The sequence below is a fragment of the Scatophagus argus genome, chromosome 23 (genome assembly GCF_020382885.2).
Source record: "Scatophagus argus isolate fScaArg1 chromosome 23, fScaArg1.pri, whole genome shotgun sequence".
Taxonomy (NCBI): Eukaryota; Metazoa; Chordata; class Actinopteri; family Scatophagidae; genus Scatophagus; species Scatophagus argus.
In genome coordinates this window covers 1,759,757-1,984,992 of record NC_058515.1, presented here as the reverse complement: position 1 = coordinate 1,984,992, position 225,236 = coordinate 1,759,757, and the positions used below count along the sequence as shown (strand labels likewise).

Below are 225,236 nucleotides of genomic sequence, written 5' to 3'. Positions count from 1 at the left end.
TTCTGTATGTTACAGTTTCACTCAAAGACTTTCACCTGTCATGCATGGAAATTGTAAATAAAGGGGTAAGGCGCTCGTGTAAAGTTTGGCTTGCTGTGTAACTTAACATAGCAGTTGTATCTACCCCCCTCCTGGACCCCCTGCAGTTTGCCTACAGAGCCAACAGGTCTGTAGACGATGCAGTCAACCTGACTCTACACTTCATCCTGCGGCATCTGGACTCCCCGGGAACCTACGTTAAGGTCTTGTTTGTGGACTTCAGCTCTGCCTTCAACACGATCCGCCCAGCTCTCCTCCAGGACAAGCTGTCCCTGCTGAACGTGCCTGACCCCATCTGCCGGTGGATCACTGACTTCCTGACAGACAGGAAACAGCATGTGAGGCAGGGGAAGAATGTCTCGGAGACTTGGACCATCAGCACCGGTACCCCCAGGGCTGTGTAGTTTCCCCTTTGCTGTTCTCCCTCTACACCAACTGCTGCACCTCCGGCCACCAGTCTGTCAAGCTGATTAAGTTTGCAGACGACACCACCCTCATCGGTCTCATCTCGGACGGGGATGAGTCCGCCTACAGGAGGGAGGTGGACCGTCTGGTGTCCTGGTGCGGTAGCAACCACCTGGAGCTGAACACCCAGAAGACAGTGGAGATGATCATTGACTTTCGGAAAGTGCCAGCTCCATCGCTCCCCCTCACCCTGACAGACACCCCCATCTCCACGGTGGACTCCTTCCGCTTCCTGGGTACCACCATCACCCGGGACCTCAAGTGGGAGCTGACCATCAGCTACCTCATCAAAAGGGCCCAGCAGAGGATGTTCTTCCTGCGGCAGCTGAGGAAACTCAAGGTGCCTACCAAGATGATGGTTCAGTTCTACACAGCCATCATCGAGTCCATCCTCACCTCCTCCATCACTGTGTGGTACGCTGGGTCCACTGCCAGGGACAAGCACAGACTGCAGCGTGCTGTGCGCTCTGCTGAGAACGTGATCGGCTGCAGCCTTCCATCTCTCCAAGACCTGTACACCTCCAGGACTCTGAGGCGTGCAGGTCGGATCACAGCTGACCCTTCTCACCCTGGACATGGACTCTTTGCAAAACTCCCTTCAGGCAGGAGGTTACGGTCCATTCGGACCAAAACCTCACGCCACAAGAACAGTTTCTTCCCCTGTGCTGTTAGACTGTTGAACGCCAACTGACTAACATGCTGCCCTGCACCTTAGCAATTGTGCTCATTCACTGTCCACCTGCAGTTCATTTGCACTGTCTACCTCACCCACTTGCACTATACTCCACCCTGCACTACCTTACTTTTGAACTACCTCCAGAAAAATATTTATTTCACTTATTTTATTTTGTGTTACCTTACTCTATTTTATTTTTATTTTTTTATTTTATTTTATTCTTCAATTATATGTTACTGTTATGTTCTATGTATGCACCAATCACCAAGACAAATTCCTAATGTGAAAACCTCTTCACTTACATGGCAATAAAGTCTTTTCTGATTTCTGATTTCTGATTTTTGATTACATGGCAAGAACAGTACAGTAAAAACAGTACAGTAAGAAGCCATACCAGCAGTTGCTGAAAGGGGAAATACAAGACACATTCTAACCATGAGACCAGTGCAAGAGATGATAAGGCTCCTCAGCTGTTCAGCCCCTGCAAAATCTTCAGTCAAGGCTACATTGAAAGCCATCTTCTTCAAAGTCTTCAGTTGTCGAGGCAGCAGCCAGAGCGAGAGCCTGAGCCGAGGCTGCGTTCACCAAGGCAAGGTTAAGAAACAGCATGAAATTAAGGAGAAGACCAGATGAGACCTAGAAAAGGCTACACTGGAAGCAGAATTAGAGGTCTTGGAGAGTGAGAAGGAAGCAGCAGTCGAGCTAGAGCTGAGATCTTGGAAGCAGAATGAAAAAAAAAATCACGAAACAGATACTTTATTGATCCCGAGGGAAATTTAACATGAAGTGTGAGAAGCAGAAATTGTAATAATACCTTTCTTTCACTGAGATAATGCCAAAATGAACAACTCCCTGGTTCAGCCTTCATTTTAAGGTAAACACCTGTCAAAAAATCAAGTACTTAATGTTTATATAAATCAGATTATTTCTACACAAGAAACACAGTTTTAAACATGTTTCCAAGAGAATTACAGTGACATTTGGTAAAAACAGTTTTCTCTGGCTGAAATAATGCCAAAGTGAACAAATAGCGTGTCAACTTGTATAATTTGAAGATAATATAACATAATACGCCTTGATGTACATCATGTTTTCTGAATTCTGTCCATTTCTAAGGCAAAAATTTGCTTGTAAACACGACTCCAAGTGAATTATTATTAAATCACATGCAGTCTGCCTGCCTCACGGCACCGCCTTCCCTGCCCTCTGGTCACATCCAGGAGGTTATAAAACCACTCCCTCTACAGCCCGCAAAGAGCCCTTTTTTCCCTTTATGTGACGAGAACAAAGGACCTGTGAGCACCTATTCATGTGTTTAAATGTGGAGTTTGGTATGAAAACCTGAAAAGGACATAACGGATGCATTAATAATAAAAAAAATCATCTACCCATCTGACCCTCTGCCGTTACTCACAGGATCCTTGTGTTTTAATAATGACACCACCCAGATGCTCTACTTCAAACCAGCACCACCACCATCTTGAGTACAGTTTTTCAATTACAACCAGATTTGCAAAAATAGCTCTCTCTCACTGAGATAATGCCAACACAAACAACTCGGTTCAGTTCAGTGTGTTCAGTCTTTGTTTTAAGGTAAACATCTGTCAAACCATCAAGTACTTAATATTTACATAAATCAGAGTATTTCTACACAAGAAACACAGTTATAAAAATGTTTGAGAGAATTACAGCGACATTGGTAAATGTAGCTTTTTCACACTGAAATAATGCCAAAATGAACAAATAGTGTGTGAAGTTGCACAATTTTAAGATAAACACACATTACAACTTGATGAACATCATATTTTCTGGATTTTGCCTATTTCTAGAGAAGAAAGAAGAAATTTGTTTGTAAACATGCTTCCAAGTGAATCAAAGTCAGATTTGTAAAAATAGCTTTCTCTCACTGAGATAATGCCAAAATGGACAATTAGTGTTTTTACGGTCTTAAATTTCAGGTAAGCACCTGTGAAACCTTTAAGTACCTTAAGAACCTTAAAATTCATAACAATCAGAGCATTTCTACACAAGAAGCACATGTTTTGAAGTGAATTACAGTGACATTGGTAAAACTAGATTTCCCTCACTGAGATAATGCCAAAATGATCAAATTGTCCGCAGCCTTATTTTAAAACCCGTGAACATACGTACTTAATGCTCACATAAATCAGTGTATTTCTAAAAGTTTCATTTTTAAAAATCGAATTTTCTCACTAGGAAAGATTAAAAATAACATGCAGCAATTTTAAAGTAAACAGAAGCTAAATCATGTGTTACACCTCTATTGAGGCAGAGACTAGGGGTTACCAGAGGCTGTAACACAACAACCAAGCAACCTAATGGAGTCAAGGTGGTAGAGAAAATAATTTCTTCTTTTTATAACAAAGAAAAACAGGAACAACAGGAAATAAACAAAAACGAATGTGGGGGAGAAATTTGAACATGTGGTTGTGTCAAAATAATAAAAAAAAACAGTACAAAAAACTAGGCCTGACTACTCACTACTGATAGGAACAACAGAACAAACAAAAGGCCTAACTCTCTCTTATCTAAAATACTTAGATAAATTAAATACAGTGGGTGCCACCAACCAATAGACAAATATGTGTATATAGATATAATATCTCCCTATATCCCATGATGATGATATATGATTATTTTGATAAGGAATACAAGCATACACAAACAAATATACTGATTTAAGGGATGGTATTTTGTAAAATATAAAGACTATGAATATGTTAAGAAACACAGTTTTGATATAACAGTTATCCTGTAGCAACGAGTGTAAATATACTAAGCTATGACACTGAATGGTTTTCATCTAGAATATATTGATTGAGTGTTAGATATGTAACTGTAGTGACTTTGATACATTAATATTGCTGTTTTATAAGTAACTTTAAACGGATTAAGTGTTTTATAGTAATGAACTGAATCTCTTTATGTGTCATTCTTAAACTTTGCTCCTGTGTGGAATTCTGTTCAGTATGAATGTTTAGTGGTTTGTTGGGAAGCTACAGGTAGCCTGCATTTGCATACAATGGAGCATCCCTGTTATTGCACTATTCAGCCATAGGGGCCTATTATCACTTGTGTAAAGGTGAAAATGTGAATGTAATAGGTTACAAGAAACAGTTGCATGAGACAAAACAGGTAGGGACTCAGTTTCAGAGGAACTAACAGCACCAAATCAACTGTGTAGAAGGAGTGACCTGTTGAGGTAGTGGAACAGGACAAGGGTACGACGACGCTGATGTCAACAATCTTGACAACAATCTAAAATCAGTGTCTAAGGTTCTATAAAATAGGTCAGATAGGGGTACAGGTTCTCTTGATCTTCTGAATTCACAAGGTCGTTAAAGAGATTGGTGGTAGCAGACTCTATACAGAGCATAAAGACCTCCAGCCCACACACAAAACACACAATTTCTGTTTATGGTAAAACAGGAAAATTTATTAATTCAAGAGAGCGGCCTTAGTTCAGTTCCACAGTACACGCTCATCAATACACATACTCTCTAAATGAAAATACCTCTTCTTTTTCCAAAATGAGACTCACATACAATTGAAATAATTTCCACTCCAACAAAAGAACAAGAGGACTCTATTAAACTGTCCAAAATCATCCATACAAAGAAATAAAATTGTCCTCTGGGATATTTGTGTTAGCAGTCGTCTTTATTCTTTTTTTTTTCTTTCCCCCAGTTGTGGTTATTAATTTGCGAAAAGTCTCTTATCCCTGCAAGTTACCCCTTTAAGTTGCTCCATTTCAGTTTGTGTTGCATTAAGAAGGTTATGTGTTCCTTTATGTTGATATTGGGCCCAAAGAAAAAATTACAGAGATCTCGAAAAAAAGTACAAATAAAATCAAATTTTCCTCCGTTAAATTTCATGTGATGTGCATCCTACCTCCCCTTAGAAAGGCACAGTATCCACGAATCAGCATCCAGGTGAAACAGCATCCACGTAAGACTACATGATCCTTAATTGCTGCAATAAGCAATAAGCAGCAATTAAGCTAACAATATTGGCGGCTAAATAATTCATTAATATCAGCCACAGTATTCTCATCATCTCACAACAATTCAGCCCTCAGTAATTTGGTCTCTCTGGCGACTGCCAACTCTTACAAACCTCACTTCAGCTCTATAAATTTCTCCCAAAAATTGTTTTGCTTATTCGAGTCTAACCGCAACTTTTAGTAGACACCTTTTCTAGCTTGTCATGTTGCTGAGATCAGGGATTACATTGAGGAGTTTTCCCTGCATGTAGCCACTTTGACACACATTTGCAAATCTGTGAACTCTACTGAAAATAACCAGGGTTTCAAGTCCTATTTATCAGATGGATCTCAGTTTGTATGTGTTAAAGATGAATCCTCCGTACAAAAGTTAGTCATGGAGCTCCAGAAAGGTCTGTGCTGGGACTACTATTCACCTTATATGTCTTGAAGACATAAAAACTTGGATGACCTGCAACTTTCTGCTACTAAACTCAGACATCAGTGAAGTTATTGTGCTGGACCCTAAACATTTTAGAAACAAATTATATGGCTACTCTGAACAACATTACCTTGATCCCCAGCACCAAAGTAAGAAATCTGGGAGTTATTTTTGAGCAAGATACATCCTTTAATTCACACGTAAAACAAATTTCAAGGACTGCCTTCTTTCTCCTACATAACATTACAAAGATTAGTCCATTCATTCATTACTTCCATGCTGGATTATTGCAGCTCCGAGTAATCAGGCTGTCCCAAAAAAGTCCCTAAAGACTCTCCATCTAATCCAGAATGCTGTCGCATACTTATATTTCTCCAGTAATGGCTTTTCTATATTGGCTGCCTGTGAAATTCAGAATAGAATTCAAAATTTTAGATAAATAAATTTAATTGAACTGAATAGATATTCCTGTCACACAATCCATCTGTCTTTTACATAACGTCAGCTGTTCTTTATAGTTAATTGTTTTTGTTTAAAAAAAAAAACCCGCCTACCAGAACCTCTGATGTTCGCAAGAAAGCCAAATAAGGGAGTGCAAAAGTGCAAAAAGTAGTACCTGGATCACAACCCTTACAGAAATTAAAACACAAATTAACAAAGCCTGATTCGAGATGAATAATCCCTTAAGTACAAAGGAACAAGAATGTTACTGCTTTTGTTTTTTTCCAAAAGAATGAAGATGGGGTCAAAAACAAAAGACTATCCTTAAAAAAAAAAAAATCATACTCTGTATGACGCCATTGCTGCGCGACGGACTTTACGTTAGTTGATGTGAGAGTAAAAAAAATCTGCTCAGCGCATCACTCCTACAGACCTTACCAAATTAATGTAGATTCTTCCTTTCGATTTAACGTAAACCGTTGAGGGTAATCTACATTTTCTGTGTAGTATTTGTGTTTTCTTTGAGCTGGAAGATCTTAAAGGATTCAAAGTTCGCAAGAAGGTGACATCTGGCTGTTCAACACCTGACTTCATTGAATGAGGTTTTACACCAATTAGCAGAAACCTATACAAAATTAAATACGCTCAACTTTCACTCGCAAGAAGCTGGACAAACGTTCATTTAATCTGCAGGTTAACGGTAAGCAAACAATTGCATCGCCTACCTATGTAAGGAATACTGTAAGCTCTAGCATTTTATTTTGTTGTTGCTAGCTAACGTTGTAATACCTACCTAAAGCTTAGCTAGCTAACGACAACATTGCTAACCAGCTAGTATGTTGGAACGGATAGACAACAGATTATTAAAGAACCACAGTCATTTCAAATTATTATTCATTGTGATACAACAGCTTCGGCTACCCAGAGTTACTTATAAAAAACAAGATTTGCAAGAACAGAATGATTCTTGCATTAAGTGGTGAAACTATGACGGTGATGCTGCTAGCGCTCAACGCACCCAAGCTAGCTTCGGTAAGGACTATTTCCTGCACTGGAAAGAATTGTTCTCATTACAGAGCAGCTCCTCAAGAGTATCTCTTGCATGGCACACAAGCCACTTCACATTATTCCCAATTATTACTAACTCACTCACTTGATCAGTTACTTTCGCAGCTGTCCGTTGGTACAGTAAATGGACTCAATCTAGCTAGTAACGTAAATTGCATGTTCGCACTCCGACCGGGTGCACATGGTAACAAGGGTCCCTGTCTGCATGGGAAAGCACAAGAACATGCATTCTGTATGAAGATTAGATATTGTAATCATATTTGTGGCTTGATAAACGATTGAACTCTATCGCTAGTCATATTTGAGTAGATGGCTTCAGTTTACTTAAAACAATCTCATGTTTTTTTAGTGTGTTCGGTTGAAATGAGTATTGGTTATCAGTGTTGCCTGTGAGATGACATTTTTAATGGAAAAGTGATAGGATTTTCTAGTTATGTTGATTGCACTTAGAGAGTTTTCCTTTATACGATGTTTGTTTTGAATACCAAATAGACTTGATAGCCAGCAGGGAGTTGCATCTGGAAACAGACTTTAATAATCTCACACTTGTTGTTCTGTCCTGAGAGAGATAAAATATTGGTCTGAAGTAAAAACAAATATTTGAATTAATAGTTTTCTCACATTTTGCCGTTCAACTCTTCTTTTTGTGACCCACCTTGACCCATTTGTCCTCTGACAGGTTGTCAGCCTGGGCAAACATCTTTCACATTATAAAAAAACATTGATGCAAACAAGATGCAATCCACTGATGCATAACAAGTAAAATGTTAGGGTACAGTTTTAACCAAAATTTAAATTAGAATGATTTTCATTTAACCTTTTATCTTTCATTAAATGATATTTAGGTAAATTAACAATGTGATTATATGTCATTGTGATACATGATGCTGTGGTGGAGAAATTTGGCTTAATTAAATGATTGTGGTCAAAGTGACCAGTTCTCCTGTTCCCAAGATTAGTGTCTGTGTTTGTAGAGACAGTAAAGTAGTGTGCTCAGACCTGTGATTTTCATCATTTCTTTAAGACACAGACACAACTCTGGTCAAGTTCCTGGCTGACCTTGTTTTGACACCAGTGAGACGCTGACTGACTTCATTGACTAATTTCCAAACTTAGCAAAATTCAGTGTTTTTTTTCCCAGACTGATCTGGGAGCTGACTGGGTGGTTACACTCCTACTGTCTATATTTTTGTTTGTAGGTGACGAGCTGGCGCAGGTTGTGGGTTGTCCGTGGATAATGCGAGACAGTGGCGGTAGCCTGGCCCAGAACCGCTGGCAGGGAGACCTGGGTCTGACTGCTGTGGGGCAGGACGACACAGGAGGAGGTAAGCATCCTAATTCTGTTTACATTTTAACAAGACTTGTGTTATTATAAGCAGTCTTGTAGGTGCTAATGTGATGAGTCTGATAAAGTAACCACAGGTGTCGTCACATTAAGCATTTTGACCATGGAGATTGTGCTTTAAATTGCAAATGGACTGAACGGTGCAGGCCTTTGACAGGCCCAAAACTGTGATCATGTCAGCTTTATTTAGGCCTGCACTAAATGATCATTTTCATTATGAAATAATCTGCAAATTATTTTCTTTATTATTGAGTAACCATGTGGTATTTTTTTAAAAAATGTAACGGTGCTCTTCAGGAAACAGAATGGTTGGTACAAGTACATGCCCTTGAATTGACTTTGCTTATTTATGGTCAGGTTAAAGACTGAGAGTAAATGTTATCTGTCTTTGAGAACCACCTAACTGGCAAATTTCACCATTGCAGGACAGTGTCTTTATGATATTGTCATTATAGAATAGAACAGAATAGAATGCCTTAATTGTCATTGCACGACTGTATGATGAAATTTAAGTGCAACTCCTTTCAGTGGTACTAAGATAAAGTGCAAGATATAAAAGATAGAGATTAAAAGGTAAAAAAAAAAAAAGCACAACAACAGCGACTCACATGAAACAAATGAGTGATAATAGCATAAATAGGTAGATATGGATAGTATACATAAAAATTGCACAGTCAGTGGAGTGTGTTACATGATTCCAGCAGGAAATTAAAATTGAACTAGAATAATATTGCGCTTGGATGATAATATTGGACTAAGCCAATATATTGCATGGTTCTAGTGAGAGTTCAGTTCAGTTTCAGTTGTTTGGCAGTCTGGAGGTGTGGGTCTTAGTAGACCTATAGCATTTCCCAGAAGGCAGCAGATTGAACATGCGGTTACCTGGGTGGGATGAGTCCTGGATAATGTTTGTGGCTTGTAGCAGACGTTGGGCTCTGTATGTGTCAGTGAGAGCGGGTAATTGCTTGTTTATGATGTCCCACGCTGATTTAACAACTCTCTGTAATCCTTTTTTTTTGTTGGCTACAGTGCAGCTATTAAACCACACCAAGATGTCATTTTGAGCGTACAGAGCACATACTCCAAGTGGAAAAGCATCCTTGCATGGGAACCTTCAGGCTCCATTAGTATGGGGTTGTGGTGACTTGCTTTAGACCAGGGATGTGCTCAATTAGCCGACTAGTCATTTAAACGTCGCTACTCTCACCAGTCGACACCAGATATACTAGTCTGTTATCAAACTGATTATAATTATTCTATTTATGTACATGTAGGAGCCATTTCTAGTGCAAAAAGAGTGTGTAAGGCATAGATTGGTCCAGTAGGTTTCAACTTTGTGCTTTAGGTGACTGGCAATACAGGAAGGAACTTTGATTCATGGGATAGGTGTTGCTGGATGGGCAAGCACAAATATTTTTGAGCACTATGCTATGCTTGTATTTGTGAAATGTTTAGCTGTATGGGGACTGTTAGACAATATTTATAGATTCCTGCATGTAACACATTGAAGGACATTAAAAATGAGCAATAAATATTCCATTACAGAAAAGAAGTGGAAGTCGGGCTCTGTGCTGTGCGTGTCAGTTATTATCCTTTCTGTGCAGCCCCTCAGTGGTTTGAAGCATTGACTTAGCTGCTACAGCACATATGTAAATTGCATACTGACATAATTTAAACTAAAATGTTATGCCTCATATAAAATGCTGGTTAACGATTGTGCCAAACCTGTCATTGAAGAATGTGATTAAAGGTTTCAGATAGCTCTTATAATGTACACGTGTCTGGACAATGTACACCGTTAGAGATGAAACCGTGCTCAATTTTGACTGTTTTGAGTGTTTTCGTTTTTTTTTTTTTTCCTCAGTTTAAACTTCCTATTTAAACGTCAAGGGAATGAATCATAAGGAACATCCCTACTCTAAATGCTCGCGACCGCACAAACCAGTTGCACAGTCTACGCTCACAATAAAGTTTGGCGACGTCCGTCTGCTTTGCACTGACACAGCCAAACAGGCTGTTGGCATGAGAGAACTATCTGTACTCTTGTGGGTGTGTCTCGCTGTTTTTTTCCCCCTCTAAATACATGTTGTGGCACCAACTGATGAGGAAGACTGAGTGTTAATGTAGATATACAATATGTGGTATAGCAAGGATGGGAGGTTCACAATGTCTTAGACATTAGGGCTGTAGTACTGACATTAGGGCTGTAGAGATACACTAATCTTATGATACGATACACGATATTCAGCTCACGATACGATGTATATCACGATATTCAGCCAGCGATATGATTTGAAACAATTCGATACACTACACAAGAAGCGATCAATTATGCAATATATAGCTCTGACTGGAGCTCTCCCGGTGGTGGCGTTTAACGTTTGCTTGAAGGTTGGTTGTATTTCCTGAGTACTTAACATTGGTATGGCCCAACATGCACACCACAAGACTTCTTTCTAATTCGCCACTTCCAAATAAATATAATTTGGAAGTGGCAAATTAGATAGATATGCCCAATGGATAATATGGTGATATCCAAATACTTTGGATTTGGAAGTGAGAGGATCTGCAGCAGCGCATGTAGGAAGATGATGATGATGATGATGACAGCAGCATCACTACAGGAGATGTATGAAGGACAACTTTGACCTCAGTCTAACAGTTAAGATAATTCATCACAAAATTGCTGGAACATCAACAAAGATACGTTTAGACCTGTAGCACCAATTCCTCCTTTACTTACAGTGTTCATTTATATCAGCTGGGGGTCTTCATGAAGCGTGTAAATCACTATATACTTCCTCATGAGTTGATCCCTTTAGCAAATTTTAGCAAAAAAGATAAGACTCACCTACAAGAGCATGTATAACTGTGCAAGTGTAAATTGTTGTGCTGTGTTACTATAGTTCATTTACCGGTTCTATATTTTTTCCCAAAATATTTTTGCTGGAATGAATATTAGAAAATAGTATCATTAAGTATCACATCTGTTTACTGAATGTGAGTCCTTTCAGTTCCCTTATCAAATCATATTAGGCGTAGCTTTCACAATTTTCAAGTAACTAAAGTAGACCTGAAATTATCAGTGGATAAATCATTTAGTCGCTTGACTGAATAGTAATATGCCATTATTTTAATTGTTTGTTTCAGTCAAGTAAATATGCCAAACATTTTCTCATACAAGTTTTTCCATTTTGTTGCATCAGATCTAATGAACTCTCTGCTCTATAACTGCCAAACATTCTGATCATTTGTATCTTAACCCAACGTAGAACGGCTGTTAAGTGGAATGAACATTGTTAGTGTTCAGTTGAATTGAAAACAAGTTAATCACTGCTTCTGTTTGTGTTCAGGTGGAATTCCTGGTGACCACCTCAAAGCTCCGGTGTCAGGACACAGCGTACCCAGCCCCATGCACCTCAGACTGGGGCAGAAAGAGAAAGTGTGGACAGGAGAGTATGTAGACAAGGAGGAAGAGGAGATGATTGGTGGACTTGAGGCAGTAGGCGATGAGGAAGAAGAAAACTATGTGGATGGGGAGGACAAGGGTGAGTTTGAGGGCAAGGATTGGGATAACAATGAGGAGGCAGAAGACGAGGATGAGGAAGAAGTGGAAGAAGAAGGAGACCGGGCTGAGGTAGAGTGGGAGATCCCAGAATTCCCATCAAAGACCACTCAGCACCCTCATTTACAACAACATCAACCTTATGGACCACAAGAGAAGACAGAAGAAGATGCTGATGTCGCTGTAGAAGATACTGTCTTCCAGGCCAAAGCAGGGGACTTGTTCAGGTCTCACCTCAGCAGAAACAGGGCTCTGAGGAGGCTAAGGCGCTGGCAGCGTTTTCGACTCACCCAGCACTGGAAGAACTGGCGCCGGCGGGCCCAATGGATATTCTTTCAAGGTCACCGGTGGAACCGGAGAGGGCAATGGTACAGTCTATACAGCAGGCAGAGGAGGATAAAAAGAAATCTGCAATCATCGTATTCAAATGGAGGGGATGACTGCAAGGACAAGAGGTTCACAGTGTCTGAGAGAGGTAATGACATGCACTGTATTTACTTTTGAAGGCTGTTTGATGTGGACACAACATGGCGGTTCTATATTTTTCTTATCAACAAATAACATGAAAAGAAGTAGAGTTGGGCCAATGTAAAACAATAAATTCACGCCTTGAGTCAAACTTTGGGCTGGACCGGGCTGGTATACTTTTAGGTGTTGCAAAGTCAATGTAGTACATAAAAAAAAAATCTACAGTCCATCAGGACAATTTTGACACAGAGTGTCTATAGGGTGTTTATTCCTCACAACAACCATTGAACTTAACTTCTCACCAACAGAGGCCAGTGAAAAGTAACAGCAAATGCAAGCGGAGCTGAGAAAAATGTTAGCGGTAAATTGTGAATCTGGCAGTGAAGAAGAAGAAACCTTTTATCAGCTAATGGCTGTGCATTCAGTAGAGTAATACGCTGGCAAGGTTTTAACTTTATTTTTATCTTAACAGGGAGTTGGAAGCCCGGAAAACCAGTTAAGATAAGATAGGCCTCTATTAGTCCTGCACTGGGGAAATTATCCTTAACTCTTATATTAGCTTTGTAACTGTGCATTAAATCCCCAAAGCGGTCTGAAAGAAGCACTTGCCAAACACAAAATGTGGGTAGGTGCCTTGCTCAAGGGCCGACTAATTGGGGGTCGGCATTGATTAATCACTCTGCCACACTTGCCAGTCCAGGGGGGAATCGAACCAGCAACCCTCTGATCACAGGCCTCCAACCTATAGGCCACAGCTGCCCTGATCTATCTAGCTATCTATCTATTGATCTGATCTGATCTGATTTATTAAAATGTTCAGATCCACATATCAGTTTGTATGCAGTCTCTAGCCCACTAAAATACTGAATGGATGAGTGACATTAAAATTCATTGTTAAGCTACATTTTACGCCAATTTAATGAGAATCGTATTAGAATACTGCTCTGTGTCAATCAGCTAAGACGACCCTGTTCTCAAATTACATGAATAAATAAAAAACTAAATATCTTACAGATAATCTATAAAACTGCTGTGTCACACTTCAACATTAAAGTAGTCCAATGTTAATACAGGGCTGTTCGTACAAATATAATATATTTTATGTAGATTGTAATTCTCTCTACTACTGCTGACTACTAAATGCCCACCATGTGTTCTGTTAACAGAATAAACCTTTGAAATCAGACAAATAAAATCAAATTCTCTCCAATTCCACACAAAAAAAAGAATCTATAAAAAGTCACATTGTTGAGTCAGCTTCTAAACCATTCAGCCTGTGGGTCAGGCAGGTATTTTCCCATCATGCCCTGGGTCTTGCAGTCGGTGGAGAACAACTGCAACTGTGGCCGCCTCAATCTAAAAAATCTTATCGACATGCAATGTGTGGTGGTCCCTGACGATTGATTCTATGCAGACCCTGCTAATCTCAAACAAGTCCGATACCCCTTCACCACTCAATGATGGAAGTCCCGCTATATTTTGGCATCAGTTATGGGCTTGCTGCTTCTGTCTTATGTTTTCTGTGTGAGAGTTTGACATAATGCGTCAAACTCTCACACACGCATTGACACATGATTCATTGTGAATCTTAAAGAAAAGCAAATGTTATTGAAGCAGATGTTGGGATATTTCAACACTAGTGAATATTAAAATGATAGTAAGTTGAGTAAATACTATACACTGTCAGAAATACAACTTTAGTTAAACCACTCCTCAGAAGTGAAAAGGTGAGTGCAGGTATGTTATTGAGTGTGCATATCAATTGGGGATCAACAAGTACACACTCTCCATCAGCTGCATATTTGCACAGTAGATATCAACTTGAAAGAAAATAGTTCCTGTGTGATCTGTTCCTTTGAGTTTTCTCACTGCACATCGTTTTTACCTTCATATTTCCTCATTTGTTTCTTTCCTTATTTCTGGCAGATAAACAGATAGATGGCTGCTCTCTAGACAAGCAAGAGGACACAGGGAGACGGGAAATGGAAGTCAAACCAGTGGAGCTGGCCATCACTGAGGAACACATGACTTGTGTGACTGGTATGGATCAATTCTCCCCTGGTTAGATCCTTTTAAAACAACTGTTTCTATGTCTGACAGGATTTTGTCCTCATTAGCATTTTCAGATCATTTCTATTCTACCTTTGTGCTTGACTCTGTGATTCCTAAATGTTAGATTGTCTGTGGTGGTAAATGAGTATCAAAATCAGTGCACATAAAACCTCGTGCATGCACAGAACAATAACGGCAAGTGCCGAACCGTACTTGTGGAGGACCATTTCTTCTGTGCAAGCACAGGGCTGTGATGAGCACAAAGAAAGGGTTGGTTTTGAACGGACACCCTATTAGACTTTTCTAGCCTGTTATGAAAATAATGGTTTAGTTATGTGTCATGGTTTCTTCTCTCTTGAGGTATTCTTGAAGAATCTCTACAGCAGTATGGCAGTTTGATCCCTATTCATGTGGACGACATTGTGGAGAAGCTTCAGGACATCTTCAGTGAGAGCTTCTCACAGCCACACAGGTCAGACTCGGTGTTTTGGTCACACTGCCACGTTATGGATCTGTTCTGTTATTGACTTCCAATTACGTGAAACAGAGAAAAGCAGTTTTTTCATTGATTTTCCCTCGATTGAATCATTAATGGACTCATCGTTCTGACCCTAGTGTTGCCCTTTTGTAGAAAAAGTGCTGTATTGTTCAGTATATGAATATACTGTATTTTACAGTCTGAAAATGTGTGTTACATTCAGATGGATCAACTTGGGGCTGTGGCACATAAAATATAATTCTAACAGTTATACCTTACAGTAAGGTTTAGAATTTAATGAAAGTGTTAAAATGTTACCTTGAAGTAAAGCAGTTCTGCTGTGGGGATTTTATTTTATTAAACTCTGATCCTTAAAGCACCCAGAAATTATGCACAAAGAGTAATGTGATATTCAGTGGTTGGTGAAAATTGCAACAGCAATGTCCCTCTCCTGAAATTTAATATTATGTTAATCAGGATAACAGACCAGGCTGTCCATTCATCCATTTTCAAGTATGGTCTTGTGGTTTGCATTATTTTAATTTGAATTTTTATGTTGTATCTTTGATCTAAAAAACATAACTCGACACATGTCAAATTAACCTAATACGTTTTTTGGATTATTCATCCTAGATTGTTTATTCTCGTAATTTCCATGATACACTGATTTCTTTTTACCTTCTACCACCCTGAGGTAATAATTTCCATTTGTTCATTTTTGTTTTTGATAAGACGTTGTGAAAAGCTGTTGTTGGGTAGTGTGAATGAGCCAGTATTAACTTGTGTGCAATAGTCTTCAAATATCATCCCTGCAAAGCTACAATCATCATCTTCTCATTCAAACCAAATAATATGCGAGCAAATAGTTTTACATATAACATATGAGAAAATAAGAATTAAATCAGGATTACCATGGACGCCATTCTGATTCTACACTGATCTGATTATTAGACCCGTCTAATCTATCCACAGAAAGAACTCGGAACTCTTTTGGGGATCTGAAGGGTTGATTAAACTAGTTGAGACTGTGTTGTACTTCACATGTTACAGCATGTAGGTAAATTAAGTGAATGGCTTACTAACGTGTCCATTTGTTTGATTTGATCTTCATTAGGAAAGCAGTGGTCCAGCACCTAATACAATCCTTTCAGCGTTCGTCTGGATCAGCCCTGGCCAAAACATTCAGGGTTAACTACAAACGCCACGTTCTGACCATGGATGACCTTGGCACTTTGTATGGACAGAACTGGCTCAATGACCAGGTACAGCAGTAAAAGTATCTTTATCTTCTTTAAGATGCTTCAACCTCAGTATGGTGTGTATTACTTTTTGCATCTTTTTTTTGGTATCTCTTAATATGCACTATATAAATGCAATTCTATGCTGTTTGGTTTAAAGTGGACATGTGCTCACAGCGCTGTGGCACAGCGGCAGTCCCTCCTCCTCATGCTAAAATAAATAATAGAATTGTCGTATGTCTTGCCAACTCAGACAAAATTTCTTGATGTGCATTTAGTCCCTACAAATGCAAGAAAGAATCCTGCCTTACTGAGTCCTTTTTCAAGATGTCTCCTTACATGGCAACTTGTTGTTATTGTCTTTTTCAGATTATGAACATGTATGGTGACCTGGTCATGGACTCTGTACCAGAAAAGGTAAGGAAATTAAGAAAAATAAATAAATAAATAAATAGAGAGAGAGGGGGAGAGCGAGACACACACACACACACACACACACACACACACACCCCTCCACAACATGGAAGCACCTGTCAGGCTTCCTAAGTGGGCAAATGGATCCATACATGTGTGGGACCCAGAAGGGAATTGCTAGCAATACTAGTGGAGCCAAACAGTCACAAGCAGACAGAGCAGTCACTCAGGACTGCAAGACCAGGCAGACCAATCTGTGCACCGCCTGGACTGACTACAAGGACGCCTATGACTAAATGCCACACACGTTGGTACTGGCACGCCTGGAAATGTACGAGGATACTAAGAGCCTTCGTAAAGAACTTGGTGGGGCTGTGGAAGGCAACTCTAGAGGTCAACTCAAAGCCAGCTGCACAAGTTACCATCAAGTGCAGCATATACAAAGGTGATGCACTATCCCTATTGCTGTTCTGCATAGCCCTGAACCCCTCAGCCAGATCATCACATAGAGTGAAAATAGGAATACCGCTTCCAAAATGGGGCAACCATCAGCCACCTCCTCTGCATGGATGACATCAAGCCGTGCGCCAAGAGTGAGCGCGCATTGACTCACTGATCCACTTCTCCAGGGTCAACAGCAATGACATCGGAATGTCATTCGATAAGTGTGGTCACATGGTAACAAAGAGAAGGTAGATGATCAGAGTGGAGTGAGGTTGAACTATCAGAGGGCAACATTACAGATGTTCAGGACAGTTCCAGATACCTTGGTATCCCGCAGGGGAATGGAAACCATGAGGAGGCTTCAAGGAAGTAAGTGCGGCAGGTCCTGAGAAGTCAGCTGAATGGTAAGAGCGGGGCCTGGGCTATCACCACATATGTCCTGCCAGTCATCGGATACCCCACTTCATTATAAGTTAGCCTAAGTTGGCTCCTCAGGCAGCAAAAACCTGGCAATGATGAGGAGGAAGAGGATGAACCATCCGGGAGGGACAAGCCCTTGCACGGCATGTACGTCCGACAGATAGAAGAAGTGGCTGTTATCGAGAAATCCTACCAATGGCTGGATTGAAAGACAGCACAGAAGCGCCGATCATCGTTACTTCCTGTTTTTGTGCCATGTGCTACCACTTGAACACATGAGCATCAGCCTTCATGAAAACTATTTTCTGTCATCTACCCAAATTTTTACTTTTCTCTGCTTTCTTTCCTCAGGTTCACTTTTTCAACAGCTTCTTTTATGATAAGCTGAGAACAAAAGGCTATGAAGGAGTCAAACGGTGGACGAAAAATGTAAGTTCGTGTCACAACCCTCCCTCTTTTTTTGAATCATTTTAAACAGGATATTGTTCAGGTTGTGATAGACTAGATATTTTGTATTTTGTAGCCACCACCCAGAGCATTTTTATGGTCTGTTTTTTCAGGATATTTTAAGATGTGGAAAGATATTTTAACATTTAACAAGTGACTTAATCGTACATGTCTGTATATGGGGATGGTTCCATTGACATTTCATGTGCAGTAGTCACATAGTGGGATGTGCAATATCTGATTAGGCAAATGAACTCAAATACATCATGTGTCAACGTTCTCCTCTGCTTGATACAAAAGGAAAACTCTAATGCTTCTCATTTCCCATGACTAATCTACATAAGCAATTTGTCTGATTAACAAAATTTGCTCTGAAAATTTGGATACACAGTGAGTGATATGCAGGCTCTGTAGTATTGTAGTGTTGTAGAGTCACCAGTGTTTTTCATCAACAGAGGAGAGATACTCCAGCTACATCCTGAGCATCAGACCACATTGCTGCAGGCTTGAGTTCCTGCTCATATACCTGCCTAAACCAATTCGCAAGCAGCGCTCAGCTGTCAATCATGATTTCTAACCTGTTTTTATCATACCAAATAGCTAATTTACATCAAACTTAACATAATACGCTTGCACATACACCAGCCTGATAAGTTTACCTAAAATGGCAGAAGCCATCTTTGGGGAAAATTTGTTTGATGTGTACTTTTTAGTTTGGTCCCCTCTGTTGACATGGATGGCTTATGAGGGTTTATGACCTGTGCTGGAGCCAGAAAACGGGGTGATTGAGATGTTTTGGCTTCATTTTTTGGGAGCTCTGATGTCGTCTATCTTTGCGTATTGGTCAGTGTAGCTGGCTCGTGGTAAAACATAGCCATCCTAATACAGTGGATGTCTGTATATCCCTGAGTTTCTCCAGAGTTGCTGGTCTTGCAGGAGCTGTTTGTGGAGATCCAGGGTAAAATCAGCACTAACTTTTGATGTAATAAACTGGATTGGAACCGAACTCTATTGGGATTGTAGGGAAAACTGCTCTCTACCTTTACCACGTCAACTGAATTCTTGGACTGTTGGACAAGTCTTACAGAGCTGAGTTGTGGTCTATTTATTTTTGCTGTGTTGGTATTTGGTGAAGTATATTTCATTGCTGTTTGCTTTATTGTTTTGTATTGTATGTTGATCAGTTTTATTTCTGTTTCATTATAATTCAAATATGACTTTGGCCAGCACCCAAATTCAAAATTCTAATTAAAAGCAGCATAGCTTTACAGTGGACAGAAACCCTTCTTAATGAGACATTTGCAGAAACATGCAGAAAACTCATTTGCTGCACCACTCCCTCCCTCACCCCACAGAACAGCAGACTAACCTGAAATAGTTTCAAAAGTAATCTTGTGAGTTGTTACTTGTTATTTCTTGATACACCATGTTTAGAATATAATATATACATAATGTTCATAATTTTCCAAAACATTTTGTGATGTCTTGTTAAATTATTTCATTTTTAAATTGTTTGTCCTTGTTTGACTTGCAACTTTAGTTGCAGTTTAGTACAGTTTAGGCAGCATAATGTTTTATATTATAATTTCAAGTATGAAACAACTTTTTTCTTAAAATTGATATCCTGATCCACCCAGTTACTGGCATCTTTTTTTGTTTTATATCACCCTGGATGTAATTAGTCTAGTTTAGTATGTATGGCTGCTTCTTAAACCAAAAAGTTTTGGTGCTGTAGAAATGAAATTTCCAAGTTTGCATCCCCTTTTTAAATTATAACTAGACTCCCATGGTCATAAGCACAATGGACAAAACATCTTGCTTCTCAGTTATTGACTGTTAACCTGTAGTTGAAGAAATATATCTGGAGAAGTTTGTTATGATGTGGCGTCCTGAGGAAAAGTGAGTAAAACCTTGACTGTGACAGTGCAAAAGGAGAAACCTGAAAATTGCAATAAGCTGGACAAATCCTTAATTTCACCTGTTTCACCTGAAAACATACATCAAATAATGCAAATTGGTTGAAAGTGTACATTTTCTGACTGAACCTGATTGGAACAAATGACATATTCCTTCAGTTAGAAGCACACTGTGGCATCGGTCCATTCTGGCTTTCCTTCCACATTTTGGAGTAGTTTAGTTGGCACTAAGTTCTGAGCATTAAAACTGTTATCTTCATCTGTTCCCGTCCACCTGTCTTGAGCTCTGGGGTTATACCGAGCTCTTTGCTCTGCTGCTTTGTGATTTAAGAAGAGGAAAGAGTCTCCCTGTCACTTTCCTGTGGAAGACTGAATATGGCAATTATCTCTTTCACGAGACATTTCAGCACTATTCTTTCCTTGAAGGGAAAGCTTCAACCTACTCATGACTGGGAGGCATGCGTTAAATCTGCATTTGCACATTTACAAATAGTTCTGATAGTGGCTTTAGGTAGTCATCTTACTGCTTCTCTTTCCTTGTTGTCTTGTAAGCATACTGTGCAACTACCTGCCAACTGAGTTACCAGTTATTCTTGTAGTGAACATTGTGTTCGGATCATTTGATTCTTCTTCTTTCAATAAGAAACTGAAGGAGTAGCTTAGAAGAATAGAAAGCTATCAGGTGGTAGTGAGAGCCATGTTTCTGAACAAAGATGCCCAAGATGAAGCAGTTTGACTGGTAAGCACATAGCTGATGCTGGTGTGAGAGTAGCCTTTAAGTCTCTGTTCATTCCGTTTTCTGTTCATTTGAAGGGTTGAGTCTGGGGAGGAAGTGTGAATGGCAAGGTATATTTTAGTTAATTCATGAATACAGTACCTGCAGTAATTGGTCAAAAGACATAGGACATCTTTGCTTTAGTGTGTGGAAGAGGCATTGCAGGCAGCAGTATAGCTCTGCCTGATGGGAGGAGAAGGTGACCATTTTCCAAAACGTATCCCAAGTAGGTGATCCTAAGCATTGATGGTGACGTACCGAGCACCATCAGTGCCACGAAGTTGCCTCCTGACCTTGTTGAATGCAGCCCGAGCCCGGGCTGTCTTGGCAGTGTAGTCCGGGGAAGATGGTCAAGTCCATGACTTTAATCTGTCGAAGCTGCGTAAGATGTCAACAACCTGCACACAATGGCTCGTGGTTGTTCACCAGGCTTAGGCTTTGGTTGAAGGGTCCAGTGGGACGGATCCGAAAGTGGCTCCTTTTCCAGATCGAACGCTTCCTTTAGCAAGGCAGCTACAGCAGCCATAGTGCAAGAGCAACTCTAGCTTGAGGGCAGCAATGTCAGGATTAACCTGCGTCAAGGTGGGTATGGCGGGAACAGGTGACACACCTAGGGACGTGGTCACGGCTTGTAGATTAGGTGGATCTTGCTCCATGTTTGCTTTTGAGGATTTCCCTTCCGTACTCCGTACAGTGCTATAATGTGTCACCAATAAACCTATGGAATGTTCCAAACAGGTGTTTCTTGTGCATTTTACTACTTTTCCGGTCTTTTGTTGCATTTTTGGAATGTGTTACATCAATTTTAAAATGAGTATATATGAAGCCCAATGTATTAGTTTGATCATTAAATATCTTGTCTTTGGACTTTATTCAATTGAATATACATCAAACAGGATTTACAGCTCATTGCGTTCTGCTTTTACTTACATTGTACACAGCACTCCAGCTTCTTTGGAATCAGGGTTTGCTTGTCCTAACACATAACATAACATTATATTACATCTCTCTGATGCCTGACTTTTCATCTTTGTTTCTTCCTCTGTCAGGTTGACATCTTTCAGAAGGATCTCTTATTGATCCCTATCCACCTGGAGGTTCACTGGTCACTGGTCAGTGTTGACATTCCTCGTCGAGCCATCACTTACTTTGACTCTCAGAGAACCCTCAACAGACGCTGTCCAAAGGTAGTGTTTAGTAGGGTATAATATACAAGTCACAGTGTCGCATCTTTGATTGAATTTGATTGGGGGTACTCAAATTATTTATTTACTGTTCACAGTGCTGTCAATATTAGGTCCATAAGCCAAAATATTATAACCACTGACAAGTGAAGTGGTGGGGATGGGGGGAACGTAGGTGTATGCTCTCTCATATCCTCCATCTTTACATACAGTCAGTGCTTCCAGCATTGAAAATGTGTTCTATAAAGTGGTTTAATACCTCTTTTGTATAAATGACAAGGAAACATGATGTAATCGACATTCCCATCATAACCCGAAACTAAACAAAAAAACACTGACACAGCAAGCAGTCCAGATGCGGATCTGGGACTATGAATAATGTAATTATTCTGGTCAAAGTGGGTCTAATTTATAGTTACGGCTGGTGTATTCAAAAATTGTATGTAAAGAAAAAAAAAGCACATTATGTAGTGCACTGTTTGTCATTTCTGTCTAATTTCTTTTGGAATTTTTTTCTGTTTTTTTTTTTATTATTATTATTTTTTCTGCCATGGAGGCAATAAAGAATAAAAATAAAAACAGTAACTTTGACTTGTGTTGCTTAGATTTATCTGTGCAATCATTTAATTTAATCTTTTGTTATTTGTTCTTTTCAGCACATTTTTAAATATCTGCAAGCAGAGGCCATCAAAAAAGACCAGCAAGACTTTTTGACCGGATGGAAAGGCTTTTTCAAAATGGTCAGATTCTTTGTTTTGTTTTCTGAATTTGACGTAGATTCAGGTTACTAGTTTCAGTTTCAATTCCTAATCACTGTTTGAAAAGTGTGTTGCTTCTGCTGCATGTCATAAATGCATGTGCTGTGCGTTTCAACAGTCGTACTGCATATTGCTGATGTATTGTGGGTTGTTATTGCAGAATGTGGGTCGTCAAAACAACGACAGTGACTGTGGAGCTTTTGTGCTGCAGGTGAGTTTCTCATGCCCGTTGTTCACAGGCACGTCAATGTGAAATCTTGCCGTTTCAGCCCTACGCTGACCCACATCAGAGGAAAACCTGTGTGCATCAGGCTGCGTTCAAATCCATACAAAGTTTGAGCTACATGATTAATTGTATATCTCATTTCCCATTGCTCACCACCCACACAAGCCTTTGTTTATCAATTGTGGGAGCCATAAGCCGTTTTTCACATATGAACTCCTGACGGTGTCCCAAGTTCTATGAAGATGGTCCACTCAGCAGCCTACAGACACACATCTACTGACTTGCGTTGCATGCAGCGAGAATGTGCTGTTACGAACGTGTTGTCGTTAATCTGTAATTCCTTCAGGAAGATAACTTCTCGTTTCTCCTCCGCCATCTTGCAGTACTGCAAGTGTCTAGCATTAGGACAGCCGTTCAGCTTTGGCCAGCAGGACATGCCCCGGCTGAGGAGACAAATGTACAAAGAACTGTGTCACTGCAAGCTCACGCTGTGACCGCACCCCTACCCCTCCCACCCCCGGGCCCACCATCTCCACCTGCTCCCAACCCTGACAAGATGGAGGGACAGTGATATAATGAGAAGAGGACAAGGGGAACAAATAACTGACTGGAAAAAAAAAGAGAAACTTTTCAAAAATTTTATTTTTGTCTCTGCCAACATCTAGAGAAACTACTTCTTCTATTGTAGGTGATGTCATTCTTTCACTTTGTTTTGTCTCGTTTTGCTTCCCCCTCTCCACTCTTTGAAAACTGGTTTAAGTCCATGTCATGGTTATTGTTTTTGTGGTTGACAGCGGCCAAGGCTGCCTTCCATTATCGGGAATGTGCGAATCTTCCGTTCTCTTTTAGTCCACTTGTGTTTTTCAGTCTGCATGGGAGCCAGACAAGATGGGAGTTGGACCACAGTTAGTCAGACCTGACAAATCCTTTATGTAACATGCCTGAACACTGATTGAAGAGGTAGAGTGGGTGTAGGACAAAATAATTTGTACCAATGTGTTTAAGCTTGTGGTTAGATAGTACCAGTGGATTTTTATGCCTTCCATCCATCCAGTTCATACAGTATATTGTGTTCTATTCCAGTTGTTTAAAGTGTGAAACTCTAAGCTGATGTCTTTGAAAAACAAGAAAAAAAAAATACTCAACATAAAACACACTCCCCCCATGCTTCAGCCAATGTTATACTGATGATGCTATCTATCTACTCAGTGATGTGTTTGCCACTGCAGTGCATTCTGACATTTTCGGTTTGTATTGGTTTAAAAGTTTTCCTACACAGTGTTTAGATAACTGTAAAGTAATGCTGAAAAGTGGAACTTAGAATGCAGAGCTGAGCTTGCCGAGTTGATTCAGAAAACAAATTTCAAGCATTAGAATTTACATACCCTTGGAACACACCACATATTGACCCACGTCATTCTTCCCAGTCATACAAATAGAACAACATGTGGGAGACTGGATCTGCATCTGTGGATCAGTGTCCAAACAAGTCAGAGTTAGATATTGGCCCAGGGAAGGGATATCTTAACATTACATGTACCTTTTTCTGTGTTTATCTCTGTCAGTAAATGTGTTGATATGCTTATTGCTTTAAACAAATTGTGTTCAAAGGAGGATGACTGATTTGAGTTATTTTTGGAGTAAGTACAAAAGAGATCCTCTGGTTAGTATTTCTAAGTGTGAGAGCCATTTTGGACCATGATTGCTACACAAAAAAAAAAAAGATTCTGTATATCCACAGTGGAGTTTCAGTAGCCTCCTCCTTTTTATAATGAAAGACTAATTTCTTGATAGCTCTCTCTGTGTGTGTGTGTGTGTGTGTATGTATGTGTGTGTGCGCGCGCGTGCGTGTGTGTTTTTCAAGCAGAAATTGATGCAGCAGAGTTAACAGTTTTATATATCTTCTACAATGCATTATGGTTGCTAAAAATAAAAATGCACAGCAAACAAGTGATTGTGCTTCTTATCGGTACTACCACATGGGTTATGCTGGCATGAACTACATGTTATCCTAACTACAGTGGTGCATTTTGACATAGTACATTTATAATATATGGCATATGCTGCGTGGTTTCCGTCAGTCAAAGTAACCCTTGACTCAGAGAGCAACTATTTGAAATGCAACTGGGGAACCAGACCCCCCCCCACCACCACCACCACCACCACCACCACCACCATTGCCAGTGTACTCACTAATACTGCAGTCCTTCCATTTCAGTTTGTTTTTCAATACAACTACTATCTAACTTTTGTTTTTTTAATATTATTTAACAGTTTTAGGTTGTTTTTTTTTTTCCAGCTTTTCAATCTAACCAACACAAAAGCCCACCACATTTGCCAGTTCTAGAGCACATGTGATTAAAGATGCCTTTATTTATTTTTTTTTTTATCTTTATGACACTGAAGCATCGTCTTTCCTCGAGATACTAATGCAAATGCGTAGTTAACATCGAGTCCTTTGGTGGACCTGACAGGATGTTTTTACCCTACATTTTTAACTTGGGGATCAAATTGTGTCCTGTTTAAGAATGACATAAGTAATTTTAAGTATTCCAAATACACATGTACAAAATTTAAGATATTTTTACTACAAATTATTTCCCAGCAAATAAATAAATTCAGGATTTTTTGGCAATTACTTGAGGGTTAACATTTCATTAATTGTGGCTGTGTTATGTTTTTTGTTTTTTTTTTCCACTTGGGTGCCACAGTCACATGGTTACATGAGATGAAGAATGGCAGACAAAATAAACAGGCTTTTAAAGGGACAGTTCATCCACTCATATGAGAGGCTAGCTTATGTCACAGCTGACAGGGTGTACCTGCACGAAATCCTGCATTTATAGAGGCCTATGAGCAGTGTGCAAATTTTCTAATGGGCAAACATTTTATTTACAGTTTATATTCATGTTGCCTTATGTTGTTCGGGGCCACAGTGAAGAATAAGACAGTAAATATTATCTGTAGTTAAACAGGCCCTTGGAATGGCAAAAAAACAAACAAACAAAAAAACCAAAACATGTACAATGAGTTAGGTCCCAAATGCTTTTTCTGGAATTTTCTAAGTTTTAGTGACCTTTTCAAGTACTATTAATTTTAACCGAGTACTATTTTAATTAACTTATAATATGAAGCGTTCAGTAATTCTGTCAGTGTGGAGAAGGCTTTGAAAGAGTATTTTGCTCTCAACCACTGACTGACGTTCATTGTCTCCTTATGTTCTTTATTTTTTCTTACATGAGTTTCTGATTTATTGTTACTCCTTATTTTTGCATGAGTCTAGTTCTTTCTGTTGACACTTTGACCTTAATGTTCCTGACATCCTGGGTCCTGCAATCGAAACCATAACACAATAGCCTCTTTCATGGATTGTGTATATTACATTTTTTTCTCTCATACACTCATACACATATCAGAATAGTGGAAATGGAAGGCAGGTCCTTTAACGTACTTGGATTAGCTATCATTGGGCAATTTATTTTGAAAAATACATAGTTGTTGCAGCTTTGATAAAACAACAATGTGCTAATATCCAATCATGTGCAGTTCAGATTGTCAAAAAAGTCACATATCGCCATCTGTAGCATTTTAGCAGGGTACACTTTCAAAGAAGAAACAACTGGAGACTCTGTACAAACTGATATATGGTTCTAATATGAATAAATCAGAATGAAAACAAACAGGATGTGAGAGTTACTATAACTTCCTGTACTGACTGAAAGCGGCCTGCTTTCGTCTTCTTTCCAGGCGAGGTCCAGTTCATCTCGAACGAGCTGATTTATATTGCGGCTACTGCAGGGTTTTTGCCCATATTGACGAATGACTGAACCGAGAATGATGGCCATATAATATTTAAGTGTAGCAGGGGGTGAAAAGAGCTTATCTTTCAAATATTGTGCTTATAAAACGTAAACTCCGCCTTATAGTTATACATACAATAGGACAATCGTACGCACTCTGTGGCCCGCCCACTTTAACACAACGTACATATTGACCAATCACATGTTTTCGTGGGCGGGATTACAGCTAAATGACGGCCATCTGTTGCAATAAGAAAGCTTCTTTGTGCGCTCAACGTATATAAGACATTTCTGCCGCAGTTTCTTTCTTTGGAATAATGTCGGCTGAATATGATAACGGGTGAGGCGAAATTTTTTTGTAGTCGCATTTTAAATTTGATTTTCTTGTTTACGTCAGTAGTAGTAAGTGTGTCTTTGTTATGGATGGCTCTTCGCTATGTAGACGTTGAGCGAAGCGTGCCGTTATTTTCTTTGATCGGCTAACGTTAACGCTCAAGCCGGCCGATAACCTGCCTCAGACCAACTTTGCAGCTCTTCACATTTCATAAACCAATACGGCGAACTAGTTTTAGTATTAGTTTTTTTGTCACGTATAAAGTACGATTTGTCGCCAGCAAGTTTGTTTCATGTGGCATATATGTTGGCTATCGCTGCTGGTTTTGAACGTAACTGAAGTAAATTAAATGGCAGCCGGCATCGCGGTTAGCACGTTAGCGACTTGGATCAAGGCCTTCCCACGTTCTGTTGCTAATGCTTCTGTCACCAGTGTACTAACAATAAAACCTACTGGTGTGTTGGAACTAAGGAATTACCTACGTGTCCTACAGTGAATCGACTCTCTCGCGGTTTGTGATGTATAGCTAAAGATATTCATTCAGTATGGACGACGAGCGCACATGGTCGTGGTAGTGTTACTCGGCGGCATGGCCACTGCTGGTAGTGTAGGCCGCTAGGCGCTATTTGAGGCTTTTTCACTAACGCTGCTGTTGGTGGAAATACGTGGTGCATTCAGGAAGAAAGTACTAGACTTCTCCCGGTGTACACATTATTGATGGGTTTAATTCACTTGACAAATCGAATTAGATGCCATAAAAGACACGCGGGGCCTGTTGGCTGTGGCTACAACCCACCGCCTGAGCTTATCTTACTATAGCAAATTTGGCTCTGGAAACGAGTAAAATCCACCATTCGCATTTGATTACTTCAAATCATATTAATCGCATATTGTGTCCCAGGTAGTTGACTTATTCCCATCGATTAGTTTCAGACTTCTCAGCCCTGATTGGAGAAACGACCATCTTGAATGCCTGTTGTAGAAATGGCGGACTTCCGCAGAAGCCTTTGCCTACAAGCACAAAGAGAATTTTTTTTTATATAGAGAGATATATATATATGCACATATATATGTATTCAGTCTAACAGCCATGAAAACTGAGTTTTACCGTATTATGTGCAGTAGCATATGATTACATACATTGGTTGATTAAACAAGATTTGAGACAATAGTAGCGCTCACGTGTCATGGTGTCCGTGGCGATGCAGAATTGGAGACTAAAGGCCAACATTTGTGTGAGCAACCCGTTTGGTCGATGAATGTTCAATTGTTCTCGGATGTGGTGTAAAAGCACGCTTGCGAGGAATTTGCACATTGATTTTATTGTCTTGCCGTTCTCAGAGACAATGGCCCAGAGGGCATGGAGCCAGATGGGATCATTGAGGTGAGTCGCCCATGACTGGACTGTAATAGAAACGGTGGCATTAAGTATCATTTTATTTTAAAACATTTATATTTAGGGCATTATGGAAGCAGCATGCAAGTGTTCTTTACTCATTTGCCTTACTCCCTCCAGAGCAACTGGGATCAGATTGTGGACAGTTTTGATGAGATGAGTCTGCGCGAGGCTCTGCTCAGGGGAATTTATGCCTATGGTTTTGAGAAGCCTTCCGCTATCCAGCAGAGAGCAATTGTCCCTTGTATCAAGGGTGAGTAAGGTCTACCTGTTTTGCCCTAAACTTTTGGTATTTGTATGCATGTGTTTGATGTATTTTGTCACATGCCCCCTGGCCAGGCTTTTTGTGACCTGTTTTTCTTTTCAGGTTTTTGTTTCCTCAATAGAACTTACTGCTCTGCCTTGTAGTGCAGCTGCACCACACTTAACCTCCACTAACAGCTACACTTGTGCAGCTTGTGTGTTTTGCTTTATTTTGTGGATCTCAGTCGGGTGTTTTTCCTCAATGAGCTTGCAGCACAGTCCATAGCAAGATCAGTTTGAGAGAAGCTATGGTTGGCATCAGTGTTTGCTTTTACTGGGGTGTAATACTAAAGTATATGCATATGAGTTTAGGCTTTGGACTCATTGCTAGGCTTGAGTCAAAGATGGCTGCAGCTCCACCTCCTTGGCCAGTGCCTCGAGGAATGTAAGTATTAATATGACCTGTGCAGAGTGGATTCATTTAGTCTAGCGCATTCTTCAGAACAGAGCCAGGTTTCAGTTAGACAAAATAAATCTATATCATGATCTGATTATGTCATTTCCTAAAATGGTGTTAGATGACAGAGATCTAGTGCTCAAAAGTCAACTTTTAACTCTCCCGTTTGAACTGTGGTGTTATTGTTAGGTTTTTATGTAGAACTCCTGTCTCTGGTTATTAGGGTGGATAACTGTTGTAATGGAAGTGCAGTGAGGCATGTACGACTGCAGCTCCGACTCCTGCAGCCAGATGTCATTACTGCCAAGATGTATTACCATTTTACTGTATTTACACTTATCCTCAGCCAGCAGTTCAGTCTCGCTAAAGGAGGCGGAGGAATAGCTCAACATGTGGGACACGAAGCACGGGGGAGAGAGGGGGAGGTGGAAGTGATTGCTGATCAATAAGCTAAGCTAGCAGAATTAAGCTTTCAGAATGAATAAACTGAATGTTGTACAAACTGTCTTGCGGTGTATTTTAACAATACTCATACAAACTTCATAAATGTAAGGACAAGTTGTATTCTAAAGACAGGTTTACATTGTTGGTTTACATTTACCTGCTTGGTATTGCTGGAAACTTGAAATTCTGAGTTTTCTGAATGCAAACATTATGAGTATGTTATGCAAAACCCAGACCATTTCCAAGCAGTAATAATTGAGCTTCACATTTTAGTCCCACTGATGAATCTGTTCTTGCCAAAATATTTCAGCAATTTAGTTTTTTTTTCTTTGCCCCCCAAAGCTGATTTAAGTTACTGTGGTTTCTTTCATGAGTTTTGGACCAGTAGCAATCTGCACTCATTAGTGAGGCCTCAGCAGCCATGTTGGTTTGTCCAGTCTGGGTCTCTGTCGACATCTGGTGACAGACCTGAGGACGAGAGATTTCTCTTTACACAGTGCTTTGGAGCTCGCCTTCTCAGTTTAATTGCCCATGTAGCATGGGGTGTTTTCAGATGAAGTTTTTTTTTTTTTTTTGTACTGCATCTATATTTACACTGCAGTGGTAACAGAATATTTAAATTGTGTTGTGTTCTTACCTTACTAGAAATCTGCAATCCTTATCTATTTCAGATATCCACAATTACATTTTTGATATTTCGAATGGACATTCCAGATATCTACAATATTGTTCTTGCATGGAAAAACTACACGCATTTAAAATCCAATCTACATTTGAACATAAAAAAATACATTGTTTCTAGGGTCTCTCAAGACTATAATGCTAAAATGGCTCAACTCAATTAGTGTCATGGATCACCAGAATCTTTTACAGCCAAAAATCTTTTGCCCCCCCCATATCCTCGTGAGGTGTGAGAGAAGCCTCTATATTTTAAAATTTGTCAGATGTTATTGATACTGAGCTTCATCTGATATTTGGACCATGTGGCAAAGCTCTGTCACTACAAGCCGAGTTGGACATAGATGAATGTAAATTGCAACTTGACCAGTCCTATGACTGCAAGGCACCAATTATAGTCCTTGGCTAAAAGAAAGTGTTCCTGGAGGGAACCCAGTGCAACCCAGTCCTGACTGAAGGCTGTTGGCTCACAAGAAAATGAAATTGACTGGCACTGGGTGGTCAGGGAATAATTGGGAATTATTTCCATGTATTAAATAACCATATATATAGCCTTTTTGTGACTTAATTAACTATGTTCTAGTATATAAATATGTATGGTAAATTGATGTTTTTATTGTGCCAGGCCTAGCTGCAATGTGATGTACCTTGTAGCATTGCTTTTATATGTAGATTTCTTGTATGACTGCTATAGATGCATTGGTGACCCAAGACCCTGTTGTGTTTTTAGGTTACGATGTAATCGCTCAGGCCCAGTCTGGCACTGGGAAGACTGCCACCTTCGCCATTTCCATCCTCCAGCAAATTGATGTGGAGCTGAAAGACACGCAGGCTCTGGTCCTGGCTCCCACTAGGGAGCTGGCCCAGCAGGTGAGATCACTGTCAAACATAAAACCATATGGGGAAATCCTACAATAAAGCTCATTTAAGGGGGGGATTTTGTTTCATAGATTATGGAACTGACCAAGATTTTGGATGCAGAGTCCTCCAGTCTGTGTATATTTGTAGTATTGTGCTTTTACTAGAAGCTGAAGAGCAGGTTGACTATCTTGTTTAGTACTTTAAGTAAAGCTGGTGATGCAAAACTTTGTGCACTATGAGGTAGGGTACAAAACTTCAAGCAAAGTAGTGGAAGAAGAGTCTTCCTGCTGCTCTTGTATGAAAACCTATGTTCTGTAGTAGCTGTTAGAGCAAATAAATAAGGTGATCATTTTGATGCTGAATTATGAATGCACAAGCATTGCTATATATATTGTTGTGACCTCAGTCATAAGCCAACATAGACTGATGTGCCTTTGAACATGTATTGATTCAATTCAGTTTATTTATATAGCACCATTTCATGACACTTTCCAATTAGAGCAGGTCTAGACCAAACTCTTTAAGTTGTAATACAGAGAACCCAACATTCCTCCTTGAGCAAACACTTGGCAACAGTGGCGAGGAAAAACTGCCTATTGATAATTACCTAAAATGTAACTCAAAGTGTTTCTTTCACTTCAGATCCAGAAGGTGGTGTTGTCCCTGGGTGACTACATGGGGGCCAGCTGCTATGCCTGCATCGGAGGTACCAGCATTCGCAGTGAAGTTCAGAAGTTGCAGGCCGAAGCCCCTAACATTGTGGTGGGAACCCCTGGCCGTGTCTTCGACATGTTAACCCGCAGGAACCTTTGTAAGTAATCATGCAAAAATAATTTGTTCATGTTGGGGGAGGTAGAAGATTGATTGTGACAGATGGCACATTTTCCAAGATGAGTCAAACCAACCTTTTAGAGCTTTCTGCAAAATTGTACTGCTGTATTATGATGAAACCCATGCGTGTCAGCTGACTCTGTAAAACCCTGTGGTGTTGTTGCTCTGGGTTGCGTTTTGCTATCTAGGGTCTTTAACACACCAGGGCTACAGAGACATGATCATAAATCACTACTTCTGAATACAGCACTCATCGCTCTTCTGAAAGGGAGTCATTACCTGGTGTTGACGGTTGAGTCTTTATGAGCATAATGTTCATGAAAAGACATGATTAAAAGCATGTGTTTTATTACTACAAAACTTCAATTGTAAGTACAACATCTATTAAATGTCTAACAAATTGGGATATTTCTGCATACTCTGTATACTGTTACTAATGCTAATGTGTTGCTGCTCTTTTTGCTCTTTTCATGCTTTGAATTAATTTAAAGCAAGCATAGCAAAAAGAAAAAAAAATCCCTGCAAGTTTGATGTTTTTTTTAATGTTTTTGATTAAATGATGCAGTAGTCATACAGTATTGTTTGGTCCTGCAGTCTTTTGGATCACATTAGCACTGTGGTTATGCTGTGTTTTGCAGCCAGGGTCTCTGCAGATCCCTAGTCTTCATTTACCATTAATTTGTTTCATACAACAATGTTCATTTCTAATAAATACTCTAATTTGGTGTATATACAACATTCTAGATTGTCGGTTTCCTTTGCTGCAGTAATACTGTTAAGAGTGGAGCAGATCACTTTCTAGACTTGTATGCCTTGCATTGATGTCTGAGACAATTTGTAATACTTGCCCATTGGACTTTCTGGATTTTATTTCAGAATCTCACCAGTACCCGAATGCACTACCAAGACAGCCCTCTGCATTTTGTTCTGGTATTAATTAGATGGGACAGGGTAGAAAGGGGTATGACGTGCAACATGCGTTTTGTCTGGAATCTTCAGGACATCGAATGTTAACTTGTTCTGTGGTTGGTCGAAGAGACTGGCCACCAAGCCAGACCGCCCCAATATTACAACACCATGTGTTAGACCAGATGCCCTTTATAGAAGATTGTTGAACAAGTGTATTGATCACCTTCACTAGTATTTCAATATCCAGCCTTTTGATATGTGCACACTGCAAGAATGAGGATGCTAATCAAACATTTTTTTTTCTTTTCATAAAGCTTCAAAGCACATCAAAATGTTTGTGCTGGACGAGGCTGACGAGATGCTTAGTCGAGGGTTTAAGGACCAGATCTATGACATCTTTCTGAAACTGTCAAGCAGTACCCAGGTAAAACCACAATGTTGCATTCATATAATTGGGGGGGGGGGGATTCTCTGAAATTAACACTTGGAAAATTTGTACAGGTACCAGCACAGATTGCTTCACATGAAATAGCTTTCAATTGAATTTTGCAAGAGCATGTGTACGGACAAATGAGCTGCCAACATTTAGCTACTGGTGCAAAGTGACAGAACATGTTGAACTGGTTGAGTCTGATTAGCCTTTAATTGTTTTTTTCCCCCTTACCTTGTCTGTATAGGTGGTCTTACTTTCAGCCACCATGCCTGCTGATGTTTTGGAGGTCACAAAGAAGTTCATGCGTGAACCGGTCCGAATCCTGGTAAAGAAGGAGGAGCTGACCCTTGAGGGAATTCGTCAGTTCTACATCAATGTGGAGAAAGAGGTAGAGAAACTTTGTACTGTATTTAGGGGGTTTGAAGATAGTAAAGTTGAATTTAAAAGTTCCTTTACAGAATGCACTGTAGACAAAAGTGAAACCTCTATAAACAGATCTGCCTATGAATGCAGAATCTTTAGGCAAGGGATAAGATTTTGGTATTGGAAGTGTTGTTTTTTTGTCTTTTAATGAGTACAACTTGACTACCACTGTATTGGATAAGAATTCAGTGGTGACCTGTGTCACTTGCTGTCTAACTGACCTTGTGATGGTCTGCAGGAGTGGAAGCTGGACACACTATGTGACCTGTATGAAACCCTGACCATTACGCAAGCGGTCATATTCATCAACACGAGGAGGAAAGTGGACTGGCTCACTGAGAAGATGCATGCCAGAGACTTCACTGTCTCTGCTCTGGTAAGAGCTTCCACTTCCAGGAATAAAACATTGCTTGAAATATGTTTGGACACCCTGTACCTTGTTAAAGGTCCAAGTACCACAGTAGGCAGAAATTTTGATCTACAAACATGTCCTGACTTGGCAGATGTGTAGTGAAACCAGTGACTATATAAAAATGGACAGTAGAGCGCCCCAAAAATAACATTTGGATCGCTCGGTGGTCTTGAGATCCAGTATAGGGACTTTAATCAATCTAAAAACTGAAGAACACAAGCTTTTCCCAAAGGTGGACTGTCATTTTAGGTAGTTCTTATCTCACTGCATGTTCAAGTGTTCATTTTACTGATAAGTTTGGTTGTAATTGGTTATATGGGATGCTATGTAAAACAATAATAATAATAATTTTAAAAAATCTGGGAAATGCATGGAATGGTCAGAACACCTGCTTGATACATTTCAGAGATATGGGTGAATTGGTATTAAAGGGACATTCTCAAGAAGCTTGGGGATGGGGCACGTTCACTTTATGAAACATGATTGTATAAAGACTACTATATGGGCCCTGATTTCATTCTGAATATGTGCACTGTCCCAGCTTTGTAATCAGTTGGAGTTGGATGCATTTCTGTTCTGAGTGTACTTGAGGTCTACATCTTAAGTTTGACTTTGTCTCCGCTTGTGTCCTCCAATCTTGTCTTGTAGCATGGTGACATGGACCAGAAAGAGAGAGACCTGATCATGAGAGAGTTCCGCTCTGGCTCTAGTCGTGTCCTCATTACCACTGACCTGCTGGTATGTACAATAATAACCTTTTACACTGTTTGCTAGACTCATCCCTCATCTAGCTGATTTTCAGCAACTCAAGTGGTTTTCCAGGTCATAGTTTTTGTCAGCGTCGATACAAACGCATCATACATGTACATGCACTGATTTGAACTATTATCAGTTTACAGTTGTAGCATAACAGCTATACACAGAACATCTGTTGTGCACAAGTGATTGTCATTTGACCATACTGGCTTCAGTCAAATGTGAACTGTTTAACAAATATCGGGCTTGCCTTGAGGATGAGTACTCTGCAGGCCAAGGTTACCTCTCCTCCTATCTGCAGTGCTGGAGTGTTGAATCTGCCCTCCACTGTGGCTGGGTTTTAAGTCCTTGACTCAACTAATTGGCACATTACTCAGTCAGTACTTCTTAGACTTTCTAGGAGCTATCAAACTCCTGCTGAATTATGTATACTCAACTATAAACGCTGCTGTCAATGTGTTTCAGCTGACACTGGATGTGCATTAACCTCTTATCTATCATACAGTGTTTTCATGTTAGGTGTTCTCGTGTGTTATATGTAACTTATGGTTATGTTCCTCCTCAGGCCAGAGGTATTGATGTCCAGCAAGTGTCCCTAGTTATAAACTACGATCTGCCGACCAATAGGGAGAACTATATCCACAGGTAAAAACCTCACTCACCACCCACCTAAACATTGCAGAACAAATACACCCTCCCATCACCATCATGGCAACAGGTCTTCCTGTTAGCAGCAACCCTCGTCCCAGGTGGACAGTGCACTCCCATCACATTTCCTGTACAGGAGGACAGAAATGTCTCAAGGACCACAACAATGGCTTGCAGACTCCCTAGATTCCCCATCCTGATCGGGAATCTGTGGGATGCGTCAGAATAAGCTGAAACAACCCTCCCTCCACATAACTGTCCCACCTCCCTGACCTGTCGGGAGAATCCTCCATCAGGTTAGGAAGTGGGGAGTTTGTAGGCCGTCGTGGTCATCAAGCTGTTCCTGAGCCATTTTCAAAATGTGATGGGACACATTGTCCAGCTAGGGGGAGGCTGCAGCTAATGTTATGTTAATTACTTCACCTGTCAATGGTGTTGATGTTGTGGCTGATCAGTGTATATGTAAATTCCCTTTGAGGACTAAATTTATTGTCCATATAGCTCCGTTTGTTATAGATCCAGGGCACATCAGCAATTAGCTTCTTTTGCTCTGTTAACCTTAAATCTAATGGTGCTGAGCTTGCAGTAGTTGTCACCTTCTAATTGAATTTATGATTTCTTATGACTCAGACACCAATTCGGTTACATTTAACAAACGTGATGTTTCCCAAATAATACATGTTGGTCTTAACAGTTTTTAGAACTGCTTATCTATGAATTTAAGCTGAGTGAAACATGGAAGTTCCAGAAGATCAATCTTTTTTTAAATTTCATTACACAGCATGATGGCCCTTCACTGATGATGATGTGATTTCTAGGGTTGTTGTGTTATAGATGCATGCAAAACAAATATGAGCTATAAAGGATATATAATCGTATTGAACATTTCCAACAGCACTGAGGCATTTTTATGATGGAGCGGTGTTAATAACGCAGCCCAATCTCTCAGCCTAGATTAGTAAACATATGTGAAGTTTTGCAAACTCACTGGCGTTTTTTCAGATGGAAGATAAAATCAACTACAATTTTTGGGATTGACTCAAATCTAAAAGTTTAAAATTTTTATCTTCCTGAAATATGTGGTGACAGAACTTCAGTTTAATAACAAGTGAGTCCCTATCATGATGTCACAGGACAGGTTTTCTTTGGTAATTGCTTCCACTAATGACTTAATTGCAATTGACTTTAATTGCAACTTATCTTTCATTCAAAGTAAATGAAATTTAAATGTTTATAATAGTTGAAAATGCACAGTACTTTCAAACCTTGCACAGCCCAACTTTCCAAACGCTTCTGTCTGACATCAACCTTTTAATCTGTAAATCCCATAATTTCTGTACTGTATGACATAAATGCCCTTTACTTGTGCTGTTTGGTGCCATTAGATGCTGTTTGCTCAGTTTTTGTTTCTCTCTCCCTCACCTCGTCTGTCAGGATTGGTCGTGGTGGTCGTTTCGGCAGAAAGGGCGTAGCCATCAACATGGTGACGGAGGATGACAAGCGAACCCTGAGGGATATCGAGACCTTCTACAACACCACCGTTGAGGAGATGCCCATGAATGTGGCAGATCTTATCTAGAGGAAACTGCAAAAACTTCATTCACCCCATCCTGTTTATTTTAGAAGTTGAATCTTGTTTCTTATACTATCTGAATTCTAAGAACTTTTGCTAAATTCCACCATGACTTTCCATTTGAAGGAAAGGGGGAAGAAAATGGCAGCCGTTGTTCCTTACTTGTAAGTTTTGGCCTTGTTGGAAAGATGAATTTACTGACCTGCTTCATCTGCATTGTCATAGTCCTTGACCCTGTATTGGCACCTAAATTCTTCCTACAGCTAACCACTCCTCTTAAACAATTAGAACTTTTTGACTTTTACAAGGGAGGGGAAAAAAACACAACTGCATTTCTAGAAGCACATTTGGGAGGGGAAAAAAAAAGATGTTTAGAAGTATTCTAGCTCTGGCTGTTAGCGAAGGCTTAACTTTAAATGAATACCCTGCCCCAGTTATTACTCTGCATAGTGCTAACATAAAAATATTGATTCTTCTATGAAATGTGGCTGATTTTTGTACCAGCCATGGCATCACCATGTTGCTGCACTGTTTCTGACTGACTGCAGCTCAGACTCGCCACAACCGTGATCTAAAGGGAAGTGCTGCATTTGACCAGATCAGTATTAACACCTCTTCAGTGTACTCGCAATGGTCTTTTAACACACACCTATGATCTTGTTGACGGATTTTGGGGATAGAGTACACGGGGCATATTCAGTTTAAAAAAAATAAATAAATAAATAAAAATTGTATAGTAAACTACATTATGAATGAGCTGTTTACAGTTTTGGTCCTTTACTGCTGTTATATTTTTATTGCTATTGTACATAGTGCTTGACTTGTACAGTCAGTTGTGCAGTAACATTCAGTTGAAGACTAAAAAATAATGGAAAGTTCTGTGGATGCTTTGCCTCTTGATCCTTGCAGCCTGGTGGGATTTTCATCTCTCTGACATTGCTGTTGATTTAGATTTTATTTTTTTAAAACAAAAATATTGCATTATTGATGAGGTGGTGGGGTGTAGGTTTGGTTTTTTTTTTTTCTTTTTTCTTTTTTTTTTGTTTTTGGGGGTTTTTTTTTTTGTTTGTTCCTTTTTTCGGGGTTTTTTTTTTTTTGTTTTTGGGTTTTTTTTTGGGGTTTTTTTTTTTTTTTTTTTAACCTACCTCACCAAAATATTGTGAGGGGGGGCCAGACTGACATGAAAGGACCAAATTGTAGATGATTAAGTGCACCTATCCCCTACTTCCCAAATCCCTGTACTCTTTCTAAGCGCTCTCGTATTAATTGCCTGTCATCATGAGGTCTGGTATCTGGTTAAGGATAACTGTCATGTTTTTCAGGTGTATAGTCAGTGCTGTTTTTTAAAAATGACTATTGAATTGTTAACCTTTTTGAGACAGAAACCGTGTATCAAATTTTCTACATTGGATTCTGTATAGTATTTATTTTAATGGTCTTTAAACAAAAAATAAAATAAAGGCTTCTCCTTTTTAACAGAGTAAAGTTGCCTCTGCATTGCTGAGTAGCATGAAGACTCTTCATGGCCAGCCCCCAACCCCCATAATGATTTCAAATGCCTCTACTTTCAGCATGATAGACCACCCCACGGTGTCGCACAACTACGGGAAGCTCTAGCGTAGCATTTCAAAACAAAGGTCATCCAAAAACCCATACAACAACTAGTTTTTATTCTGTTTAAAGGGTTGCAACTGAAATATTTCAGTTCAGGATGATAGCAGCCCACTTCACGGTGTCACACAGTGGGTTCATCCTAGAAAAGAAATAGTTCATACTTAAAAGAATTTAGCATGTGAACATGTTTTCTGCTACGGAAGCGTCATACGCCACTTACTGTTATTGTATGTTACCGGTGTTACTCCCAGCTCAGTACTGTTCCTTAATTTAATCAATCACAGTTGTTTTAGTTTCCACTACAGCTACTAATTGTTACTCACATTGTTACTTTGAATGAGTACACTTATTCACTCACTCCACGATTTTCACGCAAATCTTAACATCGTTTAGCGTTCGTTAAACTCCGCTAGCTAGCTTAGTCTTTTCACTAGCGATGGTTTCTCTGTCTCCCTCTCCTTCTCCCGCTCAGTGTGTCACATGTTTGGTTATTCCTCTGGCTCCTTGAGTGAAAATGGTGAATGTAATAAATGTAGTTTCTGTGCAGCGCTGGAGGCGAGGCTTATTGAATTAGAAACGCGGCTCCGCACCATGAAAACAAAGTCTTTTGTGAGAAGAATGAGAATTCATGCTGTCCTGTAGCAACAGCACCACCTAGCGTCACAGAGCATCCTGGCTAAATGCCCGAACCACCTCACTTGGTTCCATTTAATGCAGAGGAGCAGCGGCTCTATTCTGAGCACCTCCCGGATGTCTGAGCTCTGAGCCCAGCCACCCTGCAGAGGAAGCTCATTTCAGCTGCTTGTATTTGCAGTTCTTTCAGTCACTGTCCACAGTTTGTTACCACAGGTGGAGGTTGGGATGTAGATTGACCAGTAAATTGAGACGTTCAAGCATCTGCGTCACTACAAACGCTTCTCTGATTCCCCTGTCAATCTCGCTCTCCATTTGTCCTCCACAAGTGAACAAGACCCCGAAGTACTTGAACTCTTCGGACCTGGGATGGACAGTCCACCCTTTTTCCGGCTGAGAATCATGGCCTCAGACTTAGAGGTGCTGATCTTCATCCCGGCTGCTTCACAGTCAGCTGCAAACCATCCAAGTGCAAGCTGTTGGTGACTGCTTGATGAAGCCAATAGGACCACGTTGCCTGTGAAAAGCACATACAGAATCCCCAGGCCACCGAACCCGACACCCTCCGCCACTTGGCTACACCTAGAAATTGTGTCCATAAATATCATGAGCAGAACCGCTGAGAAAGGACCGCCCTGGCGGAGTCCTACCCTAACTAGGAACGAGACTGACTTACTGCTGGCAATGCAAACAGAGTTCTTACTCCGACAATACAGAGATTGATAAATTAAGATCATCCTTTATTAGTCCCATTACTGGGAAATTACAGTGTTGGTCCGGAGTAACAGGCCATCTTCCCAATGTTCTCAGAGAGCATACTTTGAGGGATAAGGTCAGAAACCTTTTCTGTATCCACAAAATGAATGTAGACCATAAGGCTGTAGAGCTGGTCCAATGTTCTATGGTCAGGGCTGCAGCCAATAATCTCCAAAACTCTGCAACTCGTACCAAAGCAATCTGGACGGATAAACAGAATTACAGGTAAAAGGAAAAATACATCATTTTTGAATTTTATAGTTATAATGGCCTTAGCACTAATGGAAGGGTGAATGTCATCTGATTGAGGGTGATTGTAAAGGATGAAATGTAATCAGTTTCACAGCAAGTAAATTACATTTTCGTAGTCATCAATGAGTGCTCAAAGATGTGAGATGAAATTAATTTGATTCTCTCTAAAGCTTGTAGAGCATCCATCCCAAAATATCTGGATATTCCCAAATACTGACTGTGCATATTATGTACATCGTAATACTAGATACTATATATTTATATTTTTTCCTGATACTCATTCATCATTATGTGGGTCTGTTCCATTTAATTTATGGGTCCACTGAAAACAGCCCTGACACCAGAGGGCAGAAAATAGCCTAGAAAATGAATCAGTCCAGCAGAAGAAGAAAGCGCTTCATTAGGGTTATATAACTGGCCACACTGGGGCAGAAGACTTCCACAACAAGCTGAAAACACAACTATGTTTTGATATTAACTTACTGAGTTGTCTGGGGCCTTATTGAATTCTCTGGTTTAATTGGTTTAACACTCACTTGGAGTTAAATGAAACAACCGCTGTGAGGTTTACTCCTGGTGGTCGTATTTATCGTAAAGTACTCCTATGATTCATGCAAAAAAAAAAAAGGAATCTAAGGGGAGTCAGGATTATAAGATAAGAACAGATAAGAGGAATAAGACCAATAAACAGAAATACTACACCAACATTTTATATGTTAGCATGTTTAGCTCTTTGACAAACACCCCCATATGAAGCTGTATACTATGTGCTATGCCCTGCTCATAGGCATGGGAGCCATTCTACTGTTATTTATTGTGTGCGTCTGTATTTATTGATATTCTGATTGTGAATCAATGATTTAATAACCCAGAATATGACTATGGTGTCTTTTGCATTCTTGAAATTATTTATCAAGCTAAATGTTTTAAGAAAAATTGAAATTATATATCTAAACCAATGCATTCAAATGATCAACTTTACGTGTGACTGAATGAAAATGATGATAAATGATGCAAAAAGTCTCCCACTCTCTCTGACTTTAATTGTATCCATAATAAAACAGATCATGCAAAGAAATATCATACTTCTAATCTAAACTAAGAAAGTTGTTTGCGGTCCTTTTGTTATTTAGAACTACTTTTAAATATAGATTTTCAACTAGATGAACTGTTATCTGTATTCATTCCAGCATGAAACTCCAGCGATGTCGTGATGTATGACATCAGTCCGAGCAGCTGCAGTGTCCAATCCATAATTGATATCTCATGATGATCTGATGAATGTGAATGTGGGGCTGTACCAGCATGCACAAACAACCCAAATAAAAGCAGTGCTCCCTCCCGCCGTTGTTGACTTGTAACTCCCTGCACCCGCACTTTTCCCCCATCTTGCCCCGCTCTTCAAATACACACATACATACACACAACATCCCAGGCGAGGACTGAGCTATCCTTCTAATTTCCCTGGGGTTCTGATATGAAGTTGATTCAGCCTGAAAACATGTTGCACCTGATCTGATTTTTGTCCTGCTCTCAGGCTAGTTGGACCTTCTTTCTAATGCATTTTCTCTGCGTCCAAGATGCACATGCCCATCCCCCAACACACATACACAGTCCTGTTACCCGCTGCACCCCCTGTTGGGTCCCGAACTGTGGTGTTGAGAGATGTCAGGGTGGGGTGGGGGATTATGCAAGTGTGAGGCTCGTAAAGGGCCTGCTATGGTCTTTCTGTTGTGTGACGGATGGCTCGGACACTGAACTGTTTTGCATGAGAAGAGAAGCCAGCAGAGGGGAGAAAAGAGGCCTATTCATTTCAATCAGGCCTGTGACCCAAAACCACTATCCTGCACCAAAGCCTCACACCCCATCCCTTCATCATCCAGCTCTTCCTCATTTCGTTATCCGTCCTTCTTCTCCCTCTTCATGTCAGCCTTGCCTTCCTGTTTTCTGGCATTCATTTTGTTTTTATTTTTTCTTTCTCACTCCATAATGTGCACCTCACTCCCACTTTGCTGCCCTCCCTGCCTCTTGATTTCATCCTACTCAAGTTTCTGTCTGTTCCGATTCTCTCTCCTTCCCGTAACATTTGTCTTCACATTACTCTGTGGGTATTGTGAACGAGAAGCCATAACGTAAATGTCATTGTCATAGCGCTTTCACACTTTAAGAAGTCATGTGACTTGATGGTCTGACATGTGGACTGACTCCTCATTAGTGTCAGCTGGATATATTATGGTATAATTAGGTTAAAGCAATCAACAATTTTAGTCACTTGGGAAAAAACACCAGAAAAAACACAGATATACCACCACAAGCATGTCACACTGCCTAAAGCTGAAAGATGAACACATTAAATGTTTATATATCAAACAGACAAAACATCAGCATTAATTTGTAGCCATGTTTCTGTCCACTTGATGAATGTAGGTCCACCAACTCTTGGAAAAACAGAAGTTACAGCCATGACTGCATCCACCTCTGCCTGCTGATCTCCAGTTCCAATTCTTGAGTCCTGCTAGCCAGTGGCTTATTAGTCTCCTATCAGCTCCAAACCCTGAGTCGGCTACCCACCAGCGTCTTAACCTTTCGCCCCCTGAAGAGCCCACAAACGACAAGCAGTTACAGATAATGGAATAATGGATAGTAGAGAGTGGAGGAGCACATAGCACATAGCATGCACGTGAACTAATAGATAGATAAATAGATAGATAGATAGATACTTTATTGATCCCGAGGGAAATTCAAGAGTTCGAGAGTAATATTCAAATAAGTTGTAATTCAATGGGAGATTGACAATCAAAGCCCGTGTGGTGAACAACATGCTCAGTTCTGTTAATCAAAGTTGGTGGCAGAGAGAGGACTAATGATGTCTTCACTTTGTCTCTTCTAACTTCGACGTACAAGTAAGTGGACTGTACTTATACAGCGCTTCTTCTAGTCTACACTGGTGGCAGAGGACACCATGTCACCTGCTCAGGAGTGATAAACATTCACAAAATACTCGCATACTGATGGAACAGCCATGGGGAGAAATTTGGGCTTAGTGTCAACATGTAGACTGCAGGGCCAGTGATTGAACCTGTCCTGTCTGTCCTAAGTCGGCTATAGTCACAGCAGTGGAAAAAGAAACCTGTAGAAGTGAGCGAGAAATGGACTAATGTCTATGATGAGAGCACACAAAGGAAGAAACCCACTGCCATGTTGGTTTTTCCTGTATGTGATGTGACACGCAAAAGCAATATGTCCATCTAAGCATCAAGTGAGAGTGTATGAGAGGACAGAAGGAGCTTAAAAACTCTACTGTTTTCACATTGTGTGTGAAGCCCCACAAGTTGACGTACAGTTGATGAAAAAAAAACACTAAAAGAGCTGTGAGAGTGAGTATCGGTGAGTTGTTTTTCAAAAAAGGAAAGCCAAGTGAGCAGAGAGGGCAAGGTTTGGAGGGGATTCCACACGAGGTTGTCATGGAGATAAAAAGGGGACACTACAGCCTCACAGTTCCCAATTAGTCACAAACACATGGTCTCAAACACACCTGCAGCATGCACCAACAGGCATAATACACTCTGATGCTCTCTCCTGATTTACGAAAACCCTCTCTGGTGTGTGGTACACACACACTAACGTCTGCAGAAGGCATATTTTCATTTCTGTCCTAAGTCAGCCACACATTGGTTTGCTAGTATCCTGACAGTTCCAGCTGTCAAGAGAACAAGGCTCCTGGAAATGTCAAGGTTTCCCGTCATCCAGCTTTCTCGTCTCTTTTTATGCCTATTAATCAGTTTTAAATATATTCATTTGAAATCCATAGTCTTTAACACCCAACCTTGAAAAAACGTAAAGCCAGTTATATTTGGTATAGTGGTAGGTCCATATTCTAAATTATCTGAACCTTTGTTTTAGGGACTAAACTTGTGAAAAAAAAACTCTAAAAAATGTACGAACTGCTTAGCAATAATAAGTACTAATAAATGTAAAAAAAAATAATATAGAGAAAATCATTATTGTAATTGCTTCATATTCACAATTGATATTCATATGGACATTGACATGTGATAGCCTTGGTACTGCATTTATCTCACCTGTCAGTGTGTACATAAACCCATTCACTGTTTTATTCACACCCCTGACTTTGTACTGTTGATTATGCTATTGCTGAATTTAAAGAAATGAATCCATAGGCATTTCATTCAGTGACACGATTTTCGTATTTCAGAGGTCTCTGCAATATAATCACAAAAACTTGAAAAGGAAATAGGTTTCTACCAAACTGGAACAATCTTGTTTGGCAAGATAGTCTTAAAATTGAAAGGAAGGCCCTCTGCAATGCCAGAACAGTGTGCTACTCAGTATTAAGAAAAGAAGAACAACCACAGGTTTCTTTTCAGCAACCAGAGAGCCATAGCTCTACTGAGCCTTGTATTCCTATAGCCCCGGAATAATGAACCTTTTAACAATAAAACTGTCCTTATTACAGACAAAATTCATCACCTCCTGCCCTCAACTGGTACTGATTTATCCCTAAAGAAAGGGCCCTCAGAAACAGTAGTAAGACCAGATATTTAGCTAACCTTCACCAGCTAACTTGAGCAACTTCTTCATTGAAGTTAGCGTGACCATTCTGCTAGAATATGATCAATCTGACTCTTTTATTAGGCTACATACCCCAATCCTTTAAAATAGCTGTAATTATGGCTTTTCTTTAATATCATAGTCTTGATCCAGATGTTTCAGCAAAATACACTCCCATATCTAATGTTTCTCTTCACACTAACATTCTGAAGGCTGCGGTTGCCAATCATCTATGGGGCTCTGCATAACAGTAGTTTGAGCATTTCCAGTCAGATTTTAATAAGCATCATTGTAACAAATGATCTTCTAATTGCATCTTCCAACTGACATGTACATTGTACGTTGTCATCTGTATATTGTTAGATCTTTTTACTTTGTGTAACAAAGACATTGTGATGAGAGAAGACAATGTCACGAGATAGCTTGTGATTTGGCACTCTAGAAATAAATGGAAGTGAATTGATGGTGATGTCAGCACTGTTTTCAGTAATGAAGGAGGACCATCCCTCCCAGCTGTATCTTTGCTAAGGTGCCGATAGAAGCAACGAGCCCAAACCGAGCAGTTTTCCACACACTGCAGGGCTTCACAGAATATGGTCACATGTATGCTCTAATAGTGCAACATTAGCTCAAGTGTTATATTAAAACAGTTTTTTTTATGAAAACATCTTTTTCAAAAAGTACATAAGTGTATTTAAATAAAATATGCAATGCTATCACGTTTCTATTAAAGCAGTGAGCACTGTGAGCTGAGAGCTCCAATATATTATATATTGAGTAGTAATCATGTATTTTTTTTGTTCTCAATCGTTTTATGTATTTTCATTGTTTAAACAGGTGATGTAAAAAAAAAAAGATGCAATTAAACCTGGTTTATTTAACATCCTGACTATGGAGATGTAAATAGTTTTGCTGGTAATCCTTTTCTACAGTTAGCAAATCCATCCATCCATCTTCATCCAGGTTTGGGTTGCAGTGACAGCTGGGAATACCAAACATCCTTCTCCCTGGCAGCCGCCTGCCAGCTGATGTGATCTACTGGGCCAGTTCCAAAACATTCAGTAGGTATGAATCATCTACACACTGAAAAATATAGGGCCCAGGGTTTTTAAATACTGGAATTGCCCTTTAATCTGGCATCAATAAAAGGACATCTGTAGTTTTTAAGGTGATCTTCAGTATTATACATTATCATTATGATTATTTTGTGCCCAAGTCATGAAGACAACATTTTTATCTTCCCAGTTTCTTTACTGTGTTTTTGAAAAAGCTGCAAAAACAGTTTTGTTTGTGGTTTTAAGTCTTTAAGGTTTCTGCTTTCTGTGAAAAAGTTAACATTTGCAACAACAGGAAAACAAGGGACTTAAAAAAGAATTTCATAAATAGGTATAGAAATATTAAATCATGTTGTTGATGTGTTTTTTTTTGCTAATTGAACGGAGACCATTAGATTACAGAAGACATATTATTTTTTTTAATTTTTTTTATTTTACTTACTTTATTTTACCTACGCTTATAATGGTTTATGCTTTGAGAATTAACCTAAAACAAATCTTTGCATTGCACCACTTTAAGGGCATTTAAAAATAAAAGTATTGAAATGAAATAGAAAATACGTCCCTTTGTGTGGAAGAGCCTATGAGACGTGGGGAGAAATAGATGTGTGTGTGTGTGTGTGTGTGTGTGTGTGTGTGTGTGTGTGTGTGTGTGTGGGTGGGGGGAGGGGTGGGGGTTGTTTTGTTCTTATTTTTTTAAAACACTCCTTTTTCCTAAGAAATTTGGTCAAACTCCTTGTAGGAAATTTCAACAATTTGAGTTCGTGCGAACTTTTCTTTTTTCTTTTTTTCCCCCCTTTTTTTCTACCTGGAACGCATATCTCCACCTCCATCATCAACAAGTGTCTCAGGCACCGTCGAAGCCTTTTCAGTTGCAAATCACCCGCACCAGACTGAAGCCTTTCGCTCTCCTTATTGGCCCACAACCCGACCGGCTGCACAAGTACAGAGGAACTTCAGGGGCGAACGGACACATGAATCCAGCGTGTGAGCTACAAGTCTGACAACAAGTGGTCTTCGGTCTGCTTCACGGCACCGAGTACAGATAGCTGGTGGTTTTTGATTGAGAATCTTGAGTTTTCTTAGGATTAAAATAATGACCGCCACAATAGGGTTTACAATTTAAGAAAAACACGGTGGACAAAAATGGTTTGTGTTGCTTGTCTGTCGTGAATAATTTAGTTCATTTGGATCACCCGGCACAGGTGGACGGTGACAAAAAGGCTCCTGTGTGCTTCAGCGTTTACTCTTCTTAACTTCACCACACCTGTACCAACATGTACAGCATGATGGACCACGAGCTGAAGCCGAACGGTCAGCCCCCTTCTCATCAGACCTCCCAGGAAATGTCACCGGTCATGACCGGGAACCTGGGCAGTAATGCCAACTCTCACCCGAGCTCCAAAACGTCATGTGCACCTGGAGGTGACCCCATGGATAAAGTCAAGCGGCCCATGAACGCATTCATGGTGTGGTCCAGGGGACAGAGGCGCAAGATGGCTCAAGAAAACCCCAAAATGCACAACTCCGAGATCAGCAAGCGGCTGGGAGCTGAATGGAAACTACTGACCGACGCCGAGAAACGACCGTTCATCGACGAGGCCAAGCGGCTCAGGGCAGTCCACATGAAAGAGTACCCCGACTACAAATACAAGCCACGCCGCAAGACAAAGCCCCTGCTTAAAAAGGATACTCAAGTGGGCAAGTACCCGCTGTCCGCAGGGAACCTATTGGCGGCGGCGCAAGGCCAAAGCGGTAGTCCGAGAATGGAGAGCTACGGCTGGGGCCCTTCAGGGGGATACGCCGGCATGCAGAGCGAGGCGCTCGGCTACACGCAACAGCTACACCGCTATGATCTGTCAGCTCTCCAGTACCCACCTGCGATGACGGCAGCACAGACGTACATGAACGGAGCCAGCTCTTACAGGTGAGTCGAGTCTCTTTAGCCAGTATCCCCCCTCGTCAGTGTTACAATGTTAGTGTAAGCGTTTCACCTGGAGAAGAAAGAGCAGTAAAAATAGAAGAAGTGAATAATGTACGTCCTAATTTAAAATCAAGTATATACATGACGGTAAGTGTTTATTTCATCAAACCAGGTCAACCTGCACCGGACACATTGTGGCTGTAGTTTTTGTTGTTTGTTTCTCTCCTTTTTGCGTGTTTTTGTTTTGTTTGTTTGTTTTTTAACAGATTTGCTCAGTTTTAACAAAACGTAATGTGTCTTTATCTTTAAATACAGTCACTACTTTCCACTAACCGAACTTGTTAAAACCGGTTTACGGCAGCCTGCCTTGTTTGCGCTTAACGCCACTCACGCAAATTCACACAATAAGTTTTCCAGTTTTTTATTTCAAGTTTATGACTTGGTGGTTTAAAATAAACCTCTGAAACTACAGGATATTCTTATTCAACAGAGTTGTGGAAAACTGACTTGTTAGAATGCAATTAAAATGAGACTTAAACTCATGTTTAACTCAGGAACTCTGCATACAATGAAACAACAGGCTTGAGCCGGTTGTCTACTTGTTATGCATATGATGCTCCGCTTTCGGCAGGGACCTGCCTGGAATGTTGATCAGTATGACTTGGTGACAGGCAGGACTGCTCTGTGTGTGGTCCTCTTCCCACAATCCCCCGTTACTGCTAAGCCATTGTCCCCTGTTACACTTCTGGGTCTTTGCACTCTGCCATGCATGGGTCTTTTATGTGTGTTTGCAGCATCAGCAAGCTAAATGTTATTTAAAAAAAAACAAAAAAACAAAACAGTCATCGATCATCTCTTTCAATCATTGCTTTAAGTTTCTAAAAAAATAAAAATAAATAATTGTGTTTGTGTAAATTGTACTTTCCTCACTGCTGATGGTTTCAGTATTTCACATTTCAACATCATATTTTCATGTTTGATGGAAAATGTATATAGGTTCAGTTATTGTTAGCAGCGCTGGAAAACATATTTGCTGATCTCTAGTGGTGATTTCAAGCTATGCCTGATTTATTTTTTTTATACGTGGTTCATGGTTTTAAAGAGCCGCACAAAATGTCAGCTGCTGGTAGATGTCTTTACTATATTATGTGCATTTTATTCGTTATTATTTCACCTTATTCATTCAAGTTTTTATTGAGCCCCAATTTTGATTCCAGTATGGTTTAAAAAAATATCATTATTCATTTTAGAGTTGTTTCATTAAAATGAATCAGTTCAATATTTTGTTAAGTCTATACACAAAAGTCATATGCAATAAAAAAAAATGTACGATTTGTAATGTACTTTTACAGTAATGGAAAATATTAAAATTGGAAGAAACATTTCTGGGCAAGAATCATCCCATTAAATTGCGATCAGAAGTAAGTCCAGCAAGAACAACATAAGTGCATATCAAAGTGCACTTACTGAACCGAGATCGGTACTGCACGGCAGCTGTGATTTATGTTACACTGAGGCGGTGGCGACACCTTGTGGTAGATAAGCTGCATAGCAACATGAAACACAGGCAGTTCCTGTCAGAGCCTCACTGCCTTTAAGTGTGTAAATACTGACTCGCTTGGGCTTGGAGACCGGTAGTCTCGTATAACGGGACCTATCTCCACACATCGTTTTAGCATTGTGCCAGTGCCGTGTTGCTCACAATTCATTGGCTCACCACATCTGTTACAATTTTTAGGTCTTTTTTCATAACTCAGTATTGTTATCATTAATAGCCATGTGAATGAGGAAGATGGTTTTCTGCAGTGGTTAGCACTGTGTCGCCTCATAGCAAGAGGGTTCCAGGTTCGAATCCCGGTCTGGGCCCTTCTGTGTGGAGTTTGCATGTTCTCCCTGTGCCTGTGTGGGTTTTCTCCTGGTACTGCGGCTTCCTCCCACAATACCAAAAACATGCAGGTTAATTGGCTACTCTATACAGAGTGTGTGCTTGTCTGTCTTTGTGTGTTGGCCCTGCGACTGACTGGCGACCAGTCCAGGGTGAACCCCGCCTCTCACCTGTCAGCTGGGATAGGCTCCAGCTGACTACAGTGATAGGTAATTGTGCATTTCATTTGGTGCCAATCGCTGTAACTTTCAGGAGAGAGTCAGAGTGAGGAAGGAGTTGGAATGTGACTAAACATTATATGAATAAAACTCATCTGAAACTGTTTCTGCATATGTTAGATGTTCATCAGCAGTGGTGTTTTTTTTTTGTTTGTTTTCATTGACTTGACTGAGGGACTCTGAGTTGCAGTAAGTACATACTGTGGGTTTAAACTCTCAGATGGCATGTAACCCATATTGTCTTCTCCACTCCACAGCCCCATGTCATACAGCAGCAGTCCCCAGCAGCCGAGCCCAGTCACCATGCCCATGGTGAAAGCAGAACCAGTGTCCCACTCGCCTCCAACAGGGACGCCAAACCACCACCGGGGACCTTTGCAGGGTGACCTCAGGGACATGATCAGCATGTACATTCCTGGACCAGGAGGGGATGCGGGTGATCCAACAACAGCACAGAGGGGCTACACCAGTGTCCAGCAGCACTACCTCACTGGAACCGTTCCACTCACTCATATCTAAAACTGGAGTTGCAATCATGGAGGGTGAACTGAGAGGGAGGGCCAGAAATGCACAAAAAGTACAGCTGGCTGGACAAAAGATGAGTCAGTTCTGGTGGACTTTAGACCTTTTTGTCTCAAGCATTCAGTATTCTAACAGTTCCAGATGTGCCTGCAATTACAGATAGACACACAAGTGACAGTTTCTTTTATAGAAGTATAAATCGGTTTCTACCTCTTGGGTGCCACATCAGTTTAGCTGATTGCCTTACACACACACACACACACACACACACACACACACACACACACACACCACCAAATGTAGAAAGATGAGATTCCCCGCTGCCCACGACCCTCCTGCAGACGCCTCTCCATGAAGGATGTTAAGACAGGGACAATATCTGAATATTGTGTACATATTAGGAAATGTGACATTGTGTTTTTATATTTTTTTAGAGCCTATCCATAATAAGTCAAAAGACTCTAGACCCTAAACACTTGTGACACTGGCAGTCATGATAGCTCCACCATACCTATTCAGGGACAGGGGGCCGGTCCAGTCAGCAGGTTTAGTCTTCCCTTGTTTGACCACAGCACAGACCTGTGTTGCTGGTCAGTTGTTGCAGTCCTGGCGCGTCAGTGGAGCTGGAGAACAGCTGGATGCCAGTGGTGGGAAACCAGGAAGGAAATGTACAACCTTAATGACTGAGTTGTTTTTTTAAAATGAACTCATTTGTGCCTTGGCTTTGGTTTAGTACTCTTGTATTTTTTTTTATATATTTTATTTTTAATTGATAAGATCCTGTTGGACGACCTAGAAAACACCCTTTGGACAATCAGCACTGCACCCACGGAGGAAAACAACAGAATGATGATTCAGTGATCTGTGTTGTGGAACCAAACTGGTTCTACGTTCCGTAGGTCACACCAGACTACTGTATCACTGGAGTTTTGAGTCTGAGAAGAGGTGTGACACTGTCTATATGAGTTTTATTAGCTATAATTAGTTTTAGATTTGACCTTTTTAATGTAAATTTTTTTTGTTGTTGTTCTGGCATCATGTGAGCTGCATCGTGTTCATTGTCACCCTGGTTTTCGGGCGACAGCATACTGCTTTTAGACTTTTCATCGAGTAAATTGAATTTGATATTAAATTCCAAATTTTAAGTTAAGTTGTTTTATTCTGAACAGCAGATTAAAGTTTTGTCCACAACAAGCCACTAAACCTTTTGAGATAACTGTATCTGTTCATAAAGTGGTGTGTTTTTTTTTTGGAAATTTGTTTAGCCTGCTGTCTGGTAATAATGCTGCTATGGATCTAAAGGGAACTTTTATTTTCAAGCTATAAAACTGTGAATATTGAATGTGGTAGATTATACATACAGTTCTTAATTTTGAAGCATTCCATTACTAAACATGCACTGGAAAACAGATATCTGACTGAAAAAGGGGAGATCACTTCTATTAAAGTAACGCATGAATGTTTACATTGCTTCCCAAGTATTTTAAAATGAACGTTTTATACTGGCTTGTGTCTCCATTTTTAGAATGAATTCTCTTGTATGTAAATGCTAACATGTACTAGAGTTACTGTTTGTAGAATTCATGTAAATAATGTATAAATGTGTAGACTCTTATAGCTTATAGTAAGAGTCTTGATTCCTATTTGATATTAAAACAAAAAAAAAATCTGTTATGGCATTTATGACAATATTAATAAAATAGTACAGTTTCTTTGTTTCATAATTGATGTCATGATTAATGCTGTCTGTATGCTTTTAGCACCAAATTATTAAATGATATATGATGGAAGTCATAGATAAGGAGTTTTTCAGACAATGGCAAATTTTCCACTACTTTATTAGGTCCACTTACTGTGTGTAAGCTGTAAGCAGCGCTTAGCAGTTGCAGACTAGTAATATGCTGCTTTGGAAGGCCATAACATTGTTTTATCCCTTTAAAAAACATAGTTTTACACAATTGCTATATGTCATTTTTAGCATTTTGTGAGGGGTTTTTTTCCTCCCTACTTTCCAGGCAATAAATGCGTTAATTTTCCACATGATATGAAAATCAACTATCAAACTAAACAGTCATTGTGTAAAGATAAAATCCACAACAGTTTTAACCAACAATGGATTTATGGATTTTCATATCTATCATAAATGAATGGAAATCAATGACTCAACACACAACACAACTGGCCTACATGGAAGCTAAATCATTTGCTTCAATACAGATTGTATCCATTGTTTTCTGATAGTACTGCTCATAGTTATGTTGTTTTGCTTATTATTAAATCTTTCCTTTCTTTGATGACACGTTTGATACAGTTCAACTCATTTACCCTCCTCACGTGAAATAGAAAAGGCGTTTGTTTCTCCCCAGTTGTTTCAACCATGTTCTCATCTATCCAAACATAGAAATAAGAATGACGTGCCAGCAATGAAAACTGACTTTTTATTTCCTTCATGTTCACAGCATCTTCACAGACGGAGTTATGAGCTCAGAATAGAGTGAACATTAGCACCTAGGATGATTTAAAGCTCGATTATTTACTTTCTAATCTTTACCTTCTTTAAAATTCACTTTCCCTGTTTCCCCTCTTCATTTTCATTCCCACTCCTCCTCCCCCCAGGTCTCTCAACAGAAAAAAGTGGGTGGACGGCCCGTTTGTAATTGGCCGTGTCGGAGGCGCATTGTCCGAGGCTTTTCAGGCTGCAGGTGCATATAGAAAAGCCAGAATCTCCACGCCTCCCTCGGGCGTCTTTGTTCCCTCTCCCTGCTTCCACCACTCCCCCACTGAGCAGAAAATTAGGACTGCTTTTTGGGGCTTAGTCTTCAGCTTAACCCTTTCACCGACCGCCGTCTTTCTCATGGAAATGGGACAGGACCTTGCACCGGCTAATAGCTCACTGAGGGGAGGGGATGGAGATAGGGGTGGGTGGGGTGGTGGTGGTGGTGGGGGAGGGAGTGGCGAGTGTGGGATGTGGGTTAAGACCAACAGGACCAACAAGAGGAACAGATTCAGGGGTGTCTGAATGTGATTCAGTCTCATAAGTGGTGGTACATTAATGTAATGTGGCCTGTTTAATTCTCTCTATATTTATAATATTAATTACACTTAATCATAGTACTTTTGCCACTATATATTTTTTTTCAATTCAGTTTATTTATATAGCGCCAATTCACAGCAAAAGTTATCTCATGACACTTTCAGACCACACTTGTCCAGACCAAACTCTTTAATTAAATTTTGTAATACCGAGAACCCAACATTCCCCCATGAGCAAGTACTTGGCGACCGTGATGAGGAAAAACTGCCTTTTCCTCATCTACTGAAGGACTCCAGGAAACCTCTCAGGAACATTTCTGAGCTCAAGAATCCCTAGAACCCCTTAATAACTTTTAAAACTCTCACAAAGACCGATGAACTATATGAACATAATGTAGTGCTCTTCAAAAAGTTCTTTGTGCAGTGCTTACATATAAATATACATACCAAATCAAACAATTGGATTTTTTAAAAAAAAGAAAAGCTGTATCAAGAAGACATAAGTGCAACCTTCTTTAACCTCTTGGTGAACGGTGTATTTAAACACAGGTTGAATTTGGCAAAGTACCACAGGAACATTTCTTGCTGTGTAACTATGAGAAGTTAGCGCACGTATGTGGCTTGTTCTGGCTGCGGTCCATGGCTGGGTAGAGATGTGTAAGGAAAGGAATGGGTGGAGGGAGTGTCAATGGAAGGATTTTCTGGTCCAGTACATCCCATCTCTTAGCAACAAGCACTGAGGCTTCAACAAGTGGTTGCCATGGATCTGCCAAGAGTGACTTAAAAGGCTCTACCAAAAAAAAAAAAAAAAAAAAAGCTGTGGTCAGTCTCTGTGTGTGTGTGTGTGTGTGAGAGATGTGTGGGAATCAGGTGGTGGTTTGGGAACACACTTTTGGTGACGCGCAACATAACGTTCACGTATTTGCACTGGTTTGGGATTTCAATCCCAGCTCCTCTTCCTGCAAAGTTAATTTATGCTCGCTCACCAGCAGGTCCTCGCTCTCATTCATTGGCTGCTGTTGTCTCTTTCTTCAATGAACATTCCAAGTTAAAGGGGAAGAACAAAAAAAAACAAAAAAAAAACACAAGAATGAGTCGAGCAAAATTGCCCCAGGAAACGACCACTTCAACTTTTTTTTTTTTTTGCAATTCCCATCTGCAAACTTCTTCTGTCTGTCCTGTTCTTATGTGTACATTCAGTAGAGTATGTGCATGTGAATGTGTGTGTATAGGAAGGTGTTTGCTCTGATGCAGGTAAGAGTCGCGTCTGAGCTTCTACAGGCGAGAGGCAGGGTACAACCTGGACTGGTCGTCAGTCAATCGCAGGGCTGACACACAAAGACAAACAACCACAAACACACACTCACACCTAGGGGCAATGTAGAGTAGCCAATTAACCTAATGTGCATGTTTTTGGGATTGTGGGAGGAAGCCGGAGAACCCGGAGAAAACCCACGCAGGCACAGGGAGAACATGCAGACTGGGATTCAAACCTGGAACCCTCTTGCTGTGGGGTGACAGTGCTAACCACTGCACCACCGTGCCGCCCTGCAATCTTATCAAGTTTTTAGCCAACGCAGAAAGCAAGGACAGCATCAAATGGCATTAAATAACTGCAGAATAGAGTTCCTAGAGATACTGTGCATAATCACAGTATCCTCTCTGTGCAGTCAGGGAGTCAGTCACCTCACCTGCATCTTCACCACCTGACACATAAAATCACTTGCCTGTACAAACACTTTCATAAATCAGATTATTTTTAAGTACCCGTCATTTTCAGCTTTTGTGCGTGTAAATATAATCACGCACGCTCTTGTACATAAGACCGCATAACTTTCATTTGCAGATGGATTGTACTTGTATTTTTGCTGAGGTAAAGGATCTGAATACTGCATGTTGAGACGATCTATAGTTTGGATGGTAGATTTACTGCTTTATTACAGAGAAGTATCTAAGGAATGTCTTCACATAACATAGGCAGGACATCCATGACATGACAATAACTTCATGAGCTTCTTTGATATGATAAAATTCTAATTATTAGCGACAGAATTCACCACCTCTTGCCTTCAACTGGTACTGATTTACCTTCAAAGATGGGAACCTTAAGTATTAATTAACATTAATTAACAGTTGTAAAACCTCATTTTACCCCCCAACCAACTTCAACTTCTTCATCTAAACCGTTAACCTGTCACTGAGACCCTTCCTAACCACAATAACATGCATTAAAATCTGCTCCTGGGTAGGCAGGGACAATGTGGCATACCCGAGTTCAGTCAACATCAGCCTTGCTTAAGGAGTGCCTCGGCTGTGAAATGCACAGTAAATGCACAATAAAGTACTGTAAACTACATCACAGTGTTAAACTGTGTATTAAATTGAAAATTGGAGTAATCTCAGTCTTACTGTGAAAGACAGCAATAAAGTATCTTCTGTAGAAAATCACAGCAATAGAGTCACTACCATAGACAAGCACAGTAATAAAGTCAGTACTCAAGAAAATTACAGTAACAGAGTCACTACTTTAAAAAAGTATGACATTTTACAAAACATTACAACATTTCTCACAATGGGGTGGCACGGTGCTGCAGTGGTTAGCAGTTTGCATGTTCTCCCTGTGCCTGTGTGGGTTTTCTCCGGGTTCTCCGGCTTCCTCCCACAGTCCCCCACACGATCCCAAAAACATGCACATTAGGTTAATTGGCTACTCTACATTGCCCCCTAGGTGTGAGTGTGAGAGTGTGCGGTTGTCTGTCTTTGTGTGTCAGCCCTGCGATTGACTGACGTCACCCCCCCCCCGACAGATAAGCGGTATAAAAAATGAATGAATGAATGAATATCTCAAAATTAAAGTAATTAAAAGTAATTAAAACCAAACTTAGTAGTAGTCCCTCTATGTATAGAAGAACTCAGAGTAAAAAACAGTTTGTTCTTCCAGAGGTGTACCGACTACTCAATTTTTTGGCACCTACGCAAAACACTGAAACGAAGACTGTTTAATAACTGGATATCTTACACATAGTCAATAATTTAAACTGTTGTCTTGTATTACTTTCCTCACATTTGCACAGATGTTAATGCATGTCCTCATGCCCCATTTAACCACAAGTTTGTTTGCAAAGCCTCAATATTAAAACAATCCAATATTAGTACAGTCCTGTGTGTACAACTATGATATATTGCATGTAGATTATAATGTGAATATATTTATTCTCTCTATTATTTTGGACTACAAAATGTCACCATGAGCCACCCAACATGTATTCTGTTAACAGAATAAATGTTCAAAATCATTTGCATAAAATCAAAATATCTCTCCAATTCAACAAAAAAGAGAAGTATGTATTAAAGGAAATATTGTTGCATCGCCTTCTAAACCAATCAGCTCTCGGATCAGGCAACAAGTGTTTCGCATTAAACTCTGGGTCTTGTAGTTGGTGGAGAGCAAGTGTTTGTATTCCTCTCTTTCACTAATCCCGTATGTGCACACAGACTCTTGACTATATAAATTCGAATTTATAGAAGAATTTAATTAAGAATTTCCCTTCGGGGATAAATAAAGGAATTCTGATTCTGATTATAACACAAAACAACATCACACAAAAATAGTTTTTACAGTTTAATACTCAAAAGATGAACAAACTCAATTTAGACTCTCAAACTTCTGGGAAATACGTTTTTAGCTTCAACAACCGGGGATCAGACCACCAAGATCCCCGCCTTTGTCTGCTGCTCAGTCCTCACTGCACCAGACCCCTTTGACTCCTCCTGCAGGTCCTGCTTCAGGCTGGGCCTGGCCACTAGGCGCTCGCCGACGGGCCCCTTCCCCAGGCCTGGCTCCAGGACGAGGCCCCGGTAACCCTCCATGGTACACATATCCTTGTTTTTAATCTTCATAGTGGTCTTTGTGAACCCCTCCTCCAGGACCAATTTGCCTTGAGTCTACCAGGGGTAAACAGCTCCCTACAACATAGCTCCTAGGCTCATGAGGGCGCTCAAACCCCTCTGCCACGATAAGGTGGCAGTTCATGGAGGGATGACTGAAAGAACACAATTGCAAATAACAGCGGCCAAAATGACTTTCCTCTGCTGGGCGGCAGATAAGGTGAGGGGCTCAGAGCTGAGCTGCTGCTCCTCTGCATCGAGAGGAGCCAGTCAAGTTGGTTCAGGAATCTGGTTATTATGTCTCTCTGGAGAGTTGTTTTTGGGCTAGTTTCCTTGTCTCTGATGGATCAGCTGTTACAGCCCAATTTAGAGGCTTGAGATTTATCATCTGGTTGTGTTCCTTGACTTTTGTCTTCATCAAAGGAAAAAGCTAGCTATATCTATGAAGATATAGAGGCTGCAATTAGTTTTTTCTTTTGATTATGATTCCACTTCTAATTAAAGCACCCATGCCGTTTATATATACACAATATGGACAAAAGCATTGGGACACATAACCATTACATCAATAGGGACATTAATTGCTTCCACTCTTCTGGGAAGGGTTTCCACAAGACTTCGGAGTGTTTCAGTGGGAATTTTTGCCCATTCTGATCTGATGTTGCTAATCTGATGTTGCTAATCATGCTGAAGCATTAAGATTTCCCTTCACTGGAAATAAAGGGCTTAACCCAACCCCTGATAAACAGCCCCATCCCAATACTTTTGTTTATGTGTATCTATAGCACATATAAACAATACTCCCCTTTTCTGCTATTAGGTAAGACACACAAGACAACCAACCCACCCCACCACCCCAAAACTGTAAAAATTTAACTCTTTATTGTAACTGCAATGATGTCACCCAATAATGTCAACAAACAGAGACCACAGAACAAAACTTACATAAGTCATAGAAGACAGATCATTTTTTATATGCATCCAAGGTCAAACTGTTTCAAAACAATTTAAAAAAATAATCACGATAATTCCTGAACATTTCAACATACTAGTACAAACACAGCCTAACTGCATTAAGAGGAATGAAACAACATTGCACTGCACAGTAGGACCTGGTCTGGACCTAGCACCCCTGCTCAGAATTAAACACCACCAACAAAACCAGCCAACACTCAGAGCTGGTGATCCGAGAGGGAAGATTTGCTTGGCACATTACATTCACATCCTTTCGTGTTTTGTTCACCAGATTAAATGTCACACACTTTTCAGTACCTCTGTGCATGCATGTTCATTTTGGTCTTTCAAGTTTCGAAGTCAGTTTGTCGATACACTTCTCTACAAAGTGTTGCTCTGTGATTTGCCTACTCTTTCTTCTTCTTGCCTTCTGGGGAGTTGTTCCAGTAGTAAAGAACCTGCAGAGTGATGATGCCGTTACAAATGGAGGATATGACGTAGGTAAGGGCCATCAGCGAGTCTCCAGTTTCCTGTAAGAAAACAATATACTTGTGTGACATGTGAACAGAAGCTGATAAAGTTGATCAGTTTAGATAGAAAGGGATATTAGAAACCTTGAACTATATATGGGTAATGTGCGTCTTCCTCAAGCTCGGTTCCTCTACCAGAGGTATGGGAGTTTTATGGTTCTGTGCAGTATCTTAGCTATTCCTAGGACTGCACTCTTCTGGACAGAGACCACTGATGTTGTACCTGAAATCTGCTTGATGTCATCCATGTAGAGGGGGTGGCTGATGGTTGCCCCATTTCAGAACCGGTTTCAGAACCACTCTTTGTGATGATCCGGCTGAGGTGGTTCAGGCCTATGCAGAACAGCAATGGGGATATAGTGCATCACCTTGGTATATGCCGCACTTGGTGGTCAGTGGAGTTGACCTCTAGAGTCGTCTTCTACAGTCCCATTGTGTTCTTCATGAAGGCTCTTGGCGTCCTCATGATGCTGTACATTTCCTGGCATTTCAGTAACCATGTGTGTGGCATTGAGTCGTAGGCTTTCTTGTAGTCAATCCAGACAGTGCACTGGTTGGTCTGCCTGGTCTTGCAGTTCCGAGTGGCTGCTCTCTTGACCAGAAGCTAGCTGGTGCTTGGCTCCCCTGGTATTGCTACCAATTTCCCATTTGAGCCTCACTCATGAATGGAGCCCGTTTGGGTTTGTTAAAAACCAGACGCGCTGCCGCATTCTGGATCATTTGTAAAAGACTGACTGCACATGCCGGGAGGCCTGTCAGAAGGGCATTGCAGTAGTCAAGGCGGGAGAAGCTGAATGGCATATTGAGATAGGTTAGGTCGGATTTTTCTTACATTGTAGAGCGCATAGTGACAGGACCGTGGTACAGGTCCAATGTGGTCAGAGAAGGACAACTGGTCACCAATCATGACACCCACGCTTTTTTTTGCCACCTTAGTAGGGACAAGAGAGGTGGAGGCAATTGTTAAGTTGATAATGTTCCGGATAGAGTGTAGCCATAATAACCAGGAGTTCAGTCTTGCTATGATGCCGATGCCTGACAGGAGCTTCCATGTTGTGCAGAGGCAGGTTACTGGCCAATAGTTGGACGGGACTGCACCCTTCTCAGGATCCTTCCTGATGAGGACTGTTTTTCTTTGGGTTAGCCACTCTGGGCCGGTTCCATCCATCAGCAACTGGTTTACTTATGCTGCTAGGCATTCATGAGTGCAGTTAGCTTCTTTAGCCAGTAGGTGTGGATCATGTCAGGGCCTGGCACTGTCCAGCTCTTACCTCATACCTGGCACTCTTTGTTGGATGTCTGCCATTGTGATGGTTACTGGGTCTTGTTCTGGGAGATTGCTGTAGTCTGCTCTTAGATCCACAAGCCTCTGAACATTGATGTTATGTGATGCCTCCCTCTCCCATATGTTCCTCCAGAACTGTTCAGTCTCAGCCCTGGGTGGATCTATTGTCATGTTATTACCATGCCATTGGAGTACACTTTGGATGATTTGGTGGAGAACATCTTGTTTATTCTCCGAGCTGCTTATCCTCTTGTGTATCTCTTAAGCAGGCAGACAGAGTTGTAAGTCTTTGTTTGGCAGTCTCCAGTGCTTCAGGTGTAGACTTCATTGGTAGTCCGTTCTTCATCACACCTCTTTGTAGTTCTGAAAGCCGACTCTTCGTCCTGGCTCCCCTCTGCCATAGCATTGTTGTTGTATCTCATTGATCTCTAGTTGTGATAGCAGTTGTCGTTTGTGAACGTTGTGAATGCTTATGTGTGTGTTTATAAATACAACACTGGTCCTACGGGATGCCTGCTCATCAGGAGCGATAACCCTTCACGTAGGCACACACCAATGAAGAGCCACTGAAAGCAGGTTTAATGTCTTGCCCGAGGATACTTTGACATGACAAGACTACAGGCGCCAGGGATTGAACCACTGACCTGCTGAATGGCAGACTACATGCACTACCTCCTGAACCCCAAATGAATGAAAAAAGGAAGACTAACAATGAACATTACACACACTTACCTGTAGTGAGGTGAAGATGCGGGCAAGGGATCCAGCAAACAGGAGGAATACAGAGATTGCAGACAGCTGCCCAGTGTGCCCATTGCTGAAGTTACAGGCTGCCTGGACCAGCTGAGACAAGCACACACTCAGTCAGTCTCTCCTGTGTAGTTTGTGTGTGTTTTATGTGGATTAGTTACTTTTCTTGTTGTCAGAAAAGTTGTTTTCTTTCTTTCCTTGGATATATTTCTTTACATGTTAGTCAATCTTTGTTGTCTGTTTCCATGATTACAGCACAATCACACCAATCAGGATTATCATAAAGAGTGATGAAAACACACAAAGATCATAAGTTACAGACAGCATCTTTTTGATATTATTTCTACGAATATGATTAGATGATGATTAGATCACCGTCACCGGGAAGATTGAGTTCTGCTGATTACAGCAGTGTGTAATGGTGTATGGGGTTTCTTAATTGACTCAAAGAAGGCACACAGCCCTGACAATCAGACCAGAAAACGTTTAACTGCTCATTGTTGAACAACATAAAAAAAATATATGTTCAGACTTTACCACCGAAGATATGAAAATGCAAGCATTATTATATACACACTAGACTTGTGTTGTCTTTGCTTACCCTGCCGATGATAATAGCTGGCATGTTAGAGGCCTGCATGTAGGTAACCACTGACATGGGAGTGACTGGAGAAAGCAGGAGGATCAGCAGGCCAAAGTACACAACCACAAAAAAGAGACCTGGGACAGGAGAAAGAAACACAGGTGGTGATTTGTGGACCAAAGTCAGACTAACAACTGACTTCCTGTAGATGAGAATGAGAACCATTCGTTCGATTTATGTCAGTCTTGGCAAGTGTGTTGCTGGGGAACCAAGGATGTGCAGTGTGGGCTTTGGTGCAGTTTGGACACATGAAATCAGAAAAGTAATTTAACATGACGTGCACTAAAAGGAGATAAGTAGACAGAGAAAATAAAGTTACAGTAGATGGTGGTTAGCATGCCAAGCTTACTGGGCTGCAGCAAAATACATTTTTAGCCATCTAAAATGATAAAGTTGTTGGGGTAACATAACATGGGTCACAGCACATATCATCTGATGTTGTTATTCGACTGTTTCGTATTTTATGTTTACTTTATCAACCATGTACAGTGCATCCGGAAAGTATTCACACCACTTCGCTTTTTCCACATTTTGTTATGTTACAGTCTCATTCCAAAATGGATTAAATTAAATTTCTCCCTCAAAATTCTACACAAAATACCTCATAATGACAAAGTGAAACAAGTTTGCTTGAATTTTTTGCAAATTTATTAAAAATGAAAAACAAAAAATGTAACATGTACACAAGTATTCACACCTTTTGCTATGATGCTCAAAATTGAGCTCAGGTGCCTCCTGTTTCCACTGATCATCCTTCAGAGGTTTCTACAGCTTGAGTTGAGTCCACCTGTGGTAAATTCAGTTGACTGTGCATGATTTGGAAAGGCACACACCTGTCTATATAAGCCCTCACAGTTGACAGTGCATGTCAGAGCACAAACCAAGCCATGAAGTCAAATGGATCTTCTGCAGACCTCTGAGACAGGATTGTGTCGAGGCACAGATCTGGGGAAGGGTACAGAAAGATTTCTGCCACTCCTCAGTAAAGTGCATATGAAAACCTGCCTGGAGTTTGCCAAAAGGCACCTGAAGGACTCTCAGACCACGAGAAACAAAATTCGCTGGTCTCATGAAACAAAGATTAAACTCTTTGGCATGAATGACAAGCGTCATGTCTGTCATTAGGTATTTTGTTAGGTAATTGGGCTTATACCGGGACCGGGGAAACTAATTTCGTTCCACCTCATGTTTCTACATGTGTGAAATGACAATAAAGCTCCTTGAATCCTTGAACCTGCCCAAAAATAAGTGTGCCAAGCTTACAGGATCACACTCAGAAAGACTTGAGGCTGTAACTGCTGCCAAAGGGGCTTCAACAAAGTACTGATCACAGGGTGTGAACATTTATGTACATATAGATGTTATATTCTTGTTTTTTTATTTTAATAAATTTGCAAAAAGATTCAAGCAAACTTGTTTCACTTTGGCATTACATTATATACATTTGCCAGTGAGTATCTTGCATATTACTCCAGAGATAAAATAACCTACGTGCCACAGCAAATTGTTTTGGATTTGAGAGTCCATATTTTTACAGACATCCAATATCATTATTATTATTTCTACTACTACTACTACTTCATTATACCAAGAGTTTCTCAGTTCTTGAGAAAGCTGCAAGCACTAATACAAGAGGTCAAGCAATCAGCCTGTTCTGAACAGGCACGTTTTGAAAGGGCACCGCAGGGGTTTTTCATAATGCAGGTAACTGTTGCATTACTTACCTATGACACAGCTCACAAATAAGAAGTATCGAATAGTTAAAACTCTAACCGACAGTGTTTTCTGTTTCTTGCAGCCCACTCTTTACCGCAGATCCTGTCTTTTCAAGTGTTACCAAAGATGCTCCCCTTGCCATGGATCCCGGGATATACTAGACAAGAAAATCTGGATCCTTTTTTTTAATGTTTCTGGATCCTGATATTGTTTTCAGTGTAAGGAAAAATGGCTCATGTTATAACCCTGCATAATGGAGGTGACAAGAGCAGCCTTAACAACCAAAGACCAAAATCCAAACTGCCTTGATGACTCACTCTGAAGGTTAAATAAAAGTTTAATGAACAGATAATTAATTCTGAGTGTGCATGCAGTCTTACCTCTGTTGGTTCTTCCTCCATAATGTTGAATGAGGAAGCCAATGGTGACAGTCTGTATCATGAGGAACAGAGCCTCACCCCAGGCACTGAAATAACATTAAACACATTACTCAACTTGTTGCTCAAAACAGGAGATAGTAGAGAACTTCACCGACATGCAGTGCAGTTATGAAGGTACGCTGAAGGTACGTTTTGACTTCAGAGCCAATTTGAATACAGACCAACCTGAAAGGAAACTTGTTGGCAATACTGTAGGCCATTGTTCCCGTGATGGCCAGGAGCTCCAGCATCACAGAGTTCAAACTCAGCCCCTCAGCACTCTTTGCTCCCATCAGCTTCAAAATCTGAGGTAGCTTTACTATGAACATAGAGGCAGAAGAGTCAAAGTAAGCAGCGCATCAATATAAAAGCATTCTCATAATTTCTGTAATAAAGAACAACGCGCAAGGGCTAAATTGGACAAATTTCATAGTAGGGAGCTGGCAGGGTAAAGTCTTTTTAATGTCCAGGCTAACAGAGACAGAGGCCTACAGCTTCTGTGTATAAATAAGTTCAGGGCAGCAGTGCATCAGCTGCACCTCGTGAAAGTAAATAACAATATAATAATCGCTTGGATTATCAGGTAATATTATGACATCCTATCTCTAAATACAAACCACAACAAGTGTTTCATACAGTTAAAAACTGTGTGTGTGTGTGTGTTTGTGAGTATTATGTATTTATCAAATACATTAAAAGCATACATTGCAAGAAAATTATTTACGAAGTTTTTATTTCGTTTTATTTCTCTTTATGAAGTTTGCTAGATAAGATTTTAAGATACTGAGGTGCATATCATGTATCGTAACATAGCCTAAAGATATTGTTCCTGTACTTTAATTTCATCTGTGAAAACACCATCTCACAGAGGTAAGTGGAGTCAAAGCAGTCTTTGACCTTTACAGCACAGGAGGAGAGAATGGCTGAATGGCCGACACTACTGCCTCAGCGTCAGTAGGAATGAACACGTTTCTAACCCTAACCGTTGCTCAAGGGCATATTGTGCCAAGGTGCCAAGGTGCCAAGGAGGTAAGGATGTAAGTCAGCACCAGTCCAGCAACCGTTCAAACTCCTAACTGTTTTCTTTATTCGGGGCTGATCCCGATCAATCCTAATCAATGACCAATATTTGCAATGATATACACTTACAGTAAATACAGTAAGAACAATTTACTTAAGTATAGTGTTTAAGTATTCTTAAGTATGTACTTGACTTGAGTATTCCCTGTTCTGCCGTTGGTAAATACTGTACTTTTTATTCCATTACATTTGTTTGAAAATTTTAGTTACTAGTTATTTTGCTAGCTACTGTAGAAAATATATACTATTTATACATTACTATTATTATAAACAGTCATCCCTAAATTAATTTGTTTTAATGAAAAACCTGATACCGATAATCAAAAAAAGCTTAATAGCGGATCTGATATTCAGCAAGGCTCATCATCATTATAAACCTAATAAGTGACTAAAATGAAGACAGATGATGTGAGGTCGTTTACCCATCACTGATCCCAGGATGATGCCAATCCCGAGGCCTTTGCTCAGTACAATCTTCAGACATGGTACTGGAACAACACATAAAAGAAAATAAAAAAAGAAACTTTGATTAGCTTGCTGTCTCAGTTCACATCATTTGTATACACTGTTTACACAAATCACATCAGTCATCTGTCAAAGAACCTAAAGCGGGATCAGAAAATTCAATTCATTCAATTTTTTTTAAGCAAATTGTAAATAATGTTATGTTTAATGTCCTCCTATTTCTGTTTCCAACTTCACATAACCGCATGATACAGTGTATGTGCACATGCTGACTGGACAAATTAAATTATGTGGCTCTTCCTTGGGTGATGTATTATAAACAATACAATGGTGGAGAAGCATCCTGTATTAAAACAAACAAACAACCCTTTAATGCAATATTATGTGTTATGGTGCAAAAAGGAATTCACAGGCTATTTCATGTCTGCCTGTAGTCTACAGGGCATTTCAAACTTAAGAAAAAGAGTTGGTTTAGACTGTGGGTCGTGATTGTGATGAAAAAGGCTGTGAAATAAGGTTTTTGGTCAGATTGTCCACCCCAAGGTGCTGTTTCATTTGACAGATGGATGTGGTACCCCTCCTGATCACAGATTTCACTCCACCCTGGTTTGTGACAGATCAACACCCCACGCACTACGCACCATGGAAGATTTCAGTTCAGATTGCTGGGTGTATTTTACGTATGGAAATGGGAAAGTGGCTTCTATTAAAGCCACTATTTTCCCTGTTCTACTAAACAGTGAACATAATCAAACGGTTCAGAATAAAGATTATTAGCAAAAAGTTGGAAGAGAAAGATTGCTTAATTAGTTCAAATAAGGTGATTGTGTTTGTCTGAAGGCGTCCAGCCTATCACTAAGCAAACAGATCAACATATGATAACACCCTACAGCCCAAACTATCGCTTCTTTTTAGACGTAAAGGGGAGTTTACATTAAACACAGCTAGCTTTAGTTTTGCGTCAGCAGAACGTTACATTACGTTACGTTACGTGGTTAGAGTAACATTCATCTTCCAACTATACTGAGCTACCGATATTCAACTAAAACGAGAGGCTTACCGTCCAAAAAGTTGAAATTGAGAAAGAATTCGTCGTAACATGATTCGGGCATAAAATATGTCAATAAAAGCCCTTTAATGGGATCCATGACAGATGACCCTTTATCTAATACCGTGTCGTCCGCCATCGTACAGATTAATGTTAGCTGTCAAAGAAACTAACATAGGAAGAACCCCACTCTCTTCTCTCTTACACTTCCGGTTATATGACGGTCGCTCGCGAGAATGAATGGGGGCTTATGGAGCTGTAGCCCAAAATGTAAACTTTATGGTGCAAAAAAATAAAAAAATAAATAAAAATAGATACAATTCTTGTAGCTTAAAATTTTGTGGCTTTTTGTGATGAAATACCTTTTTGTATTATTATTTGCGTCACACGCACTCGCCATCTTAGTTTCACGAATCAATCAAGTACAAGTTTGTATTTTGTTTTAACCAGGCTTACTTCCACTGCTCTCGTTAAGAAAATGCATAAGGACTAAAATACACAAAACCAAAACCGTATTATTGTGGTTATGTTCACGTGATGACAATTGAAGTTAGCCTACCGTAACGTAACGCTCCTAGTCGTAAATCTTTAACCGACCAATCAGTATTACAGGTGGCAAACAATTTTTAAGGGCATTACCGCCACCTTCTGGACTGGGGTGTAGAACGGAACTGGTGCTACATATCTGCCTGAAATTCTTCCTATAATTTCTGTCCTCTCTAAAAACCTGAAAACTGCTCTAAATCCAACATCACCTAAATTCCTTTGCATCAATTCTCATATATTTAGAGTCATCTGGTTCCCCTCAAGTGCTGTTTTGAGTATTTGTCTCTGTTGTTGGTACCTTTGGCATTTAAGAATTCATGTTCTACTGTTTCCTATACACCAGAGTTCAGTTACCTGTAGAATGCTTCTTCATGGTGAATAATGTACTATTTAGACCAGTATGACCAAATCATCCTTTTTACAGGCTATATATATGTATATATGTCTTCTTCCTTTCTACTACTATTGCTTTCCCTTATGTCTCCCTTTCCCTTACAGCCTCTCTGACGTGGAGAGCAATTGCAGCCATGAGTGTTTCTCTGACTGCAGCAAAGAAAGTAATAAAGGAAGAACCACAGCCCTTCTACAGACGGCCTGTCCACTCCCTATTAAAACTGACTGTACTGAACTTGGCTGCAATTTGCCCAATTCACTCACGAGTGATTCAGTTCCCCACATTCATTACACTAGGATTTTACATTCAATATTTCAATATTAGGGGATGTCTAATGGGTTTGCAGTGATTGGCAAAACACTAACGAGTGACAGTCACTGTCATGATATGATTGAAATATTAATTAACACAAAATATTTGTGTGCATATTTTCTTTAGTAATACTGAAATTATCTTGCCTTTTTATGAAACATGATTTTCTAAAATGTGGGCGCTGGCTCAAAGGACCCAAGTTTCCTGAGGTCAAACAAGACCTTGTGGTTAATGCTTGTGTTGTTGAGGATGCATCCAATGCATGCATCCAAACAGGCTTCTCAGCTTTTTTTTCAGATTGGAAAAAACAGAAAACTTCACTTGCTTGGCTTTTGAAATTTAAAGATCTACTTCAAGAGCTAAGAAAACAAAGTAAATCAACACACAAGCATTCATGCAATAAGAACAAAAGTCAGCAGAACCGCAAAGCAAAGGTTCAACCATTGACCCGGGATGATTTACACAATGCAGAATTGGCCATTAATCGCTTCTGTCAACAGCAAAGATTTCTCTCCTGGAGAAAGGAGCATCACCTGTGTAGAACAACAGTGACATCTACAGGTTGGATCCTGTACTCCAAGATGGGCTGTTGAGAGTAGGAGGCCGCTTGAGGAAGGGATCCATGCATGAGGCAATAAAACGGATCAATAAAAAGGATCAACCCATATCTAAACTTATTTTACAACACATTCACAAGTCAGTGGGTGCAGAAAAATCATTGCTGATTGTGCTATCTGCCGTCGTCTTCAAGGGAGGGTTGGAGAACAAAAAATGTCTGACCTTCCAGCTGAAAGAATCTTGCCAGACTTACTGAAATCAAGAGAGGTCGCAACCTGGTCAAAAGATAAGGAGTGGTCTTCACATACATGACTAGTCAAGCAGTACATCTTGAAGTAGCTCACTCACTTCCTACAGATTCATGCATAAATGCCATTTGACGGTTCATGTGTCGATGTGGACAAGTCAGCCTCAGGTCAGACTGTGGTACAAATTTTGTTGGAGATGAGAGAGAGCTGAGCGAAGCTTTCAGAGACCTGGATCACAGAGGAAGAGAAGAAGAGGAACAGAATGGACATTTAACTCCCCTGCCGGATCTCATCATGGTGGAGTATGGGTGCGGATCATTCGCCTCATAAGGAAGGTGTTGTGCTCCATCCTCACACAGCAAGCCATAGATGATGAGAATTTTCATATTGTTCTCTGTGAGGTTGAAGCCGTTCTCAATAGTCGCCCAACCACTAACCTATCTGGCCAGGCCTTTGCGTCCAACATCAGTGCCTGACCTCACAAATGCTCTACTACATCAATGGGCAAAAATTTCCACAGAAACCCTCCAAAATTGTGTGGAAAGCCTTCCCAGAAGAGTAGAAGCGGTTATATCTGCAAATCTGCCTATGCATTCAGAATACAATGTCATTAAAGTTCCTGTCAGGGTAATGGTCAGGTTGGCCAATACTTCTTGTCCAAATAGTATAGTTTGTTATGTGTGATGGCTGATTTGCATTGTTTTGCAAGTGTGTCACAGAAAGGCCAAAAGGAGAAGTAAAATAACTAAGTAAATTGAATAACTAAGGGAATTGTAAATGCATTTGCAAATGTAACTTATTATAACATAATTAATTTGTATTTTATTCTATATTTATAGATTAATGAATTAATTTGAAAAAGTATTAATACCTATTTCTATTTTACAATTAGTCACACGTGACTAATCAAAGGGAAGAGATGTGACGTCAGGGTGTCCCTTCTCCAAAGTCTCAAGAGAGGGTGTTGTTGGAACTACCCCGACCCGCAACCTGACACGACCTGCAGGACCTGACACGACCTGCAGGAGGCAGCAGTGAACACCAGGGGAACTAGCCTGTTAGAACTGCAAAAGAAGAAGAACATCCCCACGTGAGCTTATTTACATGATGGACACAGGCGGTAAAGTGATTTTTGGTCAGTTTCGAACTGCCCCACTATCAGAGTCTCAGCTGGACTTCCACGGTCAGCCATACTCCGTGTCCGTCCTTAAAGTCGGATACTGTCTCCCTCAGACCGACGGGTCGTTTAAAGCCGATGGGACCATCACCCTCATAACGGGACCCAGGACTATTCTGGTGGACACCGGTGGACCGTGGGACCGAGACTTTCTCCTAATGACCCTTAAAGAGAGAGGTCTGGAACCGGGAGACATTGATTTTGTCGTGGGGACTCATGGACATTCCGACCACATAGGAAATCTGAGTCTTTTCCCAACGGCAGTGATAATTGTGGGATATGACATCAGCGAGGGGGACACATACCGTCCAAACAAGCTGGCAGAGGGACATCCTTACTCTATTGATGAGCATGTAAGTATCTGTAATGTTAGAATTGTCACATTCTGGTGGATTTGTGTTCCTGCTTTCATAACAGCAGACATTTCAAATGGTGTCTGTCTTCTTCAAGCTCTTCATACACGCAACAAAAGCACTTGATGTCATGTCTAAAAAGAGAATATTGTACCAAAAGAATCATCGCTCAGTTCAGGAAAATCATAACCTTCTTTTTCAACACACCACTTTATTGGTTTTGCTCTGCAGTTAATCATTGTTGATCAACTAAATCAAAAACACAAGGAAAGAAATTCTTTGGCCGGTTTGTTTCCATAATTATCATTTAAAATCAGGCCGCATGAAACCTAGAATATTGTCCCTGCTCTGGCACATTGGATGAGCAGTGATGAAGTGGATGGAGTGTTTAACTGTCACACTCCAAAGTAGATTGAAAGGCACTGAATGGTACAAGAGCACATTTTCAGTTCTCTTTATGGTGTTTTCACCCATTTATGAAAAATGACAGAAGTAGCTGTGTGAAGACTAAGAAATGCGTGCTTTAGAGTTCAAGACAGTAGAAAGGAGCCTGCAGAGGGACGTGTAAGACGGCAGCTCTGCCTCCTGGTCTGGTGGTCTGGAGGTCTGTTTCCTAATAGTGTCACCAATGGGGAGCATATAAGGTGAATAATATTGGTCAAAGCACAGAACCTTGGGGGACTCCGTAACTAACTTTTGTGTGTATGGAGGGTTCATCATTAACATGATCAAACTGAGTTTGATCCAATAAATAAGACTGAAAGCAGCTTAATGCAGTTCTTTTAGTGCCAATTAAGTGTTCCAATCTGTCTTATAAAATATAGTGGTCAGTAGTATGAAATGCAGCACTAAAGTCTAACAATACGAGCACAGAGACGAGACCTTTGCCTGATGCACGTAAAGCATCACCTTGACCAGTGCAATCTCTGTGCAGTGATAAGCTCTAAAACCGGACTGGAAATCCTCAAATAAACCATTATTATACAGAAAGTTGGGCTGGTTGATTAACGACCTCTTTCTACAGGATCTTCGATAGAAAGAGAAGGTTAGATATCGGACTATAGTTGCCCTAAACGTCTGGATCAAGAGTAGGCTTTTTAAGGAGAAGTTTGATTACAGCTACTTTAAAGGACTTACTAGAGAGATTTATCATATCCTGTCACCCACAGGTCTCTGTAGTTCCCAGTCCAGGCCACACAGGACAAGATGTCAGCGTCCAGGTGAAGGGAGCCTCAGCGGGCACAGTGCTCGTTGCAGGAGATTTATTTGAGTGCTGCTCAGATGAGGACAGCTGGCGGGATCTGAGTATGAACATTGCAGTACAGGAAGTCAGTCGACAGCAGGCGCTATGCGTAGCTGATGTCATCATACCTGGACATGGACTCCCATTTCGAGTCCTAAGGAACCGAACTGACCCTGGAGGTCTGGATTAAGTGAAGAACTTGACTTTATCGACTATATAACATACAGTATATCAGCTGACATAATAATCATACTACAGCTGGGTTAAGTGCCTTGCTCAAGGGCACTTAACCTCCAATTTGCTCCCCGGGCGCTTGATGCTGCCCACTGCTCCTGTGTGTTTCACTGCATGTAATTTGCCGGGTGTTGCATGTGTGTGTTCAACTAAGGATGGGTCAAATGCAGAAGACGAATTCAGTGTGTGTATGTAAAAATATATATACTGTCAATAAAGCTGATTCTTCTTCTTTTTCTACGTCGTTCACCATTTCTTTGGTCTTGTTGACATTCAGTCTCCGGTGATTCTGTTCAGACCACTCTACAAAGTTGCCCACCAGTGTCCTGTACTCGCTCTCCTCTCCCTCTCTTATACACCTGACAACAGCTGAGTCATCAGAAAACTTCTGCAGGTGACATGACTCAGAGTTGTAATGGGGGGAGGGCTGTGGCGTCATATGCATCCATGGCATTAGCATACAGGAGAGCTTTTTATTGTCCCTGGTGGGTCAGTCGACATACTGGTGAAAGTTATTTAGAGTTTTGCCCAGTGAAGCTTGATTAAAATCTCCTGTAATCACCATGAATGCATCCGAGTGCTGTAGCTTGGCCACGGTGGAGCTGACGACTTCACAGGCCTCCGCTGCATCAGCCGAAGGGTGGATGTAAAACAGCAATAACAAAGGTAGACGTGAACTCCCTCGGTAAATAATACGGGCGCATTCCCACAGCCAGCAGGTCAGTGTCCCGAGTACAGAGACGTTCTTTCACATTGACATGTCTGGGATTGCACCACCTCTCACTCACATAAAGTGGAAGCCCGCCACCCTTCTTCTTCCGACTTTTGGAACAGTCTCTGTCTCCCCGTACCAAACTAACCTGGGACCTCAAAGCTGTTGTCTGGGATGTGTGAGTGCAGCCATGTTTCACTGAAGCAATATATGACACACTCAGAGTATTCCCTCTGGGTCTTTACTAGCACTGCTCGTCCTTCTTATTCCCCAAATACTTCACGTTTCCCATTATAATCACCGGGACTGCTGGCTTATGTCTTCTCCTCTCCCTCCGTTTGGCTCCAGACCTGCAACCCCAGCGTCTCCTCTGTAACTCCTGCAGGACCCTGCAATCTGGAATGGCGCCATCTTAACAATACAGTAATTCCGTACATGTTCTTTCAAAGTTTGAATGTCTTCAGTATTAATGTACAATGTTGAAAATAATAAAAATAAAGAAAAACCACTGAAGGAGAAAGTGTGTCCAAATTTTTAACTGGTAGTGTATTTCCATCGATGTTGATTTTGGCACGCATTTTAGTTCACTGTAAGTCAAACTTTAAAGAAAGACTAAACACAGAAATAAGAAAAACAAAAATGCAAGAAAGAACGTTTAGAACATTTATGTTTTTCTATATACAAACTCGAATTGCACAATGTATCAGGCTTTGGTTGCTCCCGTTCCAGGTTTCCCTGCCTAGTGTTTCATCTGTGCAGGTGCGTCTGATCCAGTCATCAATTCCATGTCCTTCATTTGTATTTAAGGACTGTTAATTCAGATTGTTCGGTCACCTGGTGGCACAGCCTTGCAGACTGGTAACCTCTTGTGTATTTTTGTCTTTTTGCTTAACCCCTTGTTAACTCATGCTTCTTTGTTCCTCAGGCCCAGTTCCTGGCCACACCTGTTTGCTACTCCCTGCTCTGTGTGTCCTTGTTTTCCAGATTCTCTACTATCTTGGATTCACCATTCTACCTAGGTAGACAGGAGTCTACCTTGACCACAAACACTCATCTGCCCCACCACCCTCTGGGGATTCCTGATCTATTCAAATCTGCCAAGCTTTCTGGATTCAGAAAGATTTATCGTCAGCTGTGGAATCACTGTGAATCGTTGAAAATAAAGACTGTTACTTCTTTTTACACTGAGAGTAAAAAAAACTAATGATCTTTTTACAAAGGATTTTAGTCATTGGACATCTACATCTTATTGTCAGAGAAAAAACCCTTTTGCTGTGAAGCAACAGTGCTAACCACCACACCACTGTGCCACCCCCAACTACATGAATAAATTATGCATGTCAGGTATTTAGACAGTGCTTCACATGTGTGCAGATGTTATTTTAACAATCCTCACATCCTACTTAATGCTTCACTTTTTAAACCAATGCAATGTTAATCTAGACTACAATAAGCTATAACGATGATATATTGTCTGAAGTTTTTGATGTGAATACATTTCATCTCTCTGAATACATAATGTCATCTTCACCCACACAACATATATATATATATATATTTACAAAAAAACCCTTCAAAATCAGACAGATCTCCAAAATAACAAAAATGAGAAGTTTCCATAAAATGCCACAATGTTGAGTCAATGAATCAACACCTAAACAAATCAGCTTTTTGATCAGGTGGAGAGTGGCTAAACCACAAATATAATCCAACTGTGCAACAGATTTCATTTTATATGTTTTATCTTGCCGGGTGGCATGGTGGTGCAGTGGTTAGCACTGTCGCCTCATAGCAAGAGGGTTCCAGGTTCGAATTCCGGTCTGGGCCCTTCTATGTGGAGTTTGCATGTTCTCCCTGTGCCTGCGTGGGTTTTCTCCGGGTTCTCCGGCTTCCTCCCACAATACCAAAAACATGCACATTAGGTTAATTGGCTACTCTAAATTGCCCCTAGGTGTGAGTGTGAGAGTGTGTGGTTGTTTGTCTTTGTGTGTTGGCCCTGCGATTGACTGGCGACCAGTCCAGGATGAACCCCGCCTCTCGCCCGTAGTCAGTTGGGATAGGCTAACGGATAAGCGGTATAGAAGATGGATGGATGTTTTGTGTTAGTTCAGCAGATTTTTTTCTGACACTTACATTAAACAACCAGCTGAGGGCACTCTTACCTTTAAAGTTATGCTTTGGATGATGGACCTATATGTTATATTGTAACTTAGCATGTTATAGCCTACATCTCTTTTCCCAAAGTGAGATAAAGTTAAAGCTGCACTCCCAAACCCAAAATGGCAGTAAGATGTCCACATAACTACTTGTTTTGCTAAAGATAATCCCCCTCCATCTTGTTACTCGCAAACCAACTGAGGAAGTCCACTCTATGAAAACAGTCATTTAATATGTTGACGAAAAAAATGAGGTGTGCTATATGCTGTACATTTGGATGAATGTGACGAAGGCAGAAGTGTCTAACATGGCTTACAGCCGAAGCGAGAGGGTTAGGTCGGATAAACTGCTAAGCAAGACATCCTGCCAGTCTGAGTATAAGAAGGGATATGGAGGAAAACAGAATCGATGAAACCACACTGGACGTTTCAGATGATAACACCATGCTATTTCCAGACTGAGAAAAGCAACAGGGACTCATCGTTTTTTTTTTGTTTTTTAATATAACCATCAGTATGATGTTTGTTTTTGTGTACGTGAGTTTACACAAGTCGTGGTGATATCTGACCCACCGCCTGCCTCAGGAGATCTGAAGGAGAAGCTCAATAAAAGAACAGAGGGGGTTTTATTTTAAGGCCTGGACTGCTACACTGCATCTCTTATGACACAATCGACTTGGACGGCACTTTGAAGTGCAAGGTGAGTCTACTTTGCATGAAAATGTAACAGCAGCGGTTTTGCTGGGAAACAGGATCGAGTGCGTCAAGTTAGATATAGCAAGAGAACCCACCATTCTGTGTGCCCTTCAACATAAAACTCTGGAACATAAATTTTCACTTTGAAATCCAAACGCTCAGTGGATACCTATCATTTGTTCAGTAGGACTCCCTCATAGTGAGTATGTGGCTGAAAAAAAAAAAACCAAAAACAAATCCTAATTCTCGATTCAGATTACAAAAAATAATAATAATAAAAAAACCCAAACAAACAAAAAACATTACATACTGATCATAATTTTAAAACGTCAGAAAATAAGTACTTAATTGTCAGCATGAACCATTACCATCTCATAAAACAAATAGGCCTATACAAATTAGAGTTGTTTTATTTTGAAAGCTGTGGCCGGAACTAGGATCGAGGACTTTCTTGCCAGCGTCAAGACCTCTGAATCTGTCCACTTGACCAAGTTGACTGATAAAGATGGAAACGCAGTGTAGTCTAGAAATTAACTCTCTCTCTCTCTCTCGCTCTCTCTCACACACACACACTCATACACACACATTCTCTCTCTTCCTCTTTTAAAAAATAACCAACTAATCAGTAGATTCCTTATATTATCCCTATCGTGTCATTGTGCTCAGAGCACTTGTCAGCTTATTGTGCAGGCATTTGGAGTAGCCTAATCTGGTTTGACTGATCCTGCAGCATTAACCCAGGCACAACTGGGCCAGGTTAAACTTGGTCGACTACAGCAGAGTGGAATCATAGGAATGGATTAGTATGTACATACTTTGTCATTCTACTTTCATGAAATGTTAAACGGGCTGAGATCAACTGGGAATGAGACATTCATCATTATTCACTGAAAGAAAGTTTTCATTCTGTTCTGTTCTCCTTTCTTCCTCTGTCCTGTACTTTTACGTTTTTGGTTTGGTCTACAGTAAAAAAAAAAAAAAAAAAAGTATTCACCCCCTTGGATGTTTTCCCCTCCTGTTGCTTTTATAAATAGAATCATAGCCATATCCAAACCTATAATTTGGATAGGTTTGGATAGGTTTCAATCAGGATTGCACAACTGGACACTGCATTTTGACTCCATTCAAAACTGCTCAAGCTCTGTCAGGTTGCGTGGGGATCAGGCATGAACAGCCATTTTCATGTCCAGCGACAAGTTCTCTATTAGATTGAGGTCTGGGCCTTGACTTGTTGTCTTTAAACCATTTCTGTATAGCTTTTGCTGTGTGCTTTGGGTCATTGTCTTGCATTGTCATGGAAAATGAATCCATTGCTGCATTCATATCGTAGTCTACATTTACAATCCTTCCAGGGCCTGCTGCTGAGAAATACACCCACAGCATGATGCTGCCAGCACCATGTTTCACGGTTGGGATGGTGTGTTGGTGGTGATGTGCAGCGTTTGGGGTTTGCCAAACATATGGTTTAGTCCGATGGCCAAAAAGCTCCATTTTCCAAACTTTCTTCCAGTTGACCTGAAGTCCCACATGCCTTTGGGCGAACTCTAGTCGAGATTTAATATGAGCTTTCTTCGACAGTGGCTTTCTCGCATAAAGCTTTGACTGGTGAAGAACCTGGGCAACAGTTGCTGTGTGCACAGTCTCTCCCATCTCAGCTTCTGAAGCTTTTAACTAAGAGTAGTCATAGGTGCCTTGGCGGCCTCCCTCACTAGTCCCCATCTTGCCCAGTCACTCAGTTTGTGCGGACAGCCTGTTCTAGGCAGACATACAAATGTGCCATATTCTTTCCATTTTTAAATGATGGATTTACTGTAACTGAACTCCAGGGGATGTTCAGTGACTTGAAAATATTTTGTAACCATCCCATATACTCTTCAATAACATTTTCTCTGAGTTGCGAGGAGCTTTCTTTTGTCTTCATTGTCTAACTATAGCCAGGAATACTGTTTGACTGGAGTGACTGGATCCCCCAGGCTTAGATGTCATTGTAATCCAGTCACTCAAGGCACGTTCACTGCATTCAGGTTATCTCCATTCCACTAATTACTAGCACCAACTGACTGTACCTCTGCTGAATTAGGTCAGCCAGGGGGATAAATATTTATGCAAAGACTTATTTTACATTATAAATTTTAAATTAATTGACACTGCTTTGAAGAAATCTGTTTTCACTTGGAAATGAAATAGTTTCTTTTTAAATTCTTGTCAACAGCACCACACGTTTGTATTTTCCAAAAAAAAAAAAGTGTTAATTTACTTGAAAGTAATGACAATTTGAATGATAAAATAAGCCAGGGGTCATCTAACTACGTTTGTCCAAGGGGCAGAACTTTCTTAAGCAGACATTGTGGGGGCTAGACTTAATCATAATGATAATAAAAATAATAATAAAACCTTTCTGAAAAAAAAATATTATTTTTATAAAACCATGTCAGCATAAACAGACACCTAAAAACCTTGGAAATTCCTAATTATAACTAGATACTGCTGCCCTTCTCTAAAAAAACAAACAAGCAAAAAAAAAAAAAAAAACCTTTTGAAGGTAAACAAAAATACTAGTTTTTGACTCAGTACAATGTAATCAATGTTGTACACTACACACTGTATACTGGAACTAGTAATAATAATTGGCGATTTATTAAGATTGGCTTTGATTAAATTTGCTAATGATCATTTTGGTCAGTGATGCATGGTTAGGCTCCAGCTCCCCCGCGACCCTGACGGATAAGCGGTATAGAAAATGGATGGATGGACAATGCAAACAAATGATAGAGTACTCAAGCCAATCAGAATGATGAAAACCCACTAACTACCTTGAGGGGTAAATTAGCTTGGTCAGGAAGAACTTGTGAAATCCCACCTTATTCCAAACTGTTGTACTTGAGTTGACTTTACCCCTGATAAGCCTTCAAACCGGACATTCTGTTAAATATTTCCTTACCTCACTTACCCTGTAGCAACAGACCAGCCATTTGTGTTTTTGACACAGTACTAGTATTCTCTGGACTGGGCCATTTGATTATATGAGTACAGATGAGGAGAAGGAGGAGGCTTATCACGAGAAGCTAGTTCCTCACTGATTAACAAAGGCACCATTTAACCTATTAGAGGATTTAATTCTAAATTTAGAGGCAGAACTGCTTCCTGATACTCACACTGACTTAGCATCAATACTGATCAGGTCTCTTAAGTGGGTAAGGCCTTGAGTTGAAGGCCCAAATTAACTTGCTTTGGCTGATTTTTAATTTTGTAATAACAATGGGGCACACAAACAACTTTACCTCTAAGTAGCTGAAGATAACCCTTATTGTGATATCGGTCATTCCATCCGTTTTGGGAAAAGGTGTCTCCAGCACTCACTTGCAAGACCTAAAGCCTTAAACAAACTCTCTGCTGTATAGGAACAAACAAAAAACAATCCGCAGATTACACAGTGGAAAAATGTAGCATGATTGATCAAACCCTAAAGGTATACATGTATCACTGTGGAGTAAAATACCGAAGTCTTGAAAGGCAGAACAAGAACAGACTCGTAGAACTTGGCTGTCATGACAACTAGAATTGAAATTAAAGTGTCATAATGTCATTGGCTTTGTTGAAAAAATGTATCTGAAGCTTGTATAATGTATTGTAGCACTGTATTGTGGATTCTACCTATACTGGTAAAATTGTAATGTAATCTCAAGATAAGCACAAAACTATGCTCACAGGAGATAGAATGTACAGTTCTATAAGTTCTACAAGTTCTGTATGATATAGAAAATATTTTTTCTGTATTTTTCTAACCCTAACCCCATTTTTTTACTATTATAAAATATATAGTAAGTATGAAGAATGGAAAGCTTTATGTTATTGACAGGGGGTTAAATTTTGTATCAGTAAATGCCTTTACTGTAAAAAATTCCATATTGATTGTGTGGTCAGTCAAGCTTTTGTTGAAGTGCCTCAGAAGATTTTAATATTCCACCCTTACAAAAGTCCCCTAGTCCTTCAGAGGAAATAGGATTTATTTGAGTGTGGGATTGAGCCAGATTTCAGCAGACTGATGACAATGGGAATCAAATTTGAAGATCAAAATGATTCCAAACCCAATGAATATAGCACTAAATGGGATGTGACTCACTCTATGGGCTGAGATGTTTGTGTGCATAAGTGCAAAATTGCACTTTCAAGAGGGAACCATGGAGGTGCTCTTTCCGGGGGCAAAAGCCCACTCTGCCAGAGAAACCATGTCCACGTTTTCTCAGCTTCATCCCGGGTCATTTGTTGTTCCATAAGAAATCTTTACCGACTTGATACAGTTGCTTAAAATAATGTAGTGGGATTCGGACAAGGAGAACCTGTGATGGGTAATTACATTTCAGAACTGTTTCATTTTAATTATGTTTACCTTGCTTCACAAAGAGAGATACAATGTAGGGGATCAAAGAAAATATTTTAATCAAATCAGATAACAGAGGAATGTTAAATTAAGATATTTAATGCCTTTATTAGGTGAAGTCAAAGTGCCAAATTGGAAAGGGGATTTGGCACAATATGATGTAAGAGGAAGAGCCTCAAATTTAGTCTAAATCACTTTATAAGCTGAGATGGATGAGAACTTGTCCACAATTTTGAATAGGGAGGAGAAAGGTGTTCGGGATCCAAGACAAACAGGAGAATGTCATCTCCAGAGTTGGCTAGACTGTCTCCCAGTCAGCTAGCCACCGACTTGCTAGCCTTCCATTACCTCCAGCTCCGTCTGACCCGAGTCGCCCTGCATCCCAACCTCGCCGCTGCCCAACACTGAACCTGAACTGAGGCTATCATTTTGTCCTGGTTCCCAGTCGGCAGCCCGGCTGTTACCAGCTCCTGGTTTCCATTCGGGGGCTTTGCTGACACTGGCTTCTGGTTTCCAGTCAGTGGCCCTGGCGACACCTGCTCCTGGTTTCCAGTCAGCGGCCCTGTATGGCCGGCCTCCAGAGGGGCTCTGCCTGGGCCACCGGCCTCTAGCCCGGCCTCTAGCAGCACTCTGCCTTCGTCCTTAGTCTTCAGAGGGGCTCTGTCACCTTCACCTGGCACCTGCCCTGCTCCCAGGTTGACCAGCACAGGTCTACTATCCTATCTCCTGATCATCCCCCTGAGAAACTGATATTGCTCATGCAAATTCACTACCTGGACACATATGTGTCCCAAACTGCATTACCCCTACATAACATCAGGACAATTGATCAGATCATTTCCAAATCAATGCAAGGTTATATAACTCTTAAACATGGACCAACTTAAATCCTGTCCAAAATTGATTGTAAAGTCATTTTTATAAATCAGGCTCCTGGTCCATATGTGTCGATAGACCCCTTTCACTGGCACAGGTGCAGCACATGCTATAGCAGTATAGCTTATTTCATATGCAGCAGGAAAAACAAAGATATGAATTATGGTGGGGGGGGGGGGGGGGGGGGGGCAGTAGAGCTACATATCTAGCAGCGCTCCTGCCCTGGACATCTGAACGAGACAATGCTTTTTTTTTTATGAAGGGTCACGGGGGAGTGGGTGGGTTGGTGGGTGGGGGGGCTCCTGGATGGTTGTCTGTCGCGTTATGGGAGATGACGTCAGATTCAGCAAACCGGATTTGTGAATTTAGTGGAAACAAAACACACACCGGAAACACGCCCAGTTTTTCTTACAATAAAAGCATGGCCGTCGTTATTAGAGAACTTACTGGAGAGACTTTTAATTGGTTTCAGATCAGAATTGTCCATCATGTCTTGAGGCTTCAGTATATATAGAATTCTGTCTACTACTTCGGACGCATCCCGTTTTTGTAGATTGCTCTGCTGCACGTCCCTAAAAACGCTTTTATTTTTCAATGGTCCTCAACGGAAATGTCTCCCCTCCCTCTCTCTCTCTCCCTCCCTCTCTCTCTCCCTCTCTCTCTGTTTCTCTCCCACCCCTCTCCGCACTCCCTGTTTACAGTCTTGGCCATTGTGAACGTTGTGTCTTGGTCATTAGCGTGGTCTTGGACCTCACCAGAATAATGCTGGCTTTTCCATCTGACGGCGCACAGTAAAATAATCTCGCGAATAGAAAGGAAGAAAGGAATTCTGAATTGTGAAGACCGATCCAGGCTCCATGGCCTGATCTGTGCCGGCAGTAGATCAGCTGCAGCTGAAGCCTCCGAGATGCTCCGAGCTCTCTGCAGTTGCACAGTAACACCACCGTCACCGATACCGGTCCGGGGACACAGCTATGCTTTTCAGACGGAGAGCCAGGTAACGTTAGATAACTAAGAGGAATGGCAGAAATACGACGAGACGGGGTCTGGACGGAAACCGGTGGGGTTTACAGTGACTGGGACGCTTGGGATTGCGGTGAATAAAGTGCCGTTGGTGTGTATCTTGCACAGAAAGAGGCGAAGGTGTGGGTGGGCTCGTGCGGCTCCTTCACGCGCAAAGGCCTTTCTCTAAGCATATTGTCAGTTATGTAGAAAGTTCACTAATCTGCGAGATACATTCCTGTGCTTCACGATGCATGTGTGTGTGTGTGGATACAAATGAAGTGTGTTTAAGGATTTGTTGTTTTATGGCGGAGGCTGTGGGGTGGCGGGCCCTGTTGATTCCTCTGTGTATGTTAACGCTGTTCTTCACACCATCCATCTACTGGAGTGATTTCACCTTTGTTTCATAGGCGAGGTGCGCTTTGATCATTGTTATTGATAATCGACCATAACCAGCAGACCAGAGTGAAAATGCATTAATCAGTCCAGAAGGAGACTCTGTGGCCTTCATAGGGTTTGGTTCTGTTACGGCCCTGCTGACATTACGGTATATTATATATTATCATATAGCACTATATAGCCGGTCTGATTAGGGCAGCAATAAGAGCAGTTTTTTTCATTTTGGATTCATTTATTAGTCAGAGGGTCTTGAAAAGACAGATCACAGGTTCCCAAAGCCCAAGCAGATGTTTTCAGACTGACAGTTTTGTTCAACCCACAGTCCAAAACCCAGAGATATTTAGTTTTTTAAGATGACAAGCAGGTTTTTTTGTATGTTAACTAGTGGTTTAATCATTTTATGTGAGAAAATCAGTACATGGTATATTGCTAGAGTTTAAGATTACAGTTAAGATTTAAAATAGATATTTTTCAGCATATTCATTTTTCAATTAATTGTTTAGTATAAAATCTGAAAGATGTCATTAGGTTGCTTATTTTGCCTGATGTAGAAGAGCTGCAGTTGGGGCAACTGGACTTCAGTTTAAAGCGAAGATGTTTCACCTCTCATTCAAAAGGCTTCTTCAGTTCTGATTAATTGGTAGATAGTCCTCTACACAAGATGGCCTGGATGACTGAGAATCTACACAGACATATTTTGTCTGACCAACATTAAACCAAACAGTATTCACATCCCTACAACAAAAGATGTCTTGTGGAAAGATTCTGTTTAGTTTAGAAAACTTCAGATATTGACAGTTATTTTTATCAAATGGTCTGTGAAGCAGTAAAAGCTAGAAGCTTTCAAACTTAATAAATTAACTTAATAATTGACAAATCATTCAAATTTCAGTAGTACAGTAGCCGATGCAATGGATTCATTTAAAAAGTCAATAGGTTGTCGTTGTCTGTTGAGCTGTTGGATTAGATGGGGTTGATAGCATCACATGCATCCATGTGTGTAAAACTATATATAATCTGCCTATATATAATTTAGTAATACTCCCAATTTGAAGTTTATCCTGAATGACTGAAACCTGAAGAAGCCAGAGTCATTAGATAGAATTCAGAATCTAGTTTAAACCAGCAGTGCTGAACGTTTTGTCTACCCCTTGTGGCAGTGAGAGTAATTACACAAACACTATCGACACACTTTGGACACCAGACACCCTGCCATAGTTCCAGTTGCTGCAACCTGCTCGCTCACTTTGGTTGCTTCCCCTTCAGCTCGGCTTCAACTGTTTGACATAAAATCTATTAGCACTGGTGTGCCAGCTTGGAAAAGTTACCACAGACTCTAAATTTAATAACTCTGGTATACAGTGAAATACAAGTATTATGGTAACTACTGCGCATATAATCATTATTATTATTACCTATATTTCCAGTACTCTGTTATTGTAGCTGTTACTATGCATCTCTGTCTTTGTGTCCCCTTCCCTCCCTACCTCCATCTCTCTTTCTGTCTCTCCCTCCCTCTCTCTCTCTCTTTCTTTCTCTCAACCCAACTGATCAAGGCAGATGTGCACTTGGAGCCGGGGTCTGCTTTTAGGTTTCTGCCTTCTAAAAGGCAGATAGTCCTTGCCGATGTTGCCAAGCGCTTTCTCACGGGGGATGTTGGGTCTTTCTGTAGTAAAGACTGATCTAGACCTACTCTATTTGAAAAGTGTCGTAAAGATAGCTTGTTGTGATTTGGTGTTAATATTGGTAACATAAGGAAACATGGTTTGATTGAGATTATATATTGTGATAAAAGAATACATACATGTAAACATTTAACTTTAAAACAATACAAATTGGTGTGCCTTTTAAGAGTGGCATCACTGGACTTGACTTCTTGGGTATCCCATCTTGGTTGGCAAACTGTCTTAATCAGTTAAACATTTTCCCAAAGTTTGTGTTTTGCTTTGATATTGTAGAACTTTGTCACGATGCATTAATATGGAGCCATCATAAAGGATAATATTGATTACTATCTACCCACCCAATGGTACCTCTAAATCCTCAAATTAACTACCAATTAAATTAACTCACTGTTTATATCTTTTTTTTATTCTGATTGTTTTTATATTTATATAGTGTTGATTTATATTTATAGCATTAGGTATTTTGTAGGTTATCAGGCTTATACCAGGACCAGGGAAACTAATTTCGTTCCACCTCATGTTTCTACATGTGTGAAATGACAATAAAAATCCTTGAATCCTTGAAGGTCACTGATGGGAGTTTTTATGTTCAATATTTTAAAAACCATCTTGGTGGTTTTGGGTGCACTAATACATCACCAGATTTTAAGAAACATCTTCTGGGTTTTCATCCCTATTTGATTTAGTGGCTATTCTCTGTTTGATTTATTGTTTATTCTATGTTTATGATGTATAAAACTATATAACATCAGAAATGAAGTAATAATATAAAATCAAGAAGAAATGACAAAAATATATTTCAGATAAATATTGTTCTGAAATGAAATTCTGAATAGTCAACATTGGTATTCTCTAGATGTTTTCGCTTGTCTTTCCTCCCTGTTATAATGATAATGATAATTATGATGTCTCAGTCATGTTTGTTTTATAAATCATCCATATTTCTCCCCTCTCTATTCCTCTCTATTTTCTCTCTCTTTCTCCCCCTTTCTTGCTCTTTCCATCTCTTTACCTACTCTGTTTTTACATCATCTTACTTGCTTCTTCCTTCCATCCATCCATCCATCCATCATCCCCCTGTACCCTTCTTCTCAGGATGTTGCGATGGCTGGTGTGTGGTCGGTTGGGTCCAGTTTGGATGTGGAAGGTACTTCTGCTTTTTGTGGCCCTTGCATTTGCTGGCCAGCTGCTAGGGGTCATCTTCAACAAGAGGTATCTGATTCCATTTTTCAATATTTTATTGTAAGAGCACAAGATTTTACATAGATTTAATTTGCCTACATAAGGATGTTGGTCATACAAGTCATTTTCTTTTCTAAAATACTGTTTAGAATAGCTGTTTATATTTGGACAGTGATTAAATTAAGACGGAGTAGGTTTTACCCTGTTCAGATAGTGGTTCAAGTATCTGTTTAATCTGGAAAACTTTCATGATCAAAGTCATAATTAGTTGCCAGACTTGGGAGACCTAAACAAACACTGAGGGTTTGGGGGACATGGAATCCAAGTGGGTCATCTTCCATGCTGCCATTGCTGAGGCGGCTGTTTAGAGTTGCGGTTAGAAGGTTGCTGGTGCTAGTCATGGCGAACGTGCTGGTGGACACCGTGCTGAAGGGTGCTGTCAAGCTGAAGAAGGAGTCCTACAGGGCATGGTTGGCTTGTTGACCTCCTGAGGCAGCTGACAGCTACTGGGAGGCAAAATGATGCACGGCTCGGGCAGTCGTGGAAGGAAAAATCTGGATGTGGGCGGAGTTCAGTGAGACCGTGGAGAAAGATTTTCGCAAACTGTCCAGCGACTCAGGAAGGGAAAGCGGCACTTCGTTCGTTCTTCGTTTTCCCCAGACCCCAAGGATAACCCGAACTACAGCGGGATGCAGTCAAAAACAAAAGTTTTTTTTATTGGTCTTTATTAATTAATTTATTGGTCTTGAGCAAGGCCCAAAATGACAAACAAAACCATCTAGTTTTTGTACAGATTAACTTACCTCGTTCCAAAAATAAAACAAAAGAAAATACAGGGATCTAATCTGACTCCCTAACCAAAAGCAGGAGATAAAGGGGAAAAAAAGGGCTTCTCAACCTTGGACTGCTTGTTTGGTAAAAGCTATTTATAATATTTACACATTCCATGGGTAGTCAGTAAAGTCCCCGTTGGTGTAATGGTCAGGTGTCCCAGTATTATTGTCTGTATAGTGTGTTATCACCCTACAAGGTTATGTTGAACATTAACAGTTGCATGTTTACACATTCATTCAGAGTTTCATTCGCACCCACATCATGGACGTGAGTCTAGTAATCACTCATTTTTTTTGCTCTAATTTGGCTTTCACCATCACTTGAGAAAGATATCTGGCTACTAAATACTGCACTGTGTTCAAAAGCTAGTCTTCAAATGTCTCTGTTTGCTGTCTGGTGCTTGGCAATGAAGAGCATTTTTCTCTGAAACAGCTTGAAACAGTTTGAAATGTGGTCCAATGTTAAAATGCTCCTTTCCTGTCCTCCAGCAGTTACCAGACAGCTACTCGCTCCATCTTTTTGTCCCCTGATGCTCAGGGGCCTTCTCTGGGCTCCTGTCAGCCACATACTCACATCATGTTCCTCAAGACCCACAAGACGGCTAGCAGCACTGTGCTCAATATGCTGTACCGCTTCGGAGAAGAGCGTGACCTCCGTTTTGCCCTTCCCTTGGGCTACCAGCTGGGCTACCCACTTCCCTTCAACGCTCACAGGGTCAAAGGTTATCGAGGTCCTAGAGCAGTGGAGTTCCACATCATGGGCAATCATATGAGATTTAACAAGCTGGAGGTGAGTTATTTAAAAGGGAAAACAACAGGAAAATAATTCTTGGTCTTTTTTTAACCTTATAAAACACAAATTTAAAGTTACAGGAAGCATCACCAACTGTGAAAATAACAAGTTATATTATTTGTCAGGTCATGGGATTTGTTTGTAGTTTTATTTATTTATATACTCATCTCTCCTTTTTCTTTGTGTAAGTTCACTTCTTGTCTTTCTATAGAAACCTCCATGTTTGTCTGCCCTGCCCTGATTAGTTTCACCTGTCACTTGTTATCCTCTCCTTCATAGCATATTTTGGTGTTTTCTTCAGTCTTTGCCAGGTTGTCTTCCCTTATGTGGCAAACACTCTAGCATTTTCTTCATGTTTATTTCTCCCAGTGATTTTGGACATTTGGTTTGTGCTCACAGACCTTGCTTGTTTTTGCACTTTGGATTTTTTTTTTTTTGCATTAAAAGTATTGAACATCATCAGTTCTGCCTCTAGTGCCTCTGCATTTGGGTCTAATTCCTTGTGCTCTTGTCGTACAAGTGTGATATATTTCTGTAAAGAAAGAAAACATGCTTTCAGGCAGGGTGAGGGAGGGAGGCAAGGACAAGATCAGCTGCTTCCCTCCTTTGCCACTGTCTCTGACTTCTGTGACGTGGTTGCTGCCTTGTTTCTATTTAAAGGGCAATACCAGCAATCTCTTGCTGTCTGGACCACCTGAAGAGTTTTCTTCTTAAAGAGACTGACTGCTCGCTGATGATCATTTGCCAGAAAAGAATAACATACAGAAACATTCTGCACCTGGCTTCTGTTGCTCAGACAGACAAAATAACACACCGTATACTATTGTTAAAATTGAATTGCTCCAGATTAACAGCACATTTTTTTATTTACATATTTTCCTCTTCTGTTTGTTAGGTTGAGAAGGTGATGCCTGCAGACACGTTCTACTTCTCTATCATCAGGGATCCAGTCGCTCTGGCCGAGTCCTCCTTTGCTTATTACAAAGAGGTAGCACCTGCCTTTCGGAAAACCAAAGGCTTGGGTGACTTTGCCGATGACCCTAAGAAATACTACGATCCTCACCTCCGCAACAACCACTATGCCCGCAACCTGCTATGGTTTGACTTTGGCATGGACCACAATGCCAATTTCTCTGTAGCACTGGCTCAGCGCGGCCAGGCCATGATCCACCGAGCCTTCAACCTGATTCTAGTGTCTGAGTATTTTGACCAGTCCATGATCCTGCTGAGACATGCTCTCTGCTGGCCACTGGATGCTGTTGTCTCATTCAGCCTCAATGCTCGGCAGCAGAAGCCAGGTGGCGCTGGTGGGATAAGTGGGAGTTGGGTGGGCAAAGCAGCAGCAGCAGCTGGTGTCGGTGGTAGAGGGGGACGTTCACAAGCCAAGACAATGCCCAATCTGTCATTAACAGAGGAACAGAAGGAGAAGCTGCGGCAGTGGAATGCCTTAGACTGGTACTTATACAAAGCCTTCAACCGGACCTTCTGGAAGGAAATTGACAGATTTGGTCACGCCCAGATGGAGCAGGAAGTAGCTCTTCTCAGGATGCGGCGCAAAGATCTGGCCAGGGTTTGTCTCAGGGATGGTGGGAAGCCTGTTGAGGCACACCGGATCCGAGACAAAAACATACGGCCATTCCAGAGTGGATTAGTTAAGATTCTTGGCTATGAGCTCCAGCTGGGGCTGGACAACACCACCAGGACAGCTTGTCTGAGAATGATCAGGCCTGAGATACAGTACAAAGACTTGTTGGATGCTAAACAATTCCCACGTGCTCCAGTAGTCCAGGCCCAGCCTGGGCACCAAAGCCAGGGCCTCATGGTAGCAGCTGGTGGCTCCCTTTTAAGACAAGACTTGACCAGGACTGAAGAGAAGCTGGTGGGGGGAGAGGCTGAAAGGAGGATTGCGGAGGAGGGCGAGAGAGACTGGGACAGAAGCCGTTTAATTAGGAACAACCAGACTTTGATGGGAGAGAAAGAAAAAGGCAGATTGAGATAGTCTGCGGTAAGTCTCCTTCCTAAATATGGTACCTTTGGTCTCTGAACAGACGGACTAATCAAACTGAAAACTGAGCGGAGTGTGGTTTATACATGAGAAAGCAAAAAGTTTCTTCTCTGCACTTCCACTCTTTGGTCATTTGCTTGTTTTCCTCTTTGCATTTAGTTAGTGTAAACCACATGGGCTTGACCCTTGGCCTCTGACCCCGTGGCATGCTTTCGTGACTGTAGTAATAAATCGAGGGAGGGTTGTATGTTTTATCTCAACAGAGAGTGAAAGGACCATTTTGTTTTTACAAGGAGAAGTACTCTAAAGGCTGTCTTCAGACTTAGTGTTTGGTTTGTCCATTCTGGTTATTGTAGAAACATGGCAGACTCTATGGAAGAGGACTCCCTTTGTAGATAGAAAAGGCTCATTCTAAGGTAAAGAAAACTCAGTGACTCGTAGTTTCAGGTAATTATACACAAATGAAAACAGAATTATAAATATTATACTCCATGTCTGCTAATAGATTCAACAAAATCCTACACATAGGATCTTCCAGAGTTCCTATTTTCATCTTAACATGCCTGAAACTTCTGAACGTAATGATACATAAATAAATGTTTTTACCTCTTCTTTATTACTATTACAATGAGTCAGCTCAGCATCTGTTATTCTAAATGATAAATACCCAGTAATTTTGAATAATACAAAACATTTTGTGACTCTGTTTCCCAAACAAGGATGCAAACAAGGTGGAAATGTCATATTTTTTGTATCTTACTGTAGAAAAATTGACCAGCATTTATTGTTTATTTTTGATATTGGCATAGTTGTTCGTATTGATACTTTCAATTAGTTTATATTGCCACACAAAGATGCATTTATATGGTACAAATACTAATGTCAAAATGAGACGTGAGATATATTTCTTCACCTGAATTCAAAAGAGAGCTGCAAATTTCGGATGAAATGTTTTTTTTTTTATAAGATAAACAGAAGTGATTTTCTAACAAATGTTAAATGTTGTTAAAACACCTTATGAGTTTTTTAAAGATTGCTGGGTATTTTTCTGAAAAGCATATGCTTAGATTGTTGACTCTAAAGCCATGGTAATACATGACAGGCACAAATTGGGCCATAGTGTATGTATGTGTACATGTCTAATTTTCCACTCCTGATGATGATGAAGCTGGTACGTGTTAATGACTAAAAATAATGAGCTCAAACCTGTTATTTCTCTCTTGGAAACAGTTCAGTATTGAGCCCCTTCTAGAACTACTAACCTGAACATCTTGTTAAATATCTCTTACAAGAGGGATACAAGAGGATCTGATTCCTGTGCACCTGTCCTGAGCTACTTGATACTCACCAGTCTGGAGAAGCCTTGTTAATATTACTCAGATGTCTGACATGTTCCACAGGAATGTTTCTGAATGTAACCATGTGGTTGAGGTCAGGGCTCTGTGTTGGCCAGTCAAGTTCTTCCACAGCAAACTTATCCAACCATGTCTTTACTTGTGCGCTGGGGCACAGTCATGCTGGAAGAGAAAAAGGTCCTCATTGCATTGTCCTAAAGCATTGTCCAAAATGTCTTGGTATGCTGAAGCATTAAGATTTCCCTTCCCTGGAAGTAAGTGGCTTGGCCTATCACCTGACAAACAGCCCCATAAAGAGATGTGTCTGGATAATTTTGTCTATATAGTGCATTTTGGGAATTCCTGTGATGCTGTGTGATACAAAGTGTGTCTTTAAACTTGAGCCCGTTTTAGATTAATTATATCAGATTAGATAGCTTAAATCATGTTCATAGGGGAAACTTCCTTTAAAACATTAAAGAAAAACTAGAAGCATATAAATAAAATCTCTCAATTCTCCCTTATGACCCACAAATGTGTGGCACTGATGTGTTTACAAACAGTAACTTACAATTGCTGCCTATTATGCCTTTAAAAGTAATGTCAAAAATACAATTAATTTCTCAGAAAATTATCATGGTCATGTGAAGTTAAATGAATGAGTTACTGACAAATAGTCATAAATTGTGTGTAAATCTGTAAATGAGCTGTAAATGAGACCATGTTTTAATGACTGGTATCACTATACCTCACTAGTGATGCTGTTAATTCTGAAGTTCATAAAAATTAACTTTAGACTAACAGCATGTGTAAGCTGAAACTCTTCACCGTCCCTAGAATGCAGAAATAGGTGTGTTTATCTCCACACTGTTGTGTGTTGAACATTGTGGTCATTAACATGCTGCTTGGAGATTTAAATCTATCTAATAATCACCGATTACTGCATACATAAAACAAACAACAACATATCTCTACCTCTTTCCAGACACCTCTTCCTGAGAACTGGGTGATGTTAGTTCAATGTTTACATGAAGAGTAATACATTGATTTCATCAGTGCAACAGGTAAACATCAAAGATGTGTTGCACTGCTTCCTTAACAGCATCGGTAGCAAATTAAAGCAGCAGCAGGCCTGACAACGGGGAGTTTTCTTATTTGAATTTGAAAAGTTTTAAAAATGTAACCGTCTCTGATATACGCTATTTGAAATGGAGGCTTACTTCTGGACAACTAGAAAATTTACAGTTGGAAGTTACAATTTTTTGTAAAGGGAATTTTTACATAGTAGCGTCGCTTCTTTTACTTAAAGCCACTGATTGTAGTTTTAAAGTTGACATTAGTGACATTGTGGGAAACAGCACTACCCCAGTGTACTCAAACTGGGGACACTGTGGTTGCATGATATCACTGGGGTTTAAGGTGGCTTTGTAGAGAGTCCATGGTGGCCAAACGAAAATCAAGAAAAACTTCTTCATGCTCATGTTGACAAATCTTGATCTATGTAGAATAAAAATGTCCAAAACTAAATTGAAATATATGATTGTTATTGTATGGTGTGTAGGAGCACTGGACAGACATTCTCCAGTATCTGTACATGTAAACCTCGTTGTCATGTGGTGTGAGAGGAAAGCAGAGCACACACACATAGATAGACAGATAGATACTTTATTGATCCCGAGGGAAATTCAAACAATTACTTAGTGATAAAGTGATAAGTGACTGAGGAAATGTGCAATGTGAAACCCTCCAGCAACACGGTCTTATTCTGTCCTCCTAGGGAGTTGAAGAGCTGTATGGCCTGAGGGACAACCTGTCTGTGGAGTAGGACAGAGACAGCAGCCTGTCACTGAGTGTGCTCCTCTGCCTGTTCAAGGTGCTATGCAGAGGGTGATGGACATTGTTCATTATGGACCAGAACTTGAAAGAACCCTTTCCTCTGCCACAGATGTTAGGGACTGCAGCTCTGTCCCCACCACAGAGCCAGCCTTCCTCACCAGCTTGTCCAGCCATGAGGCGTCCTTCTTAGTGCTGTACAGCAGCATATAAGAGGACAGCAGTCTGGCAGAACATCTGCAGCAGCTTCTGGCAGATGCTAAAGGACCTCAGCCTCCTCAGGAAGTAGAGCCAGCTCTGTACTTTCTTGTACAATGTGTCTGTGTTAGGTGACCAGTCCAATTTGTTATCTAATTGCAGTCCCAGGTATTTGTAGGTTATGACAAACTCCACAAAGTCCCTGTCGATGGCCACGGGATGCGAGTGGAGCCTGGGCCTTCAGAAGTCCACCACCATCTCCTTGGTTTTGGTGATGTTGATGTGTAGTGGTGTTTAGACCTGCACCACACCCCGAAGTCCTTTACCAGGGTCCTGTACTCCTCCTCCTGTCCATCTGTGATGCACCCCACACTTGCAGTGTCATCTGAAAACTTCTGCATTTGACATGTCTGAAATGTATTTGAAGTCTGAGGTGTACAAGACGAACTGGACAGGGGAGAGCACCGTCCCCTGTGGTTTCTCCTGTGCTGCTGATTACAGTCAGAGGTGCAACCCTCAACCTGACATACTCATGTCTCCTGGTGAGAGTCTGTAATCCATAACACAAGGTGTGAGTCCACTCCCGTCACTGTCAGTTTGTCTCTCAGCAGCTGGGTGGTGTTGAAGGTGCTGGAGAAATCGAAAAACATGATCCTCACAACAGCACCCAACCTTCTCCTGGTACGTAAACTATGACGGTTGTTTTCAGGGCGACCGGCCTGAAATTGTTCAGCTCTTGGGGGTGTGGCTTCTTGAGGACAGGGATGATGCAGAGGGACTCTCCCCTGTTGCAGACTCGGGTTGAAAACATGCTGGAGTGGTTACCCCAGCACAGAAAGGAGGCCTGAGTAGTTGTGGGGACTCTTTGTAAGGGTCGGCAGCTTTGCTGGGGCCGTGGTGCTTGTACGAACACCTCACCAGCTGCTGTGGGAGTTGACAGAAGACCACCTTGTCTGTAAATTAACAGCCAGAGGACATCTATCTGCTACGGTTTTCACTTAGCTGCCATCTGCCAATAGAGCACAACAAAGTATTACCTGTAGCAGTAATGGTTTGAGAATGAACTGTGGAACAGATGTCACAGTTTGGAGGAGCTCAAGCTGTCAGCTGCAGAGTGTTCGAATTCAGCTGGTATACTACCAGTGGACGTTTGCACAGACATGTCAGTGTCTTCGAGTTTATGGAATGAATATCTGGAAACAGCCTGAAGAGTGTTGGAACTCTAATTGTATGTTGAAACTTCCTACATTGAACTTTTGACTGCTTGTTGCTAATAGTATGAGTTCTTCCACAGAACAATGGTGTATTCTTCATTCCTCTACAGTATGAATGATGTCACCTGACATGGGTCAGCTTTCTGGGGGGGATCAGATGGACTGCAATGTTTTAGAGTGGCTGTCTCCTGTTTCCTCTGGTGAAAAGGCTATTGTTAATCAGCTTTTACAGTCAAGTAGTTTAGGTACTGAATTAAAGGGATTTAAAATGAAAGAAGCATACTTGGTTTCATTAATTTTCAGTTCTTCTAGGAAAAAATGCATACATAGTTTCTTCTCTATAATCTGAAATGCAATTGAAATTTGCTTCAGTTACATAATCAATTATTACAGTGACCCTTATGGAGCCTGACCAATGCTTAGCCCTGACTGAAGATGTTACTCTGAAATGTGATATGAGACAAATGACTGGGTCATCAAGATGTTTTTTTATTTAAGTCAGTACAAATCATGTTAAATCAGAAATTTTGCATTATTTTTTTTTCCTTTCTGGTAGAGAAAAGTGGTGCACAGCAGAACTTTGTTCACTGCTACCAACTGTGTCAGAAAACTCTAACCTGTTACAGCAATTCTACTGAGTCAAATGGTCTCCTTTATATGCAGTACCTTGTACTGACATAAATGCAAAGGACCGTTCTTGGTCAGAGTATTTATACCGAAACAACCTTTTGAGTTTTGAAATATTATTCCCTTGACGGTTTTTGTACGAGCTATTCACTGATCGAAATTTAAGTTACAGGACATGGTCAGTTACATCTAATGGAAATAGATTTTTATTTTAGGCTGATACCAATGTTAGTTTTTCAAAAATCAGTCAACAAGAATAATTTGACAAAGTTCTTTAAAAACAAACAAACAAAACAAAACAGCTTGTCTTTGGTGGACAAACTGGTTGGAGACACAACCTATCCAGGACCAGATTACTTTAAACATATCTTTGGAATTTATGTCCGCACATTTCTATTTCTGTCAATATAAAATGTCATTGTTTATTGTACAATTGTATTGGCTCTAATGCAAGATCAGTTTTCATGACATATTTTATAGCTCTAACCTTCCACCCAGAGCCACCATTGGGTTAGAATTTCCATATGTTCCACCCATCCATCTGGGTGGCAGGGAGGGCTGAAGCCTATCCCAGCTGAATACAGGCGTGAGGTGGTGTACACCCTGGACTGGTTGCCAGTCAGTCTTAGGGCCAATGATCACAGACAGACTAGGGGCAATGTAGAGTGGCCACTTAACCTAATGTGTGTTTTTGGGACTGTGGGAGGAAGTTGGTGCACTCAGAGAAAACCCAAGCAGCCTGTGACTGTGCTGCTCTTCCATATGTTCACCACATGTATTAAATTCCTCTGGGCAAAGTCCTTACAAATCTTCATGTCTACAGTCTACAACTTTTCTTAAGCATCAATCCAAAATCTCGATTTTGGATACAAGATATCTCTGTTTATGCAGATTGCACATAATATTAGCATATTTATGCTTCCCACATATACAGCTTTTCATTTAAACCACGTTTTAATGAACTGTAGGTGAAACACTAATGCACAAAACAGTTGAAAAGAGAATCACAATAAGGATAGAAAATAATGTCCTTCTGTATTTATTATTTATTATAATAGTTGCCACTTCTGCATATTTTATTTGTTCTGGAGGTTAGTGGTGATGAGGGCAAGTGAGTGTCGCAATATGATGGAATTCATGATTGAAGTTGAAGAGAAAACCTTTAATCTGTAAAACACTGATGAAAAATCCTACACAGTAATTATGCCTGGGCCACAAAATATCACATATTGAATCAACTTGTATTATTATGTGGCTAACTATTGTTTTACAAAATTAATTGCTCAACATATAGTTAAGAACTAATAAAACGAGTTACTGAGAAGTTGGCCTGTGGCTAGAATATTTCATCATCATATTAATTGGATTTATTTTGTGTGATTCTCTGTACATGATATTGATTTCAAAATTTTCCACCTTTGTTTATTCATTGAGAGCAATGCTCTCTTTTTCAGTAATGTTCTCATCACATTCACACCTGAAAGCTTCCCAGTACGACTATGGTCTGATCTGCTAGGCCCTAAGCAGCTCCACTGGAGCAGCTGTCATTAAGGGCATCACTTAAGAGAAACTCAGTGATGGTAATGATAAAGGGGTGAGTGCTGCTATTAAAGACAAGAAGATAATTACTTGTTGATCTCCAGATAAGGCTTAAAAATGATCAGGAACCACAGCCAAATAATTCTTTAGTCTTGTGATTTTGAAATACAGATTTGAGTTACTGTCTCATAAAGGTCTTTAACTTAATTGAAGGATACAGATCTTTTAATTGTGATGTAATTTCTCTTAATTATATTTTCTTGTAGTTATGAGATTCTTTGTAACAATTTCAGATACTGAAGTCATAAGGTGGCATCTCTGACTATTTTTTTTTTTCATCGGTGTGTACAATCTGGTTCCATACATACTGTGTGCACACATCTGTGTTGAATCCCTATTTAGTTTACACAAACTTTCTTCTTATAAGTAACAGAAAATAAAAAGGAAAACTGCTTAATTTTCATGCCTGTCTTCCCTCATAGAGTAACCTTTTTAAAACTTCTTCCAGGAGAAATCTGGATAAATATTTTACTGATGGTACTGTGACTTTTTTTTTTTTTTAGCTGGTATGTATGATAAAGTTTTCATAAGTGGACATGTGTGTTACCCTATGTGTAGGAATTTAAGAATAAAAGTTACACCTTGTGTTAAACCTCTTTAAGTCTCAGTTTTCAGAGGTCAAAATGAGCAGTGAAGCTCTGGTACACAGTATGATTCACCCTTTATCATGCACACTGATAAAGGTTCTACTGATCCCAGAACCCTGGGTTATTACTGACAGGAAATACCTTATTGATTTAATATTCTCTTTAAGATGTTGAAGATTCGATGGAATTAAAAGGACAAAAGTTCATTTAGAAAACAACAGTGTACTTGGCTTGGATCTTACTTGAAACTGTGTATTTTTGTTGTAATGTGTAGTACACCATACTCTTTGTTTGCATCCAAAGAGTTGTTTTTTTCTTGTACTGAATAAAATGAACAGTTCTTTAACTTCAATAACTTGACTTCTTGATATTTTGTTTTGATAAGTGTCATGTGAGAAAGTTAAAAGAAGACTGATTCATGAACTTCCAGACTGGATCATTGGACTGACAAGAACAAGTATAAGAGGTCATATTTTTCCACACATAGCCGTCTTTGCACTGGATCCCTGTAAAATCCAGGACCATCTTCTGGTCTTGGTTCAGGGGACAGACACTCTTTCTACAATCAAGAGTAGGCTTTTGGATAAAGAATAGAGTTAGGGCTGGTCTAGCCTAGGTTTCAATAAATAAAGAAATTACCATTACATGTTTTACTTCAATGCCCTACTTTCACGATATAATATCACTGTAGCATTAACTTTTTACATTTTCCGTAAACTTCACCCGAAAGTCGAATATCCCAGACTTTTTGTGAGTAGTGTATATCTTGAGGGGCTTAAAACCAGCTCCACCTGTTTGCCCGCCAGGATGCAGACAGGAAGTAGATCAACATTTACAGAAGACACTACAGAAGTCACTGGCAGACATCTGCCACTTTAGACAACAATGGCAACAATGACTATACCAGTTTGTAAATGGCTGGGTGCTGAACCTCAGTACTAATTGGGTGTCAACCAACTTGTGCCTGTTAAGCTGTGTGTGTCAATTTTCACACACCATAGATTGGTCGGAGGTGGACTTGACCATTAGGCAACTAAAAGACCAAAACCAAATATGATGTTCACAGTGTTTCTTCTATATGACCACTACTGCTGATTTTCCTTTTTTACAAGAGCAGAGGAGAAACCTTCTTCAGAAACTAACTTTATCATTTTGCACTATGACATATCAATTCAATCCAGGAGCCACATTTATAACCTTTGCATACTTGAACGAACTAGGGAGTGCTCGTCACTACTGGAGATTATCACCATCAGATGCAGGGTTAGGATTAGGGTAACCATTGAATTGCCCGCTGTCTTCATAATCGGTACAGAATGTTCACCCTGATGGACTGTTTATTCTCAATGGAGATTTCTCCCTAAATTCCATCAGCATGTGGGCTTTGCAACGAGAGGAGCGAATGTGCTGGATCTTGTTTCCACAAACATCCCTGGCACATATCGTGCAGAGCCCTAACGTTACCTCAGACACTCAGACCATATCTCAAACCTGTTCTGAAGCAGAAGATGAAAACCTGGCCAGCAGGAGTCATCTCTGCTCTTCAGGACTGTTTTGAGCACACTGACTGGCACATGTTCAGGGAAGCTGCAACCAATGGCAACTCTACTCACTTGGAGTAAAAAACAACGTCAGAGTCCAGCTACATTAACAAGTGCATTGATGACACGTCTGTCTCCAACATCATCACCACACACCCAAACCAGAAGCCATGGATGACTGCAGAGGTGTGTGTACTGCTGAAGACAAGACACTCACCTTAAGAGATGGTGACAGGGCAGTCCTAAGAACAGCAAGAGCCTAACTGTCAGAGAAGCAAAGCATATGTATGTCTAGAGCATCCACAGCCACTTTGAGGACAGCGGCGACACTCGGTGCATGTGGCAGTGCATCCAGGCCATCACCAACTGCAGGACAAGTCCACCTGCCTGTGACAGGGATGCCTCTCCTCCTGAACCACTTCTGTGCACAGTTTGAGACACAGAAAGACACAATAGCAAGAAAGTCCACCCCTCCTCCCACTGACCAGGTGCTCTGTCTGACCATGGCCGATGTGATGAAAATTCTATGTGGAGTTAACTCACAAAAAGCTGCTGGACCAGACAACATTCCTGGCAAAATGCTCAGAGGATGTGCAGGCCAGCAAGCAGATGTCTTCACTGACACTGTCTGCTTGTCAGGAATTCAGACTCTGGGTTTCTCTAAAGCACCAAGAGACAATTTTGATTGTAAAAGGTGCTATATAAATAAGAATACCCTGGAATTGAAATATATGTTGAGAGAGAGCACACAAACAAATGTGTAACAACAGCAATAAGTATTGGAACAGTAGATAACAATAATGATAATGAACTATACAGAAGATACTATGGTGATTATGATAGCAATAGTGGTAACAATAATAATGGTAGTAGCTGTACAGAGTAGTAATAGAATTAAAATAGATTATGATTAAACTGTAGTAATCGCAGGAGGTTTCAAGCATGACTGCAGCAGGAGGTCCAACCACGATCCATGGGAACCTGAGAGACGAGAAAGCACAAGAACTCCAGGGAAGAAGTTGAGTTAGTAACATGCATTAATGGGACATAAATGTGTGCAGAAGGAGAGGGAGAGGAAGAGAGAGCTCAGTGCATCATGGGAGATCCCCTGGCAGCCTAAGCCTATAGCAGCATAACTAGGGTCCAGCCCAGGCCAGCCCTAACTATAAGCTTTATCAAAAAGGAAAGTTTTTAGTCTACTCTTAAATATAGAGAGGGTGTCCACCTCCCGAACCGAAACCGGAAGATGGTTCCACAGTAGAGGAGCTTGATAACTAAAGGCTCTGGTTCCCAATCTACTTTTAAAGACTCCAGGAACCACAAGTAACCCTGCATTTTGGGAACGTAAAGCTCTGGTGGGATAATAGGGTACTATCAACTCTGTAAGATACTTTATGTGTGAGGAGAAGAATTTTAAACTCCATCCTGAATTTTATAGGCAGTCAATGTAGAGAAGCCAGTACAGGAGAAATATGATCTCTAATGCTGGCTCTTGTAAATAATTGTGTAGCACTGCTATATCCAGTGTTGGGCAAGCTACTTGGAAAGTGTAGTTAGCTAAGCTACAAGTTACTCAGCAGTATTTAAAGTTTCACTACACCAAAGCTATCATCTTCACAAATGTAGCAAGCTAATTTACACAAACACAGCAAAAGTAGTTTGTTACATTCGAAGCTACTCTTAATTATACTAATTTTAAATGATAATCAACACAATGATACATATAGGTCTAGCCAGACTAATACCAAGCAATTTCTATTGTGATAACATACCTGCCATTGAATTGAGACATAGATTGCTAGACGGAATTTCATGTCTTTATTAGGATCACCCCTAACAAAGGGAACACATCCCAGGCAGTGAAACAATGCTTGGAATTGGCTATTAATTTAGGCCATATAAACAACAACTATAAACACAATTCCGTGTCATGTCCTGGTTCTGTTTTTTGATTTTTGAGTCCTTGTGTCATGTTCCATGTGTGTCTTGTTTCCATGTATTATGTTCAAGGTTTTTGTCGTGTCCTGTTTTCATGTATCTTTGCTTTTGGTTTTCCTGATTGCTTTCTCCCTCCTAATGTGTTTCACCTGTGTCTCGTTGTCTTGTCTATTTAGTCCTCGTGTTGCCAGTCATCTTTGTGTTTTTGAATTTCTTCAGTTCATGCCAGGTGTGTGTGTGTGTGTGTATATATATATATATATACATATATATACATACATATATATATATACATGTATATGTATATATATATATATATATATCTTGTGGAGGGGAGGGTGTGCATGCATGCAAATGAGGTAGTTTCAGTTCTTTCTGCCATTGTTCCTTATCTTATCTAAGATGTATCATTTTATCTGTCTCCTCTCATCAGCATGCTCTTCTGTTTCTTTGGTTGTTCGGAACCTGTCATCATTCATTTGATGACTCAGTACATATTTGTTTACATTACTGCCATCTAGAGGATGATCACAAAATCCCAGCATGGCTCCCATTAGGTCACATGAGCTGTCAGGGGCTTGCACTATTAAACTCACTACCTTCATTCTCCCCCTACCCATTTTTGCTCACTTAGCCTAGAAAATGCATTCGCTGAGGAGTGGATGTTAAAAGGTTGATGTTGAGGCAACTTCTGGCTTGCCTACTTTCTGGATCAGTGCTTCCACTGTTCTGCCTGCCCCACGCACAGCTGTGTGTATGTGTCCATAGTTCATTGCATGGTCCACTGCATGGTCTCAGAACAATAACTTCAGGTTTGTTCGAATTTAGAAGTAAAAAATTGCAAGGCATCCTGGTTTTTGCCTCTTTAAGACATGCCAGAAGTTTGACTGGCTGATTTGTTTAATCAGGTTTCATTGACCGGTACAATTGTGTGTCATCTGCATAGCAATGAAAATGTATGGAGTGTTTCCTAATAATATCACCAATGAGGAACATATAAAGGGTGAATAGTATTGGCCCGAGGATAGAACCTTGGGGAACACGTCAGCCTGGCTACAGTGCTGAGCAGAAACCTTGTTATCCTCATTTAATTTTGAGTGATAGGCTGCTCTGGCAGGACAGCACACTGTGATAAGTAAGCTGCTTCATGCATATAATTGAAGGTGGTCAGAGCAACTACTGTTTTAAATTAAAGCAGTAAACAAAACAGATGTTTGGGGATTAAAACGGAACAGATAGATGTCCATTAAGATTGTCAGTTATACAGGTCATTTTTATCCACTTAGAGTCAATTCCTGGACTGTATGGTGCTCATTCAGGGTGATGCAAACTCGAACATTGAAGTCTACCGGAAACCCACACACACATCTGTCTATTTATTGTGAATGTTGGATTGTTAATTTTCAGTTATGAAGTGTCAGGTTTTAAATAGGTGTTTTTGTGTTGTCTTCCATAATTATCCATTTTCTCCTAGAATTACACTGTGATCAGAATGACAGAGATTCAGTAGTGACGTTATAGGACCCTCTGTCCATGAAATTATCACTTCCTCAGAAGAAGAATTCATCAGTCACATTAATGACTGTGCCAAATTTCAGAGCCAGTTTGTCTGTTTTGATAAACACACTTTCAAACACAATTTCTTTTTTGTATGCATTTCATTAAAAAAATATACATGCACGTAAAGGGACACACAGCAATTTGTACTCAACTACTAAAGTCATAAAAAGCACAAGTTAGGAAAAGAAACATAAGCTTATGAAAAATGTCTATAATATTCACAAGACAAAAACTACTTCATTCGTTTCTTAAGGAGTTTTATTTTTCTTCAGAGGCCTACTGAATAGGTTATAGAACAGAGGTATAGGTTAATAATATAGGTTAATAGAACAGATGCACGTTTGCCTCATTACAACAAATGGGTATGTCATTCAAGTAAACACTAGAAAAGTCAAATAATTTGTCATCACAGAGCAGTCACTTTCTCTTTTCTTTGGTCATCCATGTTTGTATATGGTACACCTGAAAGGGAGAAAAGGATGTAAATTAGAACTGCATAGGCATTCAACGCAAGTGAAGAGTAAAGTTGGTTTTTAAATTAAGTTCTAATGGAAATAATTAACAATAAAAACAATGCTTACTTGTTGATTTCATGCTGAGTTTTTTCTTCCCGCTTTTGTTTTTCCTACGGAGAGAATAAATTGAGGTGAGAGTCTAACATGGTCAATTAATAAGACATTTCTGTTTGCAGGAAACAGTAGAGAGGATTTTTCGGTAGTGAAGGTAAACTGAGGGAAGTCAGTGAATCAAAGTCTTTCAGCAGGGGAATACCAGTCAGGCCGTTCTGTATAAGACTGAGGTGAGACTCACCTGGTTTTCTTTTTGCAGACGCACACAATAGTTATCACAATGGCGAAGACAGTCACTGAGACCAGGACCGCGATCAGGACAATCCACTTGGTTTCTGTTCCAAACAACAATTAAATTTAAAAAACTGAACTTTGATTCTGAAAGCCCATTTATAGGAAAAGATAGCAGATAATAGAGAGTTTCTATTTTTTTCATGTTTTTATTTCATAGTCTTCTATTTATTTATTTATTTTTTACTGTAACCATAATGCCCCTTCTGGGTATACCTTTTTGTAAGTTTGTAGGTTGCATCAGTCAATGAAATATGCAAGCTGTTTTGTTTTAGCGTTATTTTATTCCTTAAATAGAGAAAAAGGAATTTGAGCAGGCCATACCCAGTTTTCCAGGCGGCGTTATCTCCACCTCACAGTTTGTGCCCTCGAAGCCTGTTGCACATTGACAGGTGTAGGTGTTGTTTCCTGCTTCCTCACATGTTCCTCCATTTAGACAGGGATAACTGAGACAAGGAGTAGCTGCAACAGAAAACAGGATATTATTGAGCTTTTTGACGACTTAATTTAGTTTCTCTCACAATCATCGTTTAACATTTTAATTTTTTTGCACTGATTTTATATATATATATATATATATATATATATATATATATATATATATACAGAATTCATTTGTGTAATGTACTTTTTTCCTTATTACCTTCTTAGAGTGTAAGACAAACTTACAAGGCAAGTAGTAGCTTAGTAAGTTAGGTGCTAATTCATTTCCACATATACTGAGAGTGCAAATTAATGTTGCTGCACACATTTGCCATGTGCTCTCATGCTAATATGTCAGCCACTGCATAATTGTAAATTATGACGATCTTTTGGAAACAGAATATCGATTTTGTCACTTAATACTAAGCTGCTGATTTTGGAGACAAACACACACCTCTGTAACAGTCACGTTTGAATTCGTAGATGGCGCAGACATGACCTTCTTGGCAGGTCTTAGGTTCGCACACAACACCAGTGCTGGTGCATTCGCAGGACTGAGAACAGTCGTCAGTTACAAATTTCTCCTTCAGCTGCAAGTGGACAGAGGGAGGCGAGGGGGGAGAATGAACTAAAATTCATCTTTGTCACACATTAGGACACACAATGCACTGCTGTAACTGTTCCACAAGGCCTCTTACCTGGTAGTATCTGTTGAAGAAAGTACAGCCACACTGTGTGTACGGCACACAGATTGCTTCACTCATGACGAAGCCCGCAGCACACTTGCACCCTTCCATACAGTAAGTGGAGTCACAATCGGAAGGTGCTGCCAGGTCGGCACAGGAGGCAGGGCAAGGTGACATACAAGAGGAATAGGTGCTGTTGGCATCACATGTGAGGACTAGGAGAGAGAGAGGGAGAGGGAAAGGTTACAACCATGTCTGATAGAGATGACAGCAGATAATATTCACTTCACAGTTAATTTTAACAAGCTACTTGTAGTTTCTGGAAGCAACTTGGGGTTCAGTATCTTGCCTTATGATGCTTAGACATGCAGCCACAAATGACCCACTCCACTTCAGAGCCACAGCTGCCCCAATGACATGAACTAAAATTGCTATTTCACTAGTATTACATTTATTTGTGTAGTCTCAATCTACGTAAGAAGTGGGGAAATCAATGACATTGGCTGAGTGTACTTCTATGCAGCCATCATCATCACCAGAAGTAGCCCTCTACATTGTCACTATTCCCACATATGAATGCAGTGTGGCTTTTCTGTATGTGTTCTTACCACAGTCCAGCTGCTGCCTCCAGGATCCGAGTTTGACTCCAGCCTCCTGACAGGCTACAGCATACGCTTCATAACTGGCACAACGCAGCGCTGCACTGCCCTGCTCAGCACACAGGTCAAACACACAGTCACTGAGTCACACACACACACACACACACACACACACACACACACACACACACACACACACAAACACAAAGTCATGTTTCCATCACTTCAATGGACATTACACCTGACCTTACATTTATTTTCTTGAGACCTCCCACAGCCATAACCCTAGAGGTGCAAGATTTTCTAAAACAAAAAATATGTACTCATACAATAATAATTCCTCTCAATAATAACTATGACCCAGTAGAAGTATTGCTGTGTATTTGCAAAGACCATGCCCTCTGCCTGTATTTTTGATTTTGCTGCCTTTGGTTAGGTGTTTGTTGAGTCACATTCCCAAGTCATTTGTATTTAACAAATTTCCATTTAACATTTAATTTGTATTTAACATTTGCATTTGGTAACTGATAAATTCTGCATAGTACACATTTAATCTAAACACATACAGACATTTGAAACAGGAGTATCAAGTGTAATGTTTGATATTGTACATGCACAACATAAAACTATTGTCACTATTGAGCACACACTCCCAGACTACTCACTCCTGGTAGGTTTGAGGAGAAAGTGTTGCATGACAGGTGGCAAACGGTCCGTTGGAATCAGACAGTGCTCCACACTGAGCCCCACTGTTGTAGTCATTGAGCTGAGACTGAGAGCAATCTGATGTCCCATATCCTGAATCAAGATCAGTCTCTACCTCTCGCCTAATAAAAAAGAAGGATGCAAGGAGAGAGGAACAAAGAGCTTTGTTAAAGCAGTGTCTAACCTAACATAATTACAAGTGAACTAGCACAGGAAGTTGAACGAATAGCATTATGATATAACAATCTAACAAGAGTGCAACAAACAGCACTATACTGTTGGTCAGAAATTTTAAAAAAATCCGAATTTTTGTCAGATGTGCCATCATACATGTAATAATGGAAAATAAAACTAGAACATTTTTGCATAGCTATTCACTTTTCATGGCAGGAGTCATGGAGTCCAAAAAGTAAAAGTGTGCAAAAAGAGTTAACAGCTTTAACGTAAACTGTACAATATACTGCTATACAGGCTGTATACATATCAACATAGTGGTGGAAGGTGATGATTGTGGGTAAGTATAGCTATTTGCTAACAAAGGCCACGGCAATAAAGATATAGATTTAGAATAGTTTATTGCACGATATGCAAAAAAGAGAGCCAAGAAGGGATAAAATAATTAAGCAATGAGGGGGTGGAGGATGTAGGATGACAGTAGAGGATAGAAGGGTGAGGGGTGGGGTGAAGCATAAAAGGATGATGGCGGCAATTAGGGTTGTAAAGGGATGGATGAACGATTAAGATAATGGATCAGTGTCAGTGGTTATCTTGCTTTATTTTAAGTGGTAGATAAGTGCCAGAAGAATAAATGCTGTATCAGCAGTCTTCTTCAGTAAAGAAGATAATCATAGCAATAATCACAATAATAAATCATAAACAGACAGTGCTTATGATTTCTCTCCATAAATAACATGATTATTTTCAAATTATCCTGTGACCAAAGTTGGCCTGAAAAGGTAAAACCTTGAATTTAGACTATGTTACAACTTTTAAGTGTTTCCCAGGTCAAGAATGAATCTCCACATTCACGAACACAAATGTATCTAATTGGCCCAAGCTTTCTAATATCTAAATTTACAGATTAAAGCAGTAGCCCTGGTTGAGGTCATACCTGTGGACTATGTGAGGCAGCTGGAAGATCTTCAGTCCATCAGCCTGTCGGTCACTGACTCGCCAACTTTCTCCAAAGTTGTTCACGTCCTTGACCACCGTCCCATCTGGCTTCATGTACTCATTTTTGGTGATGCCATCATAGTTTCCACACAGCCCTCTGACAAAGTTCTTATAAGTGCTGGGCAGTATAATCTCTGATACACACAGAAAGATTAAGAAGGAAAATTTACGTATCCGCAAACATTCCAAATAAGTGCTCAATTTGTGAGGACAGGAGTTTCTTTTTATACCTCCACGACTGCTACCATCGAAGCGTACAGTGAGTCCAAAGTCAGTGGTGAGCTGCATCTGCCTGGAGTTCATCGTGATGGTCAAACCATCAACTGGACTGAGAGGAGGAGCAACACGTTCCCCATTCACCTAGTAGTGATACAATATGATGACAGTCAATGCTTTTTACTGCAAAAGCCAGCAAAAAATGAACTGTGATTACACCGAACGAAGACAAACTACTGACCAGGACAGTCTTCTTCTGCAGAAAGCGGACATTGACACCATAAACATCAATGTACATCTGATCCAGGAATGACACCTTCTTGTTCCCTCCACGTCTGATGTTCTTTCCCCTCACAATCAGGGATGACAGGGAGTTCGGTAGGTTGTGACTCTGAGTCAAGACATAGGTGTAGGGACCTTGGAAGTGATGGCTGAAACCATCAAATGTTCTGTAGTGCGGATCTCCAGAGATGCTGCACTTGTTGAACTCTAGAGAGGATGGCAGAATAAATGAGAAGATCAAAATGGATTATGACCAAAACAATACCAAAATGTACAATACAAAAAAATGTCTTTCCACTGTACAGGGCCTTGCAGTTACAACATGTTGTGATATTAGAGATGAAGCTTTTGCACTCACGAGTGGGTTTGCAGTAGAGCTCTCCATATTTGTCCAGGGCACACACTGTGTTAGAATCACATCCGTGGTCCTTGCAAGTAATTTGGCCCCCAGTGTTACAGGTACATAAGTCAGCACATTTATCTGTCAGCCATGAGTCTCCCAGCTAAAGAAGAAAATTCTTTGTCATAATCATAGCACAACGGAGCGACACTTGTTCTCTGCAATGAAACTATCCCTGAGGAGCAGTGGGCAGCCACTGTATAGCACATGGTATTCCCATGTGTAATAATCTTTCCTGTCATTCCTAAAGAATGATTCATGTTATATTTGTGGAACATCTGTGCAGCTGCCTGCTGCTTATACCCAAAAAAGGGAGCTTCACATCATGGTATTAAGAGACAGTACTTGACTGATGGACTGCTCAGAGCACTTTGCAACATGAGCTAGCATTCACCCATTGACACACAAGCACACACTGGTGGCAGAGGATACTGTGCATGGTGGCACCTGCTCATCAGTAGCAATAACCATACTCACAAGCACTCATACACTGCTGCCATCGAGGGCAAATCGGGGTTCAGTGTTGATGTGTAGACTGCAGAGGCCAGGGAGGCCCTAAGAAAATGTGGCCTGCAGTGTTTATAACATGCATCTAGTTTTGATTTCAGTATTCAGGATGTTCTATGATACAACATCCTGTTTATGCTTATCAACCAGCAGTAGCAGGAACTATGCTTCACTCACATCATGGTAATGTCCATCTGAGTCCAGACAGCCACATTTGTCCATTGGAACACACTTGTTGTCACTGAGGACGTAGCCAGCGTCACACTGGCAGCCCTCCACACAAGTGGTTGGAGGGAAGGGACAGGAAACGGGGAACAGGTCAGAGCAGGTAGGGGGGCAGGGCGCAGTGCAGTCTGAGTAGTGGCTGTTAGGAGGGCAGGGCAGGGCTGCAGAACATGAATAGAATGAAGTACGTTATGAATGTTACGATTAGAACTACAACATTTATTTATTGTCATTCACTGTTACTATAACTTACGACAGAAGGTGCTGTTCCTCCAGCTGATGGTGACTCCAGCACTCTGGCAGGCCTGAGCGTACGCCTCCACGTTGTCACAGAGCGTAGCCTGCATGCCGTCATACTCACACATATCATAGATGCAGTTACCCAGGAAAGCCTCAGGGGGCACTACAGAGTGGCAGGGCTTGAACCGGTCAGAGAGGATGACCTCAGCACATATAGTCTCATATAGCTTCTCTTCTTCCGCGGTGCAGTTGGGGTGGATGTCTGGACGAGTGTCTGGCTGACAGCTAGAAAAGGGGGAAGGTTTAGATTATTGCTTTTGTCAGGCTAATACACTGTTCACGTTTTGGAACAGTGCATGCTGCTATTTCCACAAATTGGCAGAGCTTCTGGGGAAGACCTGGTCTCATCAGGAGAGAGAGCATTCATCCCACTTTGGATGGAGCAGCTGTACTGGTAAATTACTTCATTGATCACAATATAACTTTATTCTGTATAACTGAAACCTGGCTTCGAGCAGAAGAATATGTCAGCCTAAATGAATCCACTCCCCCCAAGTCATATTAATACTCACATTCCTCGAGACACCAGTGGAGGAGGTGGAGTTGCAAGCATTTTTGACCCAAGTCTATCATTCACTCCAAAGCCTAAAGTCAACTGTCGAAAGCCTTGTTCTTAGTCTTTCTTCTTAAGCAACTATAGACCAATATCTAATCTTCCATATCTTTCCAAGATCCTTGACAGAACAGTCACCAAATCAGCTACATGACTTTCTACATGGTAATAGTTTATTTGAGGATTTCAATCTGGCTTTAAAGCTCATCATAGCGCGGAGACGGCATTGGTCAAATTCACAAATGACCTTCTATTGCATCAGACAAGGGATTCTCTTTAACCTCCACAATATTGCAAAAAATTAGGCACATTCTGAGTCAGAAAGATGTAAAAATTTGTCCATTCATTTATGACTTCCAGGCTGGATTATTGTTGACTTTTATCAGGTTGCCCCAATAAGTCTCTAAAGACTCTCCAGCTAATCCTATTATCCCACAAGAGCTTTGTGTTCCCAAGATGCAGGATTACTTGTGGTCTTGTGGTCTGATAGACGTAGATAGTAGATTGGGAACCAGAGCCTTTAGTTATCAAGCTCCTCTACTGTGGAACCATATTCCGGTTTCCACACCCTCTCTACGTTTAAGAGTAGACTTAAAACTTTCCTTTTTGATAAATCTTATAGTTAGGACTGCCCAAGGTTGGCCCCTAGTTATGCTGCTATAGGCTTAGACTGCCAGGGGATCTCACTGAAAAAAATCACTGAAAAATGCCCTTTGAACTTTATGAAATTCTTACAGGAAGTGAAAATGGTGAACAGAGAAACTGACTTTTATGATGCAGCCCTCATGCTATCCAGATATTATAGAGTAAACCATGTATAGTTTTTGTAACCAACTGACCCAGGATCACTGTCTCCATCTGATTTCCAGCTATTGCCCAGTTCAATCACATCCTTGGCTGGTGTCATGTCGGGTTTAAGGTTGTCATCAGAGGAGTCGTGGTTGTAGTTCCCACACATGCCACACAGCTGGAAAGGAGGGGGGTGAAACAGGCTTATTATGGTGTTTCATACATGAAGGACATCAAAAAGATTCCATCTTGTAGCTTTCATAATCTTCTAAAAAATCCCAAGTTTGAATTTCTAACAACATTTCAAATGATATGAATAATGGAACCTATATTCTAACTGTCAAACATGACACTGAGAAATGTGGTGCATGCATGCACAACTGCTGTCTTCACACCTTGTTGAAGTATTCTCCTGGAACAGTGATCTCCAAGTGATGGACTCCATCAAACTTCACTTGTAGACCAAAGTTTGTGTCCAGCAGACTGTAGGATCCACTGGTTATCACCTTGGCGCCGGCCACATCAATGGAAATTGGGGTTCGCACCCGCCTTCCATTCAGCTATGATAAGACATAGTCCACAGGCGTCAGTCAGAAGACAATTTTACTATACCGTATCACATTACTTTATAGCATTTGTAGTCCAATATCATTCCATCTGAATGAAATGAAGGATGGTCTTTACCAGAACTCTGTGGCTTTTTTGCAGTTCAACCACGGTGTCATGAGGCAGGTAGACTTTTACGGAGCGAACATAGGAGGCATCTGGTTGACCACGTTCTTCGTTTTTGGCCACTATCTTAAATGGAGTTACTTGGGTGGAGTTACACACCTAGAAGATTCAGAAAAAGATTTTTTCTTAATGTTTCCCATACTTTAAAAAGTATTTACTGTACAACAGACACACTGTATAGCTGGAAAAGCAGCCAGCACCACAAACAGATGTGTATGAACTTCAAAAAGAAATGTGTAATAGCATTCGAATTCATCACATACCTCCACCAGAGTGTAAGTGCAGGTACCCATGAATGTGTGCATCACACCATCAAAGGTGTAGTAATGGGGATCTCCAGCCACATGGCATACGCCTTTACCTGAAGAGGGAAGGAGGCTCAGTGAAATGTAAAAAATTTATTTTATGATTTATGTCTCACTATGAACAAACAGAAATGATGAACATAAGACTCGACTTAAAATAAACCCAGATTATTCTAACTATTCTTCATCCAGTCCATTTAAGTTTACCTGTAGAATGGCAGTCCAGTTGTCCTTCGACAACTTTGCACTCCTGAGCAGGGCTGCATTGCCACGGTTCACAGGTGATGTTGAAGTTGCTGTTACACTTGCAGCGTTCTGAGCAGTCCTTCTCAGTGAACCAAGAATCTCCTACCTACACACACACACAAACACACACACACAGAGAGCACAGAAAAAAATCTAAATCAAAAAAACCCAAAACAAAACAAAACCAAGGAAAATAAAAATGATTCCCCTTGAGTGTTCCACCTGAGCATTCTTACCGGCCGATATGTTCCGTCCCCCTCAGTACATCCGCACTCACTGAGTGGGACACATTTCCCTCCACTGAGGATGAGGCCAGGGTTACAGAAACATCCTTCCACACAGGGCTGGTCACAGGAGCCACTGGGGCCTGCAGGGTCCTGACAGCTGGGCTGGGGGCATGCGGGGCCACACGGGTTGTAATGGCTGCCTGCGGGGCACTTCAGAGCTGGAGGAAGCAGAACATTTGGAAAAAGAATGTTTGAAAGATGTTTAGTAAAATACACAACATTAGAACTTCCATTCATCTCTAAACAAAAAGGATTTATTTATAGTTTTTTCCTCAAATGTAAAGCAGCAGAAGTTTTCTTAAGTATCTGGTGTGTTCACAGTTTGTTTGGGCCAGAGACAGAAAGGGTATTGGAGCTCAAGAGGTAATCAAGCCAGGCTTCAGAGGCCTGGAGTCATCAGGGTAGAGGAGTGGGACCCCTGACTCATCACTCCGGGAAGCATGGTGCAACATGGTCCTCAGTGGTCATCTCTAAACCCATCATCACAGTCCTGGCAACACAGTTAAGCTCCTGTAGGCTGTTGGCATCAGGCCAGAGGTGAATATCCTTCACCTTGTCGGCCACAGCAAGCACAAGGATATAAGCCCATACAACCCATAGTGCCAACCCAAATAAACTTCAAGGCAAAGGCAGCAGGCCTCGAGCTGGCAGATTTTCACAGTATTACTTGGGTGATTGGGCAGTCCATTTCAAAGATGCATGGGTTTTCAAAACAGTGTTCCTGGGTTCCAGTTTGCAGTTCTCATGCCAGCTCCCACCACTGTCATGGGTTAAGGTGACCTCAGTCACAGATCCTAGGAGGGCCCTTTGCCACAAGAGACAGCCACAGTGCAGAACAAGAAAGCCATCACAGCAGTAGATCCTCATATACAGACCAATGAGTTTTGTTAAACATATTTTCTAATACTGAAGAAAGACATTCCTCTCTGGAAGGTACTGCACCCAAGTAGGCTGAACACACATTAATCTCCATAGGCCTCATAGAAGCATATTTTCATATACCTGTTCAACTAGAATATAGGAAATATGTTCACTTTGGCTTCCAAGGTCAGCCACCAGTTTGATGTTCTTCCACTTGGCTTCAAAGGAAGTATGAAAGCAGCATTAAGAATACAGTATCTAAAGGGAGTGAAGAACCTCCCTTATCTTGATGATTTGGGTCCCTTTTTGTGGGAAGAACAAAAAACATTCAAGGTCCTCCCTTACATCATTTCTGGGCATGTCTGTAAATGAGACAAGAGTTACAGACCACCTGATTAGTCTGTATCTGGATTCAGTGTTGATGCGGTAGCATCTGAATGTGGATGAAGTGGAGACGATTCAATGCCTGGTGCAGTCGTTAAACCTTGGAGCAAGTTTGCCCTTTCAGACACTGTTCAGGATGCTCGGGATGTTAGCTGTGGCCTTATCAATCAAACCTCTGTCGCTACTGCACCAGCCACAACAAAGTGATCTTGAAGCCCTAGTTTGGGAGACCTTGCAGAACAAAGGCTTCTTCCACATCATGAAGGCCAAATTACCTTGTCCAGTCCGGGCTGTAGTTGTACATTGAAGCAATACAGAGCTTTAGGCACTCACTTGTATGCTACAGAGGAAAAGAACAATGCTATCTGTGCAAAGGCTCTTCCTGTCCCCTCAGATGTTATCTGCCAAGTTATCTGCACGTCATGTTATCTATCAGGATGCTGCAGCATATTGGACTGTGTTTTGCTCGCATTTTCAAAGTTCCTCACTTGCCTCATTTTTGTGACAACAAGGCACAAGACACTGATGAGGTGTCAGTGAGGCAGTAGTGGTAATTATATCTGGGATATATATTATATACTGCCCCATCTCAATATCTTCTATGCAATACATTTTGTAGTAGACACATTGCTAAAGGCAATTTTATACACACAAACAAAGACACGTGCACACACAACTTACGACAGAAAGTATTGCTTCTCCATTCAATGTGGACTCCTGCAGCAGCACACATGTCAGCATAGCTTTCTATGGCCTGGCAAAGAGCCACAGTCTGACCTCCGGTGGCACACATGTCATACCGACAGTTTCCAAAGTATGGTTCAGGTGGCACGGCAGTGTGGCAGGGCTTAAAGATACCTGAGGTCAAGACATAGAAATGTAGTGAAGGTGAATGGGAGACAAACTCATTTGACTCATTTGATGTTTTTTTTTTTTTATCTGACTACTTTATTTGATTACTCTATAGTAACTCTACATGCAGTATCAGTCTTTTTGGTGTCCTAGTTAAACAATGATAACTAGATGAGAGATATTTGCGAAACCTTAAAGCAGTGGTTCTCCTAACCCCACAATGTTACAATGTCACAATGATAGGTGAAGAAACTAATTATAAAGTATTCAAGTTAAGTTTTAGGTAAATAAATGTCGACACAATAGCATCAGAAAATTACTGTTTGTTTGTCACTGTTTATTATCCCACTTAAATTAATTAATTTTACATACTCATTTACATCATATTAATATTTTTCCCTGATTAATCCCTACCTATCCCTTACTGACTGTGCTGAGCTTGATGCTTACATGTTGAGAGTAATGAAGACAGAGTCAAGACACCTAACAGACATACTTAATAAATATCAAACATGTAAATGCTGTATGTTTGCTAATTACATGAACATTAGACAAAGATGTAGGTGGGTGCTGTCAGTGCTTATTTTATTGCTTGATCCTTGGTCTTTCAGCATCTGCCACATTGGAATAAGCTCCTTTAAAGTGTTAAAGGCAGCAGGATACGGACAAATAAGTGGCAGGCCTGGAAAGTGCTGTTCTCAAAATTGTGCACTGTGTTTGTGCCTTTGTCATACCATTGGGATCTGTGATCATGCCACAGCTGGTGGGTTTATTGGCCTCCTCCTCCACCTCTTTATCACAGTCTTCCTGTCCTCCACCATTGGTGCAACTGGAGAAAGGGTGGACAGTTTATGAGAATGGAATAAAGTAATGAGTCCTGTTGTGCCTTTGAGTATGTACATGATATATGCACGCCCTCTGCCCATCCAACACTTAGAGCATCATATCTTAGAAATTTGCTGCAGATGGTTCCCTGAGAATAAATTAGTTTCAACAACATCAAATTTGGTCTCAAATACCTGAAAGTACAGTCAGCAAAAACAAACAAAAGCCAGCTTAAAGAACATTAAGGACATTAAGGAGTGGATCAAAGTACCACTGTATAATGGATGACTTGGGAAACTTGCATGATGAACATCCTACTCTTAGTTGCTTCCACAGAAATAGTGTTTTAAATTTCATAATGATTCACAGTAGGTTTCACTTTCTTGTTCTTGTCAGTCACTCTTGAGCCACTGTTAATTGAACTTAGTATCTGCTGTAGTAATTTCCATTAAATGCTTACTCTCTGTTAAGCTACTGTTAATGACGCACTTCCTGCACAAATGTTCAACTTCAACTCAATGAAGTTGTCATGGATTTAGTTATGCTGTGACTCACTCAGGCCGTGGGTCAGGAACCTCCCAGCTGTCTCCCAGTTCATTGGTGTTAGCAGCTGGTGTATTGTCTGGTTTCAAGTTGTCATCATCTGGATCTCCATTGAAATTTCCTGCCGTGGCAACATATTAAAACTCAACACAGAGTGACCAGTCAACATGCTGTAAAATACATTCGGGGTTGTTTTTGTTGACCTAGTAGTATTTGGTTTAAAAGCTTTATAATGTCAGTACTGGTTCATCATACTGGTTCTTACCACACATGCCACAGAGCAGACCATTGTACGAGGTTGGCACACTGACGTCAGCATAGTGGTCACCATTGAAACGTACTCTCAGGCCAAAGGATGTCTCCAAGACAACAAACTTGCCACTCATGTAGATCTTAGTTCCACTGATGGAGGTGACAGGTGGGACGACCACTGTTCCGTTGACCTGAAGAACAAAGAGATATTTCTTCTAATGATGGACAGAAAGGGCAAAGAGGAGAAGTAGAAAGTGGAGGCGTTCGTTTCAAACGGCGGCTACCAAAATTTTTTCTGTTTATTAATCCCAAATCAGTCAGGTTCGCTGACCTTTTTTGAATCTGGTTTTTCGACATGTCACATCAGGAAAAGCACAGATGTAACTAATAGGATTAAGGATGACTTGATGTAATGCAGTAATCAATATTATTAGCTACTACACCTGCATTAGACAAGTAAAACCGATTTAAAAAAATCTTCATTTCACTCCACAGTTTTTTCTGGTCATGCCTCCCAAACCCCAAATTTAACAACTCAAATGCTCATGACATTGCCCCAGGCTCCAACCTGATCTCTTCAGTTGTTTTGTTTTGTCAAACCAACAGTCCAAAACACAAAGATATTCAGTTTACTACTGTAGACTAATAAAACCAGTAACTATTCATGTTTTTTAAGCTGGCACTATTCTTTTTTCAGGGCATTATTCCACAAAGTTGAAAGCTGTCAATTGGCTAATCCATTTATCATCCAGTCGTTTCAGCATGAAATATTAGGAGCACTTGTTCATCTTTGGTGCTCAACAGTAAGCTCTCCCTAACAATCGGACCTACAGTACAAAGATGCAGCAAAAGTGGACATTACTGATTACTAATCTAACTAACCGTCGTCGTCGTCTAACTTACCTGGACTGTGCGGCCTTTACCGAGGATGACAGTCACACCGTCCACATTGATTACCACAGCCCTGACATAGGAAACCTTCTTATTACTTCCTCTGTGTTCATTCTGGGTTTCCACTGTGAAATAAGGCATGCTAGAGGAGGCGTTGCAAGGTTTGGTCAGGGTGTAGGAACAGGCTCCCATGTAATGATGGGTGTGTTTGTCAAAGGTATTGTAGTGGGGATCACCGCATACAGAGCAGACACCATTTCCTGAACAAGAGAGATAAGGATTTATTTATATTTACTTATAAAATATTTTAGTTTGTGTGTGTGTGTATGTGTGTTTAACATACCCAGAGGACGACATTCATATTCTCCATCTTGTATTTGGCAGCTCTCAGTGGTTGGTTTACAGCTGCTGTTGTGACACTGGATCAGTCCTCCACTGTGACAGGCACACTTCTGCTCACAACCCTCCAAGTACCACTCGTCACCAACCTGACAAACACACACACATACAATATGCAAATAAACACACAAATATTTCAATGCATTAAGCCTCCACAAAAAATTTTCATGAGGGGCAATAACCATTCATATGAACAATCACATGCCAATGGAAGAGCCATTGAGAGCAATTTTGGGTTAAGCATTTCCCAAGGACAATTTGGCATGCAGACTGCAAGGGTCAGGGTTTGATATTATGATTAGTGGATGAGAGCTCTACCTCCTGAGCCACAGCCACACCAAGTAGATTCTGGTCTGCACAAGGCTCTTGTTGTTTAATTTAATCCATCATAAGAATGATTTACTTCGTAGACCCATCCATGATTGCTTTTATAAAGTGCTTACATCAAGGCAACCATAACCAAATTAATCATTAAGATGCACATCATGTGCCCTGGATTCTTTGGTTCTAGCAAAATATCTCCAAAACTTAATATCAGTCAGGTTTCATTTTAAATATAAACCTCGCAGCAAAGGGAGCATGAGATTAGTACATGTTATTTGGAGGATGTTTCCACTTACGGGATGATAGGATCCACTGGTGTCAACACAGCCACAGTCTTTCAGTGCCACACACTTGTCGTTGCTGAGGATGAAGCCTGGGTCACACTTGCAACCCTCCACACACACGTCCTCACAGCCGGGGGAGCCCACCACACCCAGACAAGTCTCTGGGCAGGAACTCACACACAGAGAGTAGGAGCTGTTGGGAGGACAAGCCAGTGCTGCATGGAGAAACGAAGGGCATAGAAGAGAGAGTTGGGAAGATGAAGGATTTAAGAAAGGGCATTAGAAAGATAGATAAGATGAGCGGAAGGATTAAGCTGAGGATGAAGTGATAAATATGTTCTCAATTTTTGTTGAAGTGACTTTTTGAAAGAAATCTGTTTTTAATCTATTTGATGTTGTTGAGAAGCATATTTCAGATGGAATAGCCTCTATACAGAACGGTTCTCATCATATAATTATTCTGAGGACTTGTCATGTGCAACAACCAAACCATAACAAAAAAAAAGTATAAACGTTACGACTTTTTCACGTAAATTTGGGTTACCATTCCACATGACAGTTTGCCTGACTCTTCTTGTGGGGAACATGACTGTACCAAATTTCACGGTAATCTGTCTAATAGTTGTCAAGCTATTTCACACTGGACTAAGTGACTAAACAACCATTGCCATACTTACTAGCAGACAATGATTCTCTCCTCTGGAAAAAAAAAGACAGTTTATCATATTAAAATATTCAAGGCTTACGGCAGAAGTCTGGAGTCCTCCACTGGTAGACCTTGGCTCCAGCACTCTGGCAAGCATCAGTGTAGGCCTGGAGCTGGTCACACAGTACATGCTGCTGTCCACTGAACTGACACATGTCATACACACAGCTCTGGAAAAATGGAGTGGGATTCACCACCTTGACACACTCCCTGGAACAGAGAAAAACACTCATTCAGATTTGGGGAGAAGAGGACAGAAACGGTCAGTGAAGGGCTGAAAGAAGTCAAAATCATAATTCCATCTATTAATATCAGGCTGATAAACATTAAACTTAAGTATGGATACTTTAAAAGTTAGAATACATGATAAAATGAAGAGTCGCCTCACATGCCTTTTAGGCAAACTCTAGTTGAGATTTAATAAGAGCGTTCTTCAAAAGTGGCTTTCTTGCATAAAGACTGGTGAAGAACCTGGGCAACAGTTGCTATATGCACAGTCTCTCCCACCTCAGCTGCTGAAGCTTTGAACTCTGAATAGTTATAGGTGTCTTGATGGTGTCTCACTAGTTTCCTTCTTGCACAGTCCCTCAGCTCTGGGAGATTTGTGCCATATTCCTTCCATTTCTTAATGATGCATTTAACTGAAATCCAAGGGATATTCAGTAACTTGGAAATTTATTTGTATGACTTACACTTTTCAATGACCTTATCTTGGAGTTACATGTTCACAGGCATCATGGTGTAATTGTAGCTAGGAATACTGATTAACCAGTGACTTCTAGACAGTGTCTTTATACTAACATTATTGGGGCACATTCACTGGACTCAGGTAATCTCAATTTCACTAATTGTGAGACAACCAGCTCAACTAAGTCGGTCACTTTAAAGGGGGTGAATATTTACTCATTTAATTGGCTATGATTCCATTTATAAAAGCAGCAAAGGGAAAACATCCATGGGGGAGAATATTTTTTATAGGCACTGTACAGTCCTTTTAAAAATATCCTAAGTCTGCATTTAACAGTGTGTGCTTGAGTGTGGGTCAGAGTTCAGTGTTGTTGAAGTGATGTTTCAACAAGCTATAATTGTAATCTCAAGAAAGATAAAAGAGTCATCTTTGCAGAGATAACACTATCTGTGTAGTCAAATGCTTTGTAGAAACTTGTGAATGATTTCTGTGGTTATCTTGTTATTTAAAAATGTTATAAAAAGAAAGACTAACAAAACTGCATGTTTTGTTTTGTTGGGTTTTGTTGGGTCTCTCTAAAAATGAAATTAAAGAGTTTGGTCTGGACCTGCTCTAATTGGAAAGTGTCATGACGCAACTGTTATATAAATAAATTGAATTGAATTGAACTGCACTGCTAAGGTATCATTTGTAAATATTCAGACAGATGTTTGATTCAGTCACGCCCTCTATCAACATTATCATCCTCTAATATCGATTTAATTTGAAAAGCTTTATTAAATCTAAAAGAGGTTAATTAATTAAAGACTAATAGAGTAAAATAAAATTAAAAAGTTTTCTGAAGATTTTTGGTTTGATTTTTTTTTTGCATGTATGTATGTAAATGGATATGTTAAAAATATTACAAGAATAATTCATAAATAAAAAGAATAGTTCACTAATAACATTAACATGACAAAAATAAATCTGAGCTATGTGTGTTGCATCTGTCTCTTTCATTGCTTTACAGTTCTGGTTTTACCAGGACAAAAATTTAAGTTAGTCACATTACATTATTAACAGAGGCCGTGTGACTTTTCAGATCATTCAATCTTTTCAGATTGGAAAGTATAAAGTTTGGGGAGGACCCTTCACAGGCCAAAAGTAGACACTACTGAAGTGTGTCACGGGAAATCTTGAATCTGCTAGGGACTAAAAATCCCCATTTAAAAATGCACAATTACAAATTTCCAAAAGAATCACAAAAAAAAACAAAACAAAACCAAAAAAAACCCTGAAAAAACGACACAAGATCAGATTCAGATTCTGATTGTCTGCAGAGTTATGGTTTTTATCTCAGGATCCTCTAAACAGTAGATCACTCTGCTGTCCTCTTGGAGCAGGTTAAAGATTAAGAATAAAAGGTTGTTTTCACCTGAAGGGTCCAGCAGGGTCTGTGATTTTGCCACACTTGTCTGGTTTCACCAGCTCTGCTTCAAGTTTGGGGTCACAGTCTGGGTCAGGCTTGATGTCTGGCATACACCTGATCAGTAAAAACACCATGGTCACATTCCATTTCATAAAACAGCAGATTATTCAATTTCATTTATCTTAAAGAATTATGTCAGTATGAATTTAGACAGCAAGTACATAACTGAAGACATCTATAGCATTATATTTTTGTGCTCATAATGCCACATTGTGTACCGGTACTCAGAATCTGGAAATTCTCAGATCATGTGACAAAGATGAATGCATTTTAACTCACGAGTCATCCTCATCCTCTTCTGTCTGCCAGCTGTTCCCAAAGTCATTGACATTTCCTACCAAAGTGCCATCTGGAGTGGTGAAATCATTGTCTGGGCTCCCATCGTAGTCACCACAGAGACCACACATTTGGTCATAGTAGGAGCTGAAGGAAAGACAAGGACAAAGAGAATATGGATTAAGAGATGAAGAGGAATGTCTTAAGAAGACTTATAAAACGCTATTTGATTCTTTAATGTAATTCTAGAAATAAAGCAACAGAGCTTACACAGAGATTAAACAGAGATTATGGCCCAGGTAGATTTAGCATTTCTACAAACTGTTGTATCTTGGATATACTCAAAAATGCCATCATTGTTAATAAAATTTACTGAAGCCCATATAATCCTGCGTTTAAACAAATTTTAAAGGAAGCTGTGTATACGGTCAATTTATAAACTCAGCTACTCTTAGTGGCAGAAGCTGAGGTGTAAACACATCCACAAATGTAAGAAGTTTCAACCTGTGCGAAAAATTGGGTTGATGATTCAAACTGATGACGATGTAAAATCAACAAAAAAAAGAAAAAAAAAAAAAGGAAAGGGGGATTGAGCTAAATAACAAAATGCTTATAAAAAGCAAAAGCTGTATACTGAAGTGAACAATGCTCGGATAAAATTTGTGTCACATCAAACAAATAAAGACAGTTTATCTGTTCAGGATTTCAGCAACAAATGTGGATCACGATCACGAGCCATGACAGTCACACGATCTTAACGGAGAAGGTTTGCAAATGTACTTATATATACCTATAAACAACAACTCAAATATATAATTTCAAGGTATGAGGGGTGGAAGTGTGTCAGCAGTTTAGATGAATGTTAAGTGGTGAGTGGAGGCCTGTTGTTAAGTGCAAAACCTAAACATTAACCAAACCAAAGCCAACCAACAAGGATAAAGGATAAGTGAGGTTATATTATTCAGACGGCAGCCATATTTGATAAATATTACCTCTGACACAGTGTCACCACCTGATTGTTAAACTTAAACAAACCTCTGTACTAACCTGGGAACTGAGATCTGTGCGTAATGGTTTCCATCCCAACGCACCTGGAGACCAAAGGGCGTCTGCAGGATGACGTACTGACCGGCAAGCCGGAGAGAGATGTGAGGTGAGGCTATGTAAGGGAGGGCCACCCGCAGTCCATTTACCTGCCAGAGGGATTCACCAAAAGACAATGTTAAAAAGGAGCTATGTGTACACTTAATATTTGTTACGGTTTCCTGTCAGCTTTACATATCTGATTAATCACAGATAACATGGATAAAAACCCAGCACACAGGGATTTCGGTCTCTCTTTGTATAACTTTGAGAGCAAGATGACGCTGACACAGTGCGTTGACGCTGACATAGCTGACAAAGATGAGTACAAGAAACAATGAGGATTAGGACTGTGATCAGATTTCTGGGATTAAAAAGAGATAAAAGTCAAGGACTGAGGATGAGATAAAAAAAAAAAAGTGAATAGAACAAGGGCTTTGAGTTGTAATTTCACTAAACCGGAAGATTAGTCTTGATATAGAGAGAGTCATTCAACTGTGTGTGTGTACGTGGCACATGTAAATGCACATACCCAATCACCTCTTGTGATAGTGAAAACGTGTAAAGGTTACCTACAGACACAGAATACATTGCGCACTGGTGTTAGCGATGCCCATACTGACCAGAATCTTCCTGGTTTTCATCATAGTCACAGTGATTCCATTTACAGTGACATAGAGTTTTCTCAGGTAGGACAGTCCTGACACCCCTCGCTCCTCATTCTTTGCCTCCACTGAGAACCAAGGACCTGCACAGGCAGAACATAATTCACTTTTTAAAACTCACAAATACACTTACCCAGTAATCAGGTTACTGTCCTTCCTACTTCCGTCACAGTTAGTGCATTCCCATTCACATAAAAACAGAACATTACTGCTTTGTGCAGTAACATCAGTAGAAGATGATGTAGAAGATGACTGAATGAGTTAGACTGATGACCGCTATAGATACTTTTGTCTATCACATAGATGTAGTTACACCTCTTGGTCTCAACACATCAGATTTTTTTTGATTACTTGAAGTTAATAAGGTTGAGGACAAACAAACTTTCCAAAGCTGATGAAGATTCATTTGTAGAAGGCATAAAAAAGTTCAAAATAACTGAGAATCTGTTGAAGCGCAACAACACTTACAAATGTTTAAATTTATTCCTACCTGTGTTGTTCTTGCAGGTTCTGGCCAGTGTGTAGGTACATGTTCCCATGAAGCTGTAGTACTTCTTGTCAAACGTAGTGTAGTGAGGATCACCAGAAACCACACAGTCTTGAGAGTCTGAGATGAAGGGAGAAGCAGCCTGAACAACTTGGAAACATCAGACTACAATACAGCTTTTTTCTAACACTGCTATGAGCTGCTGACTGACTGCTCCTAAACCTTAAAATGTAAAACATTTCATAACAGAACTGATGTTCTCCCTCAAGTTGACAGAACTCCATTAATACCACATCTATGAATAAGATGACCGAAATGCACGCTCCCTCCATAGACAATTGAGAATCATATTTCCAATTTAAGCCTGTTAAGACCAAAGATTCATGACCAGACAAGTTGAAAAATATAACTACTCACAATATCTGTTCTGAAAATCTGACAGTTTATACCAATGCAACTGGACAATACAAATTGTCTCAACAGCTTTATGTACTTCTGTTCTAACTGCCAGCTACTCTGGCTTTTTTGTAGCAGCTTTGAATGAGCAAAGAGATATTGAGTGAACCATTGTTCTGTTAAAATTTTGTTATGTCAAAAATCAAGATTTAACCATTAATCGAAAGGGAAAGAGGTTCTGGGCTCTGGGGTAAACTCACCAGTGGGATAGCACGCCAGCTCACCATTCTGGAGTTTACACTCATGCATTGGAGGGCATTCAGAGGCCACACAGGTAATGGAGGAAGCATCACACCTACACTTACGCTTACAATCTTCTTCATAAAACTCCTCTCCTGGCTGACACACACACACACACACACATTTGAATTATGTAAACAGGAGGAAACTTAAATCACGAATCACTTCAACACAACTTCATAGAGTATGTAATAGAGTATCACCAAGATCACAGCTGTGGGTTTTATGAGTATATGACTTTATAACATCCCAGTTCAAACTTACATTTAATGACAGTGTACAGGCAGAAAATTGTGCTGAGGAAAATGTACCAACTTAGACCATCTTCACTGTACCTCATAATACTGGCCGTTGGTGTGATTGCAGCCACAAGAATTCTTCATGACACACTTGCCGGCACTCAGGACATAGCCAGGATTGCACACACAAGCTTCTGAGCAGGGTCCATCACAGGAGGGAGGTTTTCCAGAACATGTTTCCTGGCATGGGTCTGCACAGGGCTCATAGTGGCTGTTGCTGGGGCAATTCAGCGCTAGGGGTTGATGGGAGGATGAAGTCAGTGATAAGCAGGGAAGCATGGACTCGATACTGATATGGGATATTTGTCTGATATTGACTCAGATGGCTGGATCAGGTATTGTGATAGTGAGGCTGTCTGATTCAAATTAAAATTAAATTAAAATCAAGTTAAATTTAAGAGGACCACTCCTTGTGTTGATATAAAAGGGTCATTTTGAGGTAACAAAAACCTCAATTTATTTCCAGGTGATTATAGACTAATGAAAAAAATAATAATTAATATTAGAATTAGTTTCTATCATATTGCCTCCACACTTCAGCTAAAATGACACATTTTTGGCCAGGTGGAAATGATTTCTTTCTCTGAGATTATTAAAATAAGAAACCTTGCTAACCCTTGGGAAGCTCCCCAGTTGCTTCTATATTGCCCTCTATCCAACCATCATTTCTCCATACATTCATTCACTTACGGCAGAAGGTTTCATTCCTCCAGGGCCCAATGTTGACACCACGGTCCTGGCATTCATTGACGTAGGCTTCGATGGCTTCGCACAGAATCGGCTTGTGCCCCTCCAGCTCGCACAGATCAAAGACACAGTTTTTGAAGTAATTCTGAAGATACAGACATAGTCCGTTGAGTTTCATTTCTTAATTCTGTTCCTTCGTCTTAAACAAGAAATGTGAATTTATGTTTCTTTTTTGGGTCATTTGCCGCCTCAGCCTCTACTGAATCAAAGCCAACATTTTATTTTCACCAGCAATTAGAAAAAACTCATATCAAATTGCATTATCCATGTTTTGACAATTTATATTCAATGGTTTGTCAATCTATTGTTAATAAAATGAAAATAAGGAGTCTGTCAGGACTTTTGCAAAAGGGAATCTACTTAACTACATATTTTTCAATATTTTTTGGTTAGTGATTTACATTGGGGTTGACTTTGGGGTGGCACACAGCAAAAGGACCATTTTTGTCCAGGAGGATTCCACAGTATCCAGAGCTCTCATACAGATCCTGCTCGTCTTCATCACACCCAGGGATGGTGGTGTTGGGTTTCTTATTACACCTGTCAACACAGACACACGCACACACACACACACCCACACACACACACACACACACACAACCCCAAACATGCACATTAGGTTAACTGGCCACTCTACATTGCACCTAGGTGTGAGTGTGTGCGTGTCTGGCTTTCTGTCTTTGTGTGCAGGCCCTGCGATTGACTGGCGACCAGTCCAGGGTGTACCCTGCCTCTTGCTCGTAGTCAGCTGGGATAGGCTACAGCCCACTGTGACCCTGACGAATAAGCAGTATAGAAAATGGATGGATGGATGGAGGTTAAGTCCTTAAGTGGATATATCAGCGTAGTCTACTCACTCTGGGTCAGTGTTCCAGCTTTGTCCAAAGTCATTGGCATTGTTGGTCAACGATCCATCTGGTTTACGGAAGTCATCTTTAGTATCTCCATTGTAATCTCCACACAGTCCACACAGTTTGTTTTGATAGCTGCAGATTACAAGGAAATATGCAAGTTAGCAATTTGAGGAAATATTCGTTACAACCAAGCACGATTGTTTTGGCTGGTTATCTCAGCATCACTCCATTAAAAATAGGATTCTGTTTGTGGTTAGGGTAAGACACAATAGACAAGCTCCAGCGACAAAATCTCTTCAGTCTTCACTCACTCTTTGATCACTTTGATGTCCATGAAGTGGTTTCCGTCATAGCGAACAGTTACACCAAAGTTCATGGACACAGTGTAGTGTTTTCCTGACTTAAACACAGAAACACCAGGGACTGGAGTCACTGGCAGATTTACAATGGTTCCATTCACCTGAACGGGGGAAGCAGAATAACATAGTTATTGAATACTGAGGAAACAGAAACAGTCAGTCATTAAAACTCCACCTATATAATGTCGCACTTACAGTTACAACAACATTAGTAAGTGAAAAAGTACATGTTCGAAAAATTTGCTAGTTCCTCCATTCATTTCTTACCTGACAAGTGCCCCCTTTGAGGATAGAGATCTTCACATTATATACATATACATGTACGGCCTTCACGTAGGAGATGGTAGGTCTGTTATAGCGATTTTCATTATCGGCATGGATCTCAAAGTATGGCAGAGTTGTTTCATTGCAGGGTGCAGACATCAAATAGCTGCAGTTGCCCATGAAGTTGTAATTTTTTTTGTCAAAGGTGGTATAGTGGGGATCACCAGATGCTATGCATGTGGATGTATCTAAGGGAATAATGAAAGAGAAACTATATGTTAGTTGTTATGTTGTTACAAATACATTAAGCATACATACATAAAGATCAAGAAAGCCTTATATACCCCTGTATCTATAAAATACAGCAGATGGTGAAAACAAATCACCTTGTATGAGAGGTGCGACCACTGACATATACAGATGGACAATAATGGTCATAAACCCACCCACTCCATGTTAGTAAGATATGAGCCAAACCAAAAAAGCCCGTAACATACAATTAGTTGAGTTGCCAGTTGTGATTTAGTTTTCCCTAGTGGAAATGACACTTCAGCATGTGAGAATATCATTTTGACAAATTAAAATATTAATATGTAGGTTCACATTTTGCCTAGTCAAAATCTTTATAGCTATTCCTTTTTCACTAGTAAGTATGACAATTACAGATGTCTACAATTTAATTTCCATGTGTTAGCAAAGTAGTAAAAGTATAAGTATAATAAGTAAATAACAAGCTTCACACCAGGGTTTTGGTGCTTACTCAAACAAAGGGTTGTAAAACCCTGGCTTCAGGCTTCTGGGACGACATACAGGCCTCTCTATTGTTAATCCCAGCACGTGGCATGAGATCCCAACAGTAGTTATCTCATATACAACTATGACTGGTACATGTAACTTAAATTAAACTAAATTAAAATTTTAGATCTCTAGAAATCCATTTATGACAGCTGTAATGTAAAAACAACAGTACGTTGATATGTACATTGAACATTTACACTAGTGATAACTGAATTGTTGATTTGAACAATCGACACTTTCACAAGTGAGAATCGATAATTAACATTTTGACTAGCAAGAACTGAGTTGTAGATATCATTAATCATAATTGTGATCAGTCCAAATGACATTATGGATATTCTGACTTAGTTAGGTTGACCAGGATCCAAATAGTCCAATTAGTCAGAACTAACAAACTTCTGTTCAAGCTTGGCTGTATACATGACCCCACTCTGAGGGATTTTACATCACCTCACGAAGAAATTCATAAAAAGAAGAAGCCCCATGCTACATCATACATCAACTTCTCTCCATTTAAGGTCCCCTTAACTTTATATCATATCATAAGGTGCTGATTACATCAGGAAGTATGGCTGAAAAAGCTTTTGTTGTAGAGTTTGAGTGTGGCCGTTAGGTACAGTTCCAAAAACTTCTGCCTTCAGATGCGTTTGGACAACATATTGTTTGAACTACATCACTCTGAGGTGCTAGAACGAGTTTCTCTACCAATTCCTCACAATTTCTAAAACATTATTACCTTTAGGATAGCAGCCCTCGACACCGTTAACCTCGCGACACTCTTCAGTGGAGTCGCAGGAGTTATCAACACATTCCAAAGTGTAGTTCCCTACACAGCGACACAGTTTTGAGCAGCCATCACCAAGTACAATCTCACCAGGCTGAAACATAAATTCAGAAAGGATAGGCTTGTTACTGGCAGCTGTACTGTATGTTTTGAATTATATAGTGCAACCTTGTCATTTACTGTAAAGAGCAGGAATTGTACATGGGAATATTAACTGACATTTTACCTCATAATAGTTATTTTGGTCATCCAGACAGCCACATTTCTCCAGTGGCACACAGTGCCGTCCCTTGAAAACAAACCCTGGTTTACAGAAGCAGGCACTGATACAGGAGCCAGAGCAGTTGGATGAGGGTTCCATACAGGTGGGTATACAAGCTGGACCACATTCTATATACTCTGCATCGGGAGGACATGGTTCTGTACAGCAGAAAGACAAGAAGCTGGTTGATAAACAAACAAAATGGAGCTAATAACAATAATAATCATAACTGGTTATATGTAACATGTTACATTGTAAACTGTAAAAAACATGTAAAATTACAGTAACTAATCAAAATGTTGGTGATTACAAAGTGGTTACATCAGAATATATTTTTGGTTAAAAGCATAAATATGTAGAATTTAACATTCATTCTGTTGCTTTGTATCTTTTCACTGTGTTGGGATTCCCTGTTTTGTCATGTTTCTGGACAATCCAGGTCAGCAAAGCTGTTGGGACAAATTTGAAGGCAATACCATCAATGGTAAGATGGCTTACAAGAATTGGGCAATATTTGTTCAGATCTCTGATAATGACCTCTAGGGCATGATAAGGATAAGGGCATGTCGTACTTGGTGGCTTGGATGTTGTTGGTTTTGGTGTAGTTGGTCCAGGAGTTGTTGGTTTTGGAGTGATAGGTCCAGGAGTTGGTTTAGGTGTTGATGGACCAGGAGTTGGTTTAGGTGTTGATGGACCAGGAGTTGTTGGTTTTGGAGTGCCAGGTCCAGGAGTTGGTTTAGGTGTTGATGGACCAGGAGTTGTTGGTTTTGGAGTGCCAGGTCCAGGAGTTGGTTTAGGTGTTGATGGACCAGGAGTTGGTTTAGGTGTTGATGGACCAGGAGTTGTTGGTTTTGGAGTGCCAGGTCCAGGAGTTGGTTTAGGTGTTGATGGACCAGGAGTTGGTTTAGGTGTTGATGGACCAGGAGTTGTTGGTTTTGGAGTGCCAGGTCCAGGAGTTGGTTTAGGTGTTGATGGACCAGGAGTTGGTTTAGGTGTTGATGGACCAGGAGTTGTTGGTTTTGGAGTACCAGGTCCAGGAGTTGGTTTAGGTGTTGATGGACCAGGAGTTGGTTTCGGTGTTGATGGACCAGGAGTTGGTTTAGGTGTTGATGGACCAGCAGTTGGTTTAGGTGTTGATGGACCAGGAGTTGTTGGTTTTGGAGTGCCAGGTCCAGGAGTTGGTTTAGGTGTTGATGGACCAGGAGTTGGTTTAGGTGTTGATGGACCAGGAGTTGTTGGTTTTGGAGTGCCAGGTCCAGGAGTTGGTTTAGGTGTTGATGGACCAGGAGTTGGTTTAGGTGTTGATGGACCAGGAGTTGTTGGTTTTGGAGTGCCAGGTCCAGGAGTTGGTTTAGGTGTTGATGGACCAGGAGTTGGTGGTTTTGGAGTGCCAGGTCCAGGAGTTGGTTTAGGTGTTGATGGACCAGGAGTTGGTTTAGGTGTTGATGGACCAGGAGTTGGTGGTTTTGGAGTGTCAGGTCCAGGAGTTGGTTTAGGTGTTGATGGACCAGGAGTTGGTTTAGGTGTTGATGGTCCAGGAGTTGTTGGTTTTGGAGTGCCAGGTCCAGGAGTTGGTTTAGGTGTTGATGGACCAGGAGTTGGTTTAGGTGTTGATGGACCAGGAGTTGTTGGTTTTGGAGTGCCAGGTCCAGGAGTTGGTTTAGGTGTTGATGGACCAGGAGTTGGTTTAGGTGTTGATGGACCAGGAGTTGTTGGTTTTGGAGTACCAGGTCCAGGAGTTGGTTTAGGTGTGGATGGACCAGGAGTTGGTTTCGGTGTTGATGGACCAGGAGTTGGTTTAGGTGTTGATGGACCAGGAGTTGTTGGTTTTGGAGTGCCAGGTCCAGGAGTTGGTTTAGGTGTTGATGGACCAGGAGTTGTTGGTTTTGGAGTGCCAGGTCCAGGAGTTGGTTTAGGTGTTGATGGACCAGGACTTGTTGGTTTAGGTGAAGTTAATCCAGGAGTTGTTGGTTTTGCTGTTGTTACCAGTGGAGGAGTTGTTGGCTGAGCTAGAAGTAAAAAAACACACACACACAGCTTATACATATTTCTGATGTTGACAAACTTTAACTCCTTCAGGTCAGTTTCTCACCTTTGCAGGCCATGACACACACCGCATCCACTGCAATATCTGTCTGGGGAGTTTCTCCAAAGGTACCCACAATCACAAACTGAAATGCACAGAGGATAGATGTGATGAATAAGTCAAGGTTATGCACACACATACACAGACACGTATAGACTGATACTTTACTTGAATGGCAGCATTTCCCACGTAGCGCACTTCTGCAGGCTTCCAGCCTTGGCCCTGGTTACCCCTGATAGTGAACAGAGCTGGTCCAATGCTTCCACCTTGAAAACAGAAAAAGAAATTCAGGTTGATCAAATGTTATCTTGCTGTCTACGTTCCTGACTGGATGAACACAGGAATAAATGCAGTTTTATACCTGCGGTGACAGTGTGGACGCTGAGCTCCATGGTGGTGCTGGTGCCATATAGATAATAGTGAAAGGTGAGGTCCAGACAACCAGTGGAGGGGGTTATTACAGGACTTCTAATCTGAGCCTTGACTCCAGGGATAGCCTCAAAAGAATCCAGCAACATGTAGGCACCCACTATATATGGAAGAGTAAACAACTGCCATTTAGATAAAAATAAAATAAAACAAAATAAAAAACTTCACCATGTTAGTAATTTATTCTCTATATCACAATAATTTGCAGTTTGAAAATAGTGTGCAGCACTGATGAAGAATCACAAGAGTGTCAAATCTTCAGTGAAGGTGTATTGTTCAGATCTAACAAAGCTCTTGTCTCTAGCATGATTTGGCTTAATAAAACAAACAAACAAACAAAAACGGTCAAAAAATCTGACATTGAAGGGAATTCCGAAATGTCAGATTTTTTGACTAGATTTTTTTAATTAAATCATATGTATTCAGAACTTATTTTTGCTACTTTAATGTTCTTTTATGTATTGCACCATTCTGACAGACACAGAGTCCATGTAATTCCATACAGACTTTCAAAAACAAATACCACTTACATCCAGGTTTGGAAAAGTCATCATCAGGTCCGGTGCCTTCAGTGTCCGTTGGCCCAATCCACTGATCAAAGCCAAACACATCAGGATTTCCAGTTTCAGTCATCCACCCACACAGGTCACCAAGAGTGTCAAAATCACAGCCAGAAACACAAGCTGTGGACACATTATGTGGACAGTCAATAATACAGCAAAATGTATTTGTTTGTTTGTGTGCATGTGTGAGTGTGAGTGTGTGCACACATTTGTGTAAACTCACAGGGACATGCTCCTTCAGTAATGACAATGTTGTCCAGAGCTGAGTCACAGGAAGAAGAGAAGCCTCTCTGAGCCTCAAAGACAATCTATAGCCACAGAGAGAAAATATTAGCAGGTTATGACAATATGAAGACAGCTGTGCCATGTGACAAACTTAACATATGAGTTTTAAATTGATTTCAGCTTTGCAGGTTTTCTTTCACAAGACAAATGCATTTAAATTCACCTGGGTGATTTGTGCAAAAAAAGGTGTGTGTAAATGCAGGAAATTACAAGAAACATGAAAATATCACAAAAAGTTTTTTTTTCATTTGGCTGGGGTGGAACAGTTGGTAGTGTCTGTCATATTTATTCTGACTTGATAATAGAAAAATATTCCTGATGTCAGAAAAATAGTAGACAAATAAAATGATTTTGTTTTTTTTTTTTAAAAAAAACACTTAATACTTGGGTGAGTTGTTTCAGATTTAAACCTTTAATTTCAAGTGACACTGACACAGTGTAGGGTTTCTTTTCAGTCTAGGGTTTTTAATGTAATGCACCTGTTAGCAGACCTGTGCTATGAATGAAAACTTAGTCAAGAATAACTGTTGCACAAGGAATTCCAAACAAACATATATTTTAAATCCCTTCATAATAAATTGCTGAATGGATCCTGTTTTGCCACATTGTTGATCTCAGGTTTTGTTTTTACTTGTCAAAGCAACAGCTACAGTGACCTGCTAACACTCACAGTGATGCTCTGACTGCTCGGTTTTGGCACAGTGACAGAGCCCTTCAGCCAGGATCTACTCTGGATACCAGTCCTACTCCAGACCTCCTCCTCACTTTCTGGTCTCTTGGCAAGGACTCTCAACAAATTGCGATTGTCGGAGCCATACATGTAGTATCGAAACCCCACACAGATCTGAGAGGTTGATGATGAGAGGGCTGGGCTCAGCAGACGAGCCTTCTGTCCGTTAGACACATTGTCACACTCATGGTAGATAAAAAAGCCCTCTGCAAACAGATTGAGACAAAACAAAGACGTGTATTTATCTAAGCATGAGTCAGAATTCAGTATTTTCATCCTATGACAATAACTCCAATTAATCCTAATTATGATCTGGTCTCCACTGTGGTAATTGTACAGAAATTATATATTTTTTAAAAAACCATCCATTCGGGACTGACTTCCATCAGGATAGTCTCCATCAGGTCCAGTGCCAGTTGTTGGGGTTGGACCTTTGTGCCGTGTCCAGTCATTGTTGTCTGTGTTGTCCTGAGTAAACCTGCAGAACGGTTCGTTGTCGTTGTTAAAGTCACAGGAGGTCAACACTACTTTTGGAGAAACACAAACACAACATATGGAAATTAACAAATGGGTATTGTAGAATAGCAGTATCATAGCAATATCATTTAACATAAAAAAAAAAATTGTGACACATAATATGATGTAGCTATTGACTAGACTTGGTTTGCTTATGGATAAGCAATGGATAGCAATGGCAGCCTTAACAAATGCACTATTTCTGCTTAAACTTTAATCAAGTTTCATTGGAAGATATTATTGTTTTTCATATTTACTACAAAGTGGAAATCAAGCCCTTGGAAAGTTATCTGTAGCCCACATGTGATATCTAGTGGTTTTCGTGAACCCTTTCCCTTTCCTTTAGCACCTCTGTTAGGTGAAAATATTTCCTTGATTAATATTGATCCAGGTATCATGAAAATAAGAGGCCACAACCTTTTTCACACAATCCTTGAAATTAATTTGGAGGGATCTGCTTTTAGCTTGCTAAAATGGCATCTACTCTTTACCTTCTGTGAGTTAATAATTCAATATTTCAGTTCAGACTGTGCTCTGAATGACAGTATGTCTTTCTGTACTTTGTATTTATGATTGGGCTCATATCACAATTGCACTGTTTGAAGGTGTTTGATTGGTTGTGTATAGTGAAGATAAGTAGCTGTAAAGAGATAAAGTTCACATCAATCCCAAGGACGTTGTGATGGTGGCAGTAACATGCTATCCTACTATCCTGGCTCTGTGTGAGCATGTCATTCAAGTATTTTGGGATTTTAATTGGTCTACTGTTTCTTCTGTGTTTTTAAGTGAATGAGTGCATGCTAAAGACAAACAGAATTTACTGAATGATTAAAACCAACTTACCATCTTCTCTCTGTGAGTTCTGAAAGCTGTATAAAAGAGGAGGAAGAGATTCAGATTAAAGCTTGGTTAAAAGTATATCAGCTTATTATAGTAAAGTGAAAAAATTGCATCACTATCCAGTATTTTCAGTATTAAGTATTTTAAGGAGAGCCACTATAGCTGTTGATGGTAAGTCCAAATACTTAAAAGAATATGGATGTGCCTGAAGGAGTAGGGAAGGGACTGGTAATACCTTTACATTGTTTAATACAAATAAAGGAAATAAGTACAACTGAGCTACAATCCTATCTAACAGATCATTCAAAAAAAGCAAGGGCCCATTTCGTCAAGTTAGCAACATGCAAGTTACGATTAACAACATCAAATAGTTCCCTCTCTCGTGTTCAATTGAAGAGGTTCAGCTTATCAAAGAAAAAAAAGATAAATCCCCCAGATCCCCCACCAATTATGTATTTTTTCAAGTTTGTGCCCCCATTTTAAAACATAACCAGGCGCCCATGACATTAAGTAAATAATAGAACACCAGTAAAAAATGACGATGAATAGAGTTGTATTGTGCATTATATTATATTGATATTATTGATGCAATATTACAACAACGTTTCTATAACCTAAACATTACTGAAGGCACTCTTTAGAGGTATTTAATAAGAATCAACACTGATTCCATAGAATAGCAGTTTTCTATCTATCAATACTCCTAATGGGTGGGGGTTAAATTGAAAATAGGTGATGCCTGAACCAAAACTGAACAGTACTAGCCGCTTAACCTGGTAAGTACTAGGTGGAAGGTGTTAATTTGTCTGAAGCCTGAAATTGATATGTGTGGATCAGAAGTTGTTGTATTAGAAAACTATTTACAGAACAATCAGAGTTGAGATTCAGAGCAATGTTTTTGCGAACTTGAAAGAATAAACTTTGGTCAGCTACCCAGTGAAGAGCTTCCTTCCTCATAGGTATGGGTATTGACATATTTTAGTAGGATGATACCCTTACTTCTAAGAAAGTACATTATCTAAACCAGGTACTCTTCTTAGGCTAGTACTCACTCAACCATAATTAGCAGTTCAATTGATTAATTGACAGAAAGTACATTATTGATCATATTGATAACTACTACTTTTCATATAAAGTGTTGGTATGCTAAAATAATTGATTTGATCCCTTTTAATATTGATTAAATGATAATTACCAATGATTTATCAATTACGATTTGTCAGTCAATAATGATGTTAATAAAAATCTCACAAGAAGTGATTTGTCATGATGGGGATCATCATTTTTGTGGAATGACTCACCTGTGCAGTGGTTGTCCTTCTGCTCTGCACTCACACATCCATAAGAGTAGAATTAGAAAGGCTAATGTACCCATGGCCAACCGTCAGTTAGCATGAGAAGAGGACAGATGGACACAGCAGAGGACTTTATATAGACAGCTGGGATGGTCAGGGATGTGCAGTGTGGAAACTAGGGTGGATATGTTGGAGGGGTGGTGTGGATACTAAATTGCTGCATTACTTCGTGTCACACAATTTGTAAATGAGTAACTGAGAGTGATAGGGACAGGGCGTGTTGTGTTTTGCAGGTGTTTTGTAAGTGTTTAGCTGAACCTGTGTGTGTGTATGTTTTGACTACTCAGCAACTCAACTTCTGGGTGGGGGTGCTCATCAAATACTATATTACAAATAAGAGCCTGAACTGTGGGACTCTATAGAGATTATTGCGCAATAAACATAATACTTTGACCACATGGACAAAACTTCAGCATGAACTATATTTTCAAATGTGTGAGAAAAATGCCAGCAATGTTGTACGTGGAATCTGCCGGAGCTTCTGTGCTGTCCTTCGATCCAGCCTTTTCCTGGCATTGGTAGGATTTCTCGATATCAACCCCATCTTCTATCTGTCAGTGCTACATGCCGTCCATTGACTCATACATGTTTAATCATAATTCACATTTAGTTGATTATTTTGATTAATTTAATTTGGTTGTTCAGTCATAGCACATCAGGCCTGACTGACATGACATGTGCTACAATTTCTACTCTTATGTGACATGTAACTTGCTGTGAGTTCTACTATATATTTATTATGAAATATCCAGACACTATGTATAAACTTGATACCAATAGTTTCAACATGGAAATTTAGACACTAGAACCAGCTGTGGGATAGGTTTTAAAAAGATTTTTTAAGATAAAGAAATCACTACACCACTAACTGAGTTGCCAGAAGGACAATCCTCAATTGGGGGCATGGAAAATACCTAACAGTACATTGGAGACACCCTTACTTACAAGAGTAATCAGGGTACATTTTTAAAAGAAGTACCAGGGGGTGGTACTCGGTATAAAAGACACAATCACTATAAATTCAGTCTTGAGGACTGGCGCCAAGGCTCATTTATTGTGTTTCACCTGGTGTGATCCCAATAAATTCTCTGCACCAGACCTGCTGACTGTGCTCATCATTTCAATACTCCTGAGGCCTACATTGGAAGAATTCAGCTTCAAAAACTCAGTACTAAATGGAAGATAGGGGTTAGCTACATCAGTGTGGACCAAGTTCTTCAAGTCTTGAACACCACACCCTTCTGAAGACACACCTCTGGTGGGAGTCATGCTCACCCCAGCTGCACTGGTTTCTCTGAAGTGACACAGAGTGAGAAGAGCTGGTCACTGAGGAAGAGGGGGGAAGAAAATCTACCAGGGTCTCCCAAGGCCAGGGTCCGTTTTAGAGCCCCTGATGGGGAGATGGAAACTGAAACTGAAAAGGACCTTGACCCTGTCTCTCTCTGGGTCATGGTGAATGCCACCTTGCACTGCTCCAAGGGAAAAAAGAGAGCTTGCAACTCAAAGTGTGGCTGCATTGCACCAGGAAGGCCCAAAAATTCCCCATGTCTCCCTAGAATCATTGGTTTAGCAAGGTGGGAAGAAGGCAGGGAGGCAGGAGCCAGAGGAGGTGCAGTGACAGGCTGAGAGAACAGGGTGTCCTCTTCCAGAGAGATGGATCAAGGGCCTGAAGGTAGCTTACCAGGAGTTGGAACTGGTTACTTAGATGGCTGACCTGGCAACCGATGGACAACCGGAAGCTCCCATGATGTTTGATAAGTACATTCATCCTCTGAGAGCGCATGGTGGCATGCAGGGTGTGCGAATCAGCTGGGTCAGTTGGCCAGTTTGTACTGTTAAGACTGTCAAAGCAGAAAGAACAAGAGAGCAAGCTTCTCCGCCATCGCTAGATTGTCCCATGCGTTATTCATGTCAGGCCAAATCTTTGAATTACCTTTTGCTGCTGCTTGTTTTTGTGAAACTAACTTCGGTTTCTCGTGTTCAGATTCATTCCTCCATCCAGCCCACTTTGCTCAGCTCAAGGATCCATTTCAGATTTCCCGCTTTATTTCCTGAGTCAACACCTCTGAACTCTTTGGATCAAGTTTGTTATTTGACTTGTTTTGCCTCCTTTTTACAGATTTACTGTGTAAATAGTGTATATAATTTTGTAAGTAAAGACTTCTCTTGTGAATTCCTGTGTTTCATCCGTTCATTTGGGTGCCCAGTTTTGCTTAAAAACCAAACACTTGCAACCTGTCAAATACAGAAAAATTATGTGAACTAGGATGACAGAAAAGATAATGATTGCATAACCGCACGGGACACCAAATTAGGTGAGGCAAATGACAGAAGACATAAAATTATTTTCCGTCAGTCTGAAAGAGTCACACCCAGACACGCCAAACTTAACAACTTCTTTATCTGAACTATTAAAAGTTCTGTACTCTCACAGGCTTCCATGACAACTGAGAGGTGAAGGAGCAAGACAGCAGTTGTTAAAGCACAAACAAAATAGGCTGAATGAGGAAGATCTCACTTCTAACATTCTAATTTGTTTTCTAATTTAATCTGTTCTGTAAGTGTAAATAGTGTACTGTAATGTGCTCTTTTAAGCAACCTCTGGCACAAGAATTTTCTTTGGGATTAATGAAGTTCTATCCTATCATATCCTATTTGGCAAGCCACTCATGTGGTTTAAAATAAAATGAAATGGAGCTGACGTCAGTTGAGATAGTAGGTAATTTGGATCAGATGCATGAAAAAAGTCCAGTGTCCGTGGAAGTGTTGCCTGAACTGTAACTTCATTACCCTATTTCTAGTATATAGGTCATTTCTTATTTGTTGAAATAAGAAAGACTTAATTCTAAAACATATTTGAGTGTTCATTCACAACTACTTTAATCTGCTCCCCAAAACAAAAAATTATCCATCCGAGATTGTCCTGCTACCCTTTGGACCAAGCTGTCTTGGTGTGTCAACCTGAGCCCAGATGTGTCTGTAGTGGCAGTTGATAAGTGGGGTCCAGTTAGTTCAGTAGGTCCTCAATTCTGAGGCTGATGCAGACACATCTGGTGATGGCCCACTTGTCTTGTATGTAGTTGGTAATCCTCACTTCGCAGATCTCGATCTGCAAGGGTTTGCTGTGAGTGAGCATCACTCTGGTAATCTCTGTAAAAGTGTGGGTAATATCAGACTGATTTCATAGTGAGTAATGTGAAGACTTTGATAGCCACCCCTACCACTGCAGAGTTTACACAAAACAATGAGCAAACCACTGGTTCAATAATAACGGACACAACGGTCCTACAACAACAGCACAGTTAACACAATATGCTTAATGTATACTAACTATGTCTCTGGCTAGACATGAGCCTCTTGTTTTGAGTTGCTCAGAGACGACTGGAGTGCTTCAATGGAGCCCACTCTTGTGGTTTCAGCACAGTCCTTGGCTGGAAGCTGGCGAGGCCGCCTTGCGCTCCTCTGGAAGCTAAAGCGCACTGAATTCCTCAACGGGCAGCAAGGAAAAACAGCGGAATCAGCTGATTACCCTTCTTTGAGAAGAAGGGTAATCAGCAAGTCTTTTGTCCTTCCGCAGGCAACAGGCGAGATCAGCTGACTGTCAGAGACAAAATCCAGAAGACCAGTTTTTATATAACGGTTACCCTGCATTCATAGACTCATAATTGTATTTGGAGCTGTAGTTTGAAATAAGCTGAAGACCATGTAACTGACAGTAGTTATGTGTACTGTGAAATACATCCAGCATAGACAGAGGCATAGGTAGAGGGATGGGGCAAACAATTTTCAGACCTGTAATGCGTGTGTAAATGTGTTAGTATATTCTTCAAGCGCCTGTCAGATCATCTGAAACCTCCTCCACCCACACCTTTTTCATATTTGAGATTGAGGAAAGACTCAAAATGTCATGAAAAATCCAACATGCTGAGACTGCAGACTTCTCGGAGAGAGAGAGAGATGATGGCATCAGTGGGGTGAAGCCAAGAGGAAGATACGACAGCTGGCTGACCCCATTTTTCAGCATTTACATCAAGAAGAGCTAGAAACACTTTGACATGTCATAAGGCTTAATATGCTTAACGTAGCTGATGCCTTTAAGACATGGTATGAAGGAGTGTTCTGTTTATGAGATACAAGACTCAGAAAGATGAGTGCAAATGACTTTATTTGTTTACTGTTAAGTACAAATGTTGTGTCATTGCACTGAACTGAAATGAATCAAATTAAATGGGACCTTCAGGGTCTTGGGCACTCAGACAATGATCTGCTTTAGTGATTGGTAATCCAGGCTGGGAACTCATGAGAACTACAATGTAGGCAGCATTTGATTATAAAATATGTATAAAGAGCCTTTTCTATTTGCCCCACTGCAGGAATGTGCTTTGTTTTTCTGCTCTAATCTTCTGAAGGTTTGACTCTCTTCGAGTCACAAGGTCATACTTTGTCATGTTTGAACAGGTATTAATGCAAAATGCTTTTTGATTAATTTGGACAGTTCTGTCTTAATTTGTGTGAGCAGCATATGAAAATGAAATATAAAAATGACCTTCAACCTAAGCTGTTCACTGGGTGGTTTCTGAATCATAAAAACATATTATCATCAACATGAGTCATTTATGTGCGTGCATGTGTGGAAATCCATAAAGATATGGAGGGAACTCCTCCAAACTGATGACATTTGTAATGCTTATTATAACAGAGTTATGCAATTTATTAGGGGTGGGGTTTAGAGCTCTAGTTGTAATATAATATTAATAAAGGAGTTTCGTTTTATTTTAAATGCAAGTTTGAGTATTGTGCTGATGCAATGATTTGCGAACGTTTAACAGTCCTGCTCCCCCTGATTTATTCGGCTTCCACCCCCCAATATTCTTTGTTTACATGTTGATAAGCCCCCGACACACACACACACACTCACATACTGAATGTGTAATCTTAATGTTAATCTTAATACGTACATACAAAATCAACTTGAAATTGTGAATTACTCGCCACGTTCTCTGAAATGTTTTAACTAAGCTTGATAAAGTCTGGGTCTTAAATTGTTTCCCACACACATTCTGCGCCTGTATTTTGTTTTCATAAACCCACTCTCCCACGAGTCAACAACGTCTTGACACCTCAACTGTAGTACAGGATACTTGGTGTGCACTTAAGATCCAGAAATCCTAAAGAGCTTGTACACATGTACTGCACCAGTACTAATACAAGTGAATCCGTCAGCAAAGTAGTTCTCATCGCATTTGATGTACTGGTAATTTTGTCACATCATTCAGCATTCTACACCAAAGGGCCCCACCTTGCTGTCAGCGGCAGTGTACTGAGCAGCTCCCTCAGTGATACACTCCTTCACCCCAAATGTGTGAAGGAGAGATATCGTAGGTCCTTCCTTCCTGCTGCTGTCGGATTGTTTAGCAACCAGCACTGCCCCCAGTAGACCACACACACACACACACACACACACACACACACATTTAAGGACTCATTGAATTTCCCCATTGTGGGACAATAAAAGAAATCTTATCTTATCTTGTCTTACAGTAACTTGACTACCTGGAAGTTGTTCATTTAAACCTGAAATGGAATCGGAATGATCAGAATTTTCTACATTGTATCTTAATTAGAAGACTGTGTGCAGAAGAACCTCAGAATTGAGCAAAAAAAATTGTGTGATTGTCGATTGTAAGAAAATAATGATCAATAGATAAATGGTTTCGGTTCTTTGAAAAGTTCAAAAGCAAGTTGAGTGACCAGTCAGGAAAACAAGGATTAAAACACAAATTCATTCAATAACTCATATTGACTGGCTGGCAGAACACTTCAGCATGCATGATTGACTAAATGTTGTCTTTGCATGGTTTATTTTGTTTTAACATTTAGTGCAAATATTCCCTTATTTACTTCTAATATTTTTTGTCTGACTTATCAGTACCTTTATTTGCTATCCTTGTGACAATGTGAAGTTCCCCACTGTGGGATCTTATCTTATCATGGTGTGAATGGTGAATGTGAATGTGATCTCTTCCGCTCTTTTCGTAGGAGAGATCTCAGGACTGCATTGTAAGTGGCTGATAAATATTGAAAAACACAATTTCCCTCAGGAATCAATAAAGTATTCTGATTCTGATTCTCATTCAGAATAAAAGTGTACAGTCGGGCACACATATATTGGGACAAGTATAAGTTTTTTGGCAATTGGCCTCTGTACACCACCACAATGGGGGTTAAATCAATTTAACTTACTTACTTACTTACAATTTATGGGCCACCCAAAACGAGGTTGGATGCACTTTTAACTTCATTTTCAATTTTGAGTGCACGCATTGCTGACATGCTAGGTGGCATTTCTCCATGTTGCATAGCCAAAGCCAATTCATTCCGACATTACTGAAAAATACAAATGTATATATATATACTATACCCTAAATATGCACTATATTGCCAAACGCATTCACTCAGTCACCAATCACCATTAGCAGTGCCACTGCTACACCATTAGTGTGCATTAGTAGCTCCACAGGAGTTAGAGCAACACGGAGCAAACATGTAACTCCATCACCTGATGAGGCTACACAGGTGCCGGATGTGGATCAAGCCCCACAACAGAATGAGCAGCATGTCACTTGTAGATGAACGGCTGCGATGGCCGAGTGGTTAAGGCGTTGGACTTGAAATCCAATGGGATCTTCCCGCGCAGGTTCGAACCCTGCTCGCAGCGTCTTCGTACTTTTAGGGGGCAGTCGTGGATCAGCGGTTAGGGTGTCGGACCCGTAACCGGTGGATCGCTGGTTCGATTCCCCGTACCGATGTCCATGGCTGAGGTACCCTTGAGCAAGGTACCTGCTCCTCACTGCTCCCCACTGCTCCCCACCGCTGCACGCGGTCGCCCACTGCCCCGGGTTTGCTGTGTGTTTGTGTGCACGTCACTTGGGTGGGTTAAATGAAGAGCACGAATTTCGTTGGAGTGAGTTCCCTCCAATGACAAGATATGTCACTTTCATGGATGGTGAAATGGAGTCCATGTGTGTTGAGGTGAACTGCTTGCTCGAGGAGGACGTGACTTTAGAGAAAGAGCTCTCAGCAACGAAGATGGACGAGGCGTTCTTCAATGAGGACGATGAGAAGGTGAAGTCCTACTGTTATTATTCCATGTCTCACAAAGGCAGGCAGAAAACTGTCTCCTTTCCAAATGCTCCTCCTGACTCTGATGAGGCTGAGACTGCATCTGCCTCAGCAGAACCTTGCATACCTTTTCCAGATAAATCACACAACAGTGTCTGAAGTGTTTAGAGAGACAATTGGTGTGCTGCATTTCCATCTGGCACCTTTGGTACACTGGCCTGCTCGACATTGTCTACAACAGTCAATGCCACATCAGTTTGTAGAGACATTTGGCAGCCGGGTTGCAGTTATTCTTGACTGCTTTGAGATTGGCATTAAGAAGCTCTCAAATTTAAAAGCACAATCACATCTCCCACTACAAGCAGAAACCCACTATTAAGTACCATCACCCCACGGGGGTCAGTCTCATTCATTTCTAAAGGATGGGGAGGGCGTGTAAGCAACAAGCACCTGACAGAGCAGTGTGGGATCCTCAATAAACTGTTACCAGGAGATCTGGTTTTGGCACACTGTGGATTTAACATTGGGGATGAAGTTGGACTAATGTGTGCCGAAGTGAAAACCCCAGGCTTCACAAGAGGACGTGCTCAAATGGACCCAAAATCTGTGGAGGAGACGCAGCAGATAGCTGACCTAAGGGTCCATGTGGAAAGAGTTATGGGTTTGGTACGCAACAAGTATAACATACTTCAGAGCACCATACCAGAGAGCCTACTGGTTCGAACTGAGGGTGAAGAATTTTCCCTCATTGACAAGATTGTGACTGTTTGTTGTGCTTTAAGTAATATGTCTCCCAGTATTGTCATTAAACAACAAGGCCCTGCGATACCAGCTAGTGAGGGAGAAACAGAGTGAGTGAATTGGAAAAAACTGTACACTGACGGTACACTGTTTCTCATTCATGTACTTTCAATTTCTGTGGTTTTCTTAAAATAAAATGAATGGCTGTTAATGTTCCTCTGCTTATTTCTATTTATCCTTAACATTGATATGTCAGGCACAGAAAAATCTCCTCACCTGTTACTTGCTCAAATGGTGACAAACACCAGGCCTACACTTTACAAAGAAAGCCTGCCTGGAGGTGATAATAAATATTGTAGTTCGTTGGCAATATATGAAACCATATTCCAACTACTTTAATTGAGCCATAAGAAGTCCTCTGTCAGACCATGCCATTTACTCAAGCAATAATGTCTGAACACTTCTTGTTTATAAGTTTTTTCAGTTTATAACAAACATTCTTGTGCAGTGCAGTGACACTGTTTAAGTTCAGCAAACAGATAAATATCACAGCAAATGAAGTAATTCCTAAATTCTTCGCCGGTGTAATTACTAACGCCGACTAGATAGACGACAAGTTCAGCTTCGAACAATCTCGGCATTTAAAAACTTTTGCTCGCAAAAATGGCGACCGCGGCGCACATTGCACTGCGAGATCACATGCCCTTTCGAGCACTATACTGGTCACCGAACAAAAAGAAAAATACAAAGGCTAACGCTTTTTGTCAGCAAAATTTGATTTTGAAAAGGCGAATTTGCCTTACATCTCATCCGACTGGCTGCGATGGCCGAGTGGTTAAGGCGTTGGACTTGAAATCCAATGGGATCTTCCCGCGCAGGTTCGAACCCTGCTCGCAGCGTCTCCGTGCTTTTCAGCGTTTTGTATTTTGTTTCTGTTGAGACTAATCATTGACGAAAATGACTGTCCTGTAGGCGATAGAAACAAACTTGATCTGATTTGAGATTTCATGGAGTAAATTTAAAGAACGCCAGAGCTAAAGTTTTTATGATCTTGATTTGTAATGTGTCATTGCTGAACAAAGAAACACCACTATACTATAAAAAAACAGTCACAAATAAATGTGCATACTCTCCTCATCTGTTCAAAAAAACCAACCAAACAAAAAAAAAAAAAAAGGCACCGCTGGGATTCGAACCCAGGATCTCCTGTTTACTAGACAGGCGCTTTAACCAACTAAGCCACGGCGCCTCCTTACGGCCTTTAAGAATTATACTGATAAGATATAGCTGACAGCCAAATTACACACTGATTCCATATTAACTTTGTTGACCTCCGACTAGCCGGGTGTCATTAACGCCAGCGTTAATTACAGTCTTACTATATTTGCGCTTATCTCTCGCCAGCAGTTTTAAGTTACCCTCCATGTCGCCTGCTCTGGCCCCCGGGATGCATTTAACTAGTTGCTGGTGTCGGCTTCATGTACCGTCACCTGTAACCAGGGTCGGTTTCTCAAACAGCAGAAGAAGGAAGTGGCAATCCCAAGCTACAGCAACATCAAGAAGAAGGAACATGAAAACATCGAAAATTACCAAGAGTTCAAAGAAGATCTAGAAAAGGTCGGTGCTAATCTTCGTGTCTTTATTTCAGAGTTTGCCACGATAAATTTCCTCAGCAGACTTGGCGTCTGGTGACTGATCATCCTGGTGAAAAGAAACTCCAGCCTCTACCTTGCTGAATATTCAGAGATGAGAGGACTGACTAGGCTTAGGAATTCCGTTGATTGAATTTTTAAGTGTTGTGTGTTTGATTTGTGTGGTAAAGGGCCATTTAATTTGCTGTGGAAGTCGCCATTTATTTTGCTGTGGAAGTCATATTGTGGTCGAGGGAGACCCCTAGTGGCTGTTTGTAGAATCGGTGAGAACCGCATAGAACTGCCTTTTCCTAGCAGGAGCTGCTTAATGTAGTATTTCTGTTTAAGTAATCATACTTTGTTGTTTATTTCTTTAGACAACCACAGCTTTAATCTGTTCTGAGCTGTGCACTGGAATTCTGCACTTGTGGGACTATTAAAGGCAGTTAAATATATTCCTGGATTGCTGCAGTCTTTCTAACCGAAGACTCAAGGCCATTCTTGTATACGCCAGTACTCACATACATATATTTCACAGGTTCTTTCGGTATGACTCAATTGACTAAGTTGGAGAAAGATCATGGGGAAGTAGAGAAAGAAAAGAGAAAGAAAGTGTAAATGAGAGATTTAGAGGATATTGACCCACCCTAGTCCATTGTCCATGGTCAGAGAATGTCACTAAAAAGGCAATGTCACATCTGCCGCAACCAGATGACCCTGGTGTCAAGTTTGCGGACAAACTGTTGCCGTTTTGTAAAGAGCTCAGCCTGACTTTGATTGAGCTCAGAAGGCGATTGATCTTCAAAATGGGTCCAGGAGACTGGCAGAAAGTTTCAAGCCAGTTTTCCCAAGAGGACGTGAGAAGAGTGCGTGTGAGCTGGTACGATCAACAACACTGTGTGATGCTTTTAATGCTGCATTTCCAGTGTAAATATTACAGCCTGCAAAAAAAGAAGGCTGAACCAGTCTAAGACAACTATGCCAAGTTGGTCACAATATTCAATGCTCACAGTGGTACTGAACAGCCACCCGAGCTCGGCAGCCTAGCTAAACTCTGGAGGCGCACTTGTGCAACAGTTTCCACAATGGGCTGCACTCTGATATGAAATTAAGCTGGGAATGATGGGAATCAGTTCACCTTGAGGAAATCAGATGCCATGCCTCTCATGCATAGAAAATAACTGATCAAAAGATACAGGTAAGAAATGACACACAAAACAAAGACCTACAGATGGCAGCTTTAACGTGGACGTGTGCCAAACACCTGTGGATGTCACCACCAAGGCGGTGGAAGAGGCAATGCCAGAAACAGAACCAGCTATGATCCAGAAGTCGATTGTCAACAACGTGGATATTGGACCAGAGATGGACCACAAATGCGGACTGAGAACGGGAGGATGATGGCCAAGAGGGAGGGACATCCCACTGCGACACAGAGGCATCAGCTGGACAGGGAGGTAATGCACACACAATTCAGACATATTGACATCAGCCTGTTTGCAGTGAAGAACCTGTAGGAGCAGTCGGTCAATCATCGCATTCACTCTTTTAGTAATGTCACAATATGATCCTTTATTTGTTCTTAGTAACAGCAAAAATAAATAAGAACTCATAATAAACAGAAAACTTGCTTCCTTGCGAAATGCGGTTGAAAATTGTTTGCCCTTCCGCTTTCTAGCCAAAAAACACCACACCTGTCCTCAGGTGACGTCTATGTATAGAATTGACGTCCCTCTGACATCATTATTGCATTTCCGTCATATCACGCCAACATAATCAACAGTATACCATCATGATTTGATGTGTAAGTGGCAGCATGATTATAAATTGTTCACATTATTATAATAAATATGATATGGTGTGTAGATAAAACACAAATCAGTGTATTGGCTTCAACAGAACCGCTTACACCACAACTCAGCAATGAAGAACAGCTTGTTAGCACAACCCAATTGATAAATCAAGTTATTGATTATCTAACACAAGAAACAGAAAAACCTGAAGGCACATATGTAAATCACGGCAAAGAAGTGTGCAGGAAAATACCACAACATGAACTGTTTGTTGCTGGGAAAGCTCACATTTTTGGTTGTTTCAGGAGCAACACAAAGTTCACCATCCCAATGAAGATCCCTCCCAAAACATAATGAAACAGGAATTTTTGCTTCCTGAGTTGTTTCTGGTAACTTGGTGGAAGGTGATTCCATGTGCAGATTGTGAATCTGTCTCATCTCAACCCCTGAAGATCTCAAAGTGATAGCTCTTCTTTTGTGAAATACAGCCCTGACAATCTTTTGTATATCTACCAGTGGAAAATTCCTCTGGAGTTGAGCACAGTGTTAACACAGACAGCTGAGACATTGGTGTCTCACACACACACACACACACACACACACATAGATTTGATGAGGTCATCTGATTTACATTGTACATCACATGGTTCAGTGGGACTGGATGCTCCTTATGAACAACACTGGTGTCAAGATTAAAACAAAAAACAAAAAAAACCTGGCATCTGATAGACGAGTCTGGGTTTGGTGGTTGCCTGGAGAACAGTTTGGTGGAGGAGGGTATTATGGTGTGGGGTTATTTCTCAGGAGCTGGGCTTGGCCTCTTAGTTCCAGAGAAAGGATCTCTGAATGCTTCAGAGTGGGAACAGTGTGGGATGGCCCCTTCCTGTTCCAACATGACTGTGCAACAGTGCACAAAGCAAGGTCCATAAAGTCATGGATGAGCGAGTTTGGCGTGGAAGAACTTGACTTGCCTGCACAGAGTCCTGACCACAACCCGACAGAAGACCTTTGGGGTGAGTTAGAGTGAAGACTGCAAACCAGGCCTTATCGTCCAACATCAGTGTCTGACCTCACAAATGCGCTTCTGGAAGAATGGTAAAAAACAATTCCCATAAACACACTCCTAAACCTTGTGAAAAGCCTTCCCAGAAGAGTTGAAGCTGTTGTAGCTGCAGAGGGTGGGCCGACGTCAGATTAAACCCTATGGGTTAAGAATGGGATGTCACTTAAGTTCATATGCATGTAAAGGCAGATGAGCGAATACCTTTGGCAATATAGTGTATGCATAGATCTATACACACTGACATATATAGAATAATTCTTCTTCAGTGCATCATCCTAACCACAGAATGGCATCTGTAGCACACAAGCTGCAAGCAACTTGCGCTGTTTCTTTGGACTATTGACTGTATACAGAAATGGACAACATGAGAGCTCCCCAAACGTAAAGCCAAAACATCTGGATCACTCCCTGATGGCAGGCTACAGCACAGACCATAAACCCTGTCTCTCTTTGTCTCATCATGCTTGTGAAGACCTTCAGTGACCATATTTTGTTAGTAGTGGTCAGAATATAACTGTTGTACATGTCTTATTGTTCTATAAATAAAACACATTCACAACCCTACAAGATAGACACATATGTATGCGCTCGCACACACTCACAAACAAACAAACACGCACACACACACACACATTTTCTGTTTCATTTTCCATGAGTTATTTCCTGTTGTAATCATCCCAACCACCATGCCACCTCAGCTTCCTCCTCTCTAGACACATTTGGTCTCTATTATTGGGACACAGTGTTTACTTTCTGTATACAGTCAAAACCTGCACAGGCATGAAACAAAGCTAAACCATATTAAAATGGACCTTATGATTTCCAGAATCCTGACTATGCCTCTGTATGATGAATAAAAATGCTTATTTTATGCATAAGTATTTGCCATATGCAGCATTTTTTGTCACAGCTGGCAAAAGTTATTTTATGTATGTCAGCATACTATCTCTGCACAAAGTCCTCCAGTCCTCAGTCCTCCATACTGTAGCAGACACTCTGTCAAATCGTTTGTCATGTTAAATAAAGACATAAAGAAGACCTTAAATGCGACACATCAAGTTTCTGACTTGTCTTTAAATAATGTGACCCACTTTTGTGTCATCCATTTATAATCTTCTACACTGACTGTATGTTGTGTATGTATGACCAGAGTTTTAGCTGTAGCAGCCTGTGAGAGAAGCTTCTCCACTGTCTGTCTACTGTGTGATGCAGAGGGTGCTGATCATTGTCCATGATGGATAACAGTCTCAAAAGACTCCAGCCTGAGTCCAATGTCCAAGCACATAAATTTTAATGATTAATTATTCTAAATTCTGTGAAAAGAGCTTCATACAGACTCGGATATTGTAATATGATGTTGCCTGGTCTACCGTGTGCTAGCGCTAAAAGTCTTCATGGGTCAGAATGCTGCAGCTAGAAACTTCATTAAAACCAGAAAATCTGATCATATTGCACCAATATAGCCTAATTAAATTAGCTTCTTGTTTATGTCTGAGCAGACTTTAAGGTGCTTTCAATGACTTATGAAATATATGGGCTTTACAGGAAATACAGGCCTCACACCTGTTACCATTTTTTGTCATTAAAACTTGTATATACTTTGATCCCTAGCAGATTGTTTGAATGGTCTTTCCTCTTCCAGGTCAACAACAGATCACAACAGTGAAGTGGACATCATATGGCACAGGTCCTGCATGGTCAGTCGTCCTCCTTCACCCACACATCATTAGTTTAAGATATTTTTGGGGCTGTTTTTAACCTTTATATAGATAGGTTAGATAGATGAAGTTAGATAGAATAGCTCATATATTGACAGGAAATGGGGAAAATTGATGTCATTGTAATCTGTATATTTCTGTGATTTTTGCTGGTATGTTCTGTACACATGACATCTGTTGCACATCTGCACATCCTGGGAGAGGGATTCCTCCTCTGAATCTTTGAAGGTTTCTTCCATTTTTTTCCCTGATAAAAGGGTTTTTTGTACAGGTTGGTCACTACACCATGTCAGTTAATCATTGGAAGTATTTTACTGTTAAATGAATCATATGAGTGGTAGATAAGCTTCCACAGTTCAGACATCATATAGGCAGGATATAGGCAAGCACAACATATAGGCAGACGTGTTTCACATTAATTAAAACCTTCAGTATTCTTAGACAAGGAATGACTGAATAGCTGTCACAGTACAAGGAGCATTGCATAGTGATTTTACTGATGAGAGTGGGAAGCAAATTATTTTGTCTGTGAGTGTCTGAGCATGAGTGTCTGGACTGCCATACCAAACTGTTTGCAGGTGAGTGCGAAATGGTCAGCACGAGAATCGGCACCTCCAAGTCTGAAAAGGTTGGATTGCTCCCTCCAGGGTGGGAGCGAGTTCTCCAAAGAGAGGGAGTTCATGAACCTTGGAGTCTTGTTCACAAGTGATGGAAAATGGAGCACAAGATGGACAGACAGTTTGGTGCCACATCAGCAGTAATGCAGGTATTCTAATCAGCAAGTTAACCAGTTGACCTGCATTCCACCCTACACTTAATTCAATTCAATTCAGTTTATTTATATAGCGGCAATTCACAACAAAAGTTATCTCATGACACTTTCCAATTAGAGCAGGTCTAGACCAAACTCTTTAAGTAAGTTGTAATACAGAGAACCCAACATTCCTTAGGGTGGTTAGATCTGGGAAGGGTCCAAAAGGATGAGATGATGGATAAAAGTGGCTAAGTTTATGACATCCAGAGCAACCTTGGAGCAGAGCCACTACTCCTTTGTGTTGAAAGTAGCCGACTGAGATGGTTCGGGCATCTTATTAGGATGCCTCTTAAGCCCCCGTCTTTAGAGGTTCTTTGCGTGATCCCAGAGCCAGCTGGAATCACCATGTTGTTGATGATGATGATAACATGTTGCATTGTTCATCAAAACAGCAGCTGTTCAACCGGCAAGTTCAAGTTTTGTTTTTTTTTTTTTTAATTTGTAAAGATTTGTTTTTTATTAGTCTGGTCTTGTACTGTAAAGTTTCAACAGAATTAATGGAACACATACATAGTTTTTCCACGTCACGCCAGGGGAAACAATCATGCACAGTTGAGTAATGTTGGTGTGGCCTTGGCTGGTTTAACACATACCCTACAACCAGCAAGAAGGGCAAACAGAATTTGTGCTCAATTTATTAAAGGCAACTCTTGTTTCTCTTTCTGTTGTTGTCATAAAGCTTTTCCTTGTTTACATTTACTGGAAGTGTGTGATGCTTATTGAGCACAAGTGTGAATTGAGCAAATGGAAAAATGTGGTCAGGGTTGAGCCTTGACTCGTACTGAGAGCTGTGAAGGACTTAACTTCTACTGCCGTGCAGACGAAGATGGGAAATAGCAGAGAAAGTTAGCCAAGGTTGAAGGGCATTTATTATAGTGCTTTGAGGAGTGAAGTATTGCAGTTTTGCTCTTGTAATTTTTGAATTTAAGAAATGTAAAATGTGGGGGGGCTTCAGTGAAACATTATAGTGGGTCCGGGATCACCTGGATAGAGAAAGAAATAAAAGACAACCTAAATCTAAAGAGGAACTCTCATAAGTGCTGAAAGAAGTCGGGTATAATACACCAGAGGATTACTTTACTTCATAACAGTCTACCCAAAGAGTTCAAGATGTGCTCACTGCCAAGGGAGGTCCCGCTAAATACTGAACTTTGCCTGTTTGTATCTTATTAAAATGTTGATATATGTATATGTTTACTCTCAGCTTTGAAATCATTGAAGTGCTTAGGTTTATTGTTGTTGCAGTATTGGAGAGAACTTATGAGAAGTGTTCTCGACTGGACAACAAGTGTTCTTTGTGTATCTCTGTGTTGTCTGGTTTTATGAAGGCTCAGCAGGAACTGGTCAGGTTATGTAACTGTACGTCTCTATGTTTTATAAACACAAGTGTATCCGTGAATGCATTTTACCAATCAACTGTTTGATCTGGTTCACTATAACCTCATCCACTTACTCACTTTAGCCACATACAGGTAAACACAGGCCATTCAGCAGAGTTGTTCACTCCCTTTCCTTTTCAGCTCCAACTTTGTGGTTTACTATCAGTCATCAGACATCCTGTTTCTCATGTCCTGAACCAGCATGACTCTGCTCAGAGCATTGGAAATATTATGTAACAAACTCAGTTTAGTTCATTTTGGCAGGCTTGCAATATCTAACAATATCTAACTTCAACAGCCTTGTAGGAACAGTAAGATGTGTCATAAGTGGATAATTTGAGTTGTGCCACTAGGTGTCATTAGGTGATATCTACAGTCAACAGAAGTGGAAGGTAACAGTGACACACTATTTTGTCTGGTTTCCTGCATCTTAGCAACACATTCTTTCGACTAATGAGAGAGCCTAAGACAAGACAAGACAAGAAAAGACAACTTTATTTGTATAGCCCGTTTTTACAAGCACTTTGTCTCAACATAACATCATAGCAACATCCTCTGCCCTTAGATCCTCACATCAACTAAGGAAAAACTCCCAGAAAAAACCAACAAGGAAAAAAATGGGAGAAACCTCAGGGTGAGCACTGGTTAATGAGCAGGGACAGCAGGCAGAGTAGAAGCAGAGGGAAGGAGGTGATGCAAAGTGGAGGCTGGTGCCGGTGGATGGAGCTCTGGAGAAATCTGTGAAGACAGACAGACAGAAAGAGTGCCAGACACCAAGGCCAGACTACACAGTATAACAGATAAAGACGGAACAGCAAATGTGTAGGAGGAGAGGAGAGGAGAGGAGAGGAGAGGAGATGGCTCCCTGAAACCTCCCTAGAAACTTCACACCCACCTCCCGACTAAAACTTTTTGATGGTTACTGTATAACTGTCCTATTGAATGTTATTGAATGTTTATAGCATGTAGTTTACTCATTATTGTTAACTGTGCATTATTGCTATTGGAAGGCCATGTCATCTGAATGCTTAAAACGCTTGAGTTGCTTGTTGTTCAGGAGCCTAGGGCCGCCAACTGTTATTTTAAAAGATTAAATTAAAAAGATTAAAGTGACATATTTTGTCATTGGAGGGAACTCACTCCAACGAAATTTGTTCTCTGCATTTAACCCACCCAAGTGACGTGCACACACACAGCAAACCCGGGGCAGTGGGCGACCGCGTGCAGCGCCCGGGGAGCAGTGGGGGTTAGGTACCTTGCTCAAGGGTACCTCAGCCATGGACACCGGGACGGGGAATCGAACCAGCAATCCACCGGTTACGGGTCCGACACCCTAACCGCTGATCCACGACTGCCCTTTTACCAGTTTAAGGACCAGTATCAAGCCAAGCGAGCAATGATTTGCCTACCTTGTTATCAAATGGTAAATTAACCCAGTTTATTGTGTTGAGGTGATGATTAGGATATCCCTTTCTCTATTTGCTGCTGCTTTCTCTCTCTTTCCTTTCTTTTATTAACCCACCTGCACAAATCAAAAAGAAAGCAGCACTCTCATTTAGGTTATTCACTATTTGATTATAAGCAGCATTAAAATCAGCTCTTTCATCTTCTCCACACTGAGAGATTGTTGTCGCTGTACCATGTGGCCAGTTAGCTCATCTCTGTCCAGTGGTTTGTCTTGTCGCTACCGTTACACAGTTGTGTCATCTGCAAACTTTATGAGCAGGGTGAAGAGCAGGGGGCTGAGCACTCATCCTTGGGGGGCCTCTTTACTCATCGTGATGTTGCTGGATGTGTACTTGCCAACCCAAACTCCCTGTGGTCTTCTAGTGAGAAAGTCTAGTAACCAGTTGCACAGAGAGGTTCTAAGGCCCAGACAGTCCATTTTCTGAATGAACTGCTTTTGGATGATCGTGTTGAATGCTGAACTAAAGACTAAGAACAGCATTCTCAAATAGTCCTAGAGTCCTTCCTGTCCAGGTGGATTGCGGTGGAGACTGCATCATCGGTGGACTGATAGGCTGATATGCAAACTGGTAGGGATCTAGGGAGGATGTATTTGATGTGTTGCATGACTAACTGTATTGTGGTATCTTTGAAGCATATAGAGACAACAGAGAGGTGTTAGAGATGTCTGTGAGGATATCTTTGAGATCTTCTGCACAGTCCTTCAGCACATGGCCAGGTATGTTGTGTGGACCAGCAGTTTTGCAGAAATTTTATCCTGGAGAGAGATCTCTTCACGCTGGTTGGACACAGGCACAAAACCTGGTCCTCAGGAGAGGTGTGGTGACTTCTGTGCAGGTGTTTGTTTCAAAGCGTGCAAAGAAGTTGTTGAGTCGTTAAACAGAGAGATGTTGGTATCTCTGAAGTTATGAAAACAAACGGCCACTCCCACTCTAAAAATGTTACCGTAACTTACAACATGTGAATCATCTCCCCATAAAGTCCAGTCTGTTTCTTTGTCAGAATTGGTGTGTGTTTCCTAAAGTAACATAATGTTTAATCTATTTTGCTGAAATGTTTTAATTAGAGCGCTCTACTTTCTATCCCTTCCTCCGTTTCAGAATCAGAATCAAAATACTTGGGGAAAATTGGGTTTGTTACAGTTGCTCCAACCACATGTTCTTGGAAAATTCTTGAAGATCTTATGTGTATGCTAACCTTTGTCTTTTCTTTCTTCCTTTGTCTTTTCATCATTTGCACTATTCCTTCATTTTCACAATTCTGCAGTACTGCTGTAAATAATGTTGCCATCTGGTCCCTGTTCACTGGTTTTATCTTTTTATTCTGGTTGTTTTTATATTTATAGCATTAGTATTTTTAGATTATTGGGCTTATACCGGGACCAGGGATACTAATTTCGTTCCACCTCATGTTTCTACAAATGACATGACAATAAAGCTCCTTGAATCCTTGAATCCTTCTGTGTCCAGGTTCACTTACCTGCCCAGTCTGCTCTGCCCTGTTCAGCTCCAGACTCCTCTTGATTCGGTTTTGGAATCAATCAATTAATGCTCACTAGAACAGCTTCACTACCTGGAAACCACCCCTGGATTTCTTGTTCTCCTGGACCAGCTATTAGTTTGCTAAGACTATTGGCACTCATCTGCCGCCTGGCCCCCATTTTGGACTCTCCTCTTCCGAGAGGGTATTTTGGCTACACATTCTCCATCAGAATGTAAATTCCTTAAGTAACTTTGTATTAAGTAAAGACACTCAATTGAACTTTTACTTTGTTGTTTTTAGTCTTCTGCTTATTTTTGTCCAGACTTCAGTTTTGAAATTAACAGGTACTTTCATGCACACATGATAGTAACAAGATAGTTGTACTGAGTGTTAGTGTGTAGTATACCTTATGTGCTCTAAACAGGTAGTGACTTGGACTGACTTTGGAACTTGTCATTTCCGGCCATATACAGTGTTTTCTGCCTTGTTAAGTATTACTGTGCTGTTGATTATTGATATTTTTGGAATCGGGGACAAAACAGATTCAAAAACTGATTCTGTTTAATATCAGTTTAGTTTTTGAGAAAAAGAATTGGATATTGATTTGATTTCCCCTATCAAACTTTTTTGAATTTTATGTAGACTGATAAACTTGACTTTCATTTTTCCCTTAAAAACATTAACTCTGTCAGTCTTGCCACAAGGTGGTATGTTGTGGTTTATTCATCAGCATGAGTAATGCTACAGTGTGCTTGTGTCATTCTTGGTCATGAAAATTGGCTGCATCTCACTTATCAAGAATGAGTGTCTATAAATTGTTGAGACAATGCACTTACCAGTTAGAGCAGCATCCTTTTCCTGTCTGTGAGTTATCATCAACAACACATAATTGTTATAATGGAAAATAAAATAATGGAATGACTGTAACAAATTTAATGGCAATCCATCTAATGCCTGTTGAGATATCCTTAGTTTGTACTTTAAAGTAGTGGATTAACAGCCCAACACTGTCATTTTACAGATGCATTTTTTCTTTATCTCTCTTCCACTCTCTCTTCCCTTCTTACTCGTTCCCTCTAAAGAGAGAGAATGAGAGGATGACTGTAGTGATTGTGAAATCTTGCCAGAGGTTGGGGGCCAACAAACAAGTGGTGAAATGTCAGGAGTGTTAACAAGCAGTCAATGACAACTGACTTAACAATGGAGACCTACAGTTGTGCTCATAAGTTTACATACCCTGGCAGAATTTATGATTTCTAGGCCATTTTTCAGAGATTATTAGTGATAACACAAAAACTTTTCTTTCTGTGGATGAAGCTTTGTATTTTCTCAGATAGCAACGCTGCCCATTGTTCTTGGCAAAAATCCTCCAGTTCCTGTAAATTCTTGGGCTGTCTTGCATGAACTGCACATTTGAGATCTCCCCAGAGTGACTCAATGATTGTGAGGTCAAAAGACTGAGATGGTCACTCCAGAGCCTTCACTTTATTCTGCTGTAGCCAATGACAGGTCGACTTGGCCGTGTGTTTTGGATTGTTGTCATGTTGGAATGTCCAAGTATGTCCCATGCGCAGCTTCCAGGCTGATGAGTGCAAACTTCCCTCCTGTATTTTCTGATAACAGGCTGCATTCATTCTTGCCATCAATTTTGACCAGGTTTCCTGTGCTGTTGTTGCTCACACATCGACAAAACATCAGCGATCCACCTCTGTGTTTCACAGTAGGAATGGTGCACCTTTCATCATAGGCCTTTTTGACTCCTCTCCAAATGTAACGTTTACGGTTGTGGCCAAAAAGTTCAGTTTTGGCCTCATCACTCCAAATGACTTTGTTCCAGAAGTTTTGAGGCTTGTCTCTGTGCTGTTTGGCATATTGTAAGCAGGATGCTTTGTGGCATTTGTGCCTCTTTATTGTGTATCTTGAAACAGCCACACCACTTTTTTTTTCAGAGAGTCCTGAAGTTATTTGTGGGTTTTTCTTTGTATCCTGAACAATTATCCTGGCAGTTATGGCTGAAAGTGTTGTTGGTCTACCTGACTGTGGTTTGGTTTCAACAGAATCCCTCGTTTTCCACTTCTTAATTAGAGTTTGAACACTGCTGACTGGCATTCTCAATTCCTTACATATCTTTTTATATCCCTTTCCTGTTTTATACAGTTCAGTTACCTTTTCTCGCAGATCTTTTGACAATTCGATTGCTTTCCGCATGACTCAGAATCCAGAAATGTCAGTACAGCACTGGATGAAAGATGCAAGGGTTTGTCAGGAGCCCAGAAACTCACTGACCTTTATACACACACACTGATTACAAGCAAACAGATCAGAGGTGAGGATGGTTACCCTTAGTAGCCTTTCAACTTGTATGCATGTTATCAGGCCAAACTCTCCAGGGTATGTAAACTTTTCATTTGGGGAGTTTCTGTTGTCATTTATTTCTTCCTGGACGCAAAGCAGGAGTAGTCTTAACATGCGATGCAAATAGAAGCTAAGTTACAGGGCTAACACAGGTAGATGGCATATACCAACTTATTTTCAGACTGCATAACATGTACTCACTTCTAAATCCCATGTGCATGTGCTGCATGCCAATTTGTTTCCAAAGTTGGCAAAGACATGAGTAGGACAGGACATCACTTCTGCCCTCTCCCCCCCAAACCCCTCACCCCCCAACTGTCTCTCCCATACACCTCCCTTAAAATGTTAAAGACAAATAAGAAAACATTATTCCTCAGTCTATGCTGGGAAGTCTGGAAAGTGTGACTATCTCTGCCCTTTGATTCACTTCCTGTTTTCAGTCTCATTAGGCATATTTCTGATCTGACATGACAAAACCTGACAATACCAAGACTGTTTTGTTCTTCTTTGTACATGCTGGTGGGTTTTTACAGTTGCCACATAATTCAACAAACACCTTTCTGGCAGAAGATAGCACATAACAAAGGAACGTGTCAGAGCATCGGCAACTACCTGGGGCTTCAAAAACTGATGCAAGAAATCAATATTTTGGCTCCTAAATTTGTGTTCAATTAAAAAAAATTAAAGAAAACCAATTAATGAAAACCAAGCAACTATTTTGTTTTGCATGCATTAGTTTAAACTCAATTTTATTTTCTATTGAGTTGCAAGAACACAGTAGTGTGTGTTTCTGTTTGTTTTTTGGCTCATTAAAAAAAAAAAAAAAAAAAATAGCAGTCAGATAAACTCAACCAAGGTTACACAAATGAGGAAGCTAAATAAACTACAGCACACATACCATTATGATGAACTAAACTAAATTTAAAAAAAAGAAACACACATATGTAGCTTGCTTACATGAAGAAAACTGCAATTGTGAACAAGTGTGTGTGTGATGTTCTGTATTGCTTTGCTAACAAATGATTCCCATATTCCTGAAGCCCCCACAGAGAACTGATTGGGTGGTGCAAGCCAAAGTTCCATTCACAGCCTTATGTGGAATGTGCCAAATCCTCATGGGCTATGGGGGATATGCCAAGTTCCAGTAAAATAATGCGTTGACGCATCCGTATATTTTAGGCAACACTGTGTAAACAAATAGCAGCGTGACAACAGTGGTAAAACATAAAGCCTCCACAAATAACCCATGAGGTCACCGACCCATCAATCACGACCATTAATCTCTCATTTGTGTTCACACACTCACATTTTAGTCATTAGTGGTAACTGCAGTTTCAGAAGTCTGATAATAAAATAGTTGTACTGTTGCTGTTGTACTGTGCGATTTAAGAAAGCAATTACAGTGTAACAACGCTCAAACAGAGAGAAGAAGTCAAGTAAAAAGATCAGAAGACGATGAGATTAGGGCGGTCTAGTTCCCTTCATCTCAGTTTATAGCCTGGGATGGTCCTTTTCTTTGAGATTTTATTAAGACAACAGATGTGTCATACAGGACAAAACAAACTCCATTTCCATCACTGTTGTTCTGTTTTTTTTCTTGCAGGGATTAATGACTCAACTAGCTGAGGAAGTGGCAGTGTCACTTTTCTTTGACCAAAGCCTTTATTTAACCCGAAAGGTTGAAAAGGTTAAAGGTTAAAAGTAAACTTTATATAAGGAAACTTTTAACCTGTTTATGAGATTTGGAGTGTTAAATCCTAAAAGCTTACTGGACACCAAAGTCCTCCAAAGTGCCTTTTACATGGCACAGGCACAAACATTTGTTGTGACTAATCCCAGCACCCTTTGCCCCGATCCATTGTATTTTGTGGTTTCTGCAAAAATTACGAATTCACTTCACTTTTTTTTTCAGTGAAGAAAAACCAAAATTAGACATCAAATACTTGCATAGCTGAGGCATCTTTGTAAGTCACATCAGATCCTAATCTCAAACTGACTTGGTAAAGTGGACTAATTCCTATTCTCTGTCCTGTCTACCAGATGCTTGGTGAGTGGTGGGATAAGGAATGCTGGAGGCCTAGACCAAATTTGGTGTTTTAATGTGTCAACTCCCCCGGACTGAGAGTCACAAAGAGTGACTGCATGAAAGATAAGGCTGATTCATGTTATTCATGTTAAGACAAACTTTCTCAGCGCTTGAGAAGATATAGAGAACAGACACTAAATAGAATTGAAGTGAGTTCTCTTTGTCAACTTGTGTTTCCCAAGTCAAGAGAGACCATTGAAAATATCACTTTATAACACATATACAGAAGGATATATGTTCTGGACAATACTGTATATACCCTTGTGATGCAGAATAGTGTGGAGGTAGGGCTGCTTCTACCTTTACACTATTTGTATATCGTAAGTGTATCATCAAGACTATTTTCAAGTGTGTACAGTCTTTAATGTTGTTGTGGAAAGTTGTTTTTTGTGTTTGTACATAACAAACTTTCACACTTTTAAATGCACAAATGCATACTTATATGGCAAAGGGGTATACTGGTATATTTTATCACTTTCTATTTGTGTTGGACTATATTGTTGTCATTTGTTTTGCTGTCATTTTGCAATAAATTGGCACATTGTATTATGGCCTGTAAATTTCTCTGGACAAAAGTGCTAGTGAACCTTAAGCATTTAAACAGATAACGCGATGATGCAGCATCTGGCTATCATGAAGAAAAAATAGGACTTTAATTTGTCCTCTGAGAACGCTGTCTTTCCCACTCATGCAAGAGTAATGTGTGTGTTTGAATGAAACAGGAAAAACTGAAGCCAGTTAAGTGACTTTCCATATGCACTGTCTTGCTTTGGGCAAACAAGACAGACAGAGAGGGAGCGTATTTGTAAAAAGGAAGCTTGTCCAGACTGTGTCAGATGACATCATAGTCTCTAGCGGCTTCTGTGTGTGTGTGTGTGTGTGTGTGTGCGTAGGTGGGGGTGGGGCTTCAGTCCATGCAGCTCTAGGATATAAAAAGAAAGAAAACTCATTCAGTTATTCAGACTCAAGCAGCAGCAGCAGCAGCAGTGAAGACGACTGAAGCTGAAACAACAGATACCTGCCATACAATAATCAACACATTTCAACCAAAAAGGTAAGAACTAACTGGATGAAACATTAGTAGACTAGTATTATAAATCTACAGGCAGATGTTTTGGTATTTGGTTGTAATAGCATAATTTTTTTTCTATTTACTGCAAAAAAAAAAAAAAAAAAAAAAGTTGAGATAGTTTTCTCAAAATGTCAGGTAAAAACACGAGGAATAGCATGGTTACCTAAACATATGCAAATAATAGTCGTAAAGCAGTATAAGCAGAAGTATAAACCTGTCTACATAAGATTTAGAATATTGTATTACAGTTTTAAGAATGTGCCAAAGTGGAATGGAGGGAGCTATCTATCTATTGTAGCTCTATGTTATGTTAGACTTAATATGAACAGTGAAGGAAACTCACACTGACAGTTAGTACACTGACTCTTTACCCATTTTAATTTTAAATATAAAGATATAAATGATATGATGCATTCATAAAATACACATTCTATTTGTATGATCAAATTATAGTTTAAATGCTAGAAGTGGGACAACGACTCACTAATGAGTCACACCATGGCTCATGCGACCCTAATGACTCATGGCAGGAGGTTTGAACGACCCTCAGGGGCCGTCTCCCACTGGAGGTTAAATACCTTGGACTCCCCATCATCTTTTAGAAGTGAAGAGGCTTTTTGGATGAGGGATGAAATGTCTCCAATAACCTAAAAGAAAAATCTGCACTCACTTCTAGCACTCTCACTACCACGACCCAGATGACTGAGAACCTACACAGCCATGAAATTATAGTCATCATTATATTTGATTTATTACATCACCTTAGACTCAATGCATCTAATTGAGGTTAGGCACTTCTAAATGTTAGCTGCATTCAAAGACAAATGTACCCAGAGTTTAAAGTGCTACACTCACACATAAGCAGTAACATTCAGCCTCTCCCATAGCCTCTAGTGGCTCTTCTTAGACCAGTGCACATAATGGGAAATCAAGCTGTGAGCACTTCTCTGCTTTTTTCAGAGTTGGATATGATTGCTTGTGTAAAAGGAGGATGATGTCACAGTGCTGACCTGTGACACAGAAGGCCTTGCGTGTAAAGTTATAGTGTATTGAGGTTTGAAGTGGAAAATCAATTTTACTGACTCACGTATAGTTTCCATCCAGTTAATTCAATGTGAATGCATCCACATCCAGGATGACTCTCTCTCTCTCTCTCTCACACACACACACACATACACACACACACACACACACACAGAGAGAGAGAGAATTGAAAGAGTTAGTTAATGAATGAGGCTGACAGCTAAATAGCATAGGAGGATTTAGACCTGCTCAGAGCATAGCATAGCTCAGATAAGTGGTAGACTTCATGTTTAACTCAGTGAATGAGAGGTTGAATGAGTGGTTCCTATTCTTACTTATGCTTCTGTAAAAGAAAGGCAGTCTCTGTGTGTGACCCTTTGTCTCTGTTTAACCACCAAGTAATTTTTCTGTTTTTTGAAAAAAAAAAAAAAAAAAATTCTCCTAATTTGATTCATTCTTTACTTTCTCTTCTGTTTTCGTTAATTTCTTAAAACTTGGTTGTGTTCTTCTTGAAATACAAAATTGTAGCAAAAATTATGAACGCTGAAAATATGAATCTTTGAACTTTCACAGATAAACTACTTTGGTGCAATCATTCCTGTGATTCCCAAACTGAATCTTAAAGCATTTCCCATCAGTTTCAAGTCTTCTGAAAGCTAGCCAAGATTTGATAGAAAACATCTGAGAGCTGTTTAGAATTTCTCCCCACTGTTCTTTAATATGAAACAGAAACTAAACACTAACAAACAAATGTTTCCCACAGAATCTGTCAAAACTGTTTCATTTTCTTCATCTCTGAATTGAGCAAGATTTTATCCTGATGATATCAATTTGATATCCAGGGTGCAATCAGTACATCAAAAAAAGTTTGAGAAGGAGGCTTTTTTTGAAAACAATATTAGAAAATAAAAGATGGTTTTACTTTTGGGTGTCAAATGAAACAGTGCCTGATGCACACTGAATCTGAATTTAATCAATATCAAACTTACACCAATTCTTTTCACTGTTTCCCAGGATGCTTTGCACGTATATTTTCCTGTTGCTGACCCTGAGCCGAGTGGGGCTGAGCTCTCTGCAGGATAAACAAACTGACTTCGGCCTGAAGGTCTTCTCACAGCTGGCTGAGAGCTCTGTGGGAAACAACGTAGTTTTGTCTCCATATGGCGTGGCCTCTGTCCTAGCCATGGCTCAGCTGGGTGCTGCTGGAAATACCCGCAGGGCTTTAAAGTCTGCTATGGGCTTTTCTCTACAAGGTGAGTGATACAGTTATCAAAAGGAAGATGCTAACATTCTGTTAGGAAATGGGACATATTCAAAACAATAGCAGTATATATGGGAAAATAGTAAAACAGAATAGAATTATATACTGGATTTCAATGCACAAGGGCAACAATTCCAAAACCTGCATCTATATCAAATGCAGTGGAGTACTACTTCATAAGCAGTATCTGCTTATGTGACAAAAAGATTCTATAATATAGGATTTCCTTGTATTCCTTAGAAACCTAGAAAAAACACATATTAATACAGTATAATAACATTGCACTAATTTGGTAATAATAATAAAATAATAGATTATTTATTGTTGTTGTTATTTATTGTTCTACAAATACAACACAAATAAAATATTTAAAGGACAGTTCACCCCAAAATCAAAAATACACATTTTTCCGAGTTCCGGATCACAATTTCTGGAAATAAACATTGCTGTTGAGGTTTTCATGTTTCACATTTTTGTTTGTATATCTCTTCCTCACACCAAAAAATAAATCAAACCAAACCAAACCAAACCAAACATAAAATATGTAATTAGATTAACAAGAGGGGAAAAAAATGAAGACTAAATGAAATAAATATTTTAAAATATAAAGTTATCATGCATCTCTAATACTTCCAGTCTGCAAGAAAGGTTGCAAGGAAGTGATAGAACAGAGGTTTGATGGATTTATGGGCAAATAGTTCTGTGAATTTGATAGACTGGAGCATGGGAGGAGGAGGTTATATTTGCATATTGGTGTAACCATAAAACAAACACTCAACTCACCTTTTCTGCAGAGCGAGGGATGTCTCGGCAGCAGCGTATCTTGCAGCAGAGCCTCTCTGATGAGGAGGGAGTGGAGACTGTCAGCGGGGTTATGGTGGAGAGGAAGATGAGCCTGGAGAAGGGATACCGTTGGTCCCTGGCCAAGGCCTTCCGGACCCACCCTCACCAGGTGGACTTCACCAAGCCAGACCAAGCAGTCAGCATCATCAACTCATGGGTCTCAGACCACACTGCAGGTACTCACACCACTCTGTCAACAGTATGTCATCTGCAGGATTCTCCACTGTCAATTTATAGCCTACTTTCTGTGCTTCCGTCTTTTAAATTTTCTGTGACCTTTTTGATGTATTTTCTTTTGTAGGTGCCATCCCTGACTTCTTAGCGACTGGATCTCTGACTGATGAGACACGCCTGATCCTTCTTAACGCTCTGCACTTCCAGGGCCTCTGGAAGGTTCCCTTCAACCCCAAAATGACACAGGAGAGGATGTTCCATTGTGCCAACGGAAGCACTGTATCTGTGCAAATGATGAGACTCACCAACCGCTTCAACTACGGTTGGTTCAACGCACTGATTCAATGCACTTACTTATCTAAAATTGTTAGTGAATTTCAAAAATGAGTATGTGTGTTACTTACATAAATACATCCATTTACTTTTCTTTACTCTTCAGGCGAGTTTGTGACTTCCGAAGGGGTGGACTATGATGTCATTGAGGTCCCATACGAGGATGACACACTGAGCATGCTCCTGGTGTCGCCAATCGAGCCTGAAGTCCCACTGAACGCGCTCGTTGCAGATTTGAGCAGCCAGAAGATTCAGCAGTGGAGAGTGGAGATGAGGAATGTCAAGAGACAGCTGGCCATGCCCAGGTGAGGGAGAGCAGGCCAGACAGTATATGGGTAGCTAAGTTCTCGAAGAAGTGCGGTTTCATGGTTATTTGTATCAAATTGACTCTTATGTAGCATTAAGCAAGGAGTATGGAAACTGAAGATTCGTGTTTGTTTTTACAGGTTTACGCTGAACTCTGAGGTGAATTTAAAAACTGCTCTGCTTAATATGGGTCTGGGAGACATGTTCAACCTGGCGACTGCTGACTTCACACGCATCACCAGTAAGTTAACCTCCTATAGGAGGAAAACCTCAATATACACCTGTTTAGTTTTAGGTTTTATGATTATAAAGAATCACCTACAATCTAAGAAAAAAAGTGTACTTGTACTATTTTTTGCTTTAGTTCTAATACCACATGATTCTGTAAAATTACAAGCGATTACTCAGGTCAGTCCGTTGAGAAGAACTATATATCTAATCTGTTTGTTTCTGCCCTGCAGCTGAAGAGAGGCTGTGTGTATCCAAGGTTATTCAGAGAATAAAGATCGAGGTGAATGAAAGAGGAACCAAGGGAGCAGCAGCAACAGGTAGGCTCAATAAATAAAAAAAAAAACAAATCTCACACACAAAACTCATCATCAAACTTGGGTTTCAGTGGAGAGTTTTTGAGGTCCCTGGCTTATGATGAGAGATCGGATATTTTAGGAAAGGAAACTGAAACAGAAAATTTATTATTCAAAATGGCATGCTGGGTCTCTCTACATAATATAATTAATGTTATTTTTATAGCAATTTAGTGGCTTGAAAAGAGCTCCCACACACTTCACAGAACTGACCTGTTGTTTATTTCTTCCCTCTGTTAGCGGCTGTGATGTTTTCCCGTATGGCAGTTGAGGAGATTACTTTGGACCGACCCTTCCTCTTCCTCATCCAGCACAAACACACAGGTAGATCTTACATTACATTTTCAGACTTTAGTCATTTTAAAATGTCATTCTGCTGAGTAGCAGTCCAGGTAGAGTGTGTGCTGTGTCTAATGTTTTCCTTCCTGTGTCCAGGTGCTGTTCTGTTCATGGGCCAGTTCAACCAGCCTGAACAACAATAACCCTCTCTGAAAACACACCTTCAATCCACTTTGTCTGACTACTTTTGCTCATAACCCACAAGATAACCACACGCCAGACCTACAGACTCTTTATGACTTCTGTTGACCATACAGACTAATTCTGTGAAAGGTCTATTTACAGTCTTTTTAATAGAATAAGACCGGGGCGATTTAACATGACAGACAATGGAAAGACGATTGAGATATTCTTTGAAAGAGTTTATATATTTTCTGTTAATTTATGTCTCAATGCTTGTGGTTGGCAAGATGGAAAGAAACATGAAGGGAAGTTATCTGTTTAAGTGGTTTACTGCTGTCTGACACAACGATGCACTTCATAGATTTGTTGCTACAGTCTGATGGCTGCACAAGTACCAGAAAAGATGTTTTTTTTAAATCTATTTTTACATTGTGAGTTGTAATGTATATAATTGTTATTGCCACATCGTTGCCAAGTTACATTTGTATTTTGCAGTATTTATATTTATTAAAATACAATGTTTTTTTTACAAAGCTACAGTCTGTCTGATTACTGCAGTGTTGAGCTATGTGAAAAATCAACACTGACCCCTTGTGTCCAAATATCCAAAATAATGGAATAATGGAATGGAAGGAATTCTTTATAATTATAAAGTTATTTACAAGAAACACACTTAATTTCAGAGTATTATGAGCTTGGGTTAGATTATTTTGATTTGTAGTCAGTTACTGCATATTAATTTGACCTGTCACGATGGGTCAAATAATTAGTTAGTGGGATCAATAATAATAATAATAATAATAATAATAATAATAATAATAATAATAAAGTCTTGTGATAAGAATATGTTCACAAATTGTTGACATTTTCTGGATGTCAAAAATGATAAAAAAAAAACAACAAAAAACAAACAAACAAAAACTGTTAGTGGCATCCCTAAAAGAAGTAATCAAATCTGAAAAGTCATTATAATACAATGAAAATATTGCACCTTATTATACTAAGAAACTGATTCAATCACAAAAAGTTTGCTCCAAAACATTCTTTATTTGAAATGCAAATACAATTTATTCTGCATGTTACCCTTTACAAAACACAACTGAGTCAATCAAGAGGTGTACTGTGTGTGATCGACAACATGTGGGATCTTTTGTGTGAGTTTTTGCTGCTGTTTTTTCAGTCGGCTGAGCCAAGTAGTTGAACTCCTACATCCTACAATTTCCCTGAAATACAATTCAGACATTCATTCATTCCATTCTTGTGTTATGTTTACTAGATGTTCATTCAGCCAACTGCAGCCCTACATGCATCAGAGGGGGTAATGTAAACGTGATTCAATTATTATATGTTTACCTCACTAAAGTTGGGCTAAGTTAGAGAAAAAAAAAAAAACTACGAAGCGTATTGTTTATTAGAATGTTTGAGAAAAGCAGCAATTTCAGACATGCTACTAATTATTAAAAAAAATAAATAAAACAAAACAAACAACCAAATAATAAACCTTAAATGTGGAATTAAAGAGTGCTCTTTAAGTAAATCAGATATTCCAGAATTAAACATAAATTACCTGACGGTGAAGGTCAGCGCAAGTGATTTACTATCAGAGTGCGCATGCTCACCAAACACGGAACTGCTCACTGTAGCAGGGAATTGGTTCAGTTGAGTGCATCAGCACAGTGTTTGACACAGGCATGGGCTGTCAACGTTAGATGCGGCGTATTCCTTTAGGTTGGACCGGGCAGTGTAGATATAGAGTTAGTTTGTTACGTCGCAGGAGGTCAAATATCCGACGAGATGGTAAGTTACTGCTTCTTATTCGCTTAGAAAAGGTAGGAGCTTGGTGCTAAGCTAATGCTAGCAAGGTGTATGGTTTCAGGAAGTGTCCACCTGCGCTACCTTCACCTGGTTTCCGTTAGTATAAGCTAACAGGCCGAACAACAACACTAGTTGTGAAATAATGACAGTATTTCCCAAAATAAATTAGTGCTGTCAGTCAGCGTGTGGTCCATGTAATATTCTATTTAAATCACTAATGTGAAAATTGACCATAACATACAGTACAAAGCTTCTTCATCGGAGATAATGACTTTAGCTACAGGTTCTAGTTACTGTTAACCATGGGGACGACATTTAGCTAGATGACTGTTATGGACTGGTTGTACTGCAGACATTTTCACGTCATAGCAGAAAACTCAGGTGTCTTAATGAGACCTGCATCCATTTCAAGGAGGTCATGCTATTGTGAGTGCCGGTTCACTGTCCCTGGGACACTGTGGAACTCAGCCGTCCTTAATTTCTGCCCGTGTTTTTCGTGCTATGACAAGTCAAAATGTCTCTTGTGTAATCAGTCTATCACGTTTTTCTAACTGTCTCCCAACCTACAGCTTTACATCTCGATTTTAAAAGTTGTCATGCTGTGTGAAACATCAGTAAAAACAGAATGGAAACATTTCCAAATGAACATTTGGAACAGAACATGTAGCAACAGAACATGGAAGAGAAGAACGAGTCTGTTCCTGAACGTGTTGTAATAATTAATGCAGTAAGTAAGTAAAACACTTGCTAACCAAGCTAGCTAATGTTACAGCTCAGCTGAGGAAGACACCAATAAAGTTTAAATTCTGCTCTGTCACTAGCATGAGAATCTTGTCCGTAAGTGGAAGCACTTTTCCTTCAGCTAGGTGATGTGGTGAAGTTTGATAGAATGAAGGTATTTCCTACATGACACTGTTCACAAGTGAAGTGCCATCTACTTCCACAGTATGGGAAGGAAGGCAGATAAGAGGAAAAAATATGTATTTTAGTATTTCTGATGTTTTTTTTGTTTTGTTTTTTTTTAATCTGTCCCTTTAAAATATATCATCTGTTAATGTCTGAGCCAGGGCTGAGCTACAGTACAGACCTCTCAACTGACATACACTATAACACTGTTAGACGACACTTAACATTAATCTGTCACTATTGTTATCGGTGATCAACTTTGAAGCTGTTAATAATCGGTGACTACTTTTGAAGATTATTTACCAATGTCAAGTATAAAATAAGTTAATGTAAAATTCAGAGGAGTAGGACAGACTGTTGAGCAGGAGCTTTGGTCATTCGGTCTGTTAACTTCTTTGCAATAAATAAATAAATAGGTATGGTTTAAAATAGCCCCTTAGACAGTATTTATTCTTCCAATATCCTGCTGTTGTAAAACAAACAGGATGCACACCTCCCACAGGTTGTCAAAAAAAAATAAGAGTAGCAGTTAGACTGTGTTAACACTGTGTTTGTTAAATTATGCAATTAATTGGTTGTTCCCAGATGTGCTGAACTGTGGGGGGCGACCCATACAGGTCAAAGATCAACTACTTGGCGATACACCAATTGAGAGTCCAAGGCTTTTAGCAGGCAAATATCAGTAAAGACAACTAGTAGATTAGATTTTTGTCATGATTGTGTGTTGTTTAGTTTTGTTAAAGTTGTGATCATCCCAGTCACTGATGGTATGTGTTGATATCCATGGTTAGCTTGAGTTTTTTCCCTGTTAAATGCACCTGCAGTATTCAATTTATATAGGTTAACTGTGTGTTTTCTCTAGCTGCTGTACATGTCTTTTTTGTGTATGTGTGTGTGTGGAGAGAGAATATCATACCAAACTGCGTGCAAAACATCTGATAGTTTGTGTTGGTTTGGCTGTGCATCCATGTTATTATCCATGTTGGGTCTAGGGATGTGCACGAGTAGTTTACTAGTCAATTAAACATTGCAGACCTTGCTAGTCGGCTCCAGATATACTAGCTGGTCAAACTTATTCTATTCATGTACATCTCATGTGATGTGTTACATTGCACCATACAAACAAGGACTGGTATTAAATTGATACCAGTTCCAGTTTGGTCAGTACTGAAATAATGATAAGTTCCTGGACAAATACTGCTTCTAACTCCTCGCTGGCAAAGCTGATGACAAAGCTGCTTGTGCCCATCCCTTTTCCCAAACTTTCCAAAGCACATATTAGTTTTGGTCTGAGTTTTGATTGGATGCTCACATTAAATCACTAATGAGTACTTGAGTTGAAAACAAAAAAGAGAATACAGTTTGAAATGATAGATAGAGACATGTTGTTTTGTTTTGCATTTTAAAGTGAGGTGTAAACATGGCGAAATGTTAGATGGAAAACTGCCATGGAATAAACAGTATGGCCAGATTTTTAAACGGTCTTGACGTCATTAGTCAAGTCTTCAGTTTTACTGAAGTGATTGATCAGTTTCAATGGATCACTGATATGTGATCTTAAGATCTCATTTTTGTGATGTAAACCATTACATCTATGTTTTTTCAATAATTTTTTCCTTTCGAAATTCCCAGTGCTTTGTCACACGAGTCAGGTAGAATGGTAGAACCAGGTGGAATCTGGCTCTCCTCAGCAGTGTGTTGTGAATTTCTGCTCTATGCTTTATTTTATCGTGCTCTAATTATAACATAAGCATCTCTTTTTGCTGATTAAACGTTAAATCGGGACGCTGCATAACAAGCCATGAAAAAACAGGAGAAGACACACAATTTTAGCGCAAAAAATTTGACAAATTTATGAATTAATAAACATCAACTGAAATACATAATTTGAGGGTATGAGGTGTGGAAGTCAGTATAATCAGTGTATCAGCAGTTGGATGAGTGGTGAGTGGAGGGTGTTGTAAAGTGTAAAACCTCAAAGTGAACCAAACAAAACCATGATGCTGGAAGGATGAGGAAGAGAGGGACAAAAAAGCTAAGACACCTACTGGACCAATGTGGTGTCCTACATACACTTAGCTCAACAAAATTGAATTGAATTGAATTGTTTTCCGTCCCTGTCTGTGTGTAGATGCGTTTCATGCTGCTGTTCAGCCGGCAGGGGAAGTTGCGGCTGCAGAAGTGGTACACAGCCACAGCTGAACGTGACAAGAAGAAGATGGTCAGGGAGCTGATGCAGATAGTGCTCGCCCGCAAACCAAAGATGTGCAGCTTTCTAGAATGGAGAGACCTAAAGATTGTCTATAAAAGGTAAAACTTGTCCATGTCAGTAATTTATTAATGAGGTATTTCATTTAATGTGGTTCTGTCGTAAACCATTTTCACTTTCTTTTCTCATCATTGACAGTGTGAATATTACACACCCTGACTGGCGAAGAGCATATTACCCAGACAACAGCCAAGAGTTTCGTTCTGATGTTTGGCCAGTTTATGAAATTAATGTTAATGAGCTTTAATCAGAATCATAATGTTAGAACTATGTGTGAGGGATGTGTTAGTTCGTCCACAATACTGTGCAGGATATGTGTATGGTTTATTTACTCATAATATATTCATATTAATAATCAGATAATAATAATATAAACAAAAGACATATTTTGATGAAATATATATATATTGGGTGATTTTTTTTTTTTCACAATTAAGCCAACAGAAAGGAAACTTAATTGTTTCCTTGTCTCGTCTAGTGTCGTCTCCTTTTCTACTGCTCATCCAGACCCCAGGTTACGGGGCAACAGTCTCAGCAGGGAAGCCCAGACTCTCTGCTCCTCTGATACTTCCACCAGCTCATCTGGAGGGACACTGAGGTGTTCCCAGGCAAGGGGAGAGGTGTAGTTGTAGTTCTTTCGGTCACTACGCACAGCTCGCGACCATATGTTAGGGTTGGAACATAGATTGATTGGTAAATCAAGAGCTTCGCTTTTCGGCTCAGCTCTCTCTTCGTAACGGTACAGCGTCCGCATCACAGCACACGCTGCCCTGATCCACCTGTCAATCTCCCGCTCCGTTTTTCCCCTCACTTGTGAACAAGACTCCAAGATACTTGAACTCCTCCACTTGGGGCAGAAGCTCTCCTCCAACACGGAGTGTGCAATCCACCCTTTTCCAGCCTCGAACTTAGAGGTGTTGATCTTCATCACAGCCACTTCACAATCAGCTGCAAACCACCCCAGTGCAAGCTGGATGTCATTGTTCGATGACGCCAATAGGATCATGTCATCTGCAAAAAGCACAGACAGTCCTAAGGTCTTAAGGTCACTGAAACTCACCTTTTGCCACTTGACTGTGCCTAGAAATTCTACATAAAGATTATGAACAGAACCAGTGACAAAGGGCAGCTCCTGTGGAGCCCAACCCTGTCTGGAAATGAGTTTGACTTACTGGTAAACACGAACCAAGCTTTTACTCCGACAATACAGACATTGGATGGCCCGTAGCAAAGTCCACAAAACACACGTGGACTGGTTGGGAAAACTCCCATGACCCCTCCAGCAATGTTTTAGAGCTGGTCCAATGTTGCATAACCAGTTATTTTACAAACATTGAGCCCAGGGCCTGTTTAAGAATTGTTTTCAGTGCCCATCCCTACATAGAAAGTGTGGAGCGAGTTTGTTTGTAGATGATGTTGTTCTATTCGGAAAGATAAAAAGACTGAAAACTGATGAAAGAGGTCACCATATATACCCGGGTTCTTTTCACTTCTCTCTTCACTCCTTTCAGAGTAAAAATTGACCTAAGTCACGTCGACACCCCGGCGTCTCCTCCGGGGGCTCTCCCTCGCAGTAGTCTGTGTGGGAAGCACCGTATTGAATGTTTCAGTAAGAATGTTTGGGTCCCAGTTAATTAAACGGTTAATCTCACTGGACTAGTTTAGCCAAATATTCCCCCCAATCAGCCCACTCTTTACATTAGAAATCTAGTTAGACTTTTTCAGGCGCAAATAACATTATAATAGTTTGCATTTCATTTTTTGTCAACTGTCAAATTATAAATTGTCTCAGTAAAGGATGTGGTTCATGTATGTGGCCCAAAGTAGTTTAGTTGACCCTACTAGCATCAGAGCAGAGAGCCTATATGAGTCACGCTGCCTAGCATCACACGACTGGTCTGCCATGCTGTTATGCTTCGTTAGTCTGTGTACAGTTGAACAACAGTGCAGCTATCCAACTGACAAAATGAGATTTTTGCTTGAGAACAAACTATCAACAACAAAAAAAAACAAACATATTTGTATTTTTATTATTATTATTATTATTTTGTTTTGATTTGAAATCTGGATGAATTGATTTCCATGAAGCAACAAAAAGTAAAGCAGCAGATTCTCTGTGTTAGACTGCCTACTCTAAGTTCACCTTGTCTATTTGTGTGTGGGCTGAGCAGCATTAAGATTTTTGGTGGGAGGAAAGAGGGAGACCCAGCATGCCATTCTCACTGATTGTACTGCGCACACACACACACACACACACACACACGCACACATGCACAAACACAGTGAGAGACCAGTATGTGCCAGGGCTAATTACTGTGAGCAGAATGCAGAGGTGGACAAACATAAAAAAGGAGAACCTGCATGTGTGGGGGCAGGTTGGCTAATGTTGAGTTGAGCGCAAAGGGATTTCCTGCAGTGGAGATGGACTGAGGGAACTCTGCACTTGTAATGAAAGCTCTGCAGTTTATCAGAAACCTCCTGTTAACCTTTGTTTACAAGCTAGGCGTTTTGGATGTTTTTTAAAAATAAAATATGCACAAAATTTATTACTGGAGAGCATTTGAAAACTTACATTCTACTTTTCTTTAGTGATTTTTTTTTTTGTTGTTCAGAAACAATAATATAATAACAAAACACATTCATTTGACTTTGGCTTTTTTAAAAAGTCCCAAAATTATTACTGGAGAACTTAAGGCTTAAAGCTTCTGCAGTTTGTGCCTATGTGCTGCAGGCAGATCTTTTGCTATACTCGGTGTCGCATGTTTCGAATTTCTTTCTGTTCCATGCAGGTATTAAAAATTGAACAATATGAAGCGATGGAGGTTGTAGTAGTAGTAGTAGTAATACTGGCAAGAATTTAAAATGACTTTCACCCCTGGACATGACTAAAATATTACTTTCACCACTATTTAAGCTACCTGGATATTCTTTGCGTCTCTGAAAGGACTCTGCCAATGACCTCTGTCTCTGTACCGGGGGGTCTGGGTCTTTCTGAGGGATAATCCCTCCTCCTCCTCCTCACCTCTCCTCGTTTTTTTTGCTCTTTTCCGTGTTTTATCGTATGTTTATATAGATTAGTGGTGTTGCAGTTTTTTCTTTTACAGCCGTGAGGTATCTCCACATGACCCTCCACTGTCACCCTCCTGTGCCCTCATGCTCGCGCTCACTGCAGCAGACCGGTCTGCTCCCTCAGTGCCACTGAGTCAACAACAATAAAAAAAAAAAAAAAAAACAGGAGAGGAGGAGGAGCAGATTGGATTGATACGCACACCCACCACTATTGTTCAGGTGTACTGGTGCAAAGCTTTTCAAAACAGAAATCTTTGCAAATGTCAGCCAAAGTGTCGAATGGAGGCACTGCCTCTTTTAACAACTTTTCAGTTGTTGCTTCATCTGTCTACATGCATGTTTTTTTTATCTTGTTAAAAATACGTGTTTTAACCTTGTATCCAATTCTACCACAGAAAATAGTTTATGTTGTTTTATTGACATGTGGTTTCTTGTGTTCATGCAGGTATGCCAGCCTGTATTTCTGTTGTGCAATTGAAGAGCAGGACAATGAGCTGATCACACTGGAAGTCATCCATCGCTTTGTAGAGCTGCTGGATAAGTACTTTGGCAGTGTGAGTCATAGATTTCTGAATCTTTCTGTGCAGGTCCTGATCTGTTTGCCCCCTGTCTCCAGTGTTGATTTCACTGTGATAAAATAATGTTATGTTATTACGTAGTTCCAGTGTTTAAGATATAGGGGGATCTTTTGGTAGAGATGGAATATAATATTCTATTATAATGTAATGTTATAGGAGCTTAGTCTATTACAAGCTGCTGAGGGGTTTGACCCCGGGGCGAGCCTATCTGACGTGCTAAGTTGTCCAAATTCTCTTACTAGATCAGGAATGAGTCCACACGTCTCCATTGACTGTTCCATCATACAGTGTTTATTCTCGTTGCAACAAAAATGTATCCATTCATCCTCCAACATACAACACCTGTGCCCTAGTGGTCAAAAACCGTTTGCCCTTCTGGGGTCACACAACACCTGATGGCCCCAGATTACCCGTTACATATATACCCTTTTATGGCCTGAATGACCACAGCGCCCCCTATGGTACCCACAACAAATACAGAGTCATCATTCTTCCCCATAACATTGCATTTGGCTCCTACATGTAATATAATATTGTATTATAATTCATTTAATTTTAATTGTACCTTATTAGTGTATAATCACCTCATCATTAACTTAAAATGGCACTTTTTTGCATTGCTTTAGAATGAGCCTTTTATACCCACAGAGAGAGCAGGTCCTCTTCCATGGAGCGTGCCATGTTGCTTTGTTATATTTCTGCATTAGCCCAGAACGAATAAACCAAACACTTGGTCTTGAGAAGGCCCTTTGCATTTTTCATGGTCATTGGAGTTTGCAACCTCAATGCTGGACACCACTAAATCCTACTTGCTGTTTGTGCAGGTGTGTGAGCTGGACATCATCTTTAACTTTGAGAAGGCCTACTTCATTCTAGATGAGTTCCTGATGGGAGGAGAGATTCAGGACACGTCTAAGAAGAGCGTCCTCAAGGCCATTGAGCAGGCAGACCTACTGCAGGAGGTAACCTGGACTTGACCCACCTCTGCCAAGGATGGTTAGGGTTTGGGTTTCTGTCTTGTTTCTTTGACTATCAATGGCTTTTCTTAAAATGGAACATATTTCCACAAAGGTAGAAAGCTACATCTTGGACCTATAGGGGTTTTGTTGGCTCTCTCTGTACCAAAAAATCAAATGAAAGAGTTTGGTCTAGACCTGCTCTATTTGGAAAGTGTCATGAGACAACCTCTTTTGTGATTTTGTGCTATATGAATAAATTGAATTGAACTGAACTGAATCCAGCAGCATCAGGGTGAGATGGTGATGGAGTAAGAAATGAAATGATAAGACATTATGCAGACGCTGTTGGTAAAACCTGCATCCAGCTCGTGATTATCAAACTACCCTCGGCTTGTATGAAGCGTGACTATAGATCATATCAAATTTTGTTTAAATGAAAACAACTTTGTATAGGCAACGTAGAATGCCTATACAAAGTGCTTTGTTCCTGCCGTCAACCAGCCTTGAGTCAACTTGTGAGTTATTCTGAGTTATAACGTTGCATTGTAATTCTAATTCCATTTGGTCTATATGTCAGGTGCAGCAGTCACTGTAATATATTAAGTCCTGACAGTAAAAGTGTTTATATTTAATACAGATGTGAACTATTCAAGAGAAATACCAAGTAGAACCTGTCTATCACAAACTGGGTTCTGTTTATTTTTCTTTTTCCACATCCACATTTTTCACCTCTGAATGCTTCAGGGTTGCATCATGCCATAATGTATGTGAGTGACAAAGGTCTCATCATTTTTAAATGTAACCCACTCCTCTCTTCTGATATCTCTGTGTTTGCTTTTACAGGAGGACGAGTCACCCAGGAGTGTGTTGGAGGAGATGGGCTTGGCGTAGTACACAGCGACATCAGGAGAGACTATAGATGCTAAGGCAGAGGGCTGGATGAGAGGGGGAGGACAGAAGCTGGGATTGAACATTTTTTACTGACAGTGCTGGTTCTCTGTATTGTGGCTCTGGTGAATGATGTACAGTGTTTAACTGGGGAAAGACAGTTAAGAATGGAAGATCTTTGCAGGCCCTTTAGCTCTGTGCGTGTGTGTGTGTATGTGAGTGTGAGGGAGGGTTCTAAACATGGGGTACAGGAAATGGGATAAATTCAAATTTTTTGCCTGGCTGCAGGGGGAGTTGTGTGTTCAGATTTTTAAATGGGATGAGTTGAGCTTTGCTTACTGAAGACTTAAAAGAACCCACAGTAGATGCTGATATAGAGTTAAAGTGAAACAGGGGGCAGTTTGACCGTTGCTTCCATGCAAAGAGCTGGTTGGATATTCATACCTTGTCATGAAGGTTTGCCAAATGCTGAAGAATTGATCAGGGATTTGAATAATTTGAAAAATAACTGAACATCGCTCAAATGATAAACCTGACGTTTCTATATTTTTTGTATTTTCAATAATTATCGTGAAAAGAATGAAAGTAACTGTATTAGTTCATCTCTCAATACTCTTTGGTTTCCTGGCTCTCAGCCCCACATGCATGGGTTCCTACTGAAAACATTAATGTTTTTAAACAGCTCAGAAATATATAGTTTAATTTTTAAAATGGCTCAGTAGTCTCCTAAAACAGCTGGACGACTGAAACAAGAAGATAAAATACATTTGTTGGGAACTGTTTCCGGCACCAGTTAGGTGCTATAGTGAATATTTGTTGTTTGTTGGATTGAGTTCGGATAAACTACAGAATGTGTGTTCATGGTAATGAACGAACATGTCACCCAGTGCAACAGTGTGATTGATTTGTTTTAATAATTTCTGGACATAAATGGAGGTCTATGGAACAGAGGAGTAAGACATATCAGACACTGGTTACAAAACAATACATTCATTGTGGGGTTGGGTCTGCACATGAGGTTTGGTGACAGTCAGAAAAATACAAAATATCACCAGCCCTAAAGTAAAATTCTGTGTTCATACAATCCTTTATTTCATAGCATTGGCCATTAATCTTATTGGTTATGTACGTGATAACAAGGAAAATAATATGCAAAGTGCAATATGAAAAACAAACAGAATGGGCTTCTTCACTGAAGTGTGTCGTTACCAATCAGGACACATACGAGTGGCAATCTCACACATTTATTACACATGTTCTCTTGTAATAAGGATCATTTAAGTTATTATGATTTATTCTGATAATTAACAATGTTATATGATCTATCGGTTTTAGATGATCAACCAAAACTAAATGCACTGAAATGTATTTTACAGTCATCCATAAGTTTTGTGAAACTGCGTGAGTACACAACCATTGTTTAGTACTAAAGTCAAATTTATGATGACCTAAGATAAACCTTTATTGATCCCCAGCAGAGAAATGTATTATTTGCAGCAGCACAATATCAGAAATAAGTACAGATGAGAATAGAAAGTCAGAGACATAAATAAAAAGGTAACAAAAATAAGAAAGGAACAATATGAAATGTTTAATTTGTAATATGTTTTATTATTATTAATAATTATTTATTTCAGATTGATATATGAAAATTGAAGCAGCAAGTAGCTCTGAATGGATATTCACAACAGGTAACGACAGGTAACTTCATTAACTTTAACCTTCACCTTCATTGTCTCTTCCAGTTATGATTTAAGTCATATGGAAGCTCTGTTGGGTTATATTGTTGTGGAGACATCGTGAAGGCATTTCATCCTCAGATCTCAGCACTGAAAATGTAAGTAGAATGTTATCATAACCAATAGGACTGAGGGTCATAACTACAATGTAAGACAGAGGTTGTAAGAAAACAGATTTTTACTTTGTTTTTAGACTTGCTCTCTACTTAACTCTTAAGATATTATCAAAAACATCTGTCAGTATGCTAGTACAATTATTTGAATATCACTTAATGTTTTAAGAATTTCTATTGAATTTTCTCCTAAAGGCAGAGTGTAATATTTGGATTCAGTCCCGTCTCTGTGATTGGCCCATGTTAACGTGATGGGACCAGGATGGTAAACAGCATTGTGAATAATGAACCAAAGACATCCGAGATTTGCATCACAACCCAAAGTAATTTTTGAGCTATTCATATGTACTGTCAGCGGACTGATGTGCCAGACGAGATGGAAATGTCAAGTCTGTCTTATGCAATTTAACACAGTGCGACTGAGAATCACATCCCACCTCCAGAGAGGAAGACGGAATGAAAGTGAGCAGAGTTTAGTGTTGGAGTTGAAGCATAACATTGTTCTGCTGGTAATATAAACTGGTATTACACTTTAGAAATGGACTGAAATTTCAAAACTAGTAGAATAAACTGAATTTTAGCCAAGTCTATCATATAGTCCCATATGTTTTTACAATATTTGATCTTACTTTTGAAAGTGTTCATTGCTAATCAATCTTGATAATTTACAATGCCATTTTTGGATCTTTTCCTGTAAGTGGTGCTCACATTGTTCAATTCAAGACATTCAATTTAAACTGTTAAAGTGCATTTGTTATACAGTAGAATGCCTGCAGCCACTTCTGAATGTATAATGACTTACCCATACCTCATTGGATTTGGTTTGTTTCCTAGTTAAATATCATCATCTCTTTACAATGCAGTGGTCATTGTGAAACCTTGAGCCCTGGTATTTGCTTTGGCTAGTCCCATCCACTTGAAGACCACCGCAGATCAAAAGTGTGGTCCTACGAATTCACAAACGTGTGTTTATGCTCGCACATTGAATTGAATAAGAACATTTAATTTTAAGTCTGAATCCAGAGCTGACCCCATTCGTTATATTTTTGAGTGAATCCAAATTATTTTATATCCACCAGTCTTCAAAATTTGTAACAAATGTTTGTGTAACAAAAAATAGTCTTGAATTGACAAATGTTGTCTTCTGTCTTTGCAAACCTTACTACGTTGATTGTTTCAATAGGGAAAACTCGCTGCTCTGGTTGTGCTTAACTTCAAAAAATATAATACACAAAATATTCTGGAAATTAGATCAGAATCAGAACCCAACTCTCCTTATGCACGAATCTGATTGAGGTCCTGTGCAGTGCTGTTAATGCAGAGTAAATCTTTGAACAGTTTCTTTATTAAGTCTAACATTAGTGTGTTCTTATTTTATGAATGACGTTTGTCAGAAAAAGTTGTGGTGTTGTAGGGTGTTGCTGTCCCATCCAGTTATTTATTAATCTAAAATACGACTAGATGATATGGAATCTTGGAAAAAATTGTATGAATTTCTTATATCATGCGGCTGAAGCAGTCAGTCAGCTGAAACAAGTTTTGAAAAAAATTTCACGTTTCTTTACCAAATATCTTGTTTCAGTGTCCATTTATTATTATGGTTTGTTACATTTAGCAGTCCTACATAGGAAACTCTTCCTTATATCACCTCAAATAGTATGCATGTTTTTCATCATACAGGGACTTGATTTGTATAATATCATCTTAGGAGTTCTGGACAAACATTCTCATTTCTAATTAATCAAAGGAAATGAAATTAAAAATGAAATCAAAGGAAATTAATTTTCTTTGTTATGTGCTGTCATCACTTTCCTTGATCACAGCCTTTCTGATCTACAAAAGACACGGATGCAGTTGTTACAAAATGATGGATGGCAGTAGATGTTTTTTGAGGGGAAAAAAAAGTGTCTACAGGCAGAGTGTTGTTTGAGCTTGACTGTATTGATAGATTTGCATCTAACTACGTGTTTGTGCATATGATGGCTACCCATTATATCCGTATCCTGCTGCTAATACCTTTGGTAGGTTGGCTTTGCACATCCTCAGAAAGGGTTAGATTTAGCAGGTTAGGTTAATGATTTTCAGTGGGTCTTCTCAACCACGTGCTCACTGACATGGTAAGTTAAATAGAAATATTTGGAAATATATATAGGTAGATATAGAAATACATACATCCTACTGCTCAAATGTTTGGGATCACGCTGTCAGAGTTAGAAATAATGATTTTAATGGAAATGGTGAATGTGTTCTACAAATTTTGTCTTCATCAGCAATAACAGCCTGGCAGACCTTAGGCATTCTAGCTTCCAGTTTTTCAAGGTATTCTGATGAGATTTCATCCCATGCTTCCTGGAGCATCTCCCACAAGATGGATTGGCTTGATGGAGTCTTCCTTTGTACCATACGGTCAATCTGCTCCCACAACAGCTCAATAGGGTTCAGATCCGGAGACTGTGCTGGCCACTCCATTACAGTCTGAAATCTGGCTGACTACTTATGGATATTGCTAGATATTGCTGACACGTTTTGGAGGTGTGTCCCACTCTCTTACACTTCGGGTTATGTAGGGGGCACTCGCTTGAGATAGTCCAAAATGAATGGGGTATTATGGAGCTCTAGTGGCAAAATGTAACTTTTATGGTGCAAAAAAATAAATCAGCTTATTTTCTTAATGTTTTTGGTAGAAGCGAACAGATACGGTTCTATTAGATTAAAATTTCCTGGCTTTTTGTGTTATTGAAGTATTTGCAGCCAGTTTACGACATTCGCCATTTTGGTTTCACGCATCAATCAAGCACAAGTTTGTGTTTCATTTTAACCACGCTTTTAATGTCTTCTGCAGTTATTGTTAGGAAAATGCATGGATAACAGCGAAAACCGTAACGCTGCTAGTCATAAATCTTTCACCAACCAATAAGCATATTTGCTTACTATATATAAATATGGGCGTTTTGGTCTAGAAGTAGGTGTAAATAATTATTAGCCATTTAGCTCTATTCACTCCCATTCATTGAGGACAATCTCGCGAGTGTCCCTAGGTGAACTGCAGCCAACTTTCGGAAGTGGAGAGGCTGTCCTTAGAAAGGTTGTGACACTGCCTCCACCATGACTGACAGATGATGCTTTGGATGATGAGCTGTTCCTTTCCGTCTCCATACTTTTCTCTCCCCGTCATTCTCATCCAAGTCAGTGTTGGTTTCATCTGTCCAAAAAAATCTTACTCCAGAACTGGGCAGGCTTTTTTTAGGTGATTTCCAATCTGGCCTTTCTGTTCTTGAGCAGTGGTTTGCACCTTGCTGCGAAGCCTCTGTATTCATAAGCCATCTCATCACAAATGTAGTCCCGAGTCCCATCCTTGCTTATGAATGACTGAGACTTGAGGATCCCCTGTTCATACCAAATCATGACTCTATCACCTGTTGCCAACACATCTCTTTACCTCTTTGCTTGCTAATGAATGACTGAGACTTTTGAGAATCCCTAGTTCTTACCAAATCATGATCCTATCCCCTGTTGCCAACTCATCTGTTTACCTGTGGAATGTTCTAACAGGTGTTTTTGAGCAGTACACAACTTTCCCGGTCTTTTGTTGCCCCTGTCCTGGTGAAGTTGAACATTAAATATATTGTCTTTTAATTCCCCAAGAAGGTCTGGCAAATGATCATATTTGATTTTATTTATGTTTCACACAGCATCTCACATTTTTGGAATCAGGCTGTAGTTGTTGTCAGACAAGTATGCAGTAGTAGTAGTTCCATATAGTGTAACAGATAAATGGCACGTTCTGTATATTATGTTCAATTCACCAAATAAAGTTTTAGTTTTCTCTCTGTCTCTCTCTCTCGAGTTGGTTTCTTTTGGGACAAATTGGCTGATCTTCACACTCTCCTTGTCCAGCACTTAATTAGAAAAGGTGTGTATAAGATGTCATGACCATAAAGGAGTCTTGATGACTGTTTATTACTGTTGTCATTAAGTGCCTTTTGATCAAAGATATCACTTTTAATGCAAAACTGACATTTTATGAGAATTCGTTGTCATGACAACTTGACATTAATCAAGACAATGTGAAATATCATAGTAGACTTAAGTAGTCCCATTCACCCTGCCCTCTAAGTTTGAACACCTTCTCTCTCCACATGCCCACCACTTTCCCCACCATAAAGACAAAGTATATACTATGCATTGTTCCTTGAAGCTCTGTGTAATGAGTCGGCAAACACCCATCATTAGCATGTAGCAGCATACTGAACTTTCCTGTTTCCTGAAGTGCATGTGAAGTTCTAAAATTTAGGCAGAAGTAGGACCCATGATCAGAGCACTTCTTCCAGTGATTGCTATGGTACTTTCCCTTTTGATAAAACTTATAGTTAGGGCTGGCCTAGGCTGGCCCCTAGTTATGCTGCTATAGGCTTAGACTGCCAGGGGAATCTCCCATGATGCACTGAGCTTCTCTCTCTTCCTCTCCCTCTCCTTCTGCACACATTTATGTCCCATTAATGCATGTTACTAACTTAACTTCTTCCCTGGAGTTCTTGTGCTTTCTCGTCTCTCAGGTTCCCATGGATCGTGGTTGGACCTGCTGCTGCGGTCCTGCCCGAAACCTCCTGCGATTACTACTGTTTAGTCATAATCTATTTTAATACTCTTACTACACTGTACAGCTACTACCATTATTGTTGCTATCACTTTTGTTATAAACATCATTGCCTTCTGTATACTTCATCATTATCATTATCTATAATTCCAGCACCTCTGGTATTATTGCTGTTGCTACATATCTCTGTTTGTCTGCTCTTACTCTAACCTCCCACCCCACAGGCAAAATTACTCAAGGCTCACAAGCAAGAAGCAAGAGAAAAATCATTAAGAGAGAGTTTTTTGCTTGAAGGTGTTTTACCATTGTGGGACTGAACAATCTGGCGGAGATGGAGTGAATGAACCGATCTCATTATACTGCTGTCTTGGGGTGGAGCTGACTGCAGAAGATGAGCGGCAGGTGTGCAGGTAGGAAGGCAGGAGAAAAAAGTAGGTCACCACGCCCAGCTCTGGACACACACACACACCAACACAGACAAAGCAGACAAACAACAAACTAAAACACTAGGGACTGGAAAACATGGAGGAGCACACAGGGGAACATGGGGGGGACAGTCCTCACAGTGTAGGTAGTGACCAGCAGATGGTGCTGCTGCTGCTTAACTTTGCATAAATACAGTGCCAGTAAAAAGTATTCACCCACTCGGATGTTTTCCCCTTTTATTACTTTTATAAATGGAATCATAGTCAATATAATTTTGCTTTTTTTTGTTAAAAAAAAAAGTCATGTCAAAATGAAAACAAATGTATTCAAAGAAATGTCAATTAATGAAGATATAGAACTGCAACTTTACTCCATTCTTTGTAAAACTGCTCAACCTCTGCCAGGTTGCACAGGGATCTGACATGAACAGCCCTTTTCATGTCCAGCCACAAATTCTCTATTGAATGAGGTCCGGGCTTTGACTCGGCCACACCAGAACATTCGCCTCGCTGTTTTTGAATCACTTTTGTGAGGCTTTCGCTGTATGCTTCAGGTCATTCTCTTACTGAAAAATAAGTGCTCTCCCAAGTTGTAGTTTTCTTGCAGACTGAATCAAAATTGTCCTCCAGGATTTCCCTATATTTTGCTGTATTCATTTTATCCTCTACCTTTATGAGCCTTCCATGGCTGGCTGCTGAGAGGCATCACCACAGCATGATGTTGCCACTACCATGCTTCATGTTAGGGATGGTGTGTTTGTGGTGATGTGTGTGGCAGTGGCTTTATGTTGAGTGATTTTTCTTGATTCTTGCCTCTCAGAGGCAGATTGTTAACCCGCTTCGCTGATTTAAACTGTAGTGATCCACTCAGGCCAGAACACCTACCCTCTGCAGAGAGAAGAAGAGTCGTATAACTAAGCTGGGTGGCTTGGTGTACATATATGGAGAGTAAGATCACTCATTCTGGTGAAGGACTGACCCCCTCTGAACAATCTGCTTGGTTGCCTCTGCAGTAATCAATCACTGACACGAGAGCACAGTCGCCACTTGTGGATTAGAAAGTTCTGGGGAGAGTGCATCTAAGACTGCTGCTCTATTCTGTTAAACGTGCATATTGTTACGGGTGTTGAGCTGTGATTTTCCACCCCTGTGTGCGTTCAGTTGCAAAACCACACACACAAATACACAAATATATCCCCACCCAATGTGCATTTGTTTGCATCCCAATAAATGAAAGGAACATTCTTATTGATGCCCCCCCCCCAGCAGCCACATCTTCATTCATCATAACTCTGCATCAGTTAATGTTCACTAGAACTCACATATTAGATTTTGCCTACCTTAATAACTCAGTTTTCACATCACACACCCCCTGCAAACCAGCCACCTCCACTGCATGTAAACACTACACTGATCAGCCGCAACATTAAAAACACTGACAGGTAAAGTGAATAACATTAATCATCGCTTTACAGTGCAATGGTCTATAGGGAAACTTTAAGCTCTGGCAATCATGTGGATGTTCTTTGACGCATGCCACCCACCTAAACACTGCAGACCAATCCCCCTACAGCAACCGCTTCCTGTCAGCATAAGCCTTCTCCTAGCTGGACAATATACCTCATCACCTTTTGAAAACAGCTCAGGAATGTCTCAAGTATCACAGCTACAGCCAGCAGACTCCCCAGATTCCAACCTGATCGAGAATCTTTAGGTTGCACTGGAATAAGCAGAACCCATCTCCCACCTGGAGGCCCCCACCTTCAATGCACAAGACCCAGAAGATCCAACATTCGACCACAAAATACCCCCCAGAGGTCCTTCTCCTGACAGGTTAGAGCTGGTTTGGCAGCACGAGGGGGGGCTACAAATTATCAAACAGGTGGTTTTAATGTTTAATGTGGCTGATTGGTGTGTATCACTATTATATTTAATTCAATTCAATTCATGGTTAAAAGTGATGAGCATATATGAGGTGCTTTCTGGTATGACAATCTCTTACATCGCTAATGCGTATCTTCTGATAAATGTGGCTGTGATAAGGTGAATTTCTGATCAGCCTTACCAGCCCAACATGAGTTCATTTTTGTTGGATTTTATTGATAGAATAATTCTGTTTGTTCAGCAGCCAGAGGACTGCATCTAATTGGTTCGATGAAAGGGTGGGGGTGGGGGAAGGAGGGGTGGTGCTGGTTGCAGAAAAATTTTATGAACGAAATCTAGTCTGCTGACGTCAATGTGGACTGCTTGACGCAGGAATCACATGGGGCCGGGAGGTGGAGGTATAAGAGAGCTGCAGCCGTCTGAAAATAAATCAGACAAGGAGCGGAATCCCTGGAGTGAAATGCTGAGGAGACCGTAACTGGAATGAACAAACAATAATAAGTAGTGACGCTTAACGTAAGACAACAAGTCACCGCGACCCACGCAGTACAGGCAGGCAGTTGCGGTCTCCGTGTCACAGCGGGACTTCAAACAGCTTTGAGCGTGACGTGACGAGGAGGGGAAGCTGGAATCTCCTCTCTACAACCACATCGACTGCATGTGAGTGTCAGCTTATTATTGCTGTACATTTTGTGGTGAAAATGAAATCTGTTGAGACTGGCTGGTTATCAATACAGAGAGATGTTTAAAAAAAAACAAACAAACAAACAAAAAAACAACAACAAAACAATCACTCTGAATGCTTTGTAGCCAAACCAAAGCTGTTGTGCAGATCATATCAGCTAAAATTAAAAAAAATATATATATATGTACAGTTTGTATGTGATTTCTGATTGTCAAGTTGGAGCAGGTTGACTTAGAGCTGTGACGTGTAATGCATTTTAATATACGCAGAAATTCAATCACACATTTTCAGTCAATGGCTCACAGACATATAAGTAGTTTTAAATGAGACTTTGCATAATGTTGTGGTGAAGTGCGGCCCCCATGGGAGCTGAATGTATACTTGGACTGCCATATTTCTTTGTTTATGGTGAAAACAGAGGTGGCCTCATTGTCCTTCTCCTCTTCCTCTTCCTCCTCCTCCTCCTCCTCCTCATCATCATCACAATTATTGTCATTTCTAGTCATCACCATGACTCGCTTATAGCAAAAAAAAATATCCATTCACAGTAAAAATGCTGTGATACCACAGTGAAAATGAGTAGAAAATGTCCTTTGTTGGGGGGTTCAAAGGTTTTACTGTTAGTGTGTAGGCTGCAGGGAGGTTAGTCATGTTTACAGAAGTCTGGAGGTGGCTTTATGCCGACAGATATTTCTTGATTCTTGCCTCTCAGAAATAGATTAATCTGTTTTGCTGGTATAAGCCACAGCGTAACATGCTCATGTCAGAAAACCAGCCTTCTGCTGGAGATCATAAAATAACCAAGGTATTTTTTTATTTATTCATGGAGGATAAGATCAGTCACATTAGATCTTGCCTATCTTGATAATTCACTGCATTTTTGCCCCCACCAGACCTCTACTGCAATACAGCCACCTACACTGCCTTTACTGCAGAATATGCCCTCCTCAACCAGTCACTTAATCTGTTATCTCACCTTCAGTGTTTCCATCAGAAATAAACTTGTTTCCTGGATGTTCCTAAAAAAAACCTCCAAAAACCTGAGTGTTGTGAAACAACTGCACACTAATCAGGTGAGATATTGCAGATTTTTCTTGCTTGGCTTAGAATAGAAGATTAGACAAAACTACAGCATCACTCGCAGTGAACGGCGGCAAAGAGAATGTGTGTTGCCCTGCAGCACAGCACTGGTTCATCAAAAGAAGAGCATGTTATTAAAGCAATGTAAGTTACCTCTAGCTGCATACATTTTAAACGTGTACATCTCAGAAACTCTCTACTAGAGAGCGGACAGATATATATGTAGACATCTTGCCTGTTGCAAAGAAGGTATGGTAATAGCATACATGTTCTGCTGTAATCTATTTTAAACTAGCCAGTCAATATCACTGCACTTGTTGAACATCATAGTGATGCGTTGAAGATTTCAGCACCAAGGGCAGCAACAGCTCCCGCCTCCCCCCAACTTCTGGGCCAAGCAGCATCAGAAACTTTCTTTGGTGCTGAGCTGAAATGAGTAATGCTACTCTATTGGCCAAAAATAAAAACATACTATCTCTGGCCAGCCACATAATTGTGTATTTTGATCTTTTTCTACTCTGCCCACACCTGATTAGATAAAATAGGGTTTCAGTCGAGCACAAGATTCGGTGCCATTCAGTTCTTCACTGGCTGAACGCACCTAATCCAGCTAATTAGATGTGGGTATGAGAAAAAGTACATATAAAATGTATGTTCTCTTGTCGAATATGAAATTTGACAAGATAAACAGTACACCTGTGCCGGTGTTATGTGAATTTTTTTCACATGTAATGCAAAGTTGTTGTTGCATGTGAATGCTCACATTTCCTAGCTGAAATATAAAGTAGAAAGATGAGACTTTATTGATCTCTGAGGGGAAATCTAGTTGTTACAGCAACCAACCTTTAGCAGGACAAGACAGTGCAAAAGTACAAAAAATTATACAAAAAAAAGATAAGATTATAAAAAATAAAAGGTTATATTGTTGTTGTTGCTGTTGTGTCGAGGATATACACATATATACAGTCAATGTAGAGAGGTATGGTGGATGAAGTTCTATAACCATCATGAATATCATGAACAATCAACAAATTTAATATCTCCCAAAGGAGTATTGCATTGTGTGTGTGTGTGTGTGTGCGCGCGCACAGGTGGGAAAAATAAAGTGTCTGATGTTTTGTAAAGTAGTGGGTGGTACATGAGGAGTAAATAAATAATGGGCTATAGATATTGTCCTGTAGGTAGTCCTGTAGGAGTGGATGAATCACAGCAGCAGTCCTAGTGCTAGTCCGAGTCCGAGTCCGAGTCCACTGATGTTGTAGACTCTGACTGCTGTCAGGATAAAGGACCTTCGATAGCATTCCTTCTTGCACTGTGGGTGCAGCAGTCTGCAACTGAAGGAGCTTCTTAGGGTCCCCACCATCTCATACAGAGAATGAAAGAGGTTGTTCAGGATGCTTGACAGCTTGGCCAACATCCTCCTCTCACCCACCTCCAGAGGACAGCCCAGAAGAGACCCTCTTTATCAACTTGTTCAGTCTTTTCTTGTCCTTCTCTGTGATTCCACCACTCCAGCAGACCACAGTGTAGAAAGTTACTGATGTGACCACAGCATCGTAAAAAGTCCTCTGCAGTGTCCTGCACGCTCCGAAGGAACTCAGTCTCCTCAACAGGTGTAGGCAACTTTGTCTTTTTCTTACAGAACACTAGAGCTGTCCGACCAATTTGTTGTTAATGTGGACACCCAGGTACCTGCATGTGCCCACTATCTCAATGTCACGTCTCTGGATTTTCCTACTGAAGTCAGTCACCATCTCCTTTGTCTTGTTGGCACTGATGTGAAGGTGACTGAGTTCACACCAGTCGACAAAGTCCTTAGCCACCTTTGTGTATTCCATGTCGTTCCCCTTTGATTGTCATCCAACGATGGCTGTATCATCAGAGAACCTCTGGATATGGCAGCTGTTTGTGTTGTAGTGAAAGTCCGATGTGTGCAGGGTAAACAGAAAAGGGAGACAGACACACAGCCATGAAGCCTCGCATACTGTGGTCCGTTGTTGAGGTCGATGACCCACACAGCCAGCTGGCTGTCCATTCCCGCTCTTTCCAGCTTCCCTTTGAGCAGCGACGGCTGTGTGGTGTTAAAGGCACTCGTGAAGTCAAAAAACATGACCCTCACAATGTCTCCAAGCTGCTCAAGGTGCAGGAGGGATCTGTGCAGCAGGTAGATGCCAGCGTCATTCACCCCAATGCCTGATCAGAAGGCAAGCTGCAGGGGGTCCAGATTGGTGCTCACCAGGGGTCGGAGGTGGTTAATTATGAGCCTCTCCGTGGTCTTCATCAGGTGTGAGATTAAAGCCACAGGTCTGAAGTGCTTGGCATATACGATCTTTGGTACTGGAACCACGGCGGAAGTCTTCCACAGAACTGAAACCTTCTTTAAACTGAGGCCCAGGTTAAAGACGTACAGTACCAGCTGACAGAGCCGGTCTGCACAGTCCCTGAGCAGTCTGGAGCTAATGCCATCTAGACCTGTAGCTTTTCACATCTTGATCCTCTGTAGTTCTCTTCTCACCTGAACATTTGTTATGCAGAGGTTGGAAGGGGGGTGTATAGTGAGGTGGGGGCTGAGGGAGAGGAGGGTTGAGGTGTGTGGTTCTCCTGACTTCAGGGAGGGGAGGAGATGAGAAGTGTGAAGTAAGTGGTCCATGGGAGGTGCAGAAGATGTGGGTGTTGCGGGGGTGAGGAAGGAGGGGCAGTCACAGAGGACTTGGTTGGGATGCAGGCTGGTCTGAGGGGAGAGTGGGAGAGAGGGTGTGTTCAGAATCAAATCTGTTGAAAAACAGATTAAATTCATTAGCCCATGCCCGGTCTCCAGGTTCGGGGCCCTTCTCACTGTACCAGCTATATCCCGAGACTGTTTTCAGTCCTCTCCAGACCTCCCTTGTATTTTTCCTCTGTACCTGTTCCTCCATCTTCCTCCCGTAGCTGTCCTTGTCTTCTTTTATTTTCTTTTTGAGTTCCTTTCACACCTTCCTCAGCTCTTCCTTGTCCCCAGATCTAAAAGCCCCCTTCTTCTCGGGGTCACCCACAGTGTATTGTTAGGGAAACACTGCACCGTTGGTGCATGGTGTTCTCTACACAGAACTTCATATAGTCTATAATGCAGTGTGTCAGGCTGTCAATGTCCGCGCCATGTAATCCATACAGCACCTCCTAGTCAGTGTTCTCGAAACAGGCTCTCAGCTTGTTGTGTTTGGCGATTGTTGTTTTACCACAGGTTTGCAGAACCAGGTGAATCAGGTTGTGATCTGAGCTACCAAGCAGGGTGGGGCTGTAGGCATGTATAGTAAGCCCACAGTCATACTGTCCCTAGCATGGTGGCATGTAACATACTGTGTGAAAGTGGGGAGAGTGGAGGACAGGTGACATGGTTGAAGTCTCCTGAGATGAGAAGAAGGGTATGGGAGTGCACGGTTTGCGGCTGTGACACCAGGCGATGACATGGGAGAACTCCGTGGCAGGTAATATGGCCGAAATCGCATGGCCAACGGTTCAATAATATGTGTACGATGTTTTACATGTACAGTGATGTGCTCAGGGTTAGCTACACCATCTGTCACTCATAACCATCGCCATCCCCGCTTCCTTCCTCTTACCACTCTCCTTTGTTTTCCGGTCTTCTCTCATGAGCTGAAATCCGTGCAGGGAAACCTGCAGGTCTGCATTGAGTCCATTCTGGAAAGACTCTGGGTCTCCTGATGTCGACATATTAATTCCGAAAAATAGAAAAAGCCAAAAACTAATCTTGCCATTCCACATCCAAGTAACAAGAAGTACACAAAAACAACAAACACAGAAAACACAGAAACAAAGACGGAAGCAACACAAATGAATGAATGAATAAAAAATCAGAAATACATACATTTTGCTAACTTATTTATGTGGAATTTTTGAAAGGTAAATATGATTATGTGGATTTTTCGCAAATGAAATGGCGAGCCACATGATGAATTCACTAACCCAGAGCAAGGTGTGAGTAACAGTCATGTATTATGTAACTATACTATTTGTTTTGTCGCGTTGAGCACTGCATATGTTGGTATTGCATAGCCTAATCCTAACAACAAAAATAACTGCAAAGCCTCATTCTTAACCTTTGAACATGAAATTGTGCTTGAGTTTTGGAAATGGTATATATTTTTTTCAATAATGTGTAAAGATGTAAACTAGACCCTCTTTGATTGAACGGAAGCAAGTTTTGTGAAGAATTAAGCAGCTGTACAGAAATGTTTGCTAAATAAAATGCAGTCTAAAGCCAAAGCATAAGCAAATATGATCATAAGTGTTATCGATGAGGATTGAAACAGTCGTTTTTTGAAATTGCAAGAAATAAAAACGCAGGGATTGAATGTTTGATTGCATGGTCACAGAGGGCAGGAACCAATCCCAGCTCACACTGAGAGGCAGGGACGGCCTATTTTGGGACTTAAAAAAACCAGACAGACTACCATTGAAAGAATTAGCAGGTATAGATAATGAATGAATGCATTGTAGCATTAAAGCTGACAGACAATGACAACTCTCATCTCTCAACTTTAATGTGATTCATTATCATTAACACAGAATATTCTCAGTATCTCAACTCTTTAGTAGCATCGTGAGGTGAAGAATAATCTAAAAAAAAAAAAGAAAGATGTTTTTTGACTTGATATCAGACTGAATTGTCACCTTGTTATAGTTCATTTTCATCTGCAGTCTGACAATGACCTTCACTCTAACCAGTGTCCATGGGGAGGGGCGTTCATTTTCCCATTTTACTGTATATTTTAATGATGACAAGTTTGGTTCAGTCTATATGAATTATGACTCAGAAGTGTAGCCAATATTTGATAAGAATGGCAAATTATGCAAAAACTATGTAGTCTCACCCCAATATTAAACCAAACAATTCATACTCAAACAGTCTTAGGACTAAGTCAGACATTTTATGCAGAACTCAGTCATGAAAACAGCAACATCATGACAGCTGCAATAACTTACCTTCTGATGGTGAAACCCGGGACTCAGGAGCAGAGCTGGTGGGAGAGATAGCACAGTGGAGACTGCACTTGTCATTGCTGCAGTTGCTAGGTGGGTGGTAACATCAACACTAGTTCCTGGGAATCTACAAAACTGCTATCAGTAAGTGATTTTTGTAGTGTGGTTGCACCAGCCGAGTAACTATCCTCATTAGGCGAGCTTTTCTTGTGGTAACCCATTTTCTTAAGTTCATTTCCACCAAAAAATTGCTTTTGATTGCTGATACCTAAACCAAGCTATGCAAACTCTCATGAGCTTGACTTTACTCATGTTGTTACACACAATTCAAAAAGAGTCTAGCAGATCACCAGCAGAGGGTATACTTAGACCATATTTTCAGAAAACGAGCCAGTTCTTTTAGACTTTCATCACACAATAATGAAAACAAAATGATATAGTACACAAGGATGGAGGCACATACAGGACATGAACAATTTGACAATGCCATTAGTCCTACCTATAGGGCTGATTGGCTAACTGTTAGGCTCCCAAAGCTATTTCAATTGAGAAACCACAACTTCATGTAACAGTGCTAGTTGAATCAGAAACAGTCAACGTGTGGACCCAGGTAAAAAAAAAATAAATTCTGTGATACTGCTGTGATTTTGTGCAACTTTGCAAGAAGTCAGACAGTTATGAAACCTGAAACCTCCTTTACTTAAAGATGTGCAACTGCATTTTTATCTCTCCTTCAGGTATATCTGATCCAGCTACCTTCTCAGAGCCAGTCCTGCTTTGAGTGGCCATGACTGGGAACCACAATGCCTCAAGTGCCCTTACCCTCCTGATTCTTCTGACAGGGGCCTCCTTCCTCCATTTATCCACCACCACCCCTGGAAAAGTCAGTAACCCACACAGAGACACTCTCCCTGGCTTGTGGGTGTCAGAGGACGAACAAAGAAAGGATGAGGAAAGACAATCAATGGAGAAAGAGAAAGCAGGGGAAGAAGAGGAACTCTTTGAAGATGTGGATCCCAAAACACTTGCAGCGGTTTTACTGGAGGCACTGAATCTCTCACAAGTAGAGACAAGGAGGGAGGGACAGGGGCGTGATGGGATGGAAGAAGATATGAAGGATGAAACAGAGGAGATTAAAAAAGAAGAGGCATACAGAAAAGCAAGAATGATGGAGGGAGCAGCCAGAGACCGAGATGGACGACAGGAGTTGGAGCTGCTGATGGCTGCACAGGGGAAGGAGCAAGAGAAAGAGCAAGAAGAAGAGATTAAGAAAGCTCAAGAAGAAGAGGAGAAGATGACAGAGAAGGTGACCAGTCATACCACAAGCCAGACCATCCAGGCTCAGACAGAGCAGCAGCTTGTTAGTCCAGACATAGAAGGGGAAAAGAGGCGTCATGGAACAAACAGCCCTGAACATGGCAGCAGTGAAGAGGAAGAGCAGCTCAGTCCCGAGGAACTGAAGAGCCTCGAAACCGTGATGAAGGAGTCTCCTCGTTTAAACACTGCCACTAAGAGGGAGGGTGATTCCGAGCTAAACCAGAGAGAGAGCAGAGGTTACAGCAGTTACAAGAACATCATACCGGTCAACAAAAGCAGTGACCTCGCCATGTCTAAGAAGAAACTCAAATGGCAAGAGGAGACACAAAAAGCCATGAACTTCCCAACATTCAGAGGGAATTTTATGGATGACTTTGAGAATAGTAATTATGCTGGTAGTAAAGCAGCACAGTCCCAGATTCCAGAAGAGCAGGAGGTGACAGAAGATAATGAACTGGAGGAAGAGGAAGATGAGGAGTTGTTAAGTCCTGAAGAGGAGGAGGCTCAGGCTAAAGCGGAGCAGGAGGAGATAAGGAGGCAGGCAGCTGAGGCACAGAGAGCTAAGATGGAAGAGGAGAAGTTGGCTGACATCGCCTCAGACATGCTGCTGCGCTACATGGTCAAACAGAATAATGGAAATAAGAAGTACAGCTCATCTCTCTCCAATGCTCTAGAGGACAAGAGGTCCGATGAGCAACAGGAAGTGATGGAGGAAGACGATATCGATCCCCAGACCATCGACAAGCTGATAGAGATCTCCAGTAAGCTCCACCTTCCTGCTGATGATGTGGTGGACATCATCAGTGATGTAGAAAGGAAGAAGAAGAAAGATGTGCCACTCGAGATGATGTCTCATTGGCAACAACCTCCAACTCCACTGTCTTCTTCATTATCATCAACCAATGGTTTCTTGACATTTTTGATTTCAGCAAATCAAAATAAATTCCCCATCTCTAAACAATCCTCTCCAGCTTTCAATCTCCACAAAACAAGATTTCAGGGGAAATCACCAATAAAATCGCAGGATCTCTGGAGCAAACTTGAAAGGCCTCTGCAAGCCAATCAAAATCCTTGGCCCAAACCTCAAAAGCCTCTGTCAGTAAAACAGGACCTCTGGATCAAATCACCCAAGTCTGGCTACCCTTTTTACCCCTACACACACCCATCTTACCACCAGATGAGGCCCTACCCAGACTACTATCCCATCTATTTTCCTCCTCTTCCCAGACCCAAACCTCGTTACAATGCCCCCAAATCCACCCACACCATCAACAACTTCCTGGGAAATTCCATAGGTAACACCTACAGTTTCACTCCCAAACACCGTTACCATAGCTGGGTCCAACCCCAGCTGAGAAAACCCCCAGCAGGTCTCCAACAGAAGCCTTACTACATCAGCTACCCACTGCCACTGTACCCCCGAACATTTCAGAACATTTTACCCATTCCTAAACCACATTCACCTCCTCAAGTGATCCCTCCTCCACAGAAGCAGTTTTATTACCCGGCACCAGCAGTGACAAGAAATGAAGATTATTTTGTGGTTGGAAAGCAGCCAGACAGTAGTAACCGTGATGATCTGGAGAAATACATGCAGCAGATACTCATGAAGAGACTGCAAATATTGGACTGAAAGGTGAATGAGAGGAGAGCAAGAATAAGGAAAAGAGGAAAAGAGGAGAGATTAGCAGAAAGCAGTGGATTTTTGTGGATTTTGTTTTCCTGGTATTTGTTTTGTTTTACATACTGTATGTAACAAGTTTCTTTCCTCTATTTTGATTAGTTGTATTTTTGACAAGGACGTTACAGAAAACTTTCCAGAGGTAGTCTGGATAAAATGGAATTGTTAAGGAAACATACAGGTCCTCATTCTTCTGTTAAGGAGGAGAAACGGGTCTGTCGGAAAGCAGCATGACAACATTCTCCATTTGGACATTTTACAATGCCAACAAAGGAGGACACTTAAATATGTCATTATCTGTATCTTTTAAAAAAAAGAAAAAACCTGAATCAGAGAGTGAGAGTCGGATGAATTATAGACAGTGATGGATGCTGGAAAATGTTTCATGGCTGATGGAATTTTGCTCTCTAAACACAAACACAACATTTGTGTAATTATCTCAGGCAGGGACATTTGAACAATATTTCACTTAAGAGAGTCTCTCAAAAGTGACATACACGTTGTGGCCAGAAGTATGTTCCAGTCCTATGTGATAGTTGAACATGTGATTCCTAAATTGTGTTCTTTAATATTCTGCTATAATAGCCTCCACCCTTCTGGTTTCAGGCTTTCCACCAAATTTTGAAATCTGGCTGCAGGAAATTTTTTTCCTTCCAGCCGTAAGAGCATTAGTGAGGTCGAATGCTGTGGCTCAGTTCTGGTTTATCCCAAAGGTGATTGTTGCAGTTGAGGGCATTTTCATGTTATAACAGGAAAGGGGAGCACACAAAGTTGGAATCTCACTATTGTTTAAAATATCACAGTGTACTGGAGCTTTAAGATTTACCTTCCTTCTTTCATTGGAACAAAGGGACCTAGTCGGAACCAGTAATAACAACCCCAGACCACACGTCTGCATACTTTTGGCTATATAGTGTATGAGCTGACATAACTAGACATGCTCAAGTCCTCCGTCACTCAGTTAATTCACTCAGATGCAAAAAATAACCCAAGCTTCACAAATCCCCCTCATAATAAACCTGGATCTGTTGAGTCTTTGGCATACTTAAAGCTAATAACCTATATAAATTTATACAAAATTATATATTGCTCCATTCATAATCTCTTTATAACCTATGCCGTTTGTTCTCAGTAGTTGTTAGCAAGAAACTGATGCAACAAATCGACTAGCAGTGGTTGCTATTTTTTTTTTTTAATCATCAGGGAACTTGGGGATTCGACAAGGTCGGGTTAGAAAACATAGCCGATCTGGATCACTTGGATCAGGCTGTAACCGGCTGAGTTGAGTGAGTGCATGGGACTCACTGAGGCAAACCAACCTGGATGTACAGGACACGTGACTGTAATCGAGATTTTTATGGCTCTCGGTTACACTCACTTGGCTCAGCTGATTACCGCATGACCCATATGAGCCAGATCGGCTATATTTTCGGCCATGCTGGAAGTTTTTCTAACTCAACTCCGTCAGCTCCCTGAGTCCCTTGCTGACAAATAAGGTAGCAAACGCTGCATGTAATTCATGCTGTTTGTTGCAACAGTTTGTTCCTAACAACCACTAAAACAAATGGAGTAGGTTTTAAGGACAATGAATGGCACAATTTAAAGTTTGAATTTACATGGGTTGTCAACAGTAAAAGTTACTATACATTATGTTTATTTAATACTCGTCTTAACTTTATTTATCCCAAAGACATGACACCACATAGCAATCTAACGTGTAGCTTATATCTTTTGCTGTTGGAAGCAAACATTCTTATAGTCATGGGGATATCGCTTGCACCCTTGATTGTGGGGATTCTGACTTGCATGACCCAAGAGAACTTTGGAGGTGGGTTTCACCAGTAGGTTCTTGGTAATACTGACTCACAGGACTCAAAGGACTCAAGTAACTCGCATCAGTATATTGAGTGATCCAAAAGGACTCATGTCCGTACGTGACTAAACATAACTATCATCTCTTAGAGATGAAATCAAGATCATGTGTAATTTGGAAATGGCCTTATGCCGAATCCGTTTGCTATACTTATCTCTTAAAATTAATGCATTTTATTTGTGTATTGTTTTAATGATGGTATTAAAATGCACCAAAATTTGTCATGAGAACACCTCCTTTTCAATATATATGCACACACAGACCCACCAGAGCCCTTCATAATGGCATACAGTGCACCAAAAAGCATATTTCATAACAGGACTATGAAAGCCATGCTCACACCACTATAATGGATGACTCATCCTTTTGCATAACTTAAATTACCTTGTTGCTATGGTGCCAAACCCTGACCAAACTCTATATTGCATTCTTTTACAGCTGGCACTTTTAGAGGAGAATACAATGGTGAAAGAATGCTATTCTTTAATCCAACATGTGTGTTTTAATCAAGAAGGCTGGTGTTATTTTTCCCATGAAAATATCAAATCAAGTCAGTCTATCTCTGAATACTTCTGTAGCACTCACCTACAAGACTACTAGCTCCTACAAAAGTTGTAAATATTTTAAACACAAATATTTAGTTTCATTAGCAAAATGCTAAATAATTTCCTGAAGCATCTGGCCAGTAGTTTTTACTGTTGCTCAAACAAAAGAAAGAAGCTGCAGTTGACCTGCAGTTGAAAGGCCTGACTGATGTATCCTCCTCCTTGCTGCATTCCACTGCCTCTCTGTCTTTTGCATGTTTTTGTTATCTCCATGCAATGAATTGCGAATTGTACTAATTGGGATAGCCGAAGGGCGACACGGTGGTGCAGTGGTTAGCACTGTCGTCTCATAGCAAGAGGGTTCCAGGTTCGAATCCCGGTCTGGGCCCTTCTATGTGGAGTTTGCATGTTCTCCCTGTGCCTGTGTGGGTTTTCTCCGGGTACTCCGGCTTCCTCCCACAATACCAAAAACATGCATGTTAGGTTAATTGGCTACTCCAAACTGCCCCTAGGTGTGAGTGTGAGAGTGTGTGCTTGTCTGTCTTTGTGTGTTGGCCCTGCGATTGACTGGCGATCAGTCCAGGGTGTACCCTGCCTCTTGCCCGTAGCTGGGATAGGCTCCAGATCCCCCGCGACCCAGACGGATAAGTGGTATAGAAAATGGAGGGATAGCTGAATACATTTTCAGACAGTCGGATCTTAAAAGGTTAAACCCTGCTTACTTTCTATGTGTACACTGTGCAATGGTGCTTTTGTTGAGGACTATTTTCAGTGGAGGATTAATCCACATTTAGTGTTCTGGTGTGTGTTTGGAGCAACAGGATGTGTATGTGGTATTGGGTCAATTTAAACTACAGAGTGTTTGTGTTCATTTTAATGAAGGAGCAGTGCAACAATGTGACTCATTAGGTGTTTTTGGACCAAACAGTTATGGGTATTTTCTGAGAGGAAGTGCCCACTGGGAAGCTCCTCCAAAAGCTGTGTACCTGTCAATATGTAGGAAAATGTGCTTAAAATTTGCAAATGCCATTGCCATTTTCTTGACATCGGGCTTCATAAGTAGGAAGTATATCTTAAAACCAGTACAGGTATAATAAAAAGAAGTATTACTTTCTATCCATCCATCTGTTATTTATTAAATATCAAATAAGGCTATATACCCAGGAATTTACTTATTTTCAGCACAATATGTTGTTACAAAAATAGCTAAATGTGCTTAAAATCAGTGATCTTGAACTGTGGTACTATCAAAAATTAAATTGTTTTACTAAAAGAAATGAATTTATCTTAGGAAAATACTTGTCACTTCTTTCTTGACTACTCGGTAGCCATATCAAGAGCCTCCATATGGGCAGAGCAAAGGCAAGATAACAAATGTAACAGTGCTTTAAACCATCTTATAAAAAATAGTCTGCTTATTTATTAAAGGTTATCAGATTTGTTCTTGGATCAAATTCTTAACATGTGGGGAGATGAAAAGGGTAAGGACATTCTGGCTTCAACAAAGTAGTTTTGTGCTTGCCAGTGTTGATCAAACATTCTGGTCATTCCAGTTTCAAGCAGTAAGTTACCCAGAAACTTAAAATATAGATCATATATTTTTAATTATTTTATCTTATTATATTTCAGTTTTTGCAATGTACACGGCTAACATTTTCAAACCTTTTTTTTGAGTGTGTTCCAATCAACATAGCCTTAAGCTTGTGCTGGGAGAGATCAAACAATGAAGAATAGTGTTTGAACAACAATTGAGCTCTATGGCCCAGAGGAATAAGATACAGTATATCTGGCTGGATTTACACACAATTCTTGTTAATATGGTATGTATGTTGGTATGGATTTACACCTGAGATATGTACACTTGTGATATAGAAAATCACCAACCTTATCCTTGTTGCAACATGCCAAAGTGCTCCTAAATCCCAAATTGAAGCGTGAATTTGCTTTGTATTTTAGTGTAATGTCAACATTTGTTTTTCTTTTATCATCATTAACTTGATGTCTCTTTTGAAAGATTTTCTTGTAATCTAAATGTTGCACAAACACACATTTTATACATTTGTAGGTGTGAAGTTTCCTCCAAACTCACATTAATATTATCCATGACATCTTGGTTGTAATCACTTATGTGATGGAAGCAAATAGGATAATAGAAATGATTCTCTTGAACTGATTCCATAACAATGGGAACAGTTTGCTCATATTCAGGTGAAGTTTAATTAACAATTTTAAAACATGATGAATACATTTTTCACCTCTTGGATTGAATGACAATATTTCATTTTTTTAACTGCATATAAAAGGATTGTACTGCTAAGATTTCCTTTCTTTTCCTAAATGCCTTCTGTTAAACAGAATCTTTTTTAGTAGTAATCTTTTTTCTCCTTTTAAAATGTGTTACTGGGAACAAGAGCTGATATTGCTGTTTAATCTATATTGTTGACCTTTGTAGGCATCTGTTGGTAATGGATGAGCAGATCTCAGCATCTTCGTTGCCAAGCCACAACAGGATAAAGACATTGGCAATTTTACAATGAAAAAATGTCAACATGAGGCCATTAATCAAACAAAAGATTGAACTGAATGAAAGGTTTTGTCGATTTTACTGATTTGTTGTTTTTTAAACGAGATTAAGAAGGAAGTTACAGATTAAGAAAGAGAGAAGAAAAAATAAATATGACGTGACAGACAAGTTGTGAGGGAACGGTGTCTGCACGTTTATATATACTTGCATCAAAAATCTTGAAGACATACAAGCATCAATAAAAAAAGCATAAAAAAAGTTTTTAAAGATGACAGAAATAATGACGTTGGTGTACCTTAAATTCATTGTTTGAGTCATGTATGCAGTGAGTGTTGTCCATGGTCTTTCTAGATGTACCTTGTTGTAACCATTGCAATAAACATGCGTTTGCTGGATGTAAATATGTGCATGTCAGTGACTACGTTTAATACACATGAAACAAATAAAGTCATCTATTTTATTACAAAAATGCTCATTGTGGACAGAGAGAATTTTTATGTGAGTGTGAGAAGAGACAGCAAAGGTCCTGAATAGCCATCTCACTGAAAATGTACGCTTCATTCACTCAGATGTTCATTTAATTTGTTACAAAAAAATGCTGAAAACCAAGTAGACAGTCTACTTAGCAATGTTTGAAAAAGATTAATTCAGACAAAGAGAGGTATCTACCCTTGAAATAAATACAAACCAAGTAAAATCAAAGATGATGCAGTTTATCACTCATGACACATTTTACAGTTGATCTATTCAATATGTTCCTGAACATCCTGTTTTATTTTTGTAAAAATAATGCTCAAGGAGAATGAGGAATCATCAGTACAAAGTTCCGCATGTGATGTCCCCCAGTTCTACCTGAGATATGCCAACACTAGTCTTTTATGGAACTTAGAGAATGTCCATTCTTGGCAAAGTCCCAGAGTAGACCAAAAGGAAGGGAATGAACATGTACTCCATTGGTGAAATAACCAAAACAAGACAGTGTTACGCATTGAGTCAAAATTTGTGTGAGCGTTCAGTCATCTGCTATTGTCAAGTCCTTGGTATGAGCCAACTCTCCAACAGCACCCAGAGGAGACGCCGGGCTGTCAACCTTTACTCTGAAGGGTGAGAAGAGTGATATTTTGATCATACCACCCCCAGCCTAGATGCCTTGTGGTCCTTGTTCGGGTTGTGCCAAGGCAAAAGCAGGTTAATTGACATTAACTATCTGTTGGAGAGACAGATAAAGAGAGAGAAATCAGGCCCTGTCTTTCCTTCTCCACTAGGGGAACCCCAGCTGCTACTTGTTAGTGTGGATGAACCACAAGAACCTCGTCTACTTCCTGACTGCGAAACACCTCACCTCCAGGCAGGCCTGGAAAAAAAAGAAATTCAATTTCATGTTGTCCTATTGCCTTGGCTCCAAGAATGTTAAGTCTCCCTTCTCCATCCTGTCACCTACCTGTATAGTAGGAACACAGGTCAAGGAAGTGTCTGCTAATCTCCCTGTACAGGAGGGGTGTCAAATGGTAACACCACACTACAGTTGACAGAGTTTCCAAAATCTTTCATTCCATTGCCCAAGCAATGGAACGATGTTGGCATTGACTAAAACGATGCAGAATACAGAGAGCTGATCCAGGACTTTGTGGAGCCAGTCTAGTGCCTCCAGATCAATGCAGGGAAAACAAAGGAGCTGGTGGTGGACTTCTGCAGCCATGGACACTCATCCCCAACACTGGTGAACATCCAGGGAATGGACATTGAGATAGTGGACTCTCATCATACGTGAGTGTTCACCTCAGCAGCAAATGGGACTTGACAGACAACTCCAGTGCACTGTAAGGGAAGGGCCAGAGCAGACTGTACCTGCTGAGTGCAGGGGGCACTCCATCAGCACCTGTTCTATGGAGTGGTCTGCCGGGGCAGCAGCATCTGTACTGCAGACAGGAAGAGACTTTACAAAATCATTTTTAAGGCCAGCTCCATCCTAGAGAGCCCCCTCGACCCAGTGCAGGTGGTGGGAGAGAGAAGGATGATAGCCAAGCTATCCTGACTGCTCGACTCTCACCCCTTGCATGAGACTCTGACAGTACTGGGCAGCTCCTTCACCCACCGGACGGGCAGGAACAATTTGAGTGTGGTGGAGTGATAATGTCCCCACCCTCCATTAGCCAGCTGATGTGCCCTTGAGCAAAGCACTTAACCCCCAATATATGCTCCCCGGGCGCTTGATGCAGCCCACTGCTCCTGTGTGTTTCACTGCATGTTGCATGTGTGTGTGTTTCAATCAGTGATGGGTTAAATGCAGAAAAGTAATTTCCCAGCTTGGGATTAATAAAGTAACTTCAATGGCAGGCTGCTTCACCCTAAGTGTGTAAAGGAGTGTTACCACAGGTCCTTACCCCCAGCTGCTGTGAGAATGTGCAACCACTTCTGTTCCTGGCCACCCCCAGGTGCATTCCACTACAAACTGAATTTTGATATGATACAGTAACCTTTCTTGAGCTAGTAATTTAAGAAGAGTGAAATAATGGAAATATTGTGTGTATTTTTGTATATCTTCTTCGGGACTGATAAAGTCCTATCTTCTTATCTTATCTTTCCTCTTGATATCACTATCACAAGATCGAGACTGCCTCAGCAATGGTCTGGTATATTCTGAAAACTACATTCTCCATCTGATGGATAAATCAAATCTAGGTTTAGGAATGATAGTTCCACATGATCATTGTTTTTGTATCTTGTGCTGCTCAGGGTGGGGGTGTTCAGCAGGCTGATAAAAGGTTAGAACAGTCATCAGAGGAGATGCTGTTCATGATATGCTGTCATATACTGACATCCAAACACTCCACTGACCACAAATGCTGTTGATGTTGCACAGACACAATAGACAGATGGAATGAATGTAAGACTTGAGGTCAAAACAAACTATTAACATTTTAAGGCTGCACTGAAATAAAATCAAAGGTGGCTTGTGAAAATAAAAGAGAATACAAAGAGAAAGGGCAGAAACAGAGAATACATGGAACATGTTAAATGACAGAGAAAGGAAAAAGTAACACAGGGCTGCACAGAGGCAGGGAGGAGGGAGAGGAGGATGAGTTAAGGGAGGAGTTGAGTAGTTGAGGATTGCAGCTTTAAGCCTGGAGAGGTGCAGTGATTCATGATATCACGTGGTGAAGACTGGGTGACTCATCCGCCAACAGCACCATATAGCCGCTGCAGAGCATTCAAACACACACACACAAAAGTGCACACATTAGACAAATGTATGCATGCCTACAGTGGCTTCTGGCAACAATTAACAGAAGAGAGATGCATAGCAGCAACTATGCAGCAACCTGATAATAGGAAATAATCCAGCATGGAAATAACAAATATGTAGAGTAATTTTTCTGCGTATTTTTGACACAGGATGTGTCTGATGTTTGGAATGTTATGCAAGGGATGTTACACAGCATATTCTGACCAAAGATAATTCCCATTTCCTTACAGTGGTGCTGGAGGCCACAGTAATGCCATCCAGAGTTAACATAATAATGTATTCCTAAGATATGTAGGGCCCAGCACAGTAACTTTGGTTTTGACTGAGTTTAGTAGCAGAAAAAGGATTTAGGAGAGAAACAGAGGTTTACATGAGGGTCTGTAATCGACTAAAACATCTAAGAGCAGTCTTTTTATTTCACGTATGTCAAAATGAAAAAAAAAGTGAAAAATTTCTTTAAACATGCGTTATGATATGTGTATGTGTATGTGTGTATGTTGTATGTATGTGTATATGTGTATGTTATGATATGTATACGTGTTATGCCTGTGATTCAGATCCAAAATTGAATGTGCTCTTTCTTGGCCCATGCTTCACCCATACACCACCATGAAAATAATGACAAAAAGAAGTAGAAATAAGAAAAACTGTCATTCAGCGAAGGGTGATATATTTATATATTTATTTAGTGGTATAAAACCCTGGATTAAGGTTCCAGTCTCTTTTGGGGCGTGGGTTTGAATCCCACCGCTGCCCCGGAACTGTTAGGGAGGTGTCTTTCATTATGTATTTCTAATTTTAGCTTTATTAGTCTCTTGTGTTGACAAAAACTACATCAGCAACATAAAACTTTTAGTTGCTCTCCAAAATTATTACTTTACCATACTGTCCATTGAGTATAGTCCTCACAGTCATATTTTCCATCTAGGTTTGTCTCGTCTCGTCTGGAGATGCACGCAGCCAGTGAGAAAAACACTACCTGAAGTATTAACATGGGATGAGTAGATTTTAAACTTCAGACTTTATTTTGTTTTTACATACATCAGAATTCTTTCTCTGCATTTAACCCATCACTGAGCGAAACACACACATGCAATGAAACAGACAGGAGCAGTGGGCTGCCATTTCAGGCGCCCAGGGAGCAAATTGGGGGGTTAAGTGCCTTGCTCAAGGGCACATCCACCGACAAATGGAGGTGCATTATTAATCACTCCACCACAACCAAATTTTTCCTGCCAGTCCATGGTGGAATCGAACCAGCAACCCCTCCGGTCACAAGCCGCTTCTCAAACCTCTAGGCCACGGCTGCCCCCTAGTGTTGTGGGAGAGGCAAAAAGTGAGCAAAAAACACCATAAATATGTTTAGAACTACAAATGAACTTTCTTCTGTTGCTTCTTTTTTTTAATTTGTTTTTGTTTTTTTGCCATTGAAATAGGCCATCACTTCTCAAAATAAATGACTTTAATGCTTTGTCTAGGCCCCCATTACATAAATCAATTTTGTCCTATATTGTTAAATGTGGTGATAATGTCCCCACCCTCCATTAGCCAGCTGATGTGCCCTTGAGCAAGGCACTTAACCCCCCCCAATATGCTCCCCAGCGCTTGATGCTGCCCACTGCTCCTGTGTGTGTTTCACTGCATGTAATTTGCCGGGTGTTCCATGTGTGTGTTCAACTAAGGATGGGTCAAATGCAGAAGACGAATTCAGGGTGTGTATGTAAAAATATATATACTGTCAATAAAGCTGATTCTTCTTCTTCTTCTTAAAAAACGTCCTGGATGTGCGGTACTGACGTATTCATCGACTCGGAAGCAGTTAGATCCCCACTCTTCAAACTAAAGGGCTGAACCCAAATGTCCACTGTCTGGACCACGAATCCATATAGCACAAGTAGATCCATCCATCCATTTTCTTTCGCTTTATCCGAAGCCGGGTCGCAGGTGCAGCAGCTTGAGCAGGGATGCCCAGACTTCTCTCTCCCCGGGCAGTTCCTCCAGCTCTTCCGGGTGGACCTCATGGCGTTCCCAGGCCAACCGAGTGACACCCTGAACACCCTGATCCTTAATGGTTTTCCTTAAAAGAAAATTAGGTCAAGTGTAAGAGCAGGCGGCCACTATACGTATTGAATGGAAAGTTGCATTGTTGCTGTAGTTAAAGCTGAAGACGGGCAGATTAATGGAAACGACCTAACTACCTGAGGTCCACGAGCCCAACCTAATGGTTTTCTTTAAAAGAAAATTGTGTGGGAGTTGTTTATGTTTTGGCCCCGTGAAAGCTTGAAACGAATCTTTAAGTTTGATAGAGAATACTTTTATTCTGGAAATATTGAACGGGAAGTTGAATTGTTGTTGTTGTAGTTAAAGCGGAAAAGACCTAACTACTCGAGGCTCACGGACGCAACTGAGTTTCTCTCGTGAGAACTCTAGTCTGATTGTTGTAATGTTCTGTCAGCTTGGTTTATATTAGCAACTCGAGTCGAGATGAAGCCGCCTCATCGTACACGAAATAAACCACAATGCAACCTGAAACCAGAACCGCCACCGCAGCATTCAGGTAAACTAATCTCTAAGTGGCAACGAGCAGAACAGAGGAAGCTCCTGAACGCCCTGAAGAAACTCAGCAAGACCACTGGCGGCTGCAGAGACATAGACTACGCTTTCCTGAGAAAATACGTACCCACTCGGTCCGTTTCAGAGGTAACTCCTATTCTAGTATGACCGAATGAGTTTTTCATTCATCTGGGCTGATGGAGCAAACATTCAGCGCCAGAGTCCAAGAATTAACATGAACGTCACACACGAACACGTCTTTGTAACACATAATACAGAACCCTGCTGGTACTGTAACGTGTTTGTTTATTATTGTATGGTATGATTTTGGAGTTCAGGGGTATTCAGTGTAAAGTTAAGGAATATTGCTGAATATTTGATGTGATTTAGTTTATATTTTGGCCATTGTGAATGTCTGTTGACCCGTGTGGTTGCCGTAGCCATGTGACAAATGGACAGGAAGTTGAACTTTATTGTGAAAAGTTGTTACCATAATAAACGAGTAACGGCGGAGCAACACGGTTGTTTTTCTGTTGGTGTTGCCACAGAGCAGACTTCACGCGTTAGGCGCTCTCATGTCGTCACTGAATGTGGTTGTTGTTATAGGTGAGTTGGACAGAAGAACAGTGCAGAATAACGGTAGCCACTATAGGGGGCATTTATAAATGTTTAGTTCTGTTATTCCTAAAAGCTTACAGTGTAAGATGACACATCTTTTATTTTTTTTCAGGAAGTTATTTTAGTTTTGGAGTAATTGTATAGATGTTGATGTTTGAGACTTTTGTTAATGTAGTTCATTTTACTCGTAAGTTTATTTTTATTAAGGTTATCTCTCCAATGTTAAGTTTTACAAGGCCACATAATAATCTACAGGGCAGGAGGTTTTTGACTACACAGTTCAACAGGGCTCTGCTGCAAAGAAAATATTTAATTTTTGTCAGCTTTGCTACCTCTTGATAAATGGGAAATATTTCAGTTGTTGTAGTGAAGGCAAACAATACTAGGTAAGATAATAGCTTTACTAACCTTGATACCACTCAGCCATTAGTGGAGGATTGGCTTTTCAATTACTTTTTATGTAAGGAAATATGTATTATCTTCACAGATAATTTTTATCCAGCATTTAGTAAGCTGGAACCATTGAATGTAAGTCAACTAGCTGATCTAGCATACATTTATTTCAGTGTGAAACTGCATTTTGTTAGCACCTCAGTGAAAACCCTGCTTTCAGGAGCTCTCTATATTTGTATATGTAAAGGCATGTGGGGTGTCCCTACCTTCCATTAGGTCCACTCTGTGGTAGAGTCTCTGAAGGATAAAGTGATCTCATTGGCTAGCTTTGAGCTGAAGAAGAAGAGATGGGAGGAGAAGAAAGTCACAAAGCCCATCGAGATGTGGACACACTTGGCTTCTGCTCTGACTGGCACCCTTGAAGAACCCATTTCCACTGCTTTTTTTCAGGTACTGCAATATAGACCAGTAGGGCTAGGTTCCATTTTTGCTGTTTGAGCTGTCTTTTCTGTTTGCTTTCAGAAAGAGATCTTACTGGGTAAAGTGATTTGATGAGGTGAACTTGTATCTACTGTACCCACTCAGTTCTGGAATCACCACCTTGAATCATTTATCTCCTTCCTCCCGCTATCCTCCTGTCCTTGTGCTTTTCAGATGCTGATGGTCTCATCCACAGAGCCTCGCACCTTGAGGAACAGAGACCCTCCTCAAATCCACAGAATACCCACAGACAGGCCTGTTGGTCGCACTGTGCCTTTGAGACCAATGCCTGGTTTGCCAGTCCAAGGTAGGCCTCTGTTTTATCGAATATGCTAAAATTTGGTGGACCATGAATATCAGACATTAGGATTTTGTTTTGTTTTGTGGACCATGGTTTTGGTTAAACAGTCCAGATATTTGCACCAGGGCATCTTCCCTGGTCCTTTGCCTAAAATGCAACCAAATATCATCTGTGGCTGGGGGAAATCTGCTTGTTTTCTTCAGGCAGTCATCTTTATATGTTTTGTTTATAGCAGCATCAGACTTAAGTCATTGCATAATCTCCTTGGCCAATGCAGATTCATGAATCGTCATTGAACATCACTTTTATCTAATCATCTACACTCTGTGATTGGTTCTCTTCTTCCCCATTGCAACCTTGTTTACTTCTGTTTAGGTGTTAATACTGGTTTTTCTTTGGTTTTTTGATATACAAAGCTCATTTCCTTTACTGATTTCTTACAGTCCACAAACACTGACTCCTGTTTCTACCCATTTGTTTTTCATTTGTTTGTTTTCTGTTTTCAAGCTATATTGCTTTTAGTTTTCGATCCTGATGCTTTGTCAGCTTCCCTGGTCTGCCTGTATGTTTTCCTTTTATCATCATCCCATTTTGTTTATACTTGCTTCAGATTTTTAACACAACTGACTGAGAGCAACCAACATCTTTTGCCAGACTCCGCATTGGGTTTCCCTCTTGAAGGAAAATAATCCTTTCCCTTGTATCCATCAATAGTTCTCTTACTGGGGGCATGTTTTCTTACAATCAGCAAAGTGTAAGCTTGTTTTGATGTGCGAGTGCTCACTTTTAACCACAGACTGTTTTGCATAATTACTTATGCAGGTGTTAGTAATAGAAATACTAATTTGAAGGTGACTGCATTTTTTTTCCTCAGCCTTGAGTGATTCCATATTTTTTCCTTTGATATGCAAAAAAAAAATTCCAATACACAAAAGAATTGTTTTTGATTTGTTTGAGGTCTCTTCCACAAAGCCACAATGCAAAAAAGCTAGATGAACATCCTCCAAGTGTGATGAGTCCATAATTTTTGCCAGGGGTTGTAGCTGCTCTACTGGAAGCACATAGATATGTGTAGGACTGCAGTTCTGCCTCCTGGTCTCAACTCTAGGATGGTCTTGATTTGATTTCTAGATATGAGGGCTGTTCCATCTAAAGTGGGATTAATGACATCTCAGAGCCATTTATCTAAGCCCACATCGTTTGCTGGACACGACCTCAGTCAGCTGTTGAATATGCTATGAAACATGTCATTGCTGGTCACCCAACCCACTCTCTTTCCAGTTATTTTAAGGCCCTGTGTAGTTGTGTTTGTCTCTTTATAGTCGTTTGTCATTTCCATGTTGTTTTGAACCCCTTTGTAATTTTATCGACTTTCCAATGAATTGTTGACAGCGACTTCAAGCATAAGGTCTGGCCCAAGGATGAAACTCAGATGTATTTCTACTTTTCACCATGTTAATGGAATAACAATAGCATAATACAACTTTAACAATATAAGATTTTTTTTCCCCTCTTCAGATCAGACTCCTGGCACCAACACAGTCTGGCCTTTCCACAAAGTCAAGATTCCAGCAGCAACCATGGACCCAGTGGTTATAGTGCCAAACAGCAAAATCACTCAACCTCAGCAACCGCTTTCTACCACAGCTGGACCTTCAGCTCAAAATGTTGGCACTTCCGTAACCCAGACTACCCAGCAACCCTCAGAGCAACGCCCCACCCCCCTTTCCACCACCTCTACTTCAAAGCCCACTCCACCCAGTCCTTACATGCCCCTCTCCTCCTCTGCAACCAGTGTAACTCCTGTTCCCAGTACTACACCATCCTCTGTTGCCTCTTCCAGTTCAGCCACCTCCAGCCCCTCCATGCTCCCAGTGGGCACACCGGCTGCAGAATTTCATGCCAAGTTTGGTCGCATAAGCAAATATGCCACAAAAGACAGTCCGAGAATGTTCGGCGTCCAGTGTATAGTGGACTTTGAGAGGATATATCGCTACCTGAGTGTCATTCACAAGCCAAACGAGGAGTGTCACCTCACACCCATGGGTGAGTTGTACATCTACTGCTTGCTGTCTTTGTAAAGTGTGTTTTAATGTAAAGTCATGGTAGATATTTAAACCTTTCCTCTGCAGTCATATTCAACATCCAATATCCCATCAGTGAGTTTAACACAAAAATTCTTGAATAAATTGACAGTGTTGTGATATGTGGCTCTGTGCAATTAGCGCTGGGTACCTTTGAAAGATCGCAATACCAGCACCCTGAAAGTTATATTGATATCAGTAGTGTACTTTATTTTTTTGTCTTCATGCTTGATGTGGTGCTTTAACATGTCAGTTACATGTTACTTATGTTACTCATCCCAGTTTTTCCTGAAATAATCTTTTGACATTTTATACCTTTATTTATTTATTTATTTTAAACCTCCCACCACATGCCTTTACCTTGTTTTGTCAAAAACTCTGAACACTGACCCCACAGGCTGACCTTCATAAAGACTGACGAGTTTAAAGCTCAAAGGGGCAATCAACAGCATAGCCTGCCTACAAAGGCAAAGGATGTTGAGTGTTGAGTAGCAGTTTATTTTCCGTGCACCATGTGGCCAGGTGCTTTACCTCTTCTATGTTGTAGGCTGTCTCATCGTTGTTGCCGATGAGACCAATTGCTGTGGTGTCGTCCGCAAACCTGATGATGGAGTTGGATCCATGCACAGGTCTGCAGTCGTGGCTGAAGAGGGAGTAGACGAATGGGCTCAGCACACAGCCTTGTGGGACGCCGGTGTTGAGTGTGATGGTGGTGGAGCAGGGGTGGCCTGACCTAACATACTGTGGTCTGTTCGTCAGCAACTCCATAATCCAGTTGCAGAGGGATGTGTTGGTGCCCAGGTCTCCAAGTTAAGTGATTAACTTGGAGGGGATGACAGTGTTGAATGCTGAGCTGAAGTCAGCAAACAGCAATCGTGTATGTGTTGTAGCTGTCCAGGTGTGTGAGCCCAGAGTGCAGCGCTATGGAAACTGCATCATCAGTACTCCTGTTGCTGCGGCAGGCAAACTGCTGTGGATCCAGTGTGGGTGGGAGGGAGTTCTTCAGGTGCGCCAGGACCAGCCGCTCAAAGCCTTTCATAATGATGGATGTGAGATGTGAGTGCTACCGAGCGGTAGTTGTTGAGGCACATCGGATTGGAGTGTTTCGGCACTGGCACGATGGATGTAGCTTTGAAGCATGTTGGCACAACTGCTTGGGCACGGGACAGGTTGAAAATGTCCGTGAAAATCCGGGCGAGCTGCTCCACACATGCTCTGCGCACACGTCCAGGAATGCCGTCAGGGCCAGCGGCCTTGCGTGGGTTCATCCGGCTCAGTGCTGTGTAGACAGCGTTGAGTGTGAGCATGTGCACACATATTTGAAGCTCAGCCTCACTGCTTGTGTAAACACAGGCAGTGACACAGAGAAGAGAGAAGAGAAAAGACTGTATGCACTACCACAAACTGAAACATGTACTCAGCTCTGCAAAGCTTTCCTTTGACTTGTACATCTGCATTCCAACCCTCACCTTTGGTCTTGAGCTTTGGGCAATGACCAAAAGAAAAGGACTGTGGATGCAAGGGGGCAACATCGGTTTCCTCCACAGGGTGCCGTGCTCACCCTTAAAGATAAGGCAAAAACCTCACATATCCAGAAGGAGCTCAGAGTAGAGCCGCTTGCCAGTTGAAATGTTTTAAGATTTATAAAGCATTTCCAACTGAACAGAGACCCTGGGGTGGACAGAGAGTGTGCTGGAAACATTACATATCTCATCTGTTTTGGGAATACCTCAGGATCCTCCTTCAATACTTAAAGACCTGTAAAAATCCCCATTGAACTGCATGTCAAGTGTTTATTTGTGCTGTGAAACAATCTGAATGTTTTATTTCTCTGATTCACTTCTTTTTTTTGTCACTAATGCTGCTCCCTCTCTTCACTCTCTTTGCAACTGAAACGTACCCTCATTCTTTAACAGTGAAAAACAATTAGAAATTTTCCCTTATAAATAATTATAAAGGAATGCACAATATTATTTTCAGCTGATAAATGATAATTATCTTCTTCTTATAAATGATAGATTCATATTTCATACTTTTACCCAAGTGCAGCAGTTTGGTGTCACTGATGCATCAACAGTGTACTAGCCTTATTCTTATTCTCCTTCTTCTTTTTGTTTATTGGTGGACCATACACCACCTTTTAAGGTGCAGACCACCCTCCCACAGTATGGACATGTGTAGATGCTATGCTTGTTAAAATCAGTTTGGCTTCATAGTATCTTCTCTATTTATCTGCTATAATTTCATTATCGACTGATTATTCATAATACAAATTTTACATCACCAATAATGTGTGTGTTTGCTCTGTGATTCTGATCTGCTCCAAAATTTAATGTGTTCTTCTTTGGCCTATGTTACTCCCCTCCATCAGTTTTCATGAATATCAGGCCTTTAGTTTTTCTGTAATCCTGCTGACAATCACAAACAGTCCAAGTGAAGACAATACTTCCTTGGTGGAGGTAATCATTTCATATCCTTATGTATTGGACAATAATATATTGGCCAGCAAAATATTATGCACCTCTAATGTATTAGTTACTATAAATTTGTTTGTAGATGTTTATGTTTTTCTTAGAAGCAATACAAACTCTATCAAACATTTCCCTACCAATGCGTTTAAATCAGGCTAAATTATTTTTTTTTTCTGATATTGTTTTGTCTCTTCAGAGAGTGCTATAGTGTTGGATCTGTTAAAGTCTCTCCCAGAGGAACTTCCACTGCTGGACTGCCACAAACTGCACAAACATCTGATTCAGGTACAGTAAACTGAGTACAGAGATAAAAAAAGTTGTTGTTTGCCTTATTAGTTTTATTTCCTCCATGAGTAAGTATTCTGGTCAGCCATATCAGTCAGTGCTCTACAGACCAGGACACCCGAAGACCTCATTCAGAGCAAATAAGGCAATGTGGTGATAAGCACATTGTTTTGCAGCAGTGTGGGAGGACGCAGATGGGAGAGTATCACCATTTAACCAAATTTAATCAAACTTAACCCTTTTTAAGTATATTATTTTTAATATAGTTTTACAAAGTTTACTTCTATATTGCTTTTACACTTTCTTGCAATGTAACAATACAGTACATTAAGTGCTTTTAATTGTCTTTGTCTCGGGTTCCTCACAGCAGACTTCACAAGTTTTATACAGTACATAAACAATGCTTTTTGTCAGAGCAGGGAATGAATAAGCATATTTGTTCACCATCATGAAGTTTCCTTGATTCCGGCACATTTTTATTATTTCAGAGAAGCTTTTTTTTTTTTTTTGTCACGTGGAATAACATAGACTCGAGAAAGCACTTGATTTTGTGTTCCATGCATAATTATATAAATACGCATGTATGTGTTTACTACTTGTCAAATGAACTTAAATCAAACTCGCAAACCTTTTTTTTGAATTTGAAAGTATTAAGTCTCATTTGACAAGGAGAGTACAGATGCAAATAAAATCCAAAAGTCTGCTTCAAATTTATCTGGTTAGCAAAAAAAGTACAGTAATCGATAGTAGTATTGTCACTCGGAGACTAAAAAAAGGCACTAGTATGAAAAAGTGGATTTTACTACCACTTCCTTGTAAATCTTGTAAAAATAAAAACTGGTTAGACATGGCTTTATCAACATTATCAACACCGCCACGACCCGTACAGACCTGGTATATACAGAACTTGCCAAATCGTGGGTCCAAAAATGTGTTTATTTATGTGCTGCATTAATCTTAGAGCCTTCCTGTCCGTATCTTCAGGTGCACCAGTGTCTCTCATCTCCTGCTGACTCCAAGACTGCAAGAGAAATGTTTCAACACCTGAAGGATGAATTTGGTGCTCAGACGGAGACACTGAGCAGTCTAGACGGTCAGCAGAACACCGCTGGGACTGCTGAAAGCAGTGATGTTACGGACAATGGAGGAAGGGAACCACAGCCAGAAAAGGTTCAGAGCCAGTCGTCAAGGAACAGTAACACACCCAGCCAATCAGGGGACACGGATGTGATGCTCAGTCCACCTCTCAACCCGTTTATGATTCCGTTGAAATTGTTAAGGCGCAAATAGATTGAAGAGAAATGTGCAGTGGTTTGTGAGGTGTGCTTTGTTCAGTTACAAATGACTTGGCTGTTGTTTGCGTGAAGTTACTGAGCTGGGTGTGGACTTATTTTGTAAAATGAAGAAAAAGTTTTTGTACAGAGCTGCACGCAATAATTATTTTTATTTTTGATTAATTTGCAGATTGTTTTGGGTTTTGTTTGGTATTTTGGGGCATTTTTGTGTATATAGTATAATGATTTTATTATCAACATAGTTGCTGATCAGTTGCTGATGGACTAATTGATTCATTTTGCAATTGTTTCAGCTGTATTTATATTCATTAATTAAGGTGATGCAAAAATATTAGTAGTGAAACTACAGCCTGAAAGGCTGTAACAGTGCCTAAAATAAAATGAATAAATTAAGGAGTACACTATGATTTTACAGTTTACATTTACAATTTATAAAGAAATACAATTTGTTTTTAAAAAGAAATACTGTTTCATTTTGAAGTATGCTTTCACTGTGCAATGAAAACAAGTCTGCTCTAAAAATCTGCTCTAAATCACAGAGCTGGGTGTCCAAACCCGTATTTCATTATTCTACTGTCTTTTTGCAGTGATGTATGTTAGTCTTTAGAGTAAGACTAGGTGCCATTTGAAATGTTTTAAATCTAGTGGCAATGCAATACCCGATATCCTGCGCTGATAACTACAGTAGGTAATTTCTGCCTTTTTTCTTAAATCACAAACTTTTTCTGTGATTTAACGAGGCGCTAATATGATAATTATTTTCAGTTTTTTACATTTTCCTCTTATAACTATATAATGAGAAACATACGAGCCAGAAACTATGGCTCAGGCAACATATGCATAGCAACAGCAATAACAACAGAAATACTGGAACTGATTTAATAATAATGTTGACGATATGATAACAATACTATAAAAATATGACTCAGTGATAAAGTGTGTTGTTTTGTTGTTTTCAAGGTGGTATTACTATGAAACAAATGAGAGACATCTATCTGGTGGTTAGAATTCCCAGTAGAAGACTTGAACAGGTGTTGCATGGAGGATGAACCTGTAAAAATAAATTAAATAAAGCACAAAAGAAAAAAATATTCATTTCAATTAATGTTTGATCTTAAAGATATCTCCCTCTGCTGATAAATAACTATCAGATAACAGAATGGAAAAGTTAATGGGGCAAACCTTTAATTGTCAAATCGTATGTGTTGAGATGTCCTAGAATTTCAGATCCAGATCTTCAAGTTGAACTGTAGCCGGCTCTATGACCAACCCAATGTACCGACTATCGGCGGGGTGGTTCTCCCTACGGGACGAAATCGAACTGATAGGATCGTGATTCTCAAAATCACATAAAAAAAGAATACATGAATGTTACAGCAGTTCATTATAATTTTCATTACTATAATTTTCTTATAACTTGTGAAATGTTAAAATCATATTGAGGTGGTAGCAAAAAGTGAAACTAAACAGTTGAGATTTTGTTTTACTTATCTTTTTAGTAATGTCATTTCTCATGTTGTTAATTGCTTTCCTGCCTGTACAACATCCATTGCACGTCTGCCCGTCCTGGGTGAGGGATCCCTCCTCTGTTGCTCACCCTGAGGTTTCTTCCATTTTTTCCTGTTAAAGGTTTTTCTGGGAGTTTTTCCTTAGTCGATGTGAGGGTCGATGGGCAGAGGATGTTGCTGATGTTATGTTAAGCCCTTTGAGACAAACTGCTTGTAAAAATGGGCTATACAAATAAAGTTGACTTGACTTGACTTGACTAGAATAATGCGTGAAAAATATGGTGATGACATCACGGTGTAACACCTTCCCCTTTTAGATCAGCTACAGAAACTAGCAGACAAAATGAAATGAAAATAAAAGAAAATGACAAAAAAAAAAACAAAAACTATTCATGATGTGGAAGAATAGGCCGTGAGATAAGAAAAATGTAGGGCAGGTTGAGACACTGAGAGGGGGAAAAAAAACAGTTTTCTCATTTTTTTCGTTCATAGAAAGAACTGGATTTCCTCCCTGTTTCAGCCACACCTTCGGGACACCAAAACCAACAGCCTGCTAATCTGTGTCGAGAACAGCTGTCCACGGCAGAGCATGTTATGCCAGACTTACCGTCAGCTCCACCCCTGATGTGACAAAAAACTTCATGTTATTCAAACTTATTCTGAAAATGAGAGTTTTGTATGTGCTTAATCTCTTTTGAACAAGAAGAACACATCACAGCTTTGTTACACGTCCACACACACAAAAGCCCAAAGCCAAATTTATTAATTTAAGTGATAAGAAGAAATAAATATGGTTTGTGGATGAAGATGTAGTCAATAATGTAAGGCATGTATTAATTAAAATAAACCACTTGCAGTAGTCACAATAATACATATTTTCATTCATACTATGATAATATGAGAATTAATTAGAGACAGATAGATAGAAAGAGCTAGGGTGAAGGCTAAAACATACAAACCGGCAATTTCATCATGCAGATTTGAACATTTATGAAGAACTGAAGAGTGAGACAGTTTGATGAATTATGCCACATATGGTGTGCACTCTCAGTGAAGCACCACTGAGGGCCACTGTGGTCTCATTTTAATGGAGCCTCCCATCGCTGCTGTCAAAACAAAAAGATTTGATCACACTTTTATGTAAAACAGGCCACTTACTGTATACTGAAGCACAGTATACTCAAATAAAACACGAAATCAAAAGCTGACATAAAAAAGCAAAAATAACAACAGTGAGTGTCATTTGTTGCGTTCAGCCTTCGCACAGTGCTTTAAAACCTGTGGTGTGTGATAACGTTTCCTTTGTGAATTGTCGGAAAGATGTACTCAGTGAGCCCTACAGTCACACCACAGATGCTGTCTGTCCACATGGCTGAAGAACTACAATAAAGAGCTTCTAAATCACTTTGAATGGAAGAGGAGAAAAAAAAAACAGTACGTTTTTTTCTCTCTGGTGGTTTGAATGGGTGCTAAAAATGTCTGTGTGACTGAAAGGCAGAAATGTGAAGCGGGTATATTTAGCACATTCACTTATTTTAATACCGTTGTGTCTTTTGCTGCTTTACGCTGATTTTTTCAGTAGTTATTTATGTACTTAGCTGTTTAAGAAGAGAAGAGAAATTAGAATCACTTTATTGGCAGTATTTATATTTTTACATACACACACTGAATTCGTCTTCTGCATTTGACCCATCCTTAGTTGAACACACACATGCAACACCCGGCAAATTACATGCAGTGAAACACACACAGGAGCAGTGGGCAGCATCAAGCGCCCGGGGAGCATATTGGGGGTTAAGTGCCTTGCTCAAGGGCACATCAGCCGGCTAATGAAGTGGGAGAGCATTTTTCACATTAATCACTCCACCACACCCAAATATTTCCTGCTTGTCTGGTGGGGGAATCAAACCAGCGACCCTCCGATCACAAGCCACTTCTCCAAGCTTTAGGCCACGGCTGCTCCCCAAATTGGGGGTTACATGCCTTGCTCAAGGGCACATCCTAGTTTACTTGAAATGATGTCAGAAGATCGCACATACGAACCACAGAGAGAAATTTTGTCCTCAAGCAACTCTATTGTTGAAAGAAAGGTCTTATGCCAATTGTAGTCCCTCTCAAATCATCCATTTTGTGGACAGTGCTGCAGGCTCATTAAGGACAACAACCGACTCCATTGCCCTGCTAAAAAAGAAACACATAAAACAAAAGAGACTTGCGCCGTGGTATAATACAGAGATTTGCAAATTTAAACAAAATGCGCAAAAACTTGAAGGGAAATGACGATCATCCAAACTCACAGAATCTCGCTCAATTTGGGAAGACAGCCCTAGATCATATAGGAGGGTCCTATGGACTGCCAGAGCAGCCTGTTTCTCAAAATGAATTCAGGAAAACAAGAATAACCTCAGGTTTCTGTTCAGCACTGTAGCCAGGCTGACAGAGAGCCATAGTGCTATCAAGCCTTGTATCCTGCTGTAATTGGAAAGTGTCATGAGATAACTTTAGCTGTAAATTGGAGCAATATAAATAAACTGAAGCTAAAGCTAACGAGCCTTGCATGTTGCCATCAGTGAGCTACAGACCAAACATCCAGACTGTTTCATTGTGGTGGCCGGAGACTTTAACCACACATGCCTTAAGAACATGCTCCCAAAATTCAAGCAGTATGTGGACTGCTGACCACTTACCTGTGTTCTTAACACAAGCATATAGACCACTGCAAGAAGGGTCTGGCCAGGTGGAGCAGCCTCAGCACTGTAGGACTGTTTCCTATACACACTGACTGGGTTGACCTCAAGACAGCTGCATCCCACGATTGTGTTAACTTAGAGGAGTATGGAGAAGTGGTGACCAGCTATACAGCCAAATGCATAAACAATATCACAGTGACCAAATCTTTCATTGCATAAGCCAACCAAAAACCTTGGACAACAGCAAAGGTGCACTTGCTGCTGAAGGCCCAGGATGCAGCCTTCAGAGCAGAGAGCCCTGCCCCTCTTTGCTCTGCCAGGAACACACTTGTAAAATGGATCGAAGAAGTTTCCTGACAGATTAAATGACTTCTTTGCTTGTTTTGAAGCAGCCAGCACTACACACCTCAGGGCATCTGTATCACCTTCTGGTACTCCATCTGCAACACTGCAGACAATAAGGCCCTGCAGAGATTAGTCAGGGTGCAGAGAAGCTAATGGTGTCACCTTACCTTCCATGCAAGAACTTCTTCAGAGACAATACCTGGAAAAGACAATGAAAATTGTCAGGGACCCACTTCACCCACTCCACACACTTTTTGCTCTTCCGTCTTCCGGAAAAATATACTGCATCATTAGAACCAGGACTGCTGAACAGCTTTCTACCACAGAAAAATGACCATGTGATGCTCTGATATTGTGTAGTTTCTTTTTGTGATTACAAAACTACAAAGCCACCCCTGAGGTGCTTAGAACATGTGGTAGCATTGATTCTCACACTCACACATCAGATGTTATTGAACTTATTTTTTTGTGGTCTTCCTTTGGACAAAGCACACCCATCATCTCAACAGCTGGAATATTATTAGTTCCCACTTGAAGGTTGCTCTATCTTGCTCTAGTTGCTATTGTGACTGGAAACAGGGTAGCAGAAGGGGTACAGAGCTAAGGTGGGGGTAGAGGTAGGAGTGAGCACTACTTGGCTCATATTGGAGATATCATATCAGACCAGCTCCTCCCTCTGAACTGTTGGTGTTAGGATTGTCTGGGTGGATTGTTCAAACTCATAATTGTTCTGTGAGCCTTTTGTGGGGTAAGATATTCCTTTTGTGGCCATAGTATCCCCATATAATGGTAGCTCAGCTGTTAGTCTGAACTCTCTAACCAGTAGCTCATCAATACCAGGAATGTGGCAGTTTTATGGGTTGGGAAATACTCCTCGTATCAGTTGCTTTGGGAATGCTGTCATGGGGGAGAGTCTCCATTTCATGTGGAGCATGACTTCATTGTTTGCATCTCGAGCTTTATCATGATGGGTTCAACAGAGCTCTGATAAGGGTTATAGAGGAATATCCATCAAGGTACACCACCAAGAATTTTTTATTTGCTGATCTTAAAGCTGCTAGGAAATCTTCCTCCAGACCACTCTGTATGTTTTCTTCCATGGGATTATGGTGCATATACATGGCCTGTGTGTCCTGCTACAATACGTTACATCCAAAGCACATCTATGATTAATTGAGCGAGTAAATATACATTTGGACACAACCTGACTCCACTTGTGCCATAAATTTTATACCATGTGCTATGAACTTTGGGCTACCTGCTATAAACTGTTTAATTAGTGCCCTTTGACTCTGTGTCACTAGCTCTCAATGGTAAATACAGACAAATGTACAGGAAGGCACAAATCTATACATATAAACAAGGTTTAAGAAAATATCATAGTTTGGGTTGAATTGGTATGCTATTAAAACTATGTTGCTTAAGTTATGTAACTTACATCAGGTTACATAAGTTATGATAAGTCATTGTTGAGGCTGATGGGACATAAACAGAGGTCTCCAGTGTGAAAGTCTGGGTGTGCTTGACCCATCCATCCATCCAAACCTCCTCCCTATACTATGTCACCTGATTTCCTCCATATTAACTGCTCTCTGAGCAGCCTGACAACATCAATGACATGCTAACATTTTTAACTTGCGTTCCAGTCCATGTTTGTTTGAAACAACTTTTGAGACAATATCAGCAAGCTGTTAAAAATACAAAATTCTGCTACTTCTCTCACATCACTTTGAGTAATAGTAACAATCCCAGAACTCTATTTACAGTTGCTTTTTTCAATTCCCACTATTGAAGCTTCAGTATATTGAGTGATCCAGAAAGCACAGAGTCTGTACATGGAACCGGATTTGCCATGACTACATACACTATGTACTATATGCTTAAACTTGCTTTTGTCAATAAAAGAATATCACGTGCGTGCTATTGCATAATGTGTATAGAGCTCTGAGGCACCTGTTAAAGCAGCAAGGATAAAACAGGTTATGCAGGTTATAAGGTGAAGCTGATCGACATCAAATAGAAAAATTTTTAGGATTTTAAAAAATATAAAACAGGCAAGAAAAAGACGTTAGGACAGTACAGATAAATGTATGAGAAATCCTGGAAATGTGCATAAAGCCTATATTGTGTGTGCAGACAGAGTGTTTTGGTAAGCAGCGAGTGATTGACCAGGAAAAAACTAATTACAAAGCAGATATGGGAGGGAGAGAGAGTAGGAGAGAACAAGAGATTGATGTGTTATGCCCAGTCAGTGCTGCTGCAGTAGCAATTAGATAATAGGTATGGATCAGCAGCACACAGCATGCTCAACACCATTAGAGATTAGCCTGAGAAAGCTGCATCACTGCCTGCTGGATGTAACCTTTAGAGTTTATGGATCTCATCTGTAAACCTGTCTAACCCTTTAGACACATTTGAGATTACACATTTCACTGGTATACTGGAAAAAAAACAAAAAACAGGTGGTTCTGAAATACCCCCGTCAATACACCACAACTTACATACAGTTAGTTAGTCACTGGTTGTGTTTGTTAGCTATCTGGAAACAGGAGCCATATACAGGCACTTCTTCCATGCAGGTTGCAACATGTTTTAGCACCATTTTTCACAAAAGTTACTTGAAATACTCATGTATGGGTAGCTAGTTTGGTGTTTGCTTTGGTCGAGAGAGAGAGAGAGAGAGAGAGAGAGAGAGACAGCAAGTTGCCAGCAAAGCTTCTTGTGTCAACAAGCAACAAGCTCTCAACCATTGCCTCTAACACTATGCTATTAACTCTGCATATTTGGCCCTTTGTTTCGCTCATGTTCTTTTCACTATTTCTATGAACCACAGAAATAAACAGATGGTTCTGAGATGCAGCCTGTTAAGTTTAAACCAAAAGACAAAAATACCATTTAAACTATTTACAAGGTATAATAAGCAAAGGTGAGTTTCAAAGTCTTTGGAAGAACTCATCCAACAGGCTGGCGTGTATTCTAAGTGAGGAGTAGGAATATTGAACTGAATTTATTTTGGGCTATTCCATTTATTCATGTGCTCAGATGTGCTCATGTGCTTATTATTATTATTATTATTATTATTATTTAATATTAAGAAATTGTTGAACTGATACATAACATTAATTGCATGCATGCATGCATGCAAAAAAAATCTCTAAATACAAAGTTTCTTCACCTGATAAAACACTGGATAGGAGAGTCACTTGGTAAAGTGAATGTGAACAGTAGCACCCATGTGCAGAGCCCTGAGTTGACATAAAATAGTGTGAATCTGTGCTCTCAGTTTACCTCAAAATCCTGTGGCTCCAGAAAGGTTTTCCTACACATCAAAAATGTTAGCTATATAATGATTCAGCATGTTACAAAGCAAAATACAGTAATTTACTGACAAGAAAGCCTTTCATTGTAATAGTCAATAAAGTCTGTTTTAGGTGATTATAAATCAAACAACTAATCAGTGTTAACACTGTATACTAATAGATAAAGGAATGATGATACAGTACGTCCTTTGAATTCTTTCGGTATAAGTATGCAAGGTTCTAAGCTGATTCAGTGGCATGCAGCAAATGATTGAACGCTCGCCACAACCATAAGAAACTTGAGGCTTCGATGGGGCTTGGCCTGCTGGAGAAAGTTTAAGTCCTGATGCCACATCTGGACTAGCCCACAAGCTCAACGCAGTCTCGTAAGCTTTTCTTGAAAAAGATGAATCATGCTTTTTCAGTTTACTATCTATATTATAAGACAAACAAAACACAAACGTTTTCACAGAAACACATATGCTCCATAACAATTTACTAGCATAGAAAGAAATATCAGTACAGGTAATGTATGTATATTTTAGAAGTACAGCTATCATCCAAAAGTTATTCATAACACTTTTCAATTAGAGCAGATCTAGACCAAACTCTTTAATTAAATTGTAAATTTAAACCCAGCATTCCCCCTTCAGTCTGAACATTGCCAAGTTAAGGGTTCACCATCAAGAGACAGATAAATATGGTGAGGCCATTTAGCAGATGAATGGAGTGTGCAGCAGAGCTGATGACAGTGAACAGTGTCTGCACTTTTAGGGCAGACCATATTGATTATGTAATATACCACCAGTGTGGCTGCAATGACTCTTTAATTCACTGAGAGCTGTTGCCTGTTTGCTGACACAGACAATGCAGTGGAAAGAGAGAGAGAGAAAGAGAGAGAGAGAGAGAGAGAGAGAAGGATGAGGATAATGAAGAAAAAGTTGACAGAATGAGATTGTGTGTGGGTTCTCTATATCAAATCTTATAGTAAACAGGCAGTACAGTGACAAACCAACATTTATACGAACAGTTAGTACATTTAATTTACAAGAAAACACAAATGATTTTAAATTTGCGAAAGCCCTTTTGTGTCATTTCTCAAAAAAGTTTACCTCATGACACTTTCCAAAATAAAGCAGGTCTACACGATGCACTTCAATATAAAGAGACCCAACAATAATCCTTGAGCAAGCATTTGGTGCCAGTGGAGAGAAAAAACTGTCTTTTAGCAGGCAGAAACCTTAGAGAAGACCCTGGATCTAGGTGGGTCAGGTGCCATAGTTTAGAATAGCGAAAAGTTGCAAAGTTTCTTAGGGTTCTCCTCATTCAACAACTCATTGCGAGAAAAGGAGAGAAGGAGCACACAGACAGAGATGCATAGCAACAGCAATTATACTGGAACTATTGGAACTATAGATAATGGTAGATAATGATGAAGTATAATTTTTGCAATATTGCAGAGGTGAAAGAATGCAGTCTTTGAAATGTATGTTATGTGTGAGTTAAAGGAGACGTCCTGATCAAAAATAACTCCCAAATTCCTCACAGTGGAACCTGAGGCCAAGGCTGAGTCATCTAGAGTGGCTATATCATTGGATAATTAGTTTCTAAGGTGTTTAGGGGCCAGAACAATAACTTCAGTTTTGTCCAAATTTAGATGAAGGAAATTGCAAGTCATCCAGGTTTTTATGTCTTTAAGTTTGGCTAGCTGATTTGTATCATCTGGATTCATTGACAAGTACAATTGTGTGTCATCTGTGTAACCAGGTGGTAAATGCAGAAATTTTAATTTGTATGTAAAGCACAGAACCACGGCAAATACAAATTTCTGCTTCAGCAATACCGCTGTAGATATCAATATTCAACAGCAGGGGGTAGCTAGGCTGTATGTGCACTGTATCGTTGGCTGTTATACAGGAACAGTACTGGATTGCTTTTTTAATTTGCTTTGAGTAATACCAGTTCATTTTTGTATTCGATAAGCCTTTACTCTATTTTTCTCTATGAGAAGAGCACCTTAAAAATGATTTACCCCGGCTTCATCTGCATAACAATGAAAATGTATGGAGTGTTTCCTAATAATATCACCAATGGGGAGTATATACAGGCTGAATAATATTGGCACGAGCACAGAACCTTGGGGAACTCTGTGACTAACTTCTGTGAGTATGAACGATGCATCATTAACATGAACAAATTGAGATCAATCTGATAAACAGGATTGAAACCAGCTTAATGAAGTTCCTTTAATGCCAGTTAGGTGCCAATTAGATAGACGACTGTTGGCGACTGTTCTCTTGGTTTATAGTTGCTTAAGACCTCTGGGTAAAGTGCGTGCTTTTTAAGGAGAGGTTTGACTACAGCTACGTCAAAGGACTGGGGTACGTTACTTGCCACTTTGTATGCTTCTTTGTATTGCAACCCTGGCACAACAATTTCCTGTGGGATCAATAAAGTTCTTATCTTATCTTACATAGCCTGTTATTATATACAGACTGATCATGTCTAATAGAGAGGTGCTAAATAAGGGTAAAACTTCTTTGAGCAGCTTAGTTGAGATGGGGTCCAAGATGCATGTTGTTGGTTCCCCCTCCATTAACCAGCTGATGTACCCTTGAGCAAGGCACTTAACCCCAAATTTGCTCCCCAGGCGCCTGACAATAGCAGCCCACTGCTTCTGTGTGTTTCACTGCATGTTGCATGTGTGTGTGTTTCACCTTCCTCGAGCTGAATGATCGGGGTAGAAGGGCCTTAGTCAGGGAGGTGATCAACAGCCCAATGGTCACTCTGACAGAGCTCCAGCACTGTTCTGTGGAGAGGGGAGAACCTTCAAGAAGGACAACCATTTCTGCAGCACTCCACTCCATCAGGCCTGTATGGTAGAGTGGCCAGACGGAAGCCACTCCTCAGTAAACTGCATATGAAGGCCCACTTGGAGTTTGCCAAAAGGCACCTGAAGGACTCTCAAACCACAAGAAACAAAAGGAAATCAGGCACTGCTCATCACCTGGCCAATACCATTCCTCCTGTGAAGCATGGTGGTGATATCATCGTGCTGTGGGGATGTTTTGTGGCAGCAGGAACTGGGAGACTGGTAAGGGTCGAGGGAGAGATGACTGCAGAAATGTACAGAGACATCCTTGCTGACAACCTGCTCCAGAGTGCACTGGACCTCAGACTGGGGCGAAGGTTTATCTTCCAACAGGACAACGACCCTAAGCACACAGCCAACATCACAAAGGAGTGGCTTCAGGACAACTCTGTGAATGTCCTTGTGTGGCCCAGCCAGAGCCCAGACTTGAACACTATTGATCTTCACTTTGTCATTATGTGGTATTTTGTGTAGAATTTTGGGGGGGGGGGTGAATTTAATCCATTTTGGAATGAGATTGTAACATAATGAAATGTGCAAAAAGCGAAGCGCTGTGATTACTTTCCGGATGCACTGTAGGCTGCTCTGGCAGACCATGGGGCCTTCCTATACGATCCAAGGTTGTTTTGCCAGATTGAGCAAGATTCTGTGAGTTTGGAAGAAGGCCATTTCCTTTCAACATTTTGTGCATTTTGCTTTATGTGTTTCTTTTTTAGGGGAGCAATAGTCAGTTGTTGTCCTTAATGATCTTTCAGCACTGTCCACAGAATGCACAGTGCACAATGCATCTTGATACATTCCCATCTGTACTTAAAGCTGTCCACCTGTGATCAGATCTCACAAGATGCTTATGCTAATGCGAGGTGTAAGCAGGGCCATTGTGACTACAAACAGCCAATAATATTAGACTTTTGGACTGATTAGACTGATCACAATATTAACAAGTAGAGCACCAAAGATTAAATCTGGAAGGAAACAGAAACTGAAAAAGAGAAAATGGAGAGAAAGATAGAGTGAGACGTGTAAGACAGAAATAAAAGCAGTTATGGAAGAGCCGTCGCCTGTGGTAGTCGATTGCAGGGGTTGCTGATATTTATGACTGTCTGTGTCTGTCTGATGACGTGATCAGCTCAAGACCAAAAAGAACCATAGGGAGAGGTTGATGAACTGTGTGTGTATTATATCCTCAGATTTGATTATGTATGTTACAGTGAATGGCGGAGATCATGGACAGAGACTACTTGATTTTGTGCCTTGTGAAAAAAAAGACATCTGCCACAACTGCATGACAACATGAGGTGTGTGTGCGCGCGTGTGTGTGTGCGTGCGTGCGTGTGTGTGTGTGTGTGTGTGTTTTAATGTACCCTGAAGTTGGCGAGGTGGGTCAGATTCAAGGCACTTAAACTGATTAAAATATCTCTCTGCTGCAGTACCTCCTGTTCTCCATCCCTCCTGTCTCCTCTTTCCCTCATCTATCCTTTCCTTTCCTTTGCTCCTTCCCTCTACTTTCCTCTCTCTCTCTGATAGAGAATTCTGCAACACACCAACCTTGTTAAGGCAAGTGAATAGCCAGACTCCTTCAAGCCCACAGGGAAGGCCACATATAAAGATAGTAACCATTCTAATTCCTCATTGCAAGGGTCTATCAATTATTAGTCTACCCCAATAACTAATTTCTATTCACTGGTTTCAGTTTTCTGTCATACTCTGATCAAACTAGCTGAATAATATTTAAGGGTAGTTTCAGTTTTCACTTTAAAGTTTGCTATATTTTTAGATTAACAATAGGTAAGATTAAAATGTGTGATGTGAAAGATGTCACAAAATGAATCTGCATGTCGGCATTTTTATTTCTAGAAGCTTAGCGATACTCAAAACTCGCAAGGTTAGTATGTTAACTGCTAGAAGACTTGCCTCATTTGCTGGACAGGTTAGCACTCATTAATGATAAGCTTCCAAAGAGTCTCTCTGTCGTCTCTGCTCCTTTAAATTTCAGTGGCATTGGTCAACATTTAAGATATGATAATAAGATAAGATAATCCTTTATTGATCCCCAAAGGGGAAATTTGAGATTACTTAAAATCATTTAGCTCAACAAATAGATAAATAATAATAATAAAATAAAAATTGTAAATAAGGTCTGGAACCTAACAAGTTTGCAAATTGAATGTTTGTAAGCTTGTGAGCTAGCTCATTTGCTAACATGACAGTGAGCTCAGTTCAATTCAATTCAATTCAGTTTATTTATATAGCACCAATTCACAGCAAAAGTTATCTCATGACACTTTCCAATTAGAGCAGGTTTAGACCAAACTCTTCAATTAAATTTTGTAATAACGAAAACCCAACATTTCCCCATGAGCAAGCATCTTTTAGAGGGCAGAGACCTCGGAGCACCAACTGGCCATCTGCTTTGACCAGTTGGGTTATGAAGTTACCCTTCTACACAGTCAGCACCACTCCTCATTACCACCACCTGTGTAGTGTGTGTGAGCGGTGGTGCTGTTGGTGTTAATCTTAATCAGGTTTTTATGAAAAAAACTCTTCTTTTTGTATTCAGTAGGCATTCTGGTGGATAGCTGTTCTTGTGGAAGTGCAGAGAGAGGTGTAGGACTGTGACTCTGTCTCCTGGTCTCAACTCTGGGTTGTTTTGGTTTTAGTATATTAAGAAACTCGGTCAAATTTCTAGATATGAGAGCTGCTACCTCAGCCCCACTGATGTGGACAGGTTTGTGTGTCTTTGCCTTCTTTTTTATGTTAAAAATGTTTTTATGTTTTTTGTCAGTGCTGGGAAGATTCCTTTTCAAATGTAAAAGGTTACAGATTACTAGTTTTCCTGTTCAAAATTCTGTAGTAAGTAATGTAACTGATTTTAATTACTTCATCAGTGTTAACTTACTGCATTTACTTTTTGACAACAAATGTTTAACTTTGTTTTAAACTGCCCAATAGAGATTAATTACCATGAGTGTATTCATTCAAAAGTGATCCAAAAGTGAACTGCTTTAAACTACTTAAGTCACGAAATGCTGTCTAAGCAAATAATGAATTACTTTACTTCCCTAGATAACTGTAATGACTCCTCCCAGTTTTGTCATTTATTTGATATGCAGTTAATGATGACTGGCTTTTTTCTTGACCTTTTTTTTATCATAACCAGTTGAAATGCATATTTATTTTTATTTAAACATTTTTATTACATGATGTAATTATTTGCAATTTGCTTCGACAATGTCAGAAATCATTATATTGTTGTAGTTATGTGAGAGTTCATACAGAGAAATGTAGATACACACACACACACACACACACCAAACATCCCCACTATTCTGACAGTGACTTCTGTCACATAAGCTTAAGGGATATTTTGCAGAACAGTTGTTGTCTGCAGTGCCAATAAAAGCGAACAGTTGTCCCTTTCTAAGCCTGGAACAGACAGGGAACATGAGTCTCTCTCTCTCTCTCTCTCTCTCTCTCCCTCTCTTTTTCTCTGAGTGTGTGTGTGTATGTGTGCGTGTGTGTGAGTTGTATGACTTTGAGGAACACATTTCAGACTCAAGATTAGTTAACTGGGGAGAGTTGATGCAACTGCAAAAGCACAGCTATTGTCCCCAAGAACTGTTTAAAATTAATGTAAGTTTATGTATTTTCTCTTGAAGTGATCTAAATAAATTGTGTGTGTGTGTGTGTGTGTGCGTGTGGAGGAGAGCTGTCACCCTTCATTACTGTTACAAGCTCCTCAGATATACTACATTGGATTAGATAGTCTTTCTGTTTGCACCACTTCATTAAACACTTGTATCTTATGCTTTATGTATGATGTCAGGGGCCAGGACCATGGTTGGAGTTATGATATGCCTTACACTTTTGAAGTGGGTTGGCATGGATTGGCATGAGGAATGGTTGTGTGAGAGTAGCCCTGTCTGACAGGACACGGACGCTCAGTACAGACATGGTAAGTGAATTTGTTGCTATCTAACTTAGAACTTGCAACTAGCAAATAAACAGTGAAAAATTCTTTCATGCAGTCAATTATGTGAGTGGCACAAGGTGAAATTTTCCTTTGTATTACGTCTAAACACACCTTAATAAAAATCAATTTCAATTTCAATTTTATTTATATAGCACCTTGTACAATCGAAATTGTCTCTAGGTACTTTAAAGAAATCCAGAACCTGAACCCCTGAGCAAGCAGACAGTGGCAAGGAAAAACTCCCTTTTAACAGGAAGAAACCTTGAGCAGGACCCGGCATCCCTGACGATGCCGTAGTTATGTCCTCAGGGTTATCTCAGCTCAGGACTGGAGACTCAAAATTTATTACAGAGGCAGAAAGACTGAACACAAAGATATTCAACTTATTTAGTTACTTCATGGGAAATGTAGGAAACAGTATGGCCCATACGAGGGACTAAAAGTCTATGCGGGCCCCCCTTGCTTCAGTCTCGATCTTTTTTTTAATTTATTTATCTTTTGCAAGATCCCAGTTGTATGGAAG

At 40.4% G+C, this 225,236-nt stretch overlaps 11 protein-coding genes, 1 long non-coding RNA gene and 4 other non-coding genes across 22 annotated transcripts; 12 read left to right on the top strand and 4 right to left on the bottom strand.

The window, feature by feature from the left end:
• The first annotated feature begins 6,419 nt into the window (after positions 1-6,419).
• Positions 6,420-24,814, top strand: senp3b (SUMO specific peptidase 3b). The gene is made up of 12 exons (XM_046380877.1): positions 6,420-6,766; positions 8,334-8,459; positions 11,833-12,519; positions 14,439-14,552; positions 14,925-15,036; positions 16,157-16,304; positions 16,650-16,697; positions 17,910-17,987; positions 21,746-21,883; positions 22,537-22,620; positions 22,799-22,849; positions 23,248-24,814. Exons 2-12 carry the CDS (start codon positions 8,372-8,374, stop codon positions 23,356-23,358), a joined length of 1,659 nt encoding a protein of 552 aa, XP_046236833.1. The 5' UTR covers positions 6,420-6,766; positions 8,334-8,371; the 3' UTR covers positions 23,359-24,814.
• A 2,073-nt stretch (positions 24,815-26,887) lies between these two features.
• Positions 26,888-37,947, top strand: eif4a1a (eukaryotic translation initiation factor 4A1A). The gene is made up of 11 exons (XM_046380712.1): positions 26,888-27,004; positions 28,340-28,382; positions 28,515-28,647; positions 30,947-31,086; positions 31,720-31,888; positions 33,132-33,241; positions 33,495-33,638; positions 33,912-34,049; positions 34,734-34,823; positions 35,407-35,486; positions 36,924-37,947. Exons 1-11 carry the CDS (start codon positions 26,982-26,984, stop codon positions 37,066-37,068), a joined length of 1,215 nt encoding a protein of 404 aa, XP_046236668.1. The 5' UTR covers positions 26,888-26,981; the 3' UTR covers positions 37,069-37,947.
• On the bottom strand, positions 27,518-28,519 carry LOC124054558. The gene is made up of 2 exons (XR_006842395.1): positions 28,181-28,519; positions 27,518-28,009 (listed from the first exon to the last, which is right to left on the bottom strand). It is a non-coding gene; the product is annotated as an uncharacterized LOC124054558 (long non-coding RNA).
• LOC124055120 lies at positions 32,014-32,153 on the top strand. Its single transcript, XR_006842580.1, has one exon. It is a non-coding gene; the product is annotated as a small nucleolar RNA SNORD10 (small nucleolar RNA).
• An 8,836-nt stretch (positions 37,948-46,783) lies between the features above and the next one.
• sox19b (SRY-box transcription factor 19b) lies at positions 46,784-52,172 on the top strand. Its single transcript, XM_046381471.1, has 3 exons — positions 46,784-46,996; positions 47,150-47,871; positions 50,229-52,172. The coding sequence occupies exons 2-3, from the start codon at positions 47,222-47,224 to the stop codon at positions 50,488-50,490; spliced, it is 912 nt and encodes a 303-aa protein (XP_046237427.1). The 5' UTR covers positions 46,784-46,996; positions 47,150-47,221; the 3' UTR covers positions 50,491-52,172.
• Positions 52,173-58,277: 6,105 nt separating this feature from the next.
• Positions 58,278-66,521, bottom strand: mpdu1b (mannose-P-dolichol utilization defect 1b). The gene is made up of 7 exons (XM_046381180.1): positions 66,317-66,521; positions 65,214-65,279; positions 63,898-64,030; positions 63,673-63,758; positions 61,535-61,653; positions 60,916-61,026; positions 58,278-58,898 (listed from the first exon to the last, which is right to left on the bottom strand). The coding sequence occupies exons 1-7, from the start codon at positions 66,441-66,443 to the stop codon at positions 58,776-58,778; spliced, it is 765 nt and encodes a 254-aa protein (XP_046237136.1). The 5' UTR covers positions 66,444-66,521; the 3' UTR covers positions 58,278-58,775.
• Positions 66,522-69,426: 2,905 nt separating this feature from the next.
• Positions 69,427-71,604, top strand: mblac1 (metallo-beta-lactamase domain containing 1). Its single transcript, XM_046381655.1, has 2 exons — positions 69,427-69,892; positions 71,062-71,604. Exons 1-2 carry the CDS (start codon positions 69,467-69,469, stop codon positions 71,323-71,325), a joined length of 690 nt encoding a protein of 229 aa, XP_046237611.1. The 5' UTR covers positions 69,427-69,466; the 3' UTR covers positions 71,326-71,604.
• Positions 71,605-80,838: 9,234 nt separating this feature from the next.
• On the top strand, positions 80,839-93,651 carry gal3st4 (galactose-3-O-sulfotransferase 4). 7 transcript variants are annotated; one of them, XM_046380855.1, is made up of 5 exons: positions 80,839-81,187; positions 84,372-84,488; positions 85,781-86,081; positions 86,980-88,089; positions 91,201-93,651. In XM_046380855.1, the coding sequence occupies exons 1-4, from the start codon at positions 81,165-81,167 to the stop codon at positions 88,081-88,083; spliced, it is 1,545 nt and encodes a 514-aa protein (XP_046236811.1). In that variant the 5' UTR covers positions 80,839-81,164; the 3' UTR covers positions 88,084-88,089; positions 91,201-93,651. The 7 variants fall into 7 exon arrangements, with proteins under 7 accessions (XP_046236811.1, XP_046236814.1, XP_046236813.1 ...); XM_046380858.1 differs by lacking the exon at positions 91,201-93,651 and adding an exon at positions 90,409-91,194; XM_046380857.1 differs by lacking the exon at positions 91,201-93,651 and adding an exon at positions 89,382-90,402.
• Positions 93,652-101,308: 7,657 nt separating this feature from the next.
• Positions 101,309-134,446, bottom strand: zanl (zonadhesin, like). The gene is made up of 51 exons (XM_046381626.1): positions 134,345-134,446; positions 133,939-134,132; positions 131,312-131,367; positions 130,333-130,479; positions 129,893-130,158; positions 129,161-129,245; positions 128,905-129,057; positions 128,307-128,474; positions 128,114-128,211; positions 127,952-128,030; positions 126,432-127,868; positions 125,824-126,017; positions 125,550-125,691; positions 124,019-124,263; positions 123,704-123,852; positions 123,396-123,524; positions 122,940-123,078; positions 122,482-122,623; positions 121,828-122,024; positions 121,453-121,591; positions 120,800-120,916; positions 120,268-120,392; positions 119,609-119,754; positions 118,565-118,708; positions 118,232-118,339; positions 116,170-116,339; positions 115,436-115,638; positions 114,760-114,904; positions 114,429-114,676; positions 113,539-113,716; positions 113,286-113,394; positions 112,640-112,734; positions 111,735-111,911; positions 109,758-109,966; positions 109,483-109,627; positions 109,234-109,331; positions 108,923-109,069; positions 108,634-108,798; positions 108,289-108,416; positions 106,850-107,121; positions 106,549-106,757; positions 105,823-105,967; positions 105,424-105,671; positions 105,197-105,326; positions 104,905-105,100; positions 103,754-103,915; positions 103,098-103,228; positions 102,502-102,704; positions 102,258-102,393; positions 101,705-101,842; positions 101,309-101,424 (listed from the first exon to the last, which is right to left on the bottom strand). Exons 1-51 carry the CDS (start codon positions 134,444-134,446, stop codon positions 101,327-101,329), a joined length of 9,186 nt encoding a protein of 3,061 aa, XP_046237582.1. The 3' UTR covers positions 101,309-101,326.
• Positions 134,447-139,299: 4,853 nt separating this feature from the next.
• On the top strand, positions 139,300-139,381 carry trnas-uga. Its single transcript has one exon. It is a non-coding gene; the product is annotated as a tRNA-Ser (tRNA).
• Positions 139,382-141,343: 1,962 nt separating this feature from the next.
• trnas-uga lies at positions 141,344-141,425 on the top strand. Its single transcript has one exon. It is a non-coding gene; the product is annotated as a tRNA-Ser (tRNA).
• Positions 141,426-141,701: 276 nt separating this feature from the next.
• trnat-agu lies at positions 141,702-141,775 on the bottom strand. Its single transcript has one exon. It is a non-coding gene; the product is annotated as a tRNA-Thr (tRNA).
• A 15,436-nt stretch (positions 141,776-157,211) lies between these two features.
• serpine1 (serpin peptidase inhibitor, clade E (nexin, plasminogen activator inhibitor type 1), member 1) lies at positions 157,212-162,899 on the top strand. Its single transcript, XM_046380928.1, has 9 exons — positions 157,212-157,368; positions 159,424-159,662; positions 160,465-160,689; positions 160,815-161,009; positions 161,127-161,325; positions 161,467-161,567; positions 161,788-161,874; positions 162,151-162,234; positions 162,346-162,899. Exons 2-9 carry the CDS (start codon positions 159,425-159,427, stop codon positions 162,390-162,392), a joined length of 1,176 nt encoding a protein of 391 aa, XP_046236884.1. The 5' UTR covers positions 157,212-157,368; position 159,424; the 3' UTR covers positions 162,393-162,899.
• A 1,080-nt stretch (positions 162,900-163,979) lies between these two features.
• On the top strand, positions 163,980-178,542 carry ap1s1 (adaptor related protein complex 1 subunit sigma 1). Its single transcript, XM_046380649.1, has 5 exons — positions 163,980-164,169; positions 167,225-167,403; positions 170,877-170,985; positions 171,834-171,971; positions 172,812-178,542. Exons 1-5 carry the CDS (start codon positions 164,167-164,169, stop codon positions 172,857-172,859), a joined length of 477 nt encoding a protein of 158 aa, XP_046236605.1. The 5' UTR covers positions 163,980-164,166; the 3' UTR covers positions 172,860-178,542.
• A 3,600-nt stretch (positions 178,543-182,142) lies between these two features.
• vgf (VGF nerve growth factor inducible) lies at positions 182,143-192,813 on the top strand. The gene is made up of 2 exons (XM_046381496.1): positions 182,143-182,274; positions 189,097-192,813. The coding sequence occupies exon 2, from the start codon at positions 189,147-189,149 to the stop codon at positions 191,307-191,309; it is 2,163 nt and encodes a 720-aa protein (XP_046237452.1). The 5' UTR covers positions 182,143-182,274; positions 189,097-189,146; the 3' UTR covers positions 191,310-192,813.
• A 9,080-nt stretch (positions 192,814-201,893) lies between these two features.
• Positions 201,894-210,962, top strand: snapc2 (small nuclear RNA activating complex, polypeptide 2). Its single transcript, XM_046381240.1, has 6 exons — positions 201,894-202,246; positions 203,387-203,560; positions 203,765-203,897; positions 205,410-205,937; positions 208,643-208,731; positions 209,716-210,962. Exons 1-6 carry the CDS (start codon positions 202,031-202,033, stop codon positions 210,019-210,021), a joined length of 1,446 nt encoding a protein of 481 aa, XP_046237196.1. The 5' UTR covers positions 201,894-202,030; the 3' UTR covers positions 210,022-210,962.
• Positions 210,963-225,236: the final 14,274 nt, after the last annotated feature.

Excerpts from the sequence above, each read along its gene's own strand:
- vgf (XM_046381496.1), top strand. The coding sequence starts at position 189,147 with ATGACTGGGAACCACAATGCCTCAAGTGCCCTTACCCTCCTGATTCTT.
- mblac1 (XM_046381655.1), top strand. The coding sequence starts at position 69,467 with ATGATGGACACAGGCGGTAAAGTGATTTTTGGTCAGTTTCGAACTGCC. Across the intron at positions 69,893-71,061 it reads CTTACTCTATTGATGAGCAT|GTCTCTGTAGTTCCCAGTCC; the intron begins GTAAGTATCTGT and ends TGTCACCCACAG.
- sox19b (XM_046381471.1), top strand. The coding sequence starts at position 47,222 with ATGTACAGCATGATGGACCACGAGCTGAAGCCGAACGGTCAGCCCCCT. Across the intron at positions 47,872-50,228 it reads AACGGAGCCAGCTCTTACAG|CCCCATGTCATACAGCAGCA; the intron begins GTGAGTCGAGTC and ends TCCACTCCACAG.
- eif4a1a (XM_046380712.1), top strand. The coding sequence starts at position 26,982 with ATGTCGGCTGAATATGATAACGG. Across the intron at positions 28,648-30,946 it reads AATTGTCCCTTGTATCAAGG|GTTACGATGTAATCGCTCAG; the intron begins GTGAGTAAGGTC and ends TTGTGTTTTTAG. Across the intron at positions 31,889-33,131 it reads GTTAACCCGCAGGAACCTTT|CTTCAAAGCACATCAAAATG; the intron begins GTAAGTAATCAT and ends CTTTTCATAAAG.
- mpdu1b (XM_046381180.1), bottom strand. The coding sequence starts at position 66,443 with ATGGCGGACGACACGGTATTAGATAAAGGGTCATCTGTCATGGATCCC. Across the intron at positions 63,759-63,897 it reads GCCAACAAGTTTCCTTTCAG|TGCCTGGGGTGAGGCTCTGT; the intron begins GTTGGTCTGTAT and ends ATGTTATTTCAG. Across the intron at positions 58,899-60,915 it reads GCATCTTCACCTCACTACAG|GAAACTGGAGACTCGCTGAT; the intron begins GTAAGTGTGTGT and ends GTTTTCTTACAG.
- snapc2 (XM_046381240.1), top strand. The coding sequence starts at position 202,031 with ATGAAGCCGCCTCATCGTACACGAAATAAACCACAATGCAACCTGAAA. Across the intron at positions 205,938-208,642 it reads GTGTCACCTCACACCCATGG|AGAGTGCTATAGTGTTGGAT; the intron begins GTGAGTTGTACA and ends TTGTCTCTTCAG. Across the intron at positions 208,732-209,715 it reads TGCACAAACATCTGATTCAG|GTGCACCAGTGTCTCTCATC; the intron begins GTACAGTAAACT and ends CCGTATCTTCAG.
- senp3b (XM_046380877.1), top strand. The coding sequence starts at position 8,372 with ATGCGAGACAGTGGCGGTAGCCTGGCCCAGAACCGCTGGCAGGGAGAC. Across the intron at positions 21,884-22,536 it reads TCAACAGACGCTGTCCAAAG|CACATTTTTAAATATCTGCA; the intron begins GTAGTGTTTAGT and ends TGTTCTTTTCAG. Across the intron at positions 22,850-23,247 it reads GTGGAGCTTTTGTGCTGCAG|TACTGCAAGTGTCTAGCATT; the intron begins GTGAGTTTCTCA and ends GCCATCTTGCAG.
- ap1s1 (XM_046380649.1), top strand. Across the intron at positions 167,404-170,876 it reads CTAAAGATTGTCTATAAAAG|GTATGCCAGCCTGTATTTCT; the intron begins GTAAAACTTGTC and ends GTGTTCATGCAG. Across the intron at positions 171,972-172,811 it reads AGGCAGACCTACTGCAGGAG|GAGGACGAGTCACCCAGGAG; the intron begins GTAACCTGGACT and ends TTGCTTTTACAG.
- gal3st4 (XM_046380855.1), top strand. The coding sequence starts at position 81,165 with ATGCTTTTCAGACGGAGAGCCAG. Across the intron at positions 81,188-84,371 it reads CTTTTCAGACGGAGAGCCAG|GATGTTGCGATGGCTGGTGT; the intron begins GTAACGTTAGAT and ends CCTTCTTCTCAG. Across the intron at positions 84,489-85,780 it reads GGGGTCATCTTCAACAAGAG|CAGTTACCAGACAGCTACTC; the intron begins GTATCTGATTCC and ends CCTGTCCTCCAG.
- serpine1 (XM_046380928.1), top strand. The coding sequence starts at position 159,425 with ATGCTTTGCACGTATATTTTCCTGTTGCTGACCCTGAGCCGAGTGGGG. Across the intron at positions 159,663-160,464 it reads TATGGGCTTTTCTCTACAAG|AGCGAGGGATGTCTCGGCAG; the intron begins GTGAGTGATACA and ends CCTTTTCTGCAG. Across the intron at positions 161,568-161,787 it reads TGACTTCACACGCATCACCA|CTGAAGAGAGGCTGTGTGTA; the intron begins GTAAGTTAACCT and ends TCTGCCCTGCAG.
- zanl (XM_046381626.1), bottom strand. The coding sequence starts at position 134,446 with ATGCGCTCTCAGAGGATGAATGTACTTATCAAACATCATGGGAGCTTC. Across the intron at positions 134,133-134,344 it reads GTAACCAGTTCCAACTCCTG|TGCAAGGTGGCATTCACCAT; the intron begins GTAAGCTACCTT and ends CCCTTGGAGCAG. Across the intron at positions 128,031-128,113 it reads TGGGAAATGCTGCCATTCAA|TTTGTGATTGTGGGTACCTT; the intron begins GTAAAGTATCAG and ends TGTGCATTTCAG.